Source organism: Mesoplodon mirus (genome assembly GCF_964341445.2).
Source record: "Mesoplodon mirus genome assembly, chromosome: 13".
Lineage (NCBI taxonomy): Eukaryota > Metazoa > Chordata > Mammalia > Artiodactyla > Ziphiidae > Mesoplodon > Mesoplodon mirus.
The window spans coordinates 38814340-39074142 of NC_138989.1; the positions used below are offsets into that span (position 1 = coordinate 38814340).

The 259803-nt window shown below is 44.4% G+C and overlaps 1 protein-coding gene and 1 long non-coding RNA gene across 6 annotated transcripts; one reads left to right on the forward strand and one right to left on the reverse strand.

The window, feature by feature from the left end:
• Positions 1–59114: 59114 nt before the first annotated feature.
• Positions 59115–62163, reverse strand: LOC309814498. The gene is made up of 3 exons (XR_014295696.1): positions 61926–62163; positions 60036–60174; positions 59115–59835 (listed from the first exon to the last, which is right to left on the reverse strand). It is a non-coding gene; the product is annotated as an uncharacterized lncRNA (long non-coding RNA).
• Positions 62164–95497: 33334 nt separating this feature from the next.
• On the forward strand, positions 95498–242875 carry GATA6 (GATA binding protein 6). 5 transcript variants are annotated; one of them, XR_014295746.1, is made up of 8 exons: positions 95498–95717; positions 97123–98285; positions 102608–102774; positions 106879–107004; positions 108139–108226; positions 108319–108422; positions 242245–242396; positions 242652–242875. XR_014295746.1 is itself a non-coding variant. In XM_082640966.1 (7 exons), the coding sequence occupies exons 2-7, from the start codon at positions 97160–97162 to the stop codon at positions 242332–242334; spliced, it is 1701 nt and encodes a 566-aa protein (XP_082497092.1). In that variant the 5' UTR covers positions 95498–95717; positions 97123–97159; the 3' UTR covers positions 242335–242629. The 5 variants fall into 5 exon arrangements, 4 of the variants coding, with proteins under 4 accessions (XP_082497092.1, XP_082497089.1, XP_082497090.1 ...); XM_082640966.1 differs by lacking the exon at positions 242652–242875 and having other exon boundaries at positions 242245–242629; XM_082640963.1 differs by lacking the exons at positions 242245–242396; positions 242652–242875 and adding an exon at positions 124935–126320.
• The last annotated feature ends 16928 nt before the right edge of the window (positions 242876–259803 follow it).

Sequence of the window (259803 nt, forward strand, 5' to 3'; positions counted from 1 at the left end):
TGTGTGTGTTTATGTGTGTGTATATGTGTTATGTGTTTATGTGTGTTTATATGTGTGTGTATGTGTGCACATGTGCACATGTTCTTACCCTCCTCGATCTTGCACAAATGTCTCCTTATCTATAGAATTTTCCCAGTTCCTCCTGGAAGAATCAATCCCTAGTTCTTCTTTTCTAGGACCTTTCACATTGTGGGGATTATCTCTCTTCATGTTTCTTCACATAAACTGTGGACCAAAGCACAGGGACTGTGTTTTCTTTTTCTTGATGGATGTTCCCGCCTAGCACGGTTAGTGGTAAAGCCGCTCCCTCCCACCTTCCCTCCATTCATTCACTCCATTGGCCACTACCAGGCTGGTGTCTGTTTTTCCTAATCTATCTCCCTCCCAGTACAGGGACTTCACAGACAAAAACCACTCCTGGGGGCTGGGCCAAGGCTAATGGCTTAGCCCCTCCCTTGCTTACCATCAATACCCTACATTCCTTCCTGACCACCTCCTTGAGTGGTTTCTTTTCCCCTTTCCTTCTTTTTTTTTTAGGTATTGATTTTTGGCTGCATTGGGTCTTCATTGCTGTACCTGGGCTTTCTCTAGTTGTGGCGCAGTGTGTGGGCTTCTTATTGTTGTGGCTTCTCTTGTTGCAGAGCACGGGCTCTAGGTGTGCAGGCTTCAGTGGTTGTGGCTTACGGGCTCAGTAGTTGTGGCGCACGGGCTTAGTTGCTCTGCGGCATGTGGGATCTTCCCGGACCAGGGCTCGAACCCATGTCCCCTGCATTGGCAGGCGGATTCTTACCCACTGCACCACCAGGGGAGTCCCCCCCTTTCCTTCTTTAGAATGCCCTTGTCTCTCCTTTTATTAGAATTTCCCCTGTTCAAAAACCCAGTGTGCGCAATGAGAGGTGTGTGTAATGAGAGGCCCGCGCAGCGCAACAAAGAGTAGCCCTCGCTCACCGGGACTAGAGGAAGTCTGTGCGCAGCAATGAAGACCCAGCGCAGCCATAAATAAATAAATAAATACATAAATAAATAAATAAAATTTAAAAACTCCAGTGTGCTCTGAGGGCTGGCCTTTCGGAAACAAACCACTGAAACTTTCACAGACAAACCTCCCCATGGTGTCCAAGGCTCAGGTTTCCATGCTGAGAACAATCTCATGGGTGCATCTTTTTTTCAGCAATATCAACGCTTCCTCAGAAATGAATAACCAGTCATCTGAAGAGCGAGAAAGATTGAGTAGGAAGGAAATCTGGGGCAAAATGAGGCTAATTTGAGAACCAGGAGAAAAGGAGATCCTGAGCCCAACAGTAGGGGAAGCAGGAGTGGGGAGTCTCTCAGAGGACCCCAGGGGCCGAGATTTCAGCAGGTTGCTGGCGACCTTCCCTTCTCTTCTGATCCTGTTTACCCCCCAGCCCATCTCTCAAGATAGAGTCAGCGCCATCCCCTTCCCTCTCGCCACTACCTTCCACGTCCTGCCTGTCACCATTCTGTCTTTTGCTTCTTCAAAATGTCTCTAAGGTCGGTCCTTTCTTTTCCACCCCATCACTTTCCATCCCCGAGGCTGATCTCTTTTCTCTGCATTGGTTCTGCATCTGGGCCACCGGCCAGTCCTCCAAGCATACCCCTTTAATGGCGCCCTTCCCCGGTTAAAGAAACGTGAGCACCCTCACGGCCCTCCAGGGTGGGGTGTATGTGTTTCCTCCCCACTCTGCACACTGAGTTCTTCCTCCAGCCTGAAACACTTCACTGCAGCCTACGGAGCTGTAATGTCTCCGGCAGCTGCCCCCTCCACTGCTTCCTCCGATGCTTGAGATCATCCTTTCTCCTCTCCTCACACCTGCATCCTGCCATCCATGAACCCATCCTCCAATCTCTTCCTTTGCTTGCATGTCTGCCATGGCTGTAGATATGTCGCCATCCTGCTACTGGTTAGAATTGTATCGCTTTCAACCGAAAGCCTCTGCAAAATTCACAGAGCCCTGTGATCTGTAACATCAATTGTAAAGACCCAAATGGAACCCCGATTTCTAAGCGCAGGGATGGTAGTTTAGCGTAAGTTTGTTTCAAGTGATCCCACGGTTGTTAGTTTTGTCGGTCCCCCGCCCCCCCCCCGCAATCTGTCTGCAGCTGCTGGAGGGGCGTCAAGTCTCCCACAGAGTGTGACTCAGGGCGGGGCTCAGGGGGCCTCACTAAACACACCTTAATTGATTTATTGATTTCTTCATTCTGCCTTCTACAAACATTTATTTACTGCCTGCAGAGAACTCCCAAGTAGGCTCTTACTTCTCTGCCCAAACTGCACTGAAATGCAGTGAAAGCCCCCCAGCGCCTGCCTGAAAGGGGACTTTGACAAACGGAAGCAGCGGGAGAGCAGGTCTCTAGCTCCCCTGGAGCAGCTCCGTGGGCTGGGACGCAGGGAAAGCACGCTTGCCGCGCGCTGTTTGCTCAGCAATAACCTTCCCGAAGCACATGTCTGGTGGTGAGAACTCAGCCTGAAAAAGTCAACAGCCGGCTTCTGGCTGCTTCTCCAGGAGCACAGGGCCACTGCTGCCCTTAGCACAGATCCAGAACTTCCTGTCCTCGGTTTAGCAATTGCACAGAACAGGGAGTCCTGGCTCGGCCTCCCCCTCTCACAGGCCACTGAGGGTCAGGGCTCATGCTAGTTGTCAGGGCTTCCTTGAGGGAGGGAGCCTGGAAACCTATTTCTAGAAGTGAATCCTCTAGTTGCTGCACCTCCCCACCTGGCTGCATCTCCCAGGGGCTCAAGCCAGAAGCCACATCTGAGTGGATAAGTGGACAGTGGACACTGAGGGCTACGGCGTGGCTGCTGGGGCAAAGGAGGGGACAGTGGGAATATTTATTGGCAACAGAAATGCACACGTATCTTTGGTTCAAGTGGAAAGGACTAGTCACTGATTACATATTTTTATTATTTACCTGGTAAAAATTCCCTGGGGCGAGGGGGGGGGTGCGGAAAAGAACGAGAGAGACAGGAGGCTTGATGTTTCCCCTGAATTTTAGGCTCTGTTCAGTGCCTTTGTGACCGTGTTCGTCCCTCTGAAATCTCTGGCTTCTGGGCTGGGCTCAGAGCGGGGAAATCAGTTGGGAGGTCTAAGGCTTGCCGGCTTTGGCCTGGAAGAGGGTCTGCTCAGAGCAGAAAGTTCGGAGCCAGAGGGAGGTTGCAGCTCAGCAAGGTAATTCTCCCAGCCTCCAGATGACAAAGGTTGCATTTACACCTGGCCAGGAGGTTTAATCATCTACCATTTCCAAACACAGCAGGCTAACAACCGGCTGGGCTGAAAATCATAAATTAAAAAAAAAAAAAAATCACCAACAAGAGGAAGCGTAAGAGGAAGGAGGGAAGCAGTGGGTCAGTGTCTTTGCTCCAGAGGCCCCTGGGTGGGGGGCCCAGGGTCAGGGGGTCGTGGGTGAAGAGCCACGGGTGGGGGCCCTTGTGAAGGCCCAGGGTGAGAGGCTGAGCCAATGTTCTCCAGACAAGCACGAGCGGCCCAGTTGCTATGAGCCCCATGAGAAAGTGGCCACCTGCCCACGGGCTGTCTTTCTCACCGTGGCTGTGAGGAAAGATGTCTCTGCCAAAAAGATCTTCCCTGGGGGGCTGGCAGAGGGGGCTGTGCCATGCTGCCGGCTCTTATACGCCATCGCCTTCTTCTTAGAGGAGGCCCAGTTGTCTTTTGACACCAGATCAGGCAGTCTGGCATAGGGTTGCCCGCTCCCCACCTTGTGCCAGACTGTCTGGGTTCAAATCTCAACTCCAGCACTCACTTGTGTGGCTTTTTTATTTTTTTTTTTGGCCATGAGGTGTGGCATGCGGGATCTTAGTTCCCCCCCCACCCCCCGACCAGGGATCGAACCCGTGCCCCCTGCAGTGGGAGGGCAGAGTCTTAACCACTGGACCGCCAGGGAAGTCCCTCACTTGTGGCTTTGAGCAAGTAACTTCCGCTCCCTAAGCCTCAGCTTCCCCACCTATAAAATGTGAATGGTAACTGTCCCTGCCTCATAGGGTGTTGCCAGGGAGAAATGAGATCCAGTGGGGTTGTTACTTCTCGGAAAAATGCAGTTCGGGGGACCAGTGGTCACCTTCGGTGTAGATTGATGGTGGCTGAGCTCAAGGTGTGTGAACCAAAATGATGGTGAATTTCCAGGTGGGGGAGACTTGGAGGCACTTGTGCCCATGGGATGGTGGTTATGTGTTGATTTTTCATGCATTGCTTTGAACACACTGAGAAAGAGCCCATAGATCCTCACTGATGAATAGGAGCTTCATAATAAAGTTTTTATTGCAGAGGAAAGATCAATCTCTTCAGTGATTAGCAGTAAATATTACTTGAACGTCTGCCATCTACATGACACACTGGGTAGTTATGGGGATGTGGCAGAATTGATCCAGGCCCTCCTCCCTCAATAAATTTACTATCTTGATGGGGACAAGACATACATGTAAATAGCTAACTAACAACTCAAGATAATATATGTCAAATGCCAAAAGAGTTGTATTGTAGACAAACGAACCTGTGTCTTATCTTCTACTTACTCCTCGAAGACTAAAATCACATCTGTGTTGTTTACTGCAGTGTCCCTCTGCCCACATCTGCATTATTGCTAAGATTTACTGAGCATTTACTATGGCCCAGGCACTTTTGCCCTTTCTAGGCATTAACTCCTCTAAGCTTATAATACAGACTATAATGGAGATACATCAACAGCCCCATTTTTTTTTTTTTTTGGCTGCGCCTTGTGGCATGTGAGATCTCAGTTCCCTGACCAGGAATCGAACCCGTGCTCCCTGCAGTGGAAGCTTGGAGTCCTAATCACTGGACTGCCAGGGAAGTCCCAACAGCCCTATTTTTAAGGTGAGGAATGTGAGGCACAGAGAGATGGAAATGTGTAATGTCAGACACAGACAGCTGCTCTCTCTCTGTGTCTGGCCTTGTGCCTGGTGCTGTGTCTGGCAGAGGGAACGGGAAAATGTGTTCTCAGGGGCCCCCCAACATTCCAGGCACTGTGCTAGGCACTTTAGCTATGCTACCTCACTTCGTCTTCACAAAACTCCCTGCAGGAGGATCTCGTGATGTTCATGTTAAGGAAGAAGCAGGTCAGGGAGGCTAAGGTCACGCCCAAGTTACAGGCTGGCAAGGGGTACTGCTTGAATCTATTCCTGAACCAAGGGACTGACCTGGACCGGGACCAATGTTTGGAGTTCAGAGGACGGGTTGGTGAAGGAAGTCTTCTCCAAGAAGGAGTGGATGGATTCTCCAGGAGGAACCAGATTCAGATCAGCAGGGAATGTGAGAGAGAACTGGAAATGAGGCCGGAAGACTGCACAGAAGCCTTGTCATGGGCTCGTGCCAGCAGGCCGGCTGGAGGCAATGACATGTGTGGGTCGGCAGGGGCTGGGACTGTGCAAAAAAAGGAGAGCAGGGACAGATTATAAAAGGCCTTGAGTACCAGGCAAAGGAGGGGAGGTCCTGCAGGACAAGACTCCACAGAAACAAGCTGGCCACATTTTGAGGGCTTAATGTTTCTGGATCTCTAGCTGGGTCCAAACATATGATAAGCCTGGCATGGCCTTTAATTTCTTCAAGCTTTAGCTGTATTGAATTACATAACATCTTTAATCAAGGCCACTGGAAAATTACACAAAACGTTTGTTTCTTATGGCATGGGAAAATTTAAAAGCCTTGCAGAGAAATGCCAGCACCCTCCCTCCCTCCCTCCCTTTCTTCTTTTTGTACTTTTCATTTAATGGGAGCTCTGCAGTTGTACTGCCTTATGATTGTGGAAACGGAGCTGGCAGTGAGGCGCAGGGTGTGGACTTGTAAGGTAGCAGGAGAGCTCAGTGCTGCTAGAAACCGGCCACTTCAAAGCCAGGGGCCCTGGGGTTCTTGCCCCACAGTTCTCTGTACCACTGCCACTAATTTGGGTTCTGACTGTGTGTGTGACCTTTGACGACGCCAAGGTTTTTGTTTGTTTGTTTTTAATTTTTAAATTTATTTATTTTTATTTTTATTTTTTTGGCTGTGTTGGGTCTTCGTTGCTGCGCATGGGCTTTCTCTAGTTGTGGCGAGCAGGGGCTACTCTTTGTTGCGGTGCGCGGGCCTCTCATTGTAATGGTTTCTCTTGTTGGGGAGCATGGGCTCTAGGTGCGCGGGCTTCAGTAGTTGTGGCACATGGGCTTTGGTATTTGTGGCTCGCAGGCTCTAGAGCACAGGCTCAGTAGTTGTGACACATGGGCTCAGTTGCTCCACAGCATGTGGGATCTTCCCGGACCACGGCTCGAACCTGGTCCCCTGCATTGGCAGGCGGATTCTTAACCACTGCGCCACCAGGGAAGCCTGACTCCAAGGTTTTATTTTTCTAGCTGTGGAAAGAGGATCTGATTCTGCTGCCTTTGCTCGAATGAGCGTGGGGATGAATAAATCGGTGTTTGCTGAAGGCCAGTGGGAACCCAGACTTCACACAAGCACCTCAAGTTATGACTCTGGGTAGAATCCAGATGGTGGAAGTGCTTCTCTAGTTGCTCTGATATGAAAGCAGAATCTCACTCAACACCCAGACCCCTCTCTGTCAGTTACAGGGAAGCCGGGATGGGGATGGAGACAGTGGGAGGAGGGGGAAGTGACAGAGGAAATGAAGACACCTAGACTGTTTTTTTTTGCTCTTTTGTTGGCTTTTCTTATTTTGTTTGCTGTGTTTTCCAGACCTTTGGAAAGCTAAAAACAAAAATATATGTAACTTCAGTATCTGACAACCTGTACTTCGATGAAAAGTGTCTAAACTTTGCCAACATTAAAATTCAGAAAATGGAGGTGCTGGTATTTAGCTCTCTAATTTAGTATATAACTCTTTGTATTTCTTTTCTTTTCTTTTTTATTTTATTTTAAATTCTTTGGTCACGCCCCAAGGCATGCGTGATCTTAATTCCCTGACCAGGGATCGAACCCGTGCCCCGTTGCAGTGGAAGCATGAAATCTTAACCACTGGAAGTGTCTGTATTTCTTTTTCATTCCTTTTTGGAAAACACATTTTTTTAAGGGAGAAAAGGCAAAAATATCTCCTTAAATTACCAAAAAATAATTGTTAAAATATCCTTCATAGCTATTGTGGAATCTTCTCTCACTTGTTCTAAGCCTCAGAAAAGTCAAATCTGAGGGAGACACGGTGTTGATTGTGGGTCACGTGGAACTTACAGTGGAGGAGCAGACTCTGCTGAAAATATGTTTGGGATTTTCCTCAAAACTCTATTTTCCAAGTGGATATTTGAAAACCTTTGATTAAGCAAGCTGGCTTTCTTGTTTTCCTGTCCTCTTACAAGATTCAAACTCAGTTGGCCACCCACTGATATGAATCTGTAAATAGACGAAATCCTCCCTTTGAACACACTGGTCCCTTGCTTGCTATCTTATGAAGATGCTTGGGGGATGACAGCATGAGACTCAGCAGAGACCAGTGTGTCTGTCCTTTGCTAAGGAGACCTGGAAAGTGATAGGTCTCTTGAAGAGGACGCGAGTGCCAGGGAAGGACAGACCACAGAATATTCCTGCAGAGAGTCTGGCTCCCTGACTCCTTCCTATATCACTGTGTGTGTGTGGGGTGTGTGTGTGTGTGTGTGTGTTTGTAGTGGAAGATACTGATTCTGTAGGGATCTATATTTTCATTTAGACGTGTGCCTTGCGCTTTGCGGTGGAAGGTGAGAAATGTGGAAAACAGAATTTTAAAACATATTATGTTTATCTAGATAAAATTGACATATAACATTATTTTAGTTTTAGGTGTACAACATAATGATTTGATATTTGTGTATATTGTCAAATGATCGCTACATCTGTCGCCACACATAGTTACAATTTTTTTTCTTGTGATGAGAATTTTTAAGATCTGCTCTCTTAGCAACTGTCAAATATACAACTCAGTATTATTGATTATAATAACCATGCTGCACATTACATCCCCATGACTCATTAAAAATTTTTAATAAAATTATCACACTACCTCAGCCCAATTTTTCTTTCTGCTCCCTTTCCTCACCTTCCCGTGTTCCACATTTTCTCTCATTTCTTTATTTCACTTTTTTCTTTAAATGGATCCTTTCTGCTCCCATTTTCTTTCATTTTTCTCTCATCACCTCCTTCTTCTCTATTTTTGAATTTTTTATTTTTTCCCTATTTCTCCTCGTTCTACTAGTAAACTTCCTCCCTCCTATCTATTTTCTCTCTTGCTACTCTCCCTGGGAGCTGTAAGTCGGAGAACTTGAACTTGACCTAGAGCACAGCCAGAAGCATCAGTTATACTGCTATCACGTTTCTTTAAAATAAAGTCTGCCAGCGCGAGACTTGTGGAGTTTATTGTAGTACACGTGCCCAGGTTCTGCTTTTGTTCTGAATTCTGAATTGACCTTTTGATTTTAAGAGCTGCTGATCAAATGGAGGTGGCTGACTTTCCAGCAGGTGGTGAGCTGACGAAGAGCAAAAGAGCCAAACGGGCGATGAGGAGTTGGTGAGAAGACTGTGTTGAAGCCAGTTCAGACTGACTTGCATTCTATTCACCCGATGGTTACAGTAGGAATCCCCAGAGTTTATGAATGTGAAGGGAAGCTTCAGAAGTAATTTGCAAAAGATGTCACAACTGCAGAAAACTGGCAAAATAATCAAGTTGGGGGTATGAGAGTCTGGAGGAAAGAGCTCACCTAAGCTAAGAACCGTCTGAAAGTTTTTTCCATAGTCAGCCTTCAGCACCTCTGAATGCCCCCCACCAATTGCTGTTTTCTACCTGCCTCTACATTTGTGTTCTTGTGCCAGCAAAGTCGGGGCTTCAGCACAGTAGTTAAAACTCAAGGGTGAGACTAAGTTTGAATTCCAGCTAAATAACCTCTCTAAGGCTTACTTACCTCAACCACAGATAGGTACAATAGGGCCTGTTGTTAAGGTAGATGATCCAAGGAAAGCGCTGGGTGCTGTGTCTGACCCTAATGAGTGCTCAGGTTGTAATCATTATTCTTATCCTCTACTGAGGAAGTCCCGAGTCTCAAAAGGAGTTAATGTTCCTCCCTCCTCCGGGGAGAGTCACAGAAACTCAAGTTCCACCCCAGGCCCAAGCCCAGACTAGTTTTGCCCACTTCATCGTGAGCCAGGAGCTATGTTGAAGGAAGACGAAAAAATGTCTTTTACTGTTGAGATAGACTTTTCCCCCTTTTATCAGTTATCTATTACTGTGTAACAAGTCAACCCCAAATGGCCTAAAACAATAACAATTTTTATCTACTCATGACTCTGTGGGTCAGCAATTTGGGTTGGGCTCAGCCGGACAGTTCTGCTGGTCTTGCCTGGGACTGCTGGTGGGGCAGTGGGGCGAAGGGTCCCTTCAGGTGGTCCATCATCCTCAAGGAGGCAAGCCCGGGCTCCTCCCAAGGGGAAGCCTTCCAAGAAGGCAAGAGCAGAAGCTGCAAGACCTTTTGAAGCCTAGACTGCAACGTCTCCCTTCTGCCACAATCTACTAAATCAGATTCAGATTGTGGGTAAATAGGCTTTAACTCTTGATGGGGAAACACAGCCAAGTCCTCCTGAAAAGGGACGTGCATGCAGGAGTGGGAGAAATTATGGTGCCCATTTTTGCAAATCATATACCAAAGTCCACCTCTGGCCATAGTCAGTCACATCCCTCCTCCATAAAAAGCACTTCTCCCTGGGAATTCCCTGGTGGTCTAGAGGTTAGGATTCGGCACTTTTACTGCCATGGCCGGGGTTCAATCAAAACAATAACAGCAAGCACTTCTCCCTACAGGATTCATTCCATTAGGGTATTAAGCTTGAAGTTCAGGATCTAGTCATTAAAAGTAGGTCCACATCTGGATGAACCTCCTCTGGTATATCATAAAAAACACCATAGTATGTTTAGGGGCAGAATGCTGCAGAGAACTTGTATTTTTAATTTACAGGAATCTGCACCATTCTGCCCCGAAATACACTATGAAGAGAGATCAGAGAACCACTGTAGACGTTTCCCCATTCAGAAAAAGGGAACAACTAGAGACACGTAGCAGTCACTGGTACATGACAATTTTGAAACCCAGCTGGATACATGCTTTCATCTCCTTCTACTCTAAGGAAAGATTCTTGATTAGAAACCAGTTTTTTTGGGTTTTGGTTTTTGTTTTTTTTTGGGCCACATTGCCTATCTTGCAGGATCTTAGTTCCCCAGCAAGGGATTGAACCCGGGGCCCCAGCAGTCTATTGTTCCCTAGTCCTTGACTCATGGTTCTGTGCAAGCACATACTGGGCCTTCTATAGTCCCTCTAAATTCTACTTGCAAACTGAGTAGTTCCTCCTTTAGCTTATCTCTCTCTCTCTAAGACAGAATCTCCTTACTCAGATCCACAGTTCATTAGGTATATTTTCTATCTTCCAAGTTACCACAGGCAATTTTTGAGCAATTGTTTGGTCACCACTGAACACAGTTGCCTTTTCTCCAGTCTCCTTTAGCAGTTTCCTCAATGCATTTCTAGTGCAGTTTGTTCACTAACGATTTCCTTACCATTTTTCCAGCCTCTGCCCTCTATCTGGTTCTAAAGCAAATGCCACTTATTTTAGGTTAATTATCCCAGCATCCCACTTCTAATACCAACTTCTATATTAGTTGTTTATGGATACATAACACACCTTCCCAAAATATAGTGGCTTTAAATGATAACCATTTATTTGCTCACATTTCTGTGGGTCAGCAGTTTGGGCTCAGTTGGGTAGTTCTTCTGTGGGTCTCACCTGGGGTCACTCATGACTGCAGTCGGATGGCAGGTAGGCTGGGACTGGCTGCTCTTATGGCCTCACTCACATGGCTGGAACTGGTGTTGGCTCCAGCTGGGCCTCTCTCTCCACGTGGTCTCTCATCCTCAGAGAGGCTAGCCTGGGCTTCTTCAGAAGGGCAGCATGGCAAGAGTGGAAGCTGCAAGTCATCTGGGCCCAGAAGTTGTAAATGTCACTTCTGCCACATTCTGTTGGTCAAAGCAAGTCACAGGCTGGCCCAGATTCAAGGGGTAGGGAAATGCACCTCATCTCTCAGTGGGAGAAGTGGCAAAGTTGCATTACAAAGGGGTATAAGACAGTGATGGAGGAATTATCTCAGCTATTTTTACAAAAAACCTACCATAACCTTAGTCTTAAACATAATGTTCCTCTTTCCCCTCCCGATCCTATATGTCACATAAAATATTATTCCTCCCCATATTTATTAACCTGTGTATCATGACCTGAGCTGCTTCCACCATTCAATTCCCCATTGGTTGCCTAGGCTAAAATGGTCAGGCACCCACTTAAAGCCAAAACTCCTCTGCGTTGCTCCCCATTCCACACCTTTTTCATGAAAAGCCAATAAGAAGGTAAGGCCTGGCTGTAGTAAGTGCTCTTTCAGGTGCTCCTGTCTATGTTTCATAAGAGTGAGCACACACAAGTCACTCTTTAACTTCCCAGGTATTGTATTTTATTGTCTGATGTCTTAGTCATTTCTAGAGTCCTGGGAATAAAGTTGGGGGTAGGTGAGAATTACTATCCCTCACATTCTGCCCAGTCTCTGGCTTAGTCAGAAAGAAAACCAGCCATTCCCGATTCCCCATTGCCTCTCCTGTTTGAGTTCGAACGTGGATGAAATGTTGTATTCAAATGTTCCTTCAGCATTTCGTGGATATTCTGATCATCATAAAGTTTCTCAGTCTACCATAGCTTCTCAGTCTTTGTTAACAAAGCTGGATTACACTGTGAAGTCATTTTCTTTTCTTTTTTGTTTGAAGCCATTTTCTTAAGGTGTAAAAATAAATTAGTTGTGATGGTTAAAAATGCTTATAAAAAATCCTCTTCCATAAAGATGAAATGATTTCAAACCGTTAGAAGTGACCAGAGATCAAGTGGGAAGTTTGGAGCATTACAAGGGAATCATGAAAAAGGCCCATTTGACTGTATATTAAGCTATTGTGCAATTTTCCTACCAAAAAAGAAGAAAACCCCCAAACACTTTCTATCCAAAACAGCCTCAACAATGCTGAGTTTTTCTCTGCACCCTGACTGTCCTTGGTCCGCATTTCCAGCTGCTTTTTGTGACCCAAATGTCTGTTTACTTCCAGAAGAAACATGTAAAAGGAAACACTCAAGGGCACCTCTTTCAGCATTGACCTTTACAACATTTTGGCTCATTCAGCTCAGCTTCTCTTTATTAAGAACTGACCAGACACCCAAACTCTGTGAGGGGCCCGGAGGAGGCAACAGGAGTGAGAACAATTAGGAAGCACTTGTGCACTTTTACAAGCACCTCTCACAACCCTACACAGCTCTGCAAAGCCAAGAACTTATTCCGCATCGGCGTGAGTTAGCCTCTAACATTTCCCAGGCAGTTGTACCGTGTGGACCAGGTGACACTGTGTCGTGGCCAAAGTCTGCACTCAGGAGCCTGACTGCCTGCCTTTGAATCCTCTGGGGTCACAACTTACTAGCTGTGTAACTCTGGACAAGTTGTCCAACCTCTCTGTGTCTCAGTTTCTTCATCTGTAAAATGGAAACAAGAATAGTACCACCCTCTTCGGGTGATTGTGAGGATGACATAATTAGAAGCTTGCCTGGTGCTCAGAAATGTTATATGTATTTAATAAATTAGTTCAGAATGAGAAGAAATTTTAAAAATCTCTTTGATGAATCTATGCATACAAAAGGAATATTAATACATTAAAACATCCAATCAATGTGAAGGGGTGTTGTGAAGAGAGGCTTTGTTTCCAGTAAGTGTCCTTGCTGAGAAAAACTCCTATTTTCTGGGGTGTAAGATGAGACGGTATAATTATTACAATAACTATAAAATATTATGTAAATACATAATATTTTAGGACCCTCCTTGAGGAAAGAGCACATATTATTCCATTTTCTTAGGCATTCCATTCTCCCACACCCATTCTCCCATGGATGATCATTAACGTTTTTTATTTTTCAGGTTGCACAGTGTGGCATGTGGGATCTTAGTTCCCTGACCAGGGGTCAGGCCCTCGCCCCCTGCAGTGGAGATGCAGAGTCTTAACCACTGGACCGCCAGGGAAGTCCAGATCATGAATGTTTAAGAGTAAGAGCTTTGGAGTGAGATACACATGTGTCACTCAGGCTCTGTGACCTCTGAGCTGGTCTCAGTTTCCTCATCTGTAAAATGGGTGTGGAGTTCAGTGAAAGCATTAGAAGAGACAGAAAGGACAAACAGGTAAAGCTTTTAACAGTTGGCTTAAAAAAATCTATTATTGTTATTTTATTATTATTATAAAATTTTCTCCTAATCTCAGGTCATGTTCTCCAGACTGAAGCTCTGTGAAAGTGGTTACTTTATCTCACTCTTACAAAGGTCATTTACCATAATCAGCAAGTGATAGTTGTTGATAATATAATGATGACTGATGCTAGAAATTCTGGAACTTTTTTGGAGGGCCAAAGGCAGAACAAGAAAAACCCTGGGGGCTTCCCTGGTGGCGCAGTGGTTGAGAGTCTGCCTGCCAATGCAGGGGACACGGGTTCGAGACCTGGTCTGGGAGGATCCCACATACTGCGGAGCAACTGGGCCCGTGAGCCACAATTACTGAGCCTGTGTGTCTGGAGCCTGTGCTCCGCAACAAGAGAGGCCGCGATATAGTGAGAGGCCCGTGCACCGTGATGAAGAGTGGCCCCCGCTTGCCGCAACTAGAGAAAGACCTCGTGCAGAAACAAAGACCCAACACAGCCATAAATAAATAAATACATAAATACATAAATAAATAAAGTAGAGTCAGATCACTGGAAGACAACTGATACTTTAAAAAAAGAAAAGAAAAAGAAAGAAAAATCCTGGCCTGGAAGAGCCCAGAAGGTCCATTCTGAGGCCAAAAGGGAAGTGGAAGATATGGATGAAGCCTGTGCTTTCCATTTCCAAAAAATTCTTTGGTCAAGAGCCCCATTCTTGGCAGTTACAGATTTTGTGATGTTGGTCAGCTTTTAAAATTCGTAACTTGTGATTTCTTTCCGTGGTTGAAATAAATATAATTTTTATATAAAAAAAGAGCCCCATTCTTGATCATAAGGGGCTATTCATTACTTGATTCATGTTACTGTTGAAATATCGACTCTGTGATGTTATATTTAAACTTAGTTTTTTCAAGATCCCATTTTCTAGCTTTACGTGAACAATAATTAACGTTAATAAATGAACTCATTTAAAAGAAAAAAACCCTATCCTTGGCTTTGCCACTGAGTTGCTGGGAAAACCATCTGCCTTCTTCTGGGTCCTGGTTTCCTCATTTAAAAATTGTGAGGTTATTGTGAAGGTCCTCTTTACCTCTGAGATGCTTGGGGAAGGTCCCAGATGAAACTGGTTCCAGCCAGGTCATCCACTACTCAATACTGGAAAGGAAACCAAACAGCCAAGATGAGGAATTTCCTTTCAGCACATATCTTGTAATTATGCTGATCTTTAAGCCACATAATCAGTCTGAAAGCAAATCCCATCTCAATGGAATTTATAAAAGGATTAGGAAATGGAGAAAATGGGGGCATGTTAGCAAAGCTCATTTGATTTCATTTCCCTTCCTCCTTTACTATTTTTTTAACTGAATAGGGTGGAGACCCCAAACAATTCACTGGCTCTCACACCTGTATTTAATTTTCTCTATTCCTGGCTGGTTAGTATCTGACCTACTTTTAAGAGGCTCATCCCTTCAGTCATGATTTGCGCAACTTTTGTCATCGTGGATTGTGGAGATTAAATATATTAACCAGTGCTGCAGTCGATTTAGCCAAAGTCGGCCACATCAAAATCCCCTCCCTGAGATTTGGCTAAACTCTGAGTCACATTGTCCTGTACAAAAATAAGGCACTTTGAAGGGGCAATGTCCAGCTGTTCAGCTTTGGCTTTTGGCTTTAACCTTGGAGAAGGTGAGAGGACAGGACGTTAATTGATTTAAAACGGTGCAGACGTTAGCTCTTCAAGTGTTGAAGCGTCCTCACAGGCATGACATCAATGTATCCTGGTGACAATTCTCCGAGGTAGGTCCTGGGAGCACGCTTCTTTTTAGATCACTTATTTGTGTACACTTTATAATTTTCAAACTGCAATTTAAATTCCCTGGGCAAATTAGTAATTTTGGTGTTGTCATCACATTTTTTTTTTTTGGCTGAACCAATCAGCTTGCAGGATCTTAGTTCCCCGACCAGGGATCGAACCTGGGGCCTCGGCAGTGAAAGCGTGGTGTCCTAACCACTGGACTCCCAGGGAATTCCCTTTCATCACTATTTTAAAATGAGCAAATTATGATGTGACGTCTCAGTGGCTTTCCTAAGTCTGCAGCATGCTGCTCAGCACCAGTCTCCCGTGAACCCAGCTCTCAGTCCAAGCTTGTGGGCCAACACCAAGGTGTTCTGATTCCACATGGGTCGAGGTCAACTCCAGATCAGCCCCTGAGCCTCAGAACCTCAATTTCACTCGCTACTGTCAATCTGATGCCCTCATCAAAGTGCTTCCTTTATAATATCTTAATTGCTGGCCTGCCAGTCTCTACTCTGTTGGTGAATTTAGGTCAGGAAGTGTCTCTGTTTCTCTGATGCCCAGAATAGTGTCTGAAGTATATGGGAACTCAATACCTGTCTATCAAGAGACAAAAGGAAAATTCCCTGGCGGGCCCATGGTTAGGACCCTGCGCTCTCACTGTGGAGGGCCTGGGTTCGATTCCTGGTCGGGGAACTAAGATCCCACAAGCCGAGTGGCATGGCCAAAAAAAAAAAAAAAAGAAAAAGGAAACGATTAAACAGCTGAATTCACCTCACTAGGCAGATTTTAAACCTTGTAAAATATTTTATAGATACCACAATTTTTACTTTTAAATATTTTAGCGTAAATTAGAATTTTGATCACTCCTGATAAGGAGAATTAAAAGGTTTTGTATAGCAAACCATTCAGTTTTCCTTAGACAAATGTTGTCCATTCACTCCACTCTGAGTCTTGGAATCTTATCAATCAACAAATATTTGAGTATCTACCATGTACCAGACACTGTGCTAGGCGCTGTAGGGGATCAAAGAAATACAAGAGACCAGCCCTTCTTGCAAGGAATTTATAACTTTGTGGAAGGATTGGCTTTTCTTTGTCCACTCAAAGGTCTTCCCATGGAGTTTATAGTACAGATAATAGTCATAGGGGTGGGAAGAACCATGACAGAGTGAACGTGAAGACTTTTTTTCAGAAAGCCATCCAATTGTCCTTTTAGGGTCTTATATATCAAGGCCCTCAGCTATGGCTGGTTAGGGAGATGAGCATATCCTTTAGAAGTTAATTCTCCAGATAAATAAAAGGGACACTGCAGAAGCCTACATCCCACAAAATGCAGGAGATGGGGAAGTGTAGAGAATAGTAGTAACCCTTTCATCTTCAAGGCAGGAAAAAATATTGCATGGGTCCAGGACAAACAAGCCATAAATTTCAAGCTTGAGCCCCACCAGAGCTGCCTCCTAAATACGGCCCAAATCAAGGCTGCCAGGACTGAGTCACTCTGGAGCCACACGACATGAAAGAGAAGCTCTTCTCTATAGCTCTCAAGCTCTCAAGCTCCCTGTGGCTTATCCTTGTCTCTTCTGAATCCAACTTAGACGCTCAAGGGCTCCAGCACCCGAAAGTGACAAAGAAGCAGAGAATCAATGGCGACGGCCAAGAACGTCTTATATACTGGGGGGAACAGGGTCCCCCCTGGAGCCAGAACTTGTTAGTTGTAAACCCCTCAGAGCCAGACCGAGAGAAAGAAACAGATTTCTTTGGGGTTCTGTTGTTTATGGCTGTGTTTGGTCTTAGAAGCCCAAAATGGGCCTGTAAAGCTCTGACCCTTAGAGATTACAAAGAGAATTACTTTGGTGTAGCCAGACACATCATCTGTTTCTCTTCATTTTCTTTTTAACGTCCCAACTTTTCTATGCTGACAGTATCAGAAGTTATGTAAATGGATTTGTAGGTTCAGATCCTATATGTATTTTAAACAATGAGGGTCAACACTTATTAGATGCTTTCTCCTAACAAGCACTGTTCTAAATGCAACAGGCTGGGTGGTGGGTACTATTATTATTGCTATACCCGTTTTACAGATGAGAAGAATGAGACACAGAAGTTGAGTATAGCTGGTAAGTAGTAAAATTGGAATTTGAACTGAGGTTGTGTGTTTCCAGAATCTGCCCACATAACTACTAAGTTATAGTGATTTTTAACAGTATATAGGCCAGGTTCACATGCATAAAAAAGGAAAAAAATCAAGCCACGCAGTAGAAAATTCTTTCTGAAAGTGTCCTTGGAGACTTTTAGAATTTGAGTGCACAAAGCTAAAAGGGATTGATTGATCCCTTCTTAGGCTGCCTGTCACAGTCCAAGATGTCAGAGGGTAGAGGGCAGCCTGCTGCCCGAGCCTCACATCTCCAGGTGCAACCTGCTAGATGCATTCATGGAAAAATGCAGCCTGCCTCCAATGGGATTGACAGTGCGCTGGCGTATTGTGTGTCGTGGTGGGGAGTAGAGGCAACAGAGGTGTTGGGGACCAGGTAAGTCTACACTGGTGGCTATAAACTATGGAATTCTGTCCAGCACTGGGAAGTAAGGAATTCGATATTGATACACCAGCATGTATATAAAAAGCACACTGTTGGTTGAAACAGTAAGAAATAGAACAAAGTCTCTAATCCCTCCATAATTAAAATAGATTAAAAATATGTACACAAAACACCACAATGTATTTTTACAAAGACATGTATTCTTAGAGGTTTAAGACAGGGAAAGGACTGGGAATGAGAATCCAAAAAAATAATAATAAGGTATTCCCTGGTGGTCCAGTGGTTACGGTTCCGTGCTCTTACTGTCGAGGGCCCGGGGTTCAATCCCTGGTCAGGGAACTAAGCTCCCACAAGCCGCAGAGCAGGGCCAAAAAATAAAATAAAAATAAATAAAGAAATAAACTAAAAAGAGGAGAAAAACACAATTTGCAAGTGACATGGTCCACGTTGGGACTGTGGATGGTAAGTTGTTAAATGTCCTACCGTTCATTCCTTCATTCATTCACTCAATCACCTAACAAACACACTATTCACAGCCAAGGAGATAAGAGGCAGGTGGTGTGGGGAAAATGCAAAGGCTCTGGGATCAGGGGGGCTGGGGTTCCGATCCTGCTTCCATACATATTTGCTGGGTGGCCTTGGTTAACCCCCCAAGGACTAAATTTCCTAATTTGCAAATTGGAAGTGACATCTAAATAATTTATAGGGTTGGTGTGAACAATGTGTGCAAAGCTCCTTACACGAGCTACTTGACCCAGAGTATATACAGCCAGCCCGTAGTAAACAGTAACTTCTAACTCTGCTGTACCTGTGATGGAGCCAAAGAAAGTCCCTGCAGTCCAATGGAAGAGAGAACCTTAGACAAATCTGTGTACAAAAAAGTTTACTTATCAAAATTAGTGCAACGAAGCTATAGGGTGCTATGAGATCATTTAAAAAGTTCTGGACTTATCCTGGGGGCTCACTGTTAGGACTTTAGAGATTTTTAAGATATTGAATAACTTAGAAGTCAAATTGAGGAGAACGACCATGAACACCTACATAGCAGTGTTCAACACCGGCATGGCCCGTGGAAGTGATGACACCAGGAGCAAGTGAATGTTGAGGGCTGGGCGGGGCAGCCAATGCAGGGTTCAGAGGAGGGTAGGGGCCTCAGAGAGTAGCCTGTGGGCTGGTAGAAGGGCTGGAGGGCTGGAGGGAAGCATGGACCGAATAAACGAAAGGCACACTGCAGGGACGAGAAAGCAGAATCTGACCAGCTCTGGGAGTAGACCCCATGGCCAGAGAAAGTAGTCTTGTTCAACCCTGCCCCCTTTGGATAAACAGAAGAATCTCATACCCTCCTCACCCCCACACACAACCCCTGAAGATGCTCATTAACTCAAAATTAGGCTGGTTCCCAGTTATCTTCTGTGGATCTCCATTAGCCAAGATTTTATCGAGCTTTTCTTTCTGTAAGTATTATTGGGACTGCATAGGCATTTGTTTTCATTCCCCCAGACCCCACCCCTACCTAAAATTATCATACAAACTATGCTTTTCAAGTTTCACCCACCCCTCCCTACCACTGTCTACCCCTAGACCATTGATTGCAAAATAAGTAGTGTAGGTGGGAGAGAGATAAGCTCCCCAGGAAAGTAGGTTAGGGCCAGATAAGAGGGCCTTAGATGTTGCTAATGTCCCTGCTACTGTAACCACTCCCACCGGAGGCACAAATTCTTCCTACAAGAGGTGGGCAAAGGAAGGCCATTTAAGGGCATACAGGAATGGAAGGAGCCCACCTCTGTGGGACCCCCTTCAGCTCTCAGTCCTTGTTGGATGCGGGGGAGGGAGCCAGACATATAAAAGAATTTGGCTTGGTCAACCCAGAGGCTGTGGAGTTGGGTAGCTCTTTTCCACAAGATCTGTCTCAGCCCACTAGCTTTTCTTATTCCAGAAAACCAGAAGAAAAGAATTCTTCCCATTCTGCAAGCTCCAAAAACCTCACTCCTTAAAGAGGACCTCAACTTAATGTCTTCAGTTCTAACTTGGGGTCTCTAAATAGTACTGGGTGGGTGGGTATGGGGAGAGAGGACAATCTCAATTATTTTAATATTACAAATGGCAGAATATAAAAATATAAAGTTATAGAAATTATGCATTACAAAATTTGCATAAAAATTAATGCACTGACCCAGGATAAGATGCATATGATAAAGAGACTCAAGTCCTTTTTGTTTTGGGCTAGACTTTTGTCTACCCAATGTGGTGACATTGGTCAACTATCCTGATTGCAAAGAAGTATTTCTTAACAAATGCAGTTTGTTTCGTAGACTGGATCTTCAGTACGTGGAGTCTATGGGATAATAATAATAACAACAACAACAATAAGCAACAACAACAATAATAATAATAAAGGGTAGTGGGTGAACAAAGACTGGTAAGTAATTGAAAGAGGAGCAAGTTCTGCTAAGCAAGGGGGAATAAGGACACGGGAAAGTGGCATAAGCCCGGCAGAGCACCTTCTATCCAGGTAAGAGCCACAGTCAAGACCGTGGCATGTGGGAGAGAAGAAGGCAAGGCAGAGGTGTCCTGCAACTCATTTCTGATTGTCTTTGAGTGGAGGTCACCATTTGTAACCAACCTTAGGAAGAGTTCTGAGTCTCTATCAGGCTTCCTATCCAAATCTGGTGTCAGTTGACACCTGCCCATTGATGCACATGTTTGCAAGGACAAGCTAAGCACCCTGGAAACCCCTCCCCATCCTGTCCCCACCCCACTCTCAGCCTAGAGCAGCCACATGCAGGTTAGCTCTGTCCAAGACTTGATATTTATTCTCATTCAATTTTCATGATGAGAAAGACTCTTCATCCACCCATTTTCTCATCGTCATTCAACAAGTGTCTTTGTGCAAGGTATTATGGGGCCTGGGGGCCTCCATCTCTGAGCCCAAGGTCTATGAAGTTGATGATGCCCTAAACATCGCACTCCCAGCTCAATGGCAGTGACAGGGATGCTGATTCTGACACTAGGACAACTGCAATGATGAACTGTAATTAGCCAGAGTTTGGCCCGGTGGCTGGGAGCCTCCCCTAAGCCTGATTGGCTAGGAGAGGAGGCTGGCTGGGGAGGGCAGGAGCTCTGAGGGGTGACTGTGGGGGGTGATGGGATAACTAGCTTTAAAGAAGCGATCTGGGCAAACTCAGCCTGAGCCAGTGGTCTCTCCCAGAGGTGCACCTCCCTACAGCTTCTGCTTACACACCTGGATTTGGGCTCCCTCCCATCCTATTTCAGGAAGTGGACGAAGTATCAGTTGTCAGTGGGTCCTGAGTGCAAAATTCTTGCACATAATGCTTTTCTGAGCTGTGGGCGTCCTAGTGGGTAGTACTCAGGAGACCAGAGATCCAAGGGTCCTTTGACATCTTGCCTTTGTCCCCTAAAATCCCCCAAGTCTAGGTAATTGAGCTTCTGACAGGTGTTGCCTGCCAACGGAGCAGTTGCCTGTACTGCTGGGAGGGTCAGAGCAGGCTTCCTGGTGTCAGCTGACTCCAGAGCTTCCCAAAGGGCAGTGAGTGAACATCGGTGCACTTGACTGAGAACAAATCCCTGTCTGCTCCCCGTCCAATGAGCCAGTGGGCCGGCCGACCGGAGGCTTCCTCATGGGTGAGGAGGAAGGAAAACAGGGGCCCCATTGAGGACCTACCGAGCTAGCTCCCACTTTGGCACCTAAAATGGTCAATTTTAGCTGATCAGTTTCATTTCGCAACTCGGTTATGTGATTCCCGAGCATTACCTCTTATCTCTAAAGAGAGGTGTGAAAACAGAACCGACTTGGCACAGACTGGCTGCCTACAGGAGGGTCTTTGTGTGAGGCTCAAGGCTGGTAGGGTGGAAAGGGACCCAGGTGGCCACCCCCTATGCTCCCTGCCTCGGCTCTTCCCTTTTTTGCTTCCTTTCTTTCAAATCAGATCGGACACAGGTTCGCTTGCATAAAAAAGTCGACCCTGCAAGTAGGAGAGAGAACACTCGGACCACAATGTGGGGCTTTGGCCTCTGCCTGGGGTGAACCTGCAGCCCCGGTGGAACTACTCGAATAGCTCCCAAATGTGCAGTGAGGCTTACGCACAGATGTGCAGCCCACACGGCTCGCCGCCTCTCGGGAGTGTGATGCAGGATGGCGCCACGCCAGCAGCCTCATAAAGCAGCCTTGTTAATGCCCCTTTAGATGCTCCTGTGTGGCTTCATCGGAGCAGGGGAGGATCTGTTTACGACGCTGGCTCCTACTGATTCTCCTGGGGATGGGGACGACAATGCTGGCCTCTGTTAGTCTCTGGGGTGTGTTGGGAGCATTTGGCCAAGGCTTGAGGGCGTCCTGTGTTCCTTCTTGGTTGGGGTGATACTGAATTACACCCCTGGAGGGTGAGCTCATTCCTGGGTCTCTGAGAACAAGTTTCTGACTAGGTTTGGGGCAGAGGGAAAACTTCAGGCATCGGGTTCATGGAGAAGTCGACCGTCTCCTTGGGATGAGTTGAGGGCAGTGTTCCTCAGAGTTGGGTCCCTGGAAAACTGGGGCTGCAAGAGTTCATCCAAAATATCCCTGACAGCGAGATCTGTGAGGCTGAAACACATCTTTCTCCACAGTCACTTTAATCGTAGCAATGGTCTCTCATGTTGAAAAACTCCAGCAGCTGTTTTGCTGTAGTTTTAGTTTTCCCCCTCCAGAAACGCTGTGGGCATTTCAGGCCCTTTGTCCTGCTAAAGGGATTATAAGCTGAGTAAAAAGAAGCTAGATCCGGAGGTAGGGCCGCAGGTCAGAGAGGACCTCAGGTCAGCCTCCTCGAAGGGCTCAACAGCCGAGTCAGTCTTGGATCTCCTCCCACATTCTTCCAGGGACTGTGCTCACCCTGGGACTCTGCCCTAAGGCTACTCCCTGCGCATTCTTGTAGGACTTGCTTTCAGCAGACTGAGGGGTCTAACACAGCTCTTCCCTGATCTTCTTCATCAAGGGCAATTCACAACATTAGTGAAGTCAGTATCTTCCGGGGTGACCGAAAAGGTACCCTTTCAAGAAACTCCCATCTTTCCCCCTTGGCCCCTACCCACCAGCCCAGTAAGGCCCAGCACCACGCTTCCGCCTTGCAAGCTCTCCAGTTTGGCCAGGGGTCCCTCACTGGGCCCCTCTGTGCAGAGATCTGGGACCTCTTAGCCCACCTCCTCATCTCCTGTCAGGTGCCCCTTCACCCGGGCTCCACCCCACGGCCAGAGTGAGTTTCCCCGCAGTGAAAAGCTGCATGTCATTCCCCAGCTTAGAAAGTTCTAATAGTTTCCTATAGTTTTTGCAAAAAACCCTCACAAGACATTCAGGGTCCTTAAGGATATGGCACCCCCTCCCTCTCTCTTTCCTTACCCTGTGCCACTCACAGGTCGAATTTCTCCAGGTTATTTCTGCTGCATGTCTCTGGCTGTCTTATGCAACTCTGCAGCCCTGAATGACTGTTCCACTGAGACCAGATCTGCCTTTTCTTCCAGTTTGAATAAATGAGGACAGGCATGGCTTTTATTTGTCTTTCTTTAAAAAAACATTATTATTACTACTATTACTATTATTATTATTATTATATTTGTTCTTTTATCCCAGCACCTTACAGAGGTGGCAAAATACAGGTGCTCAGTAATTGTTTTCTCAGTCATTTTAAATAGAAATCTTCCCAATATGCATTAGATATGCCTTCTTAAAGCATTCTTGACAACATGTAACTATTTTTGGTTGGCTCAGTGGTTTTCCTGAAAAGACTGTGCTGGGTATGGTGGAGAGGGTGCTGGGCCTGGAGTCCTCGTGCTCCAGACCTGCAAAAAGAAATGATTTTCAGAGGGCATTCTTGTATTAACAGCTTTAAACAACGAGTTTGATTGAAGAATTCTACTTCTAGGGTCCTATCTTAAGTGTGGTTCTCGAGAACTGTGTATCGGAGCTGATCAATGGTCAAAAGATCCAGGGAAATTGACAGCACAGAAAATGATGTAACTATTTGTAAGAAGGGTGTAGACTTGTATTGTTGACATGGCGGGATGTCCTTGGTGTCGGATGAGAAAGTGAGTTGAAAAACTTGAACAGGATCGTCCTCAAATATCTGCATTTTTCATGCCTATAGGAAGAGGTCTGGAAGGATACACATCACATGGAAGACTAGGTTCATTCCTGGGAATGGGATACAGAAAATAGTGGGAGGAATTGTCATTTTTACATGCTATTTCTTGGAGTGGCCTGAGTGCTGAATTACCCCAGCCCAGTGGGGGCAGTGTAGGGTTAGAGTACATGACCTCAAAGCTCTGAGGTTATTCGCACTGACATGATTGAGTTTTCTCTGCCTCCTGTCTGCTTTGTCTGTCAGCTGTCACTGTCCTGCCTGTATCGTGTTTAAATAGGGAATTCTGGAAAATGGGGAGGGTTTTCCACGAAGCAAAGTCAGAGCCCACCAGTGGGCAAGGTGATGGCGGAAGGAGACCCTTGTGGTCAGGGACTTCCCTGATATGACCCTGAGATAGCTGGTGTGGGTCTGAGGCTTGACAGCTCATGTTTGAAGTGTGGCGGGCTGTTCAGCCGCAGCACATTGTTCCTGGCCATCGTGCTGTCGGGGAGAAAGTCTGGGTTTGGGCTCATGTGCAGGCGTGTGCTGGGGGAGGAACCATAGAAACACCAGTCACTGCCGTTCGCAAGCTCTTACTGTGTCAGCACTGGGCAAAGGGCTTTCTATACATGCGCCCATCTAAGCCCGCGATTAATTCTCTCCATGAAGCTAATAGATTAAAAAAAAAAAATCTCTCTCTTTTCTTTCCTCATGACATGAAAATTAGAGCTTACAGGGGACTTCCCTGGTGGTCCAGTGGTTAAGACTCCACGCTCCCAAGGCAGGGGGTGCACGGGTTCGATCTGTGGTTGGGAAATGAAGATCCTGCGTGCCACATGGCATAGCCAAAAAGAAAAAAGGAAAAAAAGAAAAGAAAGTTAAAGCTCACAGATAATAGGTGATAAAAGCAGGTCTGACTGTATCCAAATTTCATGCACATTACCGCTCCATGGCCTAAGCTCACAAACCTCAGGGGATAGACAGTGAGTGAACAGAGCTAGTTACTGTAGCCACAATCACGTGGGAGTTCAGGGGTTTGGGGGAGACGTGTGTGTGAAGATGCTGCCATAACACAAAGAGACAGTGTGGTATGGCCAGTGTGATATGGCGGAAAGAGCGCAGGCCTCGCAGGCAGACAGACCTGGGTTGAATCCTGTCTCTAACTTGATAACATGTGGGCAAGAGCCTCTCTGAGCCTCAGTGTTGTCATCTATAAAGTGGAACAGCAGCCCCTATCTCACAGGCTGGTCTACTTACAGCACTTGGCCCTACCTGGCTTGCAGGAAGAGAGTGATTGGCTATGTGGATTTGGACCCCTCTTCGTGACCTAATAATAATAATGAGCTAGTCTGTAACTGAGAAGCAGAGCTACTTGGGCCCTTTCACATACATTCTCCCATTTGACCCTCTCAAGGAGTCATTAAGCTATCTCTCTGATCGCTCTGCTTCAGGCAACAGTTTTTTACATTCAAGTCTTTGTGTCCTCACCTCCATTTACACCTCAAACCTCTGGAATCTAGTTTGGACCCACCGTTCACTTGGAACTGCTCCGGTCAGGGTCACCTGAGACCTGCTTGGGGCAACATCTAGCAGATGCCTTTCTGTTGCTGTCTTGCCTGACTCCACAGTGACGTTCTTCCCTTATGGGTTGGCTCTCTCGTCCGGTTTTCTTCCTGCCTCTCTGGCCGCTGCCTCACTGCCCCCTTCACGGGCTTCTCTTCCCCACGGTCCCTTCCATGTGGTTGTTTCTCGGAGTCTGTCCTAGACCCTACTCTGATCACTCCCAGTTCCTTTATAGCTCCAGAACCCGCTGAGTTCTCTTCACCCAGCAGCTGGAGCCACCTCCAGATCTGACTGGGTCATTCTCTCCTCCATCAAACCCACCTTTGGCCCTTAGGATACAGACCACAGTCTTCACTCAACACGGCTACCAGGCTCTTGACTACCTTGCAGGCCTCATCTTGCCCCAAACCAACTTCTAGTCTTAGTTAATGATCACTTCCTCAGGAAGCCTTTTCTGATACCCCAGGCTGGGTCCTCCTGGTTGTATGTTTCTCTCCACACACCATACCTCTCCTTCCCAGCATTTATCATAATTGTAGTTAATTACTTGTGTAATCATTTATTTAACATTTTAAAGTAATTCCCTCTAAAATGTAGGCTCACTGAAAGTAGTCCTCATGGGTCTTATTCACCTTCCATCCCGGTGAACCGTCACTCTACCCCCGCGGGTCAGATGAACGGCTCTGTGCCTCATTCTCTTCCCCAGCTGTCTGCTTCGTCCCTCCCTCTGGTCCCCATCCATCCTCCAAACTGCAGAATTATCTTTCCAAACACAAACCTTGATCGTATCATTTCCCTACTTAAAAACCTCCTCTGGCCTCCCACTGCCCCAGATAAAGTTGAGTCCATTCTGCTTCTCTCTCCAGTCTCATCTTTAAAAAATAAGCTCATCCTTGGAATTCTAAACTCTGTTGACTTTAACTGAACTCCTAGTTCCTGTAACTGGTCATGCCCTCTGTCCTCTGTCAGGTTTCATATGCCTTAGCTCTTGCTGTCTTCTCTGCCGAGAATGAAGACACACCCACACAGCCATTGCTCTGGATTCTAACAAATCCTTCCAGCCAGCACTCATAGATAGCAAGGAGAGTAGAGAAGTCTCCCTGGCCTGGCTGGGGTGTGTCTCCCTCCCGAGTGCCCCAGTGAAATCCTGTGCTCCCCCAATCATAGGAGCAGCTCAGTGTCTGGGACACGTCTGTCTCCTCTGCTGGATGGCAAGGTCCTTGGGGGCAGGGCCAAGACTTGCTCAGTACTATGTTCTCAAGCCCCTAAAACACAGAGCCTGGCACACAGAGCAGATGCTCAGTAAAGTTTGCTGAATGAAGACTTCCCTGGTGTATACAGTCTGTGGCTCACAAGTTAAGCCTGATAGCATTAGAATCGTTAGGGTCCTGTCCCCCCAGTATCTGATAAACACACTGTTTTCTCTAGACTATGGAGGAACAGCCACTTGAAAGAGAGAACACCTGCTCTGTTATGCATTATTTGGTGGTGTCGGGGGTTGGAGGTGGTAAGAGAAGAAAGAGTACGTTTCAGGATGCTCGTCTCTCTAGCTCTCCTTTAAATGCATGCTATTCCTCCCTTTGCTAACATAAAGTAAAGTATCTTTCCGCGTTCTCTCTCTGTTCTCCTTACTATCTATGAGCGCCGGTTGGAAGGATTTGTTAGGAAAAGGGGTGAGACCTGCCACTCAATTACCAGCTTAGGACTCTCTCTAGGTTTGAGATGTGTAAAACAGCTGCTTTTGTTTTCTGTCCTAGACGACAGGGAAAGGATGTGTCCAAGGAGAAGAATGCTTTCAGTACTTGGGAACTGGATCACCGCGTCTTGGTCAATGTGTCCCTGATTCTGCAGGTTCTCCTCCGGCCCACCCCGCTCACCTCCTAAGCTCAACTTCAAACAGTGCAGCTCACGCTCCCCCCAAAGTCGCCAGCACGCCCCTGCTCTGCAGAAGTAGTTCTTAGCCCAGGCTGTGCCTCAGGAAAACCAGGCGTTTAAGAAATACAGATGCCCAGGGCATTCCCTACATCATTTGAATGAGAATTTCTGGGCTGGGCTTGGGTGTAAATTTTTTTTAAATATTCATTTATTTATTTTGGCTGCACCGGGTCTTAGTTGCGGTACCCGGGATCTTCGTGGCGGCAGGATTAGTTGCGGCATTGCGTGCAGGATCTTCTAGTTGTGGCATGCGGGGTTTAGTTCCCCGACCAGGGATCGAACCTGGGCCCTCTGCATTGGGAGCGCAGGGTCTTACCCACTGGACCACAGGAGAAGTCCCCAGGTGTGAGTAATTTTAAGAGCTTCTCAGCTGCTTCTAATGTGCAGCCAGTGCTGAGAACTACCACCAAGGCCTTTGCTGCTCCTCCCAGCAGAAGATCCTCTCTGCCGGACCCAGGCTCCTACCTAAAAGATGCTACTTACTTCGTAACTTCTTTCCCGAGGCACCCAAATCCAAATGGTCCTTTTGTGTGATCATGGGTGATGCTCCATTTGGACCACTCTTACGATAACTCATTATGGTTATTTGGGATGGATGTCTCCTCCAGAATATCAGCTTCTGGACTACCCTTGGTAGCATAGATCAGAATGCCCAGAGTATCGTGGAGTTTTAATAACTTGATTAGATTGAATGCATTGGAAACCTCAGCTGCTTCTGGTGGGTTGTCAGAGAGTTAGATTCCTTTCTTCATCCACCCTGGGCCGAGAGGCTGCACCATTTTCTCTCTTGCCCTGATAGTTTGCACGTCATGACGTGGGCCACACTGACTGCAGGAAGTCCAGATGGGCACAAACATTAATTACAGGATTGGTCTGAGGGCCTTAGAATGCACTTGGAATGGTTCAGGCCAACAAATATGAAGATACTAAAGCAGTGAACTGAACACTGGCTTGCAGATAGATTGATCAATTGATGAACCACATAGACTTTATCCTAAGAAAAGAAGTCCCCCGAGTCTCAATTACTTTGGCACCTGAAGTTTCCTTTTTCAAACTCAGAGCTGCCTGTCATGCTCCTAACCAGCTTCCACTTTAAATATTCTATCTCAACAGACCTCTAGCCACTCTGTTAGGACCGTGCACATTCTTCCTTGACCTGGGATGGATTTCGAGCTATCACTGAGAAAATCCTACCCACCATTCAAGGTCAAATTCAAATGTCAGCGCCTGGATGTCCCCCACCAGAAATAATCTCCTTCTCATCTGTGCTTCTAAAATACTTTCTTACCATCTAATCACTCGTTTATTCTGTAAATATTTATTAAGCACAAAATATGTGCCAGCTTCGCTTATCTGAGGTCTCATTCTATATTACAATTATTTTTGCTTTATCCTCTTGAGGGCAGTGGCTGAATCTTGTCCCTTTTCCTCTCTCTCCTCTGCCCTCCATTCTAAGAACAGGGCCTATGAAAATAAGGTCACATGCAATAAGAATGCAGTTGACTGAGTTGGGTCTTGTTAATATTCTTAGTGATGTGAACTGGGCATGGGTTTTCTTCTGGATAAAGGTATCTGTTTTGACCAATCAAGGCTCTGTAAGTCACGACATCTATGGAAGGCTGGGGAGTGACTTTACAATGAAAGGAAGCCTCCGGTTAGGGCTCGTCACATGGCGCCCCCTCCAAATTCTTCCAACTGCTTTTGTAATGGGTGAAAAAATGACTACTCCAGAGTCTCTTCCTCGGCAGGTAGGACCTGAGTAGTTTGGCAAGTGAGCTGTGATGACTTTGCCGCCATCCAGCTTCCACCGTTTCCACTCACTTCATGTGATCTGCACTTGGCTGTTTCCTGCCAGGTGGATGCTCCGTATGAACACTCGTCTGCAGACGTTCTGATCTAAGCGGCTAGGGTTTTCCCTCTCTGAGCAAGTGTACAGTGGAGTGTAAGTGCAGACCTTCACGAACCGAAATTCACCCGAGCGCTCTGGCCCAACATCTCCCTTGGATTTCCTCTGCTTGTCTTTCACTTCACCTTTCGCTGGCCATCAAAGGCTTCTCTGGCAAGGTGTTTGCTTTCCTGGTGACCAAGTGAGATCTGCTATTGGGTTTCTTGATAACTAGATTGGGATTTTTCTAATTCTTATGAAGGACTCCCAAACCCATTTTCCTAAAAGGGTAGAGGTAAACCCCACACTACTAACTGCAGATTTAGAACGAAACAAACCCAAGCCCTGCATCCCTTACAAGGTCTGTCCCAAGTTTACAAGGTCAGGTTCTGCCTTTCTCCTTCCCAGCCTGGAGAGTACTTTCAGCTCTCAGGGACTTGTCAAGGACAAGAGAAGGAAAGAGACAGACACATAGCAAAACTATGACAAAAGCTGGGAGAAATGAAGGTTGCTGTATGGAAGGGTGGCCTTCATGTGACTTTGTGCAAAACGTAATTTCTGTGGGAAACAGTTTTTACAAAGTCAAGATGAATTGGTGTGTTAGTACAAAGATTTTTTTCTTCCTTCTACAAATAATCAAGGAAAATGGATTTTTAAAATGTAAACATTCTCTTGTAGTATTTACAGCTTCTCTAATGTTGGGGGACAAAGGTCTCAGAGTTTAAAGTAAAAAGCAGGCACAAGGAGATAAGAGTTCTTTTACAGTTTGATTGTAATCTAAATATAACAGGAAAATCACTCTCTACATAAAGCACCGTGATGGATAAATATCTGGGTGAGATTATTGCGTCTTTTTCTCTTTTTCCTTCCTTTTTCTTTCCTGTAAGTTTTCTTTGTCTTTGAGAAAGGCCTTTCGTGATGAAGACAAATAGCAGTTGAATGAAAAGCCAGTGTTGGGCTTTGCTGATAGAGGGTTTGGGGAAACGATTCGTTTGGGCAGAGAAGGTAATAGATTAAATGTGAGACCTCAGAGATCACCCAGTCGAATCCTTCATTTTACACATAAGGTACTGAGTGCAAATCCTCATCTCATGAACATTTCAGAACTCACCTGTGTCAGGAGACATAAGGAATACACTTATTTTTCCAGCAACCTGGTGCTCTAATGAAAATCCCCTTAGGAAAGAAATCCTTCAGTTACCTCGTAATGACCTCTACTGTCTGCATCGTCTTTGGTAGCAAAGTCACTTGCTGATGGAAAGCTTGTTGTTGGGGGGAGGTGTTATTTCCCCCAGGAGTCTAGTTTAACATCTAGTGAATTGGGGCTGTGCTGAGTCTCAGTCTATGGTTGATCCTTCAGAGGTGTCGTATTTTTAGGTTTTGTCGCTGCTCCCTCATCACCCAAAGTCTCACCCCATAGGAAAACGTTTGGTGAGCCTCGTGGGGGCAGTGCTGATGCTGCTGTTTCCCCGGGGGCTCAGGGCAGGAGGCTGTGGGCTCACATGCTCAGCGTGACACGCAGACTTCTGCTCCACTCGGCTCTGGGGCTGCTGACAGCACTTGGCTCTGTCCACTGGCCCCAGCTCCCAACCTCAGCCTCTGTTAACCCTGTCTGTCGGGGGTCAGCATTGGGGGGGGATCTTTTCTGAGAAGGGTGAGCCCCCTTCAGCCCAGGAACACAGTGGTGAGTTTGGCCATGTTTTCCCTCCAGGGAGGGGGGCCCAGCCATCCTCCTGACTCCTTGCCTGGACTTCCTATAGCAATTCTTCCATAGCTGCTTCCCAATCTGCCTGTCCCCATGGAGCCTGGGATGACAGTCACCATGTCTGATTTACCTCTGCATACCCATGTTTAACCTGGGGTGAGTATTTAAGAGATATTTGTTGCAGGAAGAGATGCTAACTGGCCGTTCGAGTCTGTGAAAAATAAAACCAAACCAAACTATAGCTTTCATTTCGATCACTTATTAGTAAGCGGTATTGAGCCCATCCTCCCGGCGTGCCAAGTAGGGCTGGAAATGCAGTTTCCAGTTAACTAATATGACAAACAGAATGGAGTCACTCAATCCAAATGCGTTCACCAGTGGCCTTGTGGTGGGGACTAGACACTCTTCTTTGCCAGAAAGGCATTGGGAGAAAGTCAATGGCCTCAAAGTCATCTTGGATATCGTTGTTGCCGTTGGTAGTGTCCAGCTGGTGTTAGGTGATGCGTAGGTGAAAAGCAATGGCTGGTCAAGTCATTCTTGGTTTAACCACCCATTTGTGTGTATACTCTGTGTATCTCAAAGAATTTCTCCCTGCAGGGGAGAGAAAGACTCCAAGTTTCCAACAAATCGCCTGGTGTCTCAGATGCTCTTTTCCAAAGTCTTTTATTGGTTATGAAGACACTGACTTGTCTCCTGTGTTCTTCTCTATTATAAATCTTCAAGCAACTGTCTGGACGAAAGTGTACGTTCTCCTGGAGAAACTACTCTTTACAAGAGATATTGTGCGACACCAGCAAGCAAACCCACAAAGTGTGTTCGGAGCCCCAAATGTATAACGTTTTACTTAAGAAAATAAGCATCGGATATAAAATATGTTTTAGAAAATGCACCCCCCTGCCCCTGCCAAATGTTACTGGGTGGAGAGCAAATTCCACCCTTGCCCTCAGGCTTTCAGGCAGGGAGACTCAGGCCGGTGGGTGGGGGGGGGTTTATTTGCTCAGCATCCAACGCCAGACCATGCTTGTGACAGTCCAAAACACGCCGTGAATAGCAAGTATATCACAAGGGTTCTCAAATATGAAAGTGGAGTTGGAACAAAGAGCAGGCACCAGACAGACTTCCTCTGTTAAAGATTATCCAACGTGTCCCCTGGGTGCCAACATTCCCATAAATCCCAGCAGCTCTATCTCACCTAGGGTAACTTAACGGCGTTGAAACCCTGCCCGGGACCTAGTAACATTCCATCAAACGACCTCATCACAGGGGAATGAATTTTATCTCTGAGACTGTAAGTGTGTTTGCTTGAAAGATGATTTACCATGCTCAACAATTACCAAATTTCCTAAACTGAACCTGATCTCTTGCTATAATTATATATCTCACAGTTTCATCTAGAGGAATAGATCAACTCTGGGAGTGCAAATCTCTCTGGGTTGGCTTTTTTTTTTTTTTTTTTTGGCAATACACGGGCCTCTCACTGTTGTGGCTTCTCCCGTTGCGGAGCACAGGCTCCAGACGCACAGGCTCAGCGGCCATGGCTCACGGGCCCAGCCGCTCCGCGGCATGTGGGATCTTCCCGGACCAGGGCATGAACCCGCGTCCCCTGCATCGGCAGGCGGACTCTCAACCGCTGTGCCACCAGGGAAGCCCTGGGTTGGCTTTTACATGAGTCTGCAGGCTGATTCCCAGTTCAGGAGAAGCAAAGAGGGGAAGGTTTTTCGTTTGGGAAAGGTGGGAACCAGAACTGGTACCCGGTCAGAAGGGCAGGTTGGAAGAACCTCCCTCCCAACTTCTGTCCCGTCTTCCTCCTTCCAGATCCTAATTCCTTGTCTCTTTTGCTTTTGGAAAGTGAGGATTTCAAGGTCCATGATTTATGACAGAGAACACTAGTTTCTCTTTTTCCTTTGCCTAGGCCAGTTGGAGAAGCCAGTCACTGGCAGAGACTCCTCTGAACTCTTCTTCTTTTTTTTTTTTTTACGCTCCGGACGCGCAGGCTCAGCAGCCATGGCTCACGGGCCCAGCCGCTCCGCGGCATGTGGGATCTTCCCAGACCGGGGCATGAACCTGTGTCCCCTGAATCGGCAGGCGGACTCTCAACCACTGCGCCACCAGGGAAGCCCCTCCTCTGAACTCTTGCGAGGGCCAGACCCCTCACCAGCCACTCTCTTGATTGTTCTGTCCCTTTACTGGCAACTCCAATGGCTGCAACCACATAGCCTGGTTCTGGGAAGAGAATAGCCCATATGCCTTGCTGAACTGTGTTCCCTTTGCTGCACTTGCTTTAAGGCACTTACAATCCTGTGAAAGGATAGGGGCTAATCCATGAAAATCATTAGAGACCAAATATAAGACAGTAGAATTAGAAATGAGAGTGGGTAGTCCATGGGTGTGGAAATGGCCTGAAAGGCTTTGTGGCGAGAGTTGATCCCTGAGCTGGGCCTTCGAGAGTAAGTAAGGTTTAGACTGACGAGCAGTGGGCGTTCTAGAAGAGGGAAATGGCACGCCATCTGTAAGTGGCAGGCACATGCTCATTTTATAGACATAGGTCTTCAGTGACATTTCGTAGAAACATGACACAGCTGGGTGTTTTCAAAAGTAAAACCGATATGCTGTGCTTCTGGAATTGGGCAGTGGGTCTTGGGTGAGAGCTGGATTAGAGAACTACGGAGCTGCTTTCTAGCTCTAAAACATGGTCGCTTCCAGATGCATAGATATGAGTGGGCCCTGAATGTCCAACGGGCATTGTGCCGACCTGAGGTCACGTATCTTTCTTTAGCTGAGGCCACTTATTACAGGTGGCAGCAAGGACCGCGGGGTCAGACACAGCCAGGAAGGGATTCTGACTCTAGGCTTAAGAGCTTGGATTCATGACTTACGCTCTTTATAGAAGGGGAATAATGATGTCCTCTTTCCAGAGTTAATCTGAAGGAAAATATGAGGTAATGTACAAAGTGCCAGGGGCTCTATAAATGCTCGTTTCCTTTCCTCCTTCCGGTTTCGCTCTTCTGGTGGGCTCTCTCTCCTCCCATCTTTTATTTTGCCTGGCTGGAACTTCCTTTCTCACCTCCCCCCACCCAACCCAAATTATCCCTGGGCTCCGTTTGAAGGACCCAAGTGTGTGTACGGAAAGATTAAGCTGTCCTTCTCATAAAGGAGAAACGCGTTCAAAATGGGGCACATCAAAAGTGAATGTAGGTGACAAATGTTTATATTTGGAAAGTGCTTCTGCTTTGATCCTGGTTTCTATTTTTTGAGAGCTTGACAAATGTGCCCTCTGGGCCTTGGCTTCAAACATCTTCAGTCTGCAGAGCACTTTGGAGGAGGTGAACTCATTTGATCCTCCACTCTCTGTTCCTCCCAGGCCAGGGGATCCGCCGCCACAGAGGAGGCCTCCTCCTGTCTGCCTGGAGCACCGGCCAGAGCCAGTGTGGCCGAGGGGCCGCCTGCGTCCCTCAGGTTTGGCTCTTAGGCCTGCAAAGGTCAGAGGCCTTGGGAGCCCAGCTCCCTTCTCTGGAAGCTCTGGAGGGTTCCTGCCATGGGGAAGGGTTCCCTGACCCTCAGCCTTCCTTCCTCTTCCACGAGGTCACCCCGAACCCTTGCTGAACACCCTCTGACGCATCACTTGGGAAGGTGATTCCCCAAGGGGGGAATTCCTCAGGGGTGGCTGCCCGAGGAACTGCATTCGGGGAAAAGTCTCCCTAGAATCAGCCACAGGACTGACTGTGCCAGGGTTTCCTAGACATCTTGGACGAAAAGTCTTGACAGAATGTAAGGAACGTGTTTAGCTGCCACGTCTCGCCCAGTTCTTGCAGGCAGGTTATGAAACCTCTCCACGTGTAAGGTGACGCAGCACAACGGAGGTGCTCGCTGCTGTGCTGGTTTTCAGTGCCCCGGTCCTGCGGAAGCTGTGGCCGGCCGCGAGGAGGATTTTCATGGGAAGGCTTCCTTGCCCAAAACGTGGTTCCTTTCAGTCCAAACCCATTTCTTCCCACTTTTGGATCTTTGAACTGCAAATGGAACAGAAGGCTACGGAGATGGTATCTGCTGGTCCTGCCAGGGTGAGCGTCCAACCAGTGAGGAGTGGACCCACCCTGAGCATTTCCAACAGAGGGACTTCAGTGCCAGGAATCGGTTAAGTCGGTGAAGGAACGGCTGAGAAGCCCAACAGGGGACAGTGAGGCTGCCAAGGGGTTAGCTAGAGCAGGAAGCCTGGAGGGACAAAAGAAGGAGGTGGCATTACTTGAGTGTAGGGCTGGGTCATCTGGCAGAAGCTAGGATCACAGTGAGTCCATCTTGCCGGAGCTGGAGCTGGAGGAGATGCCTCCTTTACTGGCCGAGAGGGAGGTGGGGAGAGATGCTCATCTTCTTGCCCAAGCTCTCATCGGCCATCGCTGAACCCAGACAGAAGCCGGTTAGCACTGATCCTGGGAACCACAGCCTGCAAGCCTCAGCCACTCTCCCCTCCCTGAAGACTCATAGCAGAGCAGGGGAGAGTGAGAAGGCGCTCCAAGGTGCAGAAGCCTGCTTTGGGACTTCCTCCTTCTTGGAAAACCAGAAAGTCACAGGACAAGGGGTGAAGGCCAGGGTCCTGGAAAGAGAGTGGTACGAGATTCTGCCAAGCCTGTGCTCAGTGCAGACAGAGCAACGCTCCCGTGGAGGTGCTCGCAGGGCACCAATGTTCTCGCAGAAACACTCATCCCTAAATAACTTCTCTAGCTCCCTCACCGACGACTGTGACCCACGACTCTGTTCTCAGAACGGTTGGCTTTGGCAGGTGACATTTCCAAGAATGCTCTGGCTAGGATTAGCAGGTTATGAATTCCCCCAGGGGGTCACTGAGAAATGTGACTCTTGCATAGCTTGATAACTAAGAGGCACGATTGTTTGGCTTCTTATGGTAAATACTGGGTTGCGGTGACATTTGGGGTATAAGGACACCACTTGCGGTGACATTTGGGGTATAAGGACACCACGGATTCTGGGAATCTGCAGTCTAGTCCACATCTTTTATTTGATCACTCTTATGCAGCTCTACAGAAACTGCCTGCTTTCTTATCTACATGCGTCCTGTGTGTGATGTGTGAGAATATATTTATTGAGAGGTTGTGGCGGGCTTGGGTTGCTAGGCAACTCTCTGGAAAGGCAGGGCTACAGAGTGTACACTTCTGGGTCACCTTGGGAAAGACGTTCTGCTGCTCTGGGCCTTGGTTCTCTCTCTTTGGCAAATGGGAGTTATAGATGCTTCCTAATAACCCTGCCACCCTCAAACATGCCCCTCAGATACACACTTTTTGATAGCATTTAGCAGTAACACATTTTTCCCCCTTATTTGTAAACATATGTTCATCATAGAAGATTTGGAAAACAGAAATATTTTAAATAGAAATTGCCTATGATTCCATAACCCCCAGATAATCATTGCTAATAGTTTTGTGAATTCACCTGCAGCTTTTCTCCCCCTAATTGAATATATATTTTATTTTATTTTATTTTTGGCGGTGCTGCGCAGCTTACGGGATCTTAGTTCCCTGACCAGGGATTGAACCCAGGCCCTGGCAGTGAAAGCGCTGAGTCCTAACCACTGTACTGCCAGGGAATTCCCTTGAGTATATATTTTAAATTGAGGTCATACTGTATACAGAGTGATATACTTTTCCATCTAATATTTGGTGAGAAGGTGTATGAGTATTTTACTTTTATTATGGAACACGATTTTTTAATTATTTATTTATTTATTAAAATTTATTTATTTATTTTTGGCTGCGTTGGGTTTTCGTTGCTGAACGCTGGCTTTCTCTAGTTGCAGCGCGTGGGCTTCTCATTGTGATGACTTCTGTTGTGGAGCATGGGCTTCAGTAGTTGCGGCACATGGGCTCAGTAGTTGTGGCGCACTGGCTTAGTTGCTCCACAGCATGCGGGATCTTCCCAGACCAAGGCTCGAACCCGTGTCCCCCGCATTGGCAGGCAGATTCTTAACCACTGGGCCACCAGGGAAGTCCCTAAGGAACATGATTTTAAAAAAATCAATGAATAATATCTTCGTCAAATGGATGCACGGCGTTTCATTTAGTTACTACATATTATTGGATGTTCATACTGTTTCCAGTTTTTTCTCTCATAATTATACTGTGATCAACATTCTTCCCATAAATTTAGAGCATAGCACAACTAAAAAGATAAATACAATTAAGAGGTGTTGAACTATGAAGAAGAAAATATTTGCAAAAAAATGACAAAGGGTCAGTGTTCTTAATATATGAAGAACTCTTTTAAATAATTATGAAAATCACCATTGCCTTTATGGTAAAATAGACACAGAAATGATGTAGATGGATCATTCAGTACCTATAAATACATGAAAATATTTTCAAAATCACTGGTAATCAAGAGACACAAATTAAGACAACAATGTGATCCTGTTTTTGGTGCCTGTAAGGTTGGCAAAGATAAAAGCAAAACAAAACCCAGAAAATGTAATGCTGGTGACAGTAATAATGCAGGTGAGAGAGATAGCAGGTTATAATACTCCTCGTGGAAAAGTAAATCGACATGTCCTTTTTGTTTTTAAAGAGATTTTGTTTATTGATTTATTCGTCAACAATTACCAGGTCCCTACCGTATCCAAACATGTTTTTCGGTGTTGGGAGTCATATAAAAATATATGGCACTGGGAATTTCCTGGCGGCCTAGTGGGTAGGGCTCTGTACTTTCACTGCTGTGGCCTGGATTCAATCCCTGGTCAGAGGACTAAGATCCTGCAAGCAGTGCAGCGAGGCAAAAAAAAAAAAAAGAAAGAAGTGGGATATACCCCCGATCTTTATGGAGGTTATGATCAAGCAAGAGGGATCACAGACGTCCAAATAAAGATAATACAAGGTAAAATGGACAGACAGTAAGAGGATTGGATTTGGAATCAGAAGACTTGGTTTCTAACCTTGGCTTTGGCCTCTTACTAGCTGTGTAACTTTGGAAAAGTCACTTCATCATCCCAGGCTTTAATTTCTTTTTGGGGGGGAGGGGGTGGTTAATTTCCTTACCTGCAAAATAGGTTGTAGGAGAATTAAGTGAAACTAGGGATCTCAAAATATTTTGTAGTTTGCTCATGCTTTCACATGTAAACCTGGTATCTCTGTGATTTCAAAGGAAGAAGTCATCATTTCCTGTTGGGAAGATTCAGAGGACTAGTGGAAGAGGTGAAATTATCCTAAGTGTTGAATGGGGGTGGATTTTGACACTGTGAGATTGTAGAGAAAGGATGGGCCAAGTGGCAGGAACTGAATAAACAGAGTTGGGGAGATGCGAGAGGGTAAGAGGATTTGAGGAACTTGTGAGTATCTGGGTGAGGTATGAGAGGCCTGTGGGGAGTTAAGATGAGCCCCAAGGAAGCTGGATTGGGAGCTAATTGTAAGAGAGCCTTGATGCCAAGTAAGCGAGTCTGGACTTCATTCTGCAGATAATCAGAACTACAGAGACTCTTAAGCAGAGGAGTTACTGAGAGTTAAGGTTGAGGTACAAGGTAGGGACAAAACGGTAGGTGAACCCAGCACGCAGATCCTGGTTTCTAATACCATTGTCCAGTAAAAGGAACAAGAGCTCCTTGGAAAAAAGGCTGATGCTAAGGCTGGAGCAGGGAAATATAAGATAAGGCTGAAGCATCTTGCAGTGCTGGAAAGTAAGGAAGTAAAACGAAATGAAATGAAACAAAACAAAATGATGGGGCACGTCAAAGGGACACAAGACCCAACCTGAGAGCTCCCAATGGCTAAAGCTGGAATAATTTGTGCAATAAAATAAACAATGTAGTATTGGATTATAACCCAAAGTATAAAATAAATATCCATGAGTCCATACTGATATAAATAAATGAGGAGAGAAGAGGCAAATCTTTGTAGAATTCCAAATAATTTACATAGAAATTTCTGCCAGGGGGTGGAGCTAAGTTCCCCTCCCAGCTTCTCCCCACCTGGAGTGTGGGCTGTGCTGAGTGACTTGCTTCTGACTTGCTTCCAAAAGGTAGAAGGGGGAGGGGGTGTAACTTCATGGTGGAGGAATCTGGCAAACACTACCTTGGCTTGGTGATCAAGGTCAATATCTTCAGCGATAAGTCGTGTTGATAGCTTGCACTTCTGATGTGATGTGGTGAGAAGGGCACTTCACTTCCATGGTGGTCTTACCTATAACCCCGTATAACCATAAGAAAATTATCAGATAGACCCAAATTGAGGGACATTCAACAAAATACCTGACCGGTACTCCTCAAAACTGTCAAGGTCATTAACAAACTAGAAAAGTCTGATAACCTGTCATAGACCAGAGGAAACAAAAGAGACATGACGACGAAATGCAATGTGGTATCCTGGATCAGTGACAGGATATCAGTGGAAAAGCTAATGAAATCAGAATAAAGCATGAAGGGACTTCCCTGGTGGTCCAGTTGTTAAGAATCCGCCTTCCAATGCAGGGGACGTGGGTTCGATACCGGGTTGGGGAACTAAGATCCCACATGCCACGGGGCAACTAAGCCCGTGCTCTCTAGCCCGCACACCACAACTAGAGAGAAACCCTCACCCCGCAATGAAGAGCCCTCGTGATGCAACGAAAGGCCCCACACGCCCCAACGGAGATCCTGCGTGCCACAACTAAGACCCAATGCAGCCAAATAAATAAATAAATAAATAAGAAAAAGAAAGCTGGGTACCAGCTCATAATTCAAAAAAAAAAAAGAAAGAAAAAAGAATAAAGCCTGAAGTTTAGTTGATAGCAATGTACCAAAGTTGGTTTCTTAGCCATGGGGATCTTGTTAAAAGGCAGGTTATGATTCAAGGGATCTGGGGTGGGGCTGGAGAGTCTACATTTCTGACAAGCTCCCAGGTGGAGCCGGTGCTGCAGGACACAGATGCTGAGCAGCAAAGTGGCAGAGTTTGGAGTTGGCCTTTCATCTTCTAAAGCTCCATCCCCTTCCTGTGAACCACACCTGGAGTGCTCAGTACTAACCATCCTTAGTTACTGTTACTTGAATTCCCAGCTGGTTAGTGGTTTTCAGTCAATCATCTGGGAAGCTTTCAAAAAAGCCTCGTCCCAGAATTGTGAAATTAAAATTTCTAGGCTGCTGTCTGGCCATTCTTTTAAAATTGAGATAAAATTCACAGACTATTCAGTTAACCACGTTAAAACACACAGGCCAGTAACTTCCAGTACATTCACAAGAAAAGTGCAACCATCACCACTCTCTAGTTTTTGAACCTTTTCATTACCCCCAAAGAAATTCCCTACCCATTAAGCACTCACTGCCCATTGCCTCCTGCCCTCAGTCCCCAGCAACCATTAATCTGCTTTCTAAGGGTTTGCCTATTCTGGACATTTCATATAAACAGAATCATACAAAATGTGGGGGGAAAGACTTGGTTTCTTAGTCATGGCAAAAGTACCATGGTTACAGAAGATGTTGACAGTAGGGGAACTGGGTGCAGAGTATACAGGAACTCTCTGTACTACCTCTGCAACTTTTTTGTAAGTCCAAAGCCATTTATTTTTATTTTTATTTTTTTAAAGTTCATTAAAAAAAAACAAAACTCCTTTTATTTATTTATTTTTGGCTGTGCCACGTGGCATGTGACATCTTAGTTCCCCAACCAGGGATCAAATCCATGCCCCCTGCAGTGAAAGCACAGAGTCTTAACCACTGGACCGCCAGGGAAGTCCCTAAAACCATTTTAAAGTAAAAAGTTTATTTTACAAAATTTTTTTAAAAAAATAAGCGCATACTGCAAAATTCATTGTTGAAGGTGATGAAGAATTCTATGGCAACTTTGCTGGAAGGCACTCCCTGGGGACAGATACAAGGAATGAGCTGACTGGAAAGAATTCCTACTCTGGACACCCAATAATTTGACTCCCATCTCCCTTTATTTGATATTAAAGGCTGTGTTTTTTTTTCCCATAGCTTAGAGATTTAACCTGGGGGAAAAAAAAAAAAACACAAGGACACCACAATGTCTTAACAAAATCCATTCAGAAATTTCAAGTAATTTTTCCCTGTAACACTTCAAGACTCCTTTGATAATGGCTAAAGATGTAACTAACCAAGTTTTCCTGGACCCTCATCTCTGTAACCATCTTTTCTTTTTCTTTTTGGAACCGAGAGGATAAAATATGACAGGAAGAATCTATAGGCTCAGTTTAGAGCCATAGTACATTGTATAACTTCCATTCCTCACCTCCTTGCAGCCTATGATTCTTCCATTGAAATGTCTGTTTACCATTAAATTAAGGGTAAGTTAAAAAAAAATTTAAGGCAAAATGGTTTTTCCCTTTACCCCACCACTCAACCATCACAACTTAAATTTCTTCATGCTTCCTGCCAACAGACCTCTGTGTCAGACCCAGAAAGGGTCACAGGCAGCAAAGAATGTGTCCTCTGGGCTCACCACCTTTCTTCCAAGAAGAAAAGACTCATTTCCCCCAAGTTTCAATTTACAGATACTTCCTGTTTACAAGCTGGCCAATGATGAAAGTTAACTTGGGACCTTTTTTTTTTTTTTACCCCAAAGACATTATTTGATAAGCACACTTTGATTTCGCCCTTCCATTTTCTCGTTGTTAATGCCCTGTGCCTGAGAGACAGGACTGCTACCTAATTTGCAAGACCCAGGGCCCAATGAAAATGCAGAGCCCCGTGTTCAAGAATTATTAAGAGTTTCAAGAGAGTGAGAGCAGGGCACTGAGCCAAGTGTGGGGTCTTTGGAAGCCCTGAAGCCAGCCCTGGCTGGGGTAGTTAGGCTATGGGGCTTCTCATCGTGCCCATCGAACCCTATTTCAGAAGAAAAGGGAGGGAGAATTTTAGACCGCATTGTCTCTCATGCATTCAGAGAGGCGCGTAGGGGCACAGAACCAGGGAGGTGGGCTGCATAGAACCAGGGGTCCTTCCTCCAGTAGCTCAGCCTTCTCCTTGTGATCAGAGAGGCTGCGGGTGCGGATGGGGGGAGGGTTCAGGGAGGGACACAGGATGGCCTGGAGTTAAGTTTCTTTAGGTAGGTGACAGCCCCTTCCTCACAAGATCAGTGAAGGGGAAAGGGGGGTATGTGCAGGCCTGCTGGGACAGTCTGGGCCTCCCAGGAAGTCAACCTCAGTTCCCCAGCTCAATGGATTTTGAGCAGCTACTGAATGCCTGGGACAGAGCTAGAAGTTAGAGGTAAAAGTAAATGAAGGAAGGGAGGAAGGAAGTGAGGGAGGGAGGGAGGGAAGTAGGGAGGGAGGAAGGAAGGAAGGAAGGATCTACTCTCCAGGATCTGGTGGGGGGAGGCACATGTAGATAGATAATATCAGAATAAATGTTAGATGTTTTAAATTTACTTATTTATTTTATTTATTTTTTGCTGCGTTGGGTCTTCCTTGCTGTGCGCGTGCTTTCTCTAGTTGCGGCAAGCAGGGGCCACTCTTCGCTGCGTTGCACGGGCTTCTCATTGCGGCAGCTTCTCTTGTTGCGGAGCACGGTCTCTAGGCACATGGGCTCAGTAGTTGTGGCGCAGGGGCTTAGTTGCTCCGCGGCATGTGGGAACTCCCCGGACCAGAGCTTGAACCCGTGTCCCCTGCACTGGCAGGCGGATTCTTAACCACTGCGCCACCAGGGAAGCCCTGTTAGATGTTTTAAAAGCCCACCTAACGTTGCCTTGGTCTTGGGGACCTGAGACCCCCTGATCTGACCAAAGAAACTGGCCCCTGGCTCTCCACATGCCTGTGTTCAACTTGGATGTGGCAGGTCAGAGGTGCTGCGCATTCCCCAACATCAGCCGGGAGAAATACTCTCGTGGGGTGGACAGCAGGCTCCCCGACGCAAAACCCTAGTTTCCATGTTTTACGCAAGTTCTGTCTAAATGTATCTTAAAGGCACTAGGTACACATATGACTAAAAATCCAACATATGCCAGAGTCGGCAATGAATTAAATTTATTATTAAATTCACCAGTTGAGATGATTAAAGAGTTTATTGCTTTTTAAAAAACTAGCAGGGCATCCCTGGTGGCGCAGTGGTTGAGAATCTGCCTGCTAATGCAGGGGACGCGGGTTCGAGCCCTGGCCTGGGAGGATCCCACATGCTGCGGAGCAACTGGGCCAGTGAGCCACAACTACTGAGCCTGCGCATCTGGAACCTGTGCTCCGCAACAAGAGAGGCCGCGATAGTGAGAGGCCCATGCACCGCGATGAAGAGTGGCCCTCGCCTGACACAACTAGAGAAAGCCCTCGCACAGAAACAAAGACCCAACACAGCAAAAATAAATAAATTAATTAATAAACTCCTACCCCCAACATCTTCAAAAAAAAATAGCAAAGAATCCCATTGAATTATGAAAAAAGCATTTTCCATGAGTCTCTATCACAACTTTACCGTGTCTTCTCAAAATCAAGTTCTTCTCTGGAGCAAGTAGTTTGCCATTTCACATCATAGGATAGGTTGGGGCTATAAAAAGGAACTGACAGATGGTTCCACCTCTATTGTCATCAATTCAGTTGGCTTACCAAGGTGACTGGTCCCACAACAGATCAGAACAGTCACCTCTCAGGCTGTAGGGCCCAAGTTTTCCCAATCTAAAATTGATAACGAGGATTTTTATTTGACAATAACAAGCACCCGCATAGGGACAAAGTCAGAGGGTTTAAAACCAGGACTGTTGCTCACAGGTCTTCATAGCTGGGCTCACACGAGATGGTCACCTCTCTCCTCCCCTGTAGCTGTTCCCCTGCACTTCTCTGACCCGAGTGAGTCTCATTTGATGGCACAGCAAGACTGTCTAAGTCTCCAGGATCCCTCACATGTCCTCATCCTTGTGCCAAGCAACTTGTCTCATACCCATGGTGGCCCACGTGAAACGCTGATTGAACGAGTGAATGAATGATTCCCATCTCTTTCTTGCAAGAAGCTTTGCCAGCACTCTTTTAATCTTGCGATGGCCCTGAGTTGTGGGTAGGCAGGAAGAAAGTCTATTTTGCATGAAGAAATGAAGACCCTGTGGCTAAATGAATTACCCAGAGTGACATAGCAAATTGAGACAGTGCCGGGGATGTTGACAGCTGCCTGCTTCTTCTCCGTGGCTCTGACCTACAGACTGGAGCCATTGCCCTGTGTGAAATAACCAAATTACAGTTAAAGTAACAAATGTGGGCTATAAACTCTCCTGATATGATTGGTTAATTATGGAACTTGCTAACTAAGAGTAGCATCAAAAGTATTTGACAATCGACTGCTAACCTGCCCTGAGAACGCATTTTTGGAAACAAGATGTTAAACCCTCCATGAGAAGAGCTTAGGTATTAAATTTCTCTTACTGTCTGCTCCTCTCCTTTTCTTTCTTTTTTTTTTTTTTTGTAAACAACACATAGACACCAGGAACAGTATGTCTAGGATTAGTAACTCAATTTTCTGTGATTTAAGAAGTATTAAAAAAAAAACAAACAACAACCCAAGAAGATAGTTTGAGGAAATAAAGGTGTTAACCCTCATGATGAAGGAGGTCATTGGTGGTTCCAGGTGTCTACAAAGGGGAACTAATACATCCTTGTTACAAAGAAATGCAGAAGGAGAACCACACTGTGGCCATACCCTGGAGGGCAGCAGAAATGCCCAGGCTTAAAAAATAAAAGAGTAAACAAAATCAACCAGTCACCATGGAAAAGTGTAAAGTGTACGGGGTGTGGGTGGGGGTGGGGAGAAAAGAATGAAAATATGATGCTTAACTTTTTTTTCTGAAATGAAGTTTGTAAGTAATACTACTTCATATATATGAAATGTAAGTGGCAATAGAAGAATACATATGAATGACCCAGGTTTTTGGGAAAGAGTCAGGGGGCATCCACATCTCTGGTAGATAATGGATAACCCATTGCCTAGAATGGTTCTGTTGTCCATTTGCCCAGCAGCAGTAGCAGACTGTTCTAGGCCACCCTGGGAGCAAACGGATGGCACCATGCCAAGGGGGAAGCAGCAGTTATGTGGCCCTGGGGACTTCATTGTTTACTGTTTTCTTACCAGGTGACATTACAATTGCCACTCTACAACAGGATTTACTTCTCAGATCTAATAGCTATGCTTTTTTTTTCTTTTTGAAAAATATTTAACATCTTTTTATAGGCAGGGCTGCAAAATGAACTTTCAGTCAAGGATGGAAATACCGAAAGGCCTATACACTTGGCGGTGTTTTGGAAGGTAAACCTTTCCTTTTGCCCTTCTGTTGGCTCTTTTTTTGGTCTCACTTAGCAGATCTGAGAAGAACCCAACCCCTTCGTCAGAAAGAAGGGTCGCTTCCCGACCCTCTGGGCAGAAGAGGCTTTCTGATGGGCTCATTGCTGGGCTCCTTCATGGTGGTTTATGGAGAGGAGGCCTGAATGGGAGCCAATGCGAGGAATGTTAAATGTAAAAGGTTTAGAGAAGAAAGTCAGAGCAGTTAGTGAAATGCTGACTCAGCTCAAGACTCAGAGCAAGGCCACTGAGTCATCCTTCTCCCCTTGGAGCTGTGTCTGGGTAGATGTGAACACTTTTCTCAGTGGGGTTGGGTTGGGGGGAATTAGAACCCCCCACCCCGTTTGCTTAACGGGCATCACCATTCTCATGAGATGAAGTTCTGCCCCAAGCCCGTAGTTTTTTAAATTGAGACGTAATTGACATATAACATTGTATTCTATTTGGGTACCTAATGATTTGATATATGTATATACTGCGAAATGATCTCCACAATAAGTCCAGTTAACATCCATCACTGCACAGTTACAAATTTTTTCCCTTGTGTTGAGAACTTTTAAGATCTGCTCTCTTAGCAGCTTTCAAGTACACAGTACCGTATTGTTAACTACAGTCACCATACTGTACGTTACATCCCCAGGACTTATTCATCTTATACTGGAAGTCCAAGACCCTATTTTACAGCTGAGACCTCTTTCCATTCTAGTTCCATATCCCCTCTTAGTGCAACTAATGACTGTCGTCATTGCCTCTGTGTGTGTGTGTTGGAATGTGAATGGGGATTTAGCCATCACTGTGATGGAAGATGGAAGCCTCTTTCAGGTTTGAGTCATTCTTGGTTCAGGGTCTTCATATAATGAGGTGACCATCACTCTGCTTTCTCAGCTGCTCACACAAGCTGGGGAGGCTTCAAAGGAAAGAATTCCTTTCCAATCAGAAGTCTGAGAGCTTTGGTAGGCATGCACCTCTACGACGTTTCTTTGACTCACAGAGTTTTGGAAAAGTCCCTTTAGACAAAAACACCTGTATCATACTGGGCTGGTACACAGGTAGATGCCACTGATTTTATCCTGGGCAACCTATGATGTAATCATATGTTCCAGAATTAAAATTTTAAAATGAAGGTTCATCATATTCTTCCTACCAAATGGAGAAAACAGGCTTCTTTTCATGAGTTAGTTTTTATTTTCTTGTATTGTTTTTTTTTCTTTCTTTTTTGATCTGGAGGTCGGAAGTGCCTTGTGTAAAATATGCTTCTGGTGAAAGGTGTTCTTAATTTAAAAAGTGGAAGATAACCTTAGAAATTCCCCCACTTCACTTAAGTGTTTCTGAGCTTTCTAGGCTTGCTGAAAAACCAAACACCACAAGAAGAAAACACCTACAAACCCTTATTTCTTGACATTTAAATTTGCTGTCTCTCTGGGGTAATTCATGTCATTTTTAACAGTCTGATTCAGAGACCTGGTCTTCCTGGAGATCTCGCAACTCACCAGAAACAGGGCTCTTGAAATACCCACGCCAAAGTGCTGTCAGGACAAGTTGGGTTAGAGACAAGTTATCTTGAGCAGAAAGTCCTGATAAAAAATCCTAGAGATTTCAATCCTCTTAACCTAATTGCAGAATAGGTTGGGTGGGGAAGAGGTAAAATGGTGGGGGGGATTGAACAGCAATCTCATGAGTAAGTTTAATTTAAGCTTGAAGAATATATTAACCTACTATTGGGTTGAAGTTCTAACCTGAGATCTGAGTCTTTCTCAGTCATATGCATGACTTGGGGGTGGGCAGGGTGGCAGATGCATTAGTCATGGGTTCGGTTATCAACGGAGCTCAGCATCAGGACAGTGGGGCTCTGTATGCAAGTGTCTACCGCTATCAGTCTGCTTGATATTCGGACTTCGCATTGTTCTCCTTGGAGATTACACCTTCCAACCCACCGCCTGATCCCCTTTCGAGTTTCTGTTCTCAAACTCCTCTGGAAAGAAGGTCCCGGAGGTGGCAGGCAGGCAGTTGCCATGTCTGGACAGCTTCCATGTTCTCTTAGCCAGAAAGTGGTGGGAACAACAGCAGTGGCCGCCCAGCCCTGCGCTGGGGAGCCTACCTGGCTTTGTTGGCTGAAGTGTTCGGCTTGAGCAATAGGACAGAGGGGCCGCAGAGGCAAATTAGTCGGGTCGGGTAAGCTCTGGCCAGCAGGACGCTTTGCCGATTACCCAGCATTCCCCTTTCTTCCATTCCAAGGGGCAAAAAGGTCACGTCTTCATGATAGAATTCTCTGGGAGTCCCTGCCCCTGGACTCCCCCACTGCAGCTGCCAAGTCTCAGTAAAGATCCAGAAAGGACTTCAAGAATTCTATGACTTTTGTGGGGACGGTCCAGCTGCTCCCTTTTTGGATAGTTGGACACCCATGCTTCGTGGAGGTGAGGGGTAAAGATAACAGGGAGAATGTTCCAGATCCGGGCAGCCAGCACCCACCAGCTCAGTGAAGGAGGCAGTCACTGGGCAAAGGTGAAGTGAGAGGCCTGGTCAGGATGAAAGATGCCCAGTTGAAAGGGGTTTCATCTTCAAGCAGAAAGCACTTAGCAGCCGTCTGGGCGATCATTTCGGGGAGGGGGAGGTATTATGCCAATAAATCGAGGCAATTGCATCTTGTTCCCCACGGTAAACCCTGATAAAATTGCCTGTCCAGGGGAAGGAAAGTATTTCATTATTGTACCTTTGAAAAAGGATAATCCTCTCTGCATTTCCTCTCTGGGGGAGGGTGTACTTTGTTCTTGTGCCTCTGACACTCAGCGCCACCAAATCTGTAGTTTCAGGGGAAAGGACTTGGTAATTAAAAAAAAAAAAAAAAAAAGAGTGGGATTAAATGACCGAGCTGTTCCGTTCAACGAGGCAGGACTCATCTCAGGGACTCGCATCCATAACCCAGGGCTGACGCCATGGTGATCTCAGCACAAAGGCAGTCTCCTTTTGGATGGGGGTCACTCCATCCTCCCAGGGGCTTCCTGGTGGGCCCTGCAGAGCTGACTCCCGAGGGGCAGGCATTCTGAGCGTGGTGGACACACGACCTGCAGGAGACCTTTTAGATTCAGGGGCCACTGGTTACCACTCTGATGACTTCACTCCAGGCCCAAAAGCGTCACAGGGGAAGTCAATGCTTGCACAGAATCCCAGAACTTTGGAGGGGGAAGGGATTGCAAAGCTCATGAGCCCAAGGTCTCCATTTTACAGCAGAGGACAGAGGCCAGGGCTGATTGAGCAGCTTTCCCAAGCTGGATCTACACGTGTGCTGCCTGAGTACAGGGTGCTTTGCAGCTCACAGGGCTGTGGCCAGAGTTTGCGGGCTCCAGGAGCATTAGAGAGCAACAGGGAAGATCAGAGACCCCACCTAACATAGTTCCCCAAGTCCCTTGAGTCTTCAGCACAGTCAGGAAGTTTCAAGCATCCTTTTATCATCCTTAAAGGTTGTTTTAATCACAAAGTGTCTCTCACTGAGGATGAGAGTCTTTCCAAGTACGAGTGAAGAATGTCAATTTTTCAGTGTCTTCTGTCTCCATGGTGACCGTTTCTTTCAGGTGAAATGCAAAGACTTTACCTTTTCTCAGACTTAGGGTAAACGGCTAAGACCATGTTTTCCAGACTCTGGCCACTATCTTAGTATGGTCCTAACTCCAAAGGAGTGGTGCCAATCAGGTTTCAGACCAGAAAGCTGGTGCTCCATCCCACTGCAGGGGATACCCTTCCTGGGAACAGACTGTGTATCCTTTGGGAGACATTAATTGTTACTGTGTTGGGGGCAGTGGCTTTCCTGGGGGGCCTGACCACAGGCATCTGTGCCAGTCTTCACTGTGGGGTGAATATCCAGGAAGATTGATATTTGGATGAGCAGTAGGCTGGGGAGGTTTGAGTGTGGAGGGAGTGGGGAGGGAAGGGGGATACTGGCCTGGTCCTGGACTACATCTTTTGGGAAGAGAATGTACTGGAAATGGTAGTGGGATGGGAGCGGGGCTTGCAGAATTAGCATCTAACAGCAGATGTTCTTGGAGCAATAAGACACAGAAAGCTGTTCCTTGGTGGCGCAGTGGTTGAGAGTGCGCCTGCCAATGCAGGGGACACGGGTTTGTGCCCCGGTCCGGGAGGATCCCACATGCCGCGGAGCGGCTGGGCCCGTGAGCCATGACCGCTGAGCCTGTGCGTCCGGAGACTGTGCTCCGCCATGGGAGAGGCCACAGCAGTGAGAGGCCCGTGTACCGCAAAAAAAAAAAAAAAAAAAGGACACAGAAATCTCCAAGTACCTGGGCTTCCCCACTCAGCCCTCAGTACTTCAGTCATGCCCTGCCTGTTGTTAGAATTTGGAGAATATTTTGGACCCTCCTAGGGCATTTATCCTCGAGCCTCTCTCATCAAAAATCCTACCAAATTGTCTTCCTTCAAAAAAAAAAAAAGTTAAAAAAAAAAAGCGGTAAAATATCTGAGATCCCTGTTTTACTTATTTGGAGTTAAGAGTAATTTTGATACTTTTGATATTAAGAGGATAGTAAAAGATAAAAGATGGAGAAATCTTCACTGCCTAACAGCTCCCCTATCTCCTTTTTAGCTCAGAAGTAGAGCAGAGGGAAGCATGAGAGCGTAGTAGCACCGCCGGACAGAACCACGGGGCCAGGGAAGACACCCATGAGATCATGCTTCCCTCCTGAATAAGTCCAACGACTCAGAGGTCACTGTCCTAGCCATGACCTCTGCGTCGTTGGACTTCTCCAGGAGGGAAGACAGCAGTGTTGAGAGGCAAGGGGAGAGGGCAGGGGGGCAGCTGGGGAAGGGTTATGTGAGCCATTTCTTGGCTGCGTAGGCAGTAGCAGAGCACCGAACTGCTCTGAATCATGGATAGTGTAGTCACCACTCATGAGAAGCCCAAGTAAGGCTCCAGCAGCCTAACCAGAGTTGATAGCTTCTCCCAGCAGATTGATCCATTCCTATTTTCTGAATCTCACAGAATTCCAGGTTGCCTTAAATCACCAGAAAAAAAGCTGTTTTAAAACCCCAACAGGGTGGCTTCCCTGGTGATGCAGTGGTTAAGAGTCCGCCTGCCAGTTCAGGGGACACGGGTTCGATCCCTGGTCCGGGAAGATCCCACATGCCGCGGAGCAACTAGGCCCGTGAGCCGCAACTACTGAGCCTGCGCTCTAGAACTCGTGAGCCACAACTACTGAGCCCACATGCCACAACTACTGAAGCCTGTGTGCCTAGAGCCTGTGGTCCACAAGAAGAGAAGCCACCACAGTGAGAAGCCTGTGCCCTGCAATGAAGGGTAGCCCCCGCTCGCCACAACCAGAGAAAGCCTGCGTGCAGCGACAAAGACCCAATGCAACCAAAAACAAACAAACAAACAAACAAACAAAACCGAAACCCAACAGGAGGACTTCCTTGGTGGTCCAGTGCTTAAAACTTTGCCTTCCAGTGCAGGGGGTGTAGGTTCAATCCCTGGTCGGGAAGCTAAGGTCGTACATGCCTCGCAGCCAAGAAACCAAAACATAAAACAGAAGCAATATTGTAACAAACTCAATAAAGACTTTAAAAATGGTCCACATCAAACAAAAAAAACTTAAAAAAAACGATATCTGTTTCAAAAACATAAATGAAATAAAACCCCAACAGAGAATTCCCTGGAGGTCCAGTGGTTAGGACTCTGTGCTCTCACTGCCGAGGTCCTGGGTTCCATCCCTGGTCAGGGAACTAAAATCCCACAAGCCACGAGGCACAGCCAGAAAAAATTAATTAATTAAAAAATAAACCCCCAACATATCAGTGTAGTGCGTCACCCCCAGAACCATCTTCAACCCTCATGCTCTGGCTCGTGACTAGCCTGCAGGAGGTGAAAGATCAGCTTTCTATTATTTGTTAAAGCACTCAGCAACCCAGAAATAAACATGGATGCTGATGTTGATCTGAGAACTAAAGGATATCTTTCAAGTCTAATAAATGTGATAAAAATAAACAACATCCTTTCATAAATTTAATGGAGCATGGCTCTGTGTTTATCTTGTGTCATGTACTTGAGATTACCCCACTGGAAGAAGAAAACACTTGATTAATGCAGGGAGTCTGCAGCGGTTGGAAAATATTTTTCTACTTCCTGCCATGCCCTTTTTTTCTTCTCTAAGGAAGTTATTAGTGGTATACTTTACAATAATGGAAATGAAGCAATTTCTAGTGAGAAGTCCAACACATTCCTGAGTCACGGCTGCTCTCCCACTTGGTAATTAGTTAAAAAAGGATTCCATATCCTTTTTCTTCCATCCTGTGGCTGAAGAGATTTACTCTGGGTGTTTATGACACCTGAGAATAATGATAGCAACAGTAATAAATTTATCACTTATTGAAGTTCTGGACAGAATACTCTCTAGGAATTATTTAGCCACACAATCCTATGAGATGGATACTGTTATTATTCCCATTTTACTGATAAGAGCCTAAGGTTTTGAGATTAGGTGTCTTGCTCAAGGTCATACAGGTAGTAAATGGTGGACAGGGGGGTTTAAGACCAGTTCTAACTCCTATTCTCACTTGAGTGATTATGCCCGCCTCCCACAGGACTGAGGCATTGAAGGAAGGGTTTTTGAGCCTGAGTATAAGCCTGAATATGATTAGAGCATCTCCTGGGTACCAGCTATTGCTCCAGACGCTGGAGATATAGAACCAAAGTAGACAAAACCCCTGCCCTTCCGGAGCTTACATTCTAGTGAGGTCAGTGAGATGAGATGTAAATTCAACAAAATAAATGATCAACTACGTACTAGTTAAGTGGTGACCTATGATATGGAGAGTATACTTGGTGGATGCAAATGGACAGGAGGTTATCCAGTGTGATAGAAAATTCTGTAAAGATAATTTCTTTTCCTGTCTTTTTTCTTCTAGAGAATATCTTGTCTAACCTAGCCTGAGGGAAGAACATTTGTCACAAACCCTCATCAGGCAGAAACCTACAGTGGTGCCTGAAAGGGGATGGGTCAGTGAGTGGCTCACAGAAGAGAATATTCTGAGGGTGAGGGTGGGCTCTGAGATATGCAAAGCCTGACTGTGAATGGAAATAGGCTTATCAGACCGGAATCTTGCCAGTTCCAGAGGAAGTCGGGAACAAGGAAAGGGGAAGGTTTAGGGGTAGCTGGAGTAGGGCAGAAGGACCTTTATCTACATTGGGAGGTCTAATCCAGAAGCCACGGAATACTCGAAAAGCCAAGGAAGGCATGGAGGTCATTTCCATGGATAAAGGTATTTTGGGGATTGGGAAACGAAATCAGGCTAGAATTTCCGGAAAGGGCTCTTCTTCTGTCTCCACCCCTCCCCTACTAAAGTGCTCCAGACTTGGACATAGATTTTAAAACGAAATCTATTTTTGGAGGGCTTTGGGAGACTTTCTTGACACTTAGTGGGGATAACTGCAAAACTCTGCGGTGTCCCACGATTGGAAAACTCTGGAAAAAACCAGTGGTCTGTGGCACAGTGATAATCATAGCTCACCTTTATGGAACACTTGCTAAGTGCCAGGCACTGGGAAGGCAAGGAAGGTGCATTTTCTCACCTAATCCTCATTCAATCTGAGAAGGCAAGTGCTATTTTTTTAAAGTAATTTCTTCACTTTTTAAAATGTTAATTATTTTATTCGGCCACGGGGCATGCGGGATCTTAGTTCCCTGACCAAGGATCGAACCCATGCCCCCTGCAGTGGAATCGCAGTCTTTTTTTTTTTTTTTTTTTTTTGCGTTACGCGGGCCTCTCACCGCTGTGGCCTCTCCCGTTGCGGAGCACAGGCTACGGACGCGCAGGCTCAGTGGCCATGGCTCACAGGCCCAGCCGTTCCGCGGCACGCTGGATCCTCCCGGTCCGGGGCACGAACCCGTGTCCCCTGCATCGGCAGGCGGACTCCCAACCACTGCACCACCAGGGAAGCCCGGAAGCGCAGTCTTAACCACTGGACTGCCAGCGAAGTCCCCACAAGTGCTATTGTTATCCATAGTTTGCAAATAAAGGGAGGCTTGGAGAACCAGGTAATTTGCCCAATCCCACTGAGCCAGTTAGGGGCAGATCTGAGAGCCTAACCTCCATCCATCACACCCTAAAACCTGTGCTCTCTCTCTCTCTGAGGCTGGGCAGGGGACCCGCAAAAGGGAGACTGAAGGGCTTTTGTGAAGGAGTAATTTCTTTTCTCTGTGTTCTCAGAAGCGGGCCACAAAAGGCTGAAAGCCAGTTAACCTTGATTTCAAATTGAGTCGTTCGTTTTCTCAACATTTGACTCAGAAAGAAACACCTCCCTTCTTCCTTCTTGAAGTAATTTAATTTTCACATTATAGTTGAAGGGAAATCCTCTATTTACCTAATGCTTTCCTGTTCAGTCCTTTCAGGCTATGAATCTTGTATATTTTATATACACAAAGGTGACTTTTCCTTCCTTGAATGACCAACGCTTATCAGCACAAGCAACTGATACCGAGCTCATAAATATGTCACTCGGAGTCAGCCTCAGCCCTTCTCTCCTCTAAGCCTAATTCTCATGCAACAGTTTTCCTCCTCCTTTCTTTTCCTGACCCCGTGGAGACTGCCTGCACTCGGGCCCCCCAGCACCCTTGGAGTCTACTTTGGTTTCACTCCCCACGGGCAAATATAAAAATGAGTGACTGCTGCTTCCACGCCTAAGCCATTGCAGCAGGAGCCCGCAGACAATATAAAACAAGGTCCGTGGAGCCAGCGCCTTCCGATTCCAATTAAATATTTCCTGTAAGTCTGTGCCAATTGTGCATCTTGGAAGGACATTTGAAAGCAGAAGTTTGAACTCACGGGGACCCCGTTGCCTTAAAAACCTGTTTCCTGTTTGACAAGATTTTACTAGCAGGAGCAAAGTAGCACATTCAGCAATTGTTAGTGGTTCAGATGTGCAAAGGTGGTGGTTTCCTCTCCTGAGGGCCCACCGGCACAGCCTCATTGAGCTGCAGATTTCTCTCTTCCAGATAAATCTCTCTGAACATTAGACCCCTATTCCAAAGGACCCTAATGACGTTTCCAGGATTACAGGAAATATTTGCTTATCTCCCCTGTGCTATCTTATAAAGTTTGAAAAGCTCTTCAAGACAACTTCACAGATGTTATTATCTCCATTTTACAGATGAGGAAAGTGAGGCTCAGGGTTCAGCTGTTAATAAGTTTTGTAGAGAGTATTTCAGATTGCCAGGGACTAGGTGTTCCAGGTGCTCCTTGTGTCGTGACTTTGCCCAAGTTCCTAAAACATTCTTTGTTTCAGTTTCCCAATTCATAAAATGAGGTAAAAGGCGGCAGGAATTTGACATCACAGATTGGAAAGACCTTTAAGTTGGTCCTCAGAAAGGCATCACAGTAATCACAAAGTGTTATTATTACTTTAAAAATTATCATTACCACTGGTAAAAAAATTAGGCCTGAAACTCAAAGCACTCCATGATCTAGCCCTAGTCTACCAGTCCATCAGTCTTTTTTCCAGCCACAGCTCCCTTTTCCCACTCCTCCATCACACACACACACACACACACACACACACACACACCCCCCACAGATGTTATCCCTTTTGTCAAACTTTATTTACCCTCTGGGTCTTTGTCCACATGGTACCTTGTACCTGGGACACTCCATCCTCCTGACTGTGGTCCCACTACCTTCAAGAGGGCTCCCCATCCCGCTTGGGGATCAGGCTGGTGTCATACAGAGCATTAGTATCACAGTTGGAAGCGTCGTGTATCATCAGTATGGTTTTGGCAAGTGACTTAGCCTCTCCGAGTCTCCACGCTCATCTCTAAGATGGGCTAACACCCTTTACCTCACCATATTATGAGGACTAAATGACATACCCATGTAACCCCCAGGCCCAGGACAGGCACAGAATATACCTGAGCCCCTACCTCCCATCCCCTCAGCCAAAACTCACTCCTTCCCTCGTGCTGTGAATGGACTTTGCTTGTACCTGTCTGACAACAGTCACCAAAGTCTAGCTTGTGTTGTCCTCACGTCTGTCTTTGCTGCCTGCGTGAAACTGTAGGCTCTTTGAGAGCCAGGAAAATGTCGATTTATTTTTGTGTCCACCACTGTCCTCACCTCACAGTAAGTCCTCTGCGCTGGTGACAGAACTTCAGGAATATTATCGACAGGCTCTCCTGGACCTGCCTGCTTTGTGGGGTGGGCGTGACTAAAAGTCCTGGTGAATTTGCAGAGCATGGAAGCTGAGCCGTAGAGGGGCCAAGTGACTGAGGATTCCAGGGCTCGTTCCAAGGCTCTGCCTCCAACCTGCCTGCTCTTACCGTGTCCTCTTTGCACAAATTTAAACATGTACTTTCTGCATGACGACGTGAGTAAAATTTGATAGAGTGAGATTCAAGCATTCAGTTAACAAACATATAATTTTTTTTTTTGCGGTACGCGGGCCTCTCACTGTTGTGGCCTCTCCCGTTGCGGAGCACAGGCTCCGGATGCGCAGGCTCAGCGGCCATGGCTCGCAGGCTCAGCGGCCATGCCTCACAGGCCCAGCCGCTCCGCAGCATGTGGGATCTTCCCGGACCGGGGCATGAACCCGTGTCCCCTGCATTGGCAGGCAGACTCTCAACCACTGCGCCACCAGGGAAGCCCAATAGTGATACTTTTAATGGATTCATTCTAGGTAGCTAGACCTCTTATTCATATGATATTAATCTCATGAAAGGCCTGAGAGGTGGCATTCCCCCCCTCCCTTGCATCTTGCAGCACAATGATGCTTAGTACTTGTGATGTCTTGTGCTAGGTTCTAGAGGTATCCATTAGTGAACAACAAGTTTCTGTTTGTTAAGATCACAAAGTAGTGACAGAGACTGGCAAACAGATCATTAAATGCATATATTAAGTTATGTTATATTCTCCACAGAAAGGAGAATAATTTCTCATTTTGGGGAATGAGAAATTATCAGGAACCAGGCAATATTTGAACAGAATCCTGAAGGATGAGAGTTCAGAGGTCAGATAAAGGAGAAAAGGCAATTCTAGGAAAAGGGAACAGTGTGCTCAAGGTCAAGGAGGAAAGAACAGCGCGTATTTTAGTTGTGGTAGAAAGAGGAGGTGAAACTCAGGTTGGGGCAGGACTACATGTCAAGCCAAAGAGCTTGGCCTTTTTTTCTGTAGGTGATAGGGAACCATCAAGGGTTGAGCACAGGGCTGGTTGGGGGAATTACGCTGGTGTTTTGTGACGATCATTTTGGAGGTCTTGGAGCAGGAGATCATGAAGATGCCCTGGGCTATAAAATTTTATCAACATTGAAAGTTATTCTAATACAAATATAAATTAGTTATTATGATTATTACCCCTGGATATTATCAAAATTAAGCTTCTTCCATTTTATTTTATTTATTTATTTAAAATATTTATTTATTTATTTAGGCTGTATTGGGTCTTCGTTCCTGCACGGGGGGCTTTCTCTAGTTGCGGCGAGCGGGGGCTACTCTTCGTTGCGTTGTGCGGGCTTCTCATTGCAGTGGCTTCTCTTGTTGCATGCAGAGCACAGGCTCTAGGCGCGTGGGCTCCAGCAGTTGTGGCTCGCGGGCTCTAGAGTGCAGTCTCAGTAGTTGAGCGCACAGGCTTAGTTGCTCCGAGGCATGTGGGATCTTCCCGGACCAGGGCTTGAACCCGTGTCCCCTGCATTGGCAGGCAGTTTCTTAACCACTGCGACACCAGGGAAGCCCAAGCTTCTTCCATTTTAATGCTTATTTCTTCTTTGGATAAAATTGAGAAGAAATATGCTGTGTATCCAAAACACTTCCTTAAAGGGGCAAAAGATCTCCAAGAAATTTTGCCTTGTGGTATGTCTTGGCCTACAGTATGGTAACTGTTAATAAGTATTTCGTTCATTAGTGGAAATAAGGCTTGTCTGAGGGTGTCTCTGAGGACAGTGTCCCCGGCATTCTCTTCGTGGAGCTGGCCATCCCCAACACTGCTGCAGGCAGGGCACAGTGTAAGCATCCACCCGTCTGGCTCAGCCCCACTTGCCCGAAGCGAGTGAAATCTTCAGACACCTACTACACGTGCGTGTGTATTCTGTGCTATGTATCTGTATATTTTAAATAGGGGTGGAGAAGAATACATAGGGTATGGGGGAAAGAAAATCCAGAAACTTTCACTGAGCCCAAAGTTTCCAAAGGCTTCCCCTGACCCGCCCAATTCCTGTGCAAGCAGAGTCCTGGCTGTGGAGCCCTGGGTTCCCACCCGCACAGCCCCAGGGAGGGCCCGGGGCTCCTGCCCCTATCAGTCCCCTGAGGCTGCCTCACCTGACCAAGCCTGCGCAGAAAATGTCCTTGAACAGCTTTTTTCTTTCTTTCTTTCTTTGTTTTTTAAACAACACCTGACTGATCCCACGTGAAATGTCCTTAACGAAGTGAGCTCACCAACAGATGGTGCTGGTGGGACCCGTCCCTGTGCAAACACCCTCCTCACCCTGGACAGGGCTGGCTCCTCCTGGCTTTCCATGTCAGGTTTTTAACCTTCCATTTTCAAGGACTGAGTTTCTTGTTCATTTGCACCTTCTTGCAGTGGCCTATGAGGAAGGCCATCATGTGTAGTAGGGCAGGTGCTTCCTGGGAATATGACCTCCCCAAGGTCATATGGGTGGGCTCACTCCTCCTTTGGGGTCCCCACCTCCAAACCCCACCTTCCCCATGTGTGGCCTGAACAGACCATCATAAAGTTCTAGAGGCTTCTTCCAAGGACATCAGGCCTTGGCTTTTGGATCAGTGGAGCTTGCAGAACCTTGGAATTCTGCCCCGAGACCTGGTGGCATTTCATGGTGGTTGGCAGAGCAGATGCAGGCTTGATGACGTCTTTACATGGGGAAGAAAGCCTCAGGGTGACTGACCACCAGGCTGGACATTGGCCCAGGTGTGGTACCTGTGGAAGTGGTGAGTCCCAGCCCTGGTCACTGGCCTGCTCCTTTATATGTCTGCCTACGTCTGGAGGGTCTCACTTCCTCCTGAAATGGAGAGAGAAAGGCCCCAGGGTGCTGGAACACAAGCTGCTTTGTCTCTGCCTACCTATCACACCTCCCTCAACTCACCTTGCCTCTCACCAATCTCCACCGTTGCCGATCTCCCAGAGAAGGGAGGTTGGGAGTGGGGGAGAAGGGTGAGTGTGCATCCCAACGGCCTCTGGGGACACTCAGGTAAGTACTGAGACAGTGCAGAGAAGCAGAAAGAGAGCCTGAGCCCGCTTCTTGCTTTGGGTGGAGGCAGCGGGTATGGGAGGGAGAGGCGTTGGAATCCTTTGCTTTTCTACTAACGAGCCTCAGTTTCCACTTCTGTAAAGTGAGAGGGACAGTCCTTTTCTCGCAGATGGCACAGGTATGCTCCTCCTATCATTGGTCCTGGCTCCAAGCCTTCAGGAACATGCACAAGACTGTCGGGAGAGCTCCCACCACCTCCTGTCTGTACCAGGGCTTCCTGAGGCTGAAAGGACTTAAAGGGCATCTGGTCAGCTTCCTGCACTTGGTAAGCGCTCAGGTTAACCTGTGAAGGAAAGCCAGGGTCGTGTTCGAGAGGGGTACCAAAGACGAGTTTGGAGGGCGTGGCCTGAGTAGGCCCGGGTGATGGAGAGCCTTCTGCTTGACGGTGGTGATGTTCCTGCTGAAGGCCGTCTGCTCTCCACCCTTGCTGGGATAACACGTCAGAATGATTACTCGAGTCCTCCTTCAGGCTTCTTTCCCATTCCTCAAAGTCCTTTTCTTTATCCGCAGTGCCTTCTTTTGGATGGCATTTCTTAAGCTTTTAAATATCTAAAAGGCTTTTAAATGTCTAGTTCTGTTTAAAAGGCAGACATGTATATGTGTGTACATTCAAATAATTTTTAGCTAGAAAAATGAAGTCCAGCTGACTGAATAAGGCCAATATTCAGTATTTCATTGGATAATTCATCTGATTTCTTGGGAGGCATGTTTGCTCAAGAGCAAAGCCTTAGTGGTTGCTTGTTTAATTTTGATTTTTTTTCAATAAGAGACATTACAATGATAAACCAATGAGCTATATTATGAGTTTTTAAAATTAAAAATGACAACAATCAAAACCCATTGCAATGCACTGATTATATATAAAGAGGGTGCTTTAACAAACACATTCAAAATATGGCACAAAAAGGTGTGAAAAATAAGATGTGGAACCAGAGTGGCAAAATGAAAAACATGTTTTTCCAGACAATTTAGATTTGCGGGGAGATATATTTGTGGTAAACATTTCAAGGAGCCTGAAGCAAGGGTATTTTCTGAAGATATTATTAACATTTTATCTAAGTATTATAGATTGATTAATCTTATTTTTACTCTCTAGCCCCTCTGCTCATTATTCTGGCACTGCTTACAGTTGACTCATGTTTCTGTGAAATTTCGAGCAGAAATCTGGTTCTTGTTTTTTTTTTTAACTTTTTATTTTATACTGGCGTATAGTTGATTAACAATGCTGTATTAGTTTCAGGTGTACAGTAAAGTGGACTCAGTTACACATATACATGTATCTATTCTTTTTCCAATTCTTTTTCCATTTAGGTTGTTACATAATATTGAGCAGGGTTCCCTGTGCTATACTGTAGGTCCTTGTTGGTTATCCATTTAAAATATAGCAGGGCTTCCCTGGTGGCTCAGTGGTTGAGAGTCCGCCTGCCGATGCAGGGGACATGGGTTCGTGCCCCGGTCTGGGAAGATCCCACATGCCGCGGAGCGTCTAGGCCCGTGAGCCATGGCCGCTGAGCCTGCGTGTCCGGAGCCTGTGCTCCACAACAGGAGAGGCCACAACAGTGAGAGGCGCGCGTACTGCAAAATAAATAAATAAATAAATAAATAAATAATAAAATAAAATATAGCAGTGTGTACATGTCAGTCCCAAACTCCCTAACTATCCCTCCCCACCACCCTTCCCCCACTGGTACCATAAGTTCCTTCTCAAAGTCTGTGAGTCTCTTTCTGTTTTGTAAATAAGTTCAAGAAATCTGGTTCTGGTGATCACCACTCACCTGTCCCAGCTCGAGGTGAATTTTGGGGTCCTTGTTTAACTTTCCATTGGCGGTGCCCCCTTCCATGAGCCTGGCTTGATGGCCTTTCCCTCACTGGCTTTGCTCTGTTGGGATCTTTGCTCTCGTTCCAGGTGCTCACCTGTGTCATGGGAAGAGGTAATGCAGTGGTGCAGGCCCAGCGTGAAGAGTATGCCTCTCATGAAGATACACGTCCCCAAATTGAAAGCAGGTACTCCTCATTCTGGTGTTACCCTAAGAACACTCACAGAATAAGCAGCAGTGGGACCTTCATCCAGGGAGGTGGAAGGAGCAAGCCTTCTCTTGGTTTTGGGGGAGTGGCTGTAGGGAGCAATGATGGAGGGGCAGTTGCTCTCACCCAGTGCCTTCATGGCCAGCACTTGCTATCAGCACTTGACAAGTTCCCACTTGGATGACAATGGGTTTGAACACTGGGTGTCCTACCCCTCCATGGATGAGGGTGCTCATTGTTGTGTGGGCTCAAACTCCCAGTTCCAAGTAATTTTTCAAACACCACATTTCATAATAAGGTGAAGCTTGGTTTCCTTATTTCATTATTTTTTTAAAAATTTAACTTTACTTATTTATTTTGTGCCTGGACAGGGACTTGAACCCTGGGCCCTCAGATTAAAAGTCTGATGCTCGGCCTTCCCTGGTGGCGCAGTGGTTGAGAAACCGCCTGCCAATGCAGGGGACACGGGTTTCATCCCTGGCCCGGGAAGATCCCACATGCTGTGGAACAACTAAGCTCGTGCGCCACAACTACTGAGCCTGTGCTCTAGAGCCCGTGAGCCACAATGAGGGAAGCCACCACAATGAGAAGCCTGTGCACCGCAACGAAGAGTAGCCCTCGCTCGCCGCAACTAGAGAAAGCCCATGCACAGCAACGAAGACCCAACACAGCCAAAAATAAATTAAAAAAAAAAAAAAAGTCTGATGCTCTACCAGCTGAGTTACCCAGGCATTTGTTATTTTTATTAAGATCTCTTAGCATATCAAAAAAGTATTTATGAGGGATTTAAAACCATTGAGTAAAAAACCCAAAGAAGAAAAGAATAAACTCGAGGAAGAAAGTAAGGATCTTGTATTTCTTGAGTACTTACTATCAGCACTGACTATGTGTCAAGCACTTTACATGATCTTACTTAAGCCTCGTAACAACCCTGAAACGCAGGCTTTCCCGTCTCCATTTTACAGATGAAGGGGTCCAAGACTCCAAGTGGTTAGGCGGTTTACACGGCAATGCTGAGCTGTAGAGCAGGATTTTAACTCAGGCCTGAGCAGCTCTGCCCCTCCTTCCTGTTGCCCCTTAACCAGGAAGAGCAGCAAAACCCATGGGCAGCTGAGGCGTATATGGGGACATGGGGACACAGGCATTTCTCTGGCCCTCAGTGTCCTCAAATGGGGTTAAATGAGATACTCCTTAAACTGTTTTCAAGATATAAATGTATTGTTGGGCTTCCCTGGTGGCGCAGTGGTTGAGAATCTGCCTACCAATGCAGGGGACACGGGTTCGAGCCCAGGTCTGGGAAGATCCCACATGCCGTGAGCCATGGCCGCTGAGCCTGTGCATCCGGAGCCTGTGCTCCTCAACGGGAGAGGCCGCAACAGTGAGAGGCCCGCGTACTGCAAAAAAAAAAAAAAAAAGGAAAATGGGAGAGAAATTCTGAGGCTTGTCTCCCTGCATTTGAATTTCTATCCACAAGGCAGCCTGGAAAAGGAACATGATATGGCTCCAATATTTTATTTAATAAATGATAGGGCATCCAATTATCCTGGGATGGGTTCTGTGTATATAGGTTGTAGGTCAGAACCATCCCATAATAATCAGCACCCTGGTCCAAGAGGCAAATGCCCTGTGCCCCTCCGTACCTCTATGGCTTAGGGTTGTTCTTCTGAGGCATCTTTCCTCTCTTTGGGCTCCAAGTTCACTTGCAGCAGAGTTCATCTGTAAGAACATCTTCGTAGGAAGGAGGGAGGTGATGGGTGCCCTGTGCCCTGCCAGGGATGGCTGCTTCTCTGACATACTGGTTCTAGGATTGGGAGTAAGTTTCCAGAAAGTACCTATTTGAATACACCCAAAGCGTTGTGGACTTCCTTGATGCTCTTTCATCAAATATCTTTCAAAGCCTTATTAATAAGTAGAATGATTAATAAATAGAATGGTAGGTGTGGACCAGTGGTTCTCAACTCTGGCTGCCGGTTAGAATCTTCTGGAGAGCTCAAAATCTCAAGGATTTTCTAGTTCCTTTGATGAATTGAAAACAGAGAAAATGGTGATCCTAGCAGGATATTTCTTTCTGAAACTACCCTCCAGTGCCTCCCTTGCCCTTAATTAATTTTACTGGGGTTGACCCAAATAAAAACCTATCTCATCGCATTCACCTCCCCTACCTGCCACCCACCGACAGTGTTAGGAAACAGAATCTGGCACCATGCCTGCCAGATGACACACAAGCCAATGCGGGATGGTATGACGAATCAGCTGTAGCCCTTCCCTCAGCTGGAGATTCCTCCCACAGGGTCTGAAGCGCTAGCATTTCTAACCCAGCCCCTCTCCAGATCCGCACACCTGTCAGAAATCACTTCAGTGGGAAGGAAGGTCAAGAGCAGGAAAACAGCCCCTTGCTCTTGTATAGCCATCTCAGTGATGGAAGTGGGATTGCCTAAATGTCATTTTGTGCTTCGCCACAAAAGAAAAAGAACACTGGAGTGTTCCAGAGAAGAGGGGTAACTTTCTCTGTATCCTGGCTGGGAAGGAATCTCCAGGGACGCATGGCTGGAGAATCAGAAGTAGGGAGAGCTGGGGACTTGTTCTTCTCGACGGCTGATTTTTAAGTCTGTTTGGCTTGTGTTTCTGCAGAGTAGAACATAAGTTAAAAAGAAGGGGAGGGAAAATTAGGTCTTGAGAGAACTAGAGACTCAAGGAATTACTTTTGTTGTTGTCGATGCTACAGTTAGTCCCTAAAAGAAGACAGAGTCGTAAGGGGACTGTAAACCCTCGCGCCACTGGTTTTCTGAGCAGCTTAGTTTGAGTGGAGCTTTAGCTGCCTGGGAAGGTAGAGCAGGTCCCATAGGGAGAAACACTCTTTCAAATGGGTTTGGGAATCCAGTGTGCTTTTTTTCACTCGAAAACATATTTATTGTCATCCCTCTAGGTAACTGTAGTTTGACAAATGTCTTGGTGATAATATTGTAAAGGAAAACCTGAGAGACAGGCTGCTTAGCTTAATTGCTAACAGCATTCACATCACTTTGAAAGTGTAGGACAGTTAGGAAAATCTAGTTTAATTCACAAAGAAGATGGTTTCACACCCTGGCTGAGCCGTATCATTGACAAGATTAGATATTGTCACAGTTAGAGATAGAGCAAACAACAAAACTAATTCAAAACAAACAAAAACAAAATAAAGTTCAGCGTGGATTTCAGTAAGAAATATAAAAGGGTGGCAAGGGCACTGTGGTCATGTGACTTCCCAGCTTCCGAAGTCTGTGCTGGTGCTTTGTGAATATTTAGGTAGGAAGGAAGGGTTTGGTCAGGCTGGAGGGGAAAACAGAGGAAAGGGGTGGTGGAGCTGCTCGTTGCCCTGGGAACGTGAGGGGGAGGGTGGCACTTCCTAGGCTGAGCGGGGCACCCAAGACAAGGTCCAGGTGCAGGCACAGGTTGTGTATCCCTGAAACACCTGTACGGTGCTACTGGGAGGGGGTTTGTCCTGTTAATTGAGCCAGACAGGATGCTCAGGGATGTGTGCGACCCCTTTGAGCTGCCCAGAACCCTGCATCTTTCTCAAACACTTTCCAGATTCCAAAATGAATACTTTCAAAGAGGAGTTAACACATCTGGGGGACGAAAATCAAACTTTGCTTTACTCTTTTGAACATGAAAATTTAAAGAAAGGTATTACTGTGATCATAGATGCACAAGGAAGGTAGACTTAAGAATCTTCATGCATCGTCCCATGTTGTCTCTTGCTCCCTGTTTTACAGTTGGAAACTGTAGATTTAGATGGTTGGGAAATATTAAATAAGGAAATCCATGAGCCTCTTTGAGTGTTTAAGGCACGGGGTGGGGAACAGAACAAAATAGAATTGCTATGTTTCTTAGCAGTCAGTAGCAGTTTCAAAATATTCCATGTTCCAAATATTCCAGTTTCCATGTCATATTAAAAAAAAAAAGACTTTCTAGGACAAGTGTATTTCTCAGACTTATGAAGTAATGTAGGAAAGTAATTGTATCCCCATAAAACAACTCCATTCAAAAGAAGAAATAAAAATACCCTTTAGGAATGGCAAAGGAAGGAAGCTGTGCCTTGTGTCCAAGCACAAATGGGTGAGATTAGCATGATTAAAAACCAATTCTAAAGGAACACTGTCTCATCACACATCCAAATAGTTCTCATTTCCACTGCTTTCCTCCTCAAAAACTGGATCTTCTCAGGAAAGAAAACTTAAAGTAGATGTTGCTTTAAATTCTTTCAAACTCATGGTCTCACGTTCAACCAAAAGCTCTAATACATCAAGATAAGTAATAGGTTCATCCAGTGTCCTGACTGGCTGTTTCAAGTTTGACCAGGAGGACTCTCAGCCACCAACATGCCCCTCTATCTATCCGCCACTGGCTTTAGTCCTATTGGTCCCAAGAAGGAAACAGCGACTCCTGGGCTTGCTGAAGCATCTGGAAGTCATGGCAGGTGAGTGATGACCCAAGGAAAATGGAGGAAGTTGAGGAGCTTAGACAAGTATTGCTTTGGCTTGGAGACTCTCTCTGACATTCACAGTGTTATCTCCTGAGGGCTTTCCAGTAGACTTTAGGAATCCTCTATTTAAATTTTTGTTTTCTAATAATAAGAAGAGAAACTCCTTCTTCATTTCAAATGATAAAATCAAATTTGTTTCCTGGATTTTTTTCTTTCTGTTTTATCTTTATCATCATCATTAGCATTTCATGATTTCATCGTTAGAGTCTAATATCATTAGCTTTAAAATAGAAATGTTATTATTTATAATGAGAAATAAAAGTTTAGGAAAATATTAAGAAGTGAAAATAAGAAGAAAAGAGTCACATATATTTCCACCAATCAAAAGACCTAAAATGTTGTTTTGAGGTCATTTGTGCTATCTTTTCTCCATATAATGATTTTCTAAAAATTCAACCTAGATATAATATATAGAGAGTGAGAAGGCAAGACACAGACATTCTTGGGAAAAGATATTTGCAGTAAAAGTGTCTGACAAAGGACTCATATCCAGAATATTGAAGAGTTCCTACAAATTAATAAGAAAAAACGCAATAAAAAATGGGCAAAAGACTTGAGTGGGTACATGTCTAAAAAACGATATTCAAATGTCCAATGAACATATAAAAAAGTATCCAACATCATTAACCATAAGGGATATACAAATTAAAACCACAGTAATATACTCCTACACACCTACCAGAATGACAAAAGTTAAAGTGACTGATAATATCAAGTGTTGGTGAGGATGCAGAGAAACTGGAACTCTCATATACTTCTCATAAGAGTGTAAATTGGCACAGTTCTTTGTAAATGATAGGATTTCCTATTATATATCCAACTTTTTTATTCATTCATCCACTGATGGGCATTTAGGTTGTTTCCATGTCTTGGCTATTATAAATATTGCTGCAATGAACATGGGGGTACAGATATATTTTCAAGTTGGTATTTTTGTTTCCTTTGGATATATTCCCAAAAGTGGAATTGCTGGATTATACGGTTGTTCTATTTTTAATTTCTTGAGGATCCTCCACAGTGTTTTCCATAGTGACTAGACTACACCAACTTACAATCCCACCAACAGTGCACAAGTGTTCCCTTTTCTCCACATCCACACCAGCATTTATTATCTTTTGTCCTTTGATGATGGCCATTCTAACAAGTGTGAGGTGATATCTCATTGTGGATTTAATTTGCATTTTCTTAATGACTAGTGGTGTTGAGCATCTTCTCATGGATCTATTGGCCTTTTGTATATCTTCTTTGGAGAAATGTCTATTCAGATTCTTTGCCCAGTTTTAAAATTGGGTCGTTCATCTTTTTTTTTTTTTTTGCTACTGAGTTGTATGAGATTTTGGATATTAGCCTCTTATCTGATAGATGGCTTGCATTTTTTCCCCATTCCACAGGTTTTTGTTTCACTTTGTTGATGGTTTCTTTTGCTGTGCAGAAGCTTTTTAGTTTGATGTAGTACCACTTATTTATTGTTTATTTTGTTGATTGTGCTTTAGGTGTCATATCAAAAAATGATTGCCAACACCCATGTAAAGGAGCTTTATTCCTATGTTTTCTTCTAGGAATTACATGATTTGAAGTCTAACACTTAAGTCTTTAATTTATTTTGAGTTAATTTTTGTGAGTGGTGTAAGATATGGGTTCAGTTTTATTTTTTTACCTGTGAATGTTCACTTAGCACAATTTATTGAAAAAAACTGTCTTCTCTCCATTGAGTATTCTTGACTCCCTTGTCAAATATTAGTTGACTGTGTATGCTTGGGTTTGTTTCTGGGCTCTTGATTCTGTTCCATTTGTCTTTGTTTTATGTGAGTACCATACTGTTTTGATTATTATAGCTTTATAGTATAGCTTGAAATCAGGAAATGTGGTGTTTCCTGCTCTGCTCTTCTTTTTCAAGATTTCTTTGGCTATTCAGAGTCTTTCATAGTTCCATAGAAACTTTAGGAGTGTTTTTTCTACCCCTGTAAAAAGTGCCTTTGGAATATTAATAAGAATGCATTGAATCTGTAAAGGGCTTTTGGTAGTATTGACATTTTAACCATATTAATTCTTCCAGTTCATGAACATAGGATACCTTTTCATTTATTTGTCTTTGATTTCTTTCATCAATTTCTTGTAGTTTTTAGAGATCTTTCACCTCCTTAGTTAAATTTATTCCAAAGTATTTTATTGTTTCTGTATGTTAATTCTAAAGTCATTATTGACATCCCCTCAGACATTCTTATGCCCAGAGCCTTAGAGGAAAACTGTTTTTGTTTGTTTGCTTGTTTTGTTTTTTAGCTGTGCCGTGTGGCATGTGGGATCTTAGTTCCCCGCCGACCAGGGATTGAACCTGGGTGACAGCAGTGAAAGTGAGAAAGCACCGAGTCCTAACCACTGGACTGCCAGGGAATTCCCTCAACACTTTTAGAACTAAAGTTACTCATTCCACTTCAAAATAAGTTACTTAGGAAAAGACACTTTAGCATAATGCATGAAGGGCACGGATTTTGGAAACAATGACCAGCTTCAAATCCTGGTTCTACGACTTATTGACTTCCTTATGTCTCAGTTTTCTTATGTGTGGGATAGAAATAACACTCACTAGAAAGGACCTATGTTAGAATTCAATGAGAAAATTAAGGTAGCACTAACCAGTCCTTGGCACATAGTAAGTGCTCAGTACATATCTAATACTATTATTATTAGTGCTTAGCAGATGTGAGGCTATTAGAGCTCAATAGATGATAGCTAATCATTTCACTAGGAAAGCGTTCTCAGGGAAAGTATTTTGATTTCTCAAGTGTTCTTCTGTGGCTACTACTGACATCGACCAGAGAGCTCACTATTAGAGAAGGGAGCTATATTCGGAAGGGCTCAGGGATGTTGTGAAGGCCAGGTCACCGGGACAATGTCACCATTTGACATTAAGTAAAAGAGAAGAGGAGGTTGAGTTTGGGGCTGAAAATTTCTAAGATGTGAGCAAAGATATACTGTGAATTCTTTTTTTTTTTTAATACTGTGAATTCTTAATTTCTCAAGAGATAAACAATACAAGTGCTCCCAGTCTCTGAAATGGAGAATCAGGGTTGTGGTAGTGGAATGGCCAGATTAAGGCTGTAGGTGACCTTGACTTACTAAGATTAGTAGGCACAGCCTGGTAGCTGAGGGCTCTGAAACTGAGAAGGTGATCCCCGAGGTGGAGACCTGTGGAGCCAGGCAAGTTGGCCACTTCCCAGGGGCGGGTCTTGCTGCACCTGTGGCAGTGTATAGAGAGGTTGGTCCTTGGGATGGAGTGGTTGGAGTTCTGCATCTCAGATTTTTGCTCCACGTACAATGTCCTTATTCAAGCCTTCCTTGGACAGACCCCAGACTTGGGAGGGACCCCTCCCCTGATGGAAGCTGCCCCTGCCCAGAGGCTACCGCCCATCCCTCTCCCGCCCACTCCAATGCACACTCACACCAGACAGAACCACCTTTGAACGTTTCAGAGGCTTTTAGATCCTGGAAGGACTGCTGCTTTTTAGGAAGAACTAAACTTATCAAACTTAATGTCCTAGGCACCGTGACTCAGAAATTTAATGACCCCCCCACCCCTTTGAATTCATCTTTTTTCCTCAACCTTTTTTTCTTGAAAAATTTCAAGCCTATATAAAAGTTGAAAGAACAGTACAAGGGACATCATGATATCCTTCACTTAGACTCACTGATTTGTTCTGTTGCCATTTATTGAGCATCCACTGTATGCTTGGCACTCTGGTAGCCTTTGTGTAAACAAATATGAGTGAGTTCTGTTGCTTGAGCTCAAGCTGCTCATGGTGTATGGGACAAGGTAGAGCATAAGACAACAACAAAAAAAAAAAACCTATAATATGGCCTGATCATGGTGGTATTCCAGGGAAGTATATTTCCGGTAAAGAGAGCAGCATGGCTGAAGACATGGGAATTTGACAAGACCTGGAAGATTTGGGGAACTGCTTCTCAGTGATGGAGTAAGTGATTCTGAGCAGAGAGAAGCCCAGGCACCAGTGTAAGTAAGATCCATCCACAGAGTAGAGCCAGCTCTGGAAGATACTGAAGCTGACCACTCTAAAAGTTTTAAGCCCAAAATGCTTTCTGAGATTAGTAAAGAGGTTGCCTCTACTTTTTTTGGGAAAGAAAAAGAAAATGGTTCCCAGGGCTGGGGTCTGCCAGGAATCCTGCCTGAAGTTTCTTGGGCTTGCTATGCTGATGAGTCAGCCCTGGTGTTGGTAATGCACAAGTTCGGGGGCCCCTGGCCATAGTGAGATCTTGAGGCCCCGTCCTCTAGAAACGACTTGCTTCCCATTTCCTGGAATCCATCAGAAGTGAGCCTTGTAGTATAATTACCCTAAGTTGTTACAACTAAGTTTTGAATGCAAGGGAATGAACCCTCCTTACTTATTTGAAAAGAAGTGAAGGATGACACTTCAAATGTAAGAAGACTTTTAAAAGGATGCAGGACTCATTTCTCCTTCAAAGGAGAACAGCATCTCCTAGTTTTTCCAAATGACTCTTACATGATTGATGGTACAGGGTAGTCATAGCTGTGATTACTCATCTCTAGGAAAGATTTAACTGCTTTTCTCATATTGCAATCAAGGGGACTAAGTCTTCCCATGCATATCCCTATTTGCTTTAACTTCTTCATTTAACACTTGAGAAACACATAAGAAAACAACGCATAAGGCCGAAAATTTGTGACCTCTATCACCTTTCCTTGGATATCTAAATTTTATATTGTACTGTTGCAGAGAGTGGGGCAGAGGTTGCTGGAAGAAACCTTACTCTTTCTGCTTCCAGGGTCATAAAGAAATTCAGTGGCACTAGACTTATTGGATACGACCTCTTCTCTGTATCTGAAATTTGGGTGTGCAACTCAAGAGAGGGGGTTCCACTTTGGCCCTCAAGCTGTATCACAGTGTTTTGCTGGGCACAGCAGAGTAGATTTACTAGGCAGGTGGCAGTTCCACATCCACAGGGAAAGGCTACTTAGCATGAGAATCTCTGCTGAGAGCCGGAGGTTCCTTCTTATACTGTGCAGCTCCAGGCTGGCAGGGTGACAGAGGAAGAGACTGAAAGCTTACCTAACTAAAGACATGCTAACTGGTGAAAACACAGCACTATCCCTTGTCTTTTACTCCCTAACTGAGGCACTGCAGTGCAGAAAAAGGAAGTTGTCCTTTATATAAAAAAATGAAGGAAAAAACCCCAAAGTGCCTATTGTTTGCATACTTTCATATCTAATGTTATATTCAGACAGCACTGGATGATTCCTAGCAAGTTTTGGATCGAAGAATTAAACCACTGACATTCTGGAGGGTCTGTTCTTTTTATTCTATTCTATTTTAATTTTTTTCCAGCTTTATTGAGATTAATTTGACATATAGCAGTGTATAAGTTTAAGGTGTTCAATGTGATGATTTGATACACATATGTATTGTGAAATAATTACTGCAATAAGGTTAATTAACACCATCATCTCATATAACTGCCTTTTTATGTGGTGAGAACACTTAAGATCTGCTCTCTTAGCAACTTTCAAGTATACAATACAGTACTGTTAACTATAGTCCCCGGGCTCTACATTAGATCCCTAGAACTTACTCATTTTAATGAGGGTTGGCAGTTCAGTGGAAAATACAGGGTTTTAATGATACCTTTCTCCAAACAACTTAAAATTTTGCTAACACGAGGCACACAGAAGTTAGAAAAGATGTAGTGGGTGCTGAAGGAGATGAGAGGAAAGTCACAACACCGACAGCAAGGGAAGTCTGAGAAAGCTTCACGGCTGAGTGGTGATGTGCCAGCAGACTTAAATGCAGCAAATGCTACAATATATAAAACATGTGAAAAATGCTCTGGAAGATATACACCAAACTGTTTAGTTCTGAGGAGGATACTAGGATTAAGTATGGGAGATACTAAAGGGGATCATTGATTTTGATTGCACTCAATCAAAAATTACTTGTATTACCTGTATAATCAGTGGTGTGCTGGTAAATGTTAAAGAAGCAACTCCCTCCAAAAAAAAAAAAATTCCTATTGTAGTGTTGTCCTACCACAGGGTTTTCCATGGTGTAAATACTTCCACTATGGCTAATTTCAAGCAACCAAAGTAAAGTCAACTAGCTCACAAATTCTGAGAAATTTAACAATTCAAGCAATTGTTATGTGCCAGGCTCCAGGTCAAGTATGGAGAAGATGGAGAAAAGATTATGATGCAATCCTTGTCTGCCAGACAACAGACATACAGCGTCGGAGCTAAAAGAGGAACTAGAGGAAGAAGAGATTAACTTTGGCAGGGTGTGGGGAAGGAGGAGAATCAGAGAAGGTTCCCTGAATGAGTTTTGAAAGATGGAATAATAGGTAACTAGAGGATGGGAAAAGGCCCCAAAGCATGGAAGCACATGATACATTCAGGGAATTGCAAATTGCTCACTTTGCACAAGATTATTGGCACAAAATGGAGGATGAGGCCAGAAAAGAGGGCTGGGTCCATATTGTCAAAGATGATGAATTTCACTGTGTAGTAGTAATGTGAGCTACTGACAATTTTTGAGAAGCGTCAGGCATTAACTCTGATAGCAGAGTGGACACTAAACTGTAAAGGAGACCAGTGCAATGTGTCCAACGGGAGAATACAGCAGAGATAGAAATGGGACAGGTCCAAGAAGCCTTTATGAGGAAGAATGAACGGGATAATGAATTGGCTGGAGTGAGTGGAAGAGATTGGTTGCTTGAAGGTTATACGTAGGACTTTGAAAAATGATCACTCTGCTTCCTGTGGGAATGAATGACTTTGTCAGCAAAGAAAGGAAGCATTTTTAAGAGACTATAAAAGTTAGGACTTGGGAGCCCAATTGGTTATTTATCTTGTATCTTACGAGTGATGTTTGTAAGTTTGAAGGTCTGAGACTTGAGTGGCAGGCCATGAAGATGGTTTCATTTTATTGTATTTGAATTTATGGATCTTATTTCTGGGTAGTTATGTTATGAAAATGATGCACTTCTGATCTGGGAGAGAGGACATCTCAAAAAATTGGGAAATAATAATTAACCCAGGAGTTTACTGGATAAATAATCATTTATCCATAGAGATTGAAAAGAGAATAAGTAAGGGAAGGGAGGAAAGCACCCAGGTAAGCCTGTGGATCCAGTTACTCTAAAGAGTAATAGGCATAATACAGAAAGAATAAGGGAGCAGGGAGGTCCTGGTGATTCACATGAGAAACCAGTTGGGAAGGAAGCCAGAAACAATACTTAGGGCCTTAGATGTCTATGTATAAACACACAGGGCATAGGTAACAAGCAAAGTAAACTTGAGATTGTAATACCAGGGGTAAACAAGGTGATCTCATTGGAACTTTGTAGACTCAAGACTGACATCCATACTTTGCTGTACAGCAGAAATTAACACAACATTGTAAATCAGCTATACTTACATTAAAAAAAAACTTTAAAAAAATATTAATTAAAAAAAGAAATGAGACAACTCCTTGTATATCTACATAGAAGAAACATGAAAACATATTAAATAAACAAAGTAAGTTACAAATAGATGTACATAATATGATCTAATTTTGTTAAAATAAAGAAACTATTACTGTTTTCAAAAAAAAAGAAGACTGACATACAGTGATGAAATCAAATCTATGCCCATTCAAAAGAAGCATGTTTATGAGGTGGGGAAGGAGACTGGTGTGTATTGTAGAGGAACTAAGTGGAAGGGCATAAAGATAAATATTTAGGAGGACAGGATCAGAGCATTAAAGCAATTACTACACACCATTTGGCCAGAAGGTAACAGGGAAAATATTAAATAGCAAATTTGTATAAAACATTCAGATAAAATCCTTTCAAAAAATTTTAATGGAAAATCTGACCCTGATTTCTTTTATTTATTTATTTATTTGCTTGTTTATTTATTAATTTATTTATTTATGGCTGCATTGGGTCTTTGTTGCTGTGGGCGGGCTTTCTCTGGTTGCGGAGAGTGGGCCTCTCATTGCGGTAGCTTCTCCTGTGGAGCACAGGCTCTAGGTGTGCAGGCTTCAGTAGTTGTGGCTCGTGGGTCTTAGAGTACAGGCTCAGTAGTTGTGGCTTATGGGCTCAGTAGTTGTGGCACGCGGGCTCTAGAGCGCAGAATCAACAGTTGTGGCGCACAGGCTTAGTTGCTCCACGGCATGTGGGATCTTTGCAGATCAGGGCTCAAACCTGTGTCCCCTGCATTGGCAGGTGGATTCTTAACCACTGTGCCACCAGGGAAGCCACCCCTAAAAATTAAATATTTTTATAAAGATTTAAAATTTTTTAAAATTTAAAAGTTTTAAAGATTTAAAAGTCTCAACAACTGAGACTATAGAAAATCAAACAGTACTTCCTTTTTTTCATTGACAAATATAATGTTAAAATTCATGTGACAAGACAAACAGATTCTTTACAATGGGCAGATGAAAAAGGAGGGAAAGGGGCAGAACACAACCTTTAAAACGGTGACATAGCCCGAGGACATGACATAAACTGATTAGAACCTAATAAGTCCAAGATGGCAGACCTCGAGCCTCACTATTGCTCATTGTAACACATCAGCTAAATGACACACCCACAGGTGCCATGACAGTTCCAAGGCTGACCATAAAGGTCAAAAAGTGGGTGGTTGCCCAATTTCTGGAAATCCCCACCCCTTCCCCAAAATAGCTGGAATACTCCTCCCACTCATTTGCCTATGACATTACCCACCCCTATAAAAACGGACAACCCCGTACTCTGGGGCCACTCTTGCCTTCTGAGATGGCCCACACTCTCTGTGGAGTGTGTTTCTCTCTACATAAATCCACTTCTTACCTATCACTTTGTCTCTCACTGAATTCTTTCTGAGACCAGGTGTGTGATCTCAATTAAAAGACTGTGGGTTCAAGTCCCAATCTGGGTTACACAGTTTCACAGATACACTTGTAGTTCACCCATGGGGAAAACCCCCTAGCCAGGTTAATAACCCCCTGTAGCCAAGGATCATGAGTCTGTTAAAAAGGGGTCTGATAAAAAATTCATTATGAGTGGGGAATTCCCTGGTGGTCCAGTGGTTAGGACTCTGAGCTTTCACTGCCAAGGGTGTGGGTTTGGTCTCTGGTTTGGTCCCTGGTTGGTTTGGTCCCTGGTTGTCCCACAGGCTGTGCAGCCAAAAAAAAAAAAATCACTATCAGAGAGTATCTAGAAAGTGCCAGGTCAGAGGCATGTTGATGCTCTCAGGTGGTCTAATCTCATTTAGAGCCATAGTCCCTCAGTGCCTGGGGATGTTATGGGTTGAACTGTGTCCTCTTCCCCACCCTACCTCAAGTTCTTATGTAGAAGTCCAACCCGGGGCTTCCCTGGGGGCGCAGTGGTTAAGAATCCGCCTGCCAATGCAGGGTTCACGGGTTCGAGCCCTGGTCCGGGAATATCCCACATGCCGCGGAGCAACTAAGCCTGTGTGCCACAGCTACTGAGCCTGTGCTCTAGAGCCCGAGAGCCACAACTACTGAAGCCCACGTGCCACAACTACTGAAGCTCACGTGCCTAGAGCCTGTGCTCTGCAACAAGAGAAGCCACCACAATGGGAAGTCCGCACACCACAACGAAGAGTAGCCCCCGCTCGCTGCAACTAGAGGAAGCCCACGCAAAGCAACTAAGACCCAACACAGCCAAAAATAAATAAAATAAAATAAATTAATTAAAAAAAAAGAATGTGTTAAAAAAAAAAAAGTCCAACCCTCAGTGAACCTCAGGATATGAACTTATTTGGAAATAAGGTCTTTTCAGATGTAATCAAGTTCAAATGAGGGCATATTGGATTAGGGTAAGCCCTAATCCAAAGACTAGTGTCTTTTTAAGAAGAGGGAAATTTGGACACAGAGAAACACATAGAGGGAAGACAATGTGAAGGACAAAAAGAAAAGGTGGACATTTGGTGCCAGGGAGAGAGGCCTGGACCAGAGCTCTCCATCACGGCCCTCAGGAGGAACCAACCATGCCGACACCCTGATCTTGGACTTCTGGCCTCCAGAGCTGTGAGACAACGTATTTCTGTTGTTTAAGCCACTCAGCCTGTGGTGCTTTATTACAGTAGCGCTAGCAAACCAATACACAGGACTAGAGCTCAGCTCCCAGAGGAGGAGGGGGACTGGCAAGGACCAGGCAGGATGTCAGAGTAACAGCCAAGTAGGCAAGTGAAACTTCAACCCCACGGAGGAATGAAAGTGAAAAAGGGGAACCAAGATAAAGCCTAGTGAATTTGGGGCAAACTCAGCGATGTTAAAGCTGCACTCACGTGCTTTCCCAGGACTCATCTCCTAAACGTAAAAGATCTGACGTCAAATCCAGGGCAGTAAGAGCTTAAGAAGGCTGGTTGCCTCCATGGGAATGGCCCAGTGTCTGGGTCAGGTTGGCATGTGTGTGAAAGTCCCCAGTATCTATGGCTGAGTGGGTGTAGGCAAGGCAGTCGTGTGAAAGAAGATTTAGAATTTATCATAGAGGAGGGTAAATTTTGGCTCAAAGTTAGGAGAACTTTCATTTTTTCTTTTTTTAAAAATAAATTTATTTTACTTATTTATTTTTGGCTGCATTGGGTCTTTGTTGCTGCGCACGGGCTTTCTCTAGTTGCTGCGAGAGGGGACTACTCTTCGTTGTGGTGCGCGGGTTTCTCACTGCGGTGGCTTCTCTTGTTGCGGAGCACAGGCTCTAGGCATTCGGGCTCAGTAGTTGTGGCTTGTGGGCTCTACAGTGCAGGCTCAGTAGTTGTGGTGCACAGGCTTAGTTGCTCTGCAGCATGTGGGATCTTCCTGAACCAGGGCTCTAACCCGTGTCCCCTGAGTTGGCAGGCAGATTCTTAACCACTGTGCCACCAGGGAAGCCCCTGATTTTTTCTTTTTAAAAACATTTGATGTTTAAAATATCAAATGAAAATTTGGAAAATAGGAAAAGAAAACAATTCTCCCCACAATCCCACCATCTTAACCAAATTCACCATGTATTTCCTTTGCCTTTCTTCATGTATGTATACTTCAGGTATTGGGTTTAGAAAGTGTGCATATAATTTGCATCCTGATTTTTTTTAAATTATTTATTTATTTATTTATGGCTGTGTTGGCTCTTGCTTTCTGTGCGAGGGCTTTCTCTAGTTGTGGCGAGTGGGGGCCACTCCTCATCACGGTGCGTGGGCCTCTCACTATCGCGGCCTCTCTTGTTGCAGAGCACAGGCTCCAGACGCGCAGGCTCAGTAATTGTGGCTCACGGGCCTAGTTGCTCCGCGGCATGTGGGATCTTCCCAGACTAGGGCTCGAACCTGTGTCCCCTGCATTGGCAGGCAGATTCTCAACCACTGCGCCATCAGGGAAGCCCTGCATCCTGATTTTTAAAGGAATAAAATTTTACTACAAACATGTTCCCATTTTGCTACATGATTTCTAATAAGGATAACTTTTAATGGCTGCAGAAGTCCATGGAGTGTGTGAAGCATAATAAATGATTCCCCTATTGTTGGATGTTAAGGTTGTGGCTAGTTTCTTCCTTATCAATATTCTCCCTAAGGTTCCTTCCAGTACTGAGATTCTATAATTCTATGTTTGGCAAAGGGAAAAGAAAACGACTTCTCAAATTATCTTCTTCTCTAATTCTTAAGAGGGGCCTTTTGAGACTCCCTGACATGGTGTATCAAGTCGTCTTTCTTTTTTCTTTTTTTTTGGCCACACCACATGGCATGCGGGATCTTAGTTTCCTGACCAAGGATGGAACCTGTGCCTCCTGCAGTGGAAGCCCAGAGTCTTAACCCCTGGACCATCAGGAAAGTCCCCATCAAGTCATATTTCTGTTTATTTCCTCTGAGTATCACTTTCATAAAAACAATTTTAAGAAATTTCTATCTAGTTGCATATCTTTGACAGTTTTTTTTCCAGATGTACCAAAAAAAAAGAAAAGAAAAGAAAAACACACCAATTAGAACAAAGAATTCCTGTATACATTTCATCCAGATTCCCCCAAAGTTAACATTTTACATAATACAATGATCAAAATTGGAAAATTATCTTTGATGCATCACTCTTATCAAATCTACAGACCTGATTCAACTTTCACCATTTGTTTCTGGTCTCAGATCCAATGAGGGATTACAGGTTGCAGTAGCTGTCTGCATCTCCTTAATCTCCTTTAATCCAGAGCATTTTCTCAATCCTTCTTTGTTGTTCACAACTTTGACACTTTTGAAAAGTACTGGCCAACTATTTAATAGAATGACCCTCAATTTGAGTTGTCTTGTGTTTCCTCATGAATTTTTGTGTACCACCAGAGTGATGTTGGGTCCTTTTCAGAGCATCTATGTGGGGAGGCACGTGATGTAGATCTATCTCATTACAAGAAATGATAACTTTAATTACTTAGTTAAGGTGGTCTTTGTCAGGTTTCTCCACCATAAAGTTACTGTTTTTTCCTTAGTAAATATTATAGGGATCTACTCTGAGACTATGTAAAAATCTTGTTTCTTATCATACTTTCACTAACTAATTTTAGCTTTCGGTGATGATTCATCCCTGAACCAATTATTGTGGTGTTTTCCAGATGGTGATTTTCTACTTTCATTATTCTTTCTATGAATATTAGCTGTGATTTACCTTGGGCAGGCTTTATAGATTTTTTTTTTTTTTTTTTTACCTATACAGCCTTAGATTATACTTTTGTTAAAGCAAAAAAAGAGAATATTTACCTACTGCTTATTCTGTTGTTCCTGTTACCCAAACACCTGGGGACTGCCAAAGGTGGAGGTACCCAGACAAAGGCTTGGAGATGATGGGGCATCTTCATGTATCTGCACTGACTCCTGATTTGCTGAGTTTCAGCTAATTACAGATCGTTCTGCGAAGGAATCACAGGCAGTTTTTACTACGTGATTTATCCTTAAATAATCGCTGTAAAGTAATAAGAAAGTAGCCATTGCCACTTCCACTTTACAGATGAGAAAAATGAAACCTAAGAGTGTTGATACTCCACCCCAGATCACATAGCCGCAGTGCCTGGAGTTTTTTAGTTCCTCTCTGGGACTGACTAAAAATTACATTACTTCTATTTGTATTTAATAACATGATATGTCTTCAAGAAAAGATGTTGCTTTTGAACAAAATTATTATCAATAAGACTATCATTCTTTTGGCTAATTATTATGTAAATTTTCACCCATTGTAATCCAATCTATTATTTGCAAGCAACAATCGTTATTTAAACAGAAGCTTCTTGCAGACATAAATTACAAAAATTATTTTTATCTCAAGCTGAATTCTTCACGATGACCTGAAATTCTAAATACAGAATCTTCCGTTTATCCAGAATGGTTAAGAGGTTCTAGTTAACTAAACATTTCTATATGTAGCAGGATTCCCACTCTTCAAAGAATCCAAACACCAAGATGTAGGAAAAGTATTCTTTAGAATCAAATGCACATTTTAGGCCACTCCTTAGATGTGCAGGATTAGTCAAGTTACTATAAAAAAAAGAATGAAATTTGGCTGGAAAAAAAATTAGACAATATCTTACATGAAAGAGAACTCTTATTGCACAGTCCCATTAAAAAGGAGGTAGGAGATGAGCTGATTTTTAAAAAAATATTCACTTCTTATGTTACCTTGTTTTCTTATCATTTATTTTTTTCTCCTAAAAATAGCATATAGGAGAAAGAAATTTTAGATTAGGTGGACTTTCTGATGATTGGTATCCTGGAGTTTTGGGGGTTTTTTTGCTTCACCACATGGCTTCTTGGGTCCTTTGCAGCGAGATCTTGGGAGTCTTAACCACTGGACTGCCAGGGAAGTCCTGGTATCTTGCATTTTAAAAAGTTACTAAGGGCTTCCCTGGTGGCGCAGTGGTTGAGAGTCCGCCTGCCGATGCAGGGGACGCGGGTTCGTGCCCTGGTCCGGGAAGATCCCACATGCCGCGGAGCGGCTGGGCCCGTGAGCCATGGCCGCTGAGCCTGCGCGTCTGGAGCCTGTGCTCCGCAATGGGAGAGGCCACAACAGTGAGAGGCCCGCATACCACAAAAAAAAAAAAAAAAAATTTACTAAGACAGCTGTTGTTACACCAGCTTCTTATCCTTAGGGTACCAGTAATTAGAATTGACCAAGGGGACACCAAGCATCCACATTTGTTCACATAATCAAGACTCGTGAACTCCGAGTGCCTCAGCCCAGCCACTCCTGCTGATTGGCATCATTTAATTTTATTTTTGTCATTTTTGTATCCCCAGTATTCATCCCTGTGCCTGGTACAAAGTAGGCGCTGGATAAATATTGCTCCCTGATCCACTGACCCACTGACAGCCAGACTTCACACCCACGATGAGGGCCCAGCCTCAGCCTTCCTGAATTCCTGGAATTTTTTTTCTTATTTCAAAAACAAGGCATGCTCATTATAGATACATGTAAAATAGAGAAACTCACGCACGCACGAAAGAGAAAATAAAGGCTTCCCTATCTCACGAGCCACAGAGATGACTAGGCCATAAAGATGAACATTTTCCTATTTACTAAATATTCTTCAAAAACATGTTTTTAATGGCAATAGAATGGTCCATTGTGTGGATGTGCCATGTTTAACCACTTCCTTGTTGTGGGTCATATAAATTCTTTACAGTTTGCCACCATTGGCAAGAGTGTTGCAATGTTGCACAATAAACTCTCTGGCTATTAAAGCTGATTATCACGTTACTTTCCAAAAGATTATGTCCATTTAAGTCCATTTGCGACTGCCCCATATATTTTAAATGCTGACAGTTGAGAAATGAGGGTTTCGAAACAGCTCCTTTCCATTTAAGCAGCCTCCAGTGTGATGAGAGTGAACTAACCTTTTCCTCCAGACTTAACTCTGGGCCCCTGCAAAGGGTAAATCACAGGGGAGTGGATAATTTGGAAAACATTCCTGGAAACCGCAACCCAAATGGAGGAGAGAGAGTTCGCCCTTTTAAAAAAAGCTTGTGCAATAAAGCAAAGGGGCAATGACACCCCAAATTGAGCGATAATAACACAAAACAACCAATATTGTTATGCTGATTGTCGTCCTTGTATTCATGACCCCAAATTAAAAGTGATTTTCTCTTTACAGAGGATAAAATCATGCTAGTGAAAAGGCAAAACTATTTGAGAGAGGAATCAGTCAAAAAGAGAATACTTTAAAAAAAATTTACTTTTACTCTGAGGACTATATTTGTTTCATTCAGAAACAAAAACCTCATTTTCAAAAATGATATATAATAAAAGCCAAATATTTCAAAAGTTATGTGCCATTATCAGAAAGAAAATTCCATTCTGGTGCTTGTCTTTTTCTGCGACTGCATATTCCGCCTCTGAGACTGCAGAGCAGGTGTCAGCTTTGCTCAGGACCTACGGCAGGTATGGTCAGTTTCTAAATATAGCACATGCCCATCTCTTTATTAAGTCAGCATTTCAAATGACCGTGAGCCATTACAAACAGCTAAATTATTATTATCGCAATACAATAGCTTAACTCTTTTCCATTTAACACTTAATGGGACAATTTATTTCCAGCCTTCCACTTCCAGTCAAGCAAAGTCTGCATTACTTGGAACTCTGGGGAAAGCTCTAGAGATACAGGCCTGGGCTCTGAGCCAGTCCTGCAGTGGGAAACCACCATTTTAGAAAGCGGGATTTTTGGAGTACAGTGGGAGTGAGATTGAAATCAATCTTTATGTGGGGCAATTTTGCTGAGAAGCCTGAGTAATTGACCCTTTCTATATTTTACTTCTGTGTTTTCATTGATTGTCGTGAATCTAATTCCAGCCTATTTTCCAATCACAAGCCTGTTTATTATATTTTATAGCTTCATGGCTCAGGGATGGACACTGTGCCCACTGTTAGTCAAAAAGAGGATACCCTGCCAAAAGTTGGGTATATGTAGTTTTATTAATATGAGGTGGTTGGGAAAGCAGTATTAATCCCACTTTCTTTGTGTATTTCTTTAGACAGCCTCATGGTTGAACTTGCAGTTTTTAGTGAGTGATTGGCTACAGACAGTCGATTAAAGAGTAGATTCAAAGCCACCACAGTATCGTCTCAAAGTATGCTGGGAAGTCAGTGGGTACCAGAGCCACTTTGTCAGGGGAGAAAGCATGAGTCGAATTCCTAGGGCCCTTGAGTTTCCCTTCGACAAGGAAGTGGAATGAAGAGGAAGATGGAAGACATGTAGCCACTTTTAAATGATGCAGGAAAAGATATATTTTTCTATTGATATTTTCTTTTTTAGAGGTGGTGGTAGGTGCTAAAGTTCTAAGGTAGAGTGAAGGTCTAGTAGCTGGGATCTGAGACAGAGTGGGGATCTACGGGGCTCCTAGAGGTTGGGGGTAGAGGGTACTCTAGGATGGAGTGAACAGAGCAGAACATTGCCATTTCCTTCCTCTGATCCCCACACTTGTGTGCCTGCCCCTGCTAATCTAGCTTCCTTAGCTCCACCATGCCATATAACACATTCCTTCAGTGGCAGGGGCTGGGGTCAACAGGGAAAGATGGTTTAGTGGATACTGTTGGTTATCTATCCATTTCTCCCCTTCATACAGCTCAGTGGGCCCACATTTTCATTTTAGTTTACATCATCACCCGTGTACTTTGAGGGGAGATGATCTCAACCTTAACTCTTTTTTTTTTTTTTTTTTTTTGCGGTACATGGACCTCTCACTGTTGTGGCCTCTCCCATTGGGGAGCACAGGCTCCGGATGTGCAGGCTCAGTGGCCATGGCTCACAGGCCCAGCCGCTCCACGGCATGTGGGATCTTCCCGGACCGGGGCACAAACCCGTGTCCCCTGCATTGGCAGGGGGACTCTCAACCACTGCGCCACCAGGGAAGCCCTCAACCTTAACTCTTGATCAGCTTAACCCAATCAGCCCATTCCATTCCCAAGCTAAGGTCAGTGGTTCAGGGCTGCATATGACTTACAGGGACCAATCAAAGTGAATTTCAGGACTCCTGCTTAGAATCCTGTGACCAAGGTTTTCTTCCTCTTCTGCTGGATGCCAGAAGAAGTCCTTTTGCCACCTGAGAGAAGTGACCTCAAGATGAAGTCAACAAATGGGAGAGACATATATAGGGGGAGTGGCAGAGAAATGGGGCAGGAGCTCCTGGATTAAACTGACTCTGAACTTCAGTTACATCCACACATGACCGTTCTCACTGCTCAATCCAGTTAGAGAGAGTTTCTGCGTCTTGGGACCTTTAAAGAGGGTTGGGGGTGTCTCATATCTAGGCATCATATGGTCCGTCTCTAGGGGCTGTATCTTCCTTCTGACATGTTATGAATGGCAGTCAATTGCTCATATTAACCAGGAATGTAGATTAAATGGTATATACTTGCAGTGAACAATACTAGAAAACAGTGTTCATGTATACAATACTGTATAATGATGAAGGGAGGGGTGGTATTTTGAGCTCTAACCATCATTTATCACATTATTTCTATAAGAAAATCTGCTCCAACTTCTTGGAAGCAACTTACAAATGAACTTTTGGGGATCATCTGGGTCTCAGGTTTCTCACAAGGGTGAGAAAGTAAGTAAAAGTGAGTTCTTGGGCTTCCCTGGTGGCGCAGTGGTTGAGAATCTGCCTGCCAATGCAGGGGATACGGGTTCAAGCCCTGGTCTGGGAAGATCCCATGTGCCACGGAGCAACTGGGCCCGTGAGCCACAACTACTGAGCCTGCACGTCTGGAGCCTGTGCTCCGCAACAAGAGAGGCCGCGACAGTGAGAGGCCCACGCACCGCGATGAAGAGTGGCCCCCGCTTGCCACAACTAGAGAAAGCCCTCGCACAGAAAGGAAGACCCAATACAGCCAAAAATAAATAAATAAATGTATTTTTTTTTAAAAAAGAGTGAGTTCTTGTAATAGGGCAGCATTCTTGAATAATATGGCATCTGCCAATTTTTCATTTGCCATTCAGCAAGCTGTATCTTGTTTGTTTTCACAGCAGTTGAGGATTTGTCATCATTATTTTAACCATTTTTGAAATTCTAGAATAGTGCTCACATCTTGCCTCTAAATACTTATATACCATATTTCCTACAGTAAACTCATTTTTTGAGTTGTCAGATTTATGGAAACTTGAGAGATCCAAACAGGCTCATATTTCTAAGCAAAAGCAAATAGTAATTTTCTCCTTCTCTACCCATGGGTTAGTCAAAGCAGGGACTTTTTCTAAGAGCAGAGATATCTGTCATCTTTAGATGGTTTCAACACAAAAATGCAACGGTTCGTAATACTTTGGGCTCAACACTTAAGTTATAGATTGAAAAACAATTGGTCAAGTAAGCAGAGAGAGTGCCTTGAAATGAAAGGATCCATGCTTAGAATTGTGATTGGGTAAAACTTACTTCACATATAGGTGTGGCAGGAGATGGCCTACCTGAATTAAATGTTACTAAGAGACTCGTCCCCCAAAATCTCTCCCACAGGACTGCCAAGGAGTCTGAAATTCCACCAATCACGCCTTTTAGAAACCATACTATACAAAGTCTCCGCTGAAACAGGAGTGTATCACCTCTGATGGCCTGGTTATTAGCCCATGAACTCCCAGTAGCCTTACTTAGATCAGCCTGGTGTCTACCTGTTGGGGGCGGGCTGTTGGGAAAGGGAAGAAGGGAAGGATTGAATGTGAGGTAACTGATGACAGTCCCTGTTGGCTACACAGCACTGGGTAGGGGAACAAGAGACCTTTGAAAGACAATCTGACGTATTTCATAGCGTTGCCTTGGGCTTTCCCTATATATCTCGATTCAGTAGATCTCATTTTCCTTCTTGAGGTTCAGAGGGTGTGGACTGGAACAGCTCTTCCCTCCACATCAATCCCCGTTCTCTGCCCTGTTGTTGCTCATTGTTTGGTCACCTACAAAGAAGTCTCAACAGGACCCCTGTGTGCGGCCCGGCAGTTGCTCCGTAGGCAAAAGAGTAGCTGTTTGGATGCTGCTTTTCTTGAATGAGTTCCTTAGGTTTATGTCCAGAACTAATATGGATTCAGTGAACCCCTGGTTTGGTACATGGAGGGAGGAAGAGAGAGACAATTCTTTTTTTGCCTCTTCCTCACGGCCAGCCTATAGTCCCTGCATCAGTGTGAGAGATGAAGCAACTATGAGAAAATATGGGCTTCCCTGGTGGCGCAGTGGTTGAGAGTCCGCCTGCCGATGCAGGGGACACGGGTTCGTGCCCCGGTCCAGGAAGATCCCACATGCCGCGGAGCGGCTGGGCCCGTGAGCCATGGCTGCTGAGCTTGCACGTCCGGATCCTGTGCTCCGCAACGGGAGAGGCCACAACAGTGAGAGGCCCGCGTACCGCCAAAAAAAAAAAAAAAAAAAAGAGAAAATATGATACTGATGTTTGCTCTTGATGGTTACAGAAGAAGTATAGTTGATCTGATGTGGGTCCGGGACTGTGCTATGAATCTCATTGGGGTGCTTCTAATTAGGTAGGATATCTTATGGTGACAATTCTTTAAAAAAGGATTCTGTAGGGCAGGAACTTTATGGACGGTATACTTGTAAGGTGCTCTATATTTTGTGGTGTTGTGTGAGAATGTTTGAACTTCATGTCCTTAGCATGTCTTGTCCTGTTTCCCATGTACTTGGGTGCTTCCAGGGAGGGAGGACCGTGGTGCAGTTGATGGCTGGTTTTCTCCAGATAGGGCACCCGCTCTCACACCAGGCAAGTCCCCACAGCTGAAAAGCAATCTGCACTGCCCTGACCACACAGTGGAAAATGTAAGTGACAGGAACTTGACATTGTATTCAAATGAATCCTTCAGAAGGGACCTTGTTTCTCTCGTGCTGTTTAACCTTTTTTGGTGTGACCTTATCCTATTGTATTTTTGGTAGGTGCCAGTTATATATCTGTTCCTTTGTTATACCTACTGGCAAAAGGCCTTTGCTCTCAGGACTGACATCTCTTCCTTAACATTAGAATGATGGAAACAAAAGAGGAGTATGTGGCCAGGACTGAAAACGGAATTTACACCTCCACTTCGCGTTCATGGTGCTGGCCATGCTGTTGACTGTTTGCCATTGATTCTTCTTTTAAAGTGCTCTAATTGGCTTAATAAATTATTGGCCAATATAGAATTCTGAACACAGACAATATAATGTTCTCAAGTGGCTGAATTAAGAGAGAAAAATGTGGAAAGTATTTTGAAGTTAGAAGTAGTAGAACGTAGTGAAATATAAAGTCCATAAAAACTGAGACAGTCTAGGAAGTAAAGGAACACGTCTGCTGCAATAATAGCCTCACAATAGCTCCTTTAAGGACCAAGTATACAGTACTTGGAATTAGCGAATTTCCACAGGCTACAGTCAGGTTTTGTTTGTATTAGGATTATTGGATCAGAAAGTGGCTTATAAAGATATCATTTGATAATCAACACTATTCAATATAGAATCCCGTCAAAAGTCAATGTTCAAACCTTCTGGTTGAAATTCTATTTAGGAGGATGTAGGAGAAAAGAGTGAATTTTAAAACTTCAGATAAAGAGATCATTATCTCTAGTGTAGAAAAGTCTGATATTAATAATGTTGGAACTCATGCTTTGCGCTTGGAGCGTGGTATCTTAAAACTTTCAAAATGATCACACTCAAGAGTCTGGCTAGACACTGCATGTATCCATGAGGATACAAAGATGAGCAAGACGTGATCCGAGCCCCCAGGTGTCTCAGACCAGAGGAGCACAGGGACGCAGTAAAGATGACCCACTTATGACCCACCTCACGTCCCAATGACCACAGTGCTGCCTGAGCATCGAGAAGGCAGCCATAATCGTGAGAATGTGGTGGGGTGAGTGGAGAAAGAAGAGGGCCATTGTGTGGTGGAGAAACACGTGTTAGCCTTCGTTGGTTTTAGGATGGATCTCATGGCCATTAGAGTCATACCAGTTGTGACTGTGGACACTTGGGGGGCTCACAAGGACAGAACTGGTGCTGCAACCCCAGGGCCAAGTTCTAGCCATCAAGCAGGGCTTCCTCAAGTGAGAAAATTTACCGAAGTGCCAGAAAGAAGAATTTTTACATGTGTTAGCTGTTAAAATATTAGCACCCTGAGAGTTTTATTGCCTCTGCAACCTTCACTTTTGCCTCTGATATAAACACGATACGCTGGGCAAGACCTTATGACTCTATTCACTGATCAAGATATTGGCACATTTGTCATTGTAAAGACAGCACATTGGAAGGTTTTATACACAGAAAGGGTGAGTTTATGACCTTAAATAATCCCCAGTAGGAAATATTTGACATTCTTAAAGGCTTCTTCTCATATCTTTTCTTTATGCCTTTGATGGCCTTCCTACCTAACTTTTTTGAGGACTTGGGCCATCCTCCCTTCCTCCCTCATCTCTCTTCCTCTAGGAAGGCAGCCTGAAATAGAAGTTTGTGTTTTTCCTTGTTTACCAAATGGTTCAAATAGTCTGCATGTTGAGCCAGACACTCTTCTAAGCATTTACTAAATATTAACTCATTGAGACTTCATAAAAACTCTTTGAGGAGGCTACTGTTCTTACCACCCCCTTTTTTTTTACAGATGAGGAAAATGACAAGTAGAGGGATTAAGTAGCTTGCATAAGGACGCAGAGAATGAGCTGCAGAGCTGGGATTCGAATCCAGACCCCCAGCTCTCAACCTCCACTCAGGAGCTTAATCTAGCCATAATGCTGAGGTGTGGACGGATTCTGCTGCCGGCCCACCAGCTCAACCACTGGGTAGACCCTTTTCTATTCACCGAGTGTTTTTCACTTCTGCCCAGAGCAAGCCGAGCTCTCTACAGAAAGGTGCCTTTGAAATGCAAAGGCTGACAGCTTTATTTGTGGATCCACACTGTGGTTTTTGGCTAGAGCTGACTGGGCACCGCTATGTGGTAGTCAGTCTTTTAAAAAATGGTGTAATATTCCCACTGTTTTTGTTGGATAACTGCATGTCTTTAATTTGTGGGATTATAAACAGAGTAGTCACCTAGCTCAGGAGTAGCCAGAAAAAGTTATTTGATATCCACTAAGTCAAGTTTCTATTTTTATTCACCTCTGTAGAAGTAAACATTGTTATGGTCAGGAAAAAAAGCAACATAGTAATATACTCTAATCGGTGTCTCCTGATTGGTTACATTAAAAATATGCCTTCTGAAGAAGGTAGGGAATAATTCAGCTTCTTTCCTAACAGGTGAATACAATTTTCCTCTTAGATATTATGACAGTTTAGCTTTCTAGAATATGAAAAAAAAGGAGGGGGGAAATCACACCTTTTTAATTCATGGATTTGGAACAATGATTTAAAAAAAACCTACTTAAATCTCTGCTTACCTTACTAGAAAATTCTGATAGCTCAAGATAAATGAAAACATTAAATCATGTAAAATAATTACTTATGTCATAAATATGAAGTCCCCATATAGTCACCATACTGGAAATAAGGACATTCACAGTCACTGATGGCTTTTTGTCACTGTTCTGTGATTTAGTTGACTTATGACATATTTATAGGCAAAGAATAGATTATTTAGATAGCATCTTCCATCATAAGACATTTCAGCGGTTTGAAGACTTGAGCCTAATTTAACTGATCAGTCTTTGGAGATGAATCATTCCTTTTGTTTAGCCCATTGGTATAGTATTTAGATTAACTTGTAGGTTTGTATTTAACCTGGGAGAATCCAAACAGCCAGATCAGACAGGTGTTAGTGGTCTTACTGGGGCCCTGACAGAGCTACACACAGGGAGGAGGACTCAAGTCATTGGTTTGTGATTAATGTTTGTAGAAAGTAATATTTCTACCATTTTATGGATGGAGCAACTGAGGCACTGAGAGGTTAAGTGGCTTGTCCTCGATCACAAGGCTGTTTAGTAGATCCAGGAAAATCATGTAAGCTGACCAGGATTTTACATCCAATTCTCACCAACTGTAAAATTTGCAAGTTACCGTTCCTGTCCCCACCCACAGGCAGGTTACAAACTGGAAGTTGGAACTAAAATGACAGAATGTTGACATCACTTTTTAGGGGGAGGAAGCTACCAAGGTTCACTTTGACTAACAGAGTTGACATGGGGGATATCGTTCTCTGGAGATCCAGCCCTTGTGGACCTGCTGGCTTTCTGCTGATCCGCCATGGCTTTTGTCCATGAGGATTCAATCAGCCGGGGGACCACTGGCTGGGGTGGGGGGCAACAGGACTGTAAATCTGGGAAAGCTGCAAGTATTCAGGGTCTTGAACTTTATCAGGTTTGAATGTGTGATTGTGAAAGTAAAGAGCAGAGAAATGACAGCACTCAGTAAATCAAATGGAGAGAAGATCACGACTGTCAGAGAAAGAGAAAAACAGGCTCTGGGCACAAACGTGGCTGGAAACCTGCACAATGTGGGAGACTTTTATGTTCCCTCCAGACTTTGCCTCCTGAAAAACAAAGCTCTTTCCCCATCATCTTATCTAGAGAACAGTATTCTTTGTTATGTCCCATGGATTCTTTTTAAAGTTTTCGTATTGCAGCTTAGATCTTGTTTTAGAAGATGGGATGCTATAAGAAAAAGAAAAACAGAAAGAAAGAAAATCAGTTGGAAAAAGTCTGGAATGGTCTAGATTTTCCTCTATCGATACTGGGTCCCCTAGCTTCTCACAGAACTTTATTTATTTATTTTTTTATTCCTTAACAAAATGTGATTAATGTAGAATAAGTCTCCTGCATAAACAGCAATACCAAATTGAAAGGCAAAAAGCATGAGAGTAGTTAGATGACCAGGTCAATTTAATTAATTCTTTTTTCTCCCTTATATCTAACGCCAGTCCTCAAGGTTGCCCTCCTTCATGGCCCCATCTGTTAATTCACTCCTATCTCCTGCCAGAAAGAAGCTTCCAGGGAGGGGGGTGCTTCTGAGGACTGGAGTTCTTTTCTCAGAGCAGAGGACAAGCCTTAAGATTATTATCTTTGTCCTGTAGTCTGCTGCTGGCATTTGCAAGGGGAACAAGGAATTTTTCCTCTTCAAAGGAACCAAAAAAAGTAGATCTACACTTGTCTCCCCCATCACCCTTTCCTACCATAATGCGATAAATAAAGTCCTCACTGCTGGTACATAGAAAAAGCCCAAGACCTCTGGTGAATGGCAGGTCTCAAAGTTGAATGAGTGCTCAAAGAAGTTCTTTCCTGGGAGTTAATTTAGCTCTGGGGGATAGGTGGGTCTCCCAAAAAATTGAAATCTGATGTAGTAGGTGTGAGTCTATTACAATATAGATATTGGTAAAAACGGTTCATGCTTACACAGTGCTTACGATATGCTGGTTACTCTTAGCCCTTGATACATAAGACGCTTTTAATCCTCTCAATGATCCTGTAAGGGAGGTACTTTTATCAACCCCATTTTAAAGATGAGGAAACTGAAGCAGAGAGGTTAGGCAATTTGTCTTGGTCACTCAGCTAGGAAGGGGTGGGGTCATGATTCAAACCCAGGAAGGTTGGCCCAGAGTCTGGGCTCCTAGGAATTCCCTAGTGTTTGAGCTAGAACACCACCCTCCCCTTTTAATAAGCTCATTGTGAAGCCTAGAGGAAAATCCGAGCATGGATACTTTTCTAGAGAAAGAAAAAAGACTCAGACATCTCCCTCCATCTTGAAAGTTGTCTGTGGTACTTTGCCTAACCGGCTCTACAGAACTGCAAACCTTCCAGACTGTAAACACTTCAAAACTAGTAGCTACCTCTTCTAGTTCTTCTTTGTGCAGTGCATACTCTGTACTGTCGGGCAAGTGCAGGAAACTGGAGGACTGCATGTGAGTAGACAGCCTTTTGGTCCTAATTCTCTGCATATTTGCAACACAGTTGGAGAGGTCATATTTCTGGGTGGCAAACGCAGTAAATTTTTTTTTTAAGTTTCTTGGGCACTTTTTTTTCTTTGATTCAAGGAGGACATTAGTCACTTAGCAAATCACCAAAAGCCTATCATCTCATTTTTTCTGCTTCCCCAATGCCCCCTTCCCCACTAGGAAACCAGTCACAAAGGTCTCTGAGCTGAAACAGCTCTGGGACAGTGGCATCTGCACCCTGACCCTGGAATGGGCATTGCCTAAACACTTAGTGATACCTGCAAAGCCCAGAGAAAGCCCAGGTTTTGCCTGTCTAGTGGGATGGAAACTTCTGCATCGCTCTCACCTTCTTGAGAGCATAAATGGTCCCTTTCCCTCTGATGCTCTGATTTTTCTCACCTCCAGAGGCTGGGTAAGAGGTTAGGATTAGCTGAGGTGAATGATTTGGGACTTCACCTTATTTGGAGGGAGAAGTGAGAAGAAAGACATTTTTAACTTTTGGGGCCCAGCATGAGAGGACAGACAGACGCTGAAGATACTGGATTGCCTTTTGGAATTCAGAGTCCTGTCTCTGATGTTGCCAGAGAAGAACAGATGGGAAAGGCAGAAGCTGTGGGAAGAAGCCCCATAGCAGCGAAGCCAAGAGTGGTCTCATCTATTACCCCCAGTTTCTTATCCTGCCGTATTTCAAAGTGGTAGAAAAGGCTTAAGTGGACCTGGAGTATAGAGGATGCTCCATCTACTTAAGGGGAGAAGCAGCAGCTCTGTGCAGGAAACTGAAAACATGGCATCTGACTCCCCAAGCCCACTTCTCAGTCCTGGATCAGGAAACTGGATTATTTTTTGCTTCACCTTTGGTGAGAGGGAAGGGATTACTCCAGGGTCAGGGCCTCAGCCCAGCTGGTAGCCCGAGGCTTTATGTAGTGAAGCCTGTAGTAATTAATAGTACTAATAATAAATACCACACTTCATAACCAAACTCAACCTGAGGATGGCTGAGTATTTGGACTGCTGCCTACAACCTGGACACTGTTATTCTGCGGGTCCACACCCTCCCCATTAGCCTCTGTATGATCCCGACGCCGGTGGCTTCCTTCCACCCACCACGTTCTGACTGGGGTTCAAAAGGTCTGCTTCGGACGACCAGAGATGGGGAGTAACACTGCCCCTAGCTCGGCAAACCGCGGGGAGCGGGGCGCGAGGTTAGGAGTGGTTTGGCTTTGTAGTATTATTCAGTATCAGAAAATAATCCAAATGGGAGGTAATATGGGTCCCACTGAGTTCGGTTTAGTTTTTCTGCCTAGTGCAGGGGGGCTGTTTGGGGAGTCCAGCTCCGGCCTGGAGTCCCCGGCTCCCGGGACCCCAGGGCTTGGCACTCCCCACTTGGCGGCCATCCGAGATCGGGGCCACCAAGTGGGGTTCTCAGCGTGTCGGGACGCAAGCAGGCCTCGGGGAGGGAGGCCGGCGCCGGTGTGGAATGTCTTATCGGGATCCGAGAGCCACAAGCTTCTCCTTCGCTTCTTTAAGCGATCACGGAAAGACACCTTTCGATCTTTTGTCAGACATCTTGGCCCTTAATAGCTAAATTTATTTGGTTTAAAGCGGCCTTGGGAGAAGCAGGGAGGGAAAATCTTTCGTCGGTCATTGGGTGGCCTAGATAACAAGCTTTAAAAGAGAGAGGGAAGAAGAAAGTAAAAAGGTTAATGGATGAGGGGAGGGCTGGAAGGCGCCCAGCGTGGGGCTTTTACAGCGACCCTCCTCTGGCCGCCCCCTTATCGCGGCCCTAACTTACCCGCGGCGGATGAAGTACATTAAGTCACGTAAACAGCGCGCGGAGAGGAATGCCACCGCGGTGACCTTTCGCGCGCCGCCGCCGCGAGCCCACCTCCGCGCCGCGCTGGCGGCCGCCGGCGGCGCGCGGGGTCGGCGCGGGGCTGCGGGGCCGCGATCGCGGCCGCCCGGGGTCCGGCGTGGGCGCTGCGCCTTCCTGAGTCCGGGGACCAGCGGCGGGCAGGGGGTGGGGAGCTGGGGTACGCGGTTGGGGCGACCTCTAGGCTGCGCACGTCCCGCGCTTCCGCCGTCACCACCTGACATTTCTAAGGAGTATTTTGGGATTTTCGAGAATTAAAAAACAAAACAACGACAACGCCCCCCCCCCTCCAACCACTGTCAGGGCCCTGGGAGATGGCCTGCGTCGGAGTGACAGCCACCGAGTTGAATCGGAGAACGCGCCGCCCCGACCCGGCTAGTGGGCCCGGGCGCTGGCGGGGGTGGAGGACGCCGAGGTGACCAAGTGTCCTTTGGCCAAAGCGTCCCCGGGACGGGAAGAAATATGGTACAAGCGAGAAGGCCCCATAAATCTGGTTAAAAACAACAACAACAACAAAAAACTTCTCAAGTTAAAACCTATGCTTTAAAGTCAGAAATCGTATGTATTCTTTTTCTTCCTGAAACGTCGCTGGAGCACCCAGGAGCTTGGTGAAATGATAAGAGGATGAGCTTAAGTTTGCGGGCGTAAAGGCGGATCCTCGGAAGACGCGGGTCCTCGTCGGGGCCTCGCGGCTCGTCCAGAAGCGGCGCACAACTGGGCTCCCAAACACCCTTCCAGTTTGGCCGCCAGGCCCCCGCCCCCTGCCCTATCGGCGGCTGGGTTCGGGCTGGATTCGAGTCGCCAAGAGCGGGGTGGCGCGCGCGGCCCAAATAAATCAGCCCTGGGGACAGGCCTCGCCCGGGAGGCACCCCGCCCCCCTCCGAGGGTGAGGAGGGCCGCTCGCGGAGGCAGGCTCGCTCCGGAGGGGCCACTCCTTGGGTCTCAACAGTCCCGAGAGAAACAATTTCGTTCCAGATTAGCAAATCCACCAAAAAGAGTGAGGCGTTAGGGAAAGAAATGGAAAAAAAGAAAGGAAAGGAAACAGGAAGAAAACTTCTAAGAGCATGACCGTCTACCTGAAGCACTGTGGGAGCCATCGCCAGCTCTTGGGGTGCACTTCTTCCTCTGCGCCCCCCTAATCTCCCCGGCCTTCCCGGACCAGCTGGGGCGCTCAGAGGAAGCTCAGAGCGCCGGGCCTCGGGTCCCTGGGGGGTGGCTTTGAAAATGTGCCGCTCCCCGGGGCCCCGGGGGTGTTGTCCCCAAGGCCAAAGCTGATGCGTTGGGAAAACTGCAAACTGGAACAGTCAGGCAACCTGGCATTCTGTCTGAATAAACTCCACGGGTCAAACAGTTTTGTTTTATTTCTCTGTTAACTGACAAGAGAAACAAGACCAGTCTAAAAAAACCAGAAAACAACTTGTGACCCTGCAAAAGAGCAAACAATGACCTCCCTGCCCCCACCTTTGTTTTAAGCAATGTTCAAAACTGGGAATCTAGATGGTAAAATGCCTTGTCCTTTCTCGAGCCTGAGAACTCGCACGTTGTGGAGTTGGTCTGCGTCCTGCCGCTCACCTCTGTCTCAGCCGTGCCGGGGCCAGCGCACCCTCTCCCCGCTGCTGCGGATTGGCGGGAAAAGCCGGTCCCTGGGGTCAACTATTGTCCAAGGAAATTCACACGGTCACCCACGTAATTGCAAATATAAGAAACACACACACAGCAGGAATCAGGTTCGCGCCGGGGGCTCGTTCTCCTCGGGGCTCAGGCTTGGAGGCCGTTCACAGCCCGGACTCCAACTCAGCCAAAGGATTCATTTATTTGTTAACTTGTCTTCATTAGAAATCACCTCATTGAGATATGAATTTTTAAAAAGAAAACTTTGCTTTTGAGAGCAAACCTCAGAAATATTTAAGAACAGTTGGACTCAAAGGAAATCAAATGCCCACAACCTTTCTGTAACGGCTTACAAAGGAGCTTCTGCAAAACTCAGTCTACGTAAAAATTTGATCGGAACTCACGTAAAAAACAAAAGAAAGGCATTGGAAGCCCTGGTCGGAGTTAAGTGGACGGCGGACGCCGGGTTATCTGCTTTGGTAGACGCATTCGATCGAACTCAGGTTAAATTTTAAAGCCCCTGGATCCTGCTCCAGTCGCCAGTCTCCGTTCCAGAGTTTTCTACCTTCAGCCTTTTCGGAATTGCGGCCACGCTGAAACTGGGAGCCGCCGCAGTGATTGGGGGAGGCAAAGAGGAATGTAATAAAAGTGACTAAATTGGATGAGAACGGTTTATGGACCTTTTCGGTAGCAATTTAAAATTCAAAAGTGTTCAGCAGCAATTTACTACGAAGAATGATAAAAGAAGAAGAAAAAAAAAAGAATCGCCGACTTCTTCGATTCCGCTCTTTCCTCCCCCGCTCTGCCAGGCCCTGTCCCCTTGTCCCCTAGGATTCACAGGTTCATAGCTCACAGTTACATAGAGAGGAAACATACATTTAGCCAGGAGGTCTCACAATCTCTCGAAACCCTATTTTATTATGGCCCTACCTACCCCGGCTCAACTCTGCTCAGGCTCCTCTCTCTTCCCCAACTGGAAACATAAACACACACACACACACACACACACACACACACACACACACACACACACACACACAGCCCAAACGCTTTCAGGGAGACTGACCTTTAGAAAATCATTTACTTCGATTTACCTTAAAAAAAAAAGAGTGTAAAAATCCATTACCACAAAACAACCGCTCCTGCCCTAGTTAAAATTCTCTCTCGACAGTCTTCTGGGGTCACATCTGTCGGAAGAAATCCTTTTTGTGAGAGAAAGGGAGCGAGACATATATCACGGCTCCTGCCGCGGACGAACCTGCGGCCGCGCGACTCCCCGCTGACAGATCGGCGCTGATAACCCCGCGACGTTCATTTCCAGTCCCTTTGCTGGCTAAGGACCGTATCAGTTTGTACACAGTTGTGATAACCATTTGGAAGGAGCGAAGAAGGGGTGTGTATGTGAGGATGGGGGTGGAGAAGCGGTATTTCGCGCTGGGACCAGGGAAGGTGACCCCCTCCTCTTTCCAACGACTTATCTGATACTTACCTGAAGTTCTCCAGGGAAAGCTCAGAGCAAACGGGACACCAAAACTCGGAGACCACCTCCGGGGGTGACCGGCGTGGAAACCCTTTTCCATTCTGCACACTTCATGGACTAACCTTTACGTACACCATGACCCCCAAAGTTCCCGTAGTTTAGCTGGAGAGGGCTGACGTGAACCTCCCGAAACTTCCCAGAAATTTAGTACATTTCTAAAAACCAGGGCAGAGATAGGGAGCTGGGCACTCGAGTTCCTTTTTTCCTAGATCACAGGAGACGAGACCCCCGACGGCCACTACGACCTGAGCCTCAGGGTCTCGAGAAGAGGTCGGGAAAGTTTAAGGTCGGTCACACACAACTGCGGAGCTAAAATCTCATTTAATGTGCAGGGAGGAGCGGGGAAGGCCCACGGAGGAAAGCACTTCCCCCCCCTTATTCTGGGGGGCGCGCTGACCAGGGAGCTGGCGCGTCTCTCCCGCTGCGGTGGCTGCGTGGGGCTGTGCACGGTCAACTCCTCCAGCGCCATCGCCGCCCCCCCCGCCCCCTTGAGCGCGCGTGTAACTGGGGGAGGAGGAATGGGTGTGGGTCACCAGCCAGGTCAGGCGTTCTGCCACCTCCGCCCCTCCCCCGGCGTCCCCGGGATCGGCGCCCCCTGGATGGACTCGCCCCTACTCCCAGGACGGTGCTCGCGGCTTAGCCCACACCCGCAGGCTGCGCGGGGCTCATTGTCTGCCCGGGCGGCGCTCTCCCCTCCCCCCGCCGCCCGCCGTCTCCTCCCCACCCTCTTTTCTCTCCTCCCCTAGTTCCCTCCTCCTCCTCTTCCTCCTCCTCTTCACCTCCAGCGCCCAGCTGCTCGCAGAGCGCAGTTCCGACCCACAGCCTGGCACCCTTCGGCGAGCGCTGTTTGTTTAGGGCTCTGTGAGTCCAATCAGGAGCGCAGGCTGCAGTTTTCCGGCAGAGCTGTAAGAGGCGCCTCCTCTCTCCTTTTTATTCACCAGCAACACCGCGCAGACCCCGGACTCGCGCTCGCCTGCCGGCGCCCTCGGCCTCTCTCAGCGCTCTGGAGCCCCCTCCGCCACGGCTGTTCTCCATGCGCAGCGCCCACCCGAGGTTCGGCTGCTTCCTCTCTTGCTCGATCTCTCCTCTTTCCTCCTCTGCACCCCCCACCCGTCGCTGGCCCGTCGGCCTCGGCTCTCCGGCCCTCTGCGGGCCGCGATCGGCTCCGAGGGTTTCTACCTTCTCCACTCCCAGCAGGCACCCAGGTTCCCGGGACACCGCGGACCGACTTCTGGTGTCTTTTCCTCTCCCCGAAGCGCTTATCTGCGCGCAGCCTTATCTCCGAGTTATCTTGGCGCAAAGGGGCGGGAGCCGGCAGTCAGGCGGGCAGAGACTTCTTTCCTGCTATCTAGTCCCGGTCTGTGTGTGGGTATTAATTTTAGTATGGTTATCTCCGATGAGCCCAGGCGATTTGGAAAAGCAGCCCCGAGAAGGCCAGTCCGGCTGTATTTCGCCTCCCTCCTCCACCCCCTCCTTGTCTCCCTGTCATTCTTCCTGCTCTACTCTTTGGGGTGGCCTCGGCTCCGGGGCGGTCTCGCGTCCCCCCTTACATTTCCCCCTCCTTTTCTCTGCGCTCCGCTCCACCCCGCTACGTCCGATTCCGGAACGGTCTGGCCTTTCCGCGGCTGGGGATGACCGCGGGGTGGGCCGGGGTGGTCTGGCCGGCGTGGCGCGGCCGGCGTGAGCGCACGCGCTGGCGGCTGCAGAGGCGAGCGGTGTCTTAAGGTGTGCGGCGCCGCGGGGACGCGGGTTGGGCAGGAGACTCCGGCCCCGCACGCACCCCGAACTGCTTATGTCCCGAAAGTCCGAGACTGCGGTCTCCGCCCTGCGGCCCCACCTTCCAGGGCTGGGTTGCATTTCTCTCTGGGGCTCGCGTTCTGTCTCGTCAGCGCAGTCCGGGAAGCTCTGGGAAAGCCAGTATGGGAGAACGCGGCGGTTTCGTTTTCGGGAACAGGTTGCCTTCCCTGTGCTAATGATTTTCACGCGGGCAGCTCTCATATTGAGGCATTCCGGGCGAGCGACCCCCGTACGGAGGAATTTGATAAAGCAGCGCCGACACGCATGGCTACTTAAAAAGTTCCTTTGTGTGCCATCGGCCAGGAGGGAGCCACTTCGGGGCGGAAGGAAAACCTCGGCCAGCCTCGCAGTCACCCTTGGGGTCTGGCGCGCGCGCTGATGAAGGATGCTGCGGAGGGGGTGGGAGGGGAGGGCAAAGGGACCCGAGCCGTGCGCGTGAGGGAGAGCTGGTATCCGGGTCCTGGGAAGATCCTGTGGCGGCTGCGCAGGCCCCATGCCCCTCTCCTTACCCACCCCTTGAGCCTGGGGCAGAAACGGGATCTCTGAGGAATCTCATTAGCTAGAGAGGGGAGTGGAGGTGAGATGTTGTGCAGCCTGCGCTTTGGATAACTCCTTTTTTATTTCTCCTCCCGACTCTGTCTCCCTCCCCATCCGGTCTCAGGAGCTAGAAGTCAGCTAGGAGCGGCGCCGGACCGTGGATGGCCTTGACTGACGGCGGCTGGTGCCTGCCGAAGCGCTTCGGGGCCGCGCCTGCGGACGCCAGCGACTCCGGAGCCTTTCCAGCGCGGGAACCCTCTACGCCGCCTTCCCCCATCTCCTCCTCTTCTTCCTCCTGCTGCTCTCGCGGTGGGGAGCGCGGCCCCGGCGGCGCCAGCAACTGCAGGACACCGCAGCTCGACACGGAGGCGGCGGCGGGACCCACGGCCCGCTCGCTGCTGCTTAGCCCCTACGCCTCGCATCCCTTCGGGGCTCCCCACGGACCTTCGGCGCCGGGGATCTCTGGCCCCGGGGGCGCCCTGTCGAGCTGGGAGGACCTATTGCTCTTCACTGACCTCGACCAGGCCGCGACCGCCAGCAAGCTGCTGTGGTCCAGCCGCGGCGCCAAGCTGAGCCCTTTCGCCCCCGAGCAGCCCGAGGAGATGTACCAGACCCTCGCCGCCCTCTCCAGCCAGGGGCCCGCCGCTTACGACGGCGCGCCCGGAGGCTTCGTGCACTCGGCGGCCGCCGCGGCTGCGGCCGCGGCCGCAGCGAGCTCCCCAGTCTACGTTCCCACTACGCGCGTGGGCTCCATGCTGCCCGGCCTGCCGTACCTCCAGGGGGCGGGCGGCGGGCCCGCCAATCACGCGGGCGGCGCTGGCCCGCACCCCGGCTGGCCCCAGGCCTCCGCCGACAGCCCCCCGTACGGCAGCGGAGGCGGCGCGGCGGCCGGCGGGGCGGCGGGGCCCGGCAGCGCCAGCTCCGCCGCGGCGCACGTTTCGGCGCGCTTCCCCTACTCGCCCAGCCCGCCCATGGCCAACGGCGCGGCTCGGGACCCGGGGGGCTACGCGGCGGCCGGTGGCGGGGGCGCAGGCGGCGTGAGCGGTGGAGGCGGCAGTCTGGCGGCCATGGGCGGCCGCGAGCACCAGTATGGCTCGCTGTCGGCCGCGCGGCCGCTGAACGGGACGTACCACCACCATCACCACCACCACCCGAGCGCCTACTCGCCCTACGTGGGTGCACCGCTGACGCCTGCCTGGCCCGCCGGACCCTTCGAGACCCCGGTGCTGCACAGCCTGCAGAGCCGCGCCGGAGCCCCGCTCCCTGTGCCGCGGGGCCCCAGCGCAGGTAAGGGTCGCGCCGCGGCATGGGAGTCGGGGCGCGAGGGGGTGTGGAGTGGCTACTTGACTTGGGCCCTGTTTCCAGGGCAGTCCTGTCTGGGTGCCTGGAGTCTGGCCGCGTTGTTGTGGTGCTTCTGTTTTGAACGAGAGAGACTAGATGCGCAGATATGCCTCAGTGTCTGGGAGGAGGTCCAGGGACTTGATGGATAGTGACTGGAGTGGGCAGTTGGAAAAAATGAGCCCAGGAGGGAACGGACAGGGCCTGAACTTGGTCGCAGACTCCAGTTTGCGTGGGTGGGAGCGTGAGAGTCCATTTGGAGGGTAACTTTAGGAGCGTGTTGGGCATACGATTCACCCTCTCCTCCAATACACACAGTCACACCCAATTCAACTCTCCCAAGGTCGGGAGTTGCGTGTGTTTTCCTCAAGGATAGTGTTTAAAGTGGTCCATGGTGGAAAAGGGCCTAGTTGGCATCTCCCTGACCCTCAGTGAGAGGGCAAGAAGAGAGGTCAGCCCTGTGACTGTCCCGAGGGAAGGCTGGTGCCGGGGCCCTTTTGCTTGGCATCAGCACGCTGGCAGGGTGTTGGGCTGCTGCTCCCGCCTGCGCCCCCCAGCCTGGGACCAGAGGTCCAGGAGCACTCACACCTATTCTTCCTCTGGAGTCCAGGCCAACAATTTTTCAGTTTCTAATCCCACTCATGCTTTCCATCCCTGTGTCTGGGGGCAGTTTGGAGTGAACTGGGAAAACACAATTGTCAAAATTCCTGCAAATGCCTCATCTTGAAGAGTGTTTGTCCTGCTCTTCAAGGACAAGGGAGGGTGTGAACTGTTGTCTGGCCTGACAGAGGCACGTTGGCTTCTTTCCTCAGCTTCAGCGTTCTGGGTCCTTCGTTGTGCTTTCAGAGGTCTCTCTTTGTATTTAACCTGTTTGATATAACCTGACAGTCTCCTAAGACAAAAAAATGGGCTTTTTTGGCCGTTGTTTCTTTGAGGGGAGCTGTGGGAGTCAAGAAGTGGCAAAGACAAGGAGGCACATCAGCCTAAGGTACCCTACCTGGTGCTCTCAGGCCCCAGGTCTGGGCTTTGCGGGAGAGCCCTTCACTTAGGGACAGCATGTCTTTTAGGGACCCTAATTAGTGAGGGTCAAGTGAGGCACTGCCAGCCTTGTGTTCAGAGGCAGCCTGGGAATGCTAGTGGCCTGAAGGTGTGAAGGATCTTATTTGAACTGCCCTCTCTCAGTAACATTGGGCTGAAAATCCCCTCTCCTCTCCTTGCAAAGCTGGTCCTGGAGACCATCCTTATGGTCTGTGTGTAGAGTAGGGCGGTGGGGAGGGCCCTGTTGAAGTTTGGAGACTTGAGACCACAGAGCCCTGTCACCCTTCCTGCTGCATAGGGACCCACATCTGGCTCCCGGGAGCAGAGAGACCCGGAGAAGGATCTTCAAAGGATGGAAGGGGGTGGTGGTTAGGCTGTGAGGTTTCTGTCAGTCAGGCATCCAGCAGGGAATCCGAAAGGTTGTGTGAGCTGGGTAGGGGGCAGCTCTGCCTGCTTGGAGATGCACCTTAGCGTGACCTCCGTTTCCCTTTGCCCTCTTCCAGCATTACACAGGACAGAGAAGCAGTCCAAAAGACATAATCGGAGTCTTTGGATGTTTAAAGTAATTGGTTTTCTGAGAAAAATCCTTTTAGAGGTGGTAGGGTGCAATTACAGACAGGTTGTAAGTTTTTCAATTTAAACTTAGCCTATCCTTTCACTAATTTTTTCCCTTTCTGGGTAGAACACTGCAAAGTTAGAAAAATCTTGTGGAGACTCAGAGCATGTTTCAAAAAAAAAAAAAAAAAGGAAAGGGGTTTCGGAACACCCAGCTTTTGCATAAAGAGTCTTTAAAGAAGGCAGGAAGCTGCTGAGAATAAGCCAGTCTGGGGGTGGGGGAGATGAATGACCCTAACTTTGCTTGTCCATTACAGGTGTTCCCATGCTGGAGAGACCTCGACCCCCAGCACCCCTCCTCCCAGCTTCCTAACTGATTCTCTGCTTCTCCACTTTGATTTTTTTAAAAAACAAACCATTTTTGGAGGCACTCTTTTTCGAGCAAATGGGCAGGGCTAAAACCTGAGCCCTGAGCTTTCTCAACCTGCACAGTGCAGGGTGGAGTAGGGGGCTGTTCTTTGGGAACCTGCTCCATTCACCTCTCCCTGGTGCTGATGCTGGCGCTGGTGGGGAGTTTTGGGGTGAGTTCTGTCTCCAGAGGCCAGTGCCCTCCCAAGCTGCCACTGAATTGGGTTCCATTCTCGGTCCTGGGATGACATTCGCTGGCCTTGCCCTTCTCCCCTGAGTCTGTCACTGCCCAGGGCCACCCAAAGCAGCCAGGTTAGGAGACAGAGGATGAATGGGGGGGAAATGGTGAGAGAGCTTCCAGCACAGATTTCGAGATTTGTGAAAAGTCGCTTTTTCTTATTTTAGTTATAGGATTGCAGCTGCTGAATGAGGAGTGGGGAAAAGTATGGAGGCAATGGGAGCTGTAGATTTTACTTAATTAAAAATAAGCAAACTTCCTAAATTTTATTTATCCAAAGTAGACTTTAAGTTTTGTCTCTGGGTTTTCAGCTGACTAAAGAGATTTACCTGGGGCGTTCACACTGTCTTCTCCGGGGAGTCTTTATTGTTCCCAGCCCGGGAGAAGGAGGCCAGGCGTAGGGCTGGGTTCTCCAGGGAATGCCCCAATTCTCCATGGAGAGGGGCTCTGATAGGTAACATTTTAAAGTCAACAACAAAGACAAATACCTTGTTTAACTTCAGTGTCCTTGAAGTCCTGAGCATTTTACTGATTACCGTAGTCAATAGTAGCTTTTAGGGCGGAGAAGAATAAATCTTTGTGATGTGTTCTGAGTTGCAGTATCCCCATGACAACTTTGAACTCGAGTTATGTGGGAGGCTAGTTTCTTTTAAACTTATTTCTTGAGGAGGAAGGAGACTTATTTTGCAGGGTAAATAATATTAATGGAATGAAAGATTTCTGTATGTCCAAATCCCGTTTAAATATCTTTACAAAAGCTGATGGTAGACACAAGCTGTAAACTGCTCATGAATAGAAAGAGAAAGAATAGGAAGGCTTGCTAGCATACTCTTCAAATAAACTTTGAAGTGTAATGTTTATTTACTTTAAAAATTGATTCAAAAATGCTCCTTAAAGAAAGCCAAATTGTAACATTTAAATTTTCTATAATATAAGTAACTCTAGACTGGAGATATTTTAAAGTCTATTTAAAAAGTGCTTGATAAGAACCTATCTCATTTTAGATAATTATTCATATTTAACTGATTCAAGGGGAAGTAATAAATGTTAAAACCATTTACTCTAAAGGCTTCTTTAGAGTAAACTAGCAGGTTTAGGTTAATTGTGAACTCTGGAAAACTAACCAAGGAGCCAAATGACAAATATAATTTAAATAGATGACATAAGTTGAAATTTTAGTGCAGGAAAATAGGAAAAAATTTATTTAGCATTGGGACAGTCTCAGTCATTTTCTGAATTGGTAAAGCATCAACCATTTATAGACGTTTTGTAGATTGAAGCAATAAGACCCACTTTGAAATCATAATATTTTAGTATTTGGTCCTTGTGGCATGAAAATCAAGCTTAACATTTATCTGTGTGTTTATTAATATTTTAGTGCTTTCCCCACCCCCTGAGGAGACCTGAGTCATTTCTAATTAATTGGCAAAAGTGCCCAAGAACAGTATTTCTAATTTCACTTGTCTATTTTTTACTGAGGAAAAGGAAGAGTAGTAGATACAGCAAATACCTTCAAAAAGTCAACTTGAGATAGAAGTAAAGAAGACAGCCTCACTTTGTCCGGGGATATTTGTGGGTTAGGGCAGGGGTCAGTGATCACTGTTAATATTGCAAGGCTTGCTGGGGTTTGGCAAGTGGTATATTGTAATTATGATGGATTTCAGTTTTGAAAAGCTTGGGAACAGCCGGAAAGAAGGGGTCAGAGGACCCAAACCGACCTCCCCACGGCTCAACTCTGAGGTCCTTGGAGACAGGAGGCAGATGATTCGAGCCGCGCTTCCAGCTCTGTCTCCGACTGCCTTGGGGTTTGCACTGGGCGCGCCCAGGGGTGCAGAAGTATTGGACAAAGTGTTGGTCAACAGGTCGATCGCGATGACATCAACAGCCGGCTCCCGGCCGGGCCGCCGAGCAGAAAGCCCGGTGGGGAAGGCCGGCACTGCGGCTCGGGGTGCTGGGGTGTCGGGGAGGCCCCCGGAGACGGACGGACGGACCGGCGGGCGGGCGGGACCTCACCGGCTTCTCGTCCCCGCAGACCTTCTGGAGGACCTGCCTGAGAGCCGCGAGTGCGTGAACTGCGGCTCCATCCAGACGCCACTGTGGCGGCGGGACGGCACCGGCCACTACTTGTGCAACGCCTGCGGCCTCTACAGCAAGATGAACGGCCTCAGCCGGCCCCTCATCAAGCCGCAGAAGCGCGTGGTGAGTGCGAGCGCCGCCCTCCCCTGCAGCCCGGCCCCAAGCGGCTCTCTTCCCCAGGGGCCGGGGTCTCCCCGCCCGGCCCCGCCCGGCCGCACCTGTCCCCGCGGGGGCACCAGGGGCGGGCCGAGCGCCGGCCCGAGCGGTACGCCCGGTTCTCCGGTCGTTTGAGCGCCCACGAGCGCAGGTCCCGAAACCTGAGACCAGGGAACGGAGGCAGCCCTCCCCCCAAATTTACACAAGGAGAGTGACGTCCTTAAATGGAAAAAAAGAAAAAGAAAAAAAAAAAAGATGTAGTGTGCTACCATCTTTTAAAAGTACCAGAACTCCCTATATTTACAAATCTCTAGATGTAAATGCACTGAAATAGTTTTGGAAGGAGATACAAGTAATGAGTAATGTTAGTAACCTCCAGGGAGAAAAACTGAGGCTACAGCCCCAGGTCAGGTGAAGGAAGGAGATTATTTTTTCACTGTGGAGTCTTTGGTCTGGTTTGGAGTTTATTCTTGAAAAAAAATCATGCTTCTTTGTAACATGCCCCCTCAAATGGATATGACAACAGCGAGCCCACAGTCCCTTTCTCCCCACAGCCTCATCCTCCTGGACCCCTGTGACTCTGTTCCTTCCACCTCTGGGCCCCTTCCACCTCTTCTCGGAGCCAGACTAGTTTTAGCTCCAAATTCCATCCGTCTTTTGGACTGTCCTTGAGTCGGGTGAAAAATTTATTTACTCTAACCTTTGTTATTTTGAAATGTGGCTGTTCAGAGAACTACATAGAACTTGAGAAGAAAATGCAGTCTGCATGTTTTTTGCAAGTAGAGGATTTTCACCATCCCGACACATTTCACTATGTTTTATTGAAGTGTGGGAATTCTGATTTTCTTCAGGGATTAATCTCTTATTGTCTTGTGTGTTGTTAAGAAGGAAAGGGTATTTACTGCTGTAGTGATTGGAGAAAATAAATGAAAGCTTTCAGAAGCCGCACCGTAAGGCTAACATTTGTTTAGCCAAGCACTCATACTCTAATACCTTTTAAAGTAAAATATTTTACAGTTAGATGCCAGACATCTTAAGTATCCAAGTAATTTATTTAATTGTTATACTCTAATTAGCAGGAACAAATGCTACACATGTTGTTTGTGTTAAATAGATTAGAGTGAAATTGCATCACAATGTAAGTCTGACACCTTAAAGAGAAGCAATTAGTTTTATGGTTGTTTTGTTTTTAATGCATTTAAAATAAAGTGACCGAGGTTAATTTAATGAGCGTATGTGCCTTAAACTTGTTACAGTCTCCCACAGCTTAAACCTTTCTTCAAAGGGCATCCTTAACTTCAGTGCCTGACTCCCTGTGGTTTTCATTTTTCTTACATGCATCATATTTAAAAAGAAAAAGTACTGCCGGAAAATATTCCAAGGAAGTTCCTTGTTTTCATGTATTAGCCAATGTATGAACAATGAAACTGATTATTATTTTTTTGGAAAGGCACATTGAGCTGAGTCCAGAAGGTAACATTTTCTCAAGATTGAGCAAAAAAACTGGCAGAATTTAGGTTCTAGTGGCATTTTAACTTTGATCTAGTAACATCCATATTTAGATGGCGGCATTAGTTTTGTGCACTTACCAGTAAAAGTAGCTGTTAACAGGAAAAAACCCCAGTTTTTAACATCTCTGAATCTATGAGTTTTCCTTCTGTGTAGCAGGTGTCTTGGCAGTGACCAAGGTCAGCCAATGTGCTTGGTAAATGTGTTATAAATGATACCAATTGAAGGGTGTGTCTATCAATTAGTCCTCCTTGTGGGCTTCTTATTTATTGTTTTGCTGGATCTAGTTAGTTCTCAGATTATTGAACCCAAGTTTGTTTAGCTAGCAGTACAGAACCAATCACTGAATTTGAACTTGTAATACATTGCAAAATAAGAGATTTATGGTGTAACTTGAATTCCTTGTCAGTGATGAATATAGCTGAGATCACTTGTTACAGGAACTTTTATAACCCACTCACCTTCATTTCACATGTTTATGGGGACTGGCTTCACTTATGATCTGCAGTTGACAGTCATAAAGTTCTTTGTTATAATGGCAAATTCTGATAACAAGTTTGCCTCACATTGGCTCCAAATTCCACTGGAAACTGTCATAAATGACCTGTTTATAAAATGAAACTTCCTGTCCCTAGTTTACTGATTTCACATTTATGAAGAGAAAGGAGTGCTCTTCTGGGAAATTATTTTCTTTTAACCATAAAGTAAAAAAAAAGCCCTGATGTGTAAGATTTTATGTTTTCATCATTTTAACAAGCAATTTCCCAAACAGTTCTGTTAGCCAAACATATTCATTTCAACCGAAAGTCAAATTGATTCTTTCTTAGCACTGATTTCTTAAAAAGGTGGCAGTACTAAAAGGCTTCCCAGTGTCTCTTTGGTTTTACAACTTGTCTGTAAAGAGTATGCTACAGCAATACAAGATGTGAGTTATAAAAGCAAAATTCAATTTTAGCTTTTAAATTTGCCAATGAAGATTTTGGAACTCTCTGTCTTTTAATCTGAATATTCAGTGAATGCTCAGTCTGTGTTTTTGTGTCCATTCTTTATAACTTCTTTTCTTAAATTAATCATCATGACCAACTTCCCTAATTCTGTATCTTTCAACTTGCTATGGTCCCTGGATTTTCCCCATAGCTTTTTTTTTTTTTTTAACTGAAATCACAGTAGGGTTTTAGTTGCCTATCTAGGTAATTTAAAAACAAACTTAGATTTTTGTCATTCTAGGCAGGAATTTATACTAGCTTAAATAGCCCCTCTTTATAATTCACACATAATAATTTAGAGGAAATAAATTCCATATAAGGATGTTATGCGTATAAAGGGAACATAGAAATCAGAGTGACAGACTGTTGGCCTCTTCTGATAAATTTAACCCTTTGTATGAACAAAAGTTGAGTACTATGTTGACAGGCTAAATAAAATATAGCAGCATCACCATATATAAGACAATGCCAGCACTAACACAATGTTGTAAAATTTGCTAATCCTTTGTAAAATGGATAATACAAAAATTCATGCAATAGGAAATCATGATGATAATTAATGAGTTGTATTAAAAATATTTCTTTCCAAAATTTTGGTACATTTTCCAAAATCCATTTCTGTGAATATATATAGGCCCTTCTACAGTTTCTTGTTTATTCCTCTGCACATATCTGAAAAATAGATCGATATCTCAGTTTTCTCAGAGACTCCCCAAAGCCACTTAACATGTTGGCAGGTGGTTTGTGACTGCATTTCTTTTTTTTAATTTTATTAATTTTATTTATTTATTTTTGGCTGCACTGGGTCTTTGTTGCTGCAGGCAGGCTTTCTGTAGTTGTGGTGAGCCGGGGCTGCTCTTCGTTGCAGGGCGTGGGCTTCTCATTGCGACGGCTTCTCTTGTTGCGGAGCACGGGCTCTACGCACGCGGGTTCAGTAGCTGTGGCTCGCGGACTCTAGAGCGCAGGCTCAGTAGCTGTGGCTCACAGGCTTAGTTGCTCCACGGCATGTGAGATCTTCCCGGACCAGGGCTTGAACCCGTGTCCCCTGCACTGGCAGGCGGATTCTTAACCACCGTGCCACCAGGGAAGTCCCCTAGAACGTCTTTTAAAAAGAGAAAAAAATCTAGAAGTTTCTCCTCAATGAACAATTTCCTCATTTGGGACCAGGTCTGTCAGAGCCTCTGACAATACACACAGATAGAAAACATTTCTTGTCCAGGAAGCTTGGTTTCCCTTGTGCGAGCAGAATTCCAGAGGAGGGGGCACAGAGAAACTCATTTCTTTACTCTTGTGTCTCAGCCGGCTGACAACAGTGAGTGCAGGCATTGACCAGCATTGTGACTGCTTTAATCTATGCTAATGGGCTGGAGCAAATCAATCTTATGTATTGGATGGAGCACACTTTGGTCCAGGAAGGTCAACCTAATTACACGTCAAGGTTTTTTTCTCAAGGGACCTCTTATTTATAATAACCAGGTACATGCTTGTTGATGGCAGGGACGTGATACATTGATGTATGTAGCATATGCATAAAAATCATATATCTGTACACTTACATTCTTGTGCTGCTTTCTAGCCTTCCTCCCGCCGGCTTGGATTGTCCTGTGCCAACTGTCACACCACAACCACCACTTTGTGGCGCAGAAACGCTGAGGGTGAACCTGTGTGCAATGCTTGTGGACTCTACATGAAACTCCATGGGGTGCGCCACCTACTCTGCTCATGTGTATACACGTTCAGCGTCTTGTTTGTACATAGTTTCAGTTTAAAAAAATCAGCAAAAGAGAGGGCATAAAAGTGAAAAATCTGATTTTCTCTATGTACCTCTGCGACTCAAGGGTCCTGTTAATTATAATAGAAACTTTTATCTTACTAGTAAGAAACAAAAAATACTGCCAATTAAACTGTCACACAAATCCATAGTAAGACATCCCAATTTTAGAAATACTAAAATGTGGGAAACTGCGTTTTAGAATTGATAAGATGGTAGTAAGCTTTAAAGAAACAAGCTGTAAAGTCGAAGTATAGTTGATTTATAATGTTCTCGTTAGTTTCAGGTGTACAGCACAGTGATTCAGTGACACATATGTGTGTGTATAATATATATATTATATACGTAGAATATATATGTATTCTTTATCAGATTCTTTTCCCTCATAGGTTATTACAAAATATTGAGATAGTTCCCTGCGCTATACAGTAGGTCCTTGTTGGTTATCTATTTTGTATATAGTAGTGTGTATATGTTAAAAAACTGTACACTTAAAAAGAAAAAGTAGCATGGAACCAACTAGAAATTCACACTAACTAGTTTATAGTTTAAAAAATGTGAATGCAATCAAATACATTTATACAAAAGAGGAATAGCTGTATTTGATAGCTATAGTTAGATTCTACATTTTAAGGATAGTGCAAGATATTATATGTCAATTTTAAAAAGAAAATTATCCTTGGTATATGTAAGGAGAAGAATACATGATCTCTTTGAAATAAAAATATTTTTATTGTATGTATTCAGTGTTTTTACACTGAATGTATTCAGTGATTTTACTCTGTAATTGAAGTTGTTTAAAACAATAAACATTAAGTTGAAGGAGTAAGTTCTCCCTGGCAAATCACCCTCCCTATTTTTTTTTTCTGGAGGAATCTCTGCATTTGATGGGGAAAGTGTAGTCTTTATGCAGTTCGAATCTATGAAGTGTATGTAAAAATTGGATTGACATTTATGCCAAGTTCTTTTAAATGAGGGCTTTCAGTACTGAGGTTGGGTCTTTAGTTTGGTTTTTCTTCAATATAATATTTATTAAACTCATGGCCTATGTGAACAATTTTTTAGGTGCCTCGACCGCTTGCTATGAAGAAAGAGGGAATTCAAACGAGGAAACGAAAACCTAAGAACATAAATAAGTCAAAAGCTTGCTCTGGTAAATATAACAAAATACTATTTGACTGTCAAGTATTTGCCAAACTTATCAGAATATATGTATATTTATGAGGTTAATTTTGATTGTTGCAGGTAATAGCAATAATTCTGTTCCCATGACTCCAACTTCCACCTCTTCTAACTCAGATGACTGCAGCAAAAATACTTCCCCTACGACACAACCGACAGCCTCAGGGGTAAGTGTTAAAACTGTATAGACTCCTTCTCAGCTAGTGGGTTGCTCTCCCGGTATATTATCTCAAATTTTATCTTATCTGGCAGTACAATAATCTAAACCAACAGTTCAGTTTTGTTAGCTGATACCTAAGAATAGTTTTTAGAGGAAATTACATTTAAATGTCAACAAAATGACAAACTTAAGTACTTTACAAACCTCTTAATTAAGATCTACATCATTTTTTATGGTTAAATTAACCCAAGTAAAGGCAAGAAGTTTTGGTTTGAAGTGCTTTAAATTTTTTTTATTTCCAGGTTTTTATCTGAGTTTATATATATATATGTATATGTATATACATTTCTAATGTATATACATGTATTATGTATTTCTTATGTAGATCAGGAAAAGTACCAGCTCAGTGGTTTTATATATCCCAGTGCCCATGGCATTTAAATTGCTTTTGCTTATCTTATCAACTCCAGCCTTCTTTCTTCTCTTCCTTCTTTACATTAAAAAAAAAAAATCATCTACCCAGAGCAAAGCTCATCACAATGAGTCATGTGATGTGCTGCTGTATTCGCTGATCTTCACCTAACAGTCCTCTGCTGGGCTGGGCAGCCTTGCCATCTTCTAATGCACCTTGATTGTACCCAGGCTTATTTCAGCCTGGTGATCAGCCTGTGAGCAGTTCGGTTTGTGTGTGATTTCGCGCCCCTGAGGACAAGGGTGCCTGGGTCTTTGTGAAGATCACGGACTTCGTTTCAGTAAAGCTGTAATTGAAACTCAGTTTTTCTCAAATGAAGAGCACTTTCCCACCCTAGTGTTTCCCAAATTTACCTGGAATGCCCTTTAAAAATGACCGGGCCGCACCCTGGTCCTCAGAGATCCAGGGCCCGACCTGTGCGGCAGCATTTCACAGCCCCGGGTGAGGATTACACTGAGACTGGTTTAGGACGAAACATTAGCATTAAAATTCCTACTTAGTAATTCTTTTCTACATTTAATTTTGCTTTATTTGGGGTACTTTGAAATACTACAGATTCCTGGGCTCCACCCTGGATTTTCTGAGTCAGCGTCTCTGGGGGTGGGGCTTGGAAATTTGTGTTTTTGAACAATCGCCACAGGTGAAATTGAAACTACTGCCCTTGAGCTGTCTTTGAACCAGGAACCAGGGAGCTGGTATTTTTACTGGCTTAAACAAACAAAAATTAAACATTAAAAAAAAGTTGTTAACTGCTTAAAGGTATATTTGATATTTTTCTTTGACTCCTCCAATTCAAACTGTTTTGGACTCTTTTTCTTTAATGAACAAGAAGTTCGTTCAGAGTTTCCAAAGGGAAAAAGCCTTTTTGCTTGTTGTAGACACATATTCTTTTTTTTTTTTTCCCCCCCCGATACGCGGGCCTCTCACTGTTGTGGCCTCTCCCATTGTGGAGCACAGGCTCCGGACGCGCAGGCCCAGCAGCCATGGCTCACGGGCCCAGCAGCTCCGCAGCACGTGGGATCTTCCCGGACTGGGGCACGAACCCGTGTCCCCTGCATCGGCAGGTGGACTCTCAACCACTGCGCCACCAGGGAAGCCCTGGACACATATTCTTAAAGAACGTTTCTAGCCTTTATAAAGGTGAACTCTGGTGAATGACTTTTTTTTACAGGAAGGTAAGATGTAACTTCAAGGGTCTAAAGTGGTAAATAGAAGTTGTGAGAAAATGAAAAGGTCAATATTATTTTAAAATATCCTTTATTGTGCCCTAAGTCCTCAGAAGCAATTGCGCAGCTTAAATCAGGTGAAAGGATGTTCTGGTTTTCTGAAGCATTGAGGGATCAGCTAGGGTTTCAGCCTCAGTATCTGTCTCTCCTGGCTAAAAAGTGGATTGCTGCCAGCTCCAACTCACTTTTGTTGGTGCTACAGTCCAAGCTTAGCATGGCAAAAGCTAAATTTGAATGATAAATGGCACAGAAATAGAGATATTTGCCCAACAATGGGCTTTGGAACCTTAGTGGGCGGAGTCTGTTTTGCCCTTCTGGTTTTGTGATGTAAAATTTCAAAATTGGCTATTTGCAAGTCCAATCAATTTTGCGCTCCAGGGGAGGAACAGTGCAAAGGCAGTGACAGGGTCAGGCCCGGACTTGTATGGAAGAAGGACCTCGGGAGTCCAGCAGCTAGTCCCACGGCAGCTTTGGTGTCCCTGCATCTGTCTCTCACTTGGGACCCAGCATGCCAGGGGCGGCTCGTCGGCCAGTACCGTCGGATGGAAGGCTCAGTTTTCTACCAGAGGCCGGGAGGCAAAGCAATTTTAGTATTAAAAAAAAAATATTTTAAAAAGTATTTTAGAGATTGGGGGAGTTGGAGAGCAGTTCCTTACAAGGTCTTTGCTGCACGCTCCCCATCACTCCCGGAGCCCGGGCAGCCTCTGTGGGAACCAGCGGTGTGAGCTGCAGACCCGGGAGTGGTCAGTTCTCCGAGCCCAGGTGACCTCAGAAGTGCTTCCTGACAGCTTTTCCCGAAGCTGGTGGGGTGAGGTCAGGGCTTGGCGGGGGAGGGGAGGGTGGGGGGGTTTGGTGGGGGAGGATTGCCCATCATCCCCTCCTCCCTCCAGGGACACGCCCTTCCTGGCCTGGGCTGGCACTGGGCTCGTGGATTTTCTCCGGATGGCCAGCCCATCACGGAGTCTCCCAGCATCGGTGCCTTCCTGATGTGGGTGTTGACTATCCGGCAAAAGCCAGTAGACTGGCTGCCTTGGGAAACTGTCCCCTCCAAGGATAATTGTAGCAGGCTCAGTGGTTTCCCCAGGAGTGCCAGTGTGTGTCCGTTGGTCCCTGGACACTTTTGAGACCCTCCTGGGCCGGCCGGTTCTTCGTGCGCGTGGCTAGCGTGGCAGCGGCGGTGCCGTGAAGAGCCTGCTGGAGCCGTTATCTGTGAGCAACTGGCAGAAGCATTTGTGAAAGGCGTCTGTGTTGACAAAGAAGTGACATTTTCCCATTTTGGTCCCAGTTTATCACGTTGGAGGGCAGCTGGCGTTGTGAATGACTGCTTTATAGGATTTTGTGAGCGCTGTAGGTGAGGGGGATGTTACTATATCCACACAGCAAGGTTGGGTCCTTCTTCGGCTTGGCGTTTAAAACCTCCAGGGATGATGGGCCTGCCCCGTGGATCTCCAGCGGCCCCTGTGACTGACGGGGTGGAAATTAGTCCTGCAGGGTTGTCCTCATTTAATAGGGACAGCCAAGCTACAAAACAAAGGACAATCGTAGGCATACTCCCAGTGGAACAAGGAAACGGGCCACACGCTCTGCTTAGAGATACAAGCGGCAACATACCCGCTCCTCCACCTTTCCTTAATGACTGTGATTTAAAGCACAGAGACCGTTGCAGAGACCCTATCAGACTTGCTGCTTTAATTCCCCTCTGAGAAGTCATCTGTAGGAGATCACCAGTAGGCATTCCTAGAGGACGTTTTTAAAGTTCTGATGTCCCTGCATGTGGGCCTATTCAGTGGTGGTACTGTCGTGACCTGGCACCTGAACAAGCCTGGCTGGAGCTGAGTATTCTGGACCACACGAAAATCATTTTTGCACTGCTCTGAAGCCTCATTTTGTTGACTTTGTGGCATGTCTTAGCTTTATGTATGTGTTGCTCCTTTGTGTTTTAACTAGACCTCTGTCTCATTTCTTCTGATGGTCATCAGGTTGCTGACCTGCTCCCTTATGACTCAGTTTCTCTGTTGCAGGCTGTGCAGGTGTGGTGTAAGTTTTGGAGGCGGAGGGAGGGCAGTTTGTCTCCTGTATGAGAACAGGAAGACCGTTGCTGCTGCCGGGCAGCCTGGTATTAAAATAGCCCCTGTTTTGTTCCTTTGGCATTCTTTTTTTAAACTATTGCAATAAATGATTTATTTGCTTTCATTTATATGATATTTACTATTCATTAGACCTTATTATTTTTCATTTTTCTTTTCCTTATTTTCTCTGTATTAAAACATTTAAAAAAATTATTTATTTGGGGGGGCCTTGCCATGTGGCATGTGGGATCTTCCCTGACCAGGGGTCGAACCCGTGACCCCCTGCGTTCGGAGCGTGGAGTCCTAACCACTGGACCACCAGGGAAGTCCTATCAGAATTTTATAATCAGTTTCTTGTATGGAATTCTTTGTGTTTGTAAAGAAATGTGTTGAACTTAATTTTTTTTGAACTTAATTTTTGACACAGTTCATTAATTTTGGACTTTTGAAGATAAATTTCCTCCAAATGTTTTTTTTTCATTCAGTCTGAAATCTTCTTTATCTGTAGATTTACTGAAAAATGTTTATTTAGTTGACCTAAACGGACATCAGATTTTCTTTGGCATTTATAGTCTCTGTGGATTGTAAGAATATTTAAATTTTTCATTGAATTCCATTTATTGACTGAGTTATGTTTTACGTCTATTGTTATTAGGAGGCAAATATGGTAACATTCTATTTCAGCAATTCCCAAGTAAGATTTAATAAGTAGTCTCTATATAGTCTATCCCTCTTAGGACTTGTAACTAAAAATTTGTAAAACTGGAGGATACTTTACATATATACACACATATATAAAATTCATATGTATATTGTATATATGTATGTAACATATAATATACAAAAACTTTATAACTCATCCCCCAATTTATAAAGTTATCTCTTAATTTTCTTTGGGACAGGAAGGATTAATTTGATAAAGTGAGCAATAAGACAATGGCTGAGGATAAAAAAAATCACTGAACATATTTTGCCTGCCTACAAGTAGTTCTGTAGATAATTATTTAACAAAAATTAAAGCCTACTTAAGTTTATATTGAAACTGCAAATAAAACGTTGAAGTCATCATTAAACATATAATGTTGAAATAAATGGAGATGAACTCTATCTGACTAGCCCTTGCCCTACGGTCATTGTTCCATTTAAGAAGCATTGTGCTACGGGATGCCCTGTTTTCAGTGTAGTAAAACAAGGTCCTGGACATCAGATTGTTGGTAACGTGGTGGTCATGGTGGGGACATGTGTGTATAGACAGATCTTCCTGCTGGTCAGATTTGAAAGTGTTTTAAATGAGCAACAAAGTTGGGAGTCGAAAGTAGGGAGCCGTGGGCTTCCCTGGTGGCTCAGTGGTTGAGAGTCCGCCTGCCGATGCGGGGGACACGGGTTCGTGCCCTGGTATGGGAGGATCCCACATGACGCGGAGCAGCTGGGCCCGTGAGCCACGGCCACCGAGCCTGCGCGTCCGGAGCCTGTGCTCTGCAGTGGGAGAGGCCACAACAGTGAGAGGCACGCTACCACACACACACAAAAAAACAAAAAAGAAAAAAAAAAGAAAGTAGGGAGCCGTGAATTCTGACCACAGGGTTGGAAATGGCTTCTCAGAGGAGAGGAAATTTGAATTAGTTGTGTAGGATTTTTGTGGGGGAAAAATTGGGATAGAGGTTTCCAGGAGGAAGAAGAGCATGGTAACTATGATGCTTCAGGGACATAGTTTTAGGAATTCAGTGTGGCTGGAGTGTAGGGTAGAAAAAGCCAAAGGCAGGAGCTGAGATGCATAAATTAGGTGGAAGGCAGATATTTAAAACTGTTTCAAGTCAATTTTAAGTCAGCCTTAAGTAGGGTCCACACTATGTTCATTTCTAAATGATGGACTTTCTCTAACACCCACTGTGGTGTTTCTGTCCAAAAATGTGTTGTTATACTCCAACAATTAAAACATCCTTAACTGGGTGCATTTTGATAATTAATGTAAACAAATGTTAGCATGCCTGTTTGTACATTTTACAAGCAGGGTTTCCTTTCACAGTTAATAAGGAAAACTACCTCCTTGGAGCGGGTGACGTGTCCTGACCTGAGGGACTCCTTGGGGCAAGATGGTTTCAGGGTGGCTGCCAGGTGACCCTTCCAAATGGAGACGTGTTAAAGATGGTGTGTCTAAGTGTAATTCATTTCCTCACTTTGTGGTTTGTTGTTGGTGACAGCTTCCACAGAGAGAGAGGCAGGCATCCTTAGACTGAGACAAGGACCACATCTCAGATTCCTCTCTGGCTGGTTCTCTGCCTTTGGGCGGGCCTTGCCCATGTTTGGTCAGTTTCTCAGTGTTGAATAGGTATCTTCATTCCTGCCTCATTTATCCTTCTGGGATGCTCTATGCCTAGCGGGACCCACTTCCCTACTGCAGTCAGTCCTAGGTAATAGCTTTATTCAATGACCTTGTCAGAATTAATACCTCTGAGCTGCATGGTGCTAAATCTCATGCTAGAAGTGGTTTGAAAGAGTTAAGTGCTTAAGTGCTCCGTAGCTGAGGGGCAATGATTTAGGGACTGACATTTGTTGGGATATCTGGATGTCTTTATAAGGCCTTCTGAAGAAAGGTTAGGTACTTGGCAGGTTAATATTCTATATTCTTTTTATAGATTTTATTTTATATGTTAATATTTGCATCCTGTGATGAAAATTGGAAAACATTGCTTGAGTCACGTAGCTTATTTCTTTATTAGCAAGTTTATATTCCACTGTCTTTTTCTTTGAGTAGCTGAATCACTTTGGATTTACTTGGAACTATGATTGGTCACAAAATAATAGCTTCTATTATTATTAACTATTTCTGTAGTAGTTAAATACTTGAAAGGAACATTCATGAAGGATCTGCATACAGTATGAGTTGCTTTCATGCAGGGGAACTTGAGTGTGAAGAAGAGAAGATTCAAGAGGCTGCTGGAGTGGGGACCAAAGTTCCTGCTTAACTTTTTTTAAAAATACATTTATTTACTTATTTATTTATTTATTTTTGGCTGTATTGGGTCTTCGTTGCTGAATGCGGGTTTTCTCTAGTTGCGGCGAGTGGGAGCTACTCTTCGTTGTGGTGCGCGGGCTTCTCTTGTGGAGCACGGGCTCCAGGCGCGCGGGCTGCAGTAGTTGGGGCACGCGGGCTCAGTAGTTGTGGCTCACGGGCTCTAGAGCGCAGGATCAGTAGTTGTGGCGCACGGGCCCAGTTGCTCCGCGGCATGTGGGATCTTCCCAGACCAGGGCTCAAACCTGTGTCCCCTGCATTGGCAGGCAGATTCCTAACCACTGCGCTACCAGGGAAATCCCCCTGCTTAACTCTTACCTTGAATGTTCCACGCTCACCTTTAGGGTACTTGAGAGCCAGGCCTTAGTGGATTAATTACCGTATGGTTGCTTTGGGGGAGTTTCCTCTCTTTCTCGTACTTTCTCATAAGATTGTGGATGTAGGAAGGCAGGAAACTAGCTCTGTCAAGTACCTTTTAAGTGCCAGATGTTTTATATACCCTTTCTCTTTTATTCCCAATTATCACTGTACAAATGAAGTGTTTTTTTATTTACATTTTCCATTTGGGGGAGTGAGACCCAGTAATAGCCCCAAGGTTATGTATCAGATTAAGAGGCCGGGCTTGGGTTTGGACGCAGGTCTGGCAGAGGCAAAGTCAGTGTTTTTACTCCTATGGCATACTGGATTAATATGCGATAGTATATGTGCTGCTGAAGCCTTTAGAGAGAAGAAAAACATGTTCTTAAAGAAATCTGACTAATTTTGGTTATCACTTCAGCATCAAGTACAGCTAGGAAAATAGCACTAGAGAAGTGATTTTCTCATGACCAATACACAAGGCACATTGTATAAATTTTCTTGTTAAACATTATACTTATCAATAAAATGTATTATAATTCTAAGGCTTTGTTAGTTGGGTAATAGAAAAAAATAATAAGTAGTAAAATTTACTGTTGTTGATGTGCATGTGATGGTAAAAAGTCTCCCTTAAAATATGAAATACTTTAAATCGCAGTATTAAAATCCTTCTGATGGTGTCATTTAAACCCATACACAGTGAGTGCCAAGTTAGTTGGAACTTTTAGAATGTCCAAATTGCCTTCAATTTAATTTTTACAAAATCATTAAAAAAACATTTCTTAAGAGGCAAGTGTCCATTTTCCCCCCAGGGTTTATAGTCCAAGATACTTTTCTCTAAATGAATAAAAAGAGTTAAAAAGGCATTAATCTCCCATGACGGTCTGCGAGAGAGTTGCACTTAGGTATTATTATTGCCTCATTTATAAACCAGGATCCGGAGTGACTCCGTAAGGTCATAAGACAAGCCCGCGTTGCAGCCGGGGCTGGAGCCGATGTCTCCCACCTCTCCCAGGGAGTTGGCAGTCATCACAGTTATTAATATCCCACTCGCCACTTGCTGCTAGCCATGAACATAAATATTTTGTTGGCATTTTATCTTCACGCTCCTTATGTGCCAGGCTCCCTTTCTTTTCTTCTTTCACAGACCCTTCTAATAACTCACTCACGTTCCTGTCTGACCACATTGGCCTTCGCCGTGAAAGTCACACGTCACCCTGGCAGGGAATGTGAAAGCATGTGGAGTTTGCATACTTTCACTTTGATCTGAAGGCCTTTTCTAGACTTCCCTCTTTTTTTTTTTTCTTCTTCTTGTGTGCATGTGCGCGTGCGTGTGTCATGGGGAGGATGGTGATTAGAAATACACTTACTACATTAATATGACAATGTCCCTGTATGTATATTAGGAAACAGTAAAACTGTATTGCTCTTTAAATAGTTGATAACATATATGTCCACCCAATTTATCACAGGACTGTGGTTTGTTTAATAACTGACTCATTATCACAATCTGAAAGCCAGAATACTAGGTAAAGAATAAGTGTGGGCTGCCTTTTCATATGGCCTCAAGTTAGAAGGCTTCATCTCAGAACACACCTTTTCTTTTCGAATTACAGATGCTTTGCAGTGTTTCCCGCCCCCCCCGCCTCTATAAGAATATACAAAAATTGTCACAAAACATGAAATAATGTGTACGGAAAACACAGCCAAATTTAAGAAATCTGGCTTAGGATACTCTGAAATGTTATTGGTAAATGAATCTTCGAAGAAAATGAATTCCTTTACTGGAACAAAAAGTAATTTATTATGCATTTCATGGGTGTCTGCCAAAAGAGTTGCTAGCAATATGAAGATCTAATGGACATGAATTAAATACAATCTGTTAACTCTGTGTTTAGACCTATTCGTTAATTTTCTCTGAAACTTTAATAATTACAAAAAGCATCTCCAAAGATAGGTGTTGACATATGTGATCATTCGTGATTCAGCTACCTATCATATCAGGGCCAGTACTCAAAGAGTTTGTGAGCCAGAGCAAAAAGAAATTATTTTATTGACCTCAGATTTTAAGAAAGTTTTGAACAAATAACAGGTATTGATTTCAATGTCATGTTGGAGTCTTTTGAGTAAACAATTCCAAGTCATTATCTGATGATATTTATTTATTTATTTATTTTTATTTTTTGCGGTACGCGGGCCTCTCACTGTTGCGGCCTCTCCCGTTGCGGAGCACAGGCTCCGGACGCACAGGCTCAGCGGCCATGGCCCACGGGCCTAGCCGCTCCGCGGCATGTGGGATCTTCCCGGACTGGGGCACGAACCCATGTCCCCTGCATCGGCAGGCGGACTCTCAACCACTGCGCCACCAGGGAAGCCCTCTGATGATATTTAAATGATAATTTACTTAGTGTACTGCCCCTTTTGGTAGTTGTTAGCATGGCATGGTTTCACCAGAGCTGGTGCACACGCTCCAGAATCATATTTTTATCCTACTAAATGCGAAATACTTTTAATTTAAAGCTCTCCTTATGTTTAGTCGCTTGATTCATGGTGAAGCCTGAATATGGTCTGAAGTTTATCCTGGGGGTTCATGGATTAGCAGCTGGAAGGAAGCAGTCAGGCAACCAAGCGCTAGCTCCAGCTCTGTGTGTGACTATAGCAAACTGCCAAGGTTTTCCTCCTTCTACTAAAGGGGAAGAGTAATTCCTACCATCTGGTCCTTAGGAGTGTAGTGTAGCATAAGTGGGAGATGCCTGCAGACCGCTTTGAAGCTCAAGAAGAATAGCACTATTTAAATATGACCTTGGAAGTTAATAACAATGTGCTTTATTTGCATGGCATTTTTTCCATCCCAAGACATTAGACATAAATGTCATTCCCTTTCTTAATGGGGGGAATTTAGAGATGTAAAGCTATTGTGTTAACAAAGTAACCATGTTTAAATACTTTTATTTCCCTGATAGCAACAATTTTTCATTCGTTATGATTCTTAGCACTTTCACAATGCCTTCTTGTAAATGCTGCTTGGTTCTTGGACCGTGGTCTGCTTTGTCTAGTAGATATGTCCAGAGGAAGATGCTCATCTAAGCTCCTAAAAAGCCAGTCTTTAATAAGATCATAATCCATCAGGCTTTAAATCTTACCTCTGGATCTTTTATCTCTGAATTTGACTAGAATAAAGCCATCCATTTTGATTCATTTCCGAAGATAAACTTTTTCTTTAGTAGGCCAATGACTTCAAGTTGTGGGACAAACCCTTCTTCTTGCAATTTATATTTGTACATCAGTGTTTTACTGATAATCCCAGAGTACTTATAAACTTGGGGCCATGCCTTTCTTTATCACGACATGCTTGCTGTGTGTATGTACAGATGCATAAAACAGTTTGCTCCTTTGTCCAGAGTAGAGTGTGTATAGAATAATTCTTTCCCTCCTTGAAAAGAGCAGCATCCTGGCTATGGATATAACCCTGCCAGCTCAGGCCCAGAAGGGGCACGAGGGGTCAAGGGGACAGCTAGTGAGCTCTCCTCAGTAAGGAATTTGTTTGCTAAATTACAAAAAAATAAACTATTCTGCTAAACACTGAGTTGGGTCATCGGCTGAGGTGACCGTGACTCTCCCTTCTTGAGCTTTATTGAGCCCTTGTGGGAGACTTAGAGAGTTTTGTTGTGATTGATGGTTTTCACGTGTCCTGGTGGAGACAGAACCCGTGTGTGTTTGTGTATCTTCCTAGTGTTACCTTCTCAACTTTTGGGTCACTTTTGTGACTGGTTCTCTTCCCTCCATCCAAACTGAAATGACCTTGGTTTTTAGAGTGGAAGTTAAGATTTATCTGAAAGTGTTTCTCCTTTGTTAGGAACTTAGACTTAGTTTTTAATTTTTCTTTTGAGGAAGGATGCTATCAAACACCACAGAGTCTAACCTATAGGTGACGAAAGCAGAGAAGAGAGCTTTGGCAGTGAGGGGCGGCTGGCTCCCCCTCACACAAGGAAAAGCTGTAACCACAACTTGCTTAGATGTGTAGGAAGGACAGACCAGAGGCCATGGAAGCTGACAGCCCGAATCCAAACTGAGGAGGCAGTGTGATCATCTTCAAAAGCCTGTGCTCTGGGAGTGATCACTCACCCCCCAGCCTGCCGGGGGTGCCGAGGTTTGTTTCTCCAGATTGTGAGGCAGCCTTAGGAGAGATTGTAACATGGCAGGCAGACAGAGCACACCCCAGCGGACTCCTTTTTGGTTTTCTTCCTCAAAAATGAAATTCCTGTTTATAATTCACAAGCCAGAGAACCCCTGTAATTCTTCTGGAAAGGCTGTGTCCTTTAAGGGTTCCCTTTGCTCTGACGTGTCACCTTTCCAGAGCTGCTTCCTGGGTATTGTGGGAGGCTGTCTCTGGGCCTGCCTGTAATGGGATGTGACAAGGCTCATGGTTGGTGAGCCTGCTGTGAGCCAGACACTGCTGGGCATCGGCTAGAGGAGCTCATCAAGTCAGAAATCCTTGACATCTAGATACGTGTCTGAAAATAAGCGAAGGCTTATTTTCACAGCAAAACAATCTGGGTAATCCAAAGATCACTGTGCTGCCCACAGGCCAGTGGATATTTTCCATGTCCAGCTCTGCAGCCGCGACTTGTCCCTGAAGTCATTTATTCCTTTAGGAGGGGGGCGTCCGGCCAGTTGCTGTGGGTCCCCCACCTGACCCGGCCTGCTTGCAGTGCTAAGCCCGGCCTGGGTCGGTGCTGATAACACATTCTTTCAACAGGAAGTGCCTCCATTTTCAGTCGTCAGTGGGAGGGTGGAGGCCGATAAGCTGGGAGTGATAACACAGAACAGATTTCTGCTCCACCCTCGTCTTGCACTTTGATCAGAGAAAGAGCCAGGACCTCTGTCCGAGCTGCCTCCCAAAGAAGGAAGGATGGCTCGGCTGTGGGCGTTCGGCACACTCTCCTCTACTGTTGTTCAGGAACTTTCGGGGGGATTAGGCTGGTTTAGGTTAGTGACGTGCCTGCTTTCGCCGTGTTGAGATGTCTGCGATCTGATCCTTTCAGGGATTTAAGTAGACGTGGGAAAACCTTAACCAACTGGCATTTATATTGGGGTGTGTGTGTGTGTGTGTGTGTGTGTGTACTGGGTCCAGGGTCCTAATAAGTTATCTCTGATTTTTTTTCCCCCCAGATTGAACTGATTCTTGAGAGGTAACTCTTGAATATCCCCAATAAAGGGAAGGCACTTAAGATGACAATGTGACAAGCCAGGTTTTTTAAGGAGAGTTGTGCTAATTCTAGTCTTCTTCTGCTGTTAGAATGCCAGTTTCAAGAGCTCAGGTTATACTGTTGCACCCATCTGTGTACTGTGTTTGGTGTTTCCACGTACCTGGAACCGTGTTTCACATGTGCATGGCTGGCTGGGTTCCAGCCTATGCCAGGTGGCTCAGAGGTGACCTCAGGGGTGCATGGGGGCCCATCTGACCCTTCCTCCACTCTGACTCCCCGCTGGTTTTCATGCTGCTTTTTGACTGTCCAGGCTGGCTCGTTTCTCAAGTACTGGTGCTTCATGTTTCTGTTCCTCTCCCCCAGACTTAGACTGCAGTAAGCCACTCAGTTAAAATATTCAAAAGGACGGTATAGACGGCTAACTGGTTGGGCCCTCTCAGGTGGTCCCCAGTCTCCCACCCCCACTGGGTTCTCTTGAAATACTTTTGCATGCACATGGGTAAGTTGTAATTATGACCTAGAATTTCTATCCTGCTGTTTTTCACTTAGCCTTGCATTACAGGATTTTTTCCATTTTGTTAATTGATCTTATTATTTTTAATACTTGCATAATAGTTCATTAAGCAGATATCCCTTCGTTCCCAAACCATCCTCATATTATGAGACATTAGATTATTTCCATGGTTTCCACTATTATAAGTAACCCTGCAATGGATGTCTTCCTGTGGGGAGCCTTTCCGTCCCTTTGAATTTTTTCCTTGTAATCCATTTCCAGAAGTGAAATTACAGAGCTAAGTAGGGTATAAAGTTCTTGATGGCTTTGCTAACTACCTTCTAAGGCGTGCGCCAGCGTATAACCCCTCCAGCCAGGGATGAGGGGGCTGGCGTTATCCATCCCATCTGATCTCATCATGATGATCTCATTATGTATTGTGACATGAAATTTCAAGTTATTTTTTTACTGAGGTATGACTGACATAGAAAAAAACGCTGTGCATCGCAGCATTCCGTGTTTAAATAGTATATCCCCATTTAAAAATAAGGTTCTCAAACCTTGGGCACAAGTACTTGTTTTATTTTTTTCTGACAAACTCAGATGTTGCTTTTGATTTCCAGCAAGCTGATATTTTTTTCAGGAGCTCATCACTCACGTAATTTGGGGTTTGCCTGCCATACAGCTTAACATATTTGTCTGAACAAAGAAGACAATAAATAGGTATTTCAGCAGTAGCTTTTGGGACTGTTGTTCAGGTATAAGACTAATGTTCAGGGTATTAAGGTTTCTTTAATGCGGCTTATTTGAAAAAGGGCCAATGAGCCTTTTGAAGGGCTGCAGGAGCACCTTGCTTTCTCTCTGCGCAGAGCCATCAGTGATGATTAGAATAAGGTCATGGCTGCGGTGGTTTTCACTTAGCTCTGGCTGAGTTCGTAGGGCTGGTCCCACCCAGTGATGGCGGCACCTCGCCTGGTGAAGGCTGACATTGGGGAGATTCAGTTAGGTCCACGCTCCTTCACTACAGTAACAAAATTCTCATAGTGTCAATAGCACATACGTATGTAGTCTTGACTATTGTCAGACACTTTCACGAGGGCTTTACATACACTAATTTAATTCTTTTGCAGCAACCTTCTGACATATGTGCCTCATTATTTCCATTTTCTAGGTGAGGAAACTGAGGCACAGAAAGTTCTAGGTCAGACCCTCTAGTTTCTCTCTCCCACAGAATCTTTTCTGACTCATTGCTTAATATCCTTCCCTTTCAGCTGTCTTGTCTTGTGAACAGACCTCTCCACATCCTGCATGCTTCCAATTTTGAACACCCTTTCCTCACCCACAACAATAGCTTCCCTTCATGGAATGTTTAACATGGCAAGGCATTCTGACGCGCCTGCACACATTAGCTCGCTTAATCATCACAGACATACTTGAGGTAGGGTCAGTTTCCCGAGGAGGAAGCTCAGGAGGTGGGTGGCTGAACCAGGGTAGAATTTGAAAGTCCAAGCTGGTCCTACCGTGCAGGCTGCCTGCGGCTGTCCCCAGGCATCCTTTCCCCTCTGCGATTCCTTCTCTGACCTCTTGTTCCACCTCCCTGTCTCAGCCGCTCAGAAACTCACGAGAACTGTTGAGTGGTCTTACTTTCGAGTGCGTGCTTGTCCTAGTTCCCCACACAACCTGGGAATGACTGTCTCTCGGCCCCGGGGCCGAGGGGCCCCACTCATGTTTCTTGTTGCGACTTGTGGTGACGGCAGACCCCTCTGCTGTCTCAGCATTTCCGGCCATTTGAGGTGGGCTGCTTTCTGGGCCAGTCCAGGCACCCCCTCCATGTCAGAAAATAGCACTTGGCTGCGGTGAAGTCAGATTTAGTCAGATAAATGCAAATGTGCCTTTTTGGGGAATAGGTAGATAATACCAAGCTGGGTATGACATTAGTCATTTATAAGGGAGCTCACTCTTTCTACTAGTTGTATGATAGCTCTTTTCTAAAATGAAGACTCTTTCTGTAATTGAATATCATCCTTTTGTATATTTCTTTGTGGGTTAAATCTGGATCTTTGTTGAGTTTGCTTATAGCCGAGGTTCTGAGCTAAAAGTAATCACCGTATTTGTATGTGGAACGAAATCCATAGCTTTAGTTTGTTTGACAGGATTATTTCATCTATTTCACAAGAATCTATTTTAAATTTTAGACATCTCAGTGAGTTTGTGAAATTTGCTTTTTTAGGCACCCAAAGCCCTTGGTTTACATCTTTAAGTTTGTATTATTTAAAAAGAAGTTTGGGGGCAGGGGTAGGGACTGTTGTTGCTGGATTTGCACAAACCTTCGTTTTTGCTAGGAAAGGGAAGGATTCGTTACCTGTGGAGGGGGCCACACTTGGCCTGTCCAGCTGGGAGGGGATTGGGATGGGCGGACAGGAAGTTCCGTGGTCAGACCTCCCGAAATCCTACCTCTCAGTCCCATACAGTTATTGTGAGGATCAGAGAGAAAACCAGATCTTCTCCGGGAGAGGGTAGGACCACGCTGACTACTAGGCTCCTGAGCGGAGCCACAGAGGGTCTGGGACCTTTCCATTCAGTTCGCTCAGTGTCTGGTGCCCTGTATTTCTCTGAAGTGGATGTACCATCAACTTGGCCAGACAGATGGATGTTTTAGGATTTAATGGGATTGTGAATGTAGAAAAGGAATGCTTTGAAAAGTACAAGATGTTCTACCTGTGTTAAAAAACAAGTATCCAGTAGTTTATGGAATGGAACCCTGAAAGCTCAGAAGAAATAATGGGCTTCAGAGCTTTTAGAAGGAAAGAAAGCATGATTCACAAGTATGTGATTATGGCTAGATTTAAAAGCAAAAAAGTCAAATGCAACTGTTTTCTCAAACCATAGTCTAAACATGATTTTAGTTATTTTGGTTTGATTCTACTAAATTATATCATGTTTGCTATTTGGCTTTTCTTATTTGGATGGAAGGAAGGAAGGAAGGAAACAAGAGAAAGGTGACCTTTTGCTTTAAGAAATAATTGCCACAATCATGACAGATATAGGATGTTAGCATTTTCTTTATCACATGGTCTGCTTCAAACATGGCCTGTGCTTTTGGGAAGAATTAAATCCTGTGTATGCATGGGTTAATTTTCCATGAAGTCAGTGCTCAAAAATTTCATTTATCAGGTCTTGCTGAACTGTGTATCTTTCCTTCTCAGACTTTGATAGAACTGCTAAGCCTCGTGGTTCCTCTGTGTGTGTGTGTGTGTGCACGTGTGTGTACGCGCCATGCTCTGCCTTTTCTCTTTTGCAGTGATTAGATTGTGTGGGCATCCTTAAGGCCTGTTGACCTATGTGGTGTGGTTTGTTTCACTGTCGGAGATCTGAGCGTTTGGCACTTTTTACAAATAGGCCACCTCCAGTTCCCCTTTCCTACCTGCGTCCAGCTGCACATCTTGCCTGGTGGTTCCTGCCACGAGTTAATGATGTGAATAAGAAGCTGTTTCTAAGAGCAGAAATCGCTAGAGTTAGGTCAATGGCACCGTACTGCCCAGTGAGCAGCTCTGCCAGCTGTGCTACCCTCTCCCTTGTCCCCGAATGTTTACCTAGCAGGGACCAGCTGCCTGACAGTTTATTGGTAACTGTCTCTCCTCTTCTTTCTCTCCTTTTCTCCGTCCCCGTCTTCCATCAGGCAGGCGCCTCGGTGATGTCTGGAGCAGGGGAGAGCGCTAATCCCGAGAACAGTGAGCTCAAGTACTCAGGTCAAGATGGGCTGTACATCGGCGTCAGCCTGGCCTCGCCGGCCGAAGTCACGTCGTCGGTGAGACAGGATTCCTGGTGTGCCCTGGCCCTGGCCTGAGCGGCCGCGGGTAACAGGAGGAGGACACGGCCGGGGCCCGCGGGACCGCCTTCATGATCTTCTTGGCAAGCAGTCCGGACTGGGCTGAGGGCGCTGACTGGACATCTTCCTTTGACACAGGATTTCCGTGCCTTTATTTGAAAGAGATGTATCTCCCACGAGGCTTGCTCAGCCTTTACCACCCTGGCCCTGTCTTGAAGACCCAGGGAGAAGATGGACCGGCTCGGGAGAAGGGCCGGAGCAGCCCACAACCTCCCCAGCCACGGCCACTTCTGGGTCGGCCAGGGGATTTGATGTCCAGTGTGCCACTTCCAGAAACCTGGACTAGGAACCGGGGCCTTGCCTGCTAAGGAATATTGAGAGAGATTTTTAAGCAAAAGTTTTATGTGTATTGCCCCAATTCATGTGCGTCTTCTGATCGGTTTTGGTTATTCCAGAATTTCTTCATACCTTTTCCGCCCCCAGATTTCACATGCGTTCGTGGAGAAGACCATTCGTTTGGTACACGCCTCTGGAGGCTGAGTCGGTTCTTGAGGTCTCCTGTCAAAAATATCACTCGGTTTGCAGGACTGCATCGTAACTGTAACATACACTGTGACTGACGTTTCTCAAAGTTCATATTGTGTGACTGACCTGAAGTCAGTCTGAATTTGTAAACAGGGTAGCAAACAAAAGATATTTTTCTTCCATGTAGACAATAATTTTTTTTAAAAGTGCAATTTGCGTTGCAGCAATCAGTGTTAAATCATTTGCATAAGATTTAACAACATTTTTTATAATGAATGTAAACATTTTAACTTAATGGTACTTAAATAATTTAAAAGAAAAAATGTAAACTTAGACATTCTTATGCTTCTTTTACAACTACATCCCATTTCTATATTTCCAATTGTGAAAAGAGAAATATTTCAAGAACAAATCTTCTCTCAGGTAAATTGCCTTATCCATTTGTTAAGAATTTTTGTACAAGAACACCAATATCTCCCCTTTATTTTACTGTGGAATATGTGCTGGAAAAATGGCAACAAAACTTTACTACCTAACAAATAACATTTGTAAATACTCTAGGCATCTGTACACACTATGATGAGGTCTCTGTAGTGTGACTAACCCACAGGCAGGTTGGTTTACGTTAATTTTTTTAAAAATGGGATGTCATATGGAAACCTATTTCACCAGAGTTTTAAAAATAAAAAGGGTATTGTTTTGTCTTCTGTACAGTGAATTCCTTCCCTTATAATTTCATTTTGATACTGTATGTGGCTATAGCTATTCATATAAAGCAAGTGCATGTGATGTTTGCAAATTGCCTTACGGCCTTCTTTTCAATGAATTGTCCTTTTGGAGCTGTTTTATACCTTGGTTCATTTGAAGTTGGCACATGGAGTCAAGTTATCAACTCTCAAGTTGCATTGGGGACAATTTGTAAGTGAAAAGGACCCAGTATTATAAGACATTTCTGTGATTATAAGCATTCTGTTTAGGATCAATCCTTAAAAACATTTAAAAAGGCCAGAGTTTCTTTTCCTCTGAATGAAAAATACTCTATGGCCCAGAAACAGAATGATTTCCTTTCTCGCTCCTCCCTTTTACAAAGTGCTGTGATATCTCAAAGCTCATTTGAAGTTAAAGTCTTTACACTCAGCGGAAGATATAAAATGATTTGAACAGCCCCTTTGTTTTTTCTATGTTGCTGCATGGATTTCAGGAAATTGGGAGGCTGTTTCACAACACAGAATGATGGCATTTCATTTTGGCTCCCTAACTGTGGCTCATTTTTCATGTACTGATTACAGCGGTCTATGGCGTCCAGTCTGAATCAGGAGAAGGGAAGTCTTCCTTTGTGGTGGGGTGGTGCTGGAAGCCAGACTCAGGCCTGGGATGTGTGTGTGTGCGTGTGTGTCTGGGGAAGTCGGTGAAGCTCGCTTGTACCCTGACACCCTATGGTGGGCTGGGACAGTGGTTAACAGAACAGGGTCTGGAGTCAGACCACGAGGTTTCAAGTCCGTGCTCTCTGTGACCTTGGGCAAGTTACCCAGCTCTCATTTTCCTCATCTGTAAAATAAGGCATATAACTCATGAGATTAAATGAGATGATCCATGTGAAGTGCCTAGCATGGTGCCTGGCACATAGCCAGCACTAAGTGTTAACTTGACTTTGAAGGAGGGTGGCGTGCGCTCTTAGCACATGGGTGTTTGGATGTCTTACTCCATGTGGAGTATCTGAAGTTTATGGCCTGTGAGAGTCTGATGTCCCTTGGCTTACCCGCACTTTTGAACAAAGCTGGGGAGAATGAAATGAGGGATCCCCACCAGCCCAGGTGATGGCAGAGATGGTTGCTTCGGAGATATCAGTCTGAGTTTGGCAGATCGTTTTACAGAACAGGGATGGTCAACAGCAGAAGGAAATTACCCCGACTGACTCATTTTTTCCCCCCTTCCTCTTCTTACGGTCCTCTTCTTAAGGTTCTCATTACTTTGAGTGCTTTCTGGTGGGTTGGGAGATGTTAGACAATATGTTTTGATTGGAAAATGAATTTTTCTTATTGGGTCTTCCAAAGGATCTTTTTTTTTTTTTCTGGGGATGGTCGCAAACAGTGCTTCTTCTAATCCTAAGATGCCATTAGGTTCTAAAGTGCCTCTTCTTCTTTTTTTTTGAACACAAAGTGGAAGGAATTTGTGAAATAAGTTACAAGGGGCAGAAAGTGGGGGAGAGGGCTTCTTGTGGCCTGTCCTAACACAATGAACTCCACTAACCTGGGCCTTTTCAATAACTTGTTTACCTGTAATTGTATAAGGCATAAGTTTGATAATTCTTTCCAAATACACAATTTCAGCACTCCTCCCCCAAAGTATAACATACAAAAAAACAAGTTATTTCTCACTAGGGAGTACTTTTTTTTTTTTTTTTTGCAGTACGCGGGCGGGCCTCTCACTGTTGTGGCCTCTCCCGTTGCAGAGCACAGGCTCCGGACGCGCAGGCTCAGTGGCCATGGCTCACGGGCCTAGCCGCTCTGTGGCATGTGGGATCTTCCCGGACTGGGGCAGGAACCCGTGTCCCCTGCATCGGCAGGTGGACTCTCAACCACTGCACCACCAGGGAAGCCCTAGGGAGTACATTTAAATAGAGGTCCAGTCTGGATCTTGGCTTAAAGACTCCTCAGACCCATTACTGTGCATTGCAGAATTTATGTCCTCTGTCAGCCCTGGCTGATTTTAGGTCATCCTACATAAGTGAGGGCTCTGTCTGGGGTCTCTCCTCAGGGTCACTTCGTGTTGTTTCCCGGTGCCTATGGGAGGGTCAGGAAAGCAGAGGAACCATTCATTTTCCCCTGCAAATAAATTAACTTCTTGCTCATGGGAAATGTTTTCCCCAGTCCTTGGAAATTTGATGTAATTTCAGATTGTAGATAAATTTTGCTGCTGGGAGGGCAATACAGCAAGTCTTTGGCTCTGCCAGATTCCAGGCTGCTTTCAATTCGAGGCAGTGTGGTGGCTTCAGTATATATACCAGCATTGTCCACGGGGTCTTCGGATCCCCGTGACTCTGAGAAGGTGTGGAGAGAGGGTGGGAGGGCAGAGCAGGGAATCAAACATTTATTCAGAATAAGGCAGCTCAGGCTAATTAAAATGCGTTTTGTTTCTGGGTTGTAATAGCAGGTCAGTTTGGTGACAAAACTAGTTACCTTCTTCTGTTGTTTGGAAGCTCTGATGGGCCATCAGATATGTTTGATTATTTAAAAGGAGAAACAAATATTAATAAATTTGCTAAAAAGAAACAAAATTGAGTTATTTGTAGTGAGGTGGATGGACCTAGAGTCTCATACAGAGTGAAGTAAGTCAGAAAGAGAAAAACAAATACCATATGCTAACACATATATGTGGAATCTAAGAGAAAAAAAAAAAGTCATGAAGGACCTAGGGGTAAGCTGGGAATAAAGACACAGACCTACCAGAGCATGGACTTGAGGATATGGGGAGGGGGAAGGGTAAGCTGTGACAAAGTGAGAGAGAGGCATGGACATATATACACTACCAAACGTAAAATAGATAGCTAGTGGGAAGCAGCCGCATAGCACAGGGAGGTGAGCTGGGTGCTTTGTGACCACCTAGAGGGGTGGGATAGGGAAGGTGGGAGGGAGGGAGATGCAAGAGGGAAGAGATATGGGAACATATGTATATGTATAACTGATTCACTTTGTTATAAAGCAGAAGCTAACACACCATTGTAAAGCAGTTATACTCCAATAAAGATGTTTAAAAAAATAAATAAATAAAAAATAAATTTGCTAGGCCAGATCTTTCAAAACACAGTCCATGGGCAAAAATTTGGTACCTGCAGCTCTGGCCAGTTGAGACCCCAGGATGGATTCTCTGTGGCTGACTCCCTAGCTGGGGCTGGTTCTGAGCAGATCTCTCTGCGGTGGCCTCTGGGGAGGGGTGTGTCAGGGACAAAGTGATGGCTGTGAGGACCTGCAGAGGAAAGGAATCGTGGTGTTTTCGGTTGGTTCAACTGTAAGATATTAGGCTAAGAGCCCAAGTAAGTTCATAGGAACTTTGGATAAATAAATTATGGTTGGTAGTTCCAAACAGCTTCGAAATGAAAGCTAGGATGATGGAGGTGCAGCTCTGAGCTTCAGGTCAGAGTGGGCAACCCTTCCAAGCACTGTATAGCATCTCCCAAATCTGCCCTGGAGAACTAGGGGGACAGCTGCTACTTCACCATTCTTCCTGCTCAGCCGCTGTTACACGGAAGAGATGTTTCTACAGTTGAAGTCACTATTTTCACGAGATACTTATTTTACGTAGTGGGCTTTTTCTTGTTTTTAAAGAATGGACATTTTAAGAATGGCTAAAATATGGCAATTAAAGATGAAATAATGCATAATTAGTAAAAGGGCTTCTATTTCAGTTATCAGTGGTCCCCGTGGTAAGATAATCATCTAGGTATCACTGAACTTTGGGGCAGGTCATTTCCTCTTTCGGCACCTCAGTCTCCACAGCAACCATCAAATGGAGAAATCAGGCAGTGTGGTCTCAGAGGTCCCTTCCATCTGCATGTGCTGCCCACAGTCCCATGTGCAGATTGTATGCAATGAAGTGATGGTGGGTCTGTGGTCTGGTCTGGGCTCCCTGAGTCCATGACCAGGGAAGCTGGTGGGTTTGGGATTCCCTTTGAGCTCTTCCGGTCCCTTCACCACCTTGGGTTTTTCTGTGGAGGCAAAGCCCTTCTGTTGCCTTAGGGGACAGTGAGGGGGACAGTCCTGGTCATATTTATGAGCACAGGGGCTTGGTAAGAGGTGCTGCCACCCCCAACGCCAAACCTGCTTGGTTTGGGGCTCCTGACATAAAACTTATACAGCGATACAGACCCAGACAGGAAAATGGAAACGTCTGGCTGCCGAGCAGTCCACAGAACTAGGAAAAAACAGCTTTGCTTTGCTTGGCCCATTGCTTCAATATCTTGTAGTTGGTTTTTTATTTCTTGGAAACAACCAACTTTTCATTGTTGTTTGCCTTCTGTGTCTTCTCTTTAGCCATTACAGAGTTTTCCTCCCTGTCTCTCCACCCCTTCCCTGGGTTTACCATTATTTTTGTGAATTCTTTTCCTTTAGTACGCCAAGACTGGTCTGAAATAATAATAGCAAATATTTATCTAGCACTTACTATGTGCCGGTTTCTATACAAAGTGCTGCACATGTATTGATTTATCTAATCCCCATACCAAGTGAGTGAGGTGGTACCATCCCCATTTTACAGATGTGTCTGCGGAGGCACAGAGAAATTAAATAACTTGCTCGAGGTTACACAGTGGCAGAGCTGGGAGTTGAGCCCAGGCATTCTAGCTCCAGAGCACATGCTCTTAATCACTCCACCATATTTTTTTTTCTTTTTTTTGCGGTACGCGGGCCTCTCACTGCTGTGGCCTCTCCCGTTGCGGAGCACAGGCTCCGGACGCGCAGGCTCAGCGGCCATGGCTCACGGGCCCAGCCGCTCCGCAGCATGTGGGATCTTCCCGGGCCGGCTCATGAACCCGTGTCCCCTGCATCGGCAGGCGGACTCTCAACCGCTGCGCCACCAGGGAAGCCCCACCATATTGTTTTTTCACCTTGATTTACAGGGGAATAAATTGAAGAACACAGAGGGGGAGACAGAACTGTCTGAGACTTGGGGCTATGCCCTTTCTCTCTCCCCTAGCATCTCAGAAATACACAATTGTGATTTGTAGCACAGCCATGCCTAGATTGAAGAAACCTAGTAAATGTATACGTTTCTTCTAGACGTAAGTTACTTTAGAACACGGAAGGTGGGTTCATAGTTGTTAGCTGGAAAGTAGTGAATTTGGAAGTGTGCTGTTTTTGAACATTTCACTTATCTCTTTTTCCTGTAACTTCAAGGCTTGTTATGCTCTTACCTATTTCAAAAGATTAGGGTAAAGCATTTTGCAAAGGATAAAAAGCTAGTGAAATGATTAACAGTGGTTAAAGCCAAACACCAGAGAGAACAAGGAATACTTCTTCGTGGTGTAAACTCTTTCTATGCTAGGTTGTGCCAGAGCATTTTTTTTTTCAGGAAAACTTGTGCAAGATTTTGGCAGCGGTATCTTAGGCTTTATCTTTTTAAATACGTGTTCATTACTGCTTACATCACTGTTGCTATTATTATTTTGATAAGTTGCATTACCAGTGATGCTCTCTGTTGGGGCTTCTCAAACTTCTCTGCATGAGAATCACACACGGTGCTTGTTAGAATTGCAGCCCCTGACTCCTTCCCCAGAGAATTTGATTCTGCAGGTCCTGTGTAAGGCTGAAGAATCTGCAGTTTGTGGGCCTTTGAGGTAATTGAAATTTCTTGAATAGTACAAAATTTAAAAGTTATAAATGAGAGTACAGTGACAAACAATTGCCCTTCTCATGCCTGTTTCCTAGCTACTCAGTTCCTGTCCCAGATAAAACTTCTTAGATTTTGTATTGATTATATGCATTGACTATCCATGCATATACAAACATATGTAAGTAATATTCAATATTTTTTAAACACATGTGGTAGTGTACTGTACACATTGCTTTGCAGTTTTCTTTTTTCACTTAGTATATCTGGGTAGTTCATTATTTAATCAGTGCCCTACTGAAGAACATTTGTTTCCAATCTTTTGCTATTCAAGCAATGCTGCAATTATTATCCCATATCTGTGTCATTTCACTCATATACAAATATACCAATAAGATGAGTTTCTAGAAGTGGCATTATTGAGTCAAGGGGTATCTCTACTTTTTAAATTTTGATAGAAATTGCCAAATTGCTCTTAGAGGATTTTCCTATTTGCACTCTCACAGGCAATTTTGAGTGCCCTTTTTTTCCTTAGTCAAATGAGCCTGTTATCCAACATTCTGGTTTTTGTCAATTCTGTATCTCTGAGATTTGTTTTGCATTTATCTTATTGTGACTGAGATTGAACATCTTTTCTTATGATAAGAGCCATGTGTAGTTCCTTTTATGTGAACTCTTTGCCCATTTCTGTTCATATTTTTACTTCCTTTTTCTATCAGGTTATTTATCTCATTGATTTGAGAAGTTCTTTGCATGAAGGAAATTAGCCCTTTGTCTGAAATATACTTTAAAAATATTTATTCCTGGTTTTTCATTTGACTTTGTTTATGTTTTTAAAAAATCATGATGATCTTTTCTTTTTTTAAAGGTAATTCAGTTTATCAATCTTTTCTTTTATGATTTTGGAATTTTGCATAGTATTTGGGAAAACCTTCTCCACTGTTAAGATTATTTTTTTAAAATCCCATGTTTTCTTCTAGGACTTCTGTGGTTTTGCTTTCAAGGTTTACATTTTGTTTTCACCTGGAATTTTTGTTTTTGGTTGTTTGTAATATGTAGAGTATACGTATGTTCAACCTTATGTTTTTCCAAATGACAACCTGATTGTCCCAGTGTCATTTCCTGAATAATCTATTTACCTCCCACTAATTCAAAATGGGAATTAAAAAAATGTAGATTCTCATATGTCTATGTATGCTTGTATAAATTCTTATGTGGATATATATTTAACATAAAATTTTATATATATTTGGGTTTATTTCTGGATTTTTCTATTCTGTATCAATAATCTGTTTATTCATGCTTCGATATCAAATTGCTTTGACTATCATACTTTGCAGTATATTTAGAGAGCTAGCCCCTTCTTATTAATCTTTTTAAAAATAAGAGTTTGATCACTATTTTTGTTTATTTATTTTTCCATACAAAATTTAGAACCATTGTTCAGTTAAAAAATGTCCCATTGGTATTTTTATTGGGATAATATTTAAAAATTTAAATTAACTTAGGGAGACTTAATATCTTTATTTTGTTAAGTTTTCCTGTCCAAGATGAAGTGTGTGTTTTCACTTGTTTAAATATTTTTCTGTGTCCCTCATGAACATTTTAAACTTTTTTTCATGTAGATCTTGTGCATGTTTCCAGGGAAGTTTATTCCTAGGTGTTTCACACTTTTTGATGTTAGTATAACTCTTCTCATTTGTTGTTAGTATATTAAGTTAGTTATTAAGTTAGTATATTAAGTTGTGAGTATATTAAGCTTGTTTCCCAGAATCATTCTGAATTTTGATATCTTTTTTTCAGTTGATTCTCTTGCGTTTTCTGGGGCAATATGCAGTTTCTACTTGCACGGCTGGTGTATTGGGTGTTGGTGGGAAACCCCTGCTCTTGGTGTTGTCTGATTAAGGAAATACATAAGTGCACTTGTTCACTTAAATCATGGATTCATATACCTTTAGAGATAGAAGGGACCTTGCTGAGGTCCTGCTGAGGAAACTGAGTCTCGGGAGGTTAAGTCCTGTGTATCAGTATGGAACCTGTGTTTCCAGAGTCCTTGCTCAATGGTCTTGGCTCTGGGCTAGGCTGAGAGATCACTGAGTGAAACTTGAGAACCAACCACTGTGAGCAAAAGCTTGGCCTTTGGCAGAGCCTGGCAACTTCTTACTACTCTGAGCATTGCTTCATTCATCAGTTTAGGAATTAACAAGCTACTGAGACTTGGGCCAGTCTGGTTTTTCAAAGATTGCGTACATCCCCAAACACCAGCTCTGAGTTATCTCCAGGGAGCAGCACAAATGACCATTGGTCTCCAGTGAATCATCAGGCTGCATCTGCTGGAATAAGTGAAAGCATTGTGAGAGGAGGAAATCGGGACAAACACCTACACTTGCTAACCCAAACAGCTTCCCTTTCTGAGCCCCTGGAGATCAGTTATCACCAAATGGAGAGATAGACTCTGCAAAGTTTTTGCAGGCCTCACAGCTTGTAAATAAGAGACTGCATTCTTCATTCTCCCCTCGTGTTGAATCTGGCAGAGGGGAGATCTCTGGCTCCAATCAGCTGGGCAGTGACCAGTAGCTGGGCTGGCTGGGAGAGAGAGATGATTCCAGTTGAATGAACTTTGTAAACCCACTCTACTTAATTCAGAGCACCCTGTATTTTGAGAACAAAAGGCATCTTTTTCATGGAAAATCATGCTGGGAGCACCTGCTGTATATTTCCCATCACTTATAAAGCCAAATACCAACTGGTCCCTGTGGAACACACTGCTTGATTACATGATATTTAACATTTCTATAACTCTTATCCTATTTACTCTTTCTTACACATTTATTATTCTTTGTACTTTTACCAGGACTTCTTTTTTTTTTAAAATTCTATTCTTCCATTTACATTTTGTTAATGACTTGAGTCTACAATGAATATTTCTGACTCTTTGATACCACTGGATTCAATGATGGACTTTCCAGTTGGGTCCTTCTAAGAGAAATTCTCAAAGGTGCCTCCCCTCATTTACAAATGGGCGAGAGATTCTTTTATTTCGGAACTGACGGTAGGAAGCCTTTGGCTGCTGGTTATATCTTGGATCGGGGCTGTGGAAGGAGCTACTCCCGGTTCAGCCTTCCTTCCTTGACCTCTTTCAAGCATTTGACATTGTGGCCCACTCTGTTCTTCCCGAAGCCTCCCCTGTTGACTTTCATGATGTTATAGATAAATCAGGGACTCGATGAAATGGGGACACTGTGGACTTTGGAGCCATGAAAACCTGGGTTAAGATCCTGGCTCTACATACCAGCTCTGTGGCTTGACCTTGTTGCTTAACCACTCCAGGCTTCAGTCTCCTTACTTCAAGATGAGCAATGTTACCACCTGATGACAAGGCTGATGGCATCAGCCTTGAAGCCTCACTCAACTTCAGCTTTGTGAGGGGAGGAGCAACGTTTGCAACCCCAGGCATGGGGCTAGCGTGGTGCCTTCACAAGACAGACACTCATTGCTTTCTGCTTCCTGTGTGCAGCCTAGAACAACATCATTCATTCATTCTCCATCTTTTAGTCAGGATTCTCCAGAGGAAGAGAACCATATGTGTAAGTTTATGTACATATATATATATATATATATATATATATATATATATATATATATGCGTCTCTTTCCCTGTGTGTGGATATCTATCTCTTTCTTTCTCTCTTTCCTTTCTTCTTATTTAAAGATATTTATTTTAAGAAATTGGCTCACTCGATTATTGTGGGGGCTGCCGAGTCTGAAGGTTGAGTTGATGTCGGAGCCTTGAGTCTGAATTCTTGCTAGAAACTCAGGCAAGATTACTATGTTGCATTCTTTTTTTTTTTTAATTAAAGTATAGTCGATTTACAGTATTGTATTAGTTTCAGGTGTACAGCAAAGTGATTCAGTTTTATATATATATATATATATAACATACATATATATATATGTATATTTATAACCTATATATATACTTTTTCAGATTCTTTTCCACTATAGGTTATTACAAGATATTGAGGGACTTCCCTGTTGGTCCAGTGGTTAAGATGTTGTGCTTCCAGTGCAGGGGGCATGGGTTTGATCCCTGGTCGGGGAACTAAGATCCCACATGCCATGCAGCCAGAAAAAAAAAAAAAGATCCTTAGGTTGTCTTGTATTTTCTATGGTGACAATTGTATTATCTGCAAATAAATGACAATTTAAAAAAAAGATACTGAATACAATTCCCTGTCCTATATAGTAGGTCCTTGTTTATCTATTTTATATATAGTAGTGTGTATCTGTTAATCCCAAACTCCTAATCCCTCCCCTCTCCTTTCCCCCTTGGTAATGATAAGTTTGTTTTCTTTTTTTAAGACAATTTAAAAAAATAAATTTACTTATTTTATGTATTTATTTTGGCTGCATTAGGTCTTCGTTGCTGTGCACAGGCTTTCTCTAGTTGTGGCGAGCGGAGGCTACTCTTTGTTGCGGTGCGCAGGCTTCTCATTGCAGTGGCTTCTCTTGTTGCGGAGCATGGGCTCTAGGTACATGGACTTCAGTAGTTGTGGCACATGGGCTCGGTAGTTGTGGCTCATGGGCTCTAGAGTGCAGGCTCAGTAGTTATGGCACACGGGCTTAGTTGCTCCGCAGCATGTGGGATCTTCGCAGACCAGGGCTCAAACCCGTGTTCCCTGAATTAGCGGGCGGATTCTTAACCACTGTGCCACCAGGGAAGTCCGGATAAGTTTTTTTTCTATGTCTGTGAGTCTGTTTCTGTTTTGTAAATAAGTTCATTTGTATCATTTTTTTTAGGTTCCACATATAAGTGATATCATGTGATATTTGTCTTTGACTTAGTTCACTTAGTATGATAATCTCTAGGTCCATCCATGTTGCTGCAAAGGCATTATTTCACTCTTTTTTATGGCTGAGTAATATTCCATTGTATATATATATTACCACATCTTTATCCATTCATCTGTCGATGGACACTTAGGTTGCTTCCATGTCTTGACTATTGTAAATAGTGCTGCTGTGAACGTGGGGGTGCTTAGGTCTTTTCAAGTTAGAGCTTTTATCTCTTCTGGATATATGCCCAGGAGTGGGATTGCTGGATCATATGGTGACTCATTTTTTTTTTTTTTTAAGGAAACTTCATACTGTTTTCCATAGTAGCTATACCAGTTTACATTCCCACCAACAGAGTAAGTAAGAGGGTTCCCTTTTCTCCACACCCTCTCCAGCATATATTATTTGTAGACTTTTTTAAAATTTAATTTTATTTATTTTTATACAGCAGGTTCTTATTAGTTATCCATTTTATACACATCAGTGTATACATGTCAATCCCAATCTCCCAATTCATCACACCACCACCCACCACCCTGCCACTTTCCCCCCTTAGTGTCCATATGTTTGTTCTCTACATCTGTGTCTCTATTTCTGCCCTGCAAACCGGCTCATCTCTACTGTTTTTCTAGGTTCCACATATATGTGCTAATATACGATATTTGTTTTTCTCTTTCTGACTTACTTCACTCTGTATGACAAGCTCTAGATCCATCCACGTCTCTACAAATGGCCCAATTTCGTTCCTTTTTATGGCTGAGTAGTATTTGCAGACTTTTTAATGATGGCTATTCTGACTGGTGTGAGGTGATACTTCATTGTAGTTTTGATTTGCATTTCTCTAATAATTAGCAATGTTGAGCATCTTTTCATGTGCCTGTGGGCCACCTATATGTCTTTGGAGAAGTGTCTGTTTAGGTCTTCTGCCTCTATGTTGCATTCTTGAGGGGAGTTTTTTCCCTTGTGAAACCTCAGTCTTTGCTCTTAGGACTTCCACTGATTGGATGATGTCCAGCCACATTATAGAGGATAATCTGCTGTACTCAGTCCAGAGACTGGCATTAGACCAAACAACTGGGTGCCATAGCCTAGCCAATTTGACACATAGAGTTAACCGTCACATTCTACAAGCTTGGCCATCGAACCTTAGCAACTGGGCTTCAGTCTAAGGTTAAAGGGCTTAAATGAAGTGGACATTGTGATGACACAGCTTGGAGAGGGCCTTAGGGATCTGTTAGAACTCACTCAGGATCAGTATTCTGTGTTGGGTATTACTTGGGGACTCTCTCAAGGTTCTTACCAAGGGGGAGTTTTGTAGAAGGGGTGCTGTGCAGAAGTGTAGGAGCTGCCTATTGCCATCCCCTCACTTCTGGGCTCAGCTCTTGCGTGGTCTGGCGGTGTAACCTCGGTCAAGTCACTGGGCTCTTCTGGGCCTCAACTTACTTGCTTACAAAGGGTGACATTTAGACTTGATGTACTTTAAGTTCCTTCCTCACTTTTCAGCACTGGATTTCTCTGCTCCTCTTTTGGTACAAGATTTGCAGAGACTTGGTAGGAATTTACAGCTTGTGATTACTTCACTTTTTTTGAAAATGGCCCCCCGTTTTCAAATAGCATTAAAAATTGATGTCACATGTGTTTATTGCCCAAAAGAGTGATGCCTTTTTTATCACTGTAATGTGATGATGTCATTCATCTAGTGAGTACTTCATAGGTATTTTTAAAAATTAATTAATTTATTTTTGGCTGCATTGGGTCTTTTTTAAAAAAATAAATAAATTTATTTATTTATTTTTGGCTGCGTTGGGTCTTCGTTGCCGCGTGCGGGCTTTTCCCTAGTTGTGGCGGGTAGGGGCTACTCTTCGTCGTGGTGCACGGGCTTCTGATTGCGGTGGCTTCTCTTGTTGCTGAGCACAGGCTCTAGGCACACGGGCTTCAGTAGTTGTGGCATGCGGGCTCAGTAGTTGTGGCTCGTGGGCTCTAGAGAGCAGGCTCAGTAGTTGTGGTGCACGGGCTTAGTTGCTCCACGGCATGTGGGATCTTCCCGGACCAGGGCTCGAACCCATGTCCCCTGCATTGGCAGGTGGATTCTTAACCACTGAGCCACCAGAGAAGTCCCCGTAGGTATTTTTTCGATTAAAAATATTTTTAAAAGTATGTCTCATTAAAAAGACATGTTCATAGTGGAAGCTCCAGGGTAAGGGATAGGTAGACTCCAGGGTAATTATAGGTAGACACACCCTCTGCATTCATTTTCTTGAAGTTTAGCAATATGTAAAGTATATTGGAAAGAACCAAGGCTTTGGAAGAAGACTGAACTGGACTTAAACCTAAGCTTTTCCACTTAGCAGCTGTGTGAACTTGGTCATAGAATTTAACTTCCCTGAGCCTCAGTTTACTCACCTATAAAATGGGGGTAATGGGATGTCACGACAGGGTTGTCATGAAATTAAATGAAATGCTGTGTGTGAACTGCCAAGCATAACACTTGGCACAGAGTAAACTTGAAATAAAAGTGCGTTCCTTTCTCTTCCCTTGGATTTTTTCTGATGTTCTGGAACCCTGCATTGCCACTAGTATGTTGCTCCGCGGCATGTGGTCTGAGGCAAGATGCTCACTTTCAGAGATGTCAATGTCTGCCTTCTCTTAAAAAAAAAAAAAAAAAGAACCCCACATCAGGATGTGGTCACCTTCTGAGCTTGTCAAATGTGAAAAAGGAGGGTTAAGTCATGTTGCTTTACTTTTACAACAGACGGTCTGTCTTCTAGGAACTGGCCGTTCTTCCATTCTAGGAAGAAGTGATGAATCATTACAAGAAATACTGTTTTCTTTCTCAAGTACCTTATCAATGTAAGTAATTAAAAATAGAACCTTCAGTTGAGAACAATTTTGGGAGGCATCAGAGTGGAGATTGCCATCCCAGGGTTGGACTCAACATCTTTGAGTTAGTTAATCCTGGCTTTTAATCCCTGTCACTCTCTCCCCAAGGCCTCGAAAGGTTCATATATTGAAAAAAAATTACTTAAAATACAACTTTATGGGGGAGAATGATACATGTATATGTACGGCTGAGTCCCTTTGCTGTGTACCTGAAATTATCACAACATTGTTAATCGGCTATACTCCAATATAAAATTAAAAGTTAAAAAGAAAACAAAACTAATCACTGGCCAAAAAAAACCCCAACAACTTTACATCAAAAGACTTAGAATACCATCAGTGAAAGAAATAACGGTAAATAGTGTTCTAACTAACTAACTAACTAAAAACAGGACTCTATGGGTACTGGAGAAAAGCCCCGACTTGCCTGGAAAGTGCCGTGGTGCTGGGGCACTGAAGCCAGCCCACACTGCCCTCTGGCAGGCTGAGCACAAGGGCTTACAACTTTTTTTTTTTTTGGCGGTACACGGGCCTCTCACTGTTGTGGCCTCTCCCGTTGTGGAGCACAGGCTCCGGACGCGCAGGCTCAGCGGCCATGGCTCACGGGCCCAGCCGCACTGTGGCATGTGGAATCTTCCCGGACCAGGGCACGAACCCGTGTCCCCTGCATCGGCAGGCGGACTCTCAACCACTGTGCCACCAGGGAAGCCCCCTTACAACCCTTTTTACAGCATCATTTGTGCTGGACCAGGATGGGCTCACTCCCTCTCTCCACCTGGTTTCATTCCAGCCCTAAATTATTGTTAGTTACGATTAATCACTTTCTTTCAACCTTTCTGCTCTTCAGAGAAGATAGGTTCTCAGTTACTCTTTCCTTTGACTGTGGCTGGGGGTCCCATCACTGCATTCTAAATGTAATTGTAATGGGGACTTCCCTGAAAGTCTCGTGGTTAGGACCCCGCACTTCCACTGTAGGAGGCCTAGGTTCGATCCCTGGTTGGGGAACTAAGATCCCACAAGCCGTGCGGCGGGACAAAAAAACCCCCAAAAAACCCCAAAACAAAAGTCACCTCATTAAATGTGATTGTAATGGACACTCCACAGATAGCTGCAGTAGGGACTTGGTGTCACGTGTGCCCTTAGATTCACATCTTCTTCAGGTTGGTTACTAACCAGCACCAGTCTCAAGTCCAAGTTTACATGGAGTAAATGAAGACGTTTCCAGCAGAGCTGACTGTAACCAAGGGCTAAGGGTTTTGGGTTCTATCTCTTCTTTTCCAAAGTGGAAAGGCAAGCTCCTCCTTCACCAGACTCTGGATCTTTCCCTACAGTGGATGGCTGACATTTATATGGTGAGAAAAGAGAGAAAAAGAGCTCTAGAGAGGCCTTGAGTGGGTGTTTCTGTAGAGCCCTTGCCCCATGTTACCCCCCATGTAGTTTGTCACTTGTCCGACAGCTTCTTGACTCTCCCCTGGGTGGAGGCCACGGTAGGCGGGCCCCCAGGAGGGAGTCCTCCGTTCTGCTCACCTGGTCTGTCTCTCCCTTTGGGCATGGAGGGCAGGGGTCCCGGTGGCCCAGCCTCTGTCCTGAACACACAAAGGCTGGGACTGGCCCAAGTCCTGTTCACAAATTCTTGAAGGTTCACTGCTCATATTCCAGCGGGGTCAGGAAACAGGAAGCCAAACAAAGGAAAGAAGTGCAGAGGGAGAGACCTAAAGACACAGAAACGATACTCTCTCAAATCTGGTCTAGTAATTGGCATTCAGCTAACTTCAGGTAGGGAGGACAATGGAAACAGAGAAGACTGTTTAGATGAAATTTTTTATTTTAATGAAATATACAATCAAAAGAGCATATATGTTGCGTATAATCAATTTAAAGAATAATTATGAAAATAATGAGATACCCAGATACCCACCTCCCAGCTTAAGAAATAGAGAATTACCAGTAGTTTTGAACCCCTTGTGGGGCAGAAAGGCAGTTTTCAGTTACCTGTGGCTAACTTAACCCACAGCCAGATGTCTGAATCCACCAGACATTTACATTTAAATATGTCAAATTATCACCTCTTTTGACATTCTCCAGGTAAGAGTTGGTTTTAGTGGCTTGAAAGATTGCCTACTTCCCCAAACCTATTCATTAACCTCTCTCTGACCCCTGCCACTATTAAGGATTTCCCTCAATTTCTGTCTGCCAAAAAGTGGGTTGATAATCCATATAGGGAGGGAGACCTATTTCCAAGAATAACATCCATTTAGCTACCCAGTCCTTCCTACGTTCTGTGATGTTGGAGCAAGGAACCCTTACAGACTTGAGGAAGCAGCAATACCCCCCTTGGCAGCACAGATGAGGGACTTGACATTTTCAGGCCTTTCAAGGAAGAGGGATGGAAGGGTAAGTGGCAAATACGATTTTCCTCTCTTTAATATGCAGAACTGAGGCTTGCAACCAAGAATTCTCTTCTTCTTTGTCTGGCCTTTTCCAGAGGGATGTTGTAAATGGTTTCATCCGTTCTGCATGGGTGACCTTGGGAACTACAAGCTGGATGTTTGGATGGTGCAGGTAGGTTAGGTCATCTTCAGACAGGTGGCTGAGAGGCCATTCTGAGCAGCACTGATGTCTACCTGCCACTCAAGGTCAAGAAGCATCTTCCATTGCTCATCCCTCAAAAGCAGTGATGATGTCACCCACACACATCACTTTATGAGTGTACCTGCCAATCCCTCATTTCCTAGGTGTCACCAGACATGGTTTCTAGGATTTTTAGGTGCCCCTTACCCCATTCCTACACCCTTGCCTGCTGGGCTGAACCTGGACCGACTTTTAGCTCTCTTACTTTTTGCTGCCTCTTCCATAGGACTTTGAGAATGATCTGGATGTGAGACCCAGATGGACCTAAATCTGTGTTCCTTGATCTTGTTTCGGGGTGACCCTCCCTCTCCCTGGTCTACTTCCCAGATTCCAAAGACCTTACACTACCAGGTGGAGCTTTTTGATCCTGGACTCAGATGAACTTCTGGGCTTGGGGCTTTTCTGGGGAGATCTTTTTGGGTTTGGCAGTATCATTGATGGGCAGGGTCCAGGCAAAAGGATAAGAAGCTCCATCTTTGTTATTCCTCTCATCAAAATGTGTGCCACTGTGCAGAAGGCTAGTCCTGAGAGCCTCAGGGCCTGAGTGTGGGACTTTGTCCTGAGTCTACTACAGCTTACAGAGGACCTCAGAGCCATTAGTGATGACCAGAAGATAAAGTCATTAGTGAGTCAGGTAGAGGCTAAATTGTCAGCTAAGAGCAGGTGATGTGAAATTTTATATGAATATAGTTATGTGCATTTTTCTGGGGAAAGGTTCATTCATCAGATTTTCAAAGGCACTTGTCACTCAAAGTAGATTAAGAACCAGTGATCACTTCTGATTGCTGGTTTGCAATAAAATGAGAAAAATAAGGAGATACCATTGAGTTTTTCATAAACCTAAAAATTTTAAGAACGCCCTTTATTTTAGGATTATGTCCATTCTATTTTTTTTTGGCATTAAAATATCCTTTCCTTTTACGGGATAATGACAATAGTGAATAGTAACTGTGGAAAACAGTTCTTTCTCAATAAAGTATGAAGTTGATAACACCCCAAATTACAATTTCTTTTTTCTTTCTCCCTTCCGTTCCCTTCTCTTCCTTTCCCTTCAGAGCTGAGCTATGATTTTAACCCAAACCCACTTAGCTGGAAAGCTCCCCGCCCTGCAAACACAGCTTGAAGCCAGAGTTTTGCTTCTCAAGGTGTGGTCTGGCAGAATGGGTGTCACCTAGGGGCTTGTAGGAGCATCTTGGTGCACCCCCGAGACCTCTTCAAGCAAAATCTGGATTTAATAAGATTCTCAGGGGATACATATTCACATGAAACTTTGAGGAGCACTGGTTTAAATGACTTAAAAACAAACAAACAAACTTGTCCCACATGTTAATAAACATCAAGTGTTTCCTGGCTTGATGGTTGAAGAAGAAAAGCATCACACTACGAACGACAGAGGGGTGTTCTGGTGTGGAGAGCGGAGTCCTTGCTTACTGACTGGTTTGTGAATTTCCTATCCCCTTTTGCAGGCTTCCTTCCTTGAAAACGGCATCGGTCACAGAATGCACGACACCAGGAGTGAACCTAATGTCAACTTTGGGCTGTGGTGATGAGGGGTTCAGGGGTTGTTACCGATGTGACACCCGGGTGCAGACGTCTGCAGTGGGGGGCTGTGCATGTATGGGGACGGGGGTACGTGGGAACTTTCTGTACTTCCCAGTCAATTTTGCCCAAAACTGCTCTAAAGATATATGTTAAAAACAACAACTACGGGCCTCCCTGGTGGCGCAGTGGTTGGGGGTCCGCCTGCCGATGCAGGGGATACGGGTTCGTGCCCCGGTCTGGGAGGATCCCATATGCCGCGGAGCGGCTGGGCCCGTGAGCCATGGCCGCGGAGCCTGCGCGTCCGGAGCCTGTGCTCCGCGACGGGGGGGGCCACAACAGTGAGAGGCCCGCGTACCGCAAAAAAAAAAAAAAAACAAAACAAAAAAAAAAACAACAACTACAATTGAATATGTGAGCCCTGAGCTTTGCCAAAGATGGGGCAGCCAGTCAGATAAAGCCTGTTGAATTCTTTTTTTATCCATTTGGATAAAAGGTGCTTTTGAAAGAGAGGATTTTGTCAAGTGCCATGATCTCATCATCTGGCAACACCAGTGGGAGAGGATCCAAGGGAAACCCAGGGTGTTGACATGTGGGTGACTCAGGGCCCGCACCGCTGGTGGTGAGCAGCCCGGGCTTGGAGTTGGTGGGAGGGGGCCATGCGGACGGTAATGAGGCCTGGGGCTCTGGCCGTGGGCTCCTGCCCGCCCGCAAGTGCCGGGCGCTGGCCTCGGCTTCTCTCCACTGTTCTGGGCTGCGTTTCCTCTGTGTTCTTCAATGGATGGTTGTGACCCGTGGTAGCTCTTTCAAGGGCTCTGCTAACACCAGGCAGCCCGGACCTTAGTTTATAGACGTTCCAGCCCAGTTCCCACGCTGTGCCCTCACCGTCAATTCCTCGGGCAGTTAACATGCCTGAAACACACCCTTTTATGAGTTTTGCTCAGTTTTTTGGTTTATTTAATAATATTACTAACATACGAATAAAGCTTTCAAAAACGTTTTATTTCTGTATCTCATTTGATTCTCATGACAGTGTCTGGTAAACGAAGGGGTGAATGATAGCATCAGGGTGGCTGGTGCTTGTCCTGCAGATAATGAAGAAGCAGGCATCCAGCGAGGGAAATGACTAGCCCCAGCTGCATGCCGGTGGGCGACGTGGGTGACGTGGGTGCTGTGGACGACATGAACCACGGTTCCCAAGACTCTTCCTCGGGCATCCCAAGGTTTCTGGTCTTCTAAGACCTGGGGTGCCACTTATGCTGCTTAAATACTAGCTAGGTCAGCAAAATAGGTGACGCTTTACTGGTTAGCCATCGAGGGAGAAAATTACCCCTGTGTGTGTTTGCGTTTGTGGGATTTTTCCAAAGATAGAACTTTCAAAGAGATTTAGGAGCAGGGTGGAAAACAATATAACAAAGCAATTCTTTAAAAGGACTTTTCTTTTTTTTCATTTGGCTATGCTGTTGTTGCCAAGCCCTTAAATAAGCCTCATTTTTATCGATGGAGCTAAGTTTTAAGAAACAAACTACCCGGGAAAACAAGGCTGAGTGAAATGTTTAGGCGGGGCTCAGGCATGCCAAGCTAAGGTCTCACCTGAACAGAGAGGAAACTGGGTGAAACCACGAGGCCCTCAGGGAAGCCCGATTATCAGGATTTGGGGCAAATGGTCCAGGTGGCTGTTTAGCGTCTTCGAATTTACAGCTTCCATTCCAAGCCAGTAACTCAGCTGGGCCCCCCGGTGACCTGTGTTCCACACCTCGGACCAGTTTTCCCGGAGGTGGTTTATTCATTAGCAAATGTGAGAAATTACTAATTAGCACCCCTCTACCGAATTAAAGCAGTGGAGGTTATAGGTGGGTGTTTAAATAGAAGACCGACTCCTCCTGTTCTCTTCCCTTCTGGGCTACTTGGATTAACAGTGGAAGGATGCCTCCACTAATGAAACCACCATAGCATTCAAGACTTTTAAAACTGAAACGATGGATGTCAAAAGAATGCTAAGAAAGTTTGAAAAAAATGAAAAAATTCATAACACTCCCATCCTAATGTGACTGTAACATTTAGTCTTTGTCCACACGGGGCATTTGGTATTGTGGCAACCTCACTGTAACGTAACCATTTAGTACTGTACTTTTCTCTCTTAATATGATATCATACATATGCGTTGCCTTCATCATGATAATTTTCCGTGTCTGCGCCATATTTATCACATTGACACTTTGAATGTACTAGCCAATTCCTTTGATGAACATTTTGATTCTTTCTAGATTTTCTGTTATTGAGCTGGTCAGCAACATTTTGGTGTGTAGATTCTTTGTCTTCTGTCTTAAGGAAATACCGGCAGTGACAACTGAAAACAAGGCAGCTGGGCAGATGGCGCCACTCTTCTGTTTCTGTCCACACTGGAGGGAGATGCTCAGTGCCTTCAAACCGTCTCAAGAGGCTGCTCTTTGAAGTGCTTTTTCAGCCGCTTTAAAATATCTGTCCTAGGTTCCTACTTACGCTTCCGCCTGCATTCTCTCCTACTCCCTCTCTCATTGTCATTCCTCAACCCAAATCTGCCTCTTGGACTCCTCGAAAACATCTGTCTCCCCATCCCTGGAAGGGTCTCGTCTGACTGATCCATCTTTTCGCTCCTGGCTCCTTTCTGAAGATCTGTTCTCAGAGGGATGGAGAGGGGAGGGGAACAACATACATTTGAATTGTATCAGTCTCTGGATCTGATGTCTTAGCTCAATATTCTTTCTTTTTTTTTTTTTTTTTTTGCGGTACGCGGGCCTCTCACTGTTGTGGCATCTCCCGTTGCGGAGCGCAGGCTCAGTGGCCATGGCTCACGGGCCTAGCTGCTCCACGGCATGTGGGATCTTCCCGGACCGGGGCATGAACCCGTGTCCCCTGCATCGGCAGGCAGACTCTCAACCACTGCACCACCAGGGAAGCCCCCAATATTATTTCTCATCCCACTTACATCACGAGCCCTCAAGGCAAGGGCCTTGCCTCTACATGCACCATGGAGAACAGAGAGCCCTGCTGGCACCTGGCCAACGGGGAATGTTGTCGTTATAAGGTGTCAGTGATCGGAAGATGTGCAGAAATGTTGAGGGAGCTTGGACCTGTGCTAGAAATGAATGGGGCTTCCTGGGAGGACCACTAAGGGAAGAGGCTTCACAGGAAGGGGGCAGTTCTGAGATGTCATCTGTGTTTTCAGAAAACGCGATGTCTGGGGCTTCTGCTACTGGGGGATATTGCCACTCGAGAAGATGCTTGGATGGGGTGCTGGCCACTCAGATATAGCTCCATGGAGCATGTTGAGTCCCGTCAAGTTGAATTCAGGGGAATGACAAGCAAATAGCTTTGGGATAATCCTTCAATGACATTGAACAGTGGGACCGGAACTCCTTGACAGTTTCTATATTTTAATACTTGAAGTTTCAGAACGGAGGGTGAACTTGAGAGAGGATTTTTCAGGTATAAAAATCCCTTGTTGGATCAAGCCAGCGGGACCATCCGTCTTCTGTTGACATCCATTCTCTGTTATCCTTTTTGACTTTATCCTAAGATATTAGTGATATATACTTAACCTTCCTAGATAACTTTAGCTAAGGTCTTTCATGAGTTGAACAAAAATTACATCAAGTAGGAGAGAAATCAAAACCCTATCTGGTAAGAGCCCTTCACTTCAGATTTTACAACAACTTAGCTGAGTAGGTTGCTTCTACAAAAGGGTTCTTTCTAATGCAGAATCTGTTTTTGTATTTGAAATGTGTTGGTGGTTATGAATTTGCTGTTATGTTTATATAACTTGCATAGGAAGGGTACCTATACTTCTATTTACATATTGTTCTATAGCTCAACGAGCATTTTAATATACATTTTCTCTTTATTCTTATAACAACTTGTGAAGTAGATATAGGTCTGCTTCCACTTATAGAAGTGGACAGTGAGGCAGAAGAAGGTAAGGGATTCAGGCGCTCAGTTGTTACGTCAGAGTTTGAACGCCGTGTTATGTATTTGTCTAGTGGGCTGTCTCTCTGACATGGAAAGTGATGGTAACTTCTAGCGTAATCTCATCCTTTTTTGTCTTTGTGAGTATTCCGTGATTTGCTCCCACTGTCTCTTCTTACAGTCTTTCTGTCTGTCTCATGGGTATCGTTCTTGTGTTGTTAAAATACCAGAGACCCCATTGGACTTTGTATTGGTGAAATGGTCAATAGAGGAGGCCCAGAAATGACAGCCTCAGGTATTTTCCGGAAACAGAATTGGAAGAGGGGAGGAAAGGAAAGCCCGGTTAGCTAAAGAACCCATTAGACACCATGTGAAGCCCACATGAGGCATCTAAACAGAAATATTCTGACGTGTGGGTTGAAGGAGAGTTGTCACTTCTAAGGTGTTTCTGGAATGCTGTAACTGCTCCAGAAATGCTGCAGAGCTGCCGTGATAATGCTGATTTGATCTCCAGTAAATTGTGGCCCTACCAGAAGTGAACATTTTTGCCCTCTGCTAATAGAGAAGCATAAGTGTTTAAATTACATTTTAATTGAATTACATAAATTGCTCATCTTGTCCTTAGGGTCTCTTGGTACATCCAATATCACTACTGTGTGACTTTGGGCAAGTGACTTCACCTCTCTGTGCCTCATTTATGCAATGGCAGTAATATTAGTCTCTACCACATATGGTTATTAGGTGGATGGGTTGTGTTTAAGTTAGTCCCCTAGTCAATGAATGTTAACTATTATTGCTATTATGAAGGCTAACTTGTCCTCACACATATTAGCAATGCTAGGTTTGCTCTTCCACTGGTAATGAGTACATTTCTTTTTTCATTTAAAAAAATTGTGGTAACGTATATGTGACATAAAATTTACCATCTTAACCATCTTTTAGCATATGGATCTGCGGCATTAAGTACATTCACAGTGGTGTGCAGAACAGGTTATTTTAAGTGGGGAGTGGACCGGGGGGGATGGGTGTGGGTGCTGTATGTGCAGCATCCAGAGTGAGGGTCTTGGCCCCTCCTCTGCCTGCCTTTCCGAGCACAGTACGGCGCAGGCGCCAGCAGGGTGACCTGGCTCTGCACAGAAAGCTGGGTGACCGTTGTCTGGAAGTTCTGTGAGCCACTGAGAGGCTGAGCTTGACATTTACATCGTGTCATCTCTCCACTTTGTTTTTCTTCATTTCACTGGCTTCTTTTGCTCAATCACTTTTTGAACCTGGGTTCAGATCCATTTTGTGGATATTATTTGTTTGAAAGGTTAGCAAGTCAGTAGCAGAGAGAACCGTTTAGAAGATCTATGTTCCACGATCAGAGGTTCATGACTCTGGTCTTCCAGGGCATCTGGATTAAGCCTGGAGTGGAACTCAGTGATTTTACTGCATTCCTTGAAATTGACCAGGCCAGAAGTTTAGAAGGTCAGTTTCTGAAAATCATAAGGTTGTGGGAACAAGCAGACTTTCATAAAAATGGGAAGCCAAAACGCCTATCTCTCAGATTATTTCTTCAAGTTGCTGGTGGCACCATCATCCCGTAGCTGGTGAGCATGAGAACAGCTGGAAAAGTGACTGATCTGATGCTTGGCACATGTGTCTGCGAATTCAGTCTCAGAGAGGTGGTTTGAAATGCATTTATTCTTCCATGTGTCCCTTCAACAAACATGTTCTGAGTATGTGCTAGAAATTGTAGTGGTCACTGGAATTCTGCTTTTTAAAAGGATCTTGTCTCCCTCAGAGAGGGTTTATTGCAAGAAGTTTCTAAAATGTAACTTTTCAGGCAAATGCCTTTTATCCCCAGTGTTAACTTTGTTATTTAACTCTTCTGGACCTGTTTAGTTTACAGGTGTCAAACAGACGCAAGCTTTTTAATATACGTGAGAGATCCTAGGTTGGCAGACTGTTAAACATCAAAGAGCATCAGCTGTCTCCAAGGTGGCTGTTCTAGCAGTTTCTTAGAGCTCAGAAAGTGAACTACTGGCAAACTAAAGGGTACAGGTGGGCACACCCAGATGCAACCACCTAGGGGCTAGAGATTTTAGTTTAATTTTTTCTAGCTTTATTGAGATATAATTGACATATAACATTGTGCATGTTTAAGGTGCACAATGTACTGATTTTATATGTGTGTATACCCCAAAATGATTGCCACAATAAGGTTGGTTAACACATCCATCACCTTATGTAGTTACAGTATTTTTTTTATGTTGAGAACTTTTAAAATCTACTCTCTTAGCAACTTTTAAGTATACAACACAGTATTGTTAACTCTAATCACCATGCTGTACATTACATCCCCAAGACCTATTCATCTTATAACTGGAAGTTTGTACCCTTTGACCATCTTCACCCATTTCCTCCATCTCCATCCCCTGCCCCTGGCAACCAACAATCTGTTCTTCCTTTCTATAAGTGTGGTTTCTAAGTTTTAAAAATTTATTATTATTAACTAAGCAAGGGCTTAGTTGCTCTGTGGCAAGTGGGACCTTCCCGGACCAGGGCTTGAACCCATGTCTCCTGCATCGGCAGGCAGATTCTTAATCACTGTGCCACCAGGGAAGCCCAGATCCTCAGATTTTATTCAACTTTTTTGTACCCTTTTACCAACCTCTCCCTATTTCCCTCAGAGTGTGCTGTTTTTAGATACACGTATAAATGAGATCATACAGTTTTTGTCTTTCTCTGTCTTATTTCACTTAGCATAATGCCCTCAAGGTTCATCTGTGTAGTCACAAATGGCAGGATTTTTCCTTTTTATGGCTGAGTAATATTCTGTCTCATATATATCACATTTTCTTTATTGTAAATAATGTTGCAATGAACATAGGGGTGCAGATACCTTTTGAGATGGTGATTTCACTTCCTTCCAATAAATACTCAGAAGTGGAATTATTGCCAGGTCATATGGTAGTTCTGTTTTAAATTTCTTCAGGAACCTCCATACAGTTTTCACTGCACCAATTTACATTCTTACCAACAGTGTACAGGGTTTCCCTTTTCTCCACATCCTCACCAACACTTGTTATCTCTTTTCTTTTTGATATAAAGATTTTTATTTAGCCATCTATCCATCTGTCCATCCATCCGTCCATCCATCCAACTAGAAAGCATTGCATATGCTCTCAGGCATTAGGAATTTTCATGAGCAGGGAATCAAATGTAGCATTTCCCCATCGAGTCTGACTATGGAAACCCAGGTATTCTGTAGAACAGAGTTTTAGAGACACTGAAAAATGAAGTGTGCAATACTCTTGCATTTGCTTTAGTGCCTCTCCTATAAAACCTAACCTGACTAGGCTTTATATCTACTGGGGTATTTTTCAAAGAGTAAGGTTTTTGGAAAACGGCAGCTAGACTTTGTTATATCCTAAGATGCTGTGAAATCTCTTCTTCTCCCAGTGATCTGTGGTGCTCAACTTTCAGTTTGGATGAAGAGAATAGAGACATGGGTATCTGAGTGTGCCAGGCCTCCCCTCCTGCATTTTCTAGATAAACAAAAACTGCCACCTTTCTTTAATGCAGAGCCACCTGGCCTCTGGCCTCATACCTGGGATGTTTCATCTTGAAGTATCTGGTTGACCTGCCTTTCCACTCTCTGCCTCCTACTCCTAGTTGGAATCCGGGGAGTTGTGAATGTGTGTTTGGGTAGAAGCAAGAATTGTTCCACCACCTGGAGGTTTGGCAGGCACACCCCTGTGGTGTGTACGTTTGTGTGACGGTGCAGAGGTCCTGGCTGGAAACTCATGTCTTGGGTTGGGTCTAACATGCTGGTGATGCCCGGGGATATCCACCCCCCAATTTCCTGGGGTTCCCAGCTTCCACCCTCTCCCTGAAGTCACCTATCTCATCCCACCGTGGATAGGGTGGTGGGGATGTGGGGGAGAGGATGAGGAAGGGTATCTCCCTTTACGTATTTAAGGGTCAAGAAGTCATAAATATTTCCTTGGCTGAAGAACACTGCTTCCTGACATATTGCTTGCCTTGCTATTAGGTTTCTTAGCAGGAAGACATAGGTTCTCCTCCCTTCCCACGAATATTCCAAGGTTTGGAGATGGTCACACTACAGAGATATGTAATAGAAAAGAAGATATAAATGGCTTCAAGTCCCTTCCTGCCTATCTGGATGAAGTAGAAGAGTGAACCTACAAACAAAAAATAGTTGTTTCCCTAAGTTCATAAAAATCGCCTTCAAAAGTACAAATGGCTCCATTGTCCTGTGTGATAACATGATGAGTGGCGTGTTTAAAGAGACACTTGGATGTAAGCTTTTAGTTTTATGCAAGTGCATGTGTCAGTATCATCATTATCAAAATAAGACAATTTATGTGAAAGTGCACTGTAAACAGTAAAAGAAGTATGTTTAGGAAGTGATTCTTGTTGTTCTTGTCCTGTTACGAATGCCACCTATTAAAGCTCTGCTTTTTGTGGGGTGGCTTTTCTAAGGCTGGCTTTTAATGCTTAAACCATGTGAATAACTGAGCCTGCGCGTCTGGAGCCTGTGTTCCGCAACGAGAGGCTGCGATAGTGAGAGGCCCGTGCACCGTGATGAGGAGTGGCCCCCACTTGCCGCAACTAGAGAAAGCCCTCACACAGAAATGAAGAGCCAACACAGTCATAAATAAATAAATAAATAAATAAATAAATAAATAAATACCTACGGGTCCTTAAAAAAAAAAAAAAACCATGTGAATACCCACTCGATGGATCTCTGGAACCTCCTAGGGTCAAAATATCTCTCCTTGTTTTGTTACCTCAAATTCCCTTCATTTGTCCTGCTTGTGTGTTAGCTTCACAGGACAATATAGTAAGGTATGCTCATTATAATGTAGTTTATTTGAAAATATAGCAGAGAGCAGAGTTTTAAGGTGTTGGGGCAAAGGACAGATTTATTTTGAAATGGGAAGGTAGGGAGAGAAAGCAGATGACCTGAGGTTGGTGGTGCTCTAGGAAGTAGAAGTTGGAGAAGCAGCAAGCACAGAGCAAAGGAGAAGGAACAGTGAAAACCCTATTCACTATTTGTGGTTTTTCCCTGTTGTTCAGTTTCAGTGAATCTGACAAGATCCTTGCCATTTAGAAGTTCATGATCATTGGGACAATGGAGATATAGATAAACATAGTGTAGACATTAACACATATCTATGTTAAATAAACTATTTCCATTATTGTACATACAGTTAGTAGGGTGACGGGTGGTGGCGAATTCTATGAAATTCATTTTCACATAGGGTGCCTGAAAATGCCCTTGACTCCCAGGGAGTCAGCAGGAAAAAGCAGACTTCAGTAGCCCTTACAGCATGGGAGAAGTTCTAGATGCAGGATAGGGGAGTCCAGGCATAGGATGGGGTTGAAGAGAGGACTTGGACCCCCATAAGATTAACAGCTGATCTTTCAGCAGAGGCTCTGCAGGCCAGAAGGGAGTGGCAGGACATATTTAAAGTGATGAAAGGGAAAAACCTACAACCAAGATTACTCTACCCAGCAAGGATATCATTCAGATTCGACAGAGAAATTAAAACCTTTACAGACAAGTAAAAGTTAAGAGAATTCACCACCATCAAACAGCTTTACATCAAATGCTAAAGGAACTTCTCTAGGCAGGAAACACAAAAGAAGGAAAAGACCTACAAAAACAAACCTGAAACAATTAAGAAAATGGTAATAGGAACATACATATCAATAATTACCTTAAATGTAAATAGATTAAATGCTCCAACCAAAAGATATAGACTAGCTGAATGGATACAAAAACAACACCCATGTATATGCTGTCTACAAGAGACCCACTTCAGACCTAGGGATACACACAGACTGAAAGTGTGGGGATGGAAAAAGATATTCCATGCAAATGGAAATCAAAGAAAAGAAAGCTGGAGTAGCAATTCTCATATCAGACAAAATAGACTTGAAAATAAAGACTATTACAAGAGACAAAGGAGGACACTACATAATGATCAAGGGATCAATCCAAGAAGAAGATATAACAGTTGTAAATATTTATGCACCAAACATAGGAGCACCTCAATACATAAGGCAAATGCTAATATCCATAAAAGGGGAAATCAACAGTCATAGTAGGGGACTTTAACACCCCACTTTCACCAATGGACAGATCATCCAAAATGAAAATAAATAAGGAAACACAAGCTTTAAATGACACATTAAAAAACATGGACTTAATTGATATTTATAGGACATTCCATCCAAAAACAACAGAATACACTTTCTTCTCAAGTGCTCATGGAACATCCTCCAGGATAGATCATATCTTGGCTCACAAATCAAGCCTTGTTAAATTTTAGAAAATTGAAATCATATCAAGTATCTTTTTTGACCACAATGCTATGAGATTATATCAATTACAGGGAAAAAAACTGTAAAAAATACAAACACATGGAGGCTAAACAATACACTACTAAATAACCAAGAGATCACTGAAGAAATCCAAGAGGAAATCAAAAAATACCTAGAAACAAATGACAATGAAAACATGACAACGCAAAACCTATGGGATGCAGCAAAATTAGTTCTAGGAGAGAAGTTTATAGCAATATAATCCTACCTCAAGAAACAAGAAAAATCTCAAGTAAACAATCTAAACTTACACCTAAAGCAATTAGATAAAAAGAACAAAAAACCCCCAAAGTTAGCAGAAGGAAAGAAATAAAAAAGATTAGATCAGAAATAAAGGAAAAAGAAATGAAGGAAGCAATAGCAGAGATCAATAAAACTAAAAGCTGGTTCTTTGAGAAGATAAACAAAATTGATAAACCATTAACCAGACTCATCAAGAAAAAAAGGGAGAAGATTCAAGTCAACAGAATTAGAAATGAAAAAGGAGAAGTAACAACCGACACTGCAGAAATATAAAGAATCATGAAAGATTACTACAAGCAACTGTATGCCAAAAAAATGGAGAACCTGGAAGAAATGGACACATTCTTAGAAAAGCACAACCTTCCAAGACTGAACCAGGAAGAAATAGAAAATATAAACAGACCAATCACAAGCACTGAAATTGAAATTGTGATTAAACATCTTCCAACAAACAAAAGTGCAGGACCAGATGGCTTCACAGGCGAATTCTATCAACATTTAGAGAAGAGCTAACACCTATCCTTCTCAAATTCTTCCAAAATATAGTAGAGGGAGGAACACTCCCAAACTCATTTTACGAGTCCAACATCACTCTGATACCAAAACCAGACAAAGATGTCACAAAAAGGAAAACTACAGGCCAATATCACTGATGAGCATAGATGCAAAAATCCTCAACAAAATACTAGCCATCAGAATCCAACAACACATTAAAAGGATCATACACCATGATTCAGTGGGGTTTATCCCAGGAATGCAAGGATTCTTCAATATATGCAAATCAGTCAATGAGATATACCATATTAACAAATGGAAGGATAAAAACCATATGATCATCTCAATAGATGTAGAAAAAGCTTTTGACAAAATTCAACACCCATTTATGATAAAAACTCTCCAGAAAGTGGGCATAGAGGGAACCTATCTCAACATAATAAAGGCCATATACAGCAAACCCACAGCCAAAATCATTCTCAATGGTGAAAAACTGAAAACATTTCCTCTAAGATCAGGAACAAAACAAGGTTGTCCATTCTCACCACTATCATTCAACATAGTTTTGGAAGTTTTAGCCACAGCAATCAGAGAAGAAGAAGAAACAAAAGGAATCCAAATTGGAAAAGAAGAAGTAAAACTGTCACTGTTTGCAGATGACATGATACTATACATAGAGAATCCTAAAGATGCTACCAGAAAACTAGAGCTAATCAATGAATTTGGTAAGGTAGCAAGATACAAAATTAATGCACACAAATCTCTTGCATTCCTATACACTAATGATGAAAAATCTGAAAGAGAAATTAAGAAAACACTCCCATTTACCATTGCAACAAAACGAATAAAATTCCTAGGAATAAACCTACTTAAGGAGAGAAAAGACCTGTATGCAGAAAACTATAAGACACTGATGAAAGAAATTAAAGATGATACAAACAGATGGAGAGATATACTATGTTCTTGGATTGGAAGAATGAACATTGTGAAAATGACTATGCTACACAAAGCAATCTACATATACATTGCAATCCCTAGCAAACTATCAATGGCATTTTTCTCAGAACTAGAACAAAAAACTTCACAATTTGTATGGAAACACAAAACACCCCAAATAGCCAAAGCAATCTTGAGAAAGAAAAACGGAGCTAGGGGAATCAGGCTCCCTGACTTCAGACTATACTACCAAGCTACAGTAATCAAGACAGTATGGTATTGGCACAAAAATAGAAATATAGATCAATGGAACAGGATAGAAAGCCCAGAGATAAACCCACACACATATGGTCACCTTATCTTTGATAAAATAGGCAAGAATATACAATGGAGAAAAGACAGCCTCTTCAATAAATGATGCTGGGAAAACTGGACAGCTACATGTAAAAGAATGAAATTAGAACACTCCCTAACACCATACACAAAAATAAACTCAAAATGGATTAAAGACCTAAATGTAAGGCCAGACACTATAAAACTCTTAGAGGAAAACATAGGAAGAACACTCTTTGACATAAATCACAGCAAGATCCTTTTTGACCCACCTCCTAGGGAAATGGAAATAAAAACAAAAATAAACAAATGGGGCCTAATGAAACTTAAAAGCTTTTGCATAGCAAAGGAAAGCATAAACAAGATGAAAAGACAACCCTCAGAATGGGAGAAAATATTTGCAAACAAAGCAACTGCCAAAGGATTAATCTCCAAAATATACAAGAAGCTCATGCAGCTCAATATCAAAAAAAACCCAAACAACCCAATCCAAAAATGAGCAGAAGACCTAAATAGACATTTCTCCAAAGAAGATATACAGATTGCCAACAAACACATGAAAGGATGCTCAACATCACTGATCATTAGAGAAATGTGAATCAAAACTATAATGAGGTATCACTTCACACTGGTCAGAATGGCCATCATCAAAAAATCTACAAACAATAAATACTGGAGAGGGTGTGGAGAAAAGGGAACCCTCTTGCACTGTTGGTGGGAATGTAAATTGATACAGCTACTATGGAGAACAGTATGGAGGTTCCTTAAAAAACTAAAAATAGAACTACCATACGACCCAGCAATCCCACTACTGGGCATATACCCTGAGAAAACCATAATTCAAAAGGAGTCATGTACCACAATGTTCACTGCAGCACTATTTACATTAGCCACGACAGGGAAGCAACCTAAGTGTCCATCGACAGATGAATGGAGAAAGAAGATGTGGTACATATATACAATGGAATATTACTCAGCCATAAAAAGAAATGAAATTGAGTTATCCATAGTGAGGTGGATGGACCTAGAGTCTGTCATACAGAGTGAAGTAAGTTAGAAAGAGAAAAACAAATACTGTATGCTAGCACATATTTATGGAATCTAAAAAAAAAATGGTTCTGATGAACCTAGGGGCAGGACAGGAATAAAGACACAGACGTAGAGAATGGACTTGAGGACACAGGGAGGGGGAAGGGTAAGCTGGGACAAAGTGAGAGAGTAACATTGATATATATACACTACCAAATGTAAAATAGATATCTGGTGGGAAGTAGCTCATAGCAGGGGGAGATCAGCTCAGTGCTTTGTGACCACCTAGAGGGGTGGGATCGGGAGAGTGGGAGGGAGACGCAAGAGAGTGGGGATATGGGGATATACGTATACATATATCTGATTCACTTTGTTATACATCAGAAACTAACACAACAATGTAAAGCAATTATGCTCCAATAAAGATGTTAAATTTAAAAAATATTTTTAAAAAGAGAGGACTTGGAGCTTGGAATAGAAATTTGCAGGTTGATCACTGAAATATGCAGGAAATATAAATTACCAAGACACTGTCCTGGGTTAACACACAAGGGTTTCAATGTGTTGTCAGAAATCCTGATAAATGTATCTTCTTTCCCTAAACTCAGCACAAATGCCAGGTCCTTTAGTGCATGTAGAGTCTTACTGAAGGCCTCCAGAAAATGTGTGTGGCTTCTGAGCAGACTTTCTGTGCAAGTGAAAATGTATTTGCTGAAATGTACGCCGTCAAGTCAGAGCTGATCCTTGGAATATGGACTGTACATGCTGCTGTGTGCTGTGATTTTGGCAAAGTCTCTGGGTCCTTCTGGATATCTTGCTTGCTGTATGGTTCCTGAAAAAAACACAGTCTAAGCTCTGTGGGATGGGAGCTGCCACTTACTGGCTGATTGCTTGACTAAGCTAGTTTTTATTTCTCTTTTGACTTTTGGAGAAATCTTAGCTGAATTTACTTTGAAAGGGTTATTTCTTTGCAGTTCATTAAAATATGTTCATTAAAAGCTATGTTTCCATATTCAACAACACGTTTAGTCAAAACCACTGAGATTCTGCAGCTTTGCGGCTTTGGCCAGATCCTGCCTATGTGGAAGTTGATTCTTAGAAATATGGAGGATGTGATAGAGAAGAAGGTTCAAATTCCCTGAGGCTCAGAGTTGTAATTTATAATCATGACTTCCAAATGGTTAAAATTTCAGAATATCCAAAGCCATTATTTTCATTAACTAATAATTGTTTATTGATGGGTATCTGAGCTCAAACTAATACTTCAGGGTGAAGGTACAAAAACCAAGGGCCCTTGCTTCAAGGATCTTATCAAAAAACCAGCCCCTTGTTGAATACTCAAACTCCTGCCATGTATGTAGTGGTGTCCCAAGTACTGTGGGAAATACAAAAGCAGTCTAGGGCTTCCCTGGTGGCACAGTGGTTAAGAATCTGCCTGCCAATGTAAGGGACATGGGCTTGAGCCCTGGTCCTGGAAGATCCCACATGCCACGGAGCAACTAGGCCCGTGCACCACAACTGCTGAGCCTGTGCTCTAGAGCCCGCGTGCCACAACTACTGAGCCCACGTGCCACAACTACTGAAGCCCGAGCACCTAGAGCCTGTGCTCTGCAACAAGAGAAGCCACTGCAATGAGAAGCCCGTGCACCAAAACGAAGAGTAGACCCCGCTCGCCGCAACTAGAAAAAGCCTGCCTGCAGCAATGAAGACCCAACGCAGCCAAAATTAAAAAATAAATAAATTAAGAAAAAAAAGCAATCTAAGCTTGTGTCCTTCAAGAATTTGTGGTCTATTTGGATATTAAGGTCAGTACTTGGGAAACAACGGGGCCTATCCAAGGATGCTTTTTAAATTATTATTTATTTATTATTATTATTTTTTGCAGTACATGGGCCTCTCCCTGTTGTGGCCTCTCCTGCTGCGGAGCACAGGCTCTGGACGCGCAGGCTCAGCAGCCATGGCTCACGGGCCCAGCCGCTCCACGGCATATGGGACCCTCCCGGACCGGGGCACGAACCCGCGTCCCCTGCATCGGCAGGCGGACTCCCAACCACTGCGCCACCAGGGAAGCCCCCAAGGATGCTTTTGACTGTGAGAAATAAAAACCTCAGCTGAAACTGGCTTAACCAAGTAGATAGTCATATAATAATCAGAGTTAGGACTGGTTTTAGGCTAGAGGTCCAGAGGCTCAAAAACTTTAAGACCCAGGTTTTTCCAGTCATTTCCCTCTGCCAGTCCCAAAGCTGTTTCATCTTGGGCTGTAGGATGGCAGCTAGTAGCAGTCAAGGTTAAGGCTCTTTCTTCGTGTCCAGTAGGGGAGAGCTGGCAACTCATAGCTCTCTCAGAAGATCAAGAAAATCCCTAGAAAGAAAAGGGATCAAATGGATACTGGGTTGAACAGTTAAGTATGTTCACTATAGGATACAAGCAATAGGTTAAGATGCAATGAGGCCATTTTTTGCTGTCTATAACCACAGCTGCCATCTAATGATGCTCGGTGTTATTAGATGGACACCATCTTGCTGGTGCCATCTTTGGAAATGAGCCAGGTTTAGAATATGAGGTTGTGGGTGCTGACCAGCTCTACACAGTGGAAGTAAGAAGAATTTGAAGTTGGGGGATCAGAAGAGGAAAAATCCAACAGAGAAAGGGGAGCCAGCAGGTCAGGCCTTCCCGGGGTAGGAGCAGAGACAGAAATGCTTGGGGTGGCAGAGGGGGAACAGCAGGTGAGGAGGGTGCAGAAAATATTTAATAAAGATTTAAAAATTTGCTGCAGGCAAATGCAATGGAAACTCTTCCTCCTGTGAAACCCCATGAGCCCTTCTCTTAGATCAGGGGTCCCCCACCCACGGGCCATGGACCGGTATGGGTCCGTGGTCTGTTAGGAACCGGGCCGCACAGCAGGAGGTGAGCAGCAGGTGAGGGAAAGAAGCTTCATCTGTATTTACGGCCGCTCCCCATGGCTTGCGTTACCGCCTGAGCTCCGCCTCCTGTCAGATCATCAGCAGCATTAGATTCTCATTGGAGCACGAACCCTACAGTGAACTGCGCAAGCAGGGATCTAGGTTGCTTGCTCCTTATGAGAATCTAATGCCTGGTGATCTGAGGTGGAGCTGAGGCAGTGATGCTAGCGCTGGGGAGCGGCTGCAAATACAGATTATCATTAGCAGAGAGGTTTGACTGCACAGAGACCATAATAAATCAATTGCTTGCAGACTCATATCAAAACCCTATCAGTGAGTGGCAAGTGAAAACATGCTCAGGGCTCCCAATGATTGTGCATTATGGTGAGTTGTATAATTATTTCATTATATATTACAATGTAGTAATAATAGAAATAAAGTGCACAATAAATGTAATGTGCTTGAATCATCCCGAAACCATTCCCCTCCCCATCCCCAGCCCCGCCAGTCCGTGGAAAAATTGTCTTCCACGATATCTGTCCCTGGTGCCAAAAAAGGTTGGGGATCACTGTCTTAGATGCTGTGTAAAGTTCACATTACTCTGCAGTCCTTTTGTGTTAGCACTGGAGTTCAGGCATATCCTGCAGTTATGCTCTTACACTCCAGTTGGCCTTTCTGTCATTTCTTTGGGTCATTTTTTCCTCCCAAACAGTCTGCAGCAGGGAGGCCTGGAGAGACCGAGACACTGTCCGTGCTCCCTAGACCCCAACCTCTCAGCTCCTCTCCTCAGTGGCTGAGGGGATGCCCGGGAGAGGGCACCGTCAACCAGCAGAGATTGGCTCTGATGTCCCTCAGATGCACCTGATGATGCTTCTGATGATGGTTATGATTTCTTCTCAGTGTAGAAGGAGCACAGATGTTCCTTGGGCTGGCTGAGATCACGTGTACACTACAACATATAAATACACAGAGAATCATCTTTCTTTCTCTTTTTTACTCCCTCCCTCCCTCCCTCCCTCCCTCCCTCCCTTCCTTCCTTCCTTCCTTCCTTCCTTCCTTCCCTGCCATGCCTTGAGGTTTGTGGGATCCTAGCTTCCTGACCAGGGATTGAACCTGTGCCTCCTGCAGTAGAAGCACAGAGCCCTAAACACTGGACCACCAGGGAATTCCCCGAGAATCTTCTTTTTCTTCTTGGTTTCGCAGGGGCAGTGACATGACATGTTTTCCCTTATTTACTCCTTACAGCAGTGTAATGTGGTACGTACTATCATAATCTCCATTTTACAGATGAAAAACTGAGGCTCAGAGATATTCAGGCCATATAGCTAGTTGGGGTGAATTCCAGATTCACTCAGAGCCCGTGGTCCTAACCAGCATACTGCCCTGCCTGCTGCTTTTCAGGCCTGGCATATGTTTCCAACTCCCAGGCCAGTGCTCCTGCTATAGTCACCGTAGGGAGTTTGGGCCTCAGATGCCTCATCCGTAAGACAAGGGAATTGTGCTAAATAAGGCTCCTTGCAGCCATAATATCTGATGAATCCATAATGTGGGTGAGCTTGGGGCCCTGTGTTTATAAATCAAGTTCCAAGACTGAGGTGAAATTTTACCTTTTTTATAACGGTGTTTTAAGTGTTAAGTCCATTTCATTCACATTCAACAAATTTTGAACATCTCCTAAGTGTCAGGCACTTTTCTAGTACTGCCCCAGGCAGACAAAACCCCTCAGTCCATTCTGAGTAACTTGCTTTTTTAAAAGAAATACATGGTGATGTCTTTTGGGGCAAGAAAGTGAGTTTTCCATTGTTAGCATTCTTTCCCTGTCTGCCCTACTGAGTCCCCTTACTCTTGGAGGACTCAACAACTTGCTTGCCCTCATCTTTTTTTTTTGGCTGTGCCATGCGGCATGAGGCATCTTAGTTCCCTGACCAGGAATCGAACCTGTGCACCCTGCAGTGGAAGCGTGGAATCTTAACCACTGGACCGCCAGGGAAGTCCCAAAGCTGATTTATTTTTTTGGCCACGCTTCGTGGCTTGCAGGATCTTACTTCCTTGACCAGGGATCGAACCTGGGTCCATGACAGTGAAAGCACCGGGTCTTAACCACTGTACTGCCAGGGAATTCCCATACCCTGTCTTACTGATTTTCCCCATTCATGTCAGAGAACTGGAGCCAAGAGCAGGAGAGGTCACTTTCCACCCTGCTGTCCTAAAACAGAGTCCACAGCCACCCATTCTCACTCACGGGAGTATTGAGAGGAAGTTGATGGGATGCACTAGCCAGGCCCTTCACCCAGCAGGCACCTTACATAGCCTGGCACGTGGCTTATTAGGCGTGAGTGAATGAATGTACTCATGAACGAATGATGCAGGTTTCCAGAAATTCAGGCAACGGCAAAATGCATCCCGAACCTGATAGACTGAAAATGTTTCAGAAGTCATTTATGTCTTCTCAGGTTTGCTTGGAAATTTCATCTCTCAGTGGTTTGGCGTGCTGTAGATCCAGATCAAAGAGAGTGCTCTGGTATTTAGTTATTTATTTAAATGACCATTTCTTATTTATTTATTTATTTTTGGTTGCGTTGGGTCTTCATTGCTGTGTGCGGGCTTTCTCTAGTTGCTGCGAGAGAGGGCTACTCTTCGTTGCAGTGCACGGGCTTCTCATTGTGATGTCTTCTCTTGTTGCGGAGCATGGGCTCTAGGCACACGGGCTTCATTAGTTGTGGCATGTGAGCTCAGTAGTTGCAGCCTGTGGGCTCTAGAGCACAGGGTCAGTAGTTGTGGTGCACGGGCTTAACTGTTCCGCGGGATGTGCTATCTTCCCGAACCAGGGCTGGAACCCAAGTCCCCCGCATTGGCAGGTGGATTCTTAACCACTGCGCCACCAGGGAAGTCCCGAGAGTGCTCTGTTATTACATAGCTTTATTGTTCACAGTTTCTCACTCACATTATCTTCTTTATGTTGTGGAATTACATGGTACAAATCTAAACCTCTGAATAACCGGCTCCCTCCATCCTTATGTGACGTAATCCAATGTACTTTAGGTAACATGTTTTGGGTTCAAAGAAGCCTTAAAGAGTATGGAATCTGCATGAATTCAAATTGTTTCCTGCTCTATTTCTTCCAGCTTGACACCAGGGCAGCTTTATGCTGGCCACAAAATCTACCTCGTTTCTGAAATGGGGGCTATCTCAGTAACCAACAGGGTGCATATGTTCTTGCATCTTTCTTTTGTTTAACCCAAATATTGACACATTCTCTCTTAAACATTGATGATGCTTGGGAAAAAGCCAAACAGTATTACTCAAATTCCTTAAATCAATGATTAAAGATTTTTAATCTTGTCTTTCAAACAGTAAGAATGGCTGACAAGCCTAGTGTAGATATGAGTTGTACAGTAACTAAAAACATCTTTTCAACAAAATCCAAGTTAGTTCTTGCTTGATGTCAATTCACAATCCATCTCAGCTTAATCCCTTTTGTTACTTAACACGGGACTTATACTGAAAAAAAAAATCCTGAAGTCAACTATTTATTATTTTTACCTGGTAGAGAGTCATAGGAATTTAGAACTGGAAAAGACTTAGGAAACCTATTGTTTATCTCAGACCTAAACACTGGAGGTCCAAAGCGATCAAATAACTTCCCTGAAATTTCAGAGATAGTTAGTGATGACCCAGGAATGGAACCCAGTTTTCCTGACCGACACCAGTGATTCACGGCAATGCCCACTCCCAGCCGTGACCTCAACATTCCCTCTGAAGAAAGAAGTCTCAGACTCACCTTGAGCTGGGAACTCATACAGGTGAGGCTGACCAGCAGAAGCTGCAGCTACCCTCTTGGGTGGCCTGTTAAGAAAACAGGAACATTTCTCTTTTTCTAAAACCTGTTCGTTCTAGAGTAGGGGCTGATAGTTTATTTCAAAAGTATTTATCATAATCATTATCACCATTATTATATTTTGCATTTTATAGGATTAACATTTTCCCGTACTTTCACATGCCCTCTTATCCTCATTGTACCTTTGAGCGGCAGGTGCTAGTGTTCCCATATTGCTGGTGAGGCTTGGGGCTGAGTATGTCATTTGCTGGAGGTCACATAACCAGTAGGTATGAGTAGGTAGTAGGTACAAGCTCTCACTAGAGCCCAGGTCTTTTCATTCCTCTCCTTTGTCCGTTCACTTATGTTAAACCTTCTGTTACTGAGATGACAAATCCTTGTGTAACTCTGAGGGAGGAATTTAAATCTTTGATTTATGTTGAAAAACATAAATTGGATTATTTGATTCCTGCTAAGTCACTCTCTTTGGCTTCTGACTTTTGCAAAATCCTCACCAAAAGGCTAGTTCATGCCTGGGTTTCTGTTTGGAAGGTTCTCGTTCCAGGTGTCTGCTCTGTGGCCCTGGACTCGACTGCACTGCGTTTCCACTTAGGGAAGATCCCAGGCCAAGCTGGTGATGGTCCTTTAGTTCCCAGAATACAACACCGGAGGCACCTGTCTCATCTTTTCTCATGTGCGCTTTCCAAATCCTGAAATCTGTGGCTTTCTGGAAGTTTCTGTTAAGACCTCAGGGGCTTATTCTAATGGTTACAAAGGGCTGGTTAGGTCAATTTCCTTAGGGCATGACCTTTCTCTCTGGGAGAATTCTGCACCTACAAATCATGGATGGAACAAGGAAGTATTTTTATTCGTGTGTCCTGCATTCCCTTTTTTCTTTTGAGTAGTCTCCCGAAGGCCTCAGGATTACCTCTCCTCGCCTCAAATGTAAACAAATCATAAATTCTGCAGTAAAGCAGTGCAAAGGTTTTAAAGACTGTGTTTACAACCTGGCTTGATCTTCTAAAAACCGAACTTTACCCAAGATAGAGAAAAATCCAAGGAAGAAAGAAAAGAGAGAAAGAGCTTGCATCTCCTAAATCTCTCTTTTCACCTCACCGTCCTCCAGTCCTGGAGAAACGCATTCCTGGGACTCAGAGCCGCGCGTTCTCACCTACCGACATCTGCCATCCAAGTTAATGGTGGGTGTTTGTACTGCCCACAAAACCTGTTCCTGGTGATTAATGATCAGTTAGTTACCGTTTCAGATCTCCAGGATGGCTTCCGTGGATAGGAGAGAATGTTCTGAGCTTCAAACTTTTTTGTTCTTTCAAGAAGTCTGGCCATGGACTCAAAGGCATCCAGAGCCGTGGATGCAGGGTGGCCCTCTGAGATGGCCCTGCCTTTGGGTCCACTTGCCAACACCTCCAAAAGGCGGCCTTTCGTGCTTCCATTCTTGCAGGAAAGATCATCAGAGAGACAGGCAAGTCAAGGCTATTAGCAGTCCCTGGAAAGAATGAAGGGCTGAACCTGGGAATCTGGGGGTGGCTCAGTCATTTAGACTCTTTGGGGGAGGTGTCATCAATTTAAAAATATTGAGCGGGTTCCCCATGACCACTTTAATCATCTACCTTGGCAAGAGGATCTGAAATAGCGTTTACCTTTCTTGTTGTTTTCAATGAGCAGCAAGCAATGAGTGCCGGGTCTGCTGACCTTGCCCCCTCCCCAGATTTCTTCCCCATTAAAGGAACCGGCCCATCCCTGCAGTCACTCCTACAGTCCCCCACCACCGGGGCTACACAGCTGTGATTGGTTACATACCTTCTTTGGGCTGTATTTGCCTTTATTTCTCACATGCACTGGCTTTCTCTCCTGCTTGTGAGTGTAAGAGTCTCAGGATAGAAAGAGAAACACCTCATAGAACAGTGAAGGCAGAGTGACTGACTCTGCCTGGTCATTGGTTGGGAACTGAATCTAAAAGTCTCCACAATTCAGCGGGCAAGACAGGGCTCTGCTGGCATGAGAGTCGACTATGTGCCAGTGGCTGAGCCACCAAAGGTGGATTTGCCACCGTCATTGTCTCCATCAGTCCCTGCTAAATTTACCCAGCAATGAAAATAGTCATCCTCATAATATCTTTGGACCTGGACAATGTTATTTTTGAATTCTGTGTATAATTCTAAAGGAACATTGCTATTTTTATTAAACTTGCCTCAAAGATATGCTTGCTATAAAAAACACTTCTTCAAGACACATTCCTGAATTTTCTCCTTTTAACCTCATGCTCTACTGTATAGAAATTCTGGACCCACCACTGGCTACCTCCGTGGGTTACAAAGATGGAGTTTGAGGGGCTCACAGTAAAAGAAAACTGATGAGTCAATATTGGTCAATACAGAAACCCTACCACAAGGCCAGCAAATGTCAGAAACAGACGTTTTATTTGAGATGTCATACATTTCAGGGCGTAGTAGAAGGAGTGTGACTGACGGGTACTTGTTTCAGAAGGGGATGGAGGTGATTTTGCTGCACACATCTTGCCAAGCACAGGGTAGATAAATAACATTCAGCAAGTTAGAATTTGTTTAAACAGTGGGCGTCTCACCAGGTGTCAGAATCATAAATGTGCCTCAAGTTCCTTTTATCCCATCTTCTGCATATAACAATCCTGATCCCTAATTGCAACAGTTTTTTGGATTGCCTAATAAAGCAAACTGTCCTTTAAACAAACTGTTAAGCAACAAACTCGGATGAAAGTTAAGCTTTCAGGAATCCAAACCTCAATGATGCACGGTGTAAATCCAAAATAATAGTGAGTCCTCAGTGAGAACTTTGCTTCAACAACTGACCCCATGTGGTCTGATTCCCCCCAATCTGCATAACAACCTGTGAGATAGATGTGATCATCCCCATTATACACATGAGAAGACTGAGGCTCAGAAGGTAGATAATGTGCCCAGGAGCAGAGCTGTAAGTGCTGCAGCAGCGTCTGCATCCAGGTCTGTCTGACAACAGAGCCCCTGCTTGTCGTACTTCACAATATTAATACATAGAATTGGGTTTGGCATGCAAGGGAGCCCGTTGGAATTATATTTCAGATATTTTCCAAACCACTTATTTTATTTTATTTTTTCCTTTTCCATTTGGCTTTTAGGAAATTTTTTAAAAATTGTAGTACAGTTGATTTATAATATTGTGTTAGTTTCAGGTGTGTGGTAAAGTGATTTGGAATATATATCTATATTACTTTTTTAAAAATTCTTTTCCATAGTAGTTTATTACAAGATAGTGAATATAGTTCCCTGTGCTATCCAGTAAATCCTTGCTGTTTCTCTATTTTATATGTGGTAGTGTGCATCTGTTAATCCCATACTCCCAATTTATCTCTCTTCCCACCCCGCCCCCCTTCCCCTTTGGTAACATAAGTTTGTTTTTTATGTATGTGAGTCTGTTTCTGTTTTGTAAATATGAGGTCACTTCTTTCATTTGTACTATTTTTTAGATTCCACATGTAAGTGATACCACATAATAGTTGTCTTTCTATGCCTGACTTACTTCACTTAGTATGATCATCTCTAGGTCCATCCATGTTGCTGTAAATGGCAAAATTTCATATTTTTTATGGCTGGGTTGTATTCCATTGTATATATGTACCACATCTTCTTTATCCATTCATCTGTTGATGGACACTTAGGTTGCTTCCATGTCTTGGCTATTGTAAATAGTGCTGCTGTGAACATTGGGAGTGCATGTATCATTTTGAATTATAGTTTTCTCTGAATAGATGCCCAGGAATGGAATTGCTGGATCATATGGCAACTCTATTTTCAGTTTTTTCAGGAACCTCCATACTGTTCTCCATAGTGGCTACACCAATTTACATTCCTACCAACAGTGTAGGAAGGTTCCTTTTCTCCACACCCTCTCCAGCATTTATTATTTGTGGACAAGTCATTTATTTTAAAAGGGACAAGGGGGAAAAGGTCATATATGGCTTTATTGCTTTCTTCTCTTCACCTCCCATTTCATTTTTTTTTTCTTCATTCCAATTCCTCTCTTGGTCACCTCAAGTCCTGCCTAGCTCCTATATTTTAAAAATAATTTATTTTAAAATAATTTTAAACTTATAGAAGTTGTAAGAACAGTACAAAGAGACTTAGTATCTTTTTCACCCAGATTCCCCAGTTATTAATATTTTATATGTGCAAGCCTTTTCTCTTGCCTTCTGTCTCTCGATATATATAGTTTAATTACACATAATATACATAGATAAATAATTAGTACGTAGTCTTTTTCTGAGCCACTTAAGAATAACTCGCAGTCATGCTACTCCATCACCCCTCATTATTCCAGTGTGTATTTCCCCAAAGCACGGACACCCCTACACAACCAGTATACAGCCATCCAAGTCACTGTCATCATGTGTTATCATTTCATCCACAGACCCCATTCTCATTTTGCCAACTGTCCCAATGATGTCACTTCTTTCTTTCTTGTCCTGCAGACAATTCAGGATCCTGTGTTGCGTTTAGTGGTCAAGTGTCTCCAGTGTCTTTTGATCTGGAATGGCTCTTTGGTCTTTCCCTCTCTTTCAGGACCTTGAGTGGAATGAGGACTGGCCTCTTGTTCTGTAGGGTGGGCCACCCCTGGGTCTGTCTGATACCTCCTCCTGTCCAGACTCAGGCCGTATATTCTTGGCAGGAATCCTGTAGAAATGATGCCGTGCACTGAGCAGTTGTCAGCTATGTCACCGTGGGAGATGTTTCTCACCATAAAGTTTCCATTTTCCCTTCATAAATGATAAGGATTTTGTGAGGAGACCACATCAATATCCTGTTCCCACCAGCCCGAGTCTCCCCTGATGACTGCCTTCTGAATCAACCACCTCTATGATGGTTGTCAAATAATGGTTTTCTATTTTTATCATTCCTCTGCCTTCTACTGACATTCCATTGTAAGCAGAACTTTTCCTTCTCCATTTATTTGCTTGTTATATATTTATGTATATATACATATATATAAAATATTCACATATATAATATATGTGATATAGAATATCCACATATATATGAATGAATGCATAAATTCCTATGATTTAATGGGCTGGTTTTTTTATTGAAGTGTAATTGACATACAATATTATGTTAGTTTCATGTGTACAACATAATGATTCGACATTTGTATGCATTGCAAAATGATCACCACAATAAGTCTGGTTACCATCTGTCACCATATAAAGTTAATGCAATATTATCAAGTATATTCCCCATGCTGTACATTACATCCCCATGACTTATTTATTTTATAACTGGAAGTTTGTACCTCTTGATCCCTTTTACTCATTTCTCCACCCCTCCACCCCCATAGCCCTCCCCTCTGGTGACCACCAATCCGGTCTCTGTATCTAAGAGTCTGGGTTTTGTTTTATTTGTTTGTTGTTTTGTTTTTTGGAGTCCACATGTAAGTGAAATCGTGTGGCATTTGTCTTACTCTGTCTGACTTATTTCATTTAGCATAATGCCCTCAAGATCCATCCATGTTGTCGCAAATGGCAAGATTTCATCCTTTTTTTATTGCTGAGTAGTATTCTGTTGTAGGGCTATCTGTTATTATCATTATTTATTTTTGATGCTCAAAGTGCTACATGTTTGACCAGTGGGAACCTCTTCAAACTGGCGCTGTAATGCCCCATCATTCTTTTAGCTTTTCCTTACTTTGTGGCACCACATGCTCCAGACTCGTTGCCTCAGGCTAGGAATCAGCCACTTCTCTAAGGGACTGTTCTTTTTAGAGAAGAATGGAATTTAGAAGCCCAAAATCTGGTTCATACACAGACATATACACACATATACATCAATATTCCTGTACACATATAAAATGAGTGTACACTGATACATCTCATTCTAATCTAACACTTCCATTTTCTTTTTAGCCTTCTCTTTTTCAATATTCATAAATTTATTTTCTGATGATGAGAAACAGGTTCCCATGGTCCTTAATATATTTACTTCCTGAGACCCCCATATGTCATCAATCTCCCCGCTACTCCCAATGCCTCCTTGGTCGGCTGCCTCTGTGGTCCCCCATTTTTCCCTTCCTGCATCTGGCTTGGCCACTGGGCCTGGTACCACCTCCGTGGTTTCCCTTCGCTCTCACTGCTGCTTCCTAGACACGCCTCCCTTCCCCGACCCCTCCACTGACCCTGCTGCCCAGGGAAGAGAAGGTTGCAGGTCCTATTCCATATGCTCACAAGTTAAGCCAAAAACAAAGATATATAAGAGGGGCAGCAAGCTTAATAACTACAATGGAGCTTTCTTTTCATTTTTCTTTTAGATAAGCAGTGTTCAGTATTTTCCATAACGGTGCTGTGTTGCTGTTAATATATGTTAATAACCACCTAGTAAGCTAACACGTGGAACTACTTTCCAATTAATGAAGCAAACGAAAGGACTAATTTTTTTTCAATTGTTTAAAAATTGAAGTATAGTTGATTTACCATGTTGTGGCAGTCTCTGTGACGCAGTTATACACATATAGACATTCTTTTTTTATATTCTTTTCCCTTATGGTTTATCACAGGATATTGAATATAGTTCCCTGTGCTATACAGTAGGATCTTGTTTATCCATTCTAAATGTAACAGCTTGCATCTACCAACCTCAACCTCCCAGTCCATCCCTCTCCTCCCCTGCTCCCCCTTGGCAACCACAGGTCTGTTCTCCATGTCTATGAGTCTATTTTGTTTTGTAGATAGGTTCATTTGTGCCATATATTAGATTCCACATATAAGTGATATCATGTGGTATTTGTCTTTCTCGTTCTGACTTACTTCACTTAGTATGATATCTCTAGTTGCATCCCTGTTGCTGCAAATGGCATTACTTTGTTCTTTGTTATGGCTGAGTAGTATTCCATTGTATATATGTATCACATCTTCTTTATCCATTCATCCGTCAATGGACATTTAGGTTGTTTCCATGTTTTGGCTATTGTGAATAGCACTGCTATGAACATAGGGGTGCATGTATATTTTTGAATTATAGTTTTGTTCGGTTGTATTCCTGGGAGTGGGGTTGCTGGATCATGTGGTAATTCTATTTTTAGTTTTCTGAGGAACCTCCATGTTGTTCTCCATAGTGGCTGCACCAACTTACATTCCCACCAACAGTGCAGGAGGGTTCCCTCTTCTCCACACCCTCTCCAGCATTTGTTCTTTGTAGACTTTTTAATGAGGGCCATTCTGACTGGTGGGAGGTGATACCTCACTGTAGTTTTGACGTGCATTTCTCTAATAATTAGTGATGCTGAGCATCTTTTCATGTGCCCACTGGCCATCTGTATGTCTTCTTTGGAGAAAAGTCTACTAAGGTCTTCTGTCCTTTTTTCGATTGTTTGTTTGTTTTGTTGTTGTTGTTGAGCTGTATGAGCAGTTTGTATATTTGGGTTTTTTTTTGTTGTTGTTGTTTTGTTTTGTTTTTTGTAGTATGCGGGCCTCTCACTGTTGTGGCGTCTCCGGTTGCGGAGCACAGGCTCCAGACACGCAGGCTGAGCGGCCATGGCTCACGGGCCCAGCCGCTCCGCGGCATGTGGGATCTTCCTGGACTGGGGCACGAACCCGCGTCCCCTGCATCGGCAGGCGGACTCTCAACCACTGCGCCACCAGGGAAGCCCAGCAGTTTGTATATTTTGGAGATTAATCTCAAAGGGACTAATTTTTAATCTCTTTTGAGAAGAATTTTACATACATCTGTGTGTCACTCTTTCCTATGACCCACAATATGTTTTGAGTTTGGTTTTATAAAGTAGATATCATTTCCTGACAACCAGAAAAGCTCATTGTTCACTTTTTCCCCCTTACTTTTTATATGTGTACAAAGAACATTTCTATAAAAATTCTCACCTGGCCTATTTGGGAGGTCAGAGGGAAAAAGGAAGTTAAAACTCACATATAACTAGGGGAAAAGTGGAAGTTATCAAGTTATAAAGTTGAAATCAGAACAACCATGGGGACCTCAGACCTATTTTTCACCCAGACCTTTTCAGGGGAATGGGGGAGGGATGATGGAAATCTGTGATCTTAAGACTGTTTTTAAAATCCCTCCCAACCCCCAACAATATTACTTTAGATTTTAGTAAAACTGGTTATTTTACTTTGCAATCTACTTATTTTGAGGCTTCTTTCTGGTTATTTTGAGGGTTCTCCCATTCAGAACAATCAGTAAAGAACTATGAGTAAGTCTGATCTTGAGGTCCTGGCGTGGGCATGGGGGGCGGGGCAGACGCAGAGTCTAGAATCAGGGCTAAACATGCACGTGGCAGAAGTAGGCAGGCCTGGTCCCTGCTCTGTCACCTTGGGCCAAGTACCTCATTTCTCAGAGTCTCAGTTTCCTAATCTATGAAATGGGGATACTATTATGGAGGGTTGTGTTGAAGAATTAAGAGAGAGAGAGGGAGAGAGAGTGGGCCTAGACCTCCTGGCACAGTGCTTGCATAGGGAGGGTCCAGTAAGTGGAGGTAATAATTATGAATAAAGTCTAATACTTGGCCCTTGATCTTGGTTTAGTCAATGAGATTTAAGGACAGGAGAAATCAAAGCACCATTCTATTATCTTACATCTCGCTGTGTTGCCAATACTCCCAGAACACAAAAGAACTTGGGTATTTTAGGAAATTACAAAACCAAACAAAACCATGTTCCAGCTCCCCAGAGGAAGGCCTCCCGCACCTGTGATTTATCAGGACTTGCTCCCTGGGGAGACAGGCAAGGGAGCAGGAAAAGCAAGGCAGGGAAGCCAAGGTCCCCAGGCCAGGGCTCGGTTCAGGAGGAGTGCCCCAGGGGGTGGCTTCAGCCCAACTCTGTGGAAGAATCCTGGAAGGTGAGTTACGCCTCAGAGTTATCCCAGTACCTGTCCTTCACTGGGCAGGGCTGCCCTGGGGGGAGAATTCCCAGGCCCTCTTGCTCCCTGCCCTTTGGGTAAAGTGGTTCCAGTAACCTGAGGGCGGTCCTCCAGAGAAGAGCCTGAGGGCAGAGCTGTAGGATTGAAAGCTTCTTGAAGTGGGGGTGGGGAGAGAGGGCTGGGTGGGATGTGGGCGGAGCACTAAAGTTTCTGCCCTTAGACCCCTCTCCTGACCAGGCCTGAGGTGTCCCAAAGAGCTAGGCTGCCCGCCCTCTCCCACCCTATCCCGTCCAGATTTCTCCCCCAGGGGCAGGAAGGTGGCGAAAAGACCCTGGTGCATCTGACCTGGTTCCCTCCTCTCTGCCAGGCTGGACCACAGAAACCCGACTCCTGTCCTTTCAGCCCACTTCTCTTCCGCCTCCCAAGCCCTAGGTCCTTCTCACTGTAATTATTACCAGCAAATACGAGTCACGGAACTCCCAGTAAGCAGAGGTGTCCCAGGAGGTGCACAATGAATTGTAGTCAGTATAAAAGAAGGACTCTATAGTGAGGAAGAAGAGGGCTGTCCAGGATGGTGGCTGGAGAAACAGGGAAGTGCTGAGGCTTAGGCTGGCCTTGATGGCAGGCTTCAGACTGTGCAAGAAACGGGCAGACCTTCCAGTGGTGGTGCTGATGCGGGTAGAGAGTGAGGTATTCGTGGAGAACCATGAATCACCCTGTTAGTCAGTGGCGCCCAGTGGGGCGAGAAGGGAGGAGCTGGGAGGGGACCAGTGAAGAGGCTGAGTGGCAGCTGACTGCACCCCCTTCCCCGCCCCCAGCCCTGGTCTGGGTCAGGGTAGGCGCAGTGGGAACAGAAGGGACCCTCTTCTGGGACTCCGGACAACTTTGACCAATTTTCAAGCAATTATTTTAAGAGCTACTCATTAAACATCTAGACAAATTGTGACTAGAAATGAAATTGTGACTTTGTCCAGAGGAGGGGAATTTTGGCAGAAGATACATTCTACCCTCTCTCCATGCTTTGAAGAAGGTAGAATTAAAAATCAACATTCTGTCCAACTGGATTCATTTGGTGTTTGGTTGGTGATGCTGGCATGTTTAAGAGACAAATGGGAGTGTGAATTACCAGTCTCTGCACATAATAGTCACTTGAATAAACAGAATAATTCTTGAATCGTCAGAATAATTTTCTTCGAGCACATATTGCGGTAGTTTGATTTGAGTCTTGACTCCGTATAGTTTTATGCAGGGTGGGGGCTCTAGGCTGGATGTCCAAAGCATGGTGAGTGCTGAGAGCACAGAAGAGTTGTGTTTCAGTCTTTTGAGGCGGTGTTTTCACGGGTGCCAAGCAAACACTAGGTTCTAGAATGGGAATCGTGTGCACATGTGTGGAGGGAAATAAACCACTTGATTCTCCAAGTTCCTTTAGGCTTTTAATCTTATTGTTGACATAATCTAGTCTAATAAGGAAGAGCTATATGTTAAAAATTGAAATAATTTAAAAAATTGACTAGAAACTACGTACACATGGCACAAGATTACAAAATATTCAAATTGTACACCATGGAAGGAAATTTCCCCATTGATTGCTGCCTTAGCCACTCATTTTCCCTCCCATGGGGGGGAACCATTGTGCCAATTCCACATAAATCTTTTCAGAGAATCTCTGTGCATTCATGTGCACATTTCCCACAAATGGTTGCAAAATATACATACGATTTTTTCCCTTTTTTAACTAGCACTCTATCTTAGAGATGATAACTATCGGTATGTGTAGAGCTGTTTCATTTTTAAATTTGTATTTTTAATTACTAAACAATCATAAGTTATAAAACCTTTAAATAATATACAAATAAATATACAGAATAAAAAGTGAAAGCCCCTTTCCATTCCCTTCCCACGACTTTTTAAACTGTCTTAACGTATACACATGTGTGTATACACACACACACAGGGTGTTTTTAAAAACATGAATGGTGGGCCTCCCTGGTGGCGCAGTGGTTGAGAGTCCTCCTGCCGATGCAGGGGATACGGGTTCGTGCCCCGGTCTGGGAGGATCCCATATGCCGCGGAGCGGCTGGGCCCGTGAGCCATGGCCGCTGGGCCTGCGCATCCGGAGCCTGTGCTCCGCAACGGGAGAGGCCACAACAGTGAGAGGCCCGCATACCGCAAAAAGAAAAAAAAAAAAAAAAAAAAAAAAAAAAAACATGAATGGTTTCATACTGTATATATTTTGTGTGACTTTTCTCATGTTTAATATATGATTGATATGTTTATTTCTATAGATATAAATCTACCTTATGCTTTTAATTTTATTTTTTATTGATAAAAATGTACTAATTTTTTGGAATATATAATATATGTAAAATTCAAAAGATGTGAAAGGGGCCACAGTGATAAGTCTCCATCTACCTCTGGTCCCAGGCATCTTTTTCTCCTTCCACACACAAACACTGTGACTATTTATGCTGTGTCCTTCTAGAGATAGTCTATGCATTTATAGACATATATTTTAAAAAATATACACACAGATAGTAGCGTGCTATTCATGCTGTTCTGTTCCTAGCTTTTGTCTTCTTCACACAAAGTAGATGGTAGATACTTTCATATCCATATGTATATATATATGTTTCACTTTTTTAACAGTCACATGGTGGTGTATTCCATAACAGGGATGTACCGTAATTTATTTAATCTGTTCATTAGTCATCGGACATGCAAGGAGGGTACCTGCTGGGTAAATTCTTAGAATGCAAGGCTGTTTGCCTCCCCTGTTCCTCCATGTTTCCTTATCAGTCTGTTCACTCATGCGCTCACTCACTCATTTGTTTATTTACCAATTCTTTCAACCCAAAGCTTGTTCTGTGCCGCCTATCACTCTAAGTTCTTGACTGCTTTGACCCTAGCTTTCTGTAATTAAACATGACGTTATTTTGCAAGCAAAGACATGTTCAACTACAGGAGAACGTTAAAGGCCTTTGTATGGATTCCCTGCTTTTTACTCAGACCACCCATAAGCTCCCAATCAGCTGAGAGGGCCTCTGGGGGCCCTATCTTCCAGTCCCACCCAAACTCCGTCCCCCTGCCACGCCCATGAATGAGTTTACTAAGGGCTGGGAAGCCAGTGGATTGTGTTCCAAGCGCCAGATGAGTAGGAGAGAGGTCTCCTGTCAGCCAGCCGGTAGGTTAAGTATTAGTCACACTGGGGCACAAACAAGTTTCTAAAGCCACATTTAGCCAGCTGTGGCCAGCGGTGTCCCAGGGCTGGCTGTCTACAGACACCTCTGGGCCACATTAAGAAAGAGTTCCCATTTGTTGCGGCAACAAAGCCAGCTGCTGGGAATTAGGTGGTGAAGCCAAGAGGAGGGCGGGTGGGGTGGCCGAAGACTGAGAGGCAGGCTGAGCCACTTCCGACACAAACAATTCCTTTAAGTCTCCTCCAGGTGGGAGTTGGCACCAGGAAAGGAGCTGGGTCGGAGCAAAGGAAGGCAGCTCGCCAAACCCTCGCCACTTCTTCAATGAAAAGAGGGAACCCTTGAGGACGGATGGTCCTGATGTTGGAAACAGGGGTCCCCCAGTGAGAGAGGGAGGAGAGACGCAGAAGGCCATAGCAAATATCACAACGCCCCAACTTCTTTTCTCTTGCACGTGAGATGGAAGAACATTTTCTAACATCTTGGTTCCAGCGCTCAACTCAGAAAAAAACTAGATCAGAAGTACTGTGGGCTATTTCTCACCAAGACCCTGGACTCCAGGGTGAAAGAGTTAATTTCTCTCTACAGTTGAGGACTACGTTACCAATATTCCTTTCCTTGCTTTGGATGTGCTTTTTACATTCAAATCTCAGAGTACAATCTTTATGTTTTTCAATTTCCAGTCTTTAGGAAGTGAATAGTAAGTCCCTCCCAAAAAGGCTATTTCCTTAGGAGAGACTCCCAGAAGTGGATAAATATTTTCAAAGCACTTAGAGAATAAAGGCTGTGCTTTCACCTTGAAAGACTTGTCCATGGTTCTTAATCTTTCACTCATTCACTGATTTTTTGATTTAATAGGCCATTAAGTGAACATTTATTTAGGGCTTACTATGTTCCAGGCAAAGCGTTCTCTATGTCTTATCTTACTTCCTCATAATAATTCCTCTAGAATGAAGACTCCATGTGAGTAGAGCCTTTGCCCCTTGTTCACTGTTTTGGCTTCAGTACCTAAGATTGTGTCCGGCACATACATATTTGTTGAATAAAGAGAATGAGGTCAGTAATATTATGATGTCCCTTTACAGATGATGAGACTGTCTTACATGGGTTAAAGACTTTGCTTAAGGTTTCAGAGCTCATACCAAGCTGACTTGGGATTTAATTTCATGTGACTCGAAAGTCCTTAAGATGGCCTCCATTCTCTAAAGCAGGGGTCCCCAACCCCCGGGCCATGGACCAGTACCAGTCCTTGGCCTGTTAGGAACCGGGCAACACAGCAGGAGGTGAACGGTGGATGAGGGAGCGAAGCTTCATCTGCTGCTCCCCATTGCTCCCCATAGCTCTCATTACGGCCTGAACCATCTCCCCCATTCCCCGGTCCGTGGAAAAATTGTCTTCCATGAAACCAGTCCCTGGTGCCAAAAAGCTTGGGGACCGCTGCTCTAAAGCACTTACAGTTTAGGGAAGGAGAAGTTATGTGTTCAAATGACTCTCATACAAAGCAGAGGAAATGAGTAGAGGTAAGAGGAAGGTGTTGTGGGATCACAAAGGAAGGATGATTTTTTTTGTTTGGGAAATCCAGGAGGGCCTCCAGGAGGAAGTGGCATTTGGACCTGGACCTTGAGGGATGGACTCCCACATTCGATCTCAGTTGTTCATTGATGGCAAAATAAATTTGGACTTATTTTTCCCTGATTTAATGGGGGAAAAATGCAGCTCCATTTCAGATTGCCTTATTTATATTAAGCCTTCTTTAGTGTAAATTCCTAGTGTAGACCATTCCGTCCCTGGCTGTGATGGTATCGTGTCTCTGTGCGTCTGATAGAAAGCTTGCTGTCAGTGTCCCCTTTCTGAAGGATTTTCCTAAATTGCTCTTCATAGCTTTCTGGATCATGGGGCTTGTATTCTCCTTTTCAGAAGTCACTGTTTGGACTAAATGATTTTGCTTGTCTGATGCCTATGAAAATCCCCATTTCTTATTAATGGTGGAAAACGCCTCTGACAGTGGACTTTCCCCCTCACCCCCATCCAGCCCCATCCTTCAAAACTGGAACGGGAGCATGGATACTCTTTGCTTTTGATCAAGACGTCTCCCGCCAGGAGCAAGGAAGGATGTGTAGGAGGCAATGTCTCCAATAGTAACAATAACAAGAGTAACGAGTAAAAGTTCTCCACAGGATCTTAGGCAGCTAAGTTACCCAGGCGTTTATACGTGTTTACAGTGGGAGTGTTTTTTTCTCCAGCTAACAATGGTTCCCAAATGTCTTCCTTCCCTGGGCCCCCTCCCAAGCATGTGAAAGGTCCTGTCTGAAATATAGAGAGCAGCTTTCAAAACCAGACTTATTTTCCTGCTTGCTTTTGGCATAAAGCTGAGTGGGGTGCCCACTGGCCTTTGGTTATGGAGGCCAGTGCACTCAGGGTGCCTGGGTCCTGGCTCTGGGGCTGAGAGCATCATGTGACCTTCTTGAGCCACTGGCAGCTCTTCAGCCAATGCTGCTGCTTCTCCAAGTGACTGAGGAAACTTTTCCTTCAATTCCCCCTTCTCTCTCAGCTCTAAGATAATCAGAGTTGTGACCCTCCTGTTTAAGCAACAGACTGTGACTTGAGCAACAATGAACTGACTTCCTACACATCCCTCTGTGCCACCTCTTGGGTGACTTAAGAGGAAACAAGATTCCCTTCTCCCTGGCTCTGCTGGACAGAGCCTCCTCCTCCAGCTCGGGTCAGCCCAGGCTTAGCTGTGTGGCCGCAGGAAGTCTCTCTCATCCTCCTCACCCGCTTCACATCCTGCTAACAGGAGGATGAGCAGGAAGCGGAGAGTGTCAGGGCAAAGTCTTTCACGCTCACAGTGAGCTCAGGCAGCACGTGGGCCTCTAGGAAAACAATACAAAACTTTCCAAATGGCTCTGCTAAGGGCGCTCTGCAAATACTTTGCACAGTTGTGTTAGAAACTGTTAGTCATGAAGACTCTGGGTTACTTTTTTTTTCATTTGGCTTAAAAAAAAAAGTGAAGTCTGAGTGCTGCTCTCAGCAGCTTTTTCTGGTTGTCTGGGAGCCCTTGGTGACGGGTGGGACAGGCCACTGCGCTGCCTCTTGTAGGAGACAGCCCCTCTGCTCAGGGTGAGGAATATGGGTTAGCTCACAATGATGCTTTACATTTGGGAAAATGCTCCTACATACAGGTGCTGGCTGCCGGTTTGTTCTGAACCTTTGGATAGCACATCACTTTTGCAGACCTCAGTGTCCTCGTTTGTAAAATGAAGGAGCTGGAATTGTTAAGATCTGATGTTCTCTGAGTCAGGGAGTCTCTGACGAGACCCACACAGAGGCCCTCTGGACTCTCTGGGGGAAATAAACCTCAGGTGCCCCTCAAGCCCCTTCTCCAGAGGGCAGTTCCTCTCTCCCTGTGTGGGGCTGGCCTTGGAAGGCTCTTCAGCAAATCTCCACTCCCTTGGTGTAAGGCATGGTCTGGCGATTGAACTTTCACATGGTGGTCTTCCAGTCTTTATATTTTAAACATAAAGGTGATTTAAAAAAAATTTTTTTTTAGCTCTAGAATCACAAACTGCCCCAAGATGGCACCTGCTTGTAAAAACTTTGCTTCTTCACTGACTTCTCTCATTTAAGCACTCTTGTCCTTACTTGCTATTACTCCACTCCCTGCATAAAGCCCAGCTGGAAAATAACCCCGGATGCTTCTCCCTGACCTCTCCCCACTGTCCATCCCTTTTCTTCTTTAGCTATTGTGGGAGTAATAGGAAAAGGGAGGGCTGCTTTTCAGGAGGTTGGCATTTACCAAAAATAACATTTTCCCTGACTAATTTCCAGGTACTGCCCATTCATTACCTTGGAATGTAAATATATTTGAAAAGCAGACCTGTCCTAAGGCATTCCTCAGCTCCCACGATTAGAAACCTCAGGGCATTCCCCTTTGACTCGAGGCGAGATTAGCCTTCAGAAGCTCCAGGCAAGGTGCAAAAACCCGACTTCCTCTGATTCCAAGCTGAAGGCAACGATCATGGCAGAGTTACTTCTACATGGGGCCACCCTAAATTTAGAGAATAATGGACATGACAAAGAGAAATGATCAAACTGGAACTGAAAAGGGTCTTTCAGTAGTGATCTTTCTCACTTGCTAGTGAAGCCCTTTATTCCTTGTTCTGTGTGAGCTGGTCTGTGACAAGTGTCTGGCACAAAATGGGTCTTCAGTTAACTTGAGCATCCTTCCCTGTTCCCACTGCTTTCCATTTCCCACAATGGGTGGATGCAGCTGTCCATAGTTGACATCCTAAAGGGCTGGGGAGTGGAGGGGGAGGAGAGAGGAGACCCCTATCCGCTGGTTGAGAGCCCTCCCCTCCAGAATAAAATTGGACAAATGAAATGGTGAGGTCTCAGTGGATGCCTAGGGCAGCCTTCAAGGAGAAGGGGCAGTCTGAGTGATGTGTTTGAAGGGGAGAAGCCTTGACCTGCCTGATTTGCCCTGGTGGCCCGAAGGACTTTATATTTGATGTATATGAGTCCCAGGTCCTTTCAAAAGCATCACTGGGCTGAACTGTCCTCTTCTTCCTCTGCAACTGCCTTACTGAGTCATATACACTTGAGGGCTTCCCTAAGTGCAAACCACGGCCAAATCATAGAGGCTTTGCAAGGTCAGAGGAGGCCTGATCTCTAGAATTCCCTAAGTCAGAGCCCCAATGGATAACCAGTGTCTATGAGATTGGAGGCCTGGAAGATTCAGTTATGGGCAGTCACAGTAAGGGCATTGACATCAGGCTGAGATGATGACTAATTCCACTCTACTTTAAATTGTTTCTCCTTTAACTGTCCTTAGCTGAGTGTCTGTTACTCAGAAGTTTGGAAATCTAAATTGAAAAGTACCCAAATAAACTCTGCTCAATATTCTGTAATAATCTACATGGGAAAAGAACTCGAAGATGAATAGATACATTTATATGTATAACGGAATCACTTTGCTGTACACCTGAAACTAATACAACATTGTTAATCAACTATACTCCAATATAAGATAAAAATTTTTTAAAAAGTACCCAAATAAAATTGGGGAACTTTGAAGAGACTACAGAAGAATTAGCTGTGGCATCCACCTCACCCCAGAGTGTGAGAGACAGGCCAGCCCTGGTAGTCCTGGTTCTCCTTGGCTTACCTGCGTGTCCTTGCTGATCTGGGTCTCCTACTGTTGCTGCCCCATATTTACACTTAGGCTAGCTGCAGGGACAGGTCGCTTTTGAATTGCGTGCAGCTTTCAACCTTAATTACTACTGCTTTTTTGCTGCTGTGATGCTTTATTGCATCAGCACATTTCTAAATTTGATGAATTTCTCTATTTATAGGAGATACTCCTCTTTCTGTGTTCAGGAAAGTTCCACTCTGGTCAGGTTCCCAGATCTCTGAGGAACCCGTCCCTTGGCTGTGTGACTGGTCACTGTCCTGGCAGGAGCCACGCCATTGGCTCTGGCAGTTCGGCCTCCATGGCCTCCCTCTGGTTCAACCTGGATGCTGCATCCACTTTGGAAGCAGTGACTTCTCTGGTTGCCTCTTTACAATCTCAGGAAAAGGCTACTCATCCTGCCTTATGGATCTGGATGTGAAGTGGTTGCTTCTAAGCAACATGTGGCCAGGAAGTCTGTCTTCCAGGTCAGGTAATCAGAACATAGATCTGTTGAGAACCAAACCTGCGGTGGGCGCTCTGCTAGGCTCCAAGGGTCCAGAGAAGAAAGACCATCCCTGCTTTGAGGAGCTCTCAGTCTGGGGTGGGGGGAGACATGAACTTGTCATTTCAAGACAATGTGCTGGATTGAGGGGTGAAGAAGGGGAAGTCCCCTGAAAGTCCATCAGACTGTTGGGTTTAGCCAAACCTGCTGTTTGTGTCCAGCCTCCATTCTGACTGTTTGGGCTCCTCTTCTGAGTTGATGGTGCCCAGACAGACAGAACTGAATATCCCCCAGACCCAAGCAATCAGAGCACCGGGGAGGGGGACTTAGCTCAGCCCTGGGATGGGGAGGAGAGACACCTCAGAATCTGGGTTTCTTAGCTGATGACTTGAAAGAGGAGGCAGAGTTGCTGAAGGGGGAGGGAAAGGCTGTAACAGGCAGTGGCATCAGCTGAGCCAAGTGAGAAGTGTTAAAAGGCAAGGCTTGTGCAGGCATCCCCAGATGGCCAAGTCCATGGGGTGGGGGGAGCAGGGGGGCCGAGGACCCTGTTAATGATGGGTTAGCTTGAGAGAGACCTGGTCAGATTTTTAAAAAGTATATCTGGTGGCCTAGAGGAAGATGGACTTGAGGGAGGTGAGGCTAGAGAAGGAAGCCTCGTAGGGACTTCATGCAACTAGGGGATCCAGGAAACAGGCAATCCAGCTCTTATGGGGGTTTGCCTTCTTTCCCTCTTTTTCCTATTTCCCTCTTCCTTCACAGCTTTGAGGCAAGTGACTGAAGGGCCATCCTCTTCCTCTTCTTTCTCCTTTCTTTTGTTTTGTACTTTTTATTTTGAAATGATTTTAGACTCACAAGAAGTAGCATAAATAGTACAGTGTCCTCTTTAACCTTCCCCCAGCTTCCCCCATTGGTATCATCTCTTATAACTTTAGGAAATTATCAAAGTACGGAAACTGACATTGGTACAAAACTGGTAACCAGGCTACAGGTTTCATTCAGCTTTCACCGGTATTTGCATGTGTGTGTGTGTGTGTGTGTGTGTTTAGTTCTATGCAATTTTATCTCACATGCATATCTGGATGACCACCACCCTAATCAAGGTGACCCCACCAGGGACCTCCTTGTGATGCACCTTCCCTTTCCCCTTTTCCCTCCTCCACCCCATCCTGAAGCTTATTCTAATGCACTGAGCTAGAGCATTCAAACTGCTGCTGACTCAGAAAGAAAAAAAGACCCTTCTTGGCACACCTAAGTCCTCTGAGTTTTTCTTCCTTACTATGAATAGGTCACGTCTACCTCCCTGGAGAGCATGGGTGTGGGGGGAGACCCTGTGCTTTGGGCCAGAAGCAGGACTGTTCTTATCCCCTGGAGGGTTCAGAGTCCTGCTGGCTCCTGAGACTGAGGGCGGGGGCTCTTCTTGCTTCTACTTAATAAGGTTTCTTCAATCCTCAGTAGCCGACAGAACTGAGGCTTGGTCAAAAGTGGATGTGGTGGTTTTAAACATATACTAAGGATACACAAGACGTAGATATATGGTCTAATACACTTTCCTTTTGTAGACTTTAAATATTGTTCTGTATTTCTTTGAAAAGGTCCATTCTTTCCCAAATGATGAATCGTTAATTCAACAATAGCCTCTCATTCTCACTCAGTGTAGCATCTATTTGAAGTTCACGAACATCACTTTTATGCAGACTGACCTCACCATAGGTGCATTTTGGAGATTTATATATAAAGCATATATTTCAATATCCAGTAGCAGGTGTAGTGAAACAAAGGGATTATAATATTGGAGACGTCATATAATAGCTTAGATTTAGAAGAGTCTTTTCATATCATCTGGTATAATTTTTAACTTAATTTACGAATTGCTTCTCCAAAGCTCTGATCTTCGTGGACACCCAGGAATAGAAGCCCACTGGTTCACACGCAACAGGTCCTTCCGTGTTAGACAACTTGAATTGTTGGTGCATTTTCCTTTTTTTGGGGTCCAAAATCTACTATCATACGTGTTTCATTTATTGGTTAGAGTTCGTCCTTTCAAACTACTCAGAATAAATGTAATCCCTTTTCCACACACTGTCTTGTTGGGTTTGAAAGCAGTTCTTGTGTTTCCTTGAAGCCTTCTCCTTCTAGTATAAACACCTTCACTTCCTTTCACTGGTCCTTACAGGCCTTGTTTCCCATACTCTTGCTATCCCATCACTTCCTCAGGAAGTACTCTCGTTTACCCATGTCAGTCTTAAAATGTGGCATCCACATTTTGTCTGTTATCACACAAAGGAAAACAACAGCACAGTTTGACGGACCAAACTATGTAAACCACACGTAGGATATTAAATACTTTCAACAGTTTCCTGCTTTTGTGATGTAAAAATGTCTGCATTTAATTCTCCCTACAAACCCTGTAAGAAAATTAGTCAAATGAACACTTCCTCCATATAGTAAGCACTTAATAAAAGTTCACTTTCATTATTATTACTAATGTAAAACAACTAACACTATATATTTTAAAAACAGCAAAAAGACCCCCCCCAAACAAAACTCCCAAACAACCACAAAGTCACGCATCAAAAGGCATGAATATAGGGAAAAGTGAGTAACCTAGAACAATAAGGCAATTTCCCACACCTTTTTTTTTTCTATCGAAATATAATTGGGGAATGTCCTGGAGGTTCAGTGGTTAGGATTTGGCGCTTTCACTGCCGGGGCCTGGGTTCGACCCCTGGTCAGGGAACTAAGATCCCACAATAAATAAATAAATAAATAAATAAATTAAAAAAATTAAAATTAAAATTAAAAAAAGAAATATAATTGACATATAACATTGTGTAAATTTAAGGTGTACAGTGTGTTACTTTGATACATTTATGTATTGTAATATGATTGCCGTTGGAGTGAAAATTAGCACCTCTCTCATCTTACATAATTGTCATTTTTTTTTAATGATTGGAATAATTAAGTTTTAGTCTCTTAGCAAGTTTGCTGATTATACGATATTCTCTCTTTGGTTTTGTTTATTTTTATTTATTTATTTATTTATTTATTTATTTATTTATTTATTTAACATCTTTATTGGAGTATAATTGCTTTACAATGGTGTGTTAGTTCCTGCTTTATAACAAAGTGAATCAGCTATACATATACATATATCCCCATATCTCCTCCCTGTTGCGTCTCCCTCCCACCCTCCCTATCCGACCCCTCTAGGTGGTCACAAAGCACCAAGATGATCTCCCTGTGCTATGCGGCTGCTTCCCACTAGCTATCTATTTTACATTTGGTGGTGTATATATGTCCATGCCACTCTTTCACTTCGTTCCAGCTTACCCTTCCCCTTTCCCGTGTCCTCAAGTCCATTCTCTGCGTCTGTGTCTTTATTCCTGTCCTGCCCCTAGGTTCTTCATAACCACTTTTTTTTTTTTTAGATTCCATATATATATGTTAGCATATGGTATTTGCTTTTCTCTTTCTGACTTACTTATGACAGACTCTAGGTCCATCCACCTCACTATGAATAACTCAATTTCATTTCTTTTTATAGCTGAGTAATATTCCATTGTATATATGTGCCACATCTTCTTTATCCATTCATCTGTCGATGGACACTTAGGTTGCTTCCATGTCCAAAAATATGGAATGCTTCACGAATTTGCATGTCATGCTTGTGCAGGGGCCATGCTAATCTTCTCTGTATCATTCCGATTTTTTAGTATATGTGCTGCCGAAGTGAACACTTTGGTTTTGTTTAGACTAGAGTCTGTCCCATTTATTTGTTATTATACTAATGACAATCTTTTTTACTTCCAAGATTTAATATTATTTATATCCATTTGTTCATGTCTCATTTCTTACTGTTTTTGTCTCCTAATTTCTTATACTTTTAAAATGAAATTTATTCCTCTCTATATAATATATTTATATAGTATTCTAGAAGATGCATTTAATTTGGCATTGGTTTTATTCAGATTGTTGATTTTGTTGACTTTCTTTCATTGAATTAGTTTTCTCCCCTTTGTCTTACACTTCTCTCTCTAGTGGTTTTCAGATTTCCTCCACCTGTTCTCTGGGGCCCCCTGCCCAGATCCAGGCTTATAATGCTTTTTCAGAACTTTGGTCCTGCAGTGATTTGGGGCTATTACAGAGCTGGTCACAGAACTGGCAGGCAGCTTAGCTCAGTTCGCGGTGGTGAGGAATCTGTTCTATATCCATGTCCTTTTGTCCTCCTGGGGCTGTAACTTGCTCAAAGCTTCAGCACAGGCAGTAGTATGCACCAAGCTTTTTCTTTTTCTTCCTCTCTTCTTTTCACTAGTGGAGGTCACCTTACGCTACTCTGTCCCCAGCAATGGGGAGTATAGCTGTGAATTCCTTGTCTGGGGCCTGTTGCTTCAGCCCTGCTCCCTCCTTTGCGTTGATGATCCATTTCATTGCTTTATGCTTGGGCTTAGGAATCACATGAGAGCCTTGGCAGACTGCTTCAGGTGATATATAATAACCATTGCCCCAGACCCACCTGTGGTATCTCTCATCTGGACTTTTTTTTTTTTTTAATATTTTATTTATTTATTTATTTGGTTGTACCAGGCCTGAATTGTGGCAGGCAGCCTCCTTAGTTGTGGCACATGTGCTCCTTAGTTGGCTCTTTAGTTGTGGCAGGACAACTCTTAGTTGCGGCATGCATGTGGGATCTAGTTCCCCAACCAGGGATTGAACCCAGGCCCCCTGCATTGGGAGCATGGAGTCCCAACCACTGTGCCACCAGGGAAGTCCCCATCTGGACATTTTGTGAGGGCTTCCCAGTAGGTCTCCACTGGTTCCTATTTGTTCCTATGATTCGTTTTCCATTAAAAATGCACATGGAAAAATGATGTTCCTCTAACCTAAAATCATCCTGACATCCCCTTGCTCTAAAGTTCAAAATCTAAGCGTAATTCACAAGGCCTTGTAAGATCCAGCCCTGCCTCTGTTCCAGCTCTGTTTGTGCACTTGCCCTTGGATCAGGAATGTCAGCTCACCTTTCACCTCCTGGAACCACTGGTCTTCAATATACCTTAGAGGCTTCATGTAGGCCTCCCCTCTGCTTGAAATCCTCTCTCCTCAATTGCATCCTCACCCCTGTCCTCCTGGTTAAATTCTCTTTATCACAGATTTCAACTGGGATGTCTCGTCCTCAAGGAGACATTTCTAACCCCCCCTTCACCCCCCAGCTTGGGTGATATTTTATATACCCTCAAGGGGCCCTATACTTTTTCTTTAAATAAGCTCACCTTTTTATTGGTAGAATTTATTCACATTTATTTTGTGATTTTTTTTTTTAAGAAGATGTTGGGGCTAGGAGTTAATTAATTAATTAATTAATTAATGCTGTGTTGGGTCTTCGTTTCTGTGCGAGGGCTTTCTCTAGCTGTGGCAAGTGGGGGCCACTCTTCATCGCGGTGTGCGGACCTCTCACTATCACGGCCTCTCTTGTTGTGGAGCACAGGCTCCAGACGCGCAGGCTCAGTAGTTGTGGCTTACGGGTCTAGTTGCTCCGCGGCATGTGGGATCCTCCCAGACCAGGGCTCAAACCTGTGTCCCCTGCATTAGCAGGCAGATTCTCAACCACTGCGCCACCTGGGAAGCCCTATTTTGTGATTTTTAACGTTGAGGATTTTATATTTACATTTTATTATTTTAACCTGAGGATATTTTTATTATATCCCCAGCACCACGTGTGGATTATAACTCACTACAGATTCATGAATGAAGCATGAGGGAATTTCCTGACGGTCCAGTGGTTAAGACCCCACACTTCCACTGCAGAGGGGCACGGGTTGGATCCCTGGTCAGGGAACTAAGATCCCACATGCCACGGGGCACATAAACCCTCGCGCCACAACTACTGAGCCCAAGTGCCTCAACTAGAGAGCCTGCGTGCTGCAAACTACAGAGCCCACAGGCCCTGGAACCCATGCCACAACTAGAGAGAAGCCCATGTGCTGCAACAGAGAGCCCACACGCCACAATGAAAGATCCTGCATGCCTCAATGAAGATCCCACGTGCCTCAACTAAGACTCGATGCAGCCAAAAATAAAAATAAAAATAAAAATAAAATAAAATAATAATAAATCTTAAAAAAAATAAAAGATTGTGCAGTGTGGCCAAAAAAAAAAAAAAAAACCCATGAAGTCTGAGCTCTGCAAGCCCCCATGTGGTCTGACTCCCGTTTCCTCTCTGACTTCACCCACCACTGTCCCCCTCACTCACTCTGCTTGAGCCCCACTGGCTTCCTTGGGTCCTAAGCAAATCCAAAAACGAGCAAGGAGAATTCCATTAGATATTAAGGCTCATGAATTTTCCTTTTTGGCTCAATGCTCTGCCTTCTGGCTACTCACATGCTCTAGGCAAGCGTCCCCGGTTCTTCTAGGTGCGGGTACCCCCTACTCCAGGCTCTGCCAAGTGACCCCGCCCCCAGGGGCTTTGGGTCATGGCAGCTCAGCCCGTTGAAACCACAGTGGTGGCTCCACCCTTTGAAACCAAGATGGAGGCAGCCCCGATGATCTGAGTCACCTCTGGGGTCATTCTTCTCTTCTCTTGAAGAGCAGCGAACATTCACAGCCCTGTTGTGCAGTCCTGTGGGATCCAAGAAATCCAACAGCCTTCTTTCATTTCATCTTTCGTTTCTCTCTCCCTGGTCTTGGCAGTGCTTCTGCTGGTATAATCCCGTCTCTTCTGGGCTTCTTCGGGGGCAGTGGATTAAATTTGTGGTTCATACCCATATTAATCTCCTTATCAAAGAGTGAGTGTTTCAGCCACACCCTTAGTGTTCTCTTCAGAACATGTTCTTCTCAATTTTTGCAATATGAACAGGCTGAGAATTTTCCAAATCTTCAAGCTCTGGTTCTTCTTGGCTTAAATTTTCCTCAATTTCTCTCTCTCCTCTTGCATTTTACTGTAAGTGGTAAGGGGAAACCAATGCGAAGCCTTCTAAACTTTGCTTAGAAATCGCCTCAGCTAAATATCCAATCCGATCGCTTGCTTACAAGTTCTACCTTCCACAAAACACTAGAACACAATTCAGCCGAGTTCTTTGTCTCTTTATCACAAGGGTGGCCTTTTCTCCAGTTCCAAAAACATGTTCCTCCTTTCCATGTGAGACCTCACCAGAGTGGCTTTTCGGGTCCACATTTCCGCCAACATTCTTTCTCTGTTCTCTGAGATGATGGAGACAGTCTCTCCACTGCTCCTGTTTTCTTTCTGGCCCCTCATCAGCATTGCCTTTGAGGTCCATCTCTACCAATGGTCCCTTCATGGAAATGCAGGCTTTCTCTCACATGCGCCTCGAAACTCCTCCAGCCTCTACCCATTTCCCAGTCCCGAAGCCTCTTCCACATGGTAGGTATTTGTTACAGCATCCTCCTCCCCTCCATGCTACCCAACCCAAATCAAGTCTGCTTGGGCTGTCATAACAAAATAGCACCAACTGGGTGGCTTAAACAACAGAAATATATTTTCTCACAATTCTGGCCTCTGGAAAAGTCCAAGCTTGAGTCAGGGCTCAGTTTCTGGAGAAGGCTGTCTTCCTGCTTGGCAGGTGGCCGCTCCCTGTTTTATTCTCCTCTGTAGCACTGAGCACCGACCAATAATCCATATGCTTCACTTGCTTGTTGTCTTCCTGCTCTGGGAGAGGAAGTGCCAGGAGGGCAGAGCCCTGCATCTGAGTTCACTGATGGACCCTCAGTGCCTAGAGCAGGCCTGGCACATGGCAGGTGCCATAGGTATTTGTAGGTATTTGTCAAAGTGAAGGAACGAGCTGCCGCCCATTTTGTGTGTGTGTGTGTGTGTGTGTGCAATAAAATAAGGAATCTTACTTAATATTTACTTTGTTCTTACTGATGAGGAAAGCAAACCTTGTCACACCTGCTTTACATCTAAGATTTTTCTTTTTCTCTTCCTCCCCCTTCTTCATGATTTTAAATATTCTTGTTGGTCTTTGTTTCTAGAAGCCTAACAGACATTTCTTCTGGATATGCATTTGGTTTTATGTTCCTGAGATGCTCCTCTTGAGAAAACACATATTCCTGGTTCTCTCATTATATGTCTTAAAATGGTACTGAGTGACAGGCATGTCCTAGCGCGGACAACATTCAAATCCTAGAAAAGTTTCCCATTGCAAGTGGCAGATAGCGTTGCTGAAGTGCGAATCCTTGTGGCGGTAGACATTTAGTTAAAACACACTAATGAAAGGATAGGAAGATAGTGTGTCTTGCAGCAGCTTTTGTGGTCAGAACCGCTGCGTGTTTGAGGCTTACATCCAAGTGCCAGTGAAGCCACCCTCAGCCCCAGCCTGTGGGCGGAGTCTCACCCCAGGCCTGCCTGCACCCCCTCCCTCCTACACTCTGCGGGTGGATGGTGACAGACGCACATCTCCAGGCTCTGGCAGGTCCAAGTGGGAGAGTCTGTTTGCACAGGTGCGCCCCACAGCCCAGAGTTGAAATTTGTCTCATAGTGTGTCCCTGAATAGAAAAGCTAAATTTCTTTTGTAATGAATAAAAATCTCCCCCCAAAATATTGAAACAGGTCATAGAGCACTTGACATATTTGGATCCAAGGATGTTCTTGCCTTCCATTGTCACATGAAGGTTTCTTCCTGCTTCAGACAGAAACGGATGATAATCATTTTTTGAATCTGTTATGTAGTTTGAAGTATTTAGGGATTGAGGAAAAAAAACTAAAACAAACCAAAATTTTCTTCCTTCCCAAGCTTACTTTTAGAAGAGCCCCCCAAATCACAGGCATTCCTTCTCTCTTTTTTTTTTTTTTTCGGTACGCGGGCCTCTCACTGTTGTGACCTCTCCCGTTGCAGAGTACAGGCTCCGGACGCGCAGGCTCAGCGGCCATGGCTCATGGGCCCAGCCGCTCCGCGGCATGTGGGATCTTCCCGGACCGGGGCACGAACCCGTATCCCCTGCATCGGCAGGTGGACTCTCAACCACCGCGCCACCAGGGAAGCCCGTTCCTTGTCTTTTGATAGTTAAAAAGGATCTTAATAAATGGTCTTACCTATATTGCCAGTTCAGATTCTGCCTTTGTTCAATTGTACATTTATATTACTATTATTATTTTGTACTATTTTAACATCTTCATCGCTCACAGTATCTTTAGTCCCAGGTCTTAGAAGAGTTGCCGCATGAAGAGATTTCTGATTGCTGGTACCCAGGCTTCATTAACAGAGAAATGCAGCAGTGTGTGGTGGTTCGAAGAAAATCCTTCCCGAGTCAGGGTGACAGTCGAACTTTTAAAATTCATCTTATAAACACATGTCACTTTTGATGTGCCAGACCTTTTAAAAAGGTTTAAACTGTCAATATTCATTGAGTCCTTATAAAAATTCTACACACTGGATATTAACATTGACTTCCTTCTTCAGAGGAGGGATGGTTTGGGTGTCCTGTTAGCAAGTGGCAGAATTAGGATCCGAACCCAGGCAGCCTGAGCTCTTCCCCACTTCCAGCTTGTGGTGGGTGATCTCGGGTCACATACATTCTCCCCCTTTGTGGGAAGCTGAGGTCCGACACTGCACCCTTCCTCCTGGCACAGCGGCATACGGGCTTGGTCACTTTCCCCTCTCCTGACATCACCTGTCACATGCTTGAGGGAAAGGGCTCTGCTCTCCTTGGCTGGGACTGAGCCTTGCTCTCAGCTCTTTCAGGTCATTTGGGAGTTCTATGAGTTCCAGGGTTTCAGTCCCTCCTCCTACACAGCAAGCATGTCAACCTGAATGCTTGTTCTCTTGATGGAATGTTTTCAAATATCCCTCCCTTGGGATGGGAGGCGAAACTCTTACCTTTTACCTGGTTGGGATTCCTGGACCCAGCGTGTGCACGAGCCACTCAGTGAAGTAGGTGTTGGGATCCGGTACTCCGGAGGCCAGAAAAGCATCTCTTTGTGATGGGAATAGATAACGTGAAGTAATCCCCTCGCACCCCAAACAGAACAGGCTGTACTGTTTTAGAAATAGTACCCATCTCGGGACTTCCCTGGTGGTGTAGGGGTTAGGAATCCTCCTGACAGGGCAGGGGACATGAGCTCGAGCCCTGGTCTGGGAAGATCCCACATGCCGTGGAGCAACTAAGCCCATGCGCCACAACAACTGAGCCTGTGCTCTAGAGCCTGCGAGCCACAACTACTGAGCCCACATGCCACAACTACTGTAGCCCGTGTGCCTAGAGGTCAAGCTCCGCAACAAGAGAAGCCACCACAATGAGAAGCCCGCGCACCGCAATGAAGAGTAGCCCCTGCTCTCTGCAACTAGAGAAAGCCTGAGGGCAGCAACGAAGACCCAACACAGCCAAAAATAAAAAAGTTATAAAATAAATTTATTTTTTAAAAAAAGAAATAGCACCCACCTCCTAATCAGTTATTTTAGGGTCTGTGCATCCTGAGCTGTCACCAGGAACCTCCTGAACTTCAGGGGTGACTGAAGGTGTCTGGAGAAACAGTGTCATCATGCATTCTCAGTGCACAGAGTCAGGGGTGGGGAGGCACCCAGAGGTCTGGATGGCCTATCAGGTGCTCTAAATAGCAACCAGTCAGGCTCGAGCTCTCTTCATTGAATGCGCTTCGTCATTTCTAATCAGCTCAAAAGAGGATGAGGCATATTCTCCAGGGAGGTGAACTCCAGGCTGTTCTGGAGATAAACCCATGGGAGTTTTTATGATAATGTCTAAATCATCCAACAGGAAATTCAAAGAGAGATGACTCATCCAGCAAGTGGTCCTGCCCTGAGTGTCTGAGGACAGTTCTTCTGCCTTGACCTCTGGACAAGCCATCCTGCTGGTTTTCCATGTGGGTACGAAGGAGGTGTGGTCTGCAGTGGCTTCTTGCAGGTATTATGTCCCATGCCCTCAGGGGACTAAAAATAAGTGATTAGAATAATCGTGGGTCTCAAAACTGAGCCGGGAGCCAACATGACTGAGGGAGGGTTGGGGGGTGTGGGGAGAGAAGAGCTGGGATCCTGCTGGGTGGCTTTGGGAAGCGCTCAGCATCCTCTCCTGCAGGCAGACATGGCCTCGGTTTACCGAGGCACTTCACTTGTTTTTGTTTTTCGGCCGCACTGCGGGACACATGGGATCTTAGTTCCCCAACCAGGGACCAAACCCGCGTGCCCTGCAGTGGAAGTGCAGAGTCTTAACAACTGGACCTCCAGGGAAGTCCCTCACTTGGTTTTCATAGCAGCCTTTCCTGCCAACCTCACACTATCAAATGAGGTGATCTTATGAAAGGACAAGGGAAGCCATAAAGCGGTATCTACATGTGCATGGAAGGTGTTGGTGTCATTTATTTCATTAGTTGAGTTTAGGATTACTTTGTCCTTACTTTGCCACTGACTTCCTGGCTTATTGGCAAAACTCTTCTTTTGCTTACTTGAAAATAAATATGACCATGCATGCTCCACCTTGCTCAAAAGAGTATCCACTGTGAACCTAAAACTGCTCTAAAAAATGTCTACAAAAAAAAAAGTGTCAGGCTTCCCTGGTGGCGCGGTGGTTGAGAGTCTGCCTGTCAATGCAGGGGACACGGGTTCGTGCCCCGGTCCAGGAAGATCCCACATGCCGTGAAGCGGTTGGGCCCGTGAGCCATGGCCGCTGGGCCTGCGCGTCCAGAGCCTGTGCTCCGCAACGGGAGAGGCCACAACAGTGAGAGGCCCGGGTGCCGCAAAAAAAAAAAAAAAAAAAAGTGTCCGCTTATTATTAGCTTCATTCATTCAATCATCAGATTTGCTTATGGCTTGGCAATTCCTGAGAGTGGTAAGGCCCTAGAAGATTCAATGGAGAGGAATATAAAGGAATATAAAGATAATTATAATAGTGAGAAATGTCATAGTGAAGTTGTGTGCACACTCCTATGGGACACACAAAACTTGTACACTAATGTTCACAACAACATTATCCATAATAGTCAAAAAGTGGAAACAACCCAAATGTCCATCAACTGATGGATGGATGAATGAAATGTGGTATATCCATACAATGGAATATTATCCAGCAATTAAAAAGAATGAAGCACTGATGTATGTGTAACATGAATATACCTTAAAAACAAGAAAAGAAGCCAGTCAAAAAGATACTGTATGATTCCGCATATTCTATGATCCCATTTATATTGAACTATCCACAATAGGCAAGTCGATAGAGACAGAAAGCAGAGTAGTGGTTGCCTAGGGCTGGGCAGAGGAAGGAGAGGTGACTGCTAATGAGTATAAGGTTTATTTTAAGGGTAATGAAAGTGTTTTCAAATTAGATTGTGATGATAGTGGTATAACTGTGAATATACTGGAAACCATTGAGTGGTACACTTTAAATGGTTAAATTTATGGTATGTGAATTTTATCTTAATAAAGCTGTTAGAAAATGCTATGTGAATATAGGGAAGGAGAGATTAATTTTGATTCAATATCCAATATCCAGATATCCAAAATCTTCAAGTTGAAGGAATGTTCGAATCAGTTCTTGAGGAGGAAGTTTCCCAAGTGGAAAAGTATGGGACAAGCATTCTGAACAGAGGCAATGTGACTGCAACGGCATGGAGGAATGAAAAGGAACGGCACCTCTGAGGAGCAGCCAGAAGGCTGGAGTGGCTGGAGTGGAGGCCAGAGTGGTGGGTGGTGGCAGCAGATGAGGCAGGAAGGGTAGGAAGGGGCCAGACTGTGGAGGGCATTTTGTGTGTGACCAGGAGCTGGGCACTCTCTTGTTCACGGTGCAAAGTCACTGAAGGGCTTTGGTGATGAGCACATCGTGATCAGATTTACGTTGTAGAGCACAATGGAGAGGATGGTTTGTGATGGAGTAGAAACAGATAGACAGTTATATAGTTTTTGTTGTCATCCAGGCAGAAAATAATAAAATCTTGGACTAATACAGTGTGAGTGAAATGGATTCAAGCCATCTTTGGGAGATAGAATGCTCAGGACATAAAGCCCAATCCTTCTGGAGTGAGGAGAAGGAGGGGGAGGAAGTAAAAGAGTAGGAGGACAAGGGGGAGGAGGGGGGAGGAGGAAGAAGGAGGGGGAGGGGGGGAGGAGGAGAGGAAGAAGACACGAAGTAAGGTAGCCCGGGTGACTGGGTGGGTAGTAGTACCATTAGACAGAAGCAGAATGCAGCAGACAGGGAGCGGGTTTGGGAATATAGATCATGAGTTCAGGTTTAGAGGTGCTAAGTTTGAGGACACTTTGAGACATCTCGGTACAGATGCTCAGAGGGCAGTAGGGAATGATCACAATCATTATGAATCAAAGAAAACCTTCCATCCAGTGGTTGTCTGCTACATATAACCCACTGTATAGGCACTTTGTATAAATATTTCTGGTCATAATAAGCAGTCTCTACAGAAATACATGGAACATCACTTCCATTTTATACACAGGGTGAGAAATAGAGAGGTACTCTGGAAATAGAGATTCTGGAAACTTTGGACATATACATTTGTTTTCTGAAAACTGAGGGAGTCATTCACCATTAAAAAGCAGTTTCCAAGCTTGTCAGTGAAGGCCTGGCTGCTACATTTGGGGAATTACCTGAGTGGTAGACAGTGGGGGAGGGGTGTTGGTGTGACACCACTCCTTTACCCAGGACTATAATTCCCTCTCCACTGGACATTTATCCCCCAGAGAAAGAAAGCAATACTTTGTCTACAATAGTGAGTTGGGAGTCCAGACACATGAGATGGAAGGTGGAAGGAGAGATATGAAATACAAACACTTTCCTTCTGTTTTTGGATCAGTATCCAAAAGAGTTTAGTGACATGGAAGGCTCATTCTTTTATTTGTAAGAGCCCTTGGGTGAAATACAGAAGAGTGAATCTGATATTTTAAATTCCAGGAGATCCCTGAAACCTCCCGTCATCTTCCTTTACTTAAAATTTATTTTAAATTGATTCAACTTTACGGAAAAGATGGGATTTGAGTAGGGAGAGTAAACCCTTCAACAATAACTTTCCTCCCAAATAATATTTCTTTTCTGGCTATTGTGACTGCCTTCAAGAAAATAAGTAGAATCTGGCAAGACTGTGAAAAGGAGGAAAGCCAACAGAAAAAGGGAAGCGTTTGTGGGGGGAGCTAGTGGCTGAGAGGACAGGGAGGCATGGGGGAGGATTCTGGAGACTGAAGGTTCTGAGACGATGACCTCCCGCTATGGCCCTGGGCACCCACCATTCTCTGCCAGGAGGCTGTGCCTGGTGGATATTTCACAAAGCTCTGATCGTCCTCATGTCACCTAGCAGAACTGCCTGACTGATGACAATCTGGTACCCATTGGTCAGGAGCAGAAAAACTCTATTTGGAAAGAGAACAAAGTTCTTAAGGATCAGAAGAGACTTCTCTAGTTACTTCTCTGATGATCTGAGTTGACTAGACCAGGACTTGAAATGGCAGTAAGTGGCAATTTAGAGAGTCCCAGTCTGAAATCTCCTCCTTGCCTTTCCTTCTCCACAGTCCTGCCCTGATGTTTTTCTTTTTCTTTTTCTGTCCCAGTGTTTGAGTGCTGTCATCTTTGCCAACTGTATAAGTTTTCTATTGCTGCTATAACAAATTACCCCAAACATAGTACCTTAAAACAAAACCCACTTATTATCTCATAGTTCTGTAAGTCATGAGGGTAGGTAGGCTCCACTGGGCTTTGCAGAAATCAGATGTCAGCTGGCTGGGCTCCTGTCTGGAGACTCTGGGGAAGATTCTACTTCCAAGCTGAAAATTCTAGTTGTTGGCAGGATCCAGTTACTTGTGGTTGTAGGGCTGAGGTCCATTTCCTTGCTGTTGATCAACCTGGGCCACTCTCTGCCCCTAGGGGCTGCCTGCCTTCCTTTGCAGGTGGTCTTCTTCATCTTGGAACCAGCAATGTTGCATTCCTTCTCATGCTTTAATCCCTCTGTCTTCTTCTACCATCTTCTTTTGCCACCAGCTGGAGAAAGTTCATTGCTTTCATGGGCCTATGTGACTAGAATAGAACAACCTGGATTATCTCCCCCTTTTAAGGTCAACAATACCATATAATATAACATGATATGATCATCCATCACATTCCCATGTTCTGGACATTAGCGTGTGGAATATTGGGGGCTGTTCCTAAAAATCCTGTGTACCACACAAACCAGTGGAGTGAAATCAGGTGAGATGAACCAGCTAAAGCAGCATGGGGAGGTGTGCCTTTTTTAACTCCGGCCATAAGAAAGGAAAACTGAGAATCATCTATGTTCATTTGGTGACAGAGTGGAACCACTTCATTATCACAGGGTTCCTTTTAAGTACTTACCTGGTTTACAACTTCAAGAAAGTTTAGTAGTTCTTTCAAATTTTAAAAAAGGTGACTGTGCTAGAGGTGGATTTTCCTTCTTTTTGGATTATTTACATATTTGTTTGTTTTCTGCTAAGCTCTCAGCTCTCTCTCTTTTTTTTTTTTTTTTTTTTTGCGGTACTCGGGCCTCTCACTGTTGTGGCCTCTCCCATTGCGGAGCACAGGCTCCGGACGCACAGGCTCAGCGGCCATGGCTCACGGGCCCAGCCGCTCCGCGGCATGTGGGATCCTCCCAGACCGGGGCATGAACCCATGTCCCCCGCATTGGCAGGCGGACTCTCAAACACTGCGCCACCAGGGAAGCCTTCAACTCTCTTTTTAAACCTTGCTTTTGCTAAATGAAAGCGCAGTATAAGTCATGTTATGGAGGGTTAATTTTTTTTTTGTCAAACAATATGGAACCAGACAATAAGATTCAGCAAAGGGGCCTGTTTAAAACTCATGGCCTTGTCTAAACCTCTAAGTGTCAATAAACAGCTTCCCAAGCAGGTGGGACATCGTTTGCCTGGCTATGGTCAAAGGGCCTGGTGTCCTTCAGGGCACCATGGATACCCGGTCTCTGCAGTCACATTCTATTAATGCCTCATTAGACCAGCTATTCAAGTCCTTGTCTTTACATGTTATGTGTTTGGTGAGGGGAGAGACAGATGCCAGTTTCCCAAGAGGGAAAAAAAAAGCAACTGGAAAAAAGGAAATGGCAGATCGTCAAAGAGATAGCTTTTGTTTCAATTTTCCCTCCTTTGTTTTCTTTTTCAGCCTCTGTGAACTACCGTACTTTCCCTTTTGGTATTTTGGGCCATAGATCTCTGCATTAATCTGAACTCCATTTTTTTTCTTTTCCCTAATATTCATCTGGAAAATACCCTCACACCTGACAGCCTTGTTCTAGTGAGACTCACTGTCCACTTCCAGGTTGATTTACTGAGGGATAGTGACGTGATCCCATGGCTGGAGTCCCATACTGGAATCCAGGAAAGCTGGGCCCTTTTCCCAGGCCCGTTCACCACGCCTTTGCAGCGCCTCGAGGTCCCTGCTAACCTGTACTGCGCCTGCGTGTGCGCGGGTGATAACGGCAGATAAGCAAAGGGCAGCCTTTGTCGGGCCATGGTTCCCAGCTCTGCCATGAACTGGCTGCGTGACCTTGGGCTCAACCAGTGTTCCTATTTCTGAGCCTCGGTTTGCCTTTTTTTTTGTTGTTTGTTTTTGTTTTTGTTTTTGTTTTTGTTTTGCGGTACGCGGGCCTCTCACTGTTGTGGCCCCTCCCGTTGCGGAGCACAGGCTCCGGACGCTCAGGCTCAGCGGCCATGGCTCACGGGCCCAGCCGCTCCGCGGCATGTGGGATCTTCCCGGACCGGGGCACGAACCCGCGTCCCCTGCATCAGCAGGCGGACTCTCAACCACTGCGCCCTCGGTTTGCCCTTTTGTAAACTGGGGAAGAGGAGTCAGTAGATGACAAATATTATATGGAGTTGTGCATTTCAGCCTTGGTGGGCCTCACAGGGCAGGCGGGATGTGGCCAGTGGCCCTTTAGGACAAGGCAGGGCTGGGCAGGAGTGGGAAGGGATCAAGCTGTGTTGTCAAGGATGAGCCATCCTGCTCTGTTCCTGTTTTCTTGTTGTTTGGGGTAATATGAGGGGACCCTGGCTGCAACCTCGGGTGTCTCCTGACACAAGCAGGCCTGTGGAGGAGAGTGGCTGTCAGAGCAGAGAGGAGCAAGGCCACAACAGCGGGTAAGGTATAGGCTTTGTGACGCAGGTCAAGGCACCCATTTATAGGGCTGGGCCCTGGGGGTCTTTGAGGGGGACAGCGCCTCACTGTGGCGCCCTGTCCTGCTACTTTCCCAAATGTTATCCATGCATTTTTGCTTCTAGCACTGAGATTTTAAAAAATATAAGGTGAGATAAAGGAACACTGGACTTGGACTGAGACCAATGGGATCTTGGATTTGAGTTTTGCTTTTTCCAGTTCCGTGGCCTCGGCTAATTGCCTTAACTTCGGTGCCCCAGTTTCCTCATCTGTAAGATGAGCATAATTCTACCAGCCCTGCCAATTTCTCTGGTTTGCTGTGAAATCACAACACATGGGTGCATTATGTAGGCTTTAAAGTGTGTGCTATCATAATTTGGCTTTTGTTTTCTTGTAGGACATTTTAAGGACAAGCTAAATGAAAGTGGCAGTTGGGTGCAGACATTGGAAGACCTTGGCATGTTCTCTGTCCTCTGAGGGAACAAGGTCAAATGAACAAGTAGCTAAGAATGAAGAGGGTGTTCAGAGGGGCCCACCCTTTCCTCCTTGATTTCTCCTACTAATGGACATCTATGTTTCCACTCAGAATTCCCATTCATTTGTCAGGTACAAGGCCAGATACCAAAATAGCACTTGTGTAGGGCTGGAACTATTAGGGCCCAATCATTTCTGGGCTTTACTTCTTTCTCTCAACTCCACCTCTCTCAGAGTGTCTGCAGACGTGTCAAGGATGTAGTACAGGCTGGGTGATGGTGCTCAGAGACGGTCCAAACATTACACATGGAGACAAGAATTTCAGAGATGTTCCAGGGCACGGGTGCAAGCTTCACCCGTACATGCTGATCACCTAGTGCCAAAATCAGTGGGGGCTGAAACGTTCCCCACATGCTGCAGGGGACCAGCTTATGCAGGCAAAGGAAGCCAATTCGACAGATGTTCAACTTCCAATGAAGAATTTCGAATACATTTCTGTACATGTGATGGATGTCATGGGTCAGCAGTTTAAAATTCATCACTTACGCTAACTACTATATTCTCCTTTGTAAACACACAGGGGTTTTCTAATAGACATTGCCACTGAGTTTCATATTTTTTGATTAACAGCTGCATCTAAACAATGTCAGGACCACTGAAAATGTCACTTTGAGAAGGTACAGTGGCCTGGAGGACAGGCACAGACTATAGGCCACCTCTTACTTTCTGTTCTTTCCAGTTTTGTGGCCTCAGCAAGCCAGCAGCCTTCTCAGTTTCCATTCCCTCGTCCTGTCCTCAAAGTGGGGGAGATTATACTGAATTTAGGGGTCATTGTCATGGGTCAAGATAATGTGTGAAAAGAGCTGAACCTGCGTCCAATGATGATAGAAGTTCGAAATGCGGAATCTTTTGTGGTGTTTATGATTTAGCATTGTAAGCTACTGTCAGAATTTTTCCCTTCTTATATGGAATATGATGGACAGATTTAGTAGAACTTCTATGATTTTGTTTACTTAGTATCTTAGCTGATTTCCCTATGGTGCTTTACCTTAGAAATTATCCATAAAATAAAAGGAATAAAACAAACCAGTAAAATTTGTATTATGTGCCAGATAAGCTGCACATTCTACGTGTGGAAAAAATTAATATTCAACAGACCACAGGCAGTGGGTGCCATGGTCGTCCCACTTTGCAGATGAGAGAACTGCGTCTTGGAGAGAGTGGGTCAATTGAGCAGGGCCACGCGGCTAGTGGGGGCAGAACTAGGACTCAGAGGAGGGTTTTATGACACCAGAGGCCACATTCTCAGTCACTAAACTTTACTGACTCTACTCAAAAGCTGCCCGTTATTGGAACCTTCTGCTTCAGGGCAGTGGCTAAGGTTGCCATGGCCACACAGGGACTGGGGGAAAGTTTGGGGAGATGCCAGAAAGGAGTGGGAGCTGTCAGTTTTGTGGGATCCACTTCTGGTCTTTTTCCTCCTTCTGTCTCATGGCTTAACTGCCACCCCATTCCCTCAGCAGATGCCCTGTCCTTGGCATCCCTCCTCTTACGTTTATTCCATATCCATCTCCAAACTCACCTTCTCTTGGTCACTTTTGGTGGCGCCATCTTGCTCTTCGGAGCCTAGGTGACCTCCAGTTATCTTAAAGTTAATTCAAGCCCAAGAGTCCCATGATGGTGCCTACGGTGACCTCCCCTCCCCTTCTCATCTTTCATCTTCCCTCAGTCCCCACAAGCACACTGCCTCGGGTGCCCTCAGCCCATCCCACCTTTGTGCCTTCTCCAGGCAGCACCAGGCCTGCGCTGGGTGCGGGCAGCTCCATTGGCCATAGAGGAGGACACCTTGGCAGCCCTGCAGGCATGCCCCAAGACACAACCCAGAGGTGGCACTGCTGATGGAAAATCCAGAAGTGTTTTTATTCACTCATGTATTCATTTCTCCATTCAACATTTTTTTTTTTAATTGAATACCAGGTTCTGGGAACAAAACAAATACTCAGACATAAGCCTGCCCTCACAGTTCAGTGGAGGGGACAGACTCGGAAACAAAGAGTGACAGGTCGGTGGGATTAGTGGGTGCGGTAGCATCACACCGTCACTGGGAGTGCGTAGAAGGGAATCAAGGAGGATGAGCTCGAGGACTGGGGGTTTCAGGTGGCGGGGACAGAGCGCATAAAGACTGAGAGGCAAGAGGGAGCTGGTGCTGTGACAGAAATACACGTAAAGCGCCGTGACTGGAACAGACTGTGTGTGGAGAGAAATGGCAAAAATCCGACTCATTCTGAGAGCCTCGCCGGCCACCATCAGCTCACACTCAAGTGGAATAGCTGAGACTTCACGGCCAATACTTACAGAGGTGTGGGCACGGCTGAAAGGAGCCAGTAAGGTTTGAGGACACACCCTGGGGCTAGCATGCGTAGAAAGGAAGTGATGTTACCACTTCTAGCTAAGGGGCAGGAGGAGGAAAGAGTTATTAAAACCCCAAGACAGCTGGGAGACTTCCCTAGTTGTCCAGTGGTTTAGACTGTGTGCTTCCACTGCAGGGCACATGGGTTCGATCCCTGGTCGGGGAACTAAGATCCCACACGACGCACAGCATGGCCAAACAAACAAAACAAACAAACAAAAAAACCCAGGACAGCTATAGCTACGAGCCTCGGAGAAGGCGGCCAGATAAGAGTGGGGGACTTTGGTAAAAGGATGCAGCCACTGCCAACACACAGCCTGGCAGGGAGATACAGAGCAGGTGAAGAAAGATGGAGAGTTTTCTGAAAGGCAGCAGAAAACAGCCAGCATGGCAGACGTCAATCTCGTCTCTTGTTTCTATCCCAGCTCCCATTCATCGTCTGTATCACAGACAACACACCTCGCTCTGCAAAGGATTGGGCCAGTGTGCAGCAAAAACACACAATGAAGAAATAAAATTCAAAAATAGAATCCAGCCCACAGAAAACACGAAGGTCAAGTTTGAGGAATGGGGGAAGAAGGTTGGATAATAAAACAAATATATGGAGATCATGTGGACTTACAGAGTCAGTGCTGTTGAGCCAGAAATAAGAGTCTGAGCTTCCTGGTGGCCAAATTTTGAAGGACGATGAGGTCAGTTATATAGTTTTCCTCGTCCAAGAGGTGAAAGCCTACCGGTTTGTAGTGGAAGTCTGATTTTTCCTAGACCTTAGCATGAATAGGAGTTTTCTCCATGGGGCAGTGTGATTTAAGCGGACTGTGACCCTAGGAAAATGCCTCCAGCAAATCCAGTCGATGCCCCACATCTGTGTCGCTCGCTGGTTGTGTTGAGCTCATTAGTGCTCACAGACGGCGTCCAATCCCTGCCTCTCACTGGATTTCATGCTGCTCGAGATCCGGGACCACAGTTCGGGTGTCTTTGCTACCTCCCGTTACCATACTATTTTGAATTTAATCTAGTGAAAATAATTTGAGTATTGGGCTTCCCTGGTGGCGCAGTGGTTGAGAGTCCGCCTGCCGATGCAGGGGACGCGGGTTCGTGCCCCGGTCCGGGAAGATCCCACATGCCACGGAGCGGCTGGGCCCGTGAGCCATGGCCGCTGAGCCTGCGCGTCCGGGGCCTGTGCTCCGCAACGGGAGGGGCCACAACAGTGAGAGGCTCGCGTACTGCAAAAAAAAAAATTTTTTTTTTTGAGTATTAACTTTTCTTCTGTCATTGCAGAAATAGTTTCTTATACACTGTGGAGAATAACTAGACCAAGCACAGCCAACTCCCTAATTCTCTGAACATGCTCCCGAGAAGCAGGTGCTCTGGGGTTCAAGGTACAGTGGAGAGTTGGTGTAGGTATTTCTGAAGCGCTGTCATCCTCGTGGAACCACGCACTGAGACAGAAGGAGCAACAGCAGTTCATCCAGTTCTCAACTCAGCCTGAATGAGGTGTATCTGAGACCAGTGATGCTTAGCATTTGGGGGTCAAAGACTCTTTTGAAAAGATAATAAAAACTAAGGACTCTTTCCCCAGAAAAAGACAAAGGTACACAATTTTGATTTCTGCTTCAGGGAATTCACAGACATCTGGGAGCCCAACCATGGATTCCAGTTTAGAATCTTGGTTTAAACTCTGGGCCTCATATTTTGTAGAAGGGATTTTTCTTCTGGACACTCTGTGGCCCCTTTAGTGATAGGGACAAAGTGATATCCAGGCAGCAAGTTCATCCTATAGGGGGTGAAAGGAGTGGGCCAATTACACAATCAGCCTCTTACTTCCCTCACACACACAAATATTCTACAGTAGCACACAATAACTATGACACATGGAATATTATTCCGCCATGAAAAGGAAGGAAATTCTGACACACACTACAACATGGATGAACCTTGAGGACATGATGCTGAGTGAAATAAGCCAGTCAGGAAAGGAGAAATACTGTATGATTCTACTTATGATTCTCTAGGTAGCTAGAGGAGTCAAATTCAAAAGGACTGAAAGTAGAATGGTGGTTGCCAGGGGTGGCAGGGAGATACTGGGGAGTTAGTGTTTCATGGCGACAGAGTTTCAGTTGTGCAAGATGAAAAAAGTTCTGGGGTAGGATGGTGGAGACGGTTGCACAACAGCGTGAATGTACTTAATGCCACTGAACTGTGCACTTAAGATGGCAAATTTTATATTATGTGTATTTTACCACAATTGTAAAAAATCAGGCAAGAGTTGAAAACACAGGAGCCTGAAGATGGAGTGTGCAGCCTTAGGTGTGTGTGGAGTGGAGAGGCCTGGTCTCACCTGCTAGCTTTGGGTGACCATGGACACCCCTCCACCAAAAAAAAAAAAACAGTTGCTGGGAGGCAACTCAGCTCTCTCTGCTGCCTGCTGGGCTCCCTGAGCTGTGGTGGGTGGTCGTGGCCTTGAACACCAGCACGAGGAGGACCTTGATTTGCTTTGGGATGCTTCTGCTGGAAACTTTGGACTAGTTGCTGCAGAATTTTATTTCAGTCCTCCACCTTGTTACTGACATAGAGTTTTCCTATACGAGGATGGCTCGTGATCACCTTCTATTTCCTAAGGCTCTGCACGTAATTTCTAAAGGAAAACTGTGGCTGCATAAATGATTCACCATTCAGGAACTTTTCGTTTTATAGCACCTATCTTTTTTATAACAGGAAATAAATATGCGTTGCTAAGCTACTATGTCCACCAAAAAAAAAAATCACACAGTAGATTCTGTTGTGCTCTTTGTGTTCTGTGAGAGTTGATGATTCCTCTAGGTTAATTCAGTCCTTTGGGGAATGAAATTGGGTCATTTGTAGAGAGGTGGATGGATCTAGAGACTGTCATACAGAGTGAAGTAAGTCAGAAAGAGAAAAGCAAATATTGTATATTAACGCATGTATGTGGAACCTAGAAAAATGGTACAGATGAACCAGTTTGCGGGGCAGAAATATTCAGTCCTTCTGTTCTTGACCTCCTTTACCTAAAGTTAATTAGAGTTTGGCCCTAGTGTACTTGGGGTAAACAGAAAAAACAAAAAAATCATGGGAATCATGGGAAATCATAATTTCCCATGAGAAAACAGTGGGTTTCTTTAAACTTTCTCAAAGGAACTTAAGAAGCTCTTATTAGCCCCTATTTTCAGTTCTGCACCTATCTGTCATCTATCTATCTATCTATCATCTATCTATCATCTATTTATCTATCTCTCATCTATCTATCAATCTATGGTTCAAAGACCTTGCACACATCAGACTTAATTATATTATTGCAAAGGAAAGAAATACAGAAATTTTAGGGGTTTCAAGTACGTCTTTTGACCCCCTGGGGATGGAGCATCAGTGCTTACCTCTGAGAAGTATAAGGCAGGTAGGGATCATTTTAAGATGCAGCTTAAGGGATTTAGATCAAAGGAAAGGAAGAACTGCATGTTAGTTATCCCATTTCCCCAAGATGGAGATCTCAAAATAAAAATGGATATCATTGTCCATAACAGATGCCCTGACCCTCAAGGCCATGGGAGCATCCTGCTGTAGTGGAATCATTCCTTCTGTGTATTTAATTTACATGAGCTCAAATACGCATAAGTTTGAGTGAGGAGGGAGCCTGACAACCAGGCCTTCCAGTCCACCCCATGTCCCACAGGAAGACAGGATGGGGACAGAGGAATTTGCTATTTCGCAACTCGGCTTTCTTACATGATCTCTGTGCAAACACCTCCTCCTGCTGAGTGTGATTCCAGCAGTTTTTCTTCCCGTATAGCATGGCTTCCTGACATCAGATATCACCTTCATCTGAAGCCAGTGGTCAGTTTCAACTCTAGGGCAAGAGCTGGCTGTGCTGAGCTTTCAGGGGATGGGATGGCCCTCTCCAATGTGACTCAGAGTAACAGGGGTCATAGAGATTGGCAAGAGAAAAGTCAAGCTGTGGTATCAAGTACTGAAATGTTTGTGAAGGAGACAAGTCAAATATATAGAAGACTTTGGTGAAGACTGAAACAGCATCGGGCTTGTGTCTAGAGGGCCTGGACCATGAGTTTTGCCTCTGAATTACAACACAGGTTCTAACTTCCTGCCCAAGAGGTGCAGGTTTCTGATGAAAAGGAATTTCCAAGAGTAATTTCGACTCTACATGCTTTTCACCAGTATCCTCCCTTCTGACCCTAACTCTCATGGAGATTATAATGGTTAAGAGCCTGAACTTTGGGGTTAGATGTCAAATTCTAAATCCCAGCTCCAACAACAACTAACATTAATTTGACTAAGCCTCAGTTTCCTCAAATGCAATCCTAGTTCTTACCTAGTTCTTACAGGGTAGTTCAGTGGATTAAGTGAGACAATCCACGTGAAGCACTCAGCACCTGCATTTAATAAGTAATGCAATAGATGTTTACTCTGATTATTCAGGAAGCAGAAGCAATCCAATGCATTGGCTATGTGCCGCTGATTTGTGGGAAGAACAAAGGACTGGTTCTGTGCTCTGGATCCAAAGCAATGAAAAAGTTTCAAAAACATATTTGTTTTTTACTCTTTCGTCTGCTATGTTCTCTATACCTAACTTCTAAACAATTTAAATATACATGTTTCCTATGCAATTATTCACACAATGGATTTGGTGAATATTTGTTGAGCATCTACTGTGTGCCAAGTTAGGGGCTGGCAATGCAGAGGGAAGGCAGTCAGAACAGGGGGGGAGGGGATGGACACATAAACTGGGAGTGATGAGCCAACCTAGGGAATGGAGTGATAGGGGTACCTGAATGGATTGAGGTGCAGAAAGTGGTGAATGGATCAAGGAGGGTTTCTGGGTTGCGAAAGGCATCAAGGTAAGAAACAGTAGGGAACGTTGGGGCAACCACAAGGAAGTCAGGTTGCCAGAGTGGAAATCTGTGCCAATCTGTGAATGGTGGCAAGAGGCTGATCCTCGAGACTTTCCTGCTCCACCAGGGCCCTTTCACCTTCACCATGAAGGCTGTGGGGAGCCACCAATTGACTATATATTCTCATCAAGATGGATCCTTCTGTGTAGAGGACGGATTGTAGGGGGAGACCTGAGGTGAGGGTCTGCGGACAGGACCACTGCGGCCATGGGAGCGAGCGCTGGGGAGGGGACGTGGGTAGTTCCCCTGGGGAAGGAGAGAGGCAGGGCCACAGAGAAGTGAATACCAGGTGAACTCAGCAGGACTTGTGATTGCTGGGGTGCAAATGAGGGGAAGGGAGAGTTGGGGGTGACTCCCAGCCGTCTAGTTTAAACAACTGAGAAAATGGCGGTGCCACCCACTGAGATATTTTTAAAATAAAAGAGAAAGAACATGTTTTGAGGGGGGAAGATGATTCTGCTCCTGTTGAAAGAACTTCCTAGACCTTACAGTCTAGGAAGATAACGATTCAAGTGTGCTTTTCTTTCATTACATCTGGAATTCAATAATCGAAAAAATTATTTGTAATAACAAAATCTTCAGAAAGCATGTCTAAACAGGAAGTCATATAGTCATATATTCTCAGCCAGAACCAAGCAATATCCAAGCTTAAATGACCTTCATGATTTATCATAGGCAGGGGGAGAATCTTTGAAAAAATATTAAGAGGGAGGCTGGATAAAGGAAAACCAAATATAGTAATACTAGTTAAAAAATATAAAAATTCTGACTTCAGATATTTTCCACCTTTTCTCTGACATTTAATTATATGCATTTCAACCTCTTTCTTCCTCCCCGCTCGCTCCCATTATCCTGTGATGAAGATTCTAGAATAAGTGGTGAATAGCAAAAAATGAAGTCAATAGAAGGAAGAGGAAGAAATAGAGCTTGGATAATCCATAAATTGACAATTCACCTACTTACGTCAGATAAAGGTTGGAGTACCTAGTATGCAAGACGGGGAGAAGTTAAGAAAGAATCTAAGGATATAGCCACAAATGAGCGAATCTATGGACTCACACCTTTGTGTTTCTCTGCGTGGGTGAGCTCCATGCCTATGAGTCTTTCGAATTTCATTTCTTTTAGATTTAGTCATCTTATTTTGGGGGTGGATTCTGAATAGTAGCGAGAGACCGTTTCGCCCCCAAATCTGGTTAAATAAGAAACTGAAAGTGGGATGGAGAAGATGCATACACGGGCCTTTACTGGACATGGGTCGTCCAGCAGCGCCAGGCCGGCACACAAAGGACTTCTTAGAGCTATCACTTGACAAAGTGCCAGGGAGAGGGCTGACGTCAGCGGGGAGAGGGCCGTGGGTGGGTGTCCCCCGGACGACTTCCTCCCCTTCCTCTCCCTGCCAGAACCTGTAATCCCGGGCCGGGCAATTCCAGCTCTGGGTGTTTCTTAAGCAACTAGAACAGGTCCTGCCAGTGTGAAGGGTTGCCACCTTTTATAAATTGTATTCCAGGGCGGCTGCTCCTGACTTTTTCTCATGATTCAGTGTCGCTGCCTCACCTGTGCCTTTGATTTCTCCCTCCTCCATGTAACCCTCACGTCTCTCTGTGTAGTTAGCACCTAGAAAATGCGGTGGCGCTTTCTGATTAGCTCCTCTGCTAAGTGGAGCATTTTCTTAGTTAAGTGCTGTCACATTCTCCGGTGGTTTCTCAGGTCTGTGTCTTACTGCCCAACGACGCGGGGAGGTTTTTGGGACGGGGAAGAAACCTGTCCGCTGCTTCCTCTATAAGCATCCTCCTCACCTCCGTCTCCCTTCCCTCCAGCCACATCCGCAGCAGGTATACAACAAATGCTGTGGACGGTAATGCGGTGCCTCCAATATGGGTATCTCCTAGTTAAAAAATAAAAAAGTCGTATGTCACGGCACTGAACATAAAGTTTCTATGAGAAATGAAAACAAGCCCCTCCCCCTCAGAGGAGGCCTTGGCAATCTTCACAGAAAGGATATAACAGTGACTCTTGGTAAGTGCTTGCTATGCACCAGGCACCGTTCTGGACCTTTTACATGTATCATCACATAGTCCTCAAAATAATCTTCTGCTTATTATTATTATCCTCATTTTACAAAGGAGGAAACAGAGGCACAGAAAGTTTAAATTACTTGCCCAAGATCGGAATCAGATTTCAAGTTCAGGCAGTTTGACTCCAGAATCACTGTTACATTGCTCTTTGTGTCCCATTTAAATCTGTTTCCACCGACAAGATCATTCTCGTATAATTTCTCCTAGAAGATTTATAGTTTCATTGTACATTTAGATCAACAGCCATCAGGAATAGATTTTTGTGTCTGGTGTGAGGTCAAAATTGATTTTCCCCTTTGGGATCCCTGATCGATAGCACACTATTTATTAAAAAGACCCATCCATCATTTTCCTACTCTGTGGTAATGTCACCTTTGTCATAAGTCAAGTGACCTTATACATATGACCAGATATTAGATTCTCTATTCTGTTCTATCGCTCTACTTATCTTTGTGCTGAAATTACATTGTCTTAATTACTATAGCTTAATATTTCTTTCTTTTTAAAAAAATTAATTAATTAATTTATTTATTTATTTATTTATTAATTTGAGGATATGGGGAGGGGGAAGGGTAAGCTGTGACAAAGTGAAAGAGCGGCATGGACATATATACACTACCAAACGTAAGGTAGATAGCTAGTGGGAAGCAGCCGCATAGCACAGGGAGATCAGCTCGGTGCTTTGTGACCGCCTGGAGGGGTGGGATAGGGAGGGTGGGAGGGAGACGCAAAAGGGAGGGGATATGGGAACATATGTATATGTATAACTGATTAAATTTGTTATAAAGCAAAAAAAAATAAAAATAAATAAATAAATAAAAAATTAATTAATTAATTTATTTTGGCTGCATTGGGTCTTCGTTGCTGCATGCGGGCTTTCTCTAGTTGTGGCGAGCAGGGCTGCTCTTCGTTGTGGTGCACCTGCTTCTCATTGCGGTGGCTTCTCTTGTTGTGGAGCACAGGTTCTAGGCGCGCGGGCTTCAGTAGCTGTGGCACACGGGCTAAGTAGTTATGGCTCGCGGGCTCTAGAGCACAGGCTCAGTAGTTGTGGCGCACAGGCTTAGTTGCTCTGCAGCATGTGGGATCTTCCTGGACCAGGGCTCGAACCTGTGTTCCCTGCACTGGCAGGCAGATTCTTAACCACTGTGCCACCAGGAAAGCCCCATTTGCTGTAGCTTTTTTAAAAAGATACTTAGTTAAGATTTTTACAGATATTTAGTTAAGTTTCCTCTATCCCTAGTAAGCGAAGACATAAAATTATTCACAAATGGGTGTTGAATTTTATCAAATGGTATTTCTATATCTATTGAAATGATCATGATGTTTCTTCTTCATTCTGTTAATTGGTGAATTATGTTGATTGAATTTTCTGTATTACTTTTAAAAATTGTGGTAACGTATACTTAACACAAGATTGACAATTTTAACCATTTTTAGGTGTATAATTCAGTGACATTAAGTACCTTCCCAATGTTGTACACTATTCAATTCCAGAATGTTTTCGGCATCTTGAACAAAAACTCTGTGCCCAGTAAATAATAAATTCCCATTCCCCTCTTCGCTCAGCCCTGGTAACCTCTATTTTACTTTCTGTCCATATGAATTTGATTATTCTAGGTTTCTCATGTAAATGAAATCATACAATATTTGTCCTCTTGTCTGGCTTATTTCACTTAGCATAGCATCTTCAAGGTTACCTAAGTTGTAACATGTGTCAGAATTTCATTCCTTTTTTTTTTTTTTAGAATTTCATTCCTTTTTAAGGCTGAATAATACTCTCTTGCATGCATATACTACATTTTGTTTATTCATTCATCTGTTGATGGATTTTTAGATTGTTTGTATCTTTTGACTGTTGTGAATAATGCTACTATAAACATGGGTGTACAGGATCTGTTTGAATCACTTCTTTTGTGTTTATACCTAGAGGTGGAATTGCTGGATCATATGGTAATTCTATGTTTAACTTTCTGAGGAACTGTCAAAGTGTTGTCCACAGTGGCTGCACCATTTTACATTCCCACCAGTAATACACAAGAGTTCCAATTTCTCCACATCCTTGTCAACACTTGTTATTTTTTGTTTCTTTTTTATGAGCCATCTTATTTAGGGTGTGAAGTGATATCTCACGGCTTTGATTTGCATTTCCCTAATGACTAGTGGTGTTGAGTATCTTTTCATGTGCTTATTGGCTATTTGTACATTTTCCTTGGAGAAATGCCTAAGTCCTTTGTCCATTTTTGAATTGGGGTGTTTGTTTTCTTGTTGAGTTGTAGGCATTTTTAATATATTCTGGATATTAGCCTTTTACCAGATATATGACTTGCAAGCATTTTCTCTTATTCTGTGGGTTGTCTTCTCATTTTTTTTTTTTAATATTTATTTATTTATTTTGGCTGCGCCAGGTCTTAGTTGCTGCACACAGGATCTTTAGTTGCGGCATGCTTGTGGGATCTAGCTCCCCGACCAGGGATCCAACCCAGGCCCCCTGCATTAGGAGTGTGGAGTCTTACCCACTGGACCACGAGGGAAGTCCCCTCATTTTCTTGAGAGTATCCTTCGATGAACAAAAGTTTTAAAATTTGATGAAGTACAACTTATCTATTTTTTCTTTTTTTTAGAATTGAAGTATACTCGACATACAACATTATTTTAGTTTTGAGTGTACACCATAGTGACTTGACATTTGAATACATTGTAAAGCTCTTAAAACCCTGACTCAGACTGCATCCTCCTCCTGTTCACGACCCTCCAAGACCCTCAGAATGAAGTCCAGTGCCTCAGCCATTCCAGGCATGACTTTGCTCATGCTCTCCATCCCCTCAGACACAAGAAGGAACCCAGGTTTCCTGAATCTTCCCGGCTCAGTCCCACCTCCCAGCTTTTACACACGGTCGTCCCTCTGCCTGAAACACTCCTCCCACACTCCATCTCACTGGCTGTCAGAAACGGGACCCCACCCAGGAGAACCTCACAGGCCTGGACACAGGGACCTGGGCTGCAGAGATGTGAGTGGGTGCCCCTCACTTGTGGCTTTAGGATTTGGGTGGAGGTCAGGGCGGGTGAAGGCCTGGAGAACGAGGAAGGTCTGTCAGCCTGGCTGCTGCCATCAGAGTCCGTGAGCAGAGTGGGGCCCGTTGACAGTCCATATTCAGGCTCTAGTGTGGGTCAGCAAGCCCCTCAGACCTGCCTCTGTGCAGGACAGTGATTCCTCTGGGGCCTTACCATCCCTGTCACCTCAGGTCCCACCCAGCCACCTGGAGTGGCTGAGCCAATCTCTTATTATTTAAAGTCTAAAGAATTGGTAGGATTGATGTTTTCTTTTTCATTCCATTCTTGATTTTGGCAACTTTTGCATTCTTTTTTCTTGATTGGTCTTGTTAGGTGTTTATTCTTATTATCTTTTTAAAGAAGCAACTTGATTGATTTTCTTTCTGTACATTTGTTTTCTATTTCATTAATTCACATTGTTATTTTTATTGTTTCTTACATTTTTGGATTCAATGTACCATTTTACGTACTAACTGCTTGAGATGAATGAGTAAACAGATGATTTTCAGCCTTTTTCTTTGGCTAGTAGATGCACTTAACATGACACATTTTCCTTTAGGCATAATTTTAGCCACATTCTGAAGGTTGATGTCTATTTCCATTATAGTATAATTCAAAATATTTTCTAATTTTTATTGTGATTTATTCTTTGACTCAGGATGGATTTTTTTAAAATATTAATTATTTTAAAAGGTGAATTGCTCAATTTCCAAACATTCAGGTGTTTCACTGTGGTCAGCAGATATGCTCTGAATTATTTTAATAATTTGAAATTTCTGGAGAATTTATTTATGGAAAGCATAAGGCAAATTTTGTAATGTTCCATGCATACTTGGAATGAATGACCACTTTTTTATTGTTGGGTGGAGTATTCTACATATGTTAAATCAAATTTGTTAATTTTGTTATTCATATCTCTTATATCCTTACTGATTTATTAATTTTTTGCCTATTTTTCTTTCATATGCTAAAAGAGATTTGTTAAAGTCTCCTACTGTCATTTAGTTGTATATTTTTCCTTTAGTTCTTCAATTTGTGAAACTATATTATTTAGAATTATCATAGTTCCCTGATGGACTCGAGTTTTTATCATTGTGAATATCTTTTATCTTTAGTGGTATTTCTTGCCTTAAAGTTTACTTTGTTAGATATTAATGTAGTTATAATACTTTTTTGTTAGCATACGCATGGTTTATTTTTTCCCATGTTTTACTTTCAATCTTTCTGTGATTGAGGACTTTCAATCATCTCCTCATATTAGGGTGTGTATCTTGTAAGCTGAATAGTTGTTTTGGTTTTGTTGTTCTTGTGGTTGTTATACAGATTGACAATATTTGTCTTTTAATTGAAGCTCTTATTCTGTTTTATATTTAATGTAATTACTGAGGTAATCTGGTTTATATCTATCTTCTTAACATTTCTTTATGTTCACCTGTCTTATGGTTCCTTTTCTCTCATTTTTGTCTTATTTTCTTTTAATCAAGTGTTTTTTTATTATTCCACTTTTCTTTTCATTAGCTTGTTTGTTATACATCCTTTTACTATTCTTTTAGTTGTTACCTTAGAGATTACAATATCATTCCTTGACTTATTGGCTTCTAATCTGATTTATATGCTTACCATTTCATGTTACACAAAGCTTCCTAAAGAATAACGTAACCCGGGCTTCCCTAGTGGCGCAGTGGTTGGGAGTCCGCCTGCCGATTCAGGGGACACGGGTTCGTGCCCCGGTCCGGGAGGATCCCACGTGCCGCGGAGTGGCTGGGCCCGTGAGCCATGGCCGCTGAGCCTGCGTGTCCGGAGCCTGTGCTCCACAATGGGAGAGGCCACAACAGTGAGAGGCCTGCGTACCGCAAAGAAAAAAAAAAAAAAGAATAACATAACCCATCTCGTCTTCTTGCCTCTTTTTGTTATTTTTGGTATGCATTTTAATTCTACATACATTGCCAACCCTACAAAACATTTTTATTGTTTCTTGATACTGTCAAAATTAATGTCACTAATTTACCCTTTCTATTCATGCATTTCTGTTTTTACCTGGTATTATTTTCCTTATATAAGAATTTTCATTAATATTTCCTTTTTCTTTTTTTTATTGAGATATAATTGACACATATTAGTTTCAGGTATACAACATAGTGATTTGATATTTGTATACATTGTGAAATGATCAGCACAATAAGTCTATTTAACATCCATTACAACATAGTACTTCCTTTAATGGAAGTCTGATGGCAATGAATTCTCTGTCTTTATATGCCTGAAATGTCCTTAATTTATCTTCATTTCTGAAGGATATCTTCAGTCAGTGGATATAGGATTTTCGGTGGGTATTTATTTTCTTTCAGTACTTTAAAGACATCATTCCTTTGTTTTTTGTTTGTGTTTTGGTCTGTTGCTCCTCTGAATATAACGGGTCTGTGTTTTCTCTGACTGCTTTTAAGATTTTGGTCTTTGTTTCCAGCAGTTTTATGAGGCTATACAAAGTTGTGGTTTTTTTTATGTTTATCCCACTTAGGTTCTAGAGCATCTCTGAATTTTCCTTGATGACTTTTGTGAGTTTTTGAAATATCTAGGATGTTATCTCTTAATACATTGCTTCTACCCCATTGTGTGTCTTCTCCCTTTTTAGTGAAATTTTCCATTTTGTCATCAATTTTCTTGAACATACAAATCCCAGTTATTGCAATTATTTTAAAGTCTGTTTGATAAGTCCAATATCTGGGTTACCTGTATGTCTGTTTTTATTGCCTACTTATTTTTTGGTCTTGTTTCTTTTCATGGCTGGTAATTATTTATTAGGGCCAGGCATTTTGTATTAAAAAAATGTAAGAAGTATTCTGGATGAAACAATCTTCCTCCAGAAAGGATTTACACCATCTTCCAATAGGCAGTTCAAGTAGGACTGTTCTGAGACTGAGCTGCAGTCTCTGCAAGGCTTGTTTCTGTTTGGTTTGTTCCTCATCCTCATTTCTGTGGTGTGAATGTCCAGATGTCCCAACTAATACCTACTAGTTACTAGAGCATTAGTATTTACTAGAGGAGTCTCTTCCTGGAAGGTCTTAAACTCCAATCTTTTTTTCTTTAATCTTCATTATACTGAGAATAATGAGAATACTATAGCTTCCCTGTGTAGCTTAAGACTTTGGAAAGTACCTCAAAGGTAATTGTCAAATGTTGGGCTCACTTCCTCATGAATGGGATTAGTGTCCTTATAAAAGAGGCCCCAGAGGGATCCCTCTCCTCTTTTGTCATATGAGGTGACAGTGAGAAGATGAGGAAGCAGGCTCTCACCAGACACCAAACCTGCTGGTGCCATGATCTTGGACTGCCCAGTCTCCAGAACTGTAAGAAATAAATGGTTGCTGTTTATGAGCCATCCAGTCTATGGTATTCCATTATAGCAGCCCTAATGGTCTAAGGCAGGGAGGAATTTTTTAAAATTGATATGTAATTGACTTATAACATTAGTTTCAGGTGTACAACATAGTGACTTGATATATGTATATATTGTGAAATGATCAGCACAAGTCTAGTTAACATCCATCACCACACACAGTTACAAGGTTTTTTCCTTGTGATGAGAATTTTTTATTTACTCTCTTAGAAACTTTCAAATATATAATACAGTGTTATCCACTATAGTCACCATGCTGTACATTCCATTCCATGATTTATTTATTTTAAAACTGGAAGTTTGTTCTTTTTACATGCTCCCCCAATTTTAATTTTTGTCTTTCCAATCCTGTGGGATTGCTGAAAGATCTGTTGATGTCCTGCTTCTTAGCAGCTGTCTTTTTTTCTCGTTTTCCAGCTTCTTCTACCATTCTACCAAGAATCAACAAATGTCATGGGGGAAAAACAGCTGCATGCAAAGTGTTGGGGTTACCTCAAAGACCTTCTCTTCATTCTAGAATCTTGTCTTCTCATGTCCTGGCTGTCCAAGCAGCTCTTTCACGACCTCAAACAGTTGTGCCTTTGTATTATATTCAACTTTCTAGTTGTTTTCTTTGGGAGTATTAGTCTGCTAAAACCTACTACATCATAGCTGGAAAGTTAAATTATCAGAAGCGATCATTTAATGTCAAATAATATGGACTTCTGTATTAGTGCTCCAGAGGAACAAAGCCAGTGTAGATACGTAAGAGGAGATTTATTATGGGAATTGGCTAATGCAATTATGGAGGCTGAGACAGGCCACCATATGTCGTCAGCAGCTGGAGAACCAGGAAAGCTGGCGGGGTAAGTCCCAGGATGAGGCTGAAGGCCTGAGAATGGGAGGGTGGAGGCTGGGGGAGGGGAGAGGGGAGGGACAGTGTAAATCCCAGGGACCAAGGCTAAGACCAGGAGCTTGAGGTCCGGAGACAGGAAAAAATGGATGTCCCATGTCCCAGCTCAAGAAGAGAGGAAGGCAATCGCCCTTTTTCTGCCTTATTTGTGCTATTCAGGCCCTCCACCAATTGAATGATGCCCACCCGCATTCGTGAGGGCAGATCTTCTCTACTCAGTCTACTGATTCAAATGCTAATCTCTTCCCTCAGACACACCCAGAAATAATGTCTTCCCAGCTCTCTGGGCATCCCTTAGCCCAGTCAAGTAGACGTGTAAAATTAACGATTACAGCTTCTAAAGACTTTTGATATATACTATCAAGTTGCTCCCTGGAGGGCTATTCTAATCATGTTTCTGTCCAAAGTGTATTATGTAATTATCGTGTACAGACCCCTAAGTTAGTTATCTGTGTGCATGGGATGTTCACTGTCCAGGGGTAAAGCTGATGGATAGAGGCTGTAGCTCTGCTCTCCAGCTTACTCACAGCACAGGGCCTGACTTATAAGAATGGAGTAGTATGAGAACAGCAAAGTTTCATCACTTTTTAGCTGTGCAACCTTGAGTGGATTCATTTGGTTCTGTGAGTTTTAATCTTCTTATCTTAAAAAGGTGTAAAGCTCCTAGTGTTGCTTACATGATTAGTTGAGCTGAAGTGTGTAAAACCCCCAGCACGTGACATGTGTTCATCAAATGGAAACTATTTCTTATAAGTAGTGAGTCATAGATATTGGCTGAATGAATAAATGAATGAATGAGTGAATAAGTTAATGATTTAAGGAGAATGAAGTTGCTTACATCAGGTTTCCATGGGATGGGAAACAGCACAAGGAAATTAAGGCATCTGCAGCAGGGGACGGACAGAGCAGACAAACAAACTTGGGGTGCATGCAGTGCCAGTGATATTCCACGAACTTGGCAAAAGGCAAAAAAGTAATTGCTAGAAAATAAGGGAGAAGCTCGTGGTTGTTCTGTGGGCCGCTTGGAATTGTGGGGGACTTCCGACTCATTTGTGCTATTACTTTCACCCTCTGGTGAATGCTGAGAAAGGGAATTTCTTTTGCTGTCCCTTCAAATACATGTAAATCTGGCTTGTCATAAAGCCAAGTCGACGATGATAGATTCTTTGGTAAAAACCTTTCTTCACGTCACTTGCAAAATCATAGAAACCCAGAATCATAGAAATTTCTGAAATCCTAGAGCTGGAGAGACCTCAGAGACCATTGGCCGCATTTCTCATCCTCATTGGATGACTGCAGCAGTATTCCCGACATTTGATCATACACCTGCTGCCTGTTTGCTCTGTACGGTGCCATGAAGGCTGTGTTTCATGCGAGGGCCTGTTCCATGTTGGCCTGCCAGGCACGGTGTTCTTCCAGGACTCGAGCTGAAATCAGCTTCTTCATAAAGCCCCTCCATTGATCTGATGTTGGTTGGCCCTCTAAGATCCCATGGAATAATTCTAATCCTTTTTCTTAAAATGTCTTTTTCAACCATTTGAAGGTAGCCCTCTATGGAAAAAGCACTGGATGAGGATCAGAAGACTTGAACTGTAAACCAAGTTCTATCACTAGTAATATGACATTGTAGAATACTCACTTGATAGAATAGGAGCCCAAGGCTTTAAAAGTTAAGCAAATTGCCCAAGGTCACACAGCTATTAAGTGATGAACTTGGACTGTGAGTCCAGCTTTGCTGATGGTGAAGTTCAAGTTCTTGTCCACTATGTTAGAGGGCATCTGTGTGTTACTGTTGGTTTGTACTGAGCTTGTGGTCAATTAAAGTTTAGTTTTTTCTCCCACAAATTTTGGTCAAGTCACATTTTCTCCATTTGGAACTTCTCTGACTCCCTATCTATCTACCTATCTATCATCTATTTATTATCTATCTGTCTGTCTATCTATCTGACTGTCATCTTGCTATCATCTACCCATCTATTTATTTTTACTTACATGTATAACTATACTTTTCCTTCTTAAATCTAAAACTGAGGGGTAACCATCATTTCAGTCTGTCAAAATGATTACTGCTTTTTATTGTATAACATCTCCCTTCGAACACTGAGTTATCCACAAAACTGACAATTTTCAAAGCTGAAAAAAGAAAGATATTGCTAAAAATTTTAATGGAATTATATTAGGCAGGGTCATATGACAGGCCACTGGCAACCAGTTGTGAACATATCCAACTGTCCAATAATTTCAATCACGTATTTTCAATTTGACCACAATGACATCCCAACAGACTTAACCTCATTTCCTAGTGGATATGTTTGATGGTTTGGCATCCTGACCTTAGTGAACCCGTGTTGGTTCCACGTGATCACAGCATTCTTTTCTAAGTGGTTCACAAGCCATCTAGTTAGTAATTTTATTCTAGAATTTTGCCAAGATTTGACATCAAGAATTTGCTTTGACCAAACTGTAATTCCCAGAATCTAGGCTTTCTCGAATTTCACAATCAAAAACTATTTTCCAGTCTTCTGGCACCTCTTTATTCTTCATGTTTTCTTCCCCCCAAAGATTGCCAACAGTGGTTGCATAATTACATCTTTGAGTCTTTCAATACTTTGGATTATGATCTGTCCAGGCTGGAAGGTGTGATCCCACTTGAATCATGTTGTAGTGAAAAGGGAAGCAGACTAGAGTGTAGACCTCATTCTTGTCTTGCTGCATCATTTGCTATTATGTGACTTGCAGTAAATGACTTAGTCTATGTAGCCTCTGTTTCCTCATCTGTAAATGGGGATAAAACCTCACAGGGGCTTGAAGCGAGTAAATGAGTTAACAGCTGGGAAAGTATCTGGAGTAGCATAAGCTTCAAAAATCTGAATTTCCCTTAATGCCTTATCTACCTTGGTGTCCAATTTATTCTTTACATTTTAAAATGTCCTTTAGAATTTGAAAACAATTCTTCTTGCTGGAGAAGACAAAAGGGAACCAGAACTCTGTGGATGAAGATGACGTGGCGCGCTGGACTGGGAGGAACACGAGTCACTTATCGGGAGGGTGTTTCATTAACTCGCTGTGTGACCTTGAGCAAGTCGTGGAATCACTCTGGGTTTTATTTTCATCTGTAAAATGAGGAAGAAGGATGGGGTGGTTTCTTAGTTCTTGTTCTTAGTTCTAAATCCTCTGAATCCAATTTTGCCTTTTGCCATGTCCTTGGACTATAGAACCTTCTTCCTGTAGAGGGGTCTATCCTTTAGCCAGTTCTTGATCTGCTTTGTGAATAAATCTCAGATATTTAAAAATCCCCAGCAGACCCCTTGCCACACCAAACGGTTCTGAGCTGAACCTCTGTCATCTGTAGGTTGATATGGGCTATTAGCCCAAATGAGCCCAGATTAGGATGACAAACCTGCTTGCTGTCTCCAACTCAGTTTATTATTCACTGTTTTGGATTACCCGGGATTTGATTCTATCACTAGCCTAATGATTGAGAATTGATGGCATAATAATACTATGTCAACACATAGAGGTGTTATGGAAATAATGGAAATAATTATGTAGTACTTCCAAACTAAAGTGTCTTTTGATAAATGAGGATGGATTTCAGATGTGAAATACAGCAATTACTCTTCACCCTAGAATGCTGGAAGAAGCCTCTGGATCTACACAGGAAGTCGCTATTCATCAGTTGTGATTAATTTGGAAAAAAATCACATTCCTTGCCTCCAAAATATGAATAATAAGAATTTTGTTTTTACTGTGCTTATTTTCTACTCTGGGGACATTATCCAAAATCTACAGAAAGTGTCTTCTGATCTCAAGGTAATTAAATACATAGATGTCTTTGCTCCTCTTTTCAGGGCAGATTTTACAACATAAATTTTATTCATTCATTTGCATGATGTATACACTAATTTGTTGAAGAAATATACATCAAACACTTATTGTATGCCATGTCACACATGGGCTCAGAAAAGAATTGAGGAGGCATTCCCTGCTTTTAGAGAGATCTTCATTGGTTAGGGGAGACCTGCTAAGGCTGACAGAAGGGTGTAGTAGGGCTGTTAGAAAGTGAGTTCTGGATCCTGGACCTTCCAGGAGCCTTCTCAGGAGAGTTGCTCTTCTGTTAATCCTTCTCTCTGCATTCCTGACTTCTTGGCTTTATCACCCAAACACTCTCTCACTCTCTGTGTCTTCTATCTTAAAAATAAACAGCAAACCTCTACTAACTCATCATGTCTCTCCAGGATTACCCTGCTTTTTTATTTTTGGCTGCACTGCACAGCTTGTGGGAGCTTAGTTCCCCCACCAGGGATGAACCCGGGCCCTCGGCAGTGAGAGCACAGAGCCCTAACCACTGGACCACCAGGGAAGTCCCTTACCTTACTTTTCCATTCCCCATGGAAGAGCTGTCTGCATATGCTGCCTCCACTTATCTCCCATTCATTCTTTATCCCTTCCTCCATCCTACCGAAACTGACTTCCAAGCTACTAAATCTAATGGATACTTTTAAATTCTTTTCTTACTTGACCTCTCAGTGTCACTTGAACCAAGTGGTATTCCCTCTTGAAATACTCTTTTCCTTTGAAAATGTCCTCTCTGGTTTCCCGCTTCTTCTATGGCTGCTCCTTTTTCTTTTCCTCTGAGGGTTCATCTTCTTTTGCAGCTTCTACTGCTGATGTTCCTCATGGTGTGTTTTTGTTGGGCCTTCTTGTCTTGCCTCCTCTCCTTGGTTCCCTTTTCCTCTCTTTTTCTCCCTTTTTTCTCTCTCTCTTTTGAAGTAACCTCATCCTTTCTCATGATTTAAATTCTACATATATGTTGAAGAGTCTCAAATCCATAGCTGTAGCCCAGTGCTCTTTTCTGAGCTCCAGATGTAAATATTGAACTGTGAACTTGATACTGTTATTGGAATGTCTTGTAAACATTTCAAACTTAACATCTCAAACATCTGAGTTCCAGATCTCCCTCCAAATGTCTGCTCTTTCTACAGGATTCTCCATCCTGGTGAACTACATCTCCATATGCCCAGGTGCTGAAGGATATCTCTAGCCTACTCCTCCTCACATGTCTTACAGACATCTCAAACTCTACATGTCCAAAACCAGTCTATTGATTTCCATCCTTGCCACCATCACTCTGCTCTCAAGAATCTTCAAGGCAAAACAAATTTTAAAACACGCATACACAAAAGGAAAGAAGGAAAGAAGGAAGGAAGGAGAGAATGAAGGCAGGAAGGAGTGAGGGAGGGGAGGAAGGAAGGAGGGAAAAGAAGAAGAACAGAAGAAAGGAAGAGACAAAAATAAATCGAAAGCCATCTGGTTTTGCTTCACAACCGTCTACTGTACTATTAGAGTCAGAACCTGGTGGTGAGTTTTGACTCTTCCCCTTCCTTTATCCCTTATATTAAATTCATGCAAGAAAAGGTCACTTCCACCTCTGGCCATGAAGGGGTTAACAGGGGGTAGATTCACCCTTCCATCTTACAGACTGAAAACTGGATAAAATATATGAAATGATTTTCAGGAGAGTGGACAGCTGGTTGGTTGGAGAAGAAGTGGAGCAGGACAGTGAGGCCTGAGAGACAGGAAACAATTCATGGAGCCCGAAAACTGATTTCCCAGGCTCTTTCCAAGCACGTTAATACATGTATTTTTAAATTTATTTTTTGGCTGCATTGGGTCTTCATTGCTGCGCGAGGGCTTTCTCTAGTTGCGGCGAGTGCGGGCTAATCTTCGTTGCGGTGCGTGGGTTTCTCACTGCGGTGGCTTCTCTTGCTGTGGAGCACGGGCTCTAGGCACACGGGTTTCAGCAGTTGTGGCATGGGGGCTTCCGTAGTTGTGGCTCATGGGCGCCAGAGGCAGTCTCAGTAGTTGTGGCACACGGGCTTAGTTGCTCCATGGCACATGGGATCTTCACGGACCAGGGCTCGAATCCGTGTCCCCTGCAATGGCAGGCAGATTCTTAACCACTGAGCCACCAGGGAAGTCCAGAGCACGTTAATATTTTACCTACTTGTGTGCTTGTCCATTGTCTGTCTCCCTCCACTAGAACATCAGCTCCAGGAAGGCTGGAGACTTGGCTGTCTAGATGAGCACCTAGCCCAGGGCCCAGCCCATTGTAAGCACTCAATAAGTTTTCTGGATGGGATAAATAAGTGAGTGAACCCTTGATAACACCTGCTCCCTCACTAGCCAAGTCCTATCTATTCTGCTTTTAAGTTGACATCTCCAATCCATCCACTTCTCTCCAGCTCTGCTGCTATTACCCTGATCCCAACATCATTATATCTCCCCTTGACAAATACTGTACCTTCCTAGGTGGTCTTCTTACTTCTGCTCTTGCTTTCCTCCAGTCACTTTCTTCAAATTGGTTATTTAAAATGTGAACTTCATCCTGCCCCTAGATATTAAAACATATCAATGATTTCTGCTCTTTGAAGAATCCACACTCCTTACAAGGGGGTGGTCAGCTCTAGCCTGTCTGCTCAGGCTCCTCCCTACACCTGTGGTTTCCTAATTCAGCAGCCCCTTGGATCCATGGCACACAATTCAAAAACCAGGGAGCTAGATGATTGCAGGTGTCCTTTTAGCCCTTCGTGCGATGATGCAAGGCTTAGACTTATTTGGCACAATTTAAATTATCCATTAAGATATGATGCTGCAGGGCTTCCCTGGTGGTGCAGTGGTTGAGAGTCCGCCTGCTGATGCAGGGGACACGGGTTCGTGCCCCGGTCCAGGAAGATCCCACGTGCCGCAGGGCGGCTGGGCCCATGAGCCATGGCCGCTGAGCCTGTGCCTCCGGAGCCTGTGCTCCGCAACGGGAGAGGCCACAACAGTGAGAGGCCCGCGTACCGCAAAAAAAAAAAAAAAAAGATATGATGCTGCAAATTACCTGCAAGTTCAGCAGTTCTAAGCATAGTAACACGTACAAACAGAATGAGAGTGTCTCTCATTGATAATGGGAAAAATGAGCGCTGGGCTGTGAGAATTTATCATTGTCACTCTGGCACCCTCGAGAGAGAGGGACATATTCTAAATACTTGTCTTGGTTTTTCAAGCATAGCAATCATGGAAGGCAAATTCTCAGTCTACCAGAACTTTCTAGAAATATCATGAGACAGTATTCTAACTCCTTTGCTTTGATTCTCTGTCGACAAGGCAATGCTTTGCTTTGTTGTTTGGCTTTCTGGGTGGACTTACCCCAAACACAATGTCCAGTTCAAATGTACGTCCTTGCTTTTCAGGCCAGTTTTATCTTTCTCTGTAACTTAACATATTGTTCTCTGAGCTCATGAATCAGCCTTTTGTGGGTTTAATTAGTGTGAATCAATTTACCAGCCATCAGATCATACAGAGCAAACAGATAACGTGCATTATGTGGTCCTAGACACTGAAGGACCAGACCAGAACATGAACTTCTCACTGAAGTGTAAGGCTCCCTTTGATGAAGAAATGAGGTCATGGCAGAGCACGGTCAGACACAGTGATATACAGAGTTGACTTAGGCAAAGTCAAAGGGGGTGCAAGTTCTAGGCCATGGTCTCAGAGATGGATGGAGAAAGGGAGTAATTATAATAATAACCAATATAATTTTATATGACCCATTTCATGTATAAGGAGAGACAAATAAGATCACATTCCACCTTTTCTAAGAAAATTAATACATTTTGTACTCCCCACATTCCTAGATAAGCAGGTAATCTAGTCTCTCTCTTTGCCCCCCTCTCCCCCTTATATGGCCAGTAATCCACAGGGTCTCGTTTCTACTTATCTCCCTATGCTGGCCCAGAACCCAGGTGCCCCAGGCTGGAGGAACCCCCTTGCTGTGTTCCAAGAACACTTCGTTGTTGCTGGTTCTGTCCCCAAAGAGGTACTGTGTCTGGTTCTCTGCTTTGGGTCACTGCTGCAGGCACCCAGTTGTTCTTTGAAGGGTAAAGGGGTTCGAGTGCTGTCAGACCTGCCCTTCCCCAACCGGTTCAGGGCTCCCCTCCTCTCACCAACATGCAAGCCAGGGCCACCCCGAGCTAGCCTGCTCCAAACATTCTCCTTTTAAAATCCTTGGGAGGGCTGGCTTGGGACAGGCTCCAGTGTCCACTGCCACATGGACCCTGAGTGGCCACTACCCTGAGGTCATTGACTTGCTCCCTTCCAGAACCAAGAAGAGCCTGCCCAGGAGACACGTTCTTACTTCCAGTTTTAGAGCCACAGGAAGAAAATTTCTGGAAGATTTCCAATACATCTTGTCCCTGATTTCACCCTCAGGCGTTCAGAAATGTTGAGATCTGGTCTTACAACACCCCATTACACACTCAAAATTTTTAATAATTTAAAAAGTGGATATTTGTGTTCCTTGTTGCTTTGTTGTTTGGTGTGTGTGTGTGTGTATTTGTTTTTTTTTTTTTTTTTTTTTTTTGCTGTACGCGGGCCTCTCACTGTTGTGGCCTCTCCCGTTGCGGAGCACAGGCTCCGGACACACAGGCTCCGCGGCCATGGCTCGCGGGCCCAGCCGCTCCGCGGCATGTGGGATCTTCCGGGATCGGGGCACGAACCCGTGTCCCCTGCATCGGCAGGCGGACTCTCAACCACTGCGCCAACAGGGAAGCCCTGTATTTGTTTTTTTAATCTTATTAGACAAGAAGCTGTAGTGCTGGCTTTAAGAGCTGGACACCCCACACTCTGGCTACATATGGTGAAAAGATGGAGTGTGTGTGTGTGTGTGTGTGTGTGTGTGTGTGTGAGAGAGAGAGAGAGAGAGACAGAGAGAGAGAGAGAGACAGAGAGAGACAGAGAGAGTAGATGGACATGCTCCTGCAGAAACACAGGGAGGGAGAGGCTGCCACAGGAATCCATGCAGGCCCAGTGTGCCGAGTGGATGGGGTGAGGGAGAGGGAGTTAGTGGATGTGCAGGGGTGCCATCCACAGAGACAGAAAACTCAGGAAGGGACTCCCTCTGGGGAGAGACGGAGTCCATACGCGATAGTAGTTAGGAATGTGGATTCTGGAGCCAGACTAAAGAGCAGGGATCAGAAACATGTTCTGCTAAGTAAGCTGGGTGACCTTAACTTCTTCATGAATGAAAAGGGGAGGTGATGATGATGACGGTATTAGAGGAAAGGAGTTAATATAATATAGCAGTAATAGTAAATGCTGTTAACAAACGTTAGCTTTTGTTATTATCATCATTTTTTCCCATGTGCACAAAGATAGAACAATGTTTTAAGTTTTTTTCGAAACAATTTCTATCTTAGTGACTGTGTGAATTGCGTCTTCCTAAGAGCACAAAGAACTGTAAGTAGTTAATGTTTTCAATACCGTCGAGCTAGCGCTAGCCTTCTAGGTCTGAGCGGGTGATGGCGGTGCGGTGCAGTGTGCCGTGACCAGGATTTTGGAGAAAGAGAGGGTGAAGAGGGGAGCCCTCAGGGCCAAGAGGTGTGGCAGAGGGATGGAGAAAGGGCTGCCTGAGGGAGAAGGACTCAGAGAAGAGAGAGATTGAAAGAATTCAGCACTTTGCTATACAATGTGTACACACATCATTCCTTCATCATGAAAAACAGTGCTGAGTTTTGTTGTTTTGCTTTCTTTTGTTTTTCAAAACAGGCCCTGTTCTATTACAGGCATCCATGGAAAGAGCTTCGAGGCTCTAAATAAATTACATCCATGCATTCTCCTTGTCTTCGTGTTTCTTTCTCTCCTGAAATATTAGGTTAACTTAGCATGATTTCCCCCCATTTTGGTACATTTAAAAAATAGGTAGGGTTTCTGCTTGGTTTATCTTCTACTAGTTAACCTGTTGTGTAAGCGAACCTCCTGTTTAGTTTGCATGTTCTTCAATATTTTCGTGTGGATCAGACTCTTACTGAGGGTCACGCTTTGATGAGGGTAACGGCTCCTTCAGGACCTTGAGTAGCTGCTCTCTGGCTGTGATGACTTTTGTTCCATCAGCCATGTCTAGAACATTCTGGACATTTAATATCTCCCATCAGTGGATTTCCAAACTGAATTTGGGAAGCAAAATTTCCCTAAAAACTTCATTTAGTCTCTCTTTTCCCCTTTCATCTTTTTTTTTTCAGTTTTATTGAGATATAATTGACATTCATCGCTGTGTAAGTTTAAAGTGTACAGCATAATGGTTTGACTTATATATATTGTGAAATGATTACGCGCTTCACCTCATGTAGATACTCTAAAAAGAAAAAGCAAAAAAGAAGAGAAAAAAAATTTTCCCCTTGTGATGAAAACTCTTAGGATCTACTGTCTTAGCAACTTTCATATATATCATAAAGCATTGTTAACTACAGCCATCACATTATGCAGTGCATCCCTACCACTTATTTATCTTTTTTTTACACACACACACTGTATTTTATTTTTACAAGAGATAAATAAATGGACACCAAGCATTGTAAATGGATGACCACAACATAAGCAACAATGATTGCAATTACCACACAAGGAAACACACTCATACTATGTCATAATATTGACATTCAGTCCAGTAATCCTCCACTGCAACAGCTCCTTTACACTTATTTATCTTATAACTGGAAGTTGGTACCTTTTGAGAACCTTCCTCCTCCAATTCCCCACCCCCAACCTCTGCCTCTGGAAACCACAAATCTGATCTCTTTTTCTAGGAGTTGTGTTTTGTTTTTGTTTTTTACATTCCACATATAAATGACATCATACAGTATTCGTCTTTCTCTCTCTTCCCCTTTCATCTTGAATCAAATATTTTGCACCATGATTGAAAGGGGTCCCTCAGACTCCCAGCCAGGCTGTCATATTCTCTTACCCCCATGTTTGAAGCTCTTGACCAGGCTTTACATACTTTTTGCCGCCCAATTTTTGGTTTACACCTGCCCCTCAAACTCTATGTCTCTCTGTCCCTCTCATTTGGTCAATCTTTACATGAAAAAAAAAATACCCCTCCTAAAATAGAGGTGTTTGTTTGTTTGTTTTTAACAGTTAGTGGTTATGCAGATTTTTTAAAAAATAAATTAAAAAAATTCCTGGCAAATGCTTTTCTTGGGCTTCTAGTAATGTTTAAGCAATAACCTGGCTTTATCAATTAATTTCTCCTTATGTGATTCCTTTTAACCTTTCCCATTTACTGCTTGTGTGTTGGGCACAGTTCCCTTTTTAAAGATGGGTAACTGAATAATGGATTTTGTTGAGTTTTCTGCCAGAATGTGGAACTAAACCGTGTTGTAACTACTATACATAGTGGTTCCTATGAAAATACTCCCTATGTAAGTTCTTATCTGGCACTCAAAGCCAAGACATGATATTTCCTTTGTTTGTGAATTCTAAAGAGGCATCCTTTGTTTGATCCCCAGCAGTGTTTCGTCAGCTTGTATGATAACACGAGATCCACCATTTTTCTGCCTCTCCTCATCTTGTGGTTTCTACACTTTCATTTAACATTTTTAGTTTCATCTCACAGATTTTGGCTTATAGTAAACTCTGTAACGCCATAGTCATGATTTAACCATGAAATTCTTTCTTAGCTCTGCAAGACTTTTCCAAGGTTGTGGTTGACTTTGTGCCTCACACACAAGGTACCTCTCTTCTGGAAACACGCTTCCCCCTCTCTCATGTTTGTAATGGAAAGCTCTTGGTGCATTGTTGATTTTTCTTCTACTAATGACTACCGTGTAAAGCCCCTCATTTTCAGCTCAAGAGCCAAATCCTTTTTAAATATTTTGCATGTTTCTAAGCACAGAAGTTACCTGTGTATGTCAACTTCATCTTCACCAACCCCGACCCTGTCAGATGTCTAATTAGGTGGTTCTGTTACCTTATTTTCCTTTTTTTCTCAGTCTCAAGCTAAAACTTGTGTCTGTTTACACTGATCAGATTTACCCGAATATTTATTTTGAAAGGACCTTGTCAGCTTTCTAGTGCTAGAAGCCTCATACCAGTTTGTTTTGGATTGAGCCTGTCCTGCCTCTGTAAGTTCTAGTTACTCTCAGGATAACTTTATTAGTCAGGTCATTATCAGGGACTCACCAGGACGGAAGTTTATCTCACTGTCAAGGAAACATTCTCCGTGGTTGGTATGGTGGTTCTGTTATCATCAGGGACCCTGGCTCCTTAGTGCGTGTGGCCTTCACCCCAAGGCCTGAGATGTCTTCTCCAGTCTCAGCCATCACACTTATATCTCAGTGACCAAGAATGAAAAAGGCACAAGAACAAGCCATGCTCCCTTCTTTTAAAGACATTTCCTGAAGTTGCACAAACACTTCCGCATATCCATTGACCAAAACTCAGTCTGATGGATCCACCTCAGCTACAAGGGAAGCTGGGAACTATAGTCTTTATTTTAGGCAGCCCTGTGCCCTGCTGACATTTGGGAATTCTGTTACTGAGCAAAAAGGGAGGATTAGATATTGGAGATAAATTAGAAATTCCTGATATATACCTTAATGTCAAATAAATTCCCAACTTCTCCCCCTTCTATCATCTCACCTATGGCATCTAAATTTGGAGAGCTATTTATTTTATTTTATTTTATTTTCTGGCTTTGTTGAGATATAACTGACATGTAATATTGTGTAAATTTAAGGTGTACAATGTGTTGATTTGATGCACTTAGATATTGCAAAATGATTATTACCATGGTGTTAGCTAACACCCCCATCACATCGCATAATTACCAGTTCTTTTTTGTGGTGAGAACATTCAAGATCTACTCTTTTAGCAACTTTCAAGGATACAGTACACTATCATTAACTGTAGTCACCATGCTGTACATTAGATCCCCAGAACTTCTTCATCTTTTAGCTGGAAGTTTGTACCCTTTGACCAACATCTCCCCTTTCCTCCACTCCCACCCACACCTCAGCCCCTGGTAACCAACACTCTACTCTCTGTTTCTTTGAGTTTGGCTTTATTCGATTCCACGTATAAGTGAGACCATACAGTATTTGTCTTTCTCTGTCTGACTTATTTCACTTAGCATAATGCCCTGAAGGTCCATCCATGTTGTCATCAACGGCAGGATTTCCTTGTTTCTCATGGCTGAATAATATTCACATATATCTCACATCTTCTTTATCCATTCGTATGTTGACAGAAACTTTGGTGGTTTCCATATCTTGGCTATTGTGAACTATGCTGCAGTGAACATGGGAGTGCAGATATCTCTTCGAGATCCTGTTTCCATTTCCTTTAGATATACACCCAGAAGTGGGATTGCAGGTTAGGAACTATTTAATTCTACAGTCTTGCCTTTGGGGATACTATGGCAGAGATCCTGAACATAGTTCTTTTATTGAAGAACTTATTCCTGTTCCCATTGGCTCTCTTTTACCCTCCACAGCACCATGAATGATGCCACCTTTGCTCTGGCACTGAAGGTGCAAGAATCTGAGAAGAGATTCTACTCTTTCTTTTTTTTTTTTTTTTTTTTTTTGCGGTACGCGGGCCTCTCACTGCTGTGGCCTCTCCCGTTGCGGAGCACAGGCTCCAGATGCGCAGGATCAGTGGCCATGGCTCACGGGCCCAGCCACTCCGCGGCATGTGGGATCTTCCCGGACCGGGGCACGAACCCGTGTCCCCTGCATCGGCAGGTGGACTCTCAACCACTGCGCCACCAGGGGAGCCCTCAAGATTCTACTCTTGACAGTGTCAAAGGCTAAACTCTCTGGTAAAGATTTCATTTTCTACTTTTTGAATCTTCTGTTTACCAACGTTCTCTCTCCTAAATCCTCCGCTCACTGGTGGGAGGTTTTGCTCGTTCCCTGCCTTTCCCGTTCCTCCTGGCAGATCTCTGTGTTTACATTCATTTCACATATGAACATTTCTTTCTTCCTGAAATTTGCATGCTTTGCTTTTCACCAGGTTTTTAACATCTTTCCCAGTGTCTACCTTACTTTGGGCGGAGGGTCTATTTCTCTTTAGATTTTGGCATTAGTTGCACCACTTTCAACTTGCTACAGAAATAACTATAAAAAAGAGCAGAAAATGTCAGGTTTACACGATACTTAAAAGGTCAGTTAGCTGTCTTATACCAGTGATACTCATTCAAGAACCATTTTGGTTTTGAGTGCTGATTGCCTCTCCTAGTAAAATATGTTTTGATTACATGTAGCGCTGCTCTGCTATCCTGTTATAGATTAAAACATGATCTGGAGAGTATATACTATGTTGATATGTATACTCCATCCCCCCTGCCCCACCCGCCTGCAGACACTTTGTAAATTTTAAAGTTATAGGAAACTAAAGCCAACAAGAATATTAATCTTAATTTTAACCATGTGTCTTAGAATTAGAAATTAAAAAGAAAGGTTCCACGATGACTAACTCAGTAATAAGTGTTACAAAATTTAATCTGAAAGATGCATTGTATACGTCAACAATTCCTCCTGCTCGGTGCCACCACCGCTGCCCCGTCCAGGGTTCCACTCACTCCTTCCTCTCCTTCACGTCTTGTGTACAATCATTCACAAGCACCTTTCCAAGAGACTTCAGAATCTCTTGGATTTGTCCCTGGGTGTCAGTTTCAGCTGCCACCTCTCAAAGCCAAGTCCCTATCAAGACCCATATAAATGACTGAAGCAGCCTCTTAACCAGTTTTTTCATTTTTTCACTGTGTCTATCCCACAGGCTGCCGCCAGGCTCAGCATTGCTTTCAGCATCTCTCTCCCCTGATGAAGATCTTACACTAATTAATTCAAGTCTGGACTCCTTAACCTGCTAACAATAAGCCTTGCTCAGTAGATCATATTTTTACATTTTCTCTCACAGAGTATCTCACTAAACACGTCCTACTCCAGTAAGTTTGTTTTCCTCATGTTCTCTTCTCTCTTTTACTCGTATTTTTCCATCTTCATGTCTTTGTTTATGCTGTACCTTCCTTGGAGAAGCTTCTCGCCTCCTCTCCCTTAATCCACATGGTCCCTTCCCTTCAGAATCCTGAAGACTCTCTGCTCTCACCCCATCCCACAGTGATCTGGTTTTTTGTTTGTTTGTTTGTTTTGCGGTACGTGGGCCTCTCACTGTTGTGGCCTCTCCCGTTGAGGAACACAGGCTCCGGACGCGCAGGCTCAGCAGCCATGGGTCATGGGCCCAGCTGCTCCGCGGCATGTGGGATCTTCCAGGACCGGGGCACGAACCCGTGTCCCCTGCATCGGCAGGTGGACTCTCAACCACTGTGCCACCAGGGAAGCCCGCGTGATCTGTTTTTTATACATAATATTTCTGACCATGGTCTGCACGTACCAAATTACTGTAAGTGAATTGAAGATTGCTTTAAGGTTGCTCTATAGTTGTTCTATTTATACACATCTTCTCTCCTCAACTGGTCTGTTTTATCTGCTTTCCACTCCTAAATGTGTCTAACTGGATGTAATCTGATAATTTAATTTTACTGAAGAAAAATGATGAAATGGGAACCATGTGAGATTCAACACATTTATTTTCATGGGTTTGCTTTAATGTCTTCATACCTTTCCTTGGAGTGGGGTTAGGGTTAAAATTTTTTCATTTTAGTCATAAAATCCCATGATGTTCTTGAATGTACCTTTGTTCCTTGTCTTTATGGCCTGGTAATTTCCATTAATTACTTAAGTCAAACAAGTATGAGATGCAGATCACACTAAGCTCAAGGGTCAATGAGATTAAACCAGGAAAGGAAAGGAGAAAGTAAAAATGTCCTTACTGGGATCTGTGGCCTACGCTTGTTTGACTTAATTCCCCAAAATTTTGAGAATCTTCAAATCCACTCCTTTAGAACAAGGGACATTTCCCTATTTAAATTTGTTCCCCTCCTGGCTGTGCTGTTGATAATTGATTCATGTAGGCTCTTTCCCATGATATGGCTAAGATATCATGTATCTTTAGATCCCAGATAAGATATTGTGTATAGCCAAGCAAAAATAGTTAGATTAAGTCTAAGATGAGTTAAAAGGGAGAGACCACTAGGAAAGATGAGTTACCTTAAATTGTGGCTCTTGATATCCATTTGTCTTAGCAAGAACTAAGCCTCAAAATTCAGAGGCTCAGGTTAGCTGTTTGGCTTATGTTATGGCTAGAACTGGGACCCAAGAGAGGGTGGCAGTGCCAGGTCAGGCATGGCCTTTAGACCACAGTTAAAGGTTTGTATAGTACTTTATTCCAAGTACTTTATTCGACACACAATAAGAGCGATCAAGGAGATAGTTGGGTATTTGAGTTCAGAACTCTGGAGAAGGGTCAGGACTGAGATATCAATTAGGAATTGTCAGCCTACAGGTGATCTTCAGCACCCCTGGACTACATGGGGTCATCCTGGGAAAGGCTGTCGATGGAGAAAAGAACCGTGACCCTGGTGTTCTCCCACTTCTAGAAAGTAGCACAGAGGGAAAGGAGATTGGGAAGGAGTGGCCAGTGAGGTTGGATGAAAATCAGAAGAGCTTAATGTTACAGAAGCCAAGATAAGAGAGCTTTTCAAGTTAGAGCCCTCAACTGGGTCTGACTGCCAAGAATCAAGGAGGAGGAAAGACGGGAAAGTGGCCATTGGGCTGGACAATGTGAGGTCACTGGTGACCTTGCCAAGTGGGGGTGAGCACGAAGATGTGTACAGGGGACAATGACCAGCTCTTGGGACAAATTTTGCAGGAAGGAAAACAGAAATGTGGCAGTGAGTGGAGGGTAATGCAGTTTCTAGGGATCTAACTCTTTTTCCCATTTATCTGATCTCTCCTAGATGTTAGGGGGTGGCATCGCTTTACATGGTGTTAGACCAATTTGTATAGGACTGTGGCTTAATGTATTGTTTCTTTCACATGTATTTGTGATTTAAAAGGAGGGACCTTGTCTTTCATATAGTAGATAGTCCAGTATACGTGTGGCACCTAGAATACATGAATATTCTGGCTAAGGCAGCTCTGGGGTGTGTGTGTGTGTGTGTGTGTGTACATTGTCTTCACATCTAGGGGGCTGGAAATCTTCCTGACAATCTGTTCGGCATCAGGGATTTTAATCTCCAGGTGGGCGCCCCCTTTTTCTTCTTGATAACCTCTTACTAACGAAGAGCCTGGGATGGGAGTTCCATTTACAAATGGTGAATCATTAGAAACAGATTTGTAGGAGGAGAAGCATCTCCCAGCAGCAGAGCTTCACTCTTGCGGCTCGCACTCAGTTTCTTGCAGCAGCGGGCCCAGCGAGCAGATCTGTGGAAGGGAAGACGACACCTTACCCGGGTCGAGCCCATCCCGCTCTAACCCCAGTCTTCATCGAAAACAGCCTGAAGGCAAACGGACAACTGCTCTGTAGACCCTGGCCTTGCCTCTCTTCCTTCCCTCCTTCCTTAACAGTTATCTGAGAGACTGAAAAGTCTGCTTGTGTTACAGCTGCCACTGTTGGGCTGTGTGACCCACTCTTTCAGCCCATCTCCGAGCTCCCTTCCCTTTCAGAGGCAGCCCTCGTGGGTGGCTGCCTTTCGTTTGCCTGACCAGCCAGAGAGGGGATCTGCTCCTGCTCTGATGTGGGGTATTTTTCTGTAATTCAGACAGTGGAGACAATGCCAGGATCTCCACGCCTTCAGAACCAGGGTAGAAGTCAGGCTGGACCAGTGGACTTGCAGGAAAGAAGACTCAGGCCCAGCCCACATTCTAGAATCTATAATGAGACTCTATCTTCCTGAATCCAAGCCCCTTATCCCTACGACGTTCTGACAGGTTATTTCATCCCGCTCCAGCCGCCTCCCTTTTTTTTTTTTTTTTTTTTTTTTTTTGGCCAGGCCACATGGCATGTGGGATCCTAGTTCCCCAATCAGGGATTGAACCCGTGCCCCCTGCAGTAGAAGCTCAGAGTCCTAACCACTGGACCGCTAGAAGGGAAGTCCCCAGCCACCTCCTTCTAAATGCCCATCACCTGTCCTCCTTATCACTTTCCATCCAACCACCAGATGAGCAGAGGTACCTCTTTCGTGATTTTTGCCATATGTATGTACCACTAACGCTAACTATTTACCTAAAATTTTTCTTTAAATTAACTCACCATTTCACTGAAAATATTTACTTAATAAGGAAATTTTGTTACTATGTAAATAGAAATTCAGGGTAAATAAAAAATAAATACAAATAAAACACCAAATTTAGGTTATCAAATTCTAATTGTATGCTTATTTACCAAAGACTCTAAGCTTGCTTTCCCTTTTTTTTTAAAGAGAGATCATAAAATATTAGAGTTATTAAAGATATAGCAGCACCAAACAGACTTACCCCTTGACTTAGTCTGAAGGGTTAAAGAGAAGTGCTGTTTGCACAGTGCTGTGAATAAGCTAGAAGCTGCTGAATTGTACACTTTAAAATGGTTAAAATGGTCAATTTTACGTTATGTTACATAACATAAAAATTTTAAACATTTAATTTTTACCTCAATTAAAATAAAAGAGAAGTGAGAAAGAATAATTTTGATTTGGTGATTTTATACCATATTATAGTACTGTGTAACATCTTTTCTTCATCATTTTGGTAAAGCACCAACCACACTAGTGAAGCTGTGATGCGCGTGCCTCGGTCCCAAAGAAGCGCGGCTGTCTGAAGCACGCTCATCCAAAGCAGTCAAACTAAGCTAATGCCTTCACTTGAGTTGCTTGAATGATGTAGAGGAGGATATATAGAGCAATACTCTTCTAAAGCCCCTATTTGTTTGCTTTCCACTTCTGGAACCTACAAGGTATTTGAACTTGAATAATCTACTTTTCAGAACTTCAATTTCTTTATCTGTAAAGTAGAGATACTAGTACCTATCTCATAGTGTTGCTGTGAGGATTACATGAGAAGATCTTGGAACAGCCCAGCAAAATCCCTGTATGGAAGAAATGTTAGTTCTTTGCTCCACACCACACTCAGCTGAAGAATATTCAGGAGGGAAACTCATATGGTTGTTTTATGAATAATTTGATGCTGACGTGATGATGATTTGCTAGAAATCCTTGTAATCTGGAAAGGGAGCAACTTAGAGAGTCTGGAAAACAGTCACTATTGATTATTAAACCAATACTAAAAACAAACAACTGACAACAAAAACAAACCCCTAAACAAAGAAACCAAACAGACTATTCTGAGATTCATTTTCAGAATCGCTAGTTGTTGAGATACAACTCATCATTTCTGCTAAGAAGCGTTGAATCATTATTTGTATCTTTGTTGAGTTTCTACTGAATTCTCTCCTAGTACAGTTCTATATGTTGGGACTTTGCTAACCTGGTTTAATTAATTAATCTTCACGTAAAACCAAAGTATCTTTAGTACATATCTGGGATTTCCTTATGAAACATCATCACTTCTGGTCCACTCACATTTTGCTGTTTTTGGTCATCATTATTTGTATTGTTGCATTTGGCAGCAATCCTGGAAATACTATTTACTTTATGCTAAAACCATGTCTAAGGAAAAGCTGTGACTCCACTGTGGAGTGAAATATGGCAAACACTCCCTTGCATTGTGTTCTCGGTTTTGGATATACATCAAACTACGAATGATGTATTCTTTCAAACTTTAGAACTTGAGTGCGGGGGGTAGGGAACTTTCAGATGCCACAAACACACTTTAAAAAACATTTCAGAGCCAGCGTTCTCTAGGAAGAGAGAGACAGTTAGATTCTCCAATCTTTTTAACCAAAAAGAAAGGTAAAAAAGAATAACAAAAACCCTGGGTTGGGAAAAAAGGAGTACTCTCAATAGAGGTTTCTAAGGCATCTGAAAAGATGAGCAAGGTATAATTTTGTATACCTCAGGCATAGTTTGGCTTGTGGAGTAACTAAAGCCATATGAAGTGTTTTATGATGGGTTTTACAGTTCATTAGACATTCACTTGCAAGGAGGATCTGTTATCACTGTCGTTCCTGAGGCAGGCATTTTCCTTCTTAAAGTCCAGAAGAATGAAATTCTCTAGAACGAGAAGTGGGGGTCTGGCAAATTAAAGAGAGTTGGGTCTTCCTCTTCCAGGCTTTTAAACTGTGTTTTTAGCAGATGAAGTCACTTGGGGAGCATTCTGTGTAAATCTCTCCGGTTCTTTGAGGTTAGCAATTCACATCTTTTTTGAAAAAGAACTTTCTAAATGCATACATCTTAAAAATGAAGATGTGGATATATACGTATCTAGAGCTGATGTTAAATGTGTCCCTTGACTCACCATTATTCATCAGTATCCCAGGTCTGGTCTGCACACAGAGACAGTCCAACTCTGTGGGTTTGTTACCAGTAACCTAAACTGACTATAAGTTTGGGAAATTCAGGCTCATCAAAGAGGTTTGGTTATGGTATAACTGTCTCACTTTGCTGTACACCTGAAACTAAAACAACGATACTCCAATAAAAATTTTAAAAAACATTAAAAAAAAAAGAGAGGCTTGACTATGAATTATGGTTCTCTGGAATAATACTAGCTATAGGAAGCCAAGCAGATTTTTTTGAGTGCAATTTAATTAATTCTGAAACAGCTTCTCATCGGGGTCCCTGACCTGCAGTAGAACTGGACTGCTCTGAGTTTTAATCCCTTGTGAGTGTTGTGAAATCATCATGTCACATAAACAAGCAAGCCTCTCGCGGGTTTGGGGTCCACCATGTTGACAGGTCTGAGACGCAGCCCGGCGTGAGTACCGGGTGAGGCTTCCCCTCACAGGGCTTGAGGTCACACTCTGTTAGACAAACACCGTCCACTTTCTTTCAGTGCAGAAGGGCTGTGTGTGATTAAGTAGACTCCAGGCTCTTGGAGGTGCTCTAAAGAGGAATGAAGCTCTCTCCGTGATTGGAAGGACAGGTGTTGGCTTCCTCCTGCTTTGTTTGGGCAGCACTGGTAAGCTCAACGTGCCTTTGTTCCTTGAGCATGTCGCTGCTTGGAGAGAAGACAGGCTGGGCGTCCAAACCAGGGGTCAGGTCCTGAGCCACCACCCACTCCCGCCCCATAGCCAGGGGCACAGCGTTGAGTCCCCCCGGCTCCCATCCAATCCCAAGTCTGGGTCAGCTCTTCATCCTCTCAGGTAGGCACTCCTGGGAAGAGGTGGAGTTTATTCATCTTCGGTGCCCCTTGTGTTCCTTTTCTGTCCTTTTGTGACTTTCGGTTACTTTCTCTTCATTCTCAAGCATGTTTTTTTTCTCTGAGCTTCTTTCACCTTCTCTCCTCTAAAAACACTTGCTGGCAAAAGCTCTGATAAACACATTTGCACTGAGGTGTAAATGGCTAATAAACAATGTGCTTCTTCTCCCAGGAGTATTTGCATTGGAGCAAAGATCTAAATGTCTAAGGGTGGAATTTCAGAGCAGGGAGCCAGGTGGGAGAGGGGCTGAGGGGTGAGGAATCTTCCTGAGGCCACCGTAGGCCTGATCCCAGAACCCCCCAGCTCCAAGGTAGCTGGGGCTGGTGATGGAGGCCTGGGCTGGGCTGCTGGCCATGGGAGGGGCCGGTCCCACAGCCGAGCCCCTGGCCTTGCTCCATGACCGGAGTTTGAAATCGTGAGGCCCCGTCTGAAAATCTTGAGCAAGAATCTTGCTTATCCCAGAGGAATGTTTGAAAACACGATGAGTATTCCATTTGTGGTAAATGTTTCATTATTTTACTGTTTTCTTCAGCTGATGTGACAGACACCTCTTAGTTTTAAGGATTCTTGAACTTGCCCTTTTGTGAAACATCCAGAGTTCCCACATGTAGGTTAGTTCCTGCTGACAGAACCCTTTAGGCTCATCATTCCTCGCTTGTCTGAGTCAGAACTGTTTTCCATAGTCAAATGCTGACCTCTGGGTAAAAGAAAAATTGCAAAGTCGCAGTGAAAATCCTCCAGGCTTGGAACACACATCCATGGGCTGATCGCTACAGAATGCATTGCGGGATTCCTGGGGCTGCTGCCAGGACAGGGAACACCAGCCCCAGGGGAAAAGCCTGCCCCTCCCCCCAGCTCTCTGACGGGACCTGGGAGCCCCTAGGCTCTGCCAGGTCCACGCGTGACAGCTCTCAAAAACAAACAAACAAACAAAACCCAAACCTCCCCATCAAAAAAATCATCAAGCTCTGTATAACTAAAAGCGAAGACTATGGGTTAACGTTATCTACTTTTCTAAAAAACAATTCACATCTTAGATTACTTTTGGCTTCTGTTTTATCCCAGTGAGTTGAAAATTCACTCTGCATTTCCTCTTCTCTGATGTTTATGGGTGCTGAATAACCTGGCAAAACTATAGTGTATCAGTTGTGTATTTGCCTGGTTTCTTTTTTTTTTTTGCAGTACGTGGGCCTCTCACTGCTGTGGCCTCTCCTGTAGCGGAGCACAGGCTCCGGACGCGCAGGCTCAGCAGCCATGGCTCACGGGCCCAGCCGCTCCACGGCATGTGGGATCTTCCCGGACCGGGGCACGAACCCGTGTCCCCTGCATCGGCAGGCGGACTCTCAACCACTGCGCCACCAGGGAAGCCCTGTTTGCTTGTTTTTAATTGAAGTATAGCTGCTATACAATATTATATAAGTTACAGGTGTTCAATTAGTGATTCACAATTTTTAAAGGTTATACTCTATTTATAGTTATTATAAAATATTAGCTATATTCCCCATGTTGTACAATATATCCTTGCAGATAATTTTATACATAATAGTTTGTACCTCTTACTCCCCTCCCCCTATATTGCTTCTCTCCCACTTCCTCTCCCCACTAGTAACCACTAGTTTGTTCTCTATACCTGTGAATTGCCTGGTTTCTTTATCAGCCTGAGCTTCTTAAGGGTCATTGGCTGAATCATATTTATCTTTTCTTCTCTCCAGGGACTTATGTATAATAAGTTCTTATAAAAAAACTGAGAGGTGGAAAAATGAGTAAAGATGCTTATTTCTAACCCTATTTTTGTAAGTTAAACTCCTTCATTTCATGGCTGTTTTGTCTACAACACTCTGAACTTCCTATATAGCCATAATAATATTGTTTGTACTATAACACACATGAACCTCAGAAACATTATGCTCAGTGAAAAAAGCCAGTCACAACAGACCTCATATTGTATGGTTCCATTCATATGAAATGTCCAGGACAGATGAATCTATAGAGACAGAAAACAGATTTGTTGTTGCCTAGGGCTGAGGGAACAGGGGAAATGTGGCGGGGGGGTGACTGCTAAAGGTATGCAGTTTCTTTCTGGGGTTATGAAAAAAGATCTAAAATTATATCATGGGGATGGTTGCCTAATTCTCTAAATATATACCCAGTGGTACACTTTGAATGTTATGGTATGTAAATTACATATTAATAAGCTGTTAAAAATGAATAAACTATAGTCCTGGGTGAAATGGAAAGAAAATGAGAGGTCTAGGCTTGGACTCCTACTATTCTATAAATGTGGAAAAAAGAAGAAAGAATTTTAGAAATTTATAGAACAGTAAGAAAATGCTTTGTGTGGATGTGAAAATGAAGATGAAATGGGACGTGGTACTGTTTGGGGAAGAAAAGGAAGTTGAGGTGGGGGAAGAATTAAATTTGAAGCCAAGAGACTTGTGGACACACCCCAGTATGAGCTTCAGTGACCCAACTCGTGTAATTTCCTCTAACCAATAGAATATGACAAAAGTGATGGGATCTCATTCCCTCAGTTGTTTTGTTCTGTAAGACTCCATCTTCGCAGACTGGGGGAGAGATTCTTCTGCTGGCCTTGAAGAAGCAAGCTGCTCTGATGTGGGCTTCCCATGAAGAGAGCCATGTGACTGAGAACTGTGGGGGGCCTCTAGGACTTGGGTGGGTGGGCTCCAGCCAATAATCATCAAGAAGCCAGGGGCCCACAGTCCTACAACCACAAGGAACTGAATTCTGCCAACAACCACATGAGCTCCGAAGAGGACTCTGAGCTCCCGAAGGAATGCAGCCCTGCCAATACCTTGATGGCAGCCTTGTAAGACCCTGAGCAGAAGACCAAGCTCAGCCGTGCCTGGATTCCTGACCTACAGAAACTGTGAGGTAATAAAAGTGTATTGTTTCAATCCACTAAATTTGAGATGATCTTTTATACAGCAATAGAAAACTAATACTGAGCTGCTACAAAAAGAAAAGGCAATTTCCAGGATCATTTTAGTTGAAGGACTGCTGGAAGAGAAAACTTGGGGCGATGACAAATCGAGGTTGGGATGGGGACCTTGTTATCGACATTTGCAGAAGGCAGTTAAGATAAGCAAAGATCAAATGACTCAAGGAATATGGGCTTCTGTCCACTCAGATCTGTGCTTGGAGTTCACATCCTACAGACGAGCCAAGAGATGCCTTGCAGAGCAGAACAATATTAAAATATTGACTATCATTAAAATAGTGGTAACAACGACAATGATAATATATTCAAGATTGCTGTGTGCCAGGCACTGGGCTAAGCCCTTTATCTGCATATTTTATTATTTCATTTTAAAGAGACAGCATGGGATGGGTTCCGGCTCTAAATTCAGTCCATCAGGTTCTAAGTTCTGGCTGTCGGTTTACCACGCACGCAACCTTTGGTGAGTCACTTAACACCCCTTCCTCTCAATCTACGCATTTGTAAAATGGACTTCGGAATAGTATCTACTTCATAGAGTTGATGTGAGGATTAAATGAAACCATCCCTGTCCCGCTCCTGGACCGGTGCCTGGCACACGATAAAAGCTCAATGACCGCTAATTGTGGCTGCTGCTGTTTATTATTGTTGTATCGCATGGTAACTAAGAGTCCCTCCTCTGCCACTTAGTCATCAGGTGTCCTTGGGCAAGTTACTCTCAACTTCAGTTCTTTACCTCTAAAGGGGGCAGAACCAATACCTTCCCCGTAGGATTTTCCTGAGGATTAAATGGTGCCCGTGGTGCTGCGCTGTGTGCACTGGTCTGACAGGTGACTCAGTCTTCATTCTCTCCATCAGGGTGGAACTATGCCTCCTGCCAAGAGGCCAGGTGCCGAATAGGACCTTCTAGTCACTTCCTTCCTTCAGTAATTTTGCCTGCAAGCTTGGGAAAAGGCATCTTGCATAGCAATCAACCTGTGTCAATTCTCAGCCAGTGTTAGTTACTGTTACTACAGCCATTTTACGTATTTAAAAACTGAGGCATAGGGAAAGCAGCTCACCTAATGCCGAGCAATCAGAATTGAAAGGCAGACCCGCCTGATTCCAAAAGCAAGAGTGTTTCAGGAAAGCATGTTTTGTATGGACGACAGAGGGTAAAGACCCTTAATTGGGGTCGAGCCAAAGAATAAATTTGGAGATGAGAGTTGGGGGAAAATAGGTAAAGAAGGACAGTCAGTAAATGTAGGTGATGACAGGGAAGAAAAGGAAACACAGGCTAAATGAAATTTTGGTAAACAAGCCCATGGCACTAAGATACATTGAATTCCTCTTATTTTTTTTTACAAGTAATGTTATTTTTTTACTACAAACAGTGACACTGGATTAAGAGTTCTCATTTCCTGGCTCAGGGGTGGAACGCGTGGACAGCCCAAGTGAGCATTTCTGTGTCTGATTTCTGTGGGCTGTGATCTGAGACAGACATGATTACAAAATCTCTCAGTCTAGTTGGAGTTGGTTGGGAAGAAGGAATCAATTGGCCTCTTTCTGCAGCTAAAAGATGGAAGACAAGCAAGTGGAATGAAGTGGTGCCGGGCCACATGCTCTGCTTTGGGCCAGCTTGTATCCTGGCTTGACTCTTCGGAATCCCAAGACCTCCCTCGACAGTCTTTCCTACTATCCAAGAATTAGCGTCGCACGAGGTTGGCCTTTGGGGCAGCCCCAGAGGTTGCCAGATGAATACAATTTTATTTGTGCAACAAAGTTACCACCCCAGGGCTGACTGAGTAAACAGCCCTGCTCGAGCGATTTTGTAATAAGAGATAGACAGACATGGTGACATCCTGGATAGCGATGGAGATGGAGATGATGATGATGGAGATGATGATCATGATGGTGGTGATGATAGCTACCATTTATTGAGTGCACTGAGGCATTTTGATGGGTGTTAAGAGCATAGACTCGGACTCCAGATTGCCTAGGTTTAAATTCCAGGTCTGCTCCTTACTAGCTGTGTGACTTTGGGCAAGATACTTCATCTGTTCCATTTTCTTCACCTATAAAGTGGAGGTAAGTATAGTACCTGCAATATAGACTTGTTGTAAGGATTATATGTTGTGGTAGGCAATATGTGTGTGTCTGTGCATGTGTATATAGTTACATAATGTATAAAGCACTTAGCACAGTGAGTGGTAGCAATGCTTGAGGGCTTCCTCTGTGATAAATGCTTAAAGATATGATCTCATTTAATCTTTACAACAGGCCTATGAGGTGTCACTTTTTCCATTTTACAGATGAGGAAACTGAGGCAGAAAGAGACATGCTACAGGTCACACACTGATGGAGCCAGATTTAAACCCGGAGTGTCTGACTTCAAAACCTGACATATGCAAGGGTCATATCACCAGAGACTGAAGCAAAGGAAAACCTACCCACGAATATCACGGTGCCTGTATTTCTCTAAATTATCCTTAATTCATATGCCAGAAAAGAGAGTCAACTACGAACCAGACCAATATCTGCATGATTTTAGCACAAAATGAGTTACAGCCACTCTAGTAGAAATCTGAACTTTACATGGGATACCTAAAACACATGCCACTGGATCAATGAGTTTTACAACCCACAAAGAAAGGTAGATTGAGTCCACTGGGGAGAGAAGTTTCATTGAAATGAGAATTTTCCCTCTTTTCTCTCCAAGTGTTCACACTTATCCAGGAATGGTGAAAATTCCAATGAAGTTGCAACTGGAGACGAACAAAGAATCTGAATTAGGGGCTGTGCTTCCCCACCCTACCTGCACTTGATTATCCAGAGGGTGTCATTTGGTGCCATGAGATTTAATTTGTTCCGAAGAGAGATGGGCACCTGCAGTTCCTGTATTAAGCGCTGAGGGCTCAAAGATGAGCCGTCCTGAGACCCACAGGTGAGGAACGCTTGTCCCATGGAGGGGCGTGTGCATGGAGCACAGCGGTCCAGGAGCGGGAGGGAGGGGTGTGTCTCTCCACAGGCAGAGGAGTCCTCAGAAGCTTCTTGGTGGAAGTGAGCTGGACCCCGTGAATGAATGAGGGCTCACCAAGCAGAAAGTAGGATAAAGGCCATCCACGTTGGAGAAACTGTACTTGCAGAGGTATGGAGACTGAATGAGACTTCAGTCTCAGGAAACAGAAGGAAGCTTGGTCTGGCTGGAGCTGAGAGTGAAGAGAGAAGGAGGAGGGTGAGGATGTCGGGGACTATGTAGCTGTTAAGGTTGATGGGGGCCAGGCTGGGAAAGGCATTGTATTCATGTCCAAGAGTGTGGACTATAGCTTTGGGAAATGGTACTGTCGACAGTCAGTGACCTGACTGTTTCTGTGTTAGATCGTGTAAAGATTGGAACAGGGAAAGACTGGAGGAAGGGCAACCAGAAAAGAGGGAACTGCAATAGTTCACGACCAGAGATGAGTAGAGCAGGAATTAAGGAAATCATAGCAGGTTGGAGTCGAGGCAGCGGGGAGAGTGGTGGGTGGTGCTAAGGCAGCAGGGGCTGCTCTCAGGTCAGACCGGGAACTTGAGGGGGGAAGACACTAAGAGTGACCCTGAGGTTTCTACTCTGGACAACAAGACACTAAACAGGACGCACGGAAGGAGCAGTTGCACAAAGAAAACGAACTATCGAGTTTGAGATGGATGTGGAGAGTGGGCAGGGTGTGTGTCTTACCAATTTTCATTGCAGGTGGAAGGCAATCCATTCATGGTTGCTGAGTTTGCTGGATTCTGGTTTGGGAGCCAGTGGGGACACGGACAGTGGCCCTGGGACCCAGGAGAGTTGAGGAGGAGAGACCCAGAATTGGGCTCACTAGGATATGGGTTGTAGCTCAGCCACAGGTGAAGGAGCTTGACCAGGAGTATTGGAGGGAGCTGAATGTGAGCGCCCTCGCTGCAGGAGGAGGAGAGGGGCTGGAGAAGGCGACCTGGGCAAGTCACAGAGGCAGGCAAGGAAATTAAAGTCAAGAGGGTGGAAAGGTTTAAGAAAACAGGGGTGGGAGTGTTAGGTGCCACCAAGCGGCCATCGAGGAGAGACCTGAAAATCGGTGTTGGGTTTTCTCATCAGGAATCCTTGGAGAAGCCAGCAGAGCACCTTGAAGTGTCACCGCAGGAGGAAAAAGGTGTGGATGGGAGGTTGTTAGGATCAAAGCTGGTAATTTATGTGCAAGTGCAGTCATTATTGTCCAAGGGTGGTTACCCGTGTTGGGAGTCCATATAACTTCATTTGCGTCATGGGAGCATTTACAACCTGCCGTCACCAAATCCTGGAACCTGGGAAAAGATGTCGATGTTGCTGACCTTGTTCTTGGCGTTGATGCCGATGGCTTGTGGAAGCCAACGGTAGAGGAGAATTTGGAGGAAAGGCAAAGATGTGTTTGGTGAAAAGAAGAAAGAAAATCTTCTCAGCTTTGAGGAACAGCAAGTGGAAAGTGTCAGAGTCTGCAGGGAGCCGGGCGGGTGGGAAGTGAGGGTTTGCTGGTCTGAGGTGAGTGTCTGGTGTGAGGCACAGTGGCTCCGAAAGCCCGTGACTAAGGCCTTGGATCTGACCTGAAAGGCCACTGGGACCCACAGTAGGTTTCTGAGAAATAGAGTAACGTTATCAGAACAACACAGTATATGCAGCATCAGGGTACACGTTCCGGGCTTGGTCACCCAGTCTGCGAGGGAAGTGACGGTGTTTGCTCTTGTCCCACAAACTCCACAAAGCTGTTTTGGCGTGGGCGGCTGACACCACACTCAATTGCACATGCAAATACAGTAATTATGCCTAAAAAATCAGAGGTCAGCGGCAGGCCAGCAGAAGATTTGGCCTCTCTGCTTCCAGATTTTGAAATAGCAGATATGTACAACTCACTCTTCCGCCGCCAAGACCTTGTTACACACGCTGGCCAGGATCTCATTTTACAATTTCCCTTCTTTTAAAGAGAAATCCACACACAAAGGCGATTCTGGCCGACTAAGTGCCTTTCCCCCCAAAGTGTGGGTTGTCACAGCTCCCGCACCATCCCCAGGCTGCTCCGGTACCTGCTGGTCTCCTGGACCTGCCGTGTCCACGCCACAGAGGAACATCACCATGCAGACGATGCCAGGATTTCCTTAGGAGAAACGTTTTGGGAGTGGAGTATATCGCGGAGTCCTGAATCTAATATGGCACAACAATCTTAAATATTCCAGACAGGAAAAGTTTTTTGTCAAAGCTTCTGACAGTTTAAACTTTAAAGCTTCAGCAAAACTTTTAAACTTTTAAACTTTGAACCTGTTTGAACCTCTCATGATTTATGAATTATTAAATGTACCACTGAAAATCACGGACTTTAACTAGTAAAGCTTTCTGCTTAAAAGCAACTGAGAAGAGGGTGACTGTGGGAAAAGCAGAGGGAAGAGAGGGCCATGGGGCTTTTATCCCAGGGATGCTCCCCTCGGTTGTGTAAGACCTAAACCCAGAAAATAGCTAGGCCATAAAAGGCTCAGACAAAGGCATACAATGGAGGAGAGAGAGCAAAAAGGAAAATCTAAACTGTCTGAAAATAGTTACATAAGTATATCTAAATAAGAGTTGAGCTAATAGGTACATACACTGTACATTTTATATATTGGTGGTGAAATATACACAACATAAAAGTCACCCCACGTTAACCACTTTTAAGTACACAGTTCTGTGGCATTAAGTGCATTCACAATGCTGTGCGGCCATCACCAGCATCCATGTCCAGAACTTTTTCATCTTCCCAGACCAAAACTCTGACCGCCCCCCTCCCCCCCCGCTTAAACACTAACTCCCCTTTCCTCCCTCCCAGGCCCTGGTGACTTCTGTCCTAGGAATCTGAATATCCCAGGTACATCATATAAGTGGAATTTATACACACACAAATACTGTATGATTCCACTTACATGAGGTACTTGGAACAGACAATATATAGACACTGTAATATATATGCCTATATAGTGCTACATTTATCACATAATAATAAGCATGAGGAAGGTATAAGTCAAGGAAAAAGCTGAGGTTTTCCATGCATTACAGACAGAATTAAAAGGCAAGCCAAGTGAGTTCAGATAGAAAAAGAAGTTGGTTATAATTTATGCTCCCAGAGGGCACAATTCATTTCAATCCCCAGGAGTCCAAATCCCAGTCAAAATGTCTGGGCTGAGTTGAGCCCTGTGACAGCCCGGTCTTGGGGACTCTGGAGGGAGGGTGGCGGCAGCCAGGCTGGACTGAGGAGGAGCCCGTGAAGCGTGAGGCTGCCTGGAGCCCAGGCTCGTGTGTGGCATCCCCTGCTCCCAGAACAGAGACTTGCTTACTTCCTGTTAGTGTGTTTTCAGGGACTTAGTAACCAGTTCATAGCAACTGCCCTCGCCTCACAGCATCAAGTGTAAGCTCTTTCTTTTTCCCATTATTATAATGATTGCTTTATATAATTTTATGTCTTTTAAAGAAGTTGGGAGAAGAAAGGAGAGAAAGTACATACTTACCAATTTGTTATATTGGCTTTCTTATTTACGTCGTGTAGCTCTCGTCATTTGTGTCTGTGGGTTTGAGTGACGGTCTGGTAAGTTCATACTCCGACTCAGCTTCCCCCACCACCCCCGCCCCCACCCAGCAAGTGTGAGCTCTGCACACATCTTAGCAGCCCCCAGCAGAGCAGGCAAATTTAGGAATTACCTAAAGACTCTGTACCAGCCGCAGCTTTCCCACATTTGACCCAGGCAGGCGTGGTGCCCCCAGGAGGTGCAGCCCGGGAGCTGGCTGACAAATTAGCAGGGATTTGTTCCTTTAATAACTTCCACTGTTACCAAGATGAGCTCGAGCCCTCAAAAGTCTGGGGCGAGGAAAGGTATATCTCATGAGGAAGAAAGGAGGGAAGGCAGGACTGCTAAATGGGTGGGTGCTCCCACATGGCACAAGGGCACGAGGTCCCCAGGAGGGAAGAGGGCGGGACCCTGAAAGGGGAAGGGTGGGGCGGTAGCGGCAAACCGCTTGCGTCACCATTTGCCAAGTGCTGCCCCGTACTTTACCTCTTGGAGAAAGCCTGTCTCCAGGACTTTGGTCTGTCGGGGAGGGTGAACAAATTTGCCCAGAGTTGCTTAAGTGATCCCTGGGTCTACCCGGTTCCCCCGTCCTGGGGTAAATGTGCACACTCTCTGATGACTGCGACAGCGCGGGTTCCCGCTGGGATTCTGGCAATGGCCAGAAAGGTAGGCGGAGGACCGGGCGGGGCAGGGTTCCTGCGTCTCCTCCCGCACCAGCTGGCAGAGGGCAGACCCCGACCACCAGCAGGTGGGGGCCACGGAGCCCCAGAAAATTGGACTGAGCTGTGCGAGCACCTCCTGCTCATGGTAGAGTGGGGCAGGGTGAGAGGAGAGGTGCCCCAGGATGGATGCTCAGGGGACCACTCATTCCTCCTGCCTCTGCCACCATCATGGAGCGGCTTCCTCAACAGGAGAATTTTCCTTTCTTCTCTGGTGGTGGCTTTCCTAAATCTAACAGAGGTTTTGCTCCACGATGGATCTCTCAGGGATCTTTGTACCAAGGACAGCATACACGTTCCTGGGTTTAGTGGGTGGCCCCGCTGGGCGGACGTCCCTGAGATGTGTCTTACAGTCTGTTGCCTAACTCTGTCCCCACCCCAGGAGAGAAGCACCCACCCCCTCCACGTTCCCCAGTTGCCAGAGAGTGAGCTGCAGCTCCCTCCCCTTCTCTGACTCCCCACCCCCAAGCCCAGGCATCCTGGCCACAGGACACTGGAGAGAATGAGAACAAGATGAAAAAGAGGGCAAGATGCCACAGGACACTGAATGGAACTTGAGCAGCCTGGACTTTTAAATATGGATTAATGTCAACAACCAGAACATCTGAACCGAGAATGAGGAAGGAGGAAAGGCATCCCTGAGGTCTGCAAAGGGGAAAGGTTTGGACGAGGGAGCCCTAGTTACCGTCCCACCATTTTTTGACTGCTGTGTAGCGAGTGAGCGCTGGCTACATATTTTATTTATTTATGTTATTATTTATTCTCTTTTTTTTTCCAGAAAGCATTTTATTAAATCAGAACAAATATTCAGGCACAAAAATACATCAGTTTATTTATTCTCTTTTAATCTTGGGGGAATTCTGGAGCCAGACTGCCTGGGTTTAAACTCTGGTTCCATCACTTACTTCCTATGTGACCTTAGACAACTGTCTTAAATAAAATACTTGCTAATTCAATTTCCTTGGTTGTAAAATAGAGATAATAATAATACCTAGCTCACAGGGTTGTTCTGAGGATTCACTGAGACAATATTCATAAATCTTTTAGAACGGTGCCTCCTGCACAGTAAATGACATTTAAGTGTTGGATATATATGTCCATCCGTGTGGATAAAGAAACTGAAGCTCAGAAAGGTTAAGTAATTTGCCAGAGGTTGTCCAGCCAAGATTTGAACCTAGGCCTATTTGGCCATTTCGCTTGTGGTCAACTTAGCTAACAGGAAGGAATGTTTTCAGAAATAGGATTCTTCCTCTGAGATGATGATGGTGAAGACGAATGCTTAACATTGTGCTAGGTGTCTTATATACATTATTTAATTTAATTCCTTTTATGGCCCTTTTTGTTATATATCATCTTCTCCACGTACCTTGTTGAATAATATCCCTCTGAAATTCATGTCTACCCAGAACCTCAAAATGTGATCTTATATTGGAATAAAGGGTCTTTGCAGATGTAACTAATTAAGATGAGGTCACACTGCATGGGGGTGGGCCCTAAATCCACTGACGGGTATCCTTATAAGAAGCCCATAAAAAGACACAGAGACACATGGGAAGAATGCCAGGTGAGACAGGGACAGAGACAGTGACAAACCAAAGAACACCAAGGAATGTGGCAGCCACCAGAAGCTGGAAGAGGCAGGGATGCTCCTTCCCCAGAGCCTTCAGAGGGCACATGGCCTGTTGACTCCTTCCAGGGTACAGAACGGTGAGATTTCTGTGGTTTTAAGGCCCCCAGTTTGTGGTTCTCTGCTACAGCAAAGTAGTCCCTGCGGGACTCATACACTCCAAGTTGACACTTGAGAACCTGAGGCTCAGGAAGTCATGGGATTTGCCTAAGGTCAGCGCACTAGTGGCAGCAGACCCGGGACTTGAACTTGGGTCTGTCTGCCTCACGGCACTGCTCTGACATCCTCCAGTGAGAGCCAGCGTCAGCATTAGGGCTCACTGTCCTGTGCGCCTGCCCAGCACCGTGGAGCCTGGTCTCTCCTGCACTTGATCCTGTGGTCCAGACACTGAACCACAGGTTGCTCAGAGCATCGGGGAGAAGGAACTGAGAACAGCAGCCACAACTCCCATGTTACTTGGGGGAGAAAAACCACCAAAACCTTTGGAGAGAACTTCTCAGAGAAGCAGGTATTAACTTAGAGGGTTTTCTTAAGTACAAGGTATATAGACATTTATTTCAGAATAAAGTTTTAGCCCTGGGGAATTACTTTCTCTCTCCAGTGTGCAGAATCAGATTAGTGAGCATTCCTGGCTTGTGACCCTTTATCATCTTCGGTTCATGCACGGCTTTGCTGCTTACTTATTCCCTCTATAACGAACACCCATGAAGCCACCAGTAAACCCCAGGACGAGAATATTGACAGTAATTCACAGCAACCTATATTCTCCTCCATGTCTTCCCCCCTCCCTCCTTGTAAATAACCACCCTCTTGAATTGTGTCTTTATTATTTCTCTTTAAAATAAATCCTCCTTTCAGATGTGCATATGTGGCCTGGCCATTTCTTCAGCCTTGACTTTTCCTCCCCTCCCTCCTTCCCTGCACACCAGACACAGGGGCCTCCTTCCTGTCCCTCAAACACGCCCAACATACTCCCACCCCAGGGTCTTGGTACTCGCCCTTCCCCATTCTTCTCCCCATGACGGGAATCCCTATTCATCTGCGTCCAGGCCCAAATGTCACCTCTCAGAGTTACTGTCTCTGACCCCTGCCATCTAAAATAGTGACCCCTTCATCCCCATCTCCTCATTCTGCTTTACTTTTCCCCTTAGCACTTGTCACTGGCTGACCTTATATAGTTATGCCTTTGGTTATATGGTTAAGCATTTGGTTATTATCCCACTATAATATAAACTTCAGAAAACCGTGATTTTTTTTTTCTGTTTTGTTCATTTCTGTCGCCCTAGTGCTGGGCATATCGTAGGTGCTCAATAAATCAGTTCAGTTCTTCTAATAAACCAGCATCTCTTCTGGTAATAAACCAGCCCCTACGTTCCAGGCAATGTGCCGGAATGTACACAGTTGGACAGAGTTCTGTCCTTGCTCTTCAGGAGTTTACCATTTAATGGAGACCCTGAAATATGAGCATTAATTCTGCAACATGATCAGGGTTTGCACAAATTGCTACAAGAGTTATGGTGGCACTGGAGGACTTCCTGGAGGAGATGGCATTTGAGCTGAGACTTGAAGGATGAGTAGACTTCATGTTCAGGAGATAAAAGTTAGGTGTGGCCTTGTGGGAAGAGGCAATAATACAGGCAAAGGCACAGAGGTGCTAAAGAGCCTATAGGCATTTCTGCATGGCAGGGCAGAGGTACAGGAGAAATTAGGCTGGAAATGAAGGCAGAGGCCAGATCACGCAAGGCTGGCTGTGCAACACGATATAGTCTGCACGTTCTCCTGCTTAGACCTGGGGAAGCATCAAGGGATTTGAAACAGAGGAACAACAGGATCTAGTTTGCATTTTGGACAGTTCACTGTTTGCTTCCCTGTGAAGATTGGATTGGAAGGAGTGGAGGATGAGGCAGGGAGAGTGCTGGGAAGGCTGTCACAGGCGGGCAGAAATCCAGGCAAGAAGCAGGAAGCAGACCAGGGGCCATCGATCACTGAGTGGACTCTGGTGGAGGTGGAGGGTGTGAGGGGTGGGTGTGCAGTGCTACCAAGTTCAGTTGTCCATGTGCTGGCTTTGGGGTCTCTGTGGGGAACCCAGGGCTACCCTGGTGTTACCACTCTGCTTTGTTAGTCTTCAGGCAGAGCATTCGTGAGTGCTGTTTGGTAAGGACTTTACAATTACGACTTCATTTTTATTAGCAAACCTTCAAGGGACGCTGTTGTTAGAGCTTGCGTCTGAGTGACTGAACGTCACAGACTGAAAGTTAGACTTTTAATCCATTTGGGAAAGACTGCGGTGTGGCCTTGGGCCCTCTCCTTGCCTCCCAGGACTCCACTTCCAGGAGAGGGTAGGGTGACACCCACTAAGGTTCTATGACTCACTGCTGTTCCGGACACCACGCTGCTTTCTCAGGAGGTGGGGATTGGAAGGCGGGCACGGTTTTCTGTCAGTTTCTTCCTCTTTGAATTAAGGTTTGCAAGAGTCTTGGGGGCTACCTGAACTCCCGTTTCTTCATCCTGGCTTGGTAACCGGTGGGTGTGGACTCGGTAGCCCAAATGGCTCACCGAGTAACGTTTCCTGGGTCCTTGTAAGTGCGAGGCACTGTGTGCCCACTGACTGCATCCTCAGATTGTCCCATTCCCTTGCTCATCTTTGCTGGCTCCTCCAGCAGGCCTCACTGCACACCCCCTGATTGGAGACAAAGGCATGACTTGCAGAGAAACAAGGGTCAATCTTGAGGCGTAACTGACCAGTGTACGAGGACAACAGAGGCTGCGAGCCAGATTAGGTTTCTTCTCGAGCCTACCAGGTCATCTAATAGCTCATTTAGCCCTCAGGCGCCCTTGCTATTTGTACAATTGCACTTCTTTTTCAGAAGGGACCCAAACCAAGGCTTAAACCTGTGGCATTTTTACACTGACAAGGGCTTTTTGTTCCAAGCTTTCCCGCATGCAAATAATGATTTTGAAGCAGTTAAACAAATCTCCTGGCAACCCACTGAGGCCCGTGCCTGGCTTTGTATTTTACAAAGGGAGCAGGGGATCAGGTGAAACCAAAGGAAATGTTTCATTGTTAGGGGGGCGATTCTGGCCAGGCTCTTCTGGGCAGGTGGATAACCCCTGACTTCAACCTCAACCCCTCTCCCAGGAAGGGGAAATGCTGGGATTGGCAGGAAGAGGGGATGAGGTTGGAGATGAAGGTGGGGGGGTGGGGCTTTGGTCAACACTGTCGCTTTTTGAGGGAGGGGAGGAAGCGGGAAAACGCATCCTCTGCTGACTCGCAGAGAGAACTGACTGTCTGGTAATTTCCCTCCTGAACATGACATTCTCCTCCGTGAATAAACAGAGAAGGAGACAAAGCGGAAAGAAGGCTTCTAAGAAATTCCAGTGAGCTGCGTCTCCAGCCAGAGCCAGCACACTTCAAAGACACCACGATGGCCTGTCAGCCGCAGTGTTTCTCTTGGTCCGAGGTAAAATATGACATGGAGGGAGGAGGCGAAAGTGTTGGAACGAGAGGATGAGAACTCGAAGCCTAGGAAACAAAGGTGGAGGAGAACGAGTGATACTACAGCAGGGAGACGGGCTCGGGGAATAGGGGGACAATTCTGGCCTGAACCTAGAAGGTAAAAATGTCATAGCAGGCGAGCAGATGTCCTCTGGCCGAGAGATCAAAGCTGTTGCACTTGGAAAGTGGTCGTGATCCATTTTAAAAGGCGGCCATCCTCCAAATGGATGTGCAGTAACCAGTGAGGGTGACAGCAAGAAGTACTTGGGTGGAAATCCTCAAACTCCACGAATCATGGAACTTTCTTCCTTTTCCTAGGAGATTACTAATGGGTGGGGCAAGGCTGGAGGCCAAAGGGATCTAAGGATCACAGGAGAGGAGTCCCCAGGGCTTCCGAATGGAAGCTGGGGTTATGTCTCGGACATGGCTGTTGACATTTGCACAGGTAATGCTTACTCAGCACTGGTTCTGTACGTGCAGAGTCCGCAGGTCAAAGGATGGAGGACAGGGCTTTCTGCCAAAAAATGTAGCCCATAAAATGGTTTATTAAGCCCAGAGAAATGAGCTTTGGCAAGAACACTCTCTTACACGTGCAGGAAAAGTGGTCAAGGTAAGGAAGCCAATAAAAATCTCTAGCAGCTAGAATGGTGGACGTTTTCAACCTAGATGTCACCATGGTGACAATCACAGTCAAGTGACATTGCCAGCAATGAGGGATCATGACTTCAGGCCATTTCCTCAAGGAAGGTTGGTTGCGGTTTGGGAAGTTTTGGCTTTTCTGGGGCTGCTCGCTGAACAGCTGGGCTGTTGATGGATTTGTAATGACTGAGGCCTGGTGGCAGCACCATGATTAGGGAACAACTCAGAAACCAGTGGGAGAGGCTGGGTCTCAAGGCGGGTACAGTCCTGCCTGACCCCCTCCCTCTCCGCCCCTCATCTGTCCTGGTTTTTCTGACAGCCAAAAGCAACCTTCTACTGAAGCCTAGCTGATAGGTTTGGGGGTGTCATCTGTTTGCGGTCACGGGGGTTGAGTAGAGTTCAGTTGCACCTGTGCCAGTCTTACTGAGGTGTTTCTAAATGACAGGTGAGCCGACTCCTGTTGGGGGATGGAAATGCAGAAAAGAGATTGGGAACTGACGCTGTGGGCCATGTAAGTCTAAGGAGGGTCTCCGGGAGCAAAGGAGGCTGAAGTGATTTTCAGAAACGCAATGAAACCAAAAGGTGAAGTAAAAGAAAAGAAGCGGAATCCATCTCTCACAGGACGGTGCCCTAGTTTGTTTGCTCGGTTTATGAAGCCCTCGGGGTCTCTACCTACCTGCCCACACTGTCCTGCTTCTGCACCGCCCTCCGTACAAGACTGCCTGCAATTCCCCAAGTGGACTGTAGGAGGCAGACTCTCAGAGGCCCCGATGATCCCCACTACCTGGTAGAATCCCATCCCCTTGAGCGTGGGCTGGCCTAGCAGCTTGCTTCTAATTATGATAAAGGTGATGAGAGATGTCACTTCTGTCTTGCTGGCAGACTCTCTATTGCCTTCCTGGTTTGTATGTTTCAGTGGGGCCACTGGCCATGTTGGAAAGGACCATGTGAAGAGGAACTGAAGGTGACAACCAGCCAGAAACTGAGGTTCACAGTCCGAAAACCCCCAAAGATCAGAAATCTGCCAATAGCCATGTGAGCTTGGAAATGGATCCTTCCTTGGAGCTTGGTTGCTGCCTTATGAGAGGCAATCATGGGAGAGGAACCCCCTAAGCCGAGCCCAGACTGTTGCCCCACAGACATGGTGAGATAATAAATGTGTGTTGTTTAAAGCCACCGAGTTTGCGGGTAATTTGTTAGGCAGCAATAGATATTAATAAAGAGTCCTTGAAATTTTATAAAAGTGAAGTGGTGTAAAGTGAACTTCCGAAAAGCAGGGGGTACCTGTATTAGGGGATGGATGAATGAACAGTGGACGAAATGAGTGTGTGAATGAATGCATGATGACAAAAGACGTGCAGCTTAATTGGGGGCATTTTGGTGTGGGATGCAGGAGAAAGGTTCTTACGGGTTCCCTGTTGAGCGGCTCAAGGAGCCTCCTTAGAGCTGGAGAGGGCTTGATGTGAGCTTCAGGCTGGGGCCAATGCAAGAGCATCTGGTGTGCAGAAGGGACCAGCCTTACTCTGAGGGCTTAGGAGGCGATGGAGGAAGGATCCAGCCAAAGCTGGAGGTGAATGGCAGGGGTTGCCAGGAAGCAAACAAGGAGGGAAAGTGACCCTTGCCCCACAGGCTTTGGGAAAGAACAGAGACAGAGCGAGAGAGGGGAAGATATGGCGGGTGCCCCTGGAAGGAGGTTAAATGCTCAGATGCAAGCCCAGCTCATTAGGTAACGCAGGCTTATGCTTGGGACACAGTTCAGTGCCATGAGACTGACGTTGTGCCCCTGGTTTAAAAACTCTTTTTAAAATTTTACATGCTATAATATGTTTGCTTGCTTATTGCTCAGGGCACCCACCATATCATCTTGTTTAATGTTGCAGCTGTGGATTTATCAGAGTGGAAGGTTTGTGGTTGGTGTTCATTTAGAATGTGCCGAAGAGCCAGTTTCTGGACCCAACCAGGAAAAAGAGCTGCTCAAAGAAAGTTTGAAAGCTCATGACATAAAAGCTGCAGAGCTAGGAATGAGTAGGGCCTCACCCACCACCAGCAAGAAAGCGGTGAGCTCAAGGGGCTCACAGGAGAGATTCAGAAATAAAAGCACATCCCTTGACTACCGAAGCCTCTGGTTTAGAAACTGTGCAACTGACAACACACTGGCCTGGATTTGGGCTCCCTTTTGAAATATAGACAGCAGCAGGATCCTTAGGGTCTCAAGATTTCAACGAAGTGCCACTGATGTAGCCACACAGGCTGCCACTGAAGGGTCCTGGAGGCTGGGGAGTTAATAGAGCTCAGAAGCTCACTGCACTGTGGTCAAACAGCACCAGAGTTACACTTTTCTTGCAGAGCGTGAAGTTGAGTTTTCGTATTTGGAAAAATGGCTGAGGTTATTCTTACAGAGTGAAAAAGCTAAACTTTGCCATGGGAGAATCACCATCCTGCTCAAGATACTTCCTCATCCAGACTATTGCAACATTCTTCACTGAAGAAGACAGTACTTGAGCTTCTCAGAAAGGAATAATTAAGTTTGTACCCAACATAGAACAAAAGCTAAAGAAGGACCATTTGAATGACATTCAATATATATATATGTTTTTCCCTTTTCTCTCTTTGTGAGTGTGTATGTGTATGCTTCTTTGTGTGATTTTGTCTGTATAGCTTTGCTTTTACCATTTGTCCTAGGGCTCTGTCTGTCCGGGTTTTTTTTGTTTTTGTATAGTTTTTAACACTTGTTATCATTGGGGGATTTGTTTTTTGGTTTGGTTCCTGTCTACTTTCTTTCTTTCTTTCTTTTTTTTTTTTTTTTGTGGTACGCGGGCCTCTCACTGTTGTGGCCTCTCCCATTGCGGAGCACAGGCTCCGGACGTGCAGGCTCAGCGGCCATGGCTCACGGGCCCAGCCGCTCCGCGGCATGTGGGATCTTCCGGGACCGGGGCACGAACCCGTGTCCCCTGCATCAGCAGGCGGACTCTCAACCACTGCGCCACCAGGGAAGCCCTTTCTTTCTTTCTTTTTATTATTACTTTTTAATTTGTTTCTTTTTAATAATTTATTTTTTATTTTAATAACTTTATTTTATTTTATTTTATTTCTTTGATTTTTTCTCCCTTTTCTTCTGAGCCATGTGGCCGACAGGGTCTTGGTGCTCTGACCAGGTGTCAGGCCTGTGCCTCTGAGGTGCAAGAGCTGAGTTCAGGACATTGGTCCACTAGAGACCTCCCGGCTCCACATAATATCAAACGGCGAAAGCTCTCCCACAGATATCCATCTCAAAGCTAAGACCCAGCTCCACTCAGCGACCAGCAAACTACAGTGCTGTACACCCCATGCCAAACAACAATAGCAAGACAGGAACACAACCCCAAACATTAGCAGAGAGGCTGCCTAAAATCATAATAAGGTCACAGACACCCCAAAACACACCACTGGATGCAGTCTTGCCCACCAGAAAGACAAGATCCAGCCTCATCCACCAGAACACAGGCACCAGTCCTCTCCACCAGGAAGCCTACACAACCCACTGAACCAATCTTAGCCACTGGGGAAAGACACCAAAAACAATGGGAACTAGGAACCTGCAGCCTGCAAAAAGGAGACCCCAAACACAGTAAGTTAAGCAAAATGAGAAGACAGAGAAACACACAGCAGATGAAGCAGCAAGGTAAAAACCCACCAGACCAAACAAATGAAGAGGAATAGGCAGTCTACCTGAAAAAGAATTCAGAGTAATGATAGTAAAGATGATCCAAAATCTTGGAAATAGAATGGAGAAAATACAAGAAATGTTTAACAAGGACCTAGAAGAACTAGAGAGCAACAAACAATGATGAACCACACAATAAATGAAATTAAAAATTCTCTAGTAGGAATCAATAACAGAATAACTGAGGCAGAAGAATGGATAAGTGACCTGGAAGATAAAATAGTGGAAATAACTACTGCAGAGCAGAATAAAGAAAAAAGAATGAAAAGAATTGAGGACAGTCTCAGAGACCTCTGGGACAACATTAAATGCACCAATATTTGAATTATAGGGGTCCCAGAAGAAAAAGAGAAAAAGAAAGGGACTGAGAAAATATTTGAAGAGACTATAGTTGAAAACTTCTCTAATATGGGAAAGGAAATAGTCAATCAAGTCCAGGAAGCACAGAGATTCCCATAGAGGATAAATACAAGGAGAAACATGCCAAGACACATATTAATCAAACTATCAAAAATTAAATACAAAGAAAAATATTAAAAGCAGCAAGGGAAGAACAACAAATAACATACAAGGGAATCCCCATAAGGTTAACTGCTGATCTTTCAGCAGAAACTCTGCAAGCCAGAAGGAAGTGGCAGGACATATTTAAAGTGATGAAAGGGGAAAACCTACAACCAAGGTTACTCTCCCCAGCAGGGATCTCATTCAGATTCAACAGAGAACTTAAAACCTGTACAGAGAAGCAAAAGCTAAGAGAATTCAGCACCACCAAACCAGCTTTACAACAAATGCTACAGGAACTTCTAGGCACGAAACACAAGAGACAGAAAAGACCTACAATAACAAACCCAGAACAATTACAAAAATGGTAATAGGAACATACATATCGATGACTACCTTAAATGTAAATGGATTAAATGCTCCATCCAAAAGACATAGACTGGCTGAATGGATACAAAAACAAGACCCGTACATATGCTGTCTGCAAGAGACCCACTTCAGACCTAGGAACACATACGGACTGAAAGTGAGGGGATGGAAAAAGATATTCCATGCAAATGGAAATTAAAAGAAAGCTGTAGTAGCAATTCTCATATCAGACAAAATAAACTTTAAAATAAAGACTATTACAAGAGACAAAGAAGGACACTACATAATGATCAACACATCAATCCAAGAAGAAGATATAACAACTGTAAATATTTATGCACCCAACATAGGAGTACCTCAATACATAAGGCAGATGCTAACAGCCATAAAAGGGGAAATCGACAGTAACACAGTCATAGTAGGGGACATTAACAACCCACTTTCACCAATGGACAGATCATTCAAAATGAAAATAAATAAGGAAACACAAGCTTTAAATGATATTAAACAAGATGGACTTAATTGATATTTATAGGACATTCCATCCAAAAACAACAGAATACACTTTCTTATCAAGTGTTCATGGAACATTCTCCAGGATATATCATATCTTGGGTCACAAATCAAGCCTTAGTAAATTTAAGAAAATTGAAATCATATCAAGTATCATTTCCGACCGCAATGCTATGAGACTAGATATCAATCACAGGAAAAAATCCATAAAAAATACAAACACATGGAGTCTAAACAATATGCTACTAAATAACCAAGAGATCACTGAAGAAATCAAAGAGGAAATCAAAAAATACCTAGAAACAAATGACAATGGAAACAGGACGGCCCAAAACCTATGGGATGCAGCAAAAGCAGTTCTAAGAGGGAAGTTTATAGCAATAAACTTCTACCTCAAGAAACAAGAAAGATCTCAAGTAAACCACCTAAAGCAATTACAGAAAAAGGAACAAAAAAACTCCAAAGTCAGCAGAAGGAAAGAAATCATAAAGATCAGATCAGAAATAAATGGAAAAGAAATGAAGGAAACAATAGCAAAGATCAATAAAACTAAAAGCTGGTTCTTTGAGAAGATAAGCAAAATTCATAAACCATTAGCCAGACTCATCAAGAAAAAAAGAGAGAAGACTCAAATCAATAGAATTAGAAATGAAAAAGGAGAGGTAACAACTGACACTGCAGAAATACAAAGGATCATGAGAGATTACTACAAGCAACTATATGTCAATAAAATGGACAACCTGGAAGAAATGCACACATTCTTAGAAAAGCACAACCTTCTGACACTGAACCAGGAAGAAATAGAAAATATAAACAAACCAATCACAAGCACTGAAATTGAGACTGTGATTAAACATATTCCAACAAACAAAAGCCCAGGACAAGATGGCTTCACAGGCAAATTCTATCAAATATTTAGAGAAGAGCTAACACCTATCCTTCTCAAACTCTTCCAAAATATAGCAGAGGGAGGAACACTCCCAAACTCATTCTACGAGGCCACCATCACCCTGATACCAAAACAAAAGATGTCACAAAAAAGAAAACTACAGGCCAATATCACTGATGAACATAGATGCAAAAATCCTCAACAAAATACTAGCAAACAGAATCCAACAGCACATTAAAAGGATCATACACCATGATAAAGTGGGGTTTATCCCAGAAATGCAAGGATTCTTCAATATACACAAATCAATCAATGTGATACATCATATTAACATACTGAAGGATAAAAGCCATATGATCATCTCAATAGATGCAGAAAAAACTTTCGACACCTTTTCAAAAATTCAACACCCATTTATGATAAAAACCCTCCAGAAAGAAGGCATACAGGGAACTTATCTCAACATAATGAAGGCCATATATGACAAACCCATAGCCAACATCATTCCCAATGGTGAAAAACTGAAACCATTTCCTCTAAGATAAGGAACAAGACAAGGTTGTCCACTCTCACCACTATTATTCAACATGGTTTTGGAAGTTTTAGCCACAGCAGTCAGAGGAGAAAAAGAAATAAAAGGAATCCAAATCAGAAAAGAAGAAGTAAAGCTGTCACTGTTTGCAGATGACATGATACTATACATAGAGAATCCTAAAGATGCTACCAGAAAATACTAGAGCTAATCAATGAATTTGGTATAGTAGCAGGATACAAAATTATTGCACAGAAACCTGTTGCATTCCTATACACTAATGATGAAAAATCTGAAGGAGAAGTTA

What these genes read in the sequence shown, in the direction of transcription:
- GATA6 (XM_082640963.1), top strand. Translation starts at nt 97,160, where the DNA reads ATGGCCTTGACTGACGGCGGCTGGTGCCTGCCGAAGCGCTTCGGGGCC. An exon ending in TCAAGCCGCAGAAGCGCGTG is followed by an intron (nt 102,775 to 106,878) that starts GTGAGTGCGAGC and finishes GCTGCTTTCTAG; the next exon opens with CCTTCCTCCCGCCGGCTTGG. An exon ending in TCTACATGAAACTCCATGGG is followed by an intron (nt 107,005 to 108,138) that starts GTGCGCCACCTA and finishes ACAATTTTTTAG; the next exon opens with GTGCCTCGACCGCTTGCTAT.